This window comes from Ascaphus truei, chromosome 4 (assembly GCF_040206685.1).
Source record: "Ascaphus truei isolate aAscTru1 chromosome 4, aAscTru1.hap1, whole genome shotgun sequence".
NCBI classification, from domain to species: Eukaryota; Metazoa; Chordata; class Amphibia; order Anura; family Ascaphidae; genus Ascaphus; species Ascaphus truei.
Window position 1 is genome coordinate 47,694,497 of NC_134486.1, and position 279,646 is coordinate 47,974,142.

Here is a 279,646-nt window from a genome sequence, read left to right on the forward strand (position 1 = left end):
AGTGGCCCTTCCAGTCATATGAAGATACGGATGAGGATAAAGACATCTCTTATATGGAACCCGAACCAAGTGACACCCACAAAACACCCCAAGAATGGTGGGGGTGTCTGAACTCAGTATGTACCGAGAAGACCGCTCTCAATGATGACGAATGTGATCGGCGAGAGCAAGAGCGGGAGCAGCAGATCACTGAATATCTTCGCCAGCTAACGCAACTGCAAGAAAAGCTTGGCGGATACAGTAAAACTACTAAAAGTTCAAATATAGAAGGAGACCCCAGTATCCCTGATGGCACGGAGTTGTCCAAAACAAAGAGGCGAAAAAAGCGGTTATTCACTTACCGTAGAAGGAACAGACACGTCCGCAGATCCCACGGAGAAAAAGGGGGTCCGAGATGCCCTGTAGCCTAGAGAAAATTGAGAATTCGTCCCAAGGATGACAAAATATCCAGAGGGCCCAAGGCAGAGGTTGTGTACTATTCCAGGGAAGCGGAGCCGGAACCAATAAGTGACGATCCTTTGACCAGCCCTGCAAACTGCCAGGCATGACTGTGATATGCTCCGTGAACAATTGAAACTGAAGATAGATTATTACACAGAGCTACTGATAACGTTGAGCTACAGAAGAATGTGCTCACAACTTACTCTTTGGCCAGGACCGAATTGTAGGATCTCAAGACTGAGCCTTTTAGGAATAGATGTAGGATTGGTTGAACAGCAGGATCCAAAAAAGAGCACCGAGCAACTCACCAGGTATTGGAAAAATAAAAAAAAGTTTATTCTTACATATTTAAAAAACACAAAACATAGAAACAGAACAGGACAATTCTCCCACACGTTTCAGGCTCTGCAGCCCTTTCTCAAGGAGTATTTGAGCCTTTTAGGAGTCTTTTGGACTCTGTAACAGGGACTTATCACTGTTGAGAAAAACTGTCTCTAAATCCAGCAGTGTGCTGGTTAATTGCACAGGCAATCAACCAGACTCCACCTGGCTGATCAAGACTGTGTTAGAAAAAGCCTGTTCTGATAAACAGGAAGATTTCCTTAGCCCACAACTAGGGCTGACCAGATTTGTTCTACAGGTCAGACAACCAGCCTAAGAACATAACAGTTTAACACCAGTAAAACATGTACTACTGGTGGAGGTGCTTACTATTATTAATATACATTCTGGTGATATTCTGGCCCGTAGTGACGGTTCAGGGACCATTCTTCAGTGGCAGCTGAGAAGTACTGCATCGGGCAGAAGCCTGCTTGTTATTGTGCTAAGAAAATGGAAACAAAAGAAAACAGCGCACAACGCCAAATGGTGAAGCAAGTTCAACAATATAATTCAAATTAAAGGGGTAATATATCTGCGTACATAATAAAGGTTGGTAAAGTGCATTTAGTGTGTATCACACTGTTTACCACTCAGCAGCTGTTGTCAGGAGAGTCAGGTGCTTGCTTCTCTCAGCTAGTGCCACTCCGTTGGTTCTGGGACAGGGCGTCAGTCTTTTGCTCCCAAGGGGGTTTCCCTTCAAGCAGCCAGGTTCAGCTGAAGGTATTGGTGCTCAGTGAGATCACTCCGGCTTCCAGGCCGTCTGGAGCAGCTCCTGTAACTCAGCAGGTGGATCCTCTGCACGGAGGTTAGACCGCAGCTTGCAGGGGCACACTCGGCGTGCCACGATGCCGCTCCGTCGCGGGACGCTGTGTGATGACGTCACTGTCTCCACAGCAGTGGTGGAATCGGCAGGGAGGTGATACAGTCTCTCAGAGTCTCTCAAAAAGGCCCAAAACGGCACACAGGATTGATAAAATCAGGGCAAAGCCAATAAGTAGGCAATCGCCAATATAAGCAGATATAAGGCAATAGAAAATAACATCCAATGCGTTTCATAGAATTAACTATTTCTTGACTACTGAAGAAGTAGTCTATGCGAACGCGCGGCCGCATCCTGTGTATAACAGCCCTAAGTGTATTTCTGTGTGGCAAAAAAAATAAAAAAAGATCATTTTTTATGCTTTTACTTCAATTTCAAGTTGGTACATAGGCACACATAAACACAATTTTAAATGAGATTTCCATGTGCCAAAAAAGCCATTTAGAATGCTGAGTACATAAAATGTCCTTAACAGAGCACTGCGTGCTGGAGCCATCTCTGAATGAACAATGTCTTACGTATACTTCCAATCCCCAATGTCTCCATCATGGTAGGGGGAAAAAAACACATCAGCAAGAGTATTGGATATGTACCATGCCTGGAATGAGGATTTTGTGCACCCATTTTAATTTCACCTACATCCTTTTAGTCTCTCATTGCTTGGGGAAGTTGCCGGAGAGCATGAGAGGTGACATTTTTCCTGGGCAAAGAAAAGGATGCCCAAGTCCTTAAAGTATGGATCACTGCAAAGTGTCAGCTAGTGACTTCAAAGTGGTGCAGAGCAGCGGTGCTCAACTCTAGTCCTCAAGCCCGACCAACAGGCCAGGTTTTCAGGATATCCCAGCTTCAGCACAGGTGGTTTAGTCAGTCCCTGCTTCAGCACAGGTGACTCAGAGGGCTGAGAGCCAACTGTCCTGAAAACCTGACCGGGCGGGGGGGGCGCACTTGAGGACTGGAGTTAGGCGCCACTGATATACAGTAGATATTGCAAAGTGACTACAAAAGATATGTGTCCCTGATTTGTTGCTGAGCTGCAGGCATGGAGGCTAAGGCTGGGGCCATAGAGGGGGTAGCAGGGCAGAGGCGCGCTGACGCTGAGGCTCGCCTGCTGAAATCTATATAAATAAAGACATACGCAACGCATATATCCCCACCCTCTGTGAGGTGATGTGGCTACAGTGTGTGTGGTGCAATACCTGCGGCTCACAGGAGGTCTGAGCCTCCGCTGCAGGTAGCCTGGGGTGTATCCTGGTACAATGTCTTCAGCACCTCCACCTGTAACGGATTCTACTATGTGGAATTACCCATTACAGGACCCATATATATATGCTTTCACAATAAACACACACTCATGAGTAAACAGAAAATAACCAATTTACTACAGACTATAATATGGCTACTGGTTGCAGCTACCTGCCAGGCCCCGCACGACCATAACCACCCGCCACATGTCCCACACTCTGTGTCCCAAGAGTCCCACACCCAACCCCAATGTGTGAGACAGCGCTGCCAAATAGTCTAGATGTAATGGTTGGTGCACTTAGTGTAGTAGGTACCTGCCGGGTGCTCCAACACCCAGGCACGCCGACGGATAACAGATAGGATCCGCTGATCCAGCGATGGAGTCCGCCTCCGCAATGAGTCCGCCTCCACGTGGGGTGGTATCTGGCTGGAGTGTCCCACACAAAGATAGTCTCTATGATGCAGTGGTGGTCTGTCCCAAGATAAAGGGGCAGTGTCCCTATCTAAGGGCCTGTCCCTGCAGCAAACACAATCTAGTGGGTCTCAGGGCCTACCTGGGGCCTAAGGGAATAAAGCTAGGCCTAGTCCAGGGAAGCACATCTCCCTGGACACTACCTCTCAGCTTCAGCTCCCTCTATAGACTGGTGTGGTCCAAGCACGGAAATTGTATCAATATCCCCTTGCAGGGGAATCTGGTCTCGTGATTGGCTGCGCACCTACACCTGACAAACAGCCACATTGCCTTCTGTGGGTTGTAGTCCCCACTGGAACCTTCCCTCTCATGGGGGTTCTGCTGCGCATGCGCAAAGTGTCCTCGCGCTGGCGCCAACCCCAAATGGCCGCCGGACTAGGGAATGCCCTGCGCATGCGCGGATGCACTGCGCATGCGCGAGGATCAACAATATGTGGTGCCCTGCTCTGAGAGCCGCCGGCAACGCGGTCACCTTACCTGTACTCCCGACACTGTCGGGACCTGCCTCCGCTGCCTAGCGTGCCCACGGTGGGATGTAAGGGGCTGACAGGGGGTTGAAGGGTTGGGGGGGGGTAAACCAGGGGACCCGTGCTATACATACATACTTACATAACCCCCAAATATGATCAACAGGAGCTTTTTGTGGTTCCTCCGCATTCTCTCTTGTGTTCAAGTGGAATAGTTGCTGAGAATTTAGTATAATCATCTTTTTCCTTTCAACAATTCCCAATAGAACTGTGGAAGAAGGGAAACAAGCTTTTCATTTTTTGATCACTGAGTTTCTTGACTACCGTGTAAGGTCGGCTGCAAAGAGAGCAACTTTAGGATTTCTTCCATGCTGCTTTTTTTTTTCTTTCCAGTTACGTAACCATATATTTCCCTCTCCCTGGATACATACTGTGCCTATTTCCTGGAATCGTGTGCTGGGCGTACTCGTTCTGGAACGCAATGCTTCATTCTTTTATGTAGACAGCAGAGATCTACAGGCACACGTCCTAAGGAACTTCAGAGTATAATTTGCGGGTGCTGGTAGAGGTAGGGAAAATCTTGCAGTTCCCAAAAAGTTATAGAAGAATGGAGGGACATCTAGACACACGGACAATGCAAAAATGGTAATTTATTACAACCAAGTAAACCAAGCCTGCAGCCCATGTCCAAGTGGCCCATTATAAGTGGCAGGACTACTGAACAACTGAAGTTTAAAAGGAAGTTCAAAAGAAGTGAGTAATGGAAAAAATCGGAGCACAGCCCACCAGCACATCGCAGGACACGAGGGTCTTCTTTAGAATGGTTTATTGATAAAAGCGCCCCGTGCGTGAAACATGTCAGAGCGTCTTTAGGAACTCTGCCCTATGTTCTTTTATCAATAAACCATTCTAAAGAAGACCCTCGTGTCCTGTGATGTGCTGGTGGACTGTGCTCTGTTTTTTTCCATTACTCTAGACTACTACTCCCTACCTGTCTGCACTCCGCTGGTGATACGCTGCTGCAAGCTCTCATTTGGATACCAGCTGTGACCTCCTACCTGCTATACACAGCAACCCATTCCGGTGAAAGAGGCAGGCGGTTATTTATCATTGATGAGCCGCACTGGGGCTGCGCCTGTCCAGTGACGGAGTCTTCAGTTTGGGGGCCCGTTCACCCCCCTCTACCATACGGAGGGATTTGCCCTGGTTGTGGCTATTGAGCTCCATCGCGGGGATTCCCCTATTTCCTGATGCCGCGCTGCCCGTCATCGGAGGCTGCTGTTGGAGGAGAGGCCGGCTCCCAGTGATTGCACAAGATTTATAATCATCTTTTCCACTTTACCTACCTGTGAGTAATTTTACTACGACGTGATTGTGCTGCATGTGGCAGCCAGTCGGTAACAAGCCTTTCATTTACTATCTTTGCTTACTCATTACCTTCTTATACGTTATCCTTACTGGCAATTGCTCACAGGCTGACACACATGGTGTGTCCATTACAATATCTAGAGACACTTATATACTGTACAGCGTATCCACAGTCACACACCTCTACAAACATTTATTTGGAGCACTGGATTGTTTGGACTGCCCTGTGGTCTGAATTTCTATATATGTCAAAAGAAGTGAGGAAGTGGACACCCCCATCTGGCCCTGATTCCTGCTTTTGAACTACGCTGGAAAGGAGGATATCATCAATACCAGACTGCATCATTACTGCTGTGATGCTGCCTTTACCATTTATATTTGCTGTGACTTCACTTCTTCTCAAATTATGCACTTCTTTTTACCAGTCTCATTATGTCTCTAACTCTATTCATATATCTCCATCTCTCCTTCCTTCACCACTTCACTGTTCACATGAACTCCTTTCTTACCTGCGCCTTCTGACACCACACAGCTATATCCCCAGCCATAAAGCACATCCCTACAAATCATCCTCACACATTCTCTTTCTATCCATGCTTCTCCTCCTTGCTTCTGGGGATATCTCTCCAAATCCTGGTCCCTACCTTATTCCTACATGCGCTCGTCCTCGCCTGCCAATTGCAACCTCTACTCCTTCTGGTGTCAACCCCTCAAACCTCATACCCATCCCCTGCCACCCTCCCTCCTCTCTTCCTTTCTCCTGTGCCCTTTGGAATGCTCGCTCCCTTTCTAACAAGTTCCTCTCTGTACATGACATTTTTCTCTCTCACTCTCTGCTCCTATTTGCTATAACTGAGACCTGGCTCACTCAGTCTTACTCTGCTCTGTAAGCTGCCCTCTCCTATGGTGGCCTTTCCTTCTCCCACACTCCGCGCCCTGATGGCAGGGGTGGAGGCGTGGGACTCGTGCTCTCATCTCTCTGCCGTTACCGAACCCTTTCTATTCCTCCATCTCTTGCTTTTCCCTCCTTTGAGGCTCCCACTGTCCAGATCTTCTCTCCTCTCCCTGTCCATGTGGCAGTCATCTATCGCCCACCTACCTCTACTTATCCCCCTTCTGCCTTTCTCTCTCACTTTGAATCCTGGCTCTCTTTCTTTCTCTCCTCAGATTCCCCTGTTCTTCTCCTTGGGGACTTCAATTGCCACATTGATGACCCCTCTCTCCCTTGGGCTTCCCGCTTTCTTTCTGTAACCTCTTCCCTCTTCTTTTGGCCTTCAACAGTGGATTGCAGCCAGCACCCACAAGGATGGCCACTGTTTAGACCTGGTTTTCACTAAAAACTTCTCTCTCTCCGATTTCTCCATTTCCCCTTTTCCTCTCTCTGTCCATCACCTCATCTCATTCTCTCTATCTCCCTTCTCCCCTTCTCCACCTCCATCTACCCCCCGATTCTGCAGAAACCTGCGCTCTATTCACTTACCTGACTTTGAGTCCACTTTACGCTCCTCCCTCTCCTCTCTCAGCTCTGCTACAGACCCTGACAACCTGGTCAGGAACTACAACTCTGCCTTGTCCTCCTCTCTTGATCTACATGCCCCGCTTTCTGTCTGCCACCCTCGCCCTTCTAACCCTAGACCCTGGCTAAATTCCCACACGCGCATGCTGCGTTCCTCCACTCGTTCCTCTGAACGCCTCTGGAGGAAATCTCATACTCTCGCAGACTTCCTTCACTACAAATTTATGTTATCCTGTTTCAACTCTGCCCTCTTGCAAGCTAAACAAGCCTTCTTTTCTTCACTAATCAACATGTACAAGTCTAACCCACGCCGACTGTTCTCTGTCTTTGATACTCTACTCAAACCACCCTCAGCTGCCTCTCCTTCTTTCATCACGGCTCAGGACTTTGCTGACTATTTTAAGGAAAAGGTGGAATCCATACGTCAGAACATCCCCTCTGTTTCTTCCTCCCATCCTACACCTCTTCCTAACTCTCCTCCTGCCTTCCTTGACTCTTTTTCCACTGTCTCAGAGGAGGATGTAGCGCTGTTGATCGCCTCTTCTCCCTCTACCACTTGCCCTCTTGACCCCATTCCCTCCCATCTCCTAAAACCACTTGCTCCTACTATAATCCCTACGCTCACACACATTTTTAACTCCTCCCTCTGCTCTGGAACCTTTCCATCCTCCTTCAAACATGCAACAGTCATACCATTACTCAAAAACAGCAAGCTTGTCTTTCTAACTATCGACCTGTCTCCCTCCTGCCTTTTGCCTCTAAACTCCTTGAACGTCTTGTATTCTCTCGCTTGCTCCATTTTCTCAACACCTATTCTCAACACCTATTCTCTCCTAGACCCTCTACAATCTGGCTTCCACACTGCTCACTCCACACTAAAATAACTGACGACCTCCATGCTGCCAAAGACAGAGGTCATTACACTCTGCTCATATTACTCGACCTCTCTGCAGCATTTGACACCGTGGACCACCCTCTTCACCTTCACCTTCACATTCTCCATACTCTTGGTATTCGGAACAAAGCTCTATCCTGGATCTCATCCTACCTCTCCCATCGTGCTTTCAGTGTCTCTTCTGCTATCACCTCCTCCTCCTCTATTGATCTCTCTGTTGGGGTACCCCAGGGCTCTGTCCTGGGACCTCTTCTCTTTTATCTGTACACACTCTCTCTAGGTGACCTATTAACATCTTTTGGGTTTCATTATCACCTCTATGCTGACGACACACAAATATACTTTTCTACACCCGACCTTACACCTGCTGTACAAACCAAAGTTTCTGAATGTCTCTCTGCTATATCATCCTGGATGGCCCTCCGCCGCCTTAAACTCAACATGGCTAAAACAGAGCTCCTCATACTTCCTCGAAAACCTGGCCCTACTACCTCCTTCCACATTACTGTTGGAACTACCATCATTCACACATCTCACACTCCATTCTTCTCCTCACTTTTAAAGCTTTACACTCTTCTGCCCCTCCTTACATCTCAGCCCTATTTCTCGTTATGCACCAACCAGACTCTGGTTATCACCTAAGTCTCCTGGGAACAGTGCAGCGAGGCAGAGAACCATCCCCACCATGCAAAAAAGCATAAAATTGACCAACATCTAGTAAAACAAAGTATTAGTTGTCCGTTTAGCTCTATATAGTTCATTTGTATTTAAGTATGTGTATCGCCTAGTTTGTTTATACAGTACCTATATTTAGGTATTTTTAAATGTAATAGTGTCAGGTTCTTAGATCTGTCTACTGGGGTTAATACACATTGTTAAACTACTGTAGGTGTTGGTCCTTTTTTTTGCACGTTGGGGATGGTTCTCTGCCTTACTGCACTGTTCCCAGGAGAGTTGTGCTGCTCCTCCGCTTCTGGAGTGTCGCGTACCCATGGTAACAGGACTCAAGCATGCACGTGTCCTCTAACAGGGGCACTGACAGGTTCTCATTTCCTGCCATTTATCCCCTGTTCAATCAGGAGTTTCCATATCACCTGCAGGAAATCTGACACCTAGTTCAGTCTCCAGCCCTGTAAAGGGAATTTAACCACTTGACTCCCTTATACCTCCCCGCTCAGAGTGTATCCCTGCGCATACTTAGCCATTTAAACGTCCCTCTCTTCTCGGGAAACAACTCGGTCTCACGGGGGAGTGTTTTGGACTCTGTAACAGGGACTTATCACTGTTGAGATAAACCTGTCTCTAAATCCAGCAGTGTGCTTGTTAATTGCACAGGCAATCAACCAGACTCCACCTGACTGATTAAGACTGTAAGAAAAATCCTTTTCTGAGAAACAGGAAGAAGATATCCTTAGCCCACACCTAGGGCTGACCAGAGGAACAGATGTTTTGAGCTGCAGAAGGACTGTATGCTGATAGCAAGACAAGGGGACCAGACCTCTATACCTGGACACAGACATTGCCATAGCACACAAGGGTGCTGATCCAGGAGAGCAGCGAGGCCTTCCCCTAGATAAGAGACTTTCTTCTTGGACTGTTGTGTATCTATATGTATATATGTTTGGGGGTGGTAATTAGCTTAGCTACCCACCCAGTTAGAAAGGGATGGAGTAAAGGTGTAGATATTCTCCAAAGCGGAGTAGGCCTTTATTTTATTTATTTTGAGTGTTTTTTCCATTTTAAAGGAACAGGCGCAATAAAGCCTCATTTTAGTTTCACCTTAAAACGGTCTCCATTGCCTAACTCTGCACACATCTCTTATATATGGTGTCACAAGTGGGATGAGAGTTGGCCCCTGAAGTTTAAAGGGGCACTGGAGACTGTCTGTGAATTTTTGTGCTTTTGCCTACATACAGTTCCTGCAAACAGCCTGAGAACAAAAGAAAGAATCACGTGCAGCAGTGACCAGAATTAAAGTGCTACACATCCAGGCAGGAAAACTATACTGCACTGGAGAAAGCCACAATGCCACAGTAGGACTTGGAGGACTGCGACAGACGGTGACCCACACAAGGGACTGATGCTGTGACCAGAGTCTAACCCACCACTTGTGTGAAAAAAAACCCTGGGAATTTAAAATGGCCACCCAGCTGAAGTCAAATACAGACTCTGCAATAATGGGGAAGAAAATTTGTTCCTGGTGTAAAGAGCCCAGCCACACGGAGCAGTGTCCCTTCAGGCCTTATTCAGACGATGAGGATGGCCCCTACGTGGCCCCAGAAAAAGGGCAGCAGCCAGAGGAATATTCAACGAGCCAGTGAACGGCAGCAGAAAGCAATACGCTGTAGACACAAGAAAGGTACAGAGGTTTTTCTTGGTAGGTGCACATCCGGTATCACTGATGAGAAGGAATGTATGCACAGTGCTACTAATGTTTCAGAATCTGCAAAAGTAAAGAAGAAGAAAAAGAAAACGTCTACAGAGATGCCTGTGACAAACAAAGTCCGCCCACCTGTAGGACTACCACAATTTGGGGTTCTAGCGAATACAGAGAAAACAGCTCGAATGGCGCCTCCCGAAGTCAGGAAGGAAAATACACCGGATACCTCCAAAATGGAAGACAAGACGTGGCATTCCTGTAATGAACACTACCCCACGGAAGAGTGGCCCTTCCAGTCATATGAAGATACGGATGAGGATAAAGACATCTCTTATATGGAACCCGAACCAAGTGACACCCACAAAACACCCCAAGAATGGTGGGGGTGTCTGAACTCAGTATGTACCGAGAAGACCGCTCTCAATGATGACGAATGTGATCGGCGAGAGCAAGAGCGGGAGCAGCAGATCACTGAATATCTTCGCCAGCTAACGCAACTGCAAGAAAAGCTTGGCGGATACAGTAAAACTACTAAAAGTTCAAATATAGAAGGAGACCCCAGTATCCCTGATGGCACGGAGTTGTCCAAAACAAAGAGGCGAAAAAAGCGGTTATTCACTTACCGTAGAAGGAACAGACACGTCCGCAGATCCCACGGAGAAAAAGGGGGTCCGAGATGCCCTGTAGCCTAGAGAAAATTGAGAATTCGTCCCAAGGATGACAAAATATCCAGAGGGCCCAAGGCAGAGGTTGTGTACTATTCCAGGGAAGCGGAGCCGGAACCAATAAGTGACGATCCTTTGACCAGCCCTGCAAACTGCCAGGCATGACTGTGATATGCTCCGTGAACAATTGAAACCGAAGATAGATTATTACACAGAGCTACTGATAACGTTGAGCTACAGAAGAATGTGCTCACAACTTACTCTTTGGCCAGGACCGAATTGTAGGATCTCAAGACTGAGCCTTTTAGGAATAGATGTAGGATTGGTTGAACAGCAGGATCCAAAAAAGAGCACCGAGCAACTCACCAGGTATTGGAAAAATAAAAAAAAGTTTATTCTTACATATTTAAAAAACACAAAACATAGAAACAGAACAGGACAATTCTCCCACACGTTTCAGGCTCTGCAGCCCTTTCTCAAGGAGTATTTGAGCCTTTTAGGAGTCTTTTGGACTCTGTAACAGGGACTTATCACTGTTGAGAAAAACTGTCTCTAAATCCAGCAGTGTGCTGGTTAATTGCACAGGCAATCAACCAGACTCCACCTGGCTGATCAAGACTGTGTTAGAAAAAGCCTGTTCTGATAAACAGGAAGATTTCCTTAGCCCACAACTAGGGCTGACCAGATTTGTTCTACAGGTCAGACAACCAGCCTAAGAACATAACAGTTTAACACCAGTAAAACATGTACTACTGGTGGAGGTGCTTACTATTATTAATATACATTCTGGTGATATTCTGGCCCGTAGTGACGGTTCAGGGACCATTCTTCAGTGGCAGCTGAGAAGTACTGCATCGGGCAGAAGCCTGCTTGTTATTGTGCTAAGAAAATGGAAACAAAAGAAAACAGCGCACAACGCCAAATGGTGAAGCAAGTTCAACAATATAATTCAAATTAAAGGGGTAATATATCTGCGTACATAATAAAGGTTGGTAAAGTGCATTTAGTGTGTATCACACTGTTTACCACTCAGCAGCTGTTGTCAGGAGAGTCAGGTGCTTGCTTCTCTCAGCTAGTGCCACTCCGTTGGTTCTGGGACAGGGCGTCAGTCTTTTGCTCCCAAGGGGGTTTCCCTTCAAGCAGCCAGGTTCAGCTGAAGGTATTGGTGCTCAGTGAGATCACTCCGGCTTCCAGGCCGTCTGGAGCAGCTCCTGTAACTCAGCAGGTGGATCCTCTGCACGGAGGTTAGACCGCAGCTTGCAGGGGCACACTCGGCGTGCCACGATGCCGCTCCGTCGCGGGACGCTGTGTGATGACGTCACTGTCTCCACAGCAGTGGTGGAATCGGCAGGGAGGTGATACAGTCTCTCAGAGTCTCTCAAAAAGGCCCAAAACGGCACACAGGATTGATAAAATCAGGGCAAAGCCAATAAGTAGGCAATCGCCAATATAAGCAGATATAAGGCAATAGAAAATAACATCCAATGCGTTTCATAGAATTAACTATTTCTTGACTACTGAAGAAGTAGTCTATGCGAACGCGCGGCCGCATCCTGTGTATAACAGCCCTAAGTGTATTTCTGTGTGGCAAAAAAAATAAAAAAAGATCATTTTTTATGCTTTTACTTCAATTTCAAGTTGGTACATAGGCACACATAAACACAATTTTAAATGAGATTTCCATGTGCCAAAAAAGCCATTTAGAATGCTGAGTACATAAAATGTCCTTAACAGAGCACTGCGTGCTGGAGCCATCTCTGAATGAACAATGTCTTACGTATACTTCCAATCCCCAATGTCTCCATCATGGTAGGGGGAAAAAAACACATCAGCAAGAGTATTGGATATGTACCATGCCTGGAATGAGGATTTTGTGCACCCATTTTAATTTCACCTACATCCTTTTAGTCTCTCATTGCTTGGGGAAGTTGCCGGAGAGCATGAGAGGTGACATTTTTCCTGGGCAAAGAAAAGGATGCCCAAGTCCTTAAAGTATGGATCACTGCAAAGTGTCAGCTAGTGACTTCAAAGTGGTGCAGAGCAGCGGTGCTCAACTCTAGTCCTCAAGCCCGACCAACAGGCCAGGTTTTCAGGATATCCCAGCTTCAGCACAGGTGGTTTAGTCAGTCCCTGCTTCAGCACAGGTGACTCAGAGGGCTGAGAGCCAACTGTCCTGAAAACCTGACCGGGCGGGGGGGGCGCACTTGAGGACTGGAGTTAGGCGCCACTGATATACAGTAGATATTGCAAAGTGACTACAAAAGATATGTGTCCCTGATTTGTTGCTGAGCTGCAGGCATGGAGGCTAAGGCTGGGGCCATAGAGGGGGTAGCAGGGCAGAGGCGCGCTGACGCTGAGGCTCGCCTGCTGAAATCTGCGCGATTTCATGCCCATGCAGGCGAGCCAGCGGCCGCGATCGGAAGGTGGGGGGAGACTGAGGGAGGCGGGGCAGTGACGTCGCTGGGCCAAACGCCCGTGACGCACCGACGTCAATGTCACGGCGGCGACGTCACGGCGCCGTGGCGTTGACGCTGCTCCGCGCTGATTGGATGTTTTCAGCCGACAGCGCTCTGAAAAACAGTTTGGCTGTCGGCTGAAAAATCCAGCGCCTCAGCACGCCTGCGGACGCTCGCGTGAGCCCCCTCTAAAGACATCCTCATGGAGGATGCAGGGGCTCAGCGCAGAGCGTCCGCACAGCTCAGCGCGGCCTCCCCTGCTATGGACTCGGCCTAAGAACCGACTTTTATTTTATTTTGGGCTCAGTCAGTATGTCTTCTTACAGCAGATGCTCAGCTCAGGGAGTCTTTCATTGGTAGGTGACAGACAGAACATCTTCTGGCTGATTGTACATGTAACGGTTGTACCCCCACCCAATCTCATATTGGCCCCTATGTGAGGATACTGTCCCATATTACATGTAATGTATGGTGGTGCACCTGCTGGCTTACAGGACTCCTGAGTCTCCTACTTGATGGTATAGGGGAATACACCAGGACTGGCTTGTGAGGTAATGCTGAGAACGACTCACTTCTGGTATAGCGCCTCCATCTCTTCCAGGTCTCCCGACAGCAGGGAGGAGTCTCTGGAAGAGAACCCCTTGGTGCAGCTTCTCCCTGAATGACTCCACTCTCAGACAAGAAGGTTCTTTCAAACAGGGCACTCTTTATTGGCATCTTGACTGGCAGACTGCCCATCATAGCGGCCGGTCTGTAGCCGCACATCATCAAAGTTGCCCACCTCAAGGAAGTCCCTGGACACTACTCCTAGTCAGGGCCCTAAAAGCTGTCCTTGCTCTTCCCTTACTCTCTAATAGAGTAAGGGGAATAGTCTGCCCACCTCTCCCCTAGAGAAGGGCCACAATCCTTGCCAGAGCCCTGGCACTGTGTTGGGTCAAATAGTCATACACTCTGCAACTCTTTCTTACTTCTCCCTAAATTTAGGAAGTGATGCGTACTATATAGCTCCAGTAGGCACCACCCCTGTGTCACTGTCAGTGGACACAGAGCATGATGTCACTTCCTTCGCTACACATCACACATCACATGGAATGAGGGCAAACCTCATGATTACTCCTGGCAAACCTGCCCTCTTAACAGGGTTTACTGCACAGGAGGAGAGAGGCATGTAACCCCAAATTTACACAGGGCTACATACAAAACCACCAGTCTCGACATTTGTACACGGATACATTTATTATGTCACAGTTGACTATACCAACATACAGATGTAGCCGTTGTTATTGCACCCATTACTGCAAGCCCCTGCGTAAACGCCACTGTGTTATTGAATGTACGAGAAAACAATGGTGACGTGTGCGTAATCTTCTTAACACGTGCGAACGCTGACATGTTTTTTTTTTAAATTTATTCTGTCTATGCTGGCTCATGTCAGAGATGTTTTGGAGGGAAATCGGTGAAATCTTTCATCCGGTCTTCAAATAATGCCAGGTAGGAAAGCATTGGCCATTTGTGATTACGTTCTGTCCTTCACTTTCTTTTACCATAATAAGCCCAGGAGTGATTGTCCAGTCAAGGCAACTTTTTTTCCCGCCGGGAAAAATCTCAATATGGTGGAGTTCTCTGATACACAGCATATACAGTATGCAATGAACCGCTCCACTACCAATGCATTGCAAAGCTACACCCCCTGGCACTGCATGGATTCAAATACTCCAAAGCAGTACTAATTAGATGGCCCCACATCTTAAGTGCTTGAGTAAGTAGTGCTGCTGCTTTTAAGTAGCCCCTTACACAGTTTGTAGGACATGTCCTGTTTACAACCTCACAGCGAGTGACTGAAGCAGTGCACTTTGCCGTGCTGTCAATATCACAAAGCGCTATTAAAGCCGTGTTTGACACAGTTCCCCAGGCTTTCCTTCACTTCCCAGGAGTTAAAAGCCAGCATTATTCCCCTCTATTATTTCCCCGCTATACTGCATGACGTGGGACTGCAGAGAATTTCAGACAAAAAAAATAAAAAAAATGAGTGGGACGTTAATTGCAATATGTCTAAAAAGGAGGAGGAAAAATAAGAAATGCATGACAGCTGTTGAAGAAAAGCCTGGCTGCATCTTCATTCACAAGAGATTGTTAAAGCATTTTACCCTTAATGTATTTTGGGGACTAGCAGTCGCTCTGCAAAAATGGAATTGTTGCTGGAATCTGTGTGTGTTTTCGTTATGGCAGAGCCGGTTTATACGTGGAACTGATCAAACTTTTCTACTTGTTTAACACCTTGTAATTGTACAAAGATGTGTCCGGCGTTTGCACTATTGCAATATGGGGGAAACTATGGTAGACAACTGTGTTATCTCAGTACAAAGTAAAAGGTCCCTTTGTTGGTGTACATCCATATGTACCTGATTTAAAAATCTGACTCTGCACCTCTTTGCAGCACCAGTCATATACAAAACATGGAGGGATCCATTTATTAAGGAGCTTAAAGAAGCGTGTTCTTATTACATTGACCTTAAGTGCAGCATGCTGCAGGGGCGTCTGTTAGAACAAACACCTTATTTAGCGTTTGCTCGGGTCAGTGAGGGCTTCTGGCAGTTTTGTGAGCATGAGTTGGGACGGAGATATCAGGGGCAGATAATGTAATGTGATTTGCCTATCATGTGTAAAATAATGGCTAGCCTGAGTAACATAAACCTGCTAAATGCACTAAGGTGCGTCCAATTGAAAATAATAACCTTACCGGCTGAAAATCTCTGCTGCCCGGGATCCGACAGCACGACAGGTAGAAATCACAAACCATTTTTTTGGCACATAATTGGCACACAGAAATCTCCTTTTAAGTTTCCGCTTGTGTGCGCCTATGGACTAACCTTGAAATGTCTCCATCAGTCAATCATTGCTATTTTTTGTTGATCGTCCAGAAATGGACTGCACTAGACGTCAGATGTTAATAGTATTTGTCATGTGTGCACGGTACCGGTAACAGTGGTAACGATTGATTGCATGGAGAACTTTGGCTTTACCACCCGGAGGGAGAAGAGCCGATAGAGCTGCTGCTTTTATTCGCGCCACGCGCCATCGCTCACACTATGGCTGTAGTCTTAGGCTGACAGGTGACAGCTGTCAGATCTGACTTTATCTGCCAGACCAAATTTCACAAATTCTGAGACCATTCCTGACCAGGATCTCAAAAAGGTTGAGTGTGATCAGTTTGATCGTTCATATTTGATCCAACCCACACTAATATAAAATATTAATCTGTAACAGGCAGAAGTACTCGGATGTCACGATATAAAATGAGAGTATATCTGTATTACGAATATCCGATAATTGGTTTCCCTCAAAATTAGAAACGAGTCTAGCAAAAAGAGGTGTCTCTCCGTGCGTCAATCAAAATCACCTGAGTGCAAGGATGCAGGTAGCATTAATATAGTGGTTACAGGGAGAGAGTTATGGGAGAGTTATACTCTCAGATTGATTTGGAAATGAAATGATTCTTTTTCCTCCCAGGAAAGCAGCCACGAACCTGCCACCCAGAAGATTGATGAGTGAGGATAAGACACACCCCACAAGAGGTGGGCTCTCGTCTGTTTTTTTGTCACATAAAAAGTTGTGTCTTTAAACGGTGGGATTTGAGCATCCCTAAATCATAATTAATCTAGAGGGGTGTTATATCTGAAACACGAGTTGTCATATTATTTCCTACCCTCGTGACCTCTTGGTGAGCCTATTCGTTGGTAATGTGCTTTCTGTCTAACGCCTTTTTATTTAGTGAAAGTGTCTGCCTTTATATACTGTAATTTCTTGTAATCTTTCTGTTCTGTAAACAAGCACTGTACACTTTGTTATATTAAATCTAACATGTAATAAGTGCTCTCTTAAGGCTTTAATTGAACCTATTACTTTTTTTAAAGAGATTACCACATTTTCGGATACATTTGGCTAAATTGTTTTTTTAAATTTAATTATATATTTTTGTTTTTTAGCATAAGGGTGACCAAAGACTCCTGAGGTTTTAATGCATTTAATTATTCCTTTTGGTGGTGGAAGTGTAATTGGGGTGTAGTGTGATGGTTTTTGAGGCGTTATTGCTCACTTTTATTAATTTATTGCATGTGAGGCGGCAAGTGAGTCAGCTGGATAACTGGGTGCTTATGAACTCTTTTCACACTCACAAATGCACACGGGTAGCATGTACATGACATATATGAAGTAATATAAGAACCTTGCACATTTTATGAATGTTTGTCCTACTTTTTTGCATCAAAATTTTGATGAACAAAAAAAATTCAAATACGATCCATTTGTGTGATGTCACTACACTCACTTGGGCAGTAAAGCCGACAGAGCATAAGGAAAGCAGGGGATTCTGGGAGAGAAAGGAGCAACCATAAGTTTCCCTGAAATGGTGGCAATCCTTGCAACTAATATTGTCTACAGTATAAGAAGATTCTGAGATTTAATTGGAGAAAAGGATAATACCTGCAACTGTCCACTCATTCATATGTTGTGGTAAACTCCATGTTGATGTCATGCAAAATAGCACGTTAGGGGAGTGTCGAGAACAATGTCCCCCTAAGAAACAAGCAAAAACACCATTATGTTCCCTGAACATCATAAAGGGCTTCTGGAGCGCTGGCCTTTCAGGGAATACCATAAAGGCCACATAAGAAGTTAAGGTATCATGTCTGGCTGGGATAAAAAAAAACGCAGACACTCCAAAATTACAGTACTGTCATTTATGTTAGATTATAGGAGATTTATTAGCAAATAACTGGTGATTCTCACAAAATGTCTCCTTCACTGAACATTGCAGAATTCTACAGTTATATAAGCAAGGAAAAGTCTGTGCTTTGTCCCTAATTTCCTTGAATTATTGCTTGGTAATTATTAGTGGAATACAAGAAAATACCTGCATTTTGATCACCTTCATCATATCTATCTCACATCTCATATTCCTAATCTGTATGCGATCACATACTGTAAGACATCATTTCGGCACAGTTTTATGCATCTGCATTACTAAGAACTTTTGTTTTATTTTTTCCTAGTGTAATTTGTATTTTTTTTTTTTACTTTAATGTTGCGTGCTTCCCTTATAATGCCATGTTAACCTCTGCAAAAGTAATAATGTTAGGAAGGCATTGGTTTACCATAAGAGATGTGCTGTAGATCAGCGTTTCCCAAATGGTGGGTCGCGACCCGGCACCGGGCCACGGCACCAAAATTGCCGGGTCGCAGCGAGGCTGGCCGCGCCATGTCTCCCGTCCCCCGGCACCAAAATTGCTGGGTCGCAGCGAGGCTGGCCGCGGGGTGGGTCCCGTCCCCCGGCACCAAAATTGCCGGGTCGCAGCGAGGCTGGCCGCGCGGTGTCTCCCGTCCCCCGGCACCAAAATTGCCGGGTCGCAGCGAGGCTGGCCGCGCGGTGTCTCCCGCCCCCCCCCCCCCCGCTCAAGTTAAAAAAATGGCGGCGATTCCCCCCGCTGTCCCGCGCGCATGCTATTATTTCTTGCAGTATGGACAGGCAAACATGAGAGCATAAAATGACAGATGTCAGGAGAACGTTGCTGATCTAAGTGCACGCATTTGAATCTCTGTATTTTAATCTCTGTAATGTTTTGGGCACTAGAGGTTATTGTGACCAGAGGGCCATGGACATTGCGGTCACATCTAGAGTTTACACCTGACAGCGGAGGTGACCACGGAGAAAAGCAGGAGAGGCATAATCCACAGTATGTAACATTCACTGTAATGTCATTTGTTATCCTAAGAAACTGAATTACTTTTTATCACTGACAACTCAGGATTTCATTTATCAACAGGCCGGAATTAATGCATTTGAAAAATTGCTATCTGCATTATTTTTGTATGAGCTTGTATTGGCTTATTCTGAAATTGTTTCAAATAAAAAAAGTGGAGTGTCATTTTTCTTTGCAGCTGATCATCATCCTTGATCATTTCAGACTACAAGTACAAGAAACGATGACAGTCTGTATATAGTGTTTCACGGTTTTGCATTGATGTATTATTATTTCAGTTCAAGTCTCGTACAAGCCCATTGAGTTCCAGCAGATTTGGTCATTAATTGCCATGCTCTAAGGAGAGTTTCAAATATTTTACATTTCTCCACTGAAGGAGTTAAGAAGATCTGTCAAATAGTAAATGGGATTATTTCTCAACTGAATAATACATTTATTGTAAGTAAGAGTGTGCACTTTTACTCATGTTTTGAATAAGGGTTTTGGTTCTAAAAACATTGTTGTGTTTTGGTTTTGGTCCTGTTTTTGCCAAAATTTGTTTTGTTTTGTTTTGGATTTTTACCTAATTAGGTAGAAAAAAATATTAAACTAGGTAGGAAATGCTAAACTAGCATAATAAAATATGGAAAAATGCTTAACATAAGGATAAAATCATACAAACATTTGAAAAAAAAACTAAAATAATGTAACTTAAAAACGTAAAATAATTTAAAATATGTCGAGAAACACATTGAGATGGACACTTAGCCTGATGTTCAGATTTCGCTTCTAAAAAATACTCAGAATTTTCCAGAGATGACAATCCTCATCTACAGCTACTCCTGAAATAGGTCCCTATGAATAGTCCCTATAAATAGTCCCTATGAATAGTCAGTCAAGTCACTTTGTAATCATGGGTAGGAGCGTCATGGTAGAGGAAATAATATTATGGTGGAATAAAGAGTCTATATGCAAACTGATGAGCTCTTGTAGTCATGCCTACATCTGAGGAAGCACCCATTGTGGGCGTGAAACGCATTGACGCTTGTGTCTTTTCTGTCTGCTCAGACCCCTGGGAGGTCAAAATACAGCTGATTTGAGAAGAATGAACTAATGTTTCAACTTTTTATTCTAGCAAAGGGCAACGCTGATAGTTTTTCTGTCCGCTTATAACAGGGTAAGATACGCGATCTGTCTGTTAACAGCGCATCTGTTTGTACAGCTTGGAGTTAGTGGGTGGTTAAAGTTTTCGTTTTTGCAGCACTGAAGAACGTTTGTGATACATATTTGTAGCCACATGGACAGTGTCGACAATAGATGAGCCCCTGACTATTATAATTAATGAACTGTTTAATTTTATAATCACAATCAAATCGGTCACAGGTCACCATCATCTTAAACATATGGGTACTATCAGGCACCACGGGGAGAGCCGGATTAGTACTGGTTGCGGACCGGAATCAGGGATCAGGATCCGAAAAGTAGTCAGGCTGGCCAAGGTCAAGTGAAGGGTGAAAATCATCAAGAAGCGCAAATCATGTGGAAAATAAAAGAAGACAACAAACTTATGGTGCAGTATTGTGTGAACTTTGTGTGATAAATGGCTTTAGTTAGGTGCTCAGAATACTCACAAACGTGAGAGGTACGCAGGCATATAAAGGTATCTTTAACCCATGGGATGAGGCCAAATTGTAGGATAGGAACCACACTGCTAATCAGGTATACTGTAGCGCTCTGGTACACTTGCGGCCCCTTAGAAATAAAATGAACCGGACATAGTGCAGACTGTACATAGAATATTTATAAAACAAGCAAAATCCAATCAACTCACATGGTGATGGAAAGAAACAAGCGTGTAGATCACAAAGTTGGCAAAATCACAATTGGCCAAGGTCAAGCCAAGAAGCTGGCCGGAAAAATTGTCAGGCAAACATGGATCCAGCAAAAACAAAAAAGTGTAGCATAGGTGCTCCTAAATAAATAGTGCTGAATAATACAATATCAAACACTAAATAATCTGTGAATTATAAGGGAATTACTAGTGATATCAAGTGTTATAAATAAAATAATATAAGTGCACAAATATCACCACAACACCACCGGCAGATGGTACCCAGAGGCAGGCAACAGCACAAGAACTCCACAGCTAGTTCCTAACCTCTCACAGCGTCTCCAGGAATCACCACTCTACATGTTTCGCATACGGCTTCGTCAGGAATAGTGATTCATCCAGCGATAATTGATCTAATTGATTTATTCTAAATATGAGGGCAATTCCTACACTGCTATACACAATTCATCAACATTGAAGAGGCAATATTGCACTATTGTGTTTCTATTCTTCTTTCCTCTGTACCTGCACTCTCCAAGTTTTCTGAAGATCTCTAAACAAGGATCCGGGTAGGCAGTAGGCAAGGAGAGTGGCCAGGCAAGCAAGGATCAGGACAATAAGCAGAATAGTCAGGGAAACTGGAATAAGAACCAGGGTTTGGTACATGCCGAGTGCAGAACCAGGAAGTAACTCGGCACTGCAGCAGATGAGTCTGGAGCAACACAGCCTTTCACTAGAACAGCAAACAAGTTGCGATCCCAGTATGTAGGGATCCATCTGACGCTTCTTATAGGCAGTGAAGAAGCCAGGAAATTATGTCACATGTATGTCTGCCACAGGGCTCACATGGACCAACGTAAACCCTGCACGTGTGTTCTAACAGGTACAGAACATCCACAGAGATAGGAACCCTAAAAGCCCTGTTATGAGACTTTCGATTTAGAATCTTGAAAATGGCTCCGTATTAGATGATCCCTAAAATGATGGGATCTTCAACTTGCGCTACCACCTACCTTCATTGCGTTTCACATTTACATATATTTTGTGACTTTACCACCGATATCATTTATTAAGTGATTTATTTTTAATCTTTTGTGGGGTTCTGCTGTGCCGCTGCTGTATATTGATACTTAACTGATCAACACTAATTGGCTGATATTCACTATATGAGGCTGAAAGACATAGCTAATGACGCAACCTCTGACAAAGCCTCAACAAACTGTGCATCAGGACAGCATTACCTAACTGCTCTTACATCACCAACCTCCACCCATGGGAGTCCGGAGCTGCCGGATGCCATGTGTCCAAGACGCTGTACAGGATTGTGAAAGTGAAAAGTTAAATTTGCTCTGTTCTCTCAGGAAACCACACCCTAGTGTCAGGTTTCCTGAGCTGTTTCAAGGGAACTCATGCTTGAGCAGAGTTTAAAAGTTTCCAGGGATTTAGCTGTTAACAAAGGGGACCCAAAACCCCTGCCCCACAGACAAGCCTGCAAAGAAACAGGACAGGAGCGAACCAGAGGAACTTCCTGGGAACAGCAGGACTGCAACACCTGCCAATGAAGGTTGCCTGGAGAGACCGGGGAGTCGGAGCCAGCACTTCCAGATAAGAACTTGCAGCTGAATGGCTCTCCAACAGGACCTGATCAAGGGGAAGCCTTCAGTTAATGGTGTACCATGATGTCCAACAATTTCAGAGGGACTCACCCATTATTTAAATGTAACCCCTCTTTATTTGACCGTACCTCAGTGTATGAGGTGGGGGCCTGAGTCCGATTAATATAGTAACCCTAACACTTGAGTGGCATCAGTGTGACGGTGAAGAGGTAGCCAGGCTCACTAATAAAGGTCAAGCCCGTTTGGTTACCTCTGATCCATGTTTTGGGGTTCAGGAGTGTCAGCTCTTGGACCCAACTGTTGTAAAAGCATTACCTGGGGGGAGGAGGGGGTGAAACAGTGTGTTTTAAAACCTATCTGTTTGTGCACAGAAATGAGCTGTGAATTTCAGAGCCAATGCTCTGACAGGCCACTGGGCTACCAAGTGGTGCCAGGAGGTCTGGCAGGATATCTGGAGATGAAAGTCACAGAGGATAACCAAGGTGACAAGACCATTTGGACAGTAGGGAAGGATTCAAGTATCCACGTCCTGAGATCAATGGGCGCTCTTTGCATTTCCATTGATCCCACCAGACTGGCAGGAGCCTGTCACTGCGGGGGGCATTGACAGAGCCAGGGCCAGAGGGGCCAAATTGCCCATGCCTCTTGGTTCATTCAGATTTCCAGGTAACCCTGTTGTGTCTACCAGCTTGTCTCTGATCGGCTGCGGAGAAATTTCTCACGCTTTGGATTGGGCTATAATATTTTTTGAATGAAAGTCAGAGGTATTATAAACCCTTGCGCCCATGAGATAGTGTGTTCTCCAGTGTTCTCCAAGGTCTCTCATAGTTCTCCAATCCTCTAAGATTCTCAGCTTCTAAATTTCCCGTTGCAAGTCTCCAGCAAGAAAAGGGCTGCATCAGCGAAAGCTGCCTGGAATATTTTCTCTCCTGTTATTGCAACTGTTATCAGGAATAGGATTCCCTGCATCTAGGAGAGTCTAGGTTGCTACCACAATTCCCAAGTAAGTGTGTTTTGTTGCTGTAGTTTGTGTAACATTGTGTGTTTGCCTATTCCTGTGAATAAATTACAATTTATTTCATTAACTTGTTTTACTCAATGCAGGATCCTGGTAAAAAGGTGTAAATGGCCTGGTCTCCCGTGACAGTCAGTAATAAGGGGGAACACCACAACAGGATATGTATACGTTTATGGATAAAAAAAACAGGAATAAACACAGGTTTGCAAATACTCCTGCAGCAGGGGAAGCTCTTCCTTCAGCTATCTGTCTCCTGGGCTGTTCCTCTGGTGCTGGCAGGTTCCTCACTGTGGTGTGTCACTGAGCTTTCCTCACTGTGCGGCAGCTCACCACATAACTCCCCTCTCCAGCTCTCCGTCAGACAGGTGCAGATCCCTCTTGGTGGATGGCTGTGCAACAATGCCTCACAATACAAGCCTCATGCAGATCAGAGAGCCACAAGATGGCTGTCACTTCCCCAGCTTCACTGTTACACTCCCCCTCATAGTCCCTCCTCCTTCACCAGTTCTCTCACTGGCTGAACAGAGTCCCATGTCCTGTGGAGAATACAGTAACAGCTTAAAGGGGCAATGTCCTCTGTTCTTGTAGATACAGGGGGTTACATAAAAAGTCGGTGTCCACACATGGTCTTGTGCTTGGTGCAAAACAGTGCTTCCAATGTGAGGCGTCACAGCATACTCTTCCCATCATGGTGAGAAGTGTAGGTACCACCCGGGCATAGCAATCTGTGCCCTGAGCAATGTAAGACCTGAGGCTCCTTAAGCTTTCCCAGCTATGGCAGAGAATCAAGTGCATGCCACTTACACTTAATCATAGCCAAAAGGCAGAGAAGCAACCCTTCCATTATAATACCGGAGACAGATAATGACAAAAGGACATGCAACAAGAAGACAACTCTGAGCTGAGGGACCAACATTGAAAAGATCAAGGAGGGGCATCAAATAGCCTGAGACTTGTAACTTAAAATGAGACAGGCTAGTTTCAAAATGAAAGGGGAAACAGCGATCAAGACTTCAGGGTCAAATGCAGGTGTATATGTGCTGGAAATGAGTTTGTTTTTATATATGTGTAGCTATTTGTGTTGGGTTTGTTGTTTTATTGTGAGGAAAGACATGGAGATATATGCATTGCAAAAGATAGTTACATTTATAGATGGTTCCTTATATGAAACCGTGTTATTAGTAAGGGAATTTAACAAGGATTCCTACCAGTGAGGCAGGGGCAGTTGTCATGGGATGAAAGCCGGAAGAAGTTGTGCTACACAACATGGTTGTTGCTTGTTATTAAACAGTTTATCTTTTAATAACTTTATGTAGACCTTGTTCCCCCGTACCCGGGAAGGAACTACCAATGCTGCTAATACCTGTTGGCAACCAGGAGGCCTGAACCTCCGCCACTGGAGTCTGGGGTGATTCTGGTTCATCTCGGTGCAGCACCTCCACCTGTAAGGGATCTCAACATGATGGGATAGGCCCCTTATAGGAACAATAACAATAACACACACAATCAGGTATATAACAACAACCTTTACTGAACACAGACCACAGTACCCTGTACCCCACAGTATAACAATGCCCCAACCTGATACCACCAGTGAGTGTCCCCCAAAGTACATAGGGTGATTCACACCAATACCCTGATGTCCTTTTCCCCCAATGTCCGCCTCCATGTGGGGTGAATTCCGGCATGGATAATATCACCATTCAGAGTCTCTTACAACGGAGATGGTCTGGTCCCAGACCACAAGCCGCAATCACTGTGCGGCGCCCTCACTGTGTCTCTGACACGAAACAGTACAATGGGGAAGCGTCCCTATCGAAGGGACCTTCCCTGCAGCAACTACAAGCTACTGTGAGTCGGGCCTAGCTTGGGCCTAAGGGGAGATATACTAGGCCTAATCTCAGAGCCACTGGCTCTGAGACACTACCTGCTGGATCCAGCTCCTTCTTCCGACTGGTGTGGTCTGCTGAGCGCGCCAAATGTATCCTTCTGCCTGCCGAGATCCTAGCAGCCCTATTGGCTGTGCTTGCCCATGTGTTGTGCAGCCCCTGGGGCTGCTGGGAATTATAGTTCCCCTGCGGAGCTTTGGGTGTAATGGCTGCCGCTATACAGCTCCTGCGCATGCGTGAGGTGGAGCAAGATGGCCGCCTCAACTCAGAATATCCTTTGTGCACGCGCGAGTGCTTCTGCCCTTGCGCGGCCAATTCAACAAGGCTGCCCCTGCTGTCGGGTGTGCCATGAACCTCCCGGCGACCGGTCACCCAGCGCTAACTCCCTGCACCTCCCTGCCTGCCGCGCCTTCCCCAGCTGCAACAGATGTAAGGGGAAAGCCGAGGGGGGGCCAGAGGGGGACCTGGCTACATCTAAAAACCCACAAAGACCACTACAACACCTCAAATAGGAGCTTCGTGAATCTCCCCTTAGTGAGAAGTATATAACATGCAGGTAATGATGGATCAATGTTCATTCGAATGAACACAAATCAATGCATCATGAGCTGTGCTTTAGCCCGATTCTCACTATATTGAATAGCGGCCTAAAAAGAGTTCACCTTATCCGTACTGCATTATGTTCCACTGTTCTAGATACAGTAACTACAGTGTTAACCAGCACTTCCCTTATTTACTCATACTTAGAATTCTTGACTCACAAATCCTCTTGGGATACAAATTGACAGTTTTGCTAAAAGTCTGGGTCCAATTTTTATTGCCAAGTTTACTGTAAATATGCTCGGTATATTTTGAGAATGAACATGTTTTTATGAAAATTGGCAGATATGTAAACAATTATCCAGTGTGAGGGGTTATTTTATGAAAGTGTCTGGGCAAATATCCGGGGAAACGTGTGCAAAAAATAACCAACATTTTCAAAGACTATGAATGAAATAGAGAGCGATGGGGCTGTTTTCTTTTATAAACCTGGTACAATTATTTTGCAGTTTAAACTTCTTAACAGCACATTTTTCCACTTTACTTTTGTTATTTTAATGTATTTTTTTAGAGACTTGATTTAAAAAATATACAGTTTGGCTTATGTTCAGCACAGTATTTCTCACAGTGCTTGTAATAGAAATATTTATTTTAACATAAGGATTTAAAGCTTGAGTGTTTTTTTTTTGGTACAATCATTTAATTGAGTGGTTTGTTAACAAATATTCAAAATATTAAACCCCTTGGATGGTTGAGGTACTAGCAACATACCACATCTCCGCCAGCGAAGGGGTAAAAAGGTTTACTGTATTCTTTATTCCTTTGGGTGAAACTGTTGTGCTTCTTGTACATTGTACACCATGCATGGTCATCAAATATCTAATGCCCCTGTAGTTGGGATGCAAATCTTCTCTAGAACAGGAAAGATGGCTTCATATTGAATAAGGTCCTAAGCATTATTGAAATGCACAATGGCGCACTACCCCATCCCATTTCCAGGCAGCAATCTCTTAGCATTGAGTCCCAGAAGTGTTGCCTTTGAATCTAGAAATAAACTTTCTAGGTATGTGTTCCAAAAGAAACATGATGAGAGATACAAGTGTATTATGCAATCAAACCTACATGAGATCTACTGTATGGGGAGAAATATTAAAGCAGCAATCGGCTCCAAAATTGAAATGTATGTTGCCCTTCTTGCCCAGGTCTAAAGGGGTTTACATCAAGTTGATTATATAAAAGTGTGAAAGCGTAGAAATAATATCAATGAGTCAAGGGTTTAAAGTATCAACGTGCGTTTATCTGCACCAAGGTACAACTGAGAGAGAATACAAAAATGAACTCATGCCCTTAAGGTGGCTGGCTTAGAGTAAAAAACAATATGATGACTTATACAAAAATCCTTATTAATACATAAATATGCTTCACATGCTATATCTTTATCCTATATTTCACCGCAATGTGGGCCCCTTAACCTCCTGACTTAAGGAGTAACCCTGTTAGCCCTCTGGGTGTATCTGCCAGATAACAGAAGCTAAGGTCAGCAAAACATGTCTAAGGCAGGAAAAACTCTTACGAATGCAATTATTTCAATTTCATGACTAGTAGGAATTATACAAGGGCTAGTTTACACCAGGAGCGATACTCTGCAACATATCAAATCATACACAAATAAACAGATAAACATACATACAAGCAAACACTCAAAATGGCTGTTGCGCCAAAATGGTGGTGATGATAGTCTGTCTTCATATAGCCTGAGCCACACACCTTTATATCAAGTCTTCACAAAAGGATGTGCTCGGTTTCATATCTTTTCTGGGTGCTGGATCCAGGCTCGACGTGGATATGCAGATAGAATACTGATGGGCACCTGGAACTTTTATATTACAAACAAGAGCTTTATTCACAGCCGTTCCAAATGCTCACCATATAACAGAGAGACTTCACTACAGACATCAACTGTTGTCAAACAATATGGTTACTCTGTGTTTATTCCCCTGGTAGCTCTCACTCCTACACTGGGTAGGTTCTTATGCTTGTTTCCCTTAGTATTGGTTAGATTGGCAATCTCCTGCATAGCTTAAATAATGCCCTATCTCCGGTGGACATACTAGTCTCTGGGATCACTAGCCCGTTTCGCTGTACAGCATTCTTAGTCTATACTTGTCGGATCGGAAGTTAACCGAGGACCTTCCGGTTGGGCCATTCCAATTATGCTCCGGAGCTACTGCACTGGGAACTCCTGCTGACCAACTGCTTACTCCTCTTCCTCCATGAGAACAATCATATGAGCATTAACTTTATAGGGCACGTTCCTTATCTGAAAACAATAAATGGTGACAGGGCATCCTTAATACACATACAGTAACTATACACTCAAACCTATATACAGGACTCAGAATGAGGGCCGTATCAGAACTCCAAGGAACCTGCTTCTAGAACATTGGGTGGAGCTATATATACCTTTCTATCTCCCTATAATTACATCACTGGTCACAAGACAAAGGAGTGACTATCGTTTCTGCATAGTCACCCTACATCACATAATGGGGAGGGGAGTAACCTGAATGATCTCATACAGTTAACCCATTAAGGTTGCTAACCCCTTACACTAACTAGTAGTCCCCATAGGTGGCCTACATGTATATATGTATATATATATATATATATATTTTTTTTAAGAGTACTGGAACCAGGAGGTCCTGTTTATTTTAAAGATGCTGGTGGTCATCCAAAATGAAGCCGCAACGTCATCTGTTGCAGGCTCCTATCGGCCTGCGCTTTGGCAGCCATTTTGTTTCCCAAAGAAGGGAGAAGGCCGGAGGCTAAAACTGTAAGAATCTCGTGAAGTGGGGGGTCCCAGAATTGAAAATAGAGCAGCTCGGCTTTGGATAACCCCAAGAAAAAACTAACAGCCAGGATTGCTGCTTTAATGTATATTGACCGTGGATTTTTATTTGTGTCTGCCTATCAAGTGGCCCAAAAATAACGACATTACCAGTCGGCCAACAATCTTTCTGGGTCAAAGTAGTTATTTTCACAACTCTGCTGCCAGATGGGCTCGCAAAACACCCCGGCAATGAAGGGATTAAACTTTACTTGTCTTAGGCCACGTGAAAAACAAAGACTCTGGGATCGAACGTGAAAAGAGAGCTGGTATTTTCATCCTCTATTAGTCCATTTAAGATGTGATCTTCAGTTACCTACTCCAAAAACACCAGCTGTTCAGAGCAGGTGGCAATGTAATGTCTATATTACAAGTGTCAAAATGCAATATCATGTCTCAGAGGGCCAAGGTAGTTTAAACTTTTAGTGTTAGAAAGTTATAAGGAGATATAAGGTGATGGTTCTCTAACCCCTCCAGTGCTGGAGGCGACATCAGCGCTATCCTCTATGTAAAGTACATGGATTCATGAGGCTATTTTAGAGTAATAATAATTATATAGCGCTTTTCTCCCAATGGGACTCAACATGCTTCACAGTTACAACAAGGGGAAAAGACGAAAACATTTATGGTTATAAACGAGACCAAACACACGGAAAAATACATGCAGGATGGGACGGTACTGTAGCTATTAAATGCCAGACAGGTTTTGGTTAATTAATTAAATGCCTGGGTGATCAGGTAGGTCTTGCGCCTGTTTTTATATATTTCCAAAGAGGGGGCCTCTCAAACTATACGAGGCAGACCTCCAAAGAGTGGGAACATTGTGGCTAAAAGCTCGGGCCCCAAAGGAAGTTAAGGAGATTCGGGGAACTGTTAAGAGTCCTTCATCTGCAGATTGAAGTGAGTGAATGGGTGTGTAGGGAACTAGAAGCTGGGACCCATGTCATGTAGTGCTTTGTATGTCAACAAGTCCATTTTTAAATACATTCGCCATTTTACAGACAGCTAGTGCAGAGAACGGAGAACAGGTGTCATGCGGCAAGAACAGGTCTGGTTAGTAGCAACCTGGCAGCATTCTGCACCAGCTACAGGCGGCGCAGCTATTTTTCCAAAAGACCCAGGTAGAGTGCATTGCAGTACTCCAGGCGTGAGGACACAGTAAAATCCTCTGGGGGGAACCCGTGCTTAATCCTGGCTATTTTCTTTAGGTGAAAGAATTAAGATTTAATCATGGCTGACACCTGATGTTTAAGGGTCATGTCACAGTCAAGGACAACACCAAGATTCCACACATGGACAGAGTTTAGCAGCTGGGAACCCCCAAGCTTAAGGCCAGTGTGTTGACCTACCTGTAGCTGCAGTCTTGTCATCTTCCAATGGTGAGCATTCAGCACGGGCACTTCTGTCATCAGGATTGAACCTCAACCAACTGGAACTCATCCACTGTAGGAGCTCAGATAAAAATGTATTGAAGACTGATAATGGGTTGTTAGTGCCTGGTGCAAAGGACAAGTAGAGTTGAGTGTCATCTGCATAGCAGTGATAACTCAGGCCATGCCATCTGATTATGTCACCTAGGGGCAGTATGTACACTGTGAACAACATAGGAGATAGGATAGAACCCTGTGGCACTCCACATGAGAGGGGCATTGGTGCAGAGGAGTGCACTCCTGAAGATACTCTCTGTGACCTGTCAGTGAGAAAGGTGAGCAGGAAATACCAATGATGGCATCATATAAAATACTACATTACATTCTAGACAACCACACCAAGAAATATGCTTTATTCTATTTTGTGTCTAGTTTTCATTATTATTTATTAATAGATATTGGTCATAAATTAACATCAAATGTTCGTACAAACGAAGAAAGGGAAAACACTGATTCCATCCATCAATGTGTGTGTGTTGTGTTCCCAATTGATGGAATTGTATTGGTTCTTGAAATGCTGCTTCAGAGTGACATTTCTTCAGAAAAAATATATTGACTTCTCTGGTACCAGTAAAACCAGCGTTGCATTGCAAATCTGACCCATCTGAAGCGGTTAAAATAAGAAACGGAAATAATTGTTATATAAGCATCAGCATATCTACATATGGATTTTGAATGCTTCTAAATCTCCAACAGGGTGTGAAGAATTTTTCTATTCTGTATATCGGAGAGTAACTTTATAAATGCACTTTCTTCTTCATGTAACTTGTATCTGACAACCATACCTTTGGGGCAGTGTCCTCAGGGACTAATGACAGTATCTAGGCCTGTCATCTTTGCGCCATTTACACATGGAAATTACCTCTACGAAGCTCGCAAATGTGATCAAGGTAAAGTGATTCCTTAACTCCTTCAGGGCCAGAGGAACATTCATTGGTAGCTTTGCAAAGTGTAGGAATACAATCAGGCACTCAAAAGTTTATTAATAATAATAATAATAATAATAATAACACCTATGACCTCTTAAAACTTCCTGGACATGTTAAATTATTACCAGGGCACAAAGTAAGTCATTTATAAAGCAACCTCGATTTCTGTGGGCAAGTGTAAATCAGCAATCTAGTAATAGAAGAATAAGAAAGAGTATATTGCCTTATAGATAAGAACTTGTGTTTCATATAATGTTATACTGTATACACGTATAAGTGTCACATGTAACATAATTACCATGTTTAATATACATGGAAATTACTGGGCACATTTTTTCTGCAAATTTGAATCCGCCACGGATTAGCCAGCTCCTTGAATTTGGGGAGGAGGGAAGAGGGGAGAAGGGAAGGTTGAATTTTAGTAGTGTCTCAAGTTGTATATATGTCCTCTCAAATCTCCCTCCAAATAAATTAGGGAAAGATGCTTGTGCTGAAAAATGAGCACACCTGAGGTACCCTGGGAGATATGCTAATGTCTGTGCAAACTATATTTAAATGAGTCACATTACACACTTCCTAAATGGCTGTCCATAAAAACTATGCTGAGTTGACAAGCCTAGGGCACCTAATGACTGGACTGGGGTCAGACCCAACAGGATTAGGACCCACAACGTCTGTTGCTCTGGGCATCAGCTCTAGCAAATAAAAGTTGTAAACATATTGATCTATTTTGTTTTTGTCTGCAACAATTTTTGTATCCACACAGCCTCCTCTCATCAGTATGTACCCAATCAGTACCAATCACTTCGAGCCCCTTCGGGAAGCCTGCATGATGTCCCTTTAAATGCTTACGTATTGATATTAAAATGTTACCATTGAGGATATCCCTAAAATGTGCAGTACAGGTACTTTGATTCTTAATGATCTTCTTTTGTTTTACCAATGTGTTTTAGCTGGCAGGGCCAAATAATCATGTAAAGAATTTTTCACTTTTACAGTTAATAAAATATTTAATCTTAAATGTGTGCTGACCAGAAGAATCTTTACAAATATTTGTAACTTGTAGCCTGACAAATGTAACAACCTCCACAGGTACATGTACCCACATTTGTACCTGGATCCTTACGTTGGATTCCTGTGACGTGGACTTGAAACCAGATTGTCTTTCAGATTTCTACTCTGTCTGAATACTAAACTAGGTGTAAATGAAATACAATCTTTGATGTCTTTATCCAAACATAAGATGTGCCGATAGTTGTTCAATATTGACCTGATAATACTCTCTTGTTTGAAAAGGTACAAACGCAATACATTTCACAATTCTCATTTTAATCTGAATCCTTCAAGCAATGCATTTTTTTATTTACTTGATTGTTAGGAAGACCTCCTGTAGCTTCTGCTTTCTGATCTGCCTGTAGCCTCTCGCTAGGAATCTTTCCTTAAGTGTTTTAGCTTCTTCTTGATGGAGTTCCTCAGTAGAATGATTTATTCTTGCCAGTAAATGTTGGCCCATTGGAAAACCCCTTTTATGGCTAGGTGGATATATAAACTATCCTGTCTTAAAATTGTGTTACTAGATGTAGGTTTATGATAACTGGTGGTAACAAGCCTGTCACCATCCTTACAAATGGTCACATCTACAAAATTGAGGGAATTCCTACTGCACTCAAGTGATGAGCAGATTTATATTGTTATTATTTAACGGGTCAACAAATTATTGAGGTTAAACCATTTCAAAATATAAAAATAAAGTCCATAACATGGGGAAAAAGTCCACAAAATCCGTAAATATAGACATAGCATCCCACAAGCCTAAAAAGATTTTGGTGTAGGATGGCGCACATTTTGCACCCATCGCAGTGCCTTGTATCAGCAAATAAAAATATCCATCAAGAATAAAATATTTGTGTGTTAAAACAAATTCTAGCAAATCAACCAAAAATTTACTATGTTTAGTCATTTAATTATTACGCATACTCAAAAAATAGCATACAGCCTGAATCCCCAAACGATGTTCAGTGCAAGTGTAGAAAGATCCTACAGTACATCCAACATGACCAAAAAATTATTTTCTTTAATAGAAACATCCATAAAGTTACTTACGATTATAGGATAAATGCAGGTAAATTCCAGGCATAATTTAAATCCTTTTTTTTTGCTGATTGGTCAAAATTCTGGGCATTAATAGTCCGTAATGGTCAACAGTGTTGGCACCTTGCCAATTCAGAGAGCTGATATTTCATCACTCACTTTGCTGTTACGGGTGGGAGTTTTGTTGGCAGTCAAGAGGAGCATGGGGAGGTGGGTCGCAGGTGATTGATCAGGAGTAGCAGAGAGGGTGGAATAGAGGGAAGCGATTGACGTGGAGGGAGGTGGTTTAATTCCGAGGAGCGGAGGGAGGTGATTTGATACAGGGGAAGTGGGTGGGGATATTACCCGGGGGAAGTGGCTGGGGAGATCATCCGAGGGAAATGGGTGGGGAGGTCATCTGGGGGAGCGGTTAGGAGGGGAGATCATCCGGGGAGGGAGATCATTTGGGGGAGCTGGTGGGAGGGGAGATCATCCAACTGGAGCAGGTAGTGGGAAAGCGGTTAGGGAGGGAAAATTGGAGGTGGGCTTGAGGAGCGAAGGGGGAGTCGGGCTGGAGGAGTGGGCGAGGTGATGGCAGTGGCCAATGGTAAGCCAGGAGAGGACGGCCCACCGGTAATTTTTATATTTTAATCATTAAAAATACAACAATTTAGCCTATAATAGTAATAATCCCTTCAGGACAGGGCCCTGTCTGGCCATGAATGCCCGGGTGGGCATGAATGCATTCAGTGTCACCTCAGGGCTTTAACTGGGCATTATTGGCAAGTTAAGTCCCTGTCCTTGGGGCATTATTATTTAAATAATGACTGGGATTTTGACCAATCAGAAGACATGGATTGCATTAATGTCCAGAATTTCAAAGTATTTAGCCTATAAATAATCGCAATTGTAACTAGTACCCAATGTGCAGAATTATATTTAAAAAAACCTGTTAGATACTGTATGTCATCACAAAGTTATAAGGAGAAAACATTCTGCACACTCCATATATTCTGTTCCTTCTTCAAATAGAATTCGTGTGACTTTAAGCAGAGAATGTGTCATTTCATTTACTCCAAAAACATACAACTGTGACTTGCATAAGGACTACAAATGTTGTTTAATAAAGCAATATGTTCAAATATTTTTCTGTATCAAATATTACATCTTATGTAGTAATTCAAAAAGCCAATATCAGCACTTTGAACATTTAGTATACAATCAAAGATACACTGAAATGATGCACCATTCTAGCAGATCAATGAATACAAATTAACATTATTCTATAGAAACAAATAATATAAACGTTCTTTCTTTAGATGGGCACAACAAAGAAATAACCTCTTTAAAATGAGGAGACTTACATACAGTATGCTATATATCATTTGTAATCATTCTTGACACTTATTACCAGTTATTATTATTTCACACATGAAATATGTAGACTTTATAATATTGATCATTTGAAAAAGTACACCCCCATACCTTCAATCAAGACTGGTCCATGACATACATTATATATCATTATATAGCATTGGCAGTGTTCTCACAATATGAGATACAACCAGTGATCGGAATGCCTTGAAGAGTAGTGGTACTGTGTCTTACTCAGAGAGTAAGTTTAACTGGTAAACAAGGTTTTTGTTTTAAAAAAAAAAACCACACAAACATTTTTTTCAATACACATTTTGTTCTATCTAAAATGAAACTGTAAATGTGAACATAAAAAAGTAGTACTCCAAGGTTTTGAAAAAAAAAATGAAATTAGTAGCGGTACTCCATACCTCCCAGTACCACTCCATGCCTCCCAGTACCTCTCCATGCCTCCCAGTACCACCCAATTGCCTCCCAGTACCACTCCATGCCTCCCAGTACCACTCCATGCCTCCCAGTACCACTACGCCTTAACCACTGGATACAAAATTGCATATTCAGAGTTAAAAGGGTAAGTGCTACTGGGTAAGAGAGTCCAGGTACAGCTTTTATGTAGGTATACATAATATAGGAAAGTGAATGTATAAACATACTGTATGTGCATTAGAAATAGCCAAGTTAGCTTTAAGATTGAGGTAGAGCAGATAGGGGGTCTAAAGGAATTTTCAGTTACATCCATTAAGGAAAGTGTAAGTATAAGTTAGATGTTTAGATTAATAAGGAAGTTCTTTTATTCGGCATACAATGGGACTCTTGAAGTATACAGGATGGTATTTACATGTAGGATTACAGTCGGATGGTGATGAAATAGACACTAGTTATCAGGATAGATGAGGAAGGGCTTTATTGGTTGTTCTTGACGTCAACTGATGAACATGACATCAGAGGTTTTGTAACTGTGTTGTGAAGTATTTAGGTGTTCTTGTCTACCCCCCTAGGTAACTCAAGAGGCTTCATGAATTAACTGGTTAATCCTGGTTTTAAAACCACTGATAGTCCAGCAACGGCTCTTCCCAGACTTCCCACTGATACTGCTGCGTATTGTTAAGTAGTGCCCTGGGCCACTTTGTTTCAGAGAATGTTTTTGTGTTTTCCTGTTTTACAGTGTTCTGTTTTACAGTAAAGACCTGTACTGTTTTTATAAGTGTCTTTTGTGTGGCACTGGAAGTGACCAACTGACTAATATCTATGTGGGATAAAAACGTTCATATCTGAATGACAAAGTAAGTACGAGCAGAAGGTTCTGGTTAAGGTATTAGGAGAAACCAGAGTTGATGTTTAGAGAGGAAAATAATGTCTTAAAGCAGAAACTCCCCACTCCACCAAAAGACTATCATGTGAAAATCTTGCCCCTTGTTTTTTTTTTTTTTTTTTTTAAACATTATTTATTTTTTGTACTGGGCTCTGGGAAGAGCTCCATTTTGTCTCCAGGACACTTCAAAATTTCAAACTCATAAATCTCCTGAATGGTGAATCAGATTTTTTTTAAAAAAAGTGTTGTTAAGGGGAAGAAGCGATCTTAAAGTACAGCAAGTAAACAAATTAAATGCAAAAACAAATTGTGACTTGTGCTGCCACATTACAGGAAAGGAGAAGGAGACTGGAGGTAGGGAAACTGGTCTAAGAATAGGAAGGGTGTTTTGTAAGTTATGGGGACAGCCATCTTCTAAGCTATAGTAATGGAAAGAACATCTGTGGAGGTGGTGGATACTGACCAATGAAACAAGTTACAGACAGTGTGTTTGGAAATGCAGCGAGGGAGCATGATAACATCTGCTCTAATCTTTGATCTGGACTATTTTTCAAAGTCTCTCAGTTCCAAGACTGGTAAAAAAAAAAAAAGCAGCACCACATGTCCGAAAATAAAAATAATCACACTGGTTTCATGGGACTTATTGCATTGGTTAAATGTGTGGCTGTTTTTTGCATTAGCAGTGTGCCATTTTTGCACCTACTTTAGGAGACTAACACTTTTGCACAAGAAGGACCAGCAAGACATTACTGTGCAATGCGGTGCAGGTTTCTCTGGCAGCTAAAGCGTTCATACAAAAAATCCCCTGAGTTTAAGGCAATGGAACAAAGAAGAGATTATTCATATACAGGACAGGAGCACTGTAATCATGTCTGGTACAAAAGGTATTGTGTCAAGTGTGTCAATGCATAGCATTGATACCTAAAGTAAAGAGTTAATGCAGAGCTTCTAGAAAGACCCAAAACAAGAAACTGCATGGAACCAACAGGCAGAGGAACCCATGGTAAAGAAGATATGGTCAGGAACATGAATGAATGAATAATGGGAGAGGAAAGAGACAACCAGAATCCTAACACAGTAAGTGGTAAGGAGGAGACATGGACTCGTGTCCAAATCTGCAGAGTTTTTGAGGAGAATAAGTAGGGAGAAGTGACAGTGGCTGGTAGCTATGAGAAAGCCATTGGAAACATTTTAGGGGTCAGTTTCAGTAAAGTGTGCAGTATGGAAAGTTAAAACTGTTATTGTTTGTAATGAACGTAGAGTGAGATTGTCTGGCTAGGGAGGACCTTACAAGATCTTCTTCACTGGACTGCAAAAGTAGCAAAGAACAGATTTTGGCCCATACTGTATGTACTTACAGATGCAGCCGCCGTTATTCGAACATATCACGGAGCCGTTTTCGTGTGCGCTGCTGTACTCCACGCGGCCAATCATGCGGTTGCTTTGTTTGAATTTCATGGATCCCGATTTCTTCGGGTGCAATTCTTCGTGTTCCCGTGGCAGAAATGAATGAATTGTAATGTGTACAGTACAGTACTGTGTCAATTTGCATGTGTTTAAAAACCAGATCAGTAAAATGCCATTTTCTGTACTCGATAAAACGGGTCAACACGCGGTCATGACGCGCCATGACAGGGGTATTCCGAGGTATACAACACGCGGTAATGACGCGCCATGACATGGGTATTCCGAGGTATACAACGCATGATATGCTCGAATAATGGCCGCTGCATCTGTAGCAGCCATGACTTGAAAGGTGTCTTATGGCAGAAAACATCTTAGTAAATGTGGTCCGTTGTCCATGCAGAGGATGAAGTCACGAGACCTTCAAGCTAAATTGAACGTGGTCCTGGAAATAGTCTGCAAAGCATTTAGCAGTAAAGGGAGATAAGAATAGTTATAACACTGAGGATATAACAGGCAGTGGGATTGAATCTGGCAGATCTGCGAGTGTTGAGGACAGTTCTATCATTGACATGCTATTTTTCTCCTATTCCCATACTGTACATTGAGGCCATTCATTTTATCCAACACAGAGCACCAGACTGGTGATACTAAAACGTGCCATTTTGTGCTTAAAAAAAGAAAAACTTTATGGCATAAGCAATTTTAAATCCACGCTGTATTATTTGCTAGGAAACTTTCATAAACAGTGTGTACCCAGTCTCACACTCCTGCTCGTCTCAAAGATGCTTTCTTACTGCTGAAGATCTTCTGAAACCCAAAAGCTTGTTTCACTTGGGGCTCCTATCACTGCAAACTTTTTACATTATTAGCCCAAGTCCCGCCCTCCACTTTAATACTTCACTAACAAACCTATTTTTTTTAAATAGAGCATTTTAAATTTAAATAACCTGAAAGACACAAATTGTCACATACCCCTTTTGTCAACAAACATGTAATTATGCCGTACTACACCAAAAATCACGGAAATTCACAAAAGTGCGATGTGCGTGATGTTGTTAAAATGACCCCTCACTGCACCTGTCTAGGACAGCAGGTTGCGGCTATTTCGCTGCGACTAAATGACCGCCGGCGCTTCGCTGTGACTCACCCCGCTGCCGGGATCCATCACCGCCACAGGTGACTTCGCTGCTAAGGTAAGTGCTTTAGCTTAACCCTTACCTTAAAACCCCCCCACCCTAACGGCTAAACCCCCTAAAGTTAACCCCTTACCCTAACCACTAAAACCCCTTAAATTAACAGCTAAAACTTACCTTCTCCTAGAAGCGGCCGGCGGCTGAGGTTTCAGCGGCGGATCAGCTGCGGTAGAAAGGCCCTCTGCAGCCGAAGGACGACGGTCATTTGGCCGGGGTGAAACGACCCAAATGCCCCATTCCATCACTGCACTGTATAACACTTTCATGTACCAACCTCAATGAGATCCTATATGTACTTGTACTGTATGTACTCTTACCCTCTGTATAACTCCAATCATGTCAACTTAGATTATAAACTGCTCCAGCCAGGGATTCCCTTCTATTATTATTTGATTTTACATCTGATGTTCTGTTCACAACGTTGACGCTATATACATGTAAAGTAATACTAATTATACAAAATAGCAAACAGTCAAGCATTTGCTATACGGTATTTGATGTTTTTTTTTTTCTTGTGCCGCCATCCACAGTGAATGCATGTTTAATGCTTTTAATTAACATCAGTTGTAATGTTTGACATGAAAGATCTGTGTCATAATAATGGTATTCATTAAAGGATGCAGTACATTAACCAAAGATATACCAACGATAAAAAAACATTATGGAATAATTGCAACTGGTTTGTATTATGTCAGAACAATACTACACACATCATTTATCCTACACAGCACTCGTTGTTCCTATACTTCTTGATCTTGTGCAAATAATGAATTTGTGTTTTTTTCCCCCCTTTTTGCATTTCTGCTTAAATAAATGTAATGTATATGAAATGCGCAACATTAAATTTAAAATGCGGGAAGAGGAAAATGGGGAACTGATTCTTAACAGTAAATGAAATGCAACGGCTATTATACAAAAGGCACACAAGGACACAAAGGAGGACATGTATCAAGTGTCGAAAACCGGGGCATTGCTCCAAAACAAGTGCAAATTGGGCTAACGTCCCTCTGTGTCACCAAGTCAATGTATAAAGGAGTTTCGTTTCAATTTCACTCCATGTGTGCCACTAGGGACCTTATTCTAGATTATCTGCAGTAGCAATTTGGTCTGATTTCGGTTAACCCCCTATTGAAGTCTTTAGGGATGTTCGGGCAAAAACATAATGAACAGCTACTTTGGACAATATAGAATCACCCCTCAGTGTTTTGGGGTGATGTTAAAGAAGGAGGTAGGTGGAGGAAGCGAGTCAGCACAATATTATAATGAGGTGTATAAAGCCTTATAATAAGATGAGGAAAAGCCAGCATCTTGTTACATATCCCCCTGAAGACTGCTGTTGGTAATTTTTGGAATGCAAATGTCTTAAACCCATTGAGAAATAAGGCAATTGTGCTGTGTCTTTAACATTTCTTAAAACCACACGTTAAAGATGAATACAATCATATGTGACAATCATGATGTTATAAATTTAGAACTGCTCAGGGACAAGAGATAAACAGGAGGCTTATCGTCCTCATATTACTGTATCTGTTGCTTTACGTTGCAGTTCCCAAGCAACTGAGACTGTAACCTAAAACTGTCTTCATAGGAGTCACAGGATGGCTCTCTGATCTCCTGTGCATACAGTATGCAACATCCAAACACATGCTGTTCTGTGTGTGACTTTCACATGTCCAGGAAATTGGACATTGTTATTTTTTTGAAGACTGTTTTAGAAGCTTCCAGTATTGGAAGAAATGCGTCCAGCAGAATGCCACACAATTCTGCCATTAAGGGAGCAACTCTGATGCAGTATTTCATTGTGACGGAGCATTCTTGCATTTTTTAGTTTAAAGAACAATCACTGACCCTTTTTATGTTTTTGTTTTGTGTAAATGAGACCAGTCAGAGATCCAGGTTCAAGCCGGATTAACAACAGGAAAAAAAAACCTGGCCTGTTTGCGGCCCTCAAGGACTGGAGTTGTGCAGGCCTGCAACTACATCTAATCAGTGCAAGGGCAATGTAAGCCGCAAAAGACCACTCTTGGCCTGCACCTACAAGGATGACTTTTGTTCAACTGCTTCAATTCATGGCAGAATAATGTTATAGAAAAAAAAAAAACAGTTTGTCATCCGTGTGATACACCTACAGTATTCAACATATCTATTCACCAGAAAAAGCATCCGCCAGGTCTCTCATTGCCATGCAGAAATTGTAAAGCATCCATGTGTAAATCACACATAGATCACAAATTCTTCCTTCACACTTCAACACTGAATCACACCCACTGCCAGCACCCTCCGCTGTAAAGACATACAGTAGCACAGGCGTCGCACAAGATACTGTGACCAGATGACTCAATGCTTTGCCCATGTGGACTTGTAAAGCTCCTCTGAGTCACCATCCGCATGTCTTTGCTGGTGACGATCTAACATTTGTCTTCGTTCTTTTTCTACCAGGAGTTATAGGGCTTTCATTTGAAAAAAACTGCAGAAATAAAAGCTAATATACAAACATATAGACCAGGTGTATACTGTAAGCTTGCCTGCTGTATTTAATGTATTCTGGTGTTCTAATTATTTAATTGCCGCTCTCTGATGGTGCATCGGAAAGCTATGAACCCATGGAGGTTTTCTCGCGTTTTTAAGCGCTTATACTATTTTGCTCGTTTTTTGATGAGCACAACGGTCACCAGATTAGTTTAGTGGTCGTATTTTGTGGTCAGGTGATTGCACCTACAAACGTTTTGTGCGTACAGTATGTGCTGCAGGTGAGGTATGTTTCTCACCCATCATAATGCTACCACGTTTTAATAGTAAATGATCTTTAATTTAAGGTACGGTGCATTAGATGTTTCTTGCACCAAACAGCATTTGATAACAAAATATTTCTCCGTTTTCTCTTAAGAGATTTCTGTGCAGATTATAGTTAGAAAAGATGGGACAGAATTTCCTTTGAATAAAACATATTTGCAGAATACAACTTTCCCCAGTAAGTCAGTCTCTCTCCTTGGAGAAACAGTGCAATGAACTGCTCCCCCTATGGTACCATAATAGCTACTCAGCGACACAAATATATTTTTACTCCCATTTTGCAGGCTACATTGTAATCTTTAACAGTGTTGCTGCCACATTATGCAAAATTCTCAGTTGAGCCTGTATTACACCTACCCTCATTGAAATAATTCTTAGTCATTTAGGGAATGTAACTAAATTAACCCTTTAGTGCTCAGGGGGACAGCAAAACATTGCTCTCCACCCCCATACAGGCACTGCACACATTTAATAATATAAGTAAACGTGTGTATGCATGTGTGTGTTTGTAAACATATGTATGACATTCTTCTAAGGCTCTTGTTGCTTCAAGAATATCTTTATCAAGGGGGAGTTAAATGGTGAGACTGGCGTGTAAAATAGTCCAATAACACAACATCAAAAAGCACCCTAAGGAAGTGGAGGACTAATAACTAGAATTACAGTGTGATGTGGCCCACGTATCATTTCCCAGCTATGCTCAGATGCACGAAAATATATACTGTGGAAAGAAACATCTTCTCCGCTGGCGTATCCCGCGCCTTCCTTAGCGTGGCAAACCTATTACCTTGGAGGACGGGTCTCTTGCAGGTGGCTAAATTAGATCTAGTCCTTTCACAGCACAGATGATTTCTCTCGAGTCACAATAGGCCCCTTCTGATGGGAATTAAGATTCCAGCAGCGTATGCCATCTACATACTTGCTGTCCTTTTGACTCCTTCATTTCAGTCCAATGATTAAGCTCTTCATCGCCTGAGCTGTTCAGACCTAGGGATATCCAGCCTATCATTTCCTTGCGCTTCATGCTGCGTTTATTATAGACAGACAATATGAGAGTCACGTCGGAGAGCTGGAACAGTGCGACTTGGAAAATGAAGGTTTCCTTGTACAGGGGATTTGGTTGCCCTCGGCGGATGGAGGTCTTACATTTTGACATTTCCTGCCCCATCGAATTCAGCAGAGTTAATTTGACATACGTATCTACAAAATGAATAACACGATTTAGAATAAGATCAGGCATACTGTTAGCACGTCACTAGGAAGTTAATGCAGTGATATAGAAGGATATGGTGTATACCAGTGTCCCCCGAATCTGTTACAATCCATTCAGGTCTCACAATAGTACGCTTTAAAAATATTGACAATAAATATTTTCTACGAAACATAAACTCTTAGTTTTTTGTGCATGTTTTGTTCTAAAGATTGGAGTTGCACTAACGGTATACCTCATAATCCTCCTGCATTCTTCATCTTTGCACTAAGCCAAATAATACAGCATTACTAACACTGAGCAAGCTTCCTCTAGCCACAACACTTGAAGCATACCACTACATTTTGGAGAAGAAGAAGAAGAAGACATATATATGAGAGGGAATGAGAACAATTGATGGAGAGGAGCAAAGGAACAATGAGTGCAATGATGACATCAAAACAGCTGAGAATGAAATACCAAATATGGCAATCAGAGAGGAAATCTCTGCGTGGATGCGGTTTCTCACCACAGATCTCTGTTTAAAGACATACAGTCTGCAGCCAAACGTCACAAGAATGCCTGCAGACTGACGTTTTAATACATGTGTATCCTGCTTGAGCTCCTCTTTCAGGGTGCAGATGCAGTACTTAGCTTCCATGTACAGCCAGGGAAAGTGTAACAATTTGGATGCAGTTGAAGATCTGTGTCATCTCTGTTGCAATCGTCAAAAATTGGTTTGAAAAATAATACTAAGAAGAGCAAAAGTATGACAGCATATCATGGCATTAAGTCACTTGCCACTCTTTAAGTAGAAGCAACATTTAGCCATGCTTGATAATGCACTGGTGCCGCCGTTAAAGTAGCATTGGAAGTTTCAATATACGTAGTTACCGTGATGGGTCGGACTTACTAGTCGTCTGTGTTAATCGTGCTCTGGCCAGATGAACCAAGCATATTGCACCATGCAAAACGGCTAGTTTTATCAAAGTTACAGAACAGTGTCAGACTGCAACTCATCAACCTGTTCACTGCCAAAGCAGCAGCAGCAGCAGCGCCTTGCAATGAAATTATCCTTTTTGTCAAGATCAGAAGCAGAAAACCAATTGATGGTTTCAACTTGAATTGAGGCAAGAATTTTCCTAAACATCAATCTGGCCTGGCTGTATTATAAGTAAGCAATCCTTACCACAGAACTGGCGTATGATAGTGAGGTACAATTAACTCTTACACCTTGCTTTAAGCTTTCTTTAACTTTCCCATGTCCCATGTATGAATTCATTTGCTATTGCTTGTGTTAATAAAAAAAAAAAGAATACTTGGCAGTTTGAATGGAAGTATCTGAAAAAGCCACAGTCTGAAATTGTTTAATGCAAGACTGTCCCGTGAAAAAGTGGATGCCTGAGTCACTTTTTGTTTAGCTGAAGAGCATTGAGGGTACGTATCAAGTTTTACAAATGAGGATTAAAACCGCCAATAGTATATATTTTAATTCTGTTCCATTTATTAATGAACTCTGGATCAAGGTTAAATGTTTTTGTGATCAAAGGATATACTTGTAGTTGTTTTTAAAATGTTTTCCTGCAACCATTCATTGAGCGGTTGTCAACTATGTTCTACAGTAGGTTGTACATATAATTCTTACTTCCTTTAAATATCCCAGGTCTATTAATAGGGGGACTTAACATATGAACTAAATGCATGAACACATTCCTAGTTCTCTTTGCATCACCTTTAACACAATTTAAATCACCCATTTCTTGAATCCCTTGTCTACTTTGCATCAAGGCACTTTGTCTACTTGAAGGCACACTGATTAAATTTGATGAGGATGCTAATTACTGAAATAGTAAATTCCTAATATGATACACTGCATTGCACAATTTCAAAGCTGTGTACTTGATACATGGCCTCCCATGTGTACATGTCTATAAGCAATGTCTAATTAATTAAATGATTGATATGTCACCATCGATGTGAGCTTTGAAAAGATTCTGTGGTCTGAATACCATCATCCACTCACAGAGATCAGTTCCACTAATAGTCCTATTTGGTGGACCACAGGTAATAGAAATACGGATTGGAAAACAAAAAGACAATATGGTGGACAGCTTTACTGCTGGCAAGTTTTCCTCGGCATGAAGAAGACAACATCCAAGTTAGCCTCTACAGAACTCACCTCGAATTATATAAACCTGTCCACCTATAAAGTGTTTTAGACAACAGAACAGTCCGTCTGACAACAGAGGGTGGGAAGCAGAAAAAGAAATAATGACAATAGTTGTGTGAGAGAGGGTTAAAGGTTAGAGACTAACCCCTTCAGCACTGAAGGGTCCTGGAATACAATGCATTTGTAGGCCCCCTCGGCGCTCAATGGGTTAAAAGGAAACACACTTTTTCACTTGAAGTGGTAAAATGGAACTAGGAAGACTATTTTTGCGAGAGGATTCAAAGGGAAGAGTTGTTGGTAAAGTTTGATGAAATGAGGCCCTTTGGTAAGGCTGATAACATTAAGATGTTACGCTGAACATGTGACAAATATAACAGTAATATCATTTTCAACAAAGTAGTAACCAATAATACGTTCATCATGCATTTAGCACACAAAAGCACAGAGCTTGTATGGTAGGAAGCCTGTCACGTTTTACAAGACACCCGGGACAATATTTACCAAGCGCTGCTAAGCCAGAAGATACTTTACGGCACTGTAAAACATTCAAGTGAATCGTAAGGCGTGTTATGCCGTAGCAATGCGCAGTAAATATAGCCTATGATGTTTAATCTCTTTGCTGTCAGAGAGATCAGCAAAGCGTGGCTTTGTTATGTGTTACAGATTGTGTTTCAACACATTGATTGAAGCAGAAGATACCATACATGGCCAATTTAGTAGCAGATTATATAGCACTGTATTATAGTACAGCAATCATCCATGTCCGGAAGCACAATATTAGGCTGCCAGGTATGCCAGCTGGTATGGTTCATCAGAAAAATGTATAGAACCAAGCTTCACCCAAAGAAAATATAGGTGAACTGACTTTATTCAATAAGGTCTGAATACTTTGACTTTGTCAATCGTGGTGCAATTGGTTACATTGGACCAAACAGAGTAATGCAGAAGTTAGTTAAGTTAGTGCAGTTCAGTGGCGTAGCTAGACAGTCGCGGGCGCACACGCAACAAAAAAATCCAGGGCTCCATTAATATTTATACTGACTGCAATTTTTTCTCCCTCCCCCCCCCATCCTCTATCTCGTCATCCCTCCTCAATTCTCAAAAACACAAAATATACAACATATACATGCACATAATGCATGAAACACACATATGCATTACAAATACACACACATAAACAAACACACAGACACACTTACCAACACAGACACACACACACATTCTAACACAGACACACACGCAAACTTACCAACACAGACACACACACCTACCAACACAGACACACACACACACACACCTATTAACACAGACACACTTACCAACACAGACACACACACACACACACACACCTGCCAACAGACACACACTTACCAACACAGACACACACACTTACCAACACAGACACACTTATCAACAGACACACGGAACCAGGAGATGTAGAGAGGAGCAGCTATGGAGAGCTCTGCAGCGCCACCTGCTGCCCAGAAGTGGCTAAGCAGCCCTGTTCTCCTCCTCCCTCCTCCAGCTGCTCTGTGATCAGCTCCGCAGTCCGCAACCGGCATCCTCCGCTCTCCTCCTACCCGCCCAAGCCTGTCTCCATCTGAAGAGAGACAGATGGGCTGCCAACAGGGGGGGGAGAGCGGGCCCCCCAAGAGCGCGGGACCCCGGGCTTTGCCCGGGCTATAGCTACGCCCCTGGTGCAGTTAATGTTTAATTGAACACAATCTAAGCTCCAAAATCTAAAGGTGTCCATGTATTAATGTCAATAGAATCTGGCATACAAGGAGGGAAAATACCTTCCTTGGCACCAGTTTTGCTTCAAAAATTGCCTTGAGCCACAAAACCCAAATCTTCAATCAAATAATAATCAAGTCACACAAATATTGTTGAAAATGCTTATCCAGAGCAAACTGGTTTCAAAGTCAAGTTATATTGAAAATAATAATAATAATTTGATTAGAAGTCAGACAGCCTTCTACCATGGGGTTCTGTGCATTTGTAGATCCTAATGTGGACTTAATACAAACCCTGTTATGAATTGCTGCCTTTTATGGATACTGTAGTCTAGTAGTAACTTTGTGATTGTGTGGTTTGCATACATGTACAGTATCTTATTCTCTACAAATGCCAAGTAGGGCATTTATTTATACTGTATGCTCAGATAAAATGGTTCAGCATAGTACAAATTAAACTCAAAGGACAGTATGAATTATTTCTTCACCTGATGACATCAGGCGCTCATTGTCCCATTAGAACAACTGCTAATCCCAGGGGCATCCAGGACAGGAAAACCGCAAGCTGCTTAAGCTTTCCTTTCGCAATACATATTGAAAATGAAAAACTTGTCCAAGCACATCAGCAAGCCTCTTAAAATACAAAATGCATTCAGGCCATGTTAAAAAGGAATAATAGAAAAAAAGTGGGGTTACATACAGTACAAAACTCCAATGCAAAGACCCCCTTGCGCGTTTCGCAATGCCATGTTGCTTCGTCAGTGGAGGCGTGGCTATACAGATCAACACTGCTCTCTTAACTACACTCAGAAATACCGTAATCCTAGTATATAACAAGTGACTTTTGTAATAACACAACAAATTGTGGCAAAAAGACCCCACAATGTGCATATACAAACTGCAACTAAAATAATTACATTATAAAGACTTGTCCCTATTTCTATATATAATGCTTACAATATGCCAACACTTCATATGTATACACAATGAGTTAATAGCTGCTAAAAGCATCTAAAATATATCACAATAATTGCTGACATTTTATTTATACAATGGAAATAAAAATGGTTTTAAAATCAAATTGACTGTTCATTCCTAATGGAGCCTGGGATTTGAAATGGAAAATCCAGTGTGACTCCTTTCTTAATAATGTATGTATGTATATATATTCCGAGTCGTGAGGAGCGCAGGTATCTATGAAAAAAAAATAGAAGAACGCACAATAGTGTAAAATGTGGTTTGTGACAGTTTCCGGACTCAGTCTCTGAACCGTTGAATGAAATCGCTGTGAAGGACGCCGACCCAGTGCTGCCTCCGCTTGTGCTTACCACCCGGGTACTCAACCTGGAAGTGCGGGAGCCGACTCCAGGGCCGCAGAGAGCGCTGCGGAGGGGAGCGGGGAAAGTGCTATCGATCCCAGGCTGCCGTGCTCTGTTATGTTCAATGCTTTTCATTTTCTGACACCATGCGAGTGTATCACTTTTATTCATTTTATTGATACATGTATTGTACCAGTTACCCCATTCTAAGACTGCAGAGGGTACCGGGCCACACCCCGTTGCCACAGATTTAGGATATGCCTAAAAGAATGGGGAATATGTGAATACCCCCTGCAGATTCAAAGACCGAGTCCGGAAACTGTCACAAACTTATTTGCACTATTGTGTGTTCTCCTATTTTTTCATATATACCTATGCTATATTTAAATAGCACCATCCAGGTACATAGCGCTTTACAATACACGTGACATATTATAACCCAATGGGAATAAGCGATAAACAATAGGAAAAGGAGTCCCGACCCAAAGAGCTTACAATCTAAGTGGTAAGTGGGGAGAACTTACAGACAGTAGGAGGGTGTTCTGGTAAGCGTGTCTGCAAGGGGCCAAGGTCAGTGCACCTGAGATGTATAAGATCAGCCAGCGGAGCAACCCATACCCAATATGTCGTGAGAATATTACCTACTCTTATGTTTTAAACAATCTTCTCTATTCCAATCATTTTAAACTTCCGTGGAACACCGGCATGATAATCCACAAAGTGTTTGTACAATGGGTAATAGTCGTTTTTTTCTGTTATAGACCGAAAATGTTCCAATAATCCCAGCTTCAAATATACGTATTGTGCCCACAATTGCATGTCAATAAATAGATAATATTCCTTGACATGCCATTCATTATTTTGCTGTATTTGGAAACCTTGTCCTGTGGCAGTACTATAATAAGCTTTAGCCTTACTTTGTCCTTTACAGGCTTTGCAATTCTTGGGAGGACTTACATTAGGTCAACCTTTCTAAGAATAGGATCAAAATTTAAAACTGACCAATTTGTTACTATTGCATTTTTAACATATTTTGATCCTAATACATAATCCATAACACATTTTAAACCATGATCTTGTTTATGGTCTTTCTTAGATTTATTTTTTAATTTAGTAAACCTATTCCATTTACCTACTCTGGAAAATAATTTGACACAGGCATTTGTCAGAGTCAAAATATGTTAAAAATGCTGAAGTTAAACATTGGTCAGTTTGTAATATGAAGAAAAAGTCCTCCTTGGCGCTTGGATCCTGGTCAATATTGCTGTTATTCTCCAATGGATATATAGGAAAAGACAACAACAGTACAGATGCTTCAAAAAAAGTGTACAGAACTTCCACTTCCGCATTCGTCTTCCTCAGACGTCAGCGCGTGGTCACGTTCGCTCCAAGGTCCGCCTGGTTGCACGCCTGTATACTGCAGCTAGGACGAGGGCTTCTCTCCGAGCTCCTCTCTATTTGCAGGCTGAAGGTTCAATGTAGACAGCTAATGTCTCCGATCGGGTTCACTTCCGCATATGCGCACTAGGCCCTAGTGAACCCGATCAAAGAAGTTAGCTGTATACATTGAACCTTGAGCCTGCAAAGAGAGAGGAGCTCGGAGAGAATCCCTCGTCCTAGCTGCAGTATACAGGAGGTGTGTTGAGTGACACGCAACCAGGTGGCCCTTGGAGCGAACGTGACCACGCGCTAATGTCTGAGGAAGACGAATGCGGAAGTGGACACCATTAACCGTACACGAGGAACGCCAGGAAAAAACTTCCAAGCAGGACGGACGAATCAGGACTTCAGACCGAGGGTACCTGTCCTCTAAAGATCAGAGGAAAAGGGTCTGGTGACGGCCTAAAGGTTCACACCGCTTGATTTTAATAGAGAATCCGTGAATGAAATGCCAATTGTTTTTTATGTGATTTTTTAGTAAAGTTTAAAAACGATATTGTACTATGGCTATTTTCAATGTCTTTTTTCCATGTGATGTATGAGGCATGAAATGTCATCTACTATAACATATGTAGAAGAATTTTTGAGCTAAGTTTTCTACCATCTACTGTTTTTCCATTTTTGGATCCAGGGTGTTTATCCACATGTAATTAAGAGTTTACTTGCCCACTGAGTATTTTTATATAATACAAAGAGTTTAGTGGTCTTTGGGGATCACGTGAAGAAATATTCTCACAATTAGTTCTATGGCATACTGAATTAACGTATCACCAAGACCACATCTTTATATATATCCAATTAGATATTATTCCATCTCTAAGGGGTGCACTTTATGGTGCTTAGAGGACATAGTTCTGTACACTTTTTTGAAGCATCTGTATTGTTGTTGTCTTTTCCTATATATCCATCGGAGATTAACAGCAATATTGACCAGGATCCAAGTGCCAAGAAGGACCTTTTCTTCATATTTCAAACAAGAAGGTTTTTTGAACAAATCTTCAGGTCTTCTGGGCTGCAGAACACTGGACATTTGGTATTGTATCATTGTGATTGTGTGCATTACAGTGAGAAGGTCTTTTGAGCGCTAAAGTTGTGTTTACATCATAATTGGTCAGTTTGTGTATAGAAACCCGACCGTATGTAATTTTTTTTAATCACTTAGCATGTTACAAGACACATGGTTGGAGACTTTCAAATGTTTATTTTTTCAGTTGCAGCATTGCAAAGCTTGTAACGGCCAAACTAAGGCTGGAATCATACTGCGTGCGATGGCGCTTGCAGGCGCCAATCACAAATTGAAGGATCACTTCGAGGCCACTCCTAGTGCGCACGCACACATGACGGAGCGCGATGGCGCTATCGTGTTTGAAAAGACAAAAAAATTGTCTTTTCAAGCGGCGGCCGCATCATGGCAGCATCATGTGAGCGGTTCAGCGAATCACGGCAAACCATCTCCGTGACGTCATAGCCACGACCCCCTCCCCCCCATCGCCGCCAGCACTATGAGCAGGGATCGCTTGTGCTACAGCCGCGCAGCATGGTAAGAGCTTCCACTCTCGCAAGCAAGCAGAGAGTATGAGCTCTGCCTAAGGCTAAAGCTTGTTATAGTACTACCACAGAACAAGGTTCCCAGTTACAACAACAAATCAGTGGCATGCCAAGGAATATTATCTATTTATTCACATGCAATTGTGGCACAATACATGAGTCATACAATTAGAAATTTGAAGCTGTGATTTTTGGAACATTTTCGGTCTACTGTATACCAAAAAAAACGACCATTACCCATTGTACAAACACTTTGTGAATTATCATGCTGGTTTTCCACAGACTGTTAAAATGATTGGAACATAGAAAATTGGTAAAAAAATAAGAGTAGCCAGTATTCTGACTACATTATTAAGAAGGGAGGCATTCTGGATTTTCGATTTAAAATTAGGAATGAACAGCCAATTTGATTTAAAACTATGTTATTACCATTGTATAAATAAAATGCCAGCAATTATTGTGATATATTTGAGATGCTTTTAGCAGTTATTAACTCATTGTGTATACATATGAAATGTTAGCATATTGTAATCATTATATATAGAAAAAGGGACAAGTCTTTATAATGTCATTATTTGAGTTGTATTTTGTATATGCACAGTGTCATCTATTTTTGTCACAATAGGTAGTGTTATTACAGGAGTCACTTGTCTTCTAGGATTACGGTATCTCTGAGTGTAGTTAAGAGAGCAGTGTTGACCTGTATAGCCACGCCTCCACTGACCAAACAACATGGCATTGCGAAACGCGCAAGGAGATCTTTGCATTGGAGTTGTGCACTGTATGTAGCCCCACTTTTTTCTATTATTATGCAATTTTAACATGGACTAAATATATTTTGTATTTTAAGAAGACAGCTGATGTACTTGGACCAGTTTTTCATTTTCAATATTCATTACACAACATCAATTCCCAGAGCAAGAAATCCTAATGTTTTATTACTTAATGCCTGTGCGGTCTATTGTTGAATTAAAAGTATCTTTCAACTTCTTTATATTCTCTAACACATATATTTTGGCAGAACAATACGACAGCATTTATAAACAACATGTATTATTTCATTTAATAATATCATCTGATGCCTATCATGAATTTTACAGTAGTTTTAGAAATAATCAAATGAGCACTACTGACCCTGCCATTTTTGATAGAAAAGAATCGTTTTTGAGGCAGTGGGTTATAGTAAACATAAAATTCAGTTTTTTGCATATGGTTATTGTTTGTTTGTTTTACAAACGGGTGTTTATTTTTCTAAACACATTCTTTAACTGTAAAAAAAAAAAATCCTACAGCTGTGTCGTCGCCCTTTTCAGTGTGTTGTCAACACCCGCGATCAGAGTGCCCCCTTTCATATACTATATTTGTACGCAGAGAAAATATTGCGTCAGCGATTACCTTTTCTGTTTTGGCTGATGTTTTGTTAAGTCTAATCAAGGTCGGCCCCTGCTCTTTATTGACTAAGCTCATTCTGCATCTTTACTACAAACCTTAGAAAATCCTTACGTACACCTGACTACTCCTTCTTGTATGGTCCTATGCAGCAGCTCCTAACATCTGCCTGGTACTGGCAGATCCTCATGTTAAATTCTTTACATTTCACAACGTGCCCATCTGAATTAGACAGGCTCTATTCCTTGGAGTGCTTATTGTCATTAAGTAAAAGAAAACACAAAGATTGCCACTCACTGGGCGGTCTGTTGGATGACAGGTTTTTGAAGTGGCTGCCTTTGATCACTTCTGCTGACAGTCGTCCAGTGGTGGCATTATAAAGAAGGCCGATGAGGATTTCAGGAGTGGAGCCGTGGACCAGTGATTGACAGGAGGAGGTGCTCTCCGTGCAAGACATTTCCGACATGCTCATTTGGGAATCGCAGCCCTGGAAGCACAAATAAAGCTTTTTTGCAATTACAGTACTTCACAAAAATAAACACTGGGTAGTGTACAATATGCACAGGAACGTGGGAAAAAATAATTAGCCCTCATGTCAAAAGAACATATAATTTTGCACCTCTCAATACAGCCACATCTATGTCGTGGAGCTATAAAAGACAGCAACGTACAGGTACTCTCGACAAAAATAAAACATTACTGATACGAAGGCTTCTTGTAGTTGCAGTGGTCTCTGAGAACAGTGGATTTCTTGTGGGTTGGGATATAAAATCATTCAGCTGTCTTCACATTCAAAAAAAAGGTAAAGATAACATGTTCCCCCAACATCCCTAACTTTGCATGTTATTTCACAGTATGGCTACTGCCGGGGTTTTTTGGCCCCGATATATTACAATATACACAGTACCTAGTATTACAGCAAAGGCCTTTTTAGTGCATTGATACAATGAAAGTTTCAAGTACTGTAACTTACCAAAAATGCACTAAACCCTGTGAGAAATCCGTGTTAAGAATAAGATATCTGCTAAACTAGGGGTTCCCAAGGTTTTGTCCATCACCAACAACTCCAATATATAAATATGTATTCATAATACAGAACGTACAGGACGTTGCTCTTAAAAGCTTCTCATCTCACTTCAGTAACCTGCAGACAGGTAGAAGACACTATGGGCCATGATACTCCAAAAGGCACCGTACACGCTATAGGCGCTGCCTATAACACGTGGCCCTTTATCAGCTATACACTAAAGTAGGCTGCAGGGACTATTCTGCCACTGGAAGGTGTCTAATGCAATAGCACCTCTAAGTAAATACAAGTAAATGCAATAGCACCTCTAAGTAAATACAAGTAAATGCAATAGCACTCTAATTAAATACAAGTAAATGCAATAGCACTCTAATTAAATACAAGCCTTTATTTTGCTGGACAGGACAGAACGGCTTGATTTGAATTTTGAAATGTTTTGTGGAGAACCATTGAACGCCTCAGGGGAAACCCCGGTTACAGATCCCTTACAATACATCAACAATAGTCAAACTTGGTGATTTATATTTATAGTTTGATCGTCAGAAATACCCTTATTTAGTGTACTTGTAAGTATGGATAAACTGAACACATTAACAGTCATTATAATAAGGATGTTTATAAAAACAGAATATTGTTTCCAAGCTTTAGCCACGTCCTATGATGATTGTTTATTGAGTTGTTGTAGCAAAGGAGTTAATGTGTAATCATTATCCTAACATGTATGTGTAGCCATGCCTGGTCTGGCTATCAGTCTACCCTCCCTAACATGCAAGTCCTGGCAGTGTCAGGCCCAATCTGGGTTTTACCCACCCCAGCAGCATCCTTGAGTGACAGTGGTGGAGGTGGGACAGGGTCTGTGTTCTGCCCAATCAGGGGCTAAGACCTTGTACCCTCCCCCTCTGTACTAGGGAAGCTGCAACTCTAAATTAATTCAGTAGTGTGGTCTCGCCCTCTGGGGTGGGACTAGATTATCATCAGTCCCCAGCAAGGGGGCTGCAGCATAGCAACGGCAGATGGAAAGGCCTCAAGCCTTAAAGCTGACCAAGGGACCATCCAGAGGTCTGGGACCTAAAAGCAGTCTGTAATCGGTGTATATCTATTGTATGCTGATTGCTGAATACATCTGTCCCTGTTCAAATACACTCCTGGCCTGAGTCTGCAGTCTATCAGGGGGAGTAGGTGATAGTTCTTCTGCAGGGACTGCCTCCAGCTCTCCTGGAGACTGCTGAAGATGGAGGCGCTGATCTATAGAGAAAGAACTATGCTCTTACCTCCAAAAGCCTGTTCTGTTTCCCCACAACATCGGCGGAATCTCAGCTCTCCTGCAAGCCAACAGGTATTATGCACCACTACACACCTGGTAGCGACACCATCTTCCATAGGGTGGGGGAAGAGGGGCTACATATGTATTTAAAATGCCTTCTAGTGATTTGGTTTGTATATTGTACCACATTAGAGGATAAGGAAAAAGTTGCATTTACTTCCATAAGATTTGGCATAAAGATTCATCACAGTATAAAATACCATCCTATTCGCATGTGATTTTAAAGGACTAGTAAAACAAGCACTGTTATATCGCCAAACTTAGGTTTGAAAAAAATAGCCCTGGTATATCTCCAAACACGTCAAATTTAGACCCAGAGCTTAGTGTTTAAAGTTATGAGTTTCTGTAAGAGAATTTCAACGCCTATAAAAAAAATGTCTGGCAAAAGTGTGCGCTTTATATTATTCAAGAAGATTTTGAGCAACTATATTAAAAAAAACACTAAATCCTAAAATATGCCTAATATGCATGCAATCACACATCACAGAATGCACTAAAGAATGAAAACACATCTCAACGTGTGGCATAACTAGCCACCTATTTGTGGGTGGAATGAGCCCATGGACAGTGGAGAAAAGATTACCAGTTTAGCAACATTACTAACACCAGTTCAATTACTGGCCAACAAAGTACTCAACATGCAGCTATTCATTAATCTGCGATAGTGCTGACTGATTGGCAATATTGCACCTTAAAGAATAATCCCCTAACAGTTATTTTAGACTTGAAATTGGTTGTGAAACATGTATATATATATATATATATATATATATATATATATATATATATATATATATAGTATATATATATATATATATATATATATATACACAGTATATATATATTGTTCCTAAATAACTTTGTGCAAAATTAGCACTTTAATGACGACATTGTGTTTGTAGGCTAACTAACCAAAATATACTCCGCTCTGAATATCAGCTCTCCTACATGTCCTCTGTTAATAATGTGATTATGAAACCACAATCAGATAACCATCGGCAGCTTCTATACCTGTATTTAGCGAACCCGGAGGAAAAAAAAACCATTTTCATTTTTCACAAGATACAAATAAGTAGAACAGTTACTTTAGGACTGGGTGAATCTTTCTCATGAAGCCAATCAGGGAAAAAGGAAACCAAAAAGCTCCTTGAAAAAGGATCCTTGAAAAAGAACGCTGTGACGTTCGAAACGCGTTGGATGGGTCTTTTGTCACATTAAAGTGCCCTTTTAATCATTTTTTGTCCTGGGTCCTTCCTGCTCCGTTTGTGCTGGTGTGCTTTTTGGTCTCCTTTTTCCCTGTATTGCATTGAGTAGCTGCACAGCCTGCCTGCCTGCCTGCCCTACCAGGATGTGAGTATTTGTATATTTTTCAGGGGAACCTGCCAATGAGACTGATGGTGAGTGGGTTGCACCACACACCACCTGTCTTCAGGAGGATAGTACCCATTATATCATACAATAGGTACTATATCAATTGTTAGTACCCTGGTATAGTGGTCTGGCTTATTATCATTTTGAGATATACCTGCATTTGAGCGCTTCAGCTATTTTCCACATCATGAAGCCAATCACACAGATGTTTTTGGGCCAGCTACATGGAATTGTGATTTTAAGTTTTCCTTAAAAAAAAAATAATAATAATAATAATTACAATTTTCTTCGTTTTGTTGTTCCCTCCGTGCTTCACCTTATACTCTCCGCTTGTGCTTTTTTGACGTAGCTTCCACAACAACACGGTCGTCTCCCTACTGATCATGTTGACCTATGGTACTTCTCTACAAAGCATGTACTGTAACATCACATCGTGTGCCCTTCCAGCAGCAAAAGCCTTGTTTGGAGTTCTGAAACCCAAATGGTTTACTGTCGCATGGCTCTACAGATGCAGCGGCCATTATTTTAACAAATCATGGGGCGTATACCTCGGAATACACATGTCATGGCGCGGGATTTCTTCCAACCGTACCGCCTTAAGACGCGAGTGCAGGCGAGTGCAGAAAATGGCATTTTAGTGTTCTGATTTTTAAACACCTGAAATTGACACAGTAGCACAGTACTGTACACATTACAATTCAATCATTTCATTGCACACAAAGAAACAGAATCCATGAAATTCAAACAAAGCAACCGCGATAAACACATGTGCCTGGGGCGATTGGCCGCGTTAATGCTGTGTGGAGTACAGCAGCGCACACGAAAACGGCGCCGTGATTTGTTAAAATAATGTCCGCTGCATCTGCACATCTTTGTATGTGACCCATGCTTGATATTGATGCATTAGTTCTTTGAAAAAGAACCCGTGCTTCCTGGGAAGTGTGAACTAATCTTAAATCCCTCGAAAACTAAAAGGATTGCAAAACCTACACGACACATATGTCCCCCTTCAACATGAAGCTGCTGCACCATGTTGGAGATTTTAGCCCCATGCTTTGATGTGAACGTTTCTCCAACACTGCCAAGCGGCATTACAGCAGTCATTCCGGTCATTTGCCCCAAAGTGATTAAAACGAGAAACTGCCATTTTTCTAAACTCGCAAGGAACACGCACTGAGAATTACACACTTCTGTTGCCGCTGGACATTATTTGAAGTTAGACAGAGAAAAAAGAAACCTGGGATGGAAGAGGCGCCAGTAAGAAGAGGTATTACAGTAATCCTGCAAATAGTTTAGCCCTGCCTCACGATATCATATTTCCTGGCTTTCCTGCTTTAATGCAAACATCATTTTTATGCCAGAGCTGATGATTTCCCTTCCCGCACACTTTGACAGCTTTCTCTACCCTGCAGACAGGCCCTTTTAGGTTATATGCAAGCTTTACCTTAGGTAATTATACAGGCCTTTCAGAAAACCGAGCAGGGAACAATCCATTTCTATCTTTAGTCTCTAGGCCTGACTAATTATCAGTTAACTTTACAGCCACATGATCTGACCAGATTTTAAAATACTTTCAACGTTTTATTTGTATTTTTTTTTTTTACATCTGGATGCATTTCTTTGGCTGGAAACAAAGCAATTTATTGTATGCTCGGTGACATGTGGAGTTTAGAAGAAAAGATCATCTGCAGGGTGCTCGGCTAATCTCGCATCAACATTTTCCATAAATTATTGAGACCGTGGCTTCCATCTGATGTGGTTACCATTGCTTTAAATTGCCTACATGTTTAGATTTCAGAGAAAAGTGAACGTCACAAACTCCTATTTAACTTTGAAAGGCGAACCTTCCCCCCACAGCAAAGCCAAACGAGGCAATGCATTCATGTCGCCCTAATACATGGGAGGGGTGGCCAATTTCAGTCCTTGAGGGCCACCAACAGGTCAGGTTTTCAGGAGATCCCTGCTTCAGCATAGGTGGCTCAATTGGTGGCTCAGTCGAAGACTGCACCACCGGTGCTGCAGCAGGGATAGCCTGAAACCTGACCTGTTGGAGGCCCCTGAGGACTGGAGATGGCCGCTCCTGCCCTAATACAATACTGGTGCAGAAACAGCATAACATTTGTCATAGAGAAAAAGCCCCATTGCGTTCTGATCCATCTGGTGTCACTCTGGTTTTTCTCGTTTTTGCACCAGTTGTATTGTATTGTATGTCTTTATTTATATAGCGCCATAAATGTACATAGCGCTTCACAGTAGTAATACATGTTGTAATCATATAAATAACAAATAATATAAATAACAGATCATGGGAATAAGTGCTTCAGACGTAAAAGTAACATTAAGGAAGAGGAGTCCCTGCTCCGAGGAGCTTACAGTCTAATTGGTAGGTAGGGAGAACGTACAGAGACAGTAGGAGGGAGTTCTAGTAAGTGCGTCTGCAGGGGGACAAGCTTTATGTATCATGTGTCCAGGATTATCCACAGTGCTATTCATATGCTTCTTTAAGCAAGTGTGTCTTAAGGTGGGTCTTAAAGGTGGATAGCGAGGGTGCTAGTTGGGTACTGAGGGGAAGGGCATTCCAGAGGTGTGGGGCAATCAGTGAGAAGGGTTTAAGGTGGGAGAGGGTTTTAGATACAAAGGGGGTAGAAATAAGACATCCTTGAGAAGAACGTAAGAGTCGGGATGGTGCATAACGAGAAATTAGGGCTGAATTGGACTGTGCGATTGTGAAAAACAACCCCATTTAGGCCCAGATCCACAGAAAGGTGCTAAAGTGTAGCAAGTTCATGTGAATGGGAGGGAATCGGAAAGCTTAGCACCTTTTGTGGATCTGGGCCTTCAATGCTTTTTTTGGCGCCGAAATAATACCAATTTTACAGCGGCACAAGCTGGATACAGTTGAAGTTAGCATTGCTGCGCCCCTTATTGCGAGACATTGTGTTAATGCCAACATGATATGTAATGGTGCATTTACGCATCTGCTATTGAAAACAATCGTAACAAGGGTGTTAAAAAGAACAAATAGTTTGTGTTATTTCGCATTAACGTTGTCAGAACGTCTGCTACAGTACATCTGCATCCTGGGGGCTATTTATCGCCGGCCTCATGTAATAGGAGTACTGAATTTATCAAAGGACACAAAAACTGGGAGGTATTTATCGCCTTTGATACATCTGCTGTTGTTTTTTTCCATACGTTTTGCTAAATTAGGGACTGATAAATAACACAGATGTTACACTGCTTAGTCGTGAAAACACAGAGGGTGATGAATAATGCACAAATAGCACTGAGTCCAATAGGACTTTGTTTAATAAATCAGATGCTGCTGCACTATTGCAGCGCCTGAGAAACCTTCATCAGGCACTTTATCAAACTCTCTCTGCTGCAAAACTGGTGTACAAACTGCACTAGATTGATCAAATGTCATTGAAAACAACAGGATTTGGGGGTTGGGGGTGGGGGGTTGGAAATCATATCCTTATTACCACGGAGTACAATCATGTCAACCCCAGGCAAACACTGTAACGTGATCCTGCAGGCACCAAAACAACTAAAGATTCGCCTCCTCTTTAAGGCATATATTTTATATGCACCTAAATCTAAATCATGCATAGCAAAATGTATACCACAGAAATTGCAATACAAATGACTTGCTCTGGGAAATGTGAACATTTACACACACTGCAATACCTAATCAGATCAAATATGATAAATATTGTTGAGCAGGACCTGTGAAAGGTTCATGCAAAATTCATAAGCGAGAGAGATTTTTTTTTATTGTAGATAACAGCAGTCAGGGTTAAGAAAAGCATTGTGATGGTTATTGCTCAAGTGAAATCCTACAGAGCATTGTGACACTGAAGAACACTGAAGAACACTGCAATACAATGAGAAGATAAAAGCTGCTGATCCTCCAAGATACGAGTAAGAAAATCTCATGCTTTATCCCCTGCTCTATTAAAGAAGGGCGGTAAAAACGGGTTTTTTAATGGCGGTTCAATGTGGTTTCCAATGTGTCTATTTTAAAGACGTTCAATATATGGTAGGGATATGGTGTGAATCAGTTAAACTACTCAATTCAATGAATATTAACAAATTACAGAGAGTAACCTGAACCCCGGGTCCTCTGAAGCTGATCTGTGCTCCCGCAGCCTCCGGGGACCACACTGTTCCAGAGATATTTGTAGATTTTTGTGCCAAAAAAACCCAAGCAAATTATGGCCGTGGGGTTCAACAGTAGAAAGTCCCGACATCATCTCCCGATGACATCGTAGCTTTTTATTGGCCAGGGGAGCTAGGATGACTCGGCAGCCATATTGCGTCCACTGGGCAAGTATTTTTGCCCAGTGGGTAAAACCATTTATAGCTCAGGAACCAGGGGGGCCGTGGATCGTCCTCAAGCTTCACATAACCCCCCAAAAAACTGCCCCCCTTCCGCAAAAGAAACAAGCATCGCAGACTGGTGCTTTGAACTAGACCAAATGAGATTATGGTGTGTTAAAACGAGACAATGGACGTTAAAATCAGTGGATCCCTGATTCTGTACTTCCATGGGGTTAGACTTGTATAATGCAGCATGCAAAAGCTCCAGGGAGTCCATGTAAAAATGTATATGAAGCAGAGATCAACATGCCCAGGGTCCTCACTTCCATGTTACTCACACACTGCGTGTCCTCTATGCGAGCCTACCCTGGCTACCGTAGCATCCAGAATCAAGTTAAAGATTCTAGTTCTCATATACAAAGTTCTTCACAATGCAAACCCTCCCTACATCTCAGAACTAAATGACAAGATACTCCCCCACACGTCCTCTATGCTTTGCCCATGACCTCAAACTCTCCTCTCCAACCTACGACCGCGGCCCCAGTGCGTGCACTGTGCGAAGAAACACCGCCCCTCAACGAGGCTGGGCCCAGTACACACCTTCGTGCGGGATGTTCAGCCGCGCTGCACTACACAAAGACGTAGAAATTGAATTTACAGTTTGCGACGGAGGGGTGGCCACGCCCCTGCCGGCGGTTCAGCCAATGAGGGCGAACCAGCTGCGTGAGGTCATGGCCACGCCCCAGGAAACCTCCAGTCACGGCCCCCCCGTCGCAAACTCTGCAGGCTTGTCCCAGACTGCAGATCACGGTGAAGCGCTGTGCACGCGCCGCACCCCCGCCAGGCGCGCGTGCTACAGAGCGCGTGAACAAAAACATAATGTGAAGCAGTCTGGCCCTACTGCGCACGTGGAAGCGCAGATGGATTTGGAGGAGACAAATCCATTTGATTTTCCGCGCGACGGCCACGTCACATGAGCCGTTTGAACCAATGAGGGCGAACCAGCCTTGTGGAGTAACGGCCACGCCTTTCCAGAACGCTCAGGCTTCTCTGAGCTCCATGGGGCAGGCCCCAGTCACCGTGAGTGGGCGCGCACAAAGTGTAATGCGTGACCGCCTTGGTCAAAATACAAGATTTTTGTATCTATCTGTCGCCCATATAAATCTCCGGAGCCTGCTGCCCAAACTGGACGAACTAAGGGCATGGTGCCTTATGCATACACCCAAAGCCATCATTCTTACAGAAACATGGCTATCCCCTAAAACCCCTGATGCAATATCGCCATTCAGGGATACTCCATTTTTAGGAGAGATAGGTCAAAGAGAGGAGGGGGGGTGTTATTTTATATTGCAGACACCTTACAATTTACACTGTTAAATTGCCCACCAAGCCCATCCTCTTTTGAAATTCTAGTTGGCAAAATCTGCCTCCGCTTTTCTAAGCCAATCTTGCTTGCTGGCATCTACCGCCCCCCTAAAGCCCCTCTACAATCCCTGACTGATATCACCCAATTTCTTGACTCCATTTCCTCTCTGAATGAGAAGAGTGAGCTGCTAGTTCTTGGAGATTTCAACTTCAATTGGCTTGACCCTAAAAACCACAAAATCCAGATACAACTCAAGTCACTTAACCTATCACAACTCATTTCCCAACCCACACGGATAAACCTGAAATCACATAACCATTCCTTGCTAGACTGGATTCTCTCCTCAAACCCCAGCAGAATCCAATCTTCAGGCATCCTTCCTGACATTTTCAGTGACCATGCAATAGTGTATTGTGCAAGGAAAATTAAAACACCCCAGTCAAGCCCTAAAGTTCTCCTCACTAGAAAATTTAAAAACTTTAACCCACAACAGTTTCTGGATGACCTTACCAACTGCCCATGGCATAGAATCGATTTAATTCCCGACCCTGATTCTGCGCTCGATTATTTCCAATCCGAGTTCTTAAAACTCTGTGATACCCATACTCCACTACGCAAAATAAGGGTACGGGGGGCCCACCTTCCATGGGTTACAACTGACCTTATTGCACTCTACCAGCTCAGGGATACCTTGTGGAAAAGCTACAAAGTAACTGGCACTACCAAGGATCTCAATCACTACAGATGCATGCGGAACATGTGCACAAGGCAAACAAGGCATGCAAAAGCACAATATTACTCTGACAATCTCCACCAAAATACAACAAACCCAGCTAACTTCTGGAAGGTTATCAACAATATATTCCAGCCTCCTAACCATCAACAACCAAGTAATATCACTAAGGGGGATATTACTCTGACAAACCCCACTGACATTGCAAATGCATTCAATGATTACTTTGTGGGGTGCGCCACTAACTTATTAGCAAAACGCAGCCCAAACCACAAACCTGAATCTCATCCTGGGAGTACCGCTATAGTCCCCACCCCCTCCCAACACTGCCCACAATTTTCAATTTGGCCCAGTATCTGAAGAGGAGATTATACAGTACAAGCGCTCCTCAAACTAAAACTAAGCAGCCAATGCGGACCTGACTTACTACAATCTAGGTTCCTATGACTTGGTGCCCCAGCCATTGCCAAAACAATTGCATCCATAGTCAACTCTATCCTGTCTGCAGGCCATATCCCTAAGACCTGGAAAACTGCCAGAGTTGTCCCAATCTTCAAAAGTTGGGACAAAAACACTGTCTCAAACTACAGGCCAATCTCACTTCTCCCAATTCTATCCAAAGTCATGGAAAAATGTGTCCACTCCCAATTAAGCAATTTCTATACCAAGACAAATTTCTCTAGCCAATTCCAATCTGGGTTTCGTCCCAAACACTCCACCGTAACTACCCTGCTCAAAGTTTGCAATGAAATCCAGTGTGGAATGGAACGGGGACAACTCACTGGTGCAGTATTCCTAGATTTTGCAAAGGCTTTTGACACAGTTGATCATGCTATCCTGCTTAACAAACTCCAGAGCTCTGGAATAGGGAAGCATGCTTTAAACTGGTTTCAGTCCTACCTATCAGGAAGATCCCAACATGTGTCCATCTCCGGCTCTAACTCCAACCCCCTGGATATCACCTGTGCTGTCCCAAAAGGCTCTGTTCTGGGGCCCCTACTCTTCTCAGTGTTCATTAATGATCTTCCCACAGCTTGTAAGGAAGCCTCAATACACATGTATGCAGACGACACAATCCTATATGCACACAGCCATAGCCTCTCTGACCTTCAACACATACTTCAGCCTGACTTTTTGAGACTCGAAAACTGGATTTCCCAAACCAAACTGTTTTTAAACACTGACAAGACTGTAACAATGGTATTTGGGACCAAGACTACATGTTTAAAGCTTCCAGTGACTGAGCTCCTGATTAGAACCAATGCTAACACCACCCTAACCCCTGTCACTAGTTTTAAATACCTGGGCTTATGGTTTGACTCCCACTTAACATTCGGGATGCACATTGATACCCTGACAACCAAGACCTATGAAAAACTAGGGGTACTTTACAGGAACAAATCCTCCCTAAGTCTCCTGGTCAGAAAGCGTATCGCACAGCAGATGCTAATGCCAATTATTGACTATGGAGACATAGTATACGGCTCGGCACCTCAAACCCACCTTAGCAAACTTGACACCCTCTACAATTCAATTTGTCGTTTTGTTCTCCAATGCAACTACAACACACATCACTGCGAAATGCTCAAAGAACTAGATTGGTCATCACTAGAGTCTAGGCGCAAAGTTCACCTTTCCTGTCTTGCCTTCAAATACCTTCTGGGCAAGCTACCCAGCTACCTGAACAAGCTCCTCACCCCTACCACATGCAGCACCTATCACCTGAGATCAGACTCCAAAAGACTGTTCATGGTCCCAAGGCTCAACAAAGTATCCGGATATTCCTCCTTCTCCTACCGTGCACCCCAAAACTGGAACAACCTACCAGAGACTCTCATATCCACCACCAGCTTAAGTTCTTTCAAATCTAAGGCTGTCTCACACTTTAATCTGGTCTGTAACTGTTTCATACGCCCATAATATATATTTTCTTTAACTGTGCATGCAATGTCTTGTATATAATGTATACCCTGTTCATTTATGTAACTGTATTTGTAACCATGTATTATTTGTTTTACTCTGTGCCCAGGACATACTTGAAAACGAGAGGTAACTCTCAATGTATTACTTCCTGGTAAAATATTTTATAAATAAAAGAAATACATTTTGGCGTGGCGGCCGAGCATTGGCCACGTCACGGCGGCGGTTCAGCCAATGAGGGCGTACCAGTCGCGTGACCCCCCACCCCGCCGGATCTCCTGCTCTTCACTGCAAGCACAACCGCAGACCACAGCTTGACGCACCGGCGCGTGCCCCCGTGACCACTGGGGCCGTAGTCTAGGAGTTCGCTCAGGCTACACCACACCCAGGCCAGCTGGCAGTTTTCTGGGGCTCAGCACTGCCCCGGCTTGTTGAGAGAAGGCAGCTGCATCATCATCCTGATATCCACAAACTTTCCCTCCTGCCTCTACCATAACTCCTGCTAACAAAGCAGCAAAACATGTACAATATTATATGGTTTTTTTTTAAATAAATCAGTTCTGTAGTATTAGATAATAGTGACTGTTTGTATTTTTATTTAACTGTTAATGCCATTTTAATGAGTTTTAAAGCATCCTTTGTTGTCTATAGCAGGTTTTAGCCCACCTCCCAAGCAGTGCAAGATCTTTGCAACACTTTCCTGTTTGGGATAATTTGTTGCAAATGTTCCCAGCAGTTTGAGCAGCAGACTGTAACAATAGATGTTACCGTAGTAATATAAGGATACATTGTAGCTGCTTACTTACACTGACTAAAGCAGCCATTATGTTAGTCGCACAATCAGGATTTTGACAGATTTATAACAGGAGCACCAAACAATTACCAGTAAGAAAGTAGAATTATACATTGCCACATGCTTTACATATACAAACTATATACAAAAGAAAGGGGGGGAGTTGGAAAGTAGAATTGCTGCTTTAAGAGCATCCTACAGTAGCTGTTAGATTCATGACAAGCATCTTTTAGATAGTTACCAACCTCCTTCTCCTACTTTAGCTTGTTTCCTTTTAGATTGCAAGCTCCTTGGAGCAGGGCTCAGTTTAAAGCTGCAGTTCAGTCTTTTTTTTTTTTTTTACATTTATTTTTTTACTTCAATAGTTTTATGTGTACAATCTCTAATTAGCTAAAGAACAGTATAGCTGCAGGTCAATTCGTTCTCCATGTATTGATAGGTCGAAATTTGGTGACATAATTAAAGCTGGGATTTGTTTATAATCTGCTTGTCTGTCAGTGGAAGCTCATGAATATTCATGAGCACTCCTGCACTGATGTGTGCTAGAGGGAGGGCAGGGCTGACAGAGGGGTGTGCCAGGGCTTGTGACAGGACATGAAGGGGCAGTGCCTTAGCAAATGGCTGTTAAAATAGAATACAAGAAAATTGGTCTTTCAAAGTTGTTGTTTTTTAAAACAAAAATGCTAAAAGTATTTTTTCTTACTACAGAACTGATTTATTAAAAAAAACACACATGCAGGATATTGACTGAACTGCAGCTTTAAATGGCAGCCCGGTGTTAACCTGTAAAATCCCCGTATCGCCCTTTACCACAGCAAGCTAAGTGCTAATTATATCTGTAGTGTGCTACAGTACACAAATGATACAGTGTGACCATAAGGTAATAATATAGCAGCTTTTCAGGAATATTGTATGCTTTTTGCTTATTTAGTCACACACCAGTTTCCCCCTGTAATAATATAGATATTCAAATATATTATAAATGTGGTTTCATGTACAGACAGGGGATGATCTTACTGAGGCCGCGCGTATAGTGCCCGTGCCCGGCGACGTCGCCCAAAAACAAATACATTGCCGCCACCGCGTGCCCTTATAGTAAGCGCGACGGCGACAATGCAACGGAGCGACGTCGCGTCGCCAAAATTGGAAGCTGGCAATATTTGATTTTTCAAGGGCTGTCGCCTCATGTGACAGCCCCTGAACCAATCAAATGCCAGAAAGCCCGTGACGCCACCGCAAAGCGAAATATAACTTTCGCTAGCGGTGACGGGTGGCGTCACCCGCTGCGGGCACTATACGCGCGGCCTTACTCTTGCAATTGAGATTTGATTTACCTTATGGATCTTGGATGATCCTTTTATAAAGGCTGTTTGACAACCTACAGTAGGTATCTCTAATATATTATTAGCTTATTATGTATTTTACAGGTTATAAATATTACTCATGCACATACTGTATTGTGAGGTTTTAGTAACTAAATATGTATTGTGTGTATTTTGATATGCTTCTGTCATTCCTGTTGATTTATGGATTGTACGGATATCCACTTCATGTATCTGCTACAGATCCCCAATACCTCCACAATGTTATATTTAGCCATAGAGAAACACCATTCAGGGCCTTATTCCATATGCTCGGAAAGGGGCGATCGCACCGTTATTGCATGAAAACCCTCTCTGATTTAGCTGTATATTGAATTACCACCTTAGGGAGTTGCTCGTTAGACTGCGATGGGGCGTCTTTGTGATACCGGTGTAGTGCCCCAACTGAAAATATAGTAGTTTTTCTGAGTGTTACAAAAGAGCAAACACAATAAGACAGTGATTACATATTAATGATAAGAAAGCAATGAGCAAACGATACAAGGCTAGATACTTTGTCATTGACCAAGTTGTAGCAACTATAGTATTTTAATGGAAATAAAAGCCTTAAAAAGGTCGACGCTCCCAAGTTGAAAACAATGGGTTTGTGGTGAGGATTTTCGTTATTACCGTTGTATTCACTAAGAATAATGTATTTCTATAAAGGCATGCAATATGTTTATTCTCAATAATATACCGGGAAAACGCGCTCCCTTGGTGTTAAATAAAGGTTGCAATAAATTAAGCATTAACTCATACAAATGTGTTAATCAGTGCTTGTCATGGAGAGTAAGGAGAGAGGTGAGTGGGAGATACGCGAGTCACACTTTTCTACCATATGGTTATGTAACCCCTTTCACACATGATGCTTCCAATGCAAAACAACACTTTCAGGTACCAAAAGGGTTAACATACAACATAAACATTTATAAACTAAAACATGACATACGTGCAAATATGAAGTCTCTAGTAGCCCAAGTGGTCACTTAGTGATGGCTTGACCATGAATAACTGGCGACTTGTGCTTCAGAGGGGTTATTTTAATTCCTTTTACATTGTTAATAGAAAGTAGTTTTATCACCGGATCTTGGTTGGCTAGTCTCATCTTGCTTATGTATAAAGTGGCCTCTGTATACATAGGCAGGATAGGCCAGCCTAGGGCAGGTGATAGAAATTTATTTTTTGGCGGTAGCCAAATATCGCAAGGTATAGGTGTTTAGTGAATAATAGCACGTGAATAAGTAATTAGCTGTGAATTCCTCATTTACATGTGCATTTGCATATGCTGCTGTTAAAATGAACTCTGACATCGCAGCAGTCAAAAACTCCTTCTCATATCTTTAACTTGACATCGGTGAATAGTACGAGAAATAAAATTGATGTTAAATACTACTAATGTTTTCATTTATTGACCTTTAGTAAATCCTCATTTTAGGCCCAGACCCAGAAAGCACTATTAACTCAGGGCGCATAACATCATGTTATCAAACCCCCCGCCCTCATATTTCAGGCTCTGGAGTAAGATAGCGCCCACTGTAGTTATGACCTAAGTAACGCATCGTTGGATCCCTGTGTTAACTATAAGTGGGCTCGGGAACATCTCCTTGGCATATCTTTAGCACCGACGTATCTTATACTAACGCAAGGACCCGTTACGGCTAAAACCAGAACTTAACACTGTGCTTTGAAGATACCCCTTGGCACTTAATGATGCGTTAACGTCTCGTTAAGTCAATAACAGAGCTTTGTGGATCAGGGCTTTCGAGTTTTAGATGTAGGAATTTTGCTAAGAGAGGCATATTACTGCTAACTGAGCCTGCTTGCCTCAGCCACCGTGGAGAAATAGGAGGAGCTGAGGAGGCAATGCACAAAGACAAAATGACGGCGGCGTGTATGGCGTTAATTTACGCCGTATGATGTAAATTTCTGTGGCGGAAAATCTGTATCAAAATAAAAAAAAAAAAACCTTAATGAACAAGTTTCTCACATTTGATCCGTCCATAAGTGAAACAAAAAAACAAACAGAATTACTTTCAGGCGCTTGATACGTAGCGTTTTTCAGAAATAGATATATACGTACTCGGTTAAGTGAAAATGGGGTCTTTTAGACCATTTGTTGAATATATACCCGAGGAAGGGATAACACCCCGAAACTTTGTGCTCTGTCGATCTTTTGCATATTTATTGAATGGTCTAAAACAGGGGGGGCTCAAATCCAGTCCTCAAGCCCCCACAATAGGTTAGGTTTTCAGGATATCCCTGCTTCAGCACAGGTGGGTCAATCATTTCCTGCTTCAACATAGGTGGCTTAATCCGAGACTCAGTCTTCGACTGAGCCTCTGATTGATCCACCTGTGCTGAAGTAGGGATATCCTGACAACCTGACCTGTTGGAGGGTGTTGCAGACTGGAGTTTATCACCCCTGTTTTAGACCATTTATTAAGTATACAAAAGATCGACAGAGCACAATGTCTCGGGGTGTTATCCCTTCCTCAAGTGCATATTCAATAAATGGTCTAAAAGACCCCGTTTTCATTTAACTGGGCGGTATATGTATTTTTTGGATGAAAAGCTTTATGCAGTGACAATTTGTGAGAGATTCCGTCATACAGATACTCAGCACTGTGAGAAATACCTGGGAAAACGTTTCTACTTCAAAAGAAATCATAACGAGCGCGCAGGGAAAGTTATATCATTTTCCGGGCTTGATATATAGCCCCAAACATAATATGAAGTACAGTCATTTAAATAAACAAAGGCACCTCCGAATGCAGAATAAATTGTATGATCCATTATATCTCTTGCTGTAAATTGTAGTGTTAACATGCTAGGCACACGTTTGATAGGCTAATAAATACGTATGGATTTTGGAGCATAACTTTACATTTTTCACCTCATCACTATTTGTGCATTATGTGTGTAACTATTATTGGGCAATTATACCTTTGAAGTTAAAAACGGCACCTCTGACAATCCGTGTTGTATATGTCCTTTTGTGTTCCAATATCAAATCGCTCAAGATAATAGTAATCTGCACAGAGCCAGTGCAACCACTAGGCTCCCTAGGCGGTCACCTAGAATGGCACAATTTGGGTGGCGACAGGAGAAGAGGAGGACGATGACCGGCAGAGGAAGAGGATGGCGCTGGGAGCTGAGCAGGACAGTGAGAGCGGAGGAGGGCGACCGGGTAGGGGCAGGCCCCAGCGATAATCCCCTGGAAATCTTCACTGATTTGAGATTGGGGTGAGAATGAGGTGGAGGGGGAGTAGGAGAATGAGAGGAGGGGAGTAAGAGAATGAGGAGGAGGAGGGGTGAGAGAATGAGGAGGGGGTGGGAGAGAATGAGGAGGGGGAGTGAGAGAATGAGGAGGGGGGGGTGAGAGAATGAGGAGGGGAGTGAGAGAATGAGGAGGGGGAGTGAGAGAAAGAGGAGGAGGAGGGGTGAGAGAATGAGGAGGGGAGAGTGAGAGAATGAGGAGGGGAGTGAGAGAATGAGGAGGGGAGTGATAGAATGAGGAGGGGGAGTAAGAGAATGAGGAGGGGTGAGAGAATGAGGAGGGGAGAGTGAGAGAATGAGGGGAGTGATAGAATGAGGAGGGGAGTGAGAGAATGAGGAAGGGGAGTGAGAGAATGAGGAGGTGGAGTGAGAGAATGAGGAGGGGGAGTGAGAGAATGAGGAGGGGGGGTGAGAGAATGAGGAGGGGAGTGAGAGAATGAGGAGGGGGAGTGAGAGAATGAGGATGGGGGAGTGAGAGAATGAGGCTGGGGGAGCGAGAGAATGAGGAGGGGAGTGAGAGAATGAGGAGGGGGAGTGAGAGAATGGGGAGGGGGAGGGAGAGAATGAGGAGGGGGAGGGAGAGAATGAGGAGGGGGAGGGAGAGAATGAAAGGGGGAGTAAAAGAATGAGGAGGGGGAGTAAGAGAATGAGGAGGGGGAGTGAGAGAATGAGGAGGGGGAGTGAGAGAAAGAGGAGGGGGAGTGGGAGAATGAGGAGGGGGAGTGAGAGAAAGAGGAGGGGCAGTGAGAGAAAGAGGAGGGGCAGTGAGAGAATGAGGATGGGGGAGTGAGATAATGTGGAGGGGAGTGAGAGAATGAGGAGGGGGAGTGAGAGAATGAGGAGGGGGAGTAAGAGAATGAGGAGGGGGAGTGAGAGAATGAGGAGGGGGAGTGAGAGAAAGAGGAGGGGGAGTGGGAGAATGAGGAGGGGGAGTGAGAGAAAGAGGAGGGGGAGTGAGAGAATGAGGATGGGGAGTGAGAGAATGAGGAGGGGGAGTGAGAGAAAGAGGAGGGGCAGTGAGAGAAAGAGGAGGGGCAGTGAGAGAATGAGGATGGGGGAGTGAGATAATGTGGAGGGGAGTGAGAGAATGAGATGGGGGAGTGAGAGAATGAGGAGGGGAGTGAGAGAATGAGGAGGGGGAGTGAGAGAATGAGGAGGTGGAGTGAGAGAATGAGGAGGGGGAGTGAGAGAATGAGGAGGGGGAGTGAGAGAATGAGGATGGGGGAGTGAGAGAATGAAGATGGGGAAGTGAGAGAATGAGGAGGGGAGTGAGAGAATGAGGAGGGGGAGTGAGAGAATGAGGAGGGGGAGTGAGAGAATGAGGAGGGGAGTAAGAGAATGAGGAGGGGGAGTGAGAGAATGAGGAGGGGGAGTGAGAGAATGAGGAGGGGGGGTGAGAAAATGAGGATGGGGAGTGAGAGAATGAGGAGGGGGAGTGAGAGAAAGAGGAGGGGGAGTGAGAGAATGAGGATGGGTGAGTGAGATAATGAGGAGGGGGAGTGAGAGAATGAGGAGGGGGAGTGAGAGAATGAGGAGGGGAGTGAGAGAATGAGGAGGGGGAGTGAGAGAATGAGGAGGGGGGGGTGAGAGAACGAGGAGTGGGAGTGAGAGAATGAGGAGGGGAGTGAGAGAATGAGGAGAGTGAGAGAATGAAAAGGGGGAGTGAAAGAATGAGGAGGGGGAGTGAGAGAATGAGGAGGGGGAGTGAGAGAATGAGGAGGGGAGTGAGAGAATGAGATGGGGGAGTGAGAGAATGAGGAGAGTGAGAGAATGAAAAGGGGGGAGTGAGAGAATGAGGATGGGGGAGTGAGAGAATGAGGAGGGGGAGTGAAAGAATGAGGAGGGGGAGTGAGAGAATGAGGAGGGGAGTGAGAGAATGAGGAGGGGGAGTGAGAGAATGAGGAGGGGGAGTGAGAGAATGAGATGGGGGACTAAGAGAATGAGGAGAGTGAGAGAATGAAAAGGGGGGAGTGAGAGAATGAGGATGGGGGATTGAGAGAATGAGGAGGGGGAGTGAGAGAATGAGGAGGGGGAGTGAGAGAATGAGGACGGGGAGTGAGAGAATGCGGAGGGGGAGTGAGAGAATGAGGAGGCGAGTGAGAGAATGAGGAGGGGGGAGTGAGAGAATGAGGAGGGGGGAGTGAGAGAATGAGGAGGGGGGAGTGAGAGAATGAGGAGGGGGAGTGAGAGAATGAGGAGGGGGAGTGAGGGAATGATGAGGGGGAGTGAGAGAATGAGGAGAGTGCGAGAATGAAAAGGGGGGAGTGAACAAAGATATGCTCTTCTAACTTTTATAGGGGAGACACTGGGATTAAATGGCTATTTTAACCTTTAGAGTGCTGGTCTTCCAGGTCATGTCATCACTCCAGGAGTGGATCATCCGAGCTGCCAGGGCCCACAAACCCATCACCAACAGTCCCAGGACCAAGGCCAGAAGTCTACCCCTAGGCCCCAGGTTGTTGAGCGGAGGGATAGGGATCAAAAGGTTAAGTGGAAGAGGGGTGTTGCCTAGAAAGTGTTGAGCTAGAAAAGGGGGTGCTGAGCATCGGGGGATGCAGAGGTTAGGGCCCAGCCATCCGCCCGATTCTGGAAGTGGCATCCCATCCAACTTCTGGGTGCAGCCAGGATGGGACAGTTAGCCCAACGCTCCCGTCCGCATATGGCGGTCCTGAGTGCCCATGCTATACTGGGTATGTTATAAGGGCACTGTAAAGGTTAAAAGATACGATGGGCGTTAAGGTACCCCTAGTGAATATGGCCCTTTAAGGTTATGGTAGGGAAAAAATAAACATACCATCAACATACAAAGACAACAAAAACAAACACTATTAATCCAGCATAACCTTTATGTGGATTTAAAAAAATCCTAATTTCACTTTCTTGGTGCAATTCGAGTGAAAGGAGAAAGCCGCTGTATTTGAATGGGTTGTTACTCCAAAAATTTTTTTTTCTACATGTACAGTCAAACATGCAGTCAGTGTGATGCATATCCCTTTTCACACAAATCCCTGCGCTGTACAGTTTATAATCTCATTGTTGGTGCCAGAGGCACAAGGAGATTAAGTGATTTGCACATGGTCACAAGGAGTTCATCCTTGGCTTCAAACCAGCTTTGAGTTGGCACAGCACACAATGGGGTCGCATCACTAGTGATATCACCAGTACACCACAGGTCATCAAATATGGCAGCACAAATTACTATTGAAATTGGCTTAAGTATTAGGGGAAATGTCTGGAGAGAGAGGCTTGTTCTTTAACCACTGTATTATTTTAAAGACTGGAACAAAATTTGGGGTGCTCGCCTGGGACGTGCATATTTTTGTCTGATATGTTGTAGTTATGTTGTTTTCAATACTTACCGAAAGACTGTAAGCAGGTTCTAATACCACAGGTACCGACAGCTTCCCTTGAAGATTTAATTTGGTTAGGTAGAATATCTTTTCCCCGACTATCCTTTCTTTTTTCATACGGCGTACCAGGTACAGTCGAAACCGAACTGCATAATTTCCAATCATTTCAGACTCTATGTGATTAAACTTCAAGGTTTCTGTGAAGATGGGACAGGGTCCCCGCTGGATACCAGTTTTAGCTCTCTGTTTCTTCATGGGTAGAAGAACAATGTGGACTTGCCACGAGCTGCTATTCCCAGTCCTGTTATGTGTGGGCAGGTCGGTGACAGCTGTCGCCGTAACTAGAAGTTTCTGTTCCTGTGAATCATAGTCAAAAGTTACATCCAATGTGCCGTATTTAGCTGCTGGCTCCGGATCAAAAGATTTAGGAAGCTGTGAAGATGATCCTCTGGCTGACATATCCTAGAAAAAAAATAAATTGGAATGTATGAATTTATTTATTGCCCCTCGCTTTCAGATCTTTTACGAAAAGGAAGGATTTTTCAGTGTTGGTAAATATGCAAAACATATTAACTATTAATGATGAGAACATTATTTGTAAGTTGGCAATTAACATCTTAGAGCTTACAATAAGCTAATGTTGGCCCAGACTTGTCTATTAGGACATATGCTTTTGAACAAGGTAACAATGACCAGATTATGAGACTTCAGAATAAACCTGCCAGAAATTCATTCAGTGAATATATTATATCATTTTTACCCTTCGCTAAGAAAATGTCAAAATTGACTGTTAAGTAGGTCCTGAATTAGTGGTATAGCTTGAGGGCATTGTACATCCCTTGGGATTTTGCGGTACAGAAATAAATTGGAAATCTGGCGTAGTGAGCTTTTATCAATGGAAAATTATTGAATAAATGTATGAGAGGGAAATGATGCACTAAGGGGTCTGTATCCAGTGTGGAACGCTACTTGGACATTTTTATTCTGCACCTGTTTTACAGTATTTTGCTCCAGTTTTGCCCCGTCTGCCCTAGTTTGTGACTTAAAGATTGTCAGTAAGAGGCGTTTTTGGAGGATTTATGGTTCACATTTACTGTACCACATTCTGCGTCTCGGTGTCATTCTTTTTCCCTTTTATCTGTGCAGGAAAAAAAAATCTGCATCTAAAGTGGCTTAAGTCTTAAATTCTCCACCAGACATAAGAATCTGTTCTTACATATGACGCAGCCCTGCTCCAAAAAACAGAGCCGTGCACAAAGTACTTCTCTATACACAGACCACAAAATGTCTCACTTACCCCAAAACACATCTGAAGTTCAGAACCCATATCAGCAGACATTCTGTACCTTAATATATGGTATTGATCTCTAACAGGAACCTGCCCTATATCATTATTTATTATGCAACCCCTAGTGTCCTCATATCAGGACTGTCTTAACTGGACATATGTCAAATTACTTATTCACGCATTCATTCTTGAATTGTTTTTATAAACATCGGTTATGTTTTTTGGTTCACTGATCTGTGCACTTAATCTGTGCCCATTGGTATCCTACTATATACGTGTCTGTGTGTGTGTCTGTGTGTGTCTGTGTGTGTCTGTGTGTGTGTGTGTGTCTGTGTGTGTGTGTGTGTCTCTCTGTGTGTGTGTGTGTGTGTGTGTGTGTATGTGTGTATGTGTAGCAGGCAAACCAAATAGCACAATAAATGTGCCTTTACAAGCCCAACGTTTTGGGAAGCTGAAACCTTGAGCTAATAAGGACACATTTATTGCATCATTTGGCGTGCTTGTTTTGTTTTTTAACCTTTCTACTGTACATAGTGCAGTCTAGCACGTTAGCAGTAGCACCCACTCCAACCTTCTGGATTATTACTGCTATTGTGTGCCCTAATATAGATATATAAATATAGATATATATGAAAAAGTGGGATACCTGTGGATATGGATTATATATATAATATAATATATAATCCATATCCACAGGTATCCCACTTTTTCATTAAAGGGGCCAGAGATGGCTCCAAAACGTGGGTTCCCTTGGATATGGATTAAATACCCTTTTTTCATCATCCTGTAGTGCTGTGTCTCCTTCCCTGGTCTTTTGATTTTGGTGAAGTATCTTTATGATATACCATTTATGATGCGCACACTCTCTCTCTCATATACAGTATATATATATTTGTCCAAACTGATGGGTGCAGATGGAAAATATTGGGAAACATTTGAAAAACATTATTTATAGTGTACGATTTGAATTATACTGATATCGTATTATAAAAGTTTGGCATTTATCACTCACAAGTAAACTTTTGTTTAGTAGCCTTTAGCTCTTAGATGTGTCTTAAACCACCTAGTTCTTCTCCTTTTTTGGGTTCTTGGTCTGTAGAATAGCCTCAAAGAAACACACACAGGAAGCAGATCATAGTATGCTTATATTAAGAAAATAGGTATCCAAAGATCCTTTCACTCACAATATTAAAATCTTGGTTGTATTCACAGAGTATACTGTGTGGTTTGTGTCCTCTCACCATGGAGCACTCAACCGCGATGTTACTTCCAGGTCTGCCTCTCCCTTGACATCAAAAAGAACCCAGACTGCACTCCAGGTCAGTCTCACCAGTCAATTGTGTTCCCGTCCCTATGCGTTTCGCAGCTAGGGCTCATCGCTTCTTCAAGGGTCCCTATCTGTGAAACGCATATGAATGGGAACTGCAGAAATTGGTGACTGGTGAAGCCAGCCACCCGGGAGTGCAGTGCGGATACTCTGTGACGTCAAGGTGGTGGCGGACCCAGAACAAACATTGTGTGCGTGTGCTCTCTGGTTAACGGATGGGAGCCGCACACATCATAGTCTGTGAATACAATTTTAATGTTGTGAGATGGTCTCTGGATTCCTATTTTCTTAATATAAGGATACTACACTATGGTCTGCTTTGTGTGTGTGTGTGTTTCTTTGATCCTATTCTACAGACCAGAACTCAATAAAGGAAAATGAGAGGTGGTTTAAGACAGTCTAAGGACTAAAGGCTACTAACAAAGAATTTACTTGTGAGTGCAAAAACCTAATTTTGATAGTACCATGTCAGTATCATTAAAGTACTACACTATAAATAATTTTTTTCACATGTTTTCTTATATTATCCATCTGCGCCCATCTGTTTGGTGAACTGTGTATTTTCAAGAGGACGATTCTAAGAACTCCTCGGGTTTTAGAGGCAGCATTTAGAATATACTGAAAGTGGATATCATTTGTACACTTTTTAGCACTTTTTTTTGTCACTGTATATTTTATTAGAACTGTGAATTATTTGAATTGCACACATTTTATTTTAAATATATTTTCACACCTTTTTAGAAGTTATTTGTCTCTTTTTAGCGCCCAAGGGATTATAATATATATATATCCTTATATTTTGCATATTTTTACTATAGCTCAATGCTCTACTGATATGTCATTGATGATGTACTTAATCACAGCTATAACAGAGGCTCTTTACATTTGTATGCCTTTTTTTCTTACACTACATTTGATATCTACGTGCACAGTTTTGAAACCTCTCTTTCTGTTATGGGGTAGCTATTTTTCCCTATGGATATATGATATATACCCGTATAATTGCTTCCATCGAGATTAGGCAACATCTCTCTTTTAACCCCTGACCACTTTTCACTGCCGATTACCTTCGTTCCCCTGCTTACTTCATTTTATTATCCTAGTGTTACAATGTAAGCTATATATGGTGTGGCAGAGTCAGAGACACCTTCTATGTCAGCAGAAGTTCCAACGTGCTTTCTTATCAGCATGATGGGGATAACCTCTGCGGCAGAAGCTTCCAGGTGCAACCAATTAACCTGACCTGCAAGGTTTAAAAGGCAGCCCCACTGATTAGCCGTTGCCAAGGACAGTGAGCCGCCGCCCATTTCACCCTTATGGTAAGTGATTAGCGGTAGCATTAGGGGTTAATTCTAGGGGTGTTAGGGTAAGGTTAGGGCAGGGGTGCGCAAACTTTTCTGTTCGCGCTCCCCTGTTTGCCCCCCCCTCCCCTCCTTACCTGCTCTCTGGCGGCGTCATATGATATCATGTGACGCCACGTTGTCACGAAGAGCCGGCTGAGAGCAGGTAAGAGACGTTGCAGAGGCCTCGTGTCTCCCCCGGCATTTAAATGAATGCCTTGGGGAAGAACGCGGGGCCTGTGTAACTGCCGTGTCCCACCTTGAAAATCCCACGCCCCCCAGTTTGCACACCCCTGGGTTAGGGTAATGGGTAAAGGCAGGGGTGCTGAACTCGTCCTCAAGGGCCCGCAACAGGTCAGGTTTTTCAGGCTATCCCTGCTTCAGCACAGGTGGTACAATCAGTCCCAGTTTCAGGACAGTTTCAGGACAGGTTGCCCAATCAGAGGCTCTTGACTGAGCCTCTGAGTCACCTGTGCTGAAGCTGGGATATCCTGAAAACCTGATCTGCTGGGGGGCTTGAGAACTGGAGTTGAGCCCCCCTGGGATAAGGTTAGGATTTTAAATCTGAGGTATAATTAGGGGGGTTAGGGTAATGGCTTAAGGTTTTTATGGGATAAGGTTAGGGGTTTTAGGGTGAGGGGTTAACGGGTTAGGGTAAAGAGTTAAGGTTAGGGTTTTTTAGTTTAAGGGGTAAGGTTAGGAGGTTACGCTGTACATTACCTTGGTGGAAAAACATATGGCGGCTAAATGTCCCGGCGGCTAAACAGCGGCGGTGGAGAGGCAGCTGCGAAAGGTCCTAGACGGGCCTCAGAATACAGCCAGTGGGAGGGTTTAGAGAAGGCCATCTACCTGGAGTCAAGACACAGAAAGTCTGCCTTGGAAAGTACTGTGCTGATTATGTATTATACCTGTGAGGGTAACTTCTACCCATTGAACTTCTACTACACATTTTGTGTTTGACTGGGAACCAGCTTAGCTGGCAAGTGATAGTACGTAGTGACATTATTTTGGTTAGTTAGCCTCCTGAGTGGATTAGGTTTCTTTTTTTTTTTTTTTACTTTGCCTTAAAGAGACAGTGTACCCCAAATGTTGTTTGAAATTTGTGGACAAAATAAACGACAGTGAATAATACTCCTGTGGAAACAGTTTATTTCTCACTGATCACTGGTCATCCTGCCACAAGTGGTGGCAAAAACGTGATCTAGCATAGTGAGCACAATAATAGCATGGGAGACATTTTAAGAACCCTGCTGCAAGCCACTTCCGTTCAGCAGGAAACGAATCGTGTAGCAGCTTAAGGCCTCGTTTATAGTGCATGCTCGCATGTGTGCGTGACGTAGCGCGCGCGAACCATGCACTGGAGGCGATAGGTAGGGGTGGTGGAGTCGTGGCCATGACATCACGTGAGAGGTTCGTAAGCCGAAGGTCAGGGCTGGCAGCAGAGTTGCGTAGTTGGTGAGAATGCAGTGGTTGAGGCAGGAGGTACATGGCCTGGTCTGGTAACGAGAAGACAAAAGGTAAGTGTGTTGCAAGTACTGAAACTTTGCTCGGCAACTTCCTGCTTACTGGGCTGTCCTTTTAAAGGAAGCTGCCAGGGGCAAAAATTGAGGATCCTGCCACAAAGGGTGAGCTAGAGCAAAATCCTGGTTCAGACAAAACCTCATAGAAACCTCCCCCCCCCCCCCCGCCCTCCAGAATAGATCTCCGGACAATTTAACATGGGCTTGTCGGGGAACCACTGGTGGAAACCTCGGATCAAGGAGGAAGCGTGAACATCACTAGCCTTCACCCAAAAATTCTCCTCTGGACGTATCCCCTCCAAGATACAAGGTACTGGAGACTGCCTCGAGCCCTACGGGAATCCAGGATCTGACGAGTTACATACTCCACTTGGCCATCTACTGGAACCATGCCTGGAAGGGTGGGAGCAGAAGAGGAGTTGTTGCAGGCTATCACCTTTAGGAGAGATACCTGGAAGACCGGAGGAATCTTTAGGGTATCTGGTAACTCCAATTTAAACGTGACCAGGTTTACTTGTTTCACAATCTTGTAGGGACCTATGAACCTGGGCCCGAGCTTCAGGGAAGGACTCTTCAGACAGATGCTCCTGGTAGATAACCATACGAGATCTCCAACCTGGAACTGCGGGGCTGTCCGCCGATGCTTATCCACATGATCCTTCTGCTGAAGGGAGGCTTTAGTTACGTTGGCATGAATCCTCCTTCAGAGAGACTTTAGCTCCCGGACCTTGTCTTCCGCCGCGGGACCTCCAGATATGGAGGTGGACGATGGAAGAGTAGAAGAAACTGCTGAAATAGTCTGAGACAGTGGAAAGGCTCCTGGAAACAAGTAGATTGGGTCATTAAATGCCTGATGAAGTGGTATCTCCTCGTTTTGCTTCTTGTTGAAAACTTCCCCAAAATCCTGGTGTGCGAGGGTAAGGCCATCGGGAAAAGATACAGACAGCAGTGGTAAATCAGAGCTGGAACGAGGTACAGGCAAGCAAGTCCCATGACATCGCTGGCCCCAGGTGGTCACTTGCCCCGTTAACCAGTCGACAGTAGGGTTGTGGACACGCACCCAAGGGAGACCTAACACTATAGGTGCTGAGGGTGCGTTGATTACAATGAAAGAGAGTAGCTCATTATGTAGAACTTTGATGTTCGGTACCAGGGGAAGGGACTCATGTATGATGATATCGAGTCCTAAGGGTCTTCCGTCGATTGCTGCAATCTCTAACGGAATCTCCAAAGAGTGAAGGAGAATTGCGTGCTTTTTGGCGAATGAAAGATCGAGGAAGTTACCGGCTGCTCCGGAATCCACAAAGGCCTGAGTAAAGACTGAGGCCGAACCCCATGAGGGAAAACGGTAAAAGAATCCGGGAAGGCACTGAGGGAGGAGGGATGGTAGCGATGTCCAGCAAATGTTCTTCCAACTTCACTGGACACAGGTGTTTTCCCAGTCCCATGACGATCGGACAGTCATGGATCCGGTGGTCCTGGGACCTACAATACAGGCACAATCCCAAGGTACAACTCCTGCTTCTCTCCTGTTCTGACAGTCTGGTAACACCCAGCTGCATAGGCTCATCATCTGGAGTTGACGGAGAAACGAAATTTGGGGCCAACCGAGTTGTCGGGCTCCTAACAGCACGGTACTTCTCAGACAGGCGTTCCTGCATTCTGAGATCGATCCGTATGCCAAGAAAAATTAACTCCTCAAGGTCCTTAGGGAGGTCCTGACCGGTTAGCTCATCTTTTAAGTGCTCCGAGAGTCCCTGCCAAAAGGCTGCTACTGAGCTTCATTATTCCAGCCGGTCTCAGTCGCAAGGGTACGAAACTCAATGGCGTATTGGCCTACCGTGCGAGTTCCCTGGCGAATCTGCAGGAGTGAAGCTGAAGCAGAAGATACACTTCCAGGAGCGTCAAACACCAATTTGAACGTATGGATGAAAGCAGGGGAGTCGCTGAGCAAGGGCGATTCCACCTCCCAGAGTGGGGAGGCACAAGCCAGTGCCTCACCAGTGAGAAGAGAAATGATGTAGGCCACCCGGGTTCGGTGCTTGGTGAACATGGACGTTTGTAATTCAAATTGGCTAGAGCATTGATTAAGGAATCCCCTGCATGCCATAGGGTCATTCCCCGCCCACCCCCCATACCGTTGAGGAGTCAGGATCCGAGGTTCTCTGATCACAGGAGATAACAGGAGCGGTATTGGAACCGCATCTGCAGCTTTCAAGTCCGGCTGCTGGGTGCCAAAGTGGGTAACTTAGTCCTGCATCGCTTCACACATCTGTGCCAGTTGTTGATCATGTAGGGCGAGGCATTGCTCAAGATCACCCAAGTACTGTTCTTGCAGGGTAACGGCTCATCCTACCTCAGCGGGGTCCATGTTTGGGCCGAGCAAAATGTAACCATGCTCGTATCAAGCAGGAAACGGACCCGCAGGGCTCAGAAAGGAATATGAAAGAACCAACCTGAGCCGAGGGGCAGAGTCCTGATAGAGTAGTGAGTCGTAAGCCGATGGTCAGGGCTGGCAGCAGAGTTGCGTAGTCGGTGAGAATGCAGAGGTCGAGGCAGACGGAAGACAGGGGTGGTCGAGGTACGTAGCCGGGTCTGGTAACGAGGAAGACAAAAGGTAAGTGTGTTGCATGTACTCAGCATGAACTGAAACTTTCCTCTGCAACTTTTTGCTTACAGGGCTGTCCTTTTAAAAGAAGCTGCTAGGAGCAAAAATGGAGGATCCTGCCACAGAGGGCGAGCTAGAGCAAAATCCCGGCCCGGACTCAGAAAACCCAGGACGGATTTTGCAAAACCTCATACATAAGCAGGAGGCTCCAATGGGCAATTAGGACCCCTCACTCTCCGTTGACCCTACCAGAGCTCCACAGGAGGTACGGACCTGTAGGAGAGAAGTCAGGGGGAACAAAGAGCTCAGGAGCATTTCTTTGGAGCCTGAGTTGGAAGCGGAAACAAGGTTTTGCCTCGTCTCTGCCTCAGGCTCAAAGGGCCAAGTCGTAATTTAGATAATTACAAACAGCAGAGGTTTGAGGGGGGTTCACATTTTGCCCAGATGAACTTATTCATCTCTAATAAATACTAAATGATACGGAGCACTTTTATTGCAGAAATGCTATTGTGCCGTATGTGATTTAATCTTGGGGGTTATTCTATTTCTACTGTTTGTCCTTTTTCTTGCTTTACATTTCCTCACTTCCAGCCAGTGCCTCCCTGAGGCCAATAAAGAAATAATTCCGCTGACTCCTTTAAATCGATTAACATTAAACCTCTTATAAAAAATCTTCATACTGTAGATTAGTTTTCCCTTCTGTTGTGAATGCTTAATTAGCCCTGTTGATAGTAACCGGAGCTGATTTGAATCGTTTGTTTTTTCTACTTTCAAATGTCTATTAACTTGCACTTTATTTACAATATCTGCATATTACTCACTACACTTAGAAGAATATTACCGGTATTATTGAGAATCTACTAAGGGAAATCTATTTTGTACTGTTTATATACACTCTGCAGTGCAGTCATTTTGCGCAGTGAAAAGTAATGAACACTATTAGTAGATTGTGTTTACCAAAAGCAGACAATTTCCATTAATATGCCCTATTTATTTCAAACAGTTCAATTGCACATAACACATAACATCTCATCATTGTAATTATTCATGTTGCACTATTGCTGTAGGTGATTCAAAATGGCGTAATCTAAATTGCACATACCATTACCATACCACCTTGTGTTATACATTAAAACCATAGCATTTTGTGTGTGTCGCTTAAGCTGTACTGTGAGATTATGTAGTGTGTGAAACAAAATGTCACTGTAAACTAGATCTAGTTGTTCATTTGTTTGTTTTTTAAAGATCAAAATACAATTCTATTTATTTAAAACTGCTGACCCATTTAGCATAATATATACTCAAGTTACAACCAAGTGAAATACATTGTCTTTGTTATGGCTTTCATGTGATCAGGATCATAGGAAAACATTTCATCGCCACTAAATGAGACGGTCCGTCTATTGGAAACAATCAAGAGCTGATAATATGGACTACTTACTTCTGGACTGAGGACGGCGGTGCTATCACTCGGTACGTCCTCTTCGTACCCTTTGTTCTGGAAGCTTTCTATTTCATGTCCAGTGCTCCCCTCACTGGGGCACTTATTGTAAGAGTATCTGGGGCTGTTGCTACAATGAGAGAGTTCACATTTACTATCCCCGATTTCTGAGGGTGTACAGGAGAAGTGTGGCGAGCCGCTGTCATCTTGGTATGGTGGGGGCTGCAGTTCATCCAGTGGTGGTGTCCTCCTCATTCTCTGGATGCAGTTTGCTGTAAACGAGTGAAACTTTAACAGTTGTTGGAATATAGTCACAAAATTCCATTTTTATGAAAGAGAAATATTAACCAAGGCATGCTATTCTATAAGACAGCATTTGGCACAGAACACAGGAAGACACTTTATGGCTTATGGAATAGCACCACTTAGTAAATATGTGCCATAGTATCACCTGAAATGAATCAGTTTTCTTTATAATATGTTGGTAACAAGTTTTTAGTCTTTTCAAACCATACTGTAGTGGTTATTCATTGAACAACGATGGTGCAGATCAAAGCACTATCATAGTTTACAGTGGTAACTCCTATGGCCTAGAGCAGTGGTTTGCAACCTTTTTTTTTTACGGGGCACCCCTAACCATTGTGCTCAGCTGCTGTGACACCCCTACAACAGGACCGGGTCACAAAAATCACAGATCAGAAAGAGTCACAGGAGACAGAGATAGACAGACAGTCAGATGGGACAGGGAGTCACAGGAGTCAGAGGGCACAGGGAGACAGAGGGGGCAGGGGAATCAGGGGGGGGCAGGGGAATCAGGGGGGGGGTCAGAGAGTCAGAGGGGGCAGAGAGTCAGAGGGGGCAGAGAATCAGAGGGGGCACTGAGTCAGAGTCACAGGGGGCAGGGGAGTCACAGAGTTAGAGGGGCAGGGGAGTCACAGAGTCAGGGGGGCAGGAGAGTCACAGAGTCAGGGGGCAGGGGAGTCACAGAGTCAGGGGGCAGGGGAGTCACAGAGTCAGGGGAGGCAGGGGAGTCACAGAAAACACACACACACAACAGGACAGTCACAGAAAACAAACACACACACCCAAAACAGAACAAATACACACAGGACAGACACACCGCCTCGCCTCTCTACTGCCCATGCTGCTTCCTCCTCCTCTGCTTGGCCACATCCCACAGGCTCCTGACACCACCTCCTGATTGGCTGCTGGGTAATGCAGCCAATCAGGATAGAGGAAACTACCCAGCCCCTAGCAACTGGCCTGCTCTCTGCCTGCTCTGGGAGATAGGGGAAATACCGTGACACCCTTTTCATCCTCTCAAGGAACCCCAGGGTGCCACTGAACCCTGGTTGGGAAATACTGGCCTACAGTCCTCAATCTCTGCTTCAGCAAGGTTAATATTGCCCCCACGGGGAAAAAAAAGACTGGGTCGTATTTTACCGCACTTTTATGACCCAAGTCGTTAATATTACAGTAATATTTTCCGGTGTGATGTTTTACCTCTAGTTTCAATGCAGTAGTTAACAGAACCGATAATTACGTGTTAATTACTGCATCGAGATCGCATGGAGAGGGTAATGCCATTTCTACCATAGCATTACATGATATTAATTATTATGTAACCCTATGGTAGAAATTACATTAACCCCTTGGAAACAACCCCCAATATCCTCTCCCCTACCGCCACCCACCCCAACAAACATAGCACCCCCTTTAAAAAAATAAATAAATAAATAAACATTTAAATCAGTACCCGTATTAGCCAAATGTGGCTAATAGGGATTTTGGACACTAAAGATAAACACATTAAATTAATGGAAAAATGGAAATTTAAAAAAACAAAAAAACATTTTAAACATAAACCCATTGATTGTCACTGTGGCTACCTAGGCTCTCTCAATGGGAGTCTAGATAGCCCCATTGGCAATATCTAAGAAAATTGGCTAATTTGCCCCACCCTGGATGAAGGTACTCATCTTCAGGGCCATTGGTCACCAGGAACAATTCCAAAAAGGTCTGATGCCGAAGCATAAAAAAAAAGCAATAAAAAACAGTCCAAGGCCCGTTGGCCCCAAAAAAACTAAACAGAAAAAACCCATTAAAAAAAATCAATCCAAGCCCAATTTGCGTTTTTTGACTCCAGGGCTGCTTGATGGCCTTTTTGTAACCCATGGCCTGTGACGGGGGATCCTCAACTTGACACAAAGTGCTCGATGCTCTGTTGATTGAAAAATCTTTATCTGTAAGTACTTTTCTTTTCTTCTTAAAAGACGTCTTCCTTAATCTTCAGCCAATGAATGTGACTCCCTTGAAGATTGACGGACTTCTGCGAGGGTCCTGGCCTTTTATAGTAGCTAAGGCTGTCGCACATGACGTGTCATTGGAACACATAGTACATCAACCAATCAGATTGCTTGGTGTACCATGTGCTTCCCTCCATTTATGAGATCACAGATTTTTCCAGCCAGGAGGAGCTTGGTTGGCAAAATCCATGATGTCATAATAAATGGGGGGTTACACATGGTACATCAAGCAATCTGATTGATCTATAAAAGACCAGGGCCCTCGCAAAAGAACGGAACTTTGCAAGATCGCCACATCAGCCATGGTGGCTGAAGATTAAGAAAGAAGATGTCTTTTAAGAAGAAAAAAAATACTTACAGATGAAGATTCTTCAATCAACAGAGGATCAAGGGCTTTGTGTCAAATTGAGGCTCCCGGTGCAGGCTATGGATTAGAATAGGCCATCAGTCTGGATTTTGTTTTCCTGGCTACGTTGTTGGGTGTCAAATAAAACTGTGGTGGTCTCTCTTATTGTTATTACCGAGTTAGGCTACGGATCCAGTGTTAGCTGCTGCGCGGGCTATGTTGCCGGGCCCGGTAGCTGCCTGCACGCGCATGGAAAGATCGCAATGTGCGGCCAAATTTTGTAAAGACAAGATTTTTGTCTTTTCTAGTAGCGACGGAGCGCTGGCCACGTCACAGCGGCGGTTCAGCCAATGAGGGCAAACCAGCCGCGTGACGTCTTGGCTGCGCCCCCGCCACGCCCCCTCCTCCCCCGCGTCACGATCTCCTGCAGCTCAACCACAGAACCAAAGCTTTCACACGTGCACACGCCGCCAGGCCCACGTGAAGAAGCCGACACTGGGGCCTGTAGCCTTATATGCTGCAGACAACGGACTCCTGTAGGTTAGAAATAGAATAGGGCTCTTTCGTAGTGATGATCGTCAATGAAAAGCTTTCTGAAGTATTTGCCCAAACCTTCTGCTGAGAAGCTACATCACAAGTTACATTTAGGGGTCTATTTCTGAAAGTTTTTTGCCATGCAAAATTGTAAGAAAAGGGAATGCAAGTTGTCTTGTGGAACAGCACTGCTTAGTACATATATCTTGCATGTACCATATTGTTCTCTCCCCCGTAGGGGAGGTGAGATCTGTGGGCAAGACTTTTCTCTTCAAAATTAAATCTTGCATCTTACTGCTTACACCTATTTTTGCAAGGTCTCTTCATTTGCATACAACATTTGCATAATGCACAGATTTGCACAGCAGGAACCAAATCACAATATAAAACACTTGAAAAGCATTTAAATGTTTTGGACATGTAAAAACTGTTTAATGAATACGGCAACATATGTTTCATTGCGAAGATGTGCAGTTAAATAAACAGGCCCTGAATGCCACTCGCCATACTAACACCTGTTTGTGATAACGTCTTCAGATGGACAACTTGGAATACACCATGCAGCCACCTAGGAGCCGTGTCCAAGTACGTGTTGGACGTAGAATACGCTAATTCTGTTTCCTTTCCTGCTTTCCTAGCACTCGGCAAAGGTGAACTTGCATTGTTGCAGTTGTGACTTGGAAAACGTATTGTACATCCTCATAATAGAGAGTTTATCTTATTAATAGTAACCAGGATGTCTTCTAATATCATGAAAATGTAACGGAGAATTGCAAGGAGTTGGGGAAATGCCTTTTCAATACTCAAGACTGCATCAGACTCGTAGTCTCCAGAACCACCCATTCACTCAACAAATCTGTCCCCTTAAAATCAGAGTTTAAGGCGATTACCGCACAAAAACTCCTATTGACTTCCATGCGAGTTTCCGTGCAGTAGTGCTCGATCTGCACTATCACGATTAATCCCTTAAAATGGTTTGTCCATTAAACTGTGGTAGTGCCGGTAGGGAATTTTTGTGCTATAGGGCCTCGATCGGCCCTATTGCAGTTTAATGAATAACCCCATAAGTGTGATAGCTGCTGATGTGAAGACTGGAACCACACACCAGACTGGAACAATACAAGACTGGAACCAACATAAAAAGAATCACAGGCAGTAGTCTCACTGATCACTGCACAAAGAATGCATTCAGCCAGTAGGGATAGTGAAAGAATCAGTGAGAACATTTGATCTATAATGTTACAGAGATACCAGCACTCGGTTAAGTTCTATAAAAAAAAAAGAGAGAAAACCATCTTATATCAGATATTGACTACATACTTCAGCAATTTAGCCCATATTCACTATGCGAAGCTGTTGTATAAGATTTCGCAGCTGCATTCAATCTGAACCCCTTCGGTGTACATCTGCATCACCCCAAAAGCGGACGCCTGGTGGGGCTCCCCAAGAGCTGCTCCCCTCTGCACATGACCAGCGTGCTAAGGGTTAACATTTGCTTGTACTTTGTGGAACGACAACCCCACCCACTGAAATGTTAATGAGCAAAGAGGATAAAGAACTTTGTATTCACAGCTGCATTCAATCTGAACCCCTTCAGTGTACATCTGTGTCGCACCAAAGGCAGACAGCCTTTGGTGCAGTTGAAGTGCAGCTAAAGGCTGTGGGCCGTTTGCTGATGTTTGGTGATGTTAAAGCTACTCTATTTCAATCTGAAACTCACAAGCCCTTTATCCCCTGTACCAAATTTTCCAACTCTGTCTATGAAATGTCTGTGAATTGACTGTACAGTATAACCTCTGTTCTTTTAATGTAACCATGTATTGTTATAACTCGGTGCCCAGGACATACTTCAAAAGGAGAGGTAACTCTCAATATATTACTTCCTGGTAAAACATTTTTATAAATAAACAAATAAGATACTTTCTAGCATCAGATAACACAACATACAACATATGTAAGTGAATGGGCTGCACGGTCTCCCAACGCTGGAAAGTATCTTATCGAATAGCGCTGCTTAATAAATTAGGCCATTTATGTTCAGCATAGTTTCACGTTATGTTACTCAGTGGTTTCTTTTTTCATTTATAAGGAAAATGTCTAGCTGCAGAATTGAATAAACTGCAGGCATGGTTATTGTCCAAGTAAATAAAATCTCTGTGTGACTCATTGTGATGAACATCATTGTGCGTCCCTATGGAAAAGCGGTAATGTAGGAGCTGTGTTGCAGAAGCCATTCTCTTCACGTAGATGGAGTCTCGTTAAAAGTAGGATTATTATTTCTATTAAACAACTAGAAAATGTCAAATATGTCGATATTTGGATTTGCAGAAAAAGGAACCAACATGTAAGAGACATCTATTGTATAGTACTTGTTATTCCTCTCTGCGCAAAGTTTACAAGATTGAAAGCATTACTAGTGCCATGAACCTCCGCTGCAATCATTTCACTTGATTCTCTGCCTCAAATTATTTTCCATTAGCCCTTCATTTCTTTCTGCTAAGTGTATGCCAGTTTCTTCTTGCCATCCACAGTGCCATTAAAATTGCAGAGATTTTTCTTTTACAGATTATTTATTTTAACGGAGGATGAGAGATTGTTATGGCCGCTACTCAACAGCATTCTGGTTTTAACATTGCAAATCTCAATTCCTAGATGCAACGCAGCAAGTATAGTGATAACCACGGTATTACTGTGGATAGATGTGAGTATGTGGTTTCTGACAAACTCACATGGCATATATGATATTTTTTTTTTTTTTTTTTTTATAAAGAACTAAAACATTTGGACACATGCTCAAAATTTTTAATCTCCTATAAGAAATATTTTTCAAGCATAAAACGAACACAGTAATATTTTCACATTCGTATGCATTTCTTTACATTCACTATAAAGTGCAAAGCAAAATGACACATTTTACAACATTGTGTTAATGTTTATATGCAGTATATACTGTATATGCTTTTAGTTCCTAGCATGATTTATAAGTTTTACCTTATACAAACAAAGGGTCCTATATATCAAGGTTTAATAGATGCAAAACGGGTCCAGAAGAAAATACAGTATATTCCTTAGAAATGAATGGAACCATTTGAAAAATCTACTGAGATATTTTAACATTCTGTTTGATAGGTAGGATTCTTTGATACATAAATCACATGATGTTTCATTTCTCATGTTCCATAGGAAAGTCACCCAAGCATATAAAAAAAAAAATAACCGGCTGGCACAGACAGACATCCCGGGAATAGATATCACCACAATCCTGCAATAATAGGCGGTAAATGCGTTCTCCGGTAATGAAAGGGATCCATGACAACATAGAGACAGAGAACCCGGAGAAGGAGCGGGATCCAGGGCAGAATAGGCCCCTAGTGTAAGAGGCAGCCAAAGAGGTAACAGCAGGAGAGAGTGGGTCAATGTTCTCGGAGAAAGAAGTCTACACTAAAATACACGCACGGCGCCCGAACGGAAGATGATAGGTGGAACACCCCTTCGAGCCCTACCACCCCCCCCCTCCCTTCCCCCCCTCCCCTCCCTACTACATAGTTCGTGTGTCTTGTCCCCCGGTTCGTCTTGTAAGTCCAGTAAGTCAAGTTTTTGGTTAATTATATAAAAAAGAAAGTATTAAATGCGGTGATGTCACTGTAGACAATGGATGGTGGTACCATGTAAGATGTATTTCACCCAATAAAATCAAAGTTATAAAAAAAAAAAAAAAAAAAAAAATAACCTAACCTTTGATTATTATCGACATCAAACTATGGGAATTATATAAAACGTTGACTAGACAACAAAACTAGGGCAACCAACTATCACAATTGTTATGTTGCAGTATATAAACATCTCTATAGCTTAATGTTGTATATTTTTCCTTACATACTTGCTTGTATTGTTTCACCCTTTTGCAGGCAGTAGACTAAAATACAGTGCCCCTCATTTGAATGGTTATATTACATTTTTAAAAATACACAGTACAATATATTTAAACGAATGCTTGTTTACAGCAATCTTAATTGGAATTTGATACACAGCTTTTCATTCATCATAAATTGTACTGTACAAAAGACGCATTTCTGAGGTGTTGATGGGCTCCTGGATCTTGAATTACACTGAAAGGAAACTTTCATTGTTATCGCTTCCCATCAAAGTCAGAAAATCTATGGCATTCCTCATTGAGTGATCTTGACCTCTGTCCAAGGCATGAGATGACCTTGTTGTACCTTCTGTGTGTTTTCATCATGCACATCTCCACTGTCTGATGAACAGGTAGACTAAGTTTACGGCACTGTTGGTGATAACTTGGAATTTGTTGCTCTGTAAAACAAATACAATTATAGATTCTAAATCCGGTAATCTTTACATGTGTTTGTGAAAATGATATATATGCCTTTGTACAGCGTGACAATATAAAATAAAGGTAATCATTTTAATCACATATAACAACACTGACAAATGACATACCATTTATCATGTAGCCTCAAAGCTTACACATTTGTATGTTGATGAATTGATATATGAAGCCATTAAGACCTGAACAAATTACCTCTTTTTTCATGTCCCAAAGTGTTGCCACACATTTCTCCATTACATTGCCGTACACCTAAAAGATGATAAATAGCAAATAATAAAATGTATATAAAACAAAATCCATGTATTCCTTTTACTGCAAACAGCAGAAAATAGTCATGCTATTCCTATTATACATCCATGATGTATAAATTATTAGAATGGACTTTCTACTTACAGATGCCGCAGACGTTACTGCACCACTATTGCGATTTTTAATCGCAAGAAATACCGCGGCTCAATTGAAGACAATCATGAGTACACGGTCAGAATTAAAACGGAGACAATATTAATTTAACACTTAACATATGTAATGTACGTACTTGCCACAAACTGGTACTGGACCGCGGGGCTGAGGTGGGGATGTATAAGCACCGACCTTCGGCCACGGAGTCAGGTCCGGAGTGCGGATTCCATGGTCAGACATAGCCAGGTCAGGATTGGAGAAAGCAGGGTTAACGTTATCCAGGCAGGGGTCAAGGCAGGCGGCACAGGAGCGGTGGTCGAGGAAACAAGCCGAGGTCATCAACAGGAAATCTTGGGTGAAGGTATTCCATCCTAGGAGGCTAGAACCTTGAGAGAAGCCACTGCAGCCGAGAAGCTTCAGCGCATCAGGAAAAGGCCAGGAGTCACAGGAACCAGAAGATTTGGTACAGGGACTTCTGGACAGGAGCAAACTCCACTTGGAGGAAGCAGGAACCAGAGGTGCAGACACGCCACAGGAAACACTGGGGAAACCAGCATAGCCGCTTCCGCGTGGGAAGGCGAAGTCTGTCAGGAACAAGGAAGCAGCGCCGAGGCTACTATGCAAGAAGCCCTTGGGCAGCAGGGGACTAGGAGCCGGATACAAAGCACCAGGAGGCCTAGCAGGCCAAACAGAGAGTCTGTGACAAGCACAGTTACTTGCAACATGGATTGCAAAGTCTATGTCCAGCAACTTCCTGAGGGCGGGGCAGGCACTAAATAGCACAGGAGGCCAATCAGGCCAGAGCTGCACAGGAGGCAGCAAGAGGCAGCAAGAGGCAGGTGATTGCAGAAACAGGGAATAGTTTGTCTGGAACCTGCAAAGCTCCAGATGGATGGGCTCCAGCCAAACCCAGGAGTGGATTCCTGACAACATATATTGATTACAATAAACTTGTAAGTGATGTATGATTAGATATGAAAGATGAGTGGCTGCTAGCTATATATTTGAGTTACTGTTGGCTAACAACATGCAAAACTGAGGCACCATTTCCCTTTTAACCCACGTTAATGCCACAGTGTGAAAAGTGTCACATATATACTTAAACGTAGTATCACTAATACACACACCAAGCAGCCTAACATGTTTGATACAAACGTTGTTGCACATTTTTAGTTTTAAATGAAATCACTATATTTACTTACGTATCCCTAGATATTCTCTAGTATTTCTTAGCAGACATGGTTGTCAACAGCGAAGATCTGCCCAACTTCTGGGGCATTGACAAAGTACAGGTGGTCCCATGAATACAGTGCATCTGTTGTGCAAACCCTTGCACCTTTGAGCTTCCGATGATTTAGATAGACTGCATGTTTTATGTGATAATTGCCAATCCATTTCTCTAATCAATAAAATAAGTTCTGTGCAGAGGAGCATGAGCCATCTTTCCTGACGTGAACAACGATTATTGGCCATCATTCATTAGTGATGCCATCAGCTATGTTTAATGGTATACAGAGTTTGATGCATTAATGTCTGATGTTCTGACGCAAGCGTCAATCTTTAACAGCCGTCTTAGTTAAACATGTAGGACTTGTTTTCACATGTAGAAGTGCCAACTTTGCACTGTGTAAGATACATCTTGTAATTATTCTATTTTATCCAAACTAACACAGAAAATCAATACACATTTTTTTCCCACATACTAACAGACACAAAACTATGTTACAGAATTATGGAATGGGATCTTGATTTACTTGCAATATGACAGCACAGGGCTCAAAATAATCACCATATGGACCAGAAAATCAGTCTTACAAGGAGAAGGTGCAGAGATCAAATATTTTATGCAAACTAAAAATGTTTGGGGTTATCTAATAATCAAGTAATTCTAAGATACTGTAGATATACTAACCAAAGATGCTATTTCTGATTTATATTTGCTAATCAAACAATATATTGATCCTAATGCAGGCAGAAATGGAGAACCTTCTGAAATGGTGAATGACTGCCTAGCTTCTGGGTCTTTTTAAACCACGGTAGCAGCTGTTGGTGGTAAATCTCAATCTGCCTTTAATAATATACAGTATAAGGCAATATTACACTTCTTAATGTGTAAAATATTATATTGGCTTGTACTATATTACACTGGTGCTCAACTCCAGTCCTCAAGCCCCCTCAGCAGGTCAGGTTTCAAGGATATCCCTGCTTCAGTACAGGTGGCTCAGTCAATCCCTGTTTCAGCACAGGTGGCCCAATCAGAGGCTTAGACTGATCTTCTGATTGAGCCACCTGTGCTGAAGCAGGGATATCCTTAAAACCTGACCTGTTGGAGGAGCTTGCGGACAGGAATTGAGCACCCCTGGTAAATGGCATAATGTTGCAATATGTAGAGCTTGATATAGCTAGAGATTTGGGTTATAAATCGACCAGTACCTTGTGCGTCAAATGAAGATAAGTCACAAGAAGGAAGAGACATTAGAAGAGTAGTAATCAATCAGTATTTTCTTTCTAAGTCATTATTATTGTATAACAATCAGTGTCAGAAAAAAACCACTTAGTAATGCCCTTCACACTGTAGTTTGTTTAATACTTTTGTTAAGCATGCGTGTCAACCTTTTTTGACATTCTTACGCCTTTTTACATCACTTTTTTTTAACAGGAACTTCTTCCTTTTTAGAATGTGGGAATTTTTTTTTAATATACGTTCCAAAGCAACATCTCTACAGACAAAAAGTATTTTTGCTTTAATTGGTAACCTTTATTAGTGTTAGATGCTGTGCTTATTTTTATTTGTGTCTTATTATTCATCCAAGCAGTATTTCACTTTAAAAAAAAATTGAGGTTGCTTCATCATAGGTGCAGGCGTGTTCTGCATTTTGAGCACTTTCATGCACACATGCAACATAAGCCCATGTTTTTTTTTTTCTTTGATCCCAAACAATTCTGTTTGTGTGTTCTTATGGCAAGAAACACGTTTCTCAGCACTTCTACCGCTGGAAATATTGTCAATACTGACAACTGTATTTCCCATTTCGTTTTGAAGTGTACTTCGAATAGGTCGCAGACCTTTTATAATGTTTGTGTTTTCATGCATTTCTTGTTGCATGATTAATTTCAACGGGCTGTACTGCTTCAATGAAATGTGATCGAAAATCTCTGTGGCCTTCAATTCAAAATACTTTTTTTTCTGATATGTCATTGACGAGACCATTCCTTGAAATGTCATGTCTGTTTAAAGAAACATCACTCATCTCTTCGCTTTCAGTTTGCACCATCTTTTCATGCTCCACAAGGTAAATATAGTCAGTACGTTGGTGTTGGACTTGGAAGACCAGTTGTTTCTATTTGTAAATAATAATGCAACATATTGCAAGTAGAAAACATAAGTGGTATTATAGAAATATCTAGACTACATCAATACTATTTAGCCAGCATTAGTGTGCATGTAATAAACATTATTATTTTTAAATAATTATTAATACAAATCCTCAAATGCTGAAATGCGGCATACAAACATGTGACGTAAATGATTGTACATTAACATTGATAATATATGTACATTTTTAAAGCATTACTTTTATTTATTTCCTATGTACGATACGGTAACTGAAATAATTGAATAACTGCATAGCACATGGTTTCGTTAGTTCTACATGTGTATACATATACTGTATATCAATATTTATATCCATCTGTATGTACATAGAAATATATATGACATAGTAAATATATATAAATGATAATATACTGTAGTACAACTAGAATAATTGCCTACTGTTCCTGCATAGCACATGGCTTTATTAGGTTTACATGTGTAAATATATTGTAAGAGCCAGAGATTCCTTTTGTCAGCAGAAGGTCAGAACGTTCCCAGTATGATGGGGTTAACCTCTGCTGACTGCAATTTTTAGGTGCAACCAATTAACCTGAGTTGCTAGGTTTAAAAAGCAGAATGAGAATACAGCCAGTGTCTCCCACAGAGGGCTCAGAGGAGGCTGTCAGCCCACAGTATTGAGATGCAAAGGGAACCCCGATAGGGCTTGGAAATCCTGCTCAGTTTGCTAATGTATGTAGTGATAGATTAGAATCTAGGGTTAGCGGTATTCTAGCAGGGAACTAGTGTCATTGTACAAATTGGAGAGCAAAATAAAAGAGTTCCCCTGTAGCTGCACTCCAAATATACCCCCGAGCAAGGGTAAACGTTAACGTTTAATAAGTATAGAATAAAATAGATATAGGTCCACAGTAATGATGAAAAAAGACTAAGGGGCCTATGCAGAGAGCAGCGGTAAGGGGAATAGCGGCATTTTTTGGAGAAAAATGCCTGTAGAAAGGCAGGTACTGGCGAGTTTTAAAAAAAGCGCCATTTTTTTTTATTTGCAAATTTCGCCGCGCGGCTGGAGAGAACCTAAATCTCTCCAGTGTTGAAAACTGCCGTATTCAGAGAGGCGCGATCGCCATCTAGCGGCTGTTCGCGCCAAAAAAATGGCGCGATTTTCAACATTTTGCTTCTCCAAAAAAATTTGGCAAGAAGCTGGAGCTCGGCGGCCGGTGGGGGAGAAAAAAAAAAAACGCGATTTTTTCCCCACAAGTTTCAACAGCGCTCATATCGCCGGTTGAAACTCTCCATATGTAGACAGGATTCTAAATGCAGTTTTCGGACCTTTCTGCATATGGAGAAAAAAACTCTCCATTAAAGCTACTTTTTATTCCCCTCTCCAATTTTAAATAGCGCTGCTCTCTGCATGAGGCCCTAAGTCAACAAACTTAAATACAACTAAAAATTAACAGAGCTGTGTGTGTGCTCTCAGGTGTGATCTCACTTTGATCTATTGCTTATAATGGCATAAATAGTCTGTTTTAATTATAGTATAAATAACAAGGCTATATGTAAAAAAGACTTGTAATAAGTCTGGATTGTCAGGTTGTTGGGGGAGGTTAATGCCCCTCAATGTTAAAGGGGGTTTGAGTCAATCATATCCTTTATTGACCCTGGTTCCTGTTATGGGGTAGTGGGTAGCAGAGGGCTATGGCCAGTTAGCAATACATACTATAATCTCTGGCTTTATATAGCCACTTCCAAGAATATAAATAATCCCTTAGATGCTGGGAGCTGTTTAAACAGCTATCCCCCCCAAAAAGGAGCAAATCTCCTGCACATAATCACAGACAAATGTTATATCTTAAGAGCAGTTTACCGGTCTTAGTGACCCTACACCATATACAAGGCTACCAATCCTAACTTTTAGAACCCTAGTCCCTTGCTAAATAATTGCGAGAGAACAGGTACAAACTTCCTCCACCCCCAGGAAACAAAACGCTGCCCTGTTCTTGATTCGGAACAGTCTGCTATGACATCTAGTGAGATAAACCGGCACACTCCCGCTCTGGAACCGGTGTCACATGTGGGCGACGTCAGACGTACCCAACGTACGTTTCACCGATCGGCTTCATCGGGGGTGAAACAGAAAATCTACTGATGTAGCCAGACTTACTTTCCTTGGTAGAAATAAACAGAGTAGGGCTTCGGATTATCCCTTTTTTAGGGGTTGAAGCAGAAGGGACCACAAGAATATCTCTGCAATAAAAGAGAGAAACCACATTTATTGGTATCATCACTATCTGATACTAAAGGTAAGCGCCTGGTCTCCCCCAATTGTCAATTACTTTCCTTGGTGCCGTGATTTTTCCCTGCTCCGGTGCGGCTGCAGCTCTCGCAGCCCCCGAGGTCAGCAAGCTGCCCAGGAGGAGTAACTGTGCGGGGTTCCATGCTTATGAATGGGACCCCGCAGTGATCTGCAGGGAGAGAGAATACCGGTACTCACCTTCCAGGTGCGCTGCACAGCTGTCTGCAGCCGTGTCCCTGTCTCTCTGCAGTGCAGGTAAGATGCGGGGCTGTATTTCCTTTCTCAATTCTTAAATCATATAACATAATTTCAGGGGAAGTTAACAGAAGAAGAATATATTTATTACACTTTTGGTTACATTATTAAAAACAGAGTTCATTGGATTGCCCGTCTAATTCCATTACAGCAACTATAGACACATTTAAGTGGACGGTTGGATTGAGGTTGTTGTTCCACAGAACAGGATTTTTTTTTGGTTTTCAGTTGCACACAATCCTGAATCAACAGATGGACATGTTGTGACGCTCCAATACTCACAGGTGAACATGTTGTGACGCTCCAATACTCACAGGTGAACATGTTGTGACGCTCCAATACTCACAGATGGACATGTTGTGACGCTCCAATACTCACAGGTGAACATGTTGTGGCGCTCCAATACTCATAGGTGAACATGTTGTGACGCTCCAATACTCACAGGTGAACATGGTGTTGTGACGCTCCAATACTCACAGGTGGACATGTTGTGACGCTCCAATACTCACAGGTGAACATGTTGTGATGCTCCAATACTCACAGGTGAACATGTTGTGGCGCTCCAATACTCACAGGTGAACATGTTGTGACGCTCCAATACTCACCGGTGAACATGTTGTTGTGACGCTCCAATACTCACAGGTGGACATGTTGTGACGCTCCAATACTCACAGGTGAACATGTTGTGACGCTCCAATACTCACAGGTGAACATGTTGTGACTCTCCAATACTCACAGATGGACATGTTGTGACGCTCCAATACTCACAGGTGAACATGTTGTGGCGCTCCAATACTCACAGATGAACATGTTGTGACGCTCCAATACTCACAGGTGAACATGTTGTGACGCTCCAATACTCACAGATGGACATGTTGTGGCGCTCCAATACTCACAGGTGAACATGTTGTGACGCTCCAATACTCACAGGTGAACATGGTGTTGTGACGCTCCAATACTCACAGGTGGACATGTTGTGACGCTCCAATACTCACAGGTGAACATGTTGTGATGCTCCAATACTCACAGGTGAACATGTTGTGGCGCTCCAATACTCACAGGTGAACATGTTGTGACGCTCCAATACTCACAGGTGGACATGTTGTTGTGACGCTCCAATACTCACAGGTGGACATGTTGTGACGCTCCAATACTCACAGGTGAACATGTTGTGACGCTCCAATACTCACAGGTGAACATGTTGTGACTCTCCAATACTCACAGATGGACATGTTGTGACGCTCCAATACTCACAGGTGAACATGTTGTGGCGCTCCAATACTCATAGGTGAACATGTTGTGATGCTCCAATACTCACAGGTGAACATGGTGTTGTGACGCTCCAATACTCACAGGTGGACATGTTGTGACGCTCCAATACTCACAGGTGAACATGTTGTGATGCTCCAATACTCACAGGTGAACATGTTGTGGCGCTCCAATACTCACAGGTGAACATGTTGTGACGCTCCAATACTCACAGGTGAACATGCTGTTGTGGCGCTCCAATACTCACAGGTGAACATGTTGTGACGCTCCAATACTCACAGATGGACATGTTGTGACGCTCCAATACTCACAGGTGAACATGTTGTGGCACTCCAATACTCATAGGTGAACATGTTGTGACGCTCCAATACTCACAGGTGAACATGGTGTTGTGACGCTCCAATACTCACAGGTGGACATGTTGTGACGCTCCAATACTCACAGGTGAACATGTTGTGACGCTCCAATACTCACAGGTGAACATGTTGTGACTCTCCAATACTCATAGGTGAACATGGTGTTGTGACGCTCCAATACTCACAGGTGAACATGTTGTTGTGACGCTCCAATACTCACAGGTGGACATGTTGTGACGCTCCAATACTCACAGGTGAACATGTTGTGACGCTCCAATACTCACAGGTGAACATGTTGTTGTGACGCTCCAATACTCACAGGTGAACATGTTGTTGTGACGCTCCAATACTCACAGGTGAACATGTTGTGACGCTCCAATACTCACAGGTGAACATGTTGTTGTGACGCTCCAATACTCACAGGTGAACATGTTGTGACGCTCAAATACTCACAGGTGAACATGTTGTGACGCTCCAATACTCACAGGTGAACATGGTGTTGTGGCGCTCCAATACTCACAGGTGAACATGTTGTGACGCTCCAATACTCACAGGTGGACATGTTGTGACGCTCCAATACTCACAGGTGAACATGTTGTGACGCTCCAATACTCACAGGTGGACATGTTGTGGCGCTCCAATACTCACAGGTGGACATGTTGTGGCGCTCCAATACTCACAGGTGAACATGTTGTGATGCTCCAATACTCACAGGTGGACATGTTGTGGTGCTCCAATACTCACAGGTGGACATGTTGTGGTGCTCCAATACTCACAGGTGAACATGTTGTGACGCTCCAATACTCACAGGTGAACATGTTGTGGCGCTCCAATACTCACAGGTGAACATGTTGTGACGCTCCAATACTCACAGGTGAACATGTTGTGACGCTCCAATACTCACAGGTGAACATGCTGTTGTGGCGCTCCAATACTCACAGGTGAACATGTTGTGACGCTCCAATACTCGCAGATGGACATGTTGTGACGCTCCAATACTCACAGGTGAACATGTTGTGGCGCTCCAATACTCATAGGTGAACATGTTGTGACGCTCCAATACTCACAGGTGAACATGGTGTTGTGACGCTCCAATACTCACAGGTGGACATGTTGTGACGCTCCAATACTCACAGGTGAACATGTTGTGATGCTCCAATACTCACAGGTGAACATGTTGTGCCGCTCCAATACTCACAGGTGAACATGTTGTGACGCTCCAATACTCACAGGTGAACATGTTGTTGTGACGCTCCAATACTCACAGGTGGACATGTTGTGACGCTCCAATACTCACAGGTGAACATGTTGTGACGCTCCAATACTCACAGGTGAACATGTTGTGACTCTCCAATACTCACAGGTGAACATGTTGTGACGCTCCAATACTCACAGGTGAACATGTTGTTGTGACGCTCCAATACTCACAGGTGAACATGTTGAGACGCTCCAATACTCACAGGTGAGCATGTTGTTGTGACGCTCCAATACTCACAGGTGAACATGTTGTTGTGACGCTCCAATACTCACAGGTGAACATGTTGTTGTGACGCTCCAATACTCACAGGTGAACATGTTGTGACGCTCCAATACTCACAGGTGAACATGGTGTTGTGGCGCTCCAATACTCACAGGTGAACATGTTGTGACGCTCCAATACTCACAGGTGGACATGTTGTGATGCTCCAATACTCACAGGTGAACATGTTGTGACGCTCCAATACTCACAGGTGGACATGTTGTGGCGCTCCAATACTCACAGGTGGACATGTTGTGGCGCTCCAATACTCACAGGTGAACATGTTGTGACGCTCCAATACTCACAGGTGGACATGTTGTGGCGCTCCAATACTCACAGGTGGACATGTTGTGGTGCTCCAATACTCACAGGTGAACATGTTGTGACGCTCCAATACTCACAGGTGAACATGTTGTGGCGCTCCAATACTCACAGGTGAATATGTTGTGGCGCTCCAATACTCACAGGTGGACATGTTGTGACGCTCCAATACACACAGTTGAATATGTTGTGGCGCTCCAATACTCACAGGTGAACATGTTGTTGTGACGCTCCAATACTCACAGATGGACATGTTGTTGTGACGCTCCAATACTCACAGGTGGACATGTTGTGACGCTCCAATACTCACAGGTGGACATGTTGTGACGCTCCAATACTCACAGGTGAATATGTTGTGGTGCTCCAATACTCACAGGTGAACATGTTGTGACGCTCCAATACTCACAGGTGAACATGTTGTGGCGCTCCAATACTCACAGGTGGACATGTTGTGACGCTCCAATACTCACAGATGGACATGTTGTGACGCTCCAATACTCACAGGTGAACATGTTGTGACGCTCCAATACTCACAGGTGAACATGTTGTGATGCTCCAATACTCACAGGTGAACATGTTGTGGCGCTCCAATACTCACAGGTGAACATGTTGTGACGCTCCAATACTCACAGGTGAACATGTTGTTGTGACGCTCCAATACTCACAGGTGGACATGTTGTGACGCTCCAATACTCACAGGTGGACATGTTGTGACGCTCCAATACTCACAGGTGAACATGTTGTGACTCTCCAATACTCACAGATGGACATGTTGTGACGCTCCAATACTCACAGGTGAACATGTTGTGGCGCTCCAATACTCATAGGTGAACATGTTGTGACGCTCCAATACTCACAGGTGAACATGGTGTTGTGACGCTCCAATACTCACAGGTGGACATGTTGTGACGCTCCAATACTCACAGGTGAACATGTTGTGATGCTCCAATACTCACAGGTGAACATGTTGTGGCGCTCCAATACTCACAGGTGAACATGTTGTGACGCTCCAATACTCACAGGTGAACATGCTGTTGTGGCGCTCCAATACTCACAGGTGAACATGTTGTGACGCTCCAATACTCACAGATGGACATGTTGTGACGCTCCAATACTCACAGGTGAACATGTTGTGGCGCTCCAACACTCATAGGTGAACATGTTGTGACGCTCCAATACTCACAGGTGGACATGTTGTGATGCTCCAATACTCACAGGTGTACATGTTGTGATGCTCCAATACTCACAGGTGAACATGTTGTTGTGACGCTCCAATACTCACAGGTGGACATGTTGTGACGCTCCAATACTCACAGGTGAACATGTTGTGACGCTCCAATAGTCACAGGTGAACATGTTGTGACTCTCCAATACTCACAGGTGAACATGGTGTTGTGACGCTCCAATACTCACAGGTGAACATGTTGTTATGACGCTCCAATACTCACAGGTGGACATGTTGTGGCGCTCCAATACTCACAGGTGGAACATGTTGTGACGCTCCAATACTCACAGGTGAACATGTTGTTGTGACGCTCCAATACTCACAGGTGAACATGTTGTTGTGACGCTCCAATACTCACAGGTGAACATGTTGTGACGCTCCAATACTCACAGGTGAACATGTTGTTGTGACGCTCCAATACTCACAGGTGAACATGTTGTGACGCTCAAATACTCACAGGTGAACATGTTGTGACGCTCCAATACTCACAGGTGAACATGGTGTTGTGGCGCTCCAATACTCACAGGTGAACATGTTGTGACGCTCCAATACTCACAGGTGGACATGTTGTGACGCTCCAATACTCACAGGTGAACATGTTGTGACGCTCCAATACTCACAGGTGGACATGTTGTGGCGCTCCAATACTCACAGGTGGACATGTTGTGGCGCTCCAATACTCACAGGTGAACATGTTGTGATGCTCCAATACTCACAGGTGGACATGTTGTGGCGCTCCAATACTCACAGGTGGACATGTTGTGGTGCTCCAATACTCACAGGTGAACATGTTGTGACGCTCCAATACTCACAGGTGAACATGTTGTGACGCTCCAATACTCACAGGTGAACATGTTGTGACGCTCCAATACTCACAGGTGAACATGCTGTTGTGGCGCTCCAATACTCACAGGTGAACATGTTGTGACGCTCCAATACTCGCAGATGGACATGTTGTGACGCTCCAATACTCACAGGTGAACATGTTGTGGCGCTCCAATACTCATAGGTGAACATGTTGTGACGCTCCAATACTCACAGGTGAACATGGTGTTGTGACGCTTCAATACTCACAGGTGGACATGTTGTGACGCTCCAATACTCACAGGTGAACATGTTGTGATGCTCCAATACTCACAGGTGAACATGTTGTGGCGCTCCAATACTCATAGGTGAACATGTTGTGACGCTCCAATACTCACAGGTGAACATGTTGTGACGCTCCAATACTCACAGGTGAACATGTTGTGACGCTCCAATACTCACAGGTGAACATGTTGTGACTCTCCAATACTCACAGGTGAACATGTTGTGACGCTCCAATACTTACAGGTGAACATGTTGTTGTGACGCTCCAATACTCACAGGTGAACATGTTGTGACGCTCCAATACTCACAGGTGAACATGTTGTTGTGACGCTCCAATACTCACAGGTGAACATGTTGTTGTGACGCTCCAATACTCACAGGTGAACATGTTGTGGCGCTCCAATACTCACAGGTGAACATGTTGTTGTGGCGCTCCAATACTCACAGGTGAACATGTTGTTGTGACGCTCCAATACTCACAGGTGAACATGTTGTTGTGACGCTCCAATACTCACAGGTGAACATGTTGTTGTGACGCTCCAATACTCACAGGTGAACATGTTGTGACGCTCCAATACTCACAGGTGAACATGGTGTTGTGGCGCTCCAATACTCACAGGTGAACATGTTGTGACGCTCCAATACTCACAGGTGGACATGTTGTGATGCTCCAATACTCACAGGTGAACATGTTGTGATGCTCCAATACTCACAGGTGGACATGTTGTGGCGCTCCAATACTCACAGGTGGACATGTTGTGGCGCTCCAATACTCACAGGTGAACATGTTGTGACGCTCCAATACTCACAGGTGGACATGTTGTGGCGCTCCAATACTCACAGGTGGACATGTTGTGGTGCTCCAATACTCACAGGTGAACATGTTGTGAAGCTCCAATACTCACAGGTGAACATGTTGTGGCGCTCCAATACTCACAGGTGAATATGTTGTGGCGCTCCAATACTCACAGGTGGACATGTTGTGGTGCTCCAATACTCACAGGTGAATATGTTGTGGCGCTCCAATACTCACAGGTGAACATGTTGTGACGCTCCAATACTCACAGGTGAACATGTTGTGGCGCTCCAATACTCACAGGTGGACATGTTGTGACGCTCCAATACTCACAGATGGACATGTTGTGACGCTCCAATACTCACAGGTGAACATGTTGTGATGCTCCAATACTCACAGGTGAACATGTTGTGGCGCTCCAATACTCACAGGTGGACATGTTGTGACGCTCCAATACTCACAGATGGACATGTTGTGACGCTCCAATACTCACAGGTGAACATGTTGTGGCGCTCCAATACTCACAGGTGAACATGTTGTGGCGCTCCAATACTCACAGGTGAACATGTTGTGGCGCTCCAATACTCACAGGTGAACATGTTGTGGCGCTCCAATACTCACAGGTGAACATGTTGTGGCGCTCCAATACTCACAGATGGACATGTTGTTGTGGCGCTCCAATACTCACAGGTGGACATGTTGTGGCGCTCCAATACTCACAGATGGACATGTTGTGACGCTCCAATACTCACAGGTGGACATATTGTTGTGGCGCTCCAATACTCACAGGTGGACATGTTGTGGCGCTCCAATACTCACAGGTGGACATGTTGTAGCGCTCCAATACTCACAGGTGGACATATTGTTGTGGCGCTCCAATACTCACAGGTGGACATGTTGTGACGCTCCAATACTCACAAGTGAACATGTTTTGTGGCGCTTCAATACTCACAGGTGGACATGTTGTGGCGCTCCAATACTCACAGGTGAACATGTTGTTGTGGCGCTTCAATACTCACAAGTGAATATGTTTTGTGGCGCTCCAATACTCACAGGTGGACATGTTGTGACGCTCCAATACTCACAGGTGGACATGTTGTGACGCTCCAATACTCAGAGGTGAACATGTTGTGACGCTCCAATACTCACAGGTGAACATGGTGTTGTGACACTCCAATACTCACAGGTGAACATGGTGTTGTGACGCTCCAATACTCACAGGTGAACATGTTGTTGTGACGCTCCATTACTCACAGGTGAACATGGTGTTGTGACGCTCCAATACTCACAGGTGAACATGTTGTTGTGACGCTCCATTACTCACAGGTGAACATGTTGTGGTGCTCCAATACTCACAGGTGAACATGTTGTTGTGGCGCTCCAATACTCACAGGTGAACATGTTGTGGCGCTCCAATACTCACAGGTGAACATGTTGTGACGCTCCAATACTCACAGGTGAACATGTTGTGGCGCTCCAATACTCACAGGTGAACATGTTGTTGTGACGCTCCAATACTCACAGGTGAACATGTTGTTGTGACGCTCCATTACTCACAGGTGAAAATGTTGTTGTGGCGCTCCAATACTCACAGGTGAACATGTTGTGACGCTCCAATACTCACAGGTGAACATGGTGTTGTGACGCTGCAATCCTCACAGGTGAACATGGCGTTGTGACGCTCCAATACTCACAGGTGAACATGGTGTTGTGACGCTCCAATCCTCACAGGTGAACATGGCGTTGTGACGCTCCAATACTCACAGGTGAACATGGTGTTGTGACGCTCCAATACTCACAGATGAACATGGTGTTGTGACGCTCCAATACTCACAGGTGCTTGTAGATGAATATTCCCCCTGTTGCTCAGTTCTATCAATGACCCCAATGTCCCAAATCTGGAGCAACATAATATGCAGGCAATACAATATGTAACTGGGGAGGCACACCGGTATAGTTGGGAAAAAAGAGCTATTTATGCTCTGGGTGGAAATATTGAAGAAGTTTCTGTGTCAGAGAGTCACCTGTACCTGCTCTGTGCCCAATGGAATAAATACACAGCAAGTTTTTTATGTTTTTTTTTTTTTTTTTGCAGCTATACCAATATGCCTCCTCCATGTACATATTGCCTGAATACTGGGTCAACAAGTGAAGTCTCTCTGGGTCTTAGCATATGTTTAGTCACCTTTAAGTAGAATTTAAATATTATATTAGATATATACATACTGTACAGTAAGTCTGTTGGACATTGCATTTGCACATTTAGATCATTTAGTTGGTAGGGAACAGTGAATGTATAGTTGACATTTTATTATTGTTTTTATACAAAAATAACAATTTTTAACAAATAAGTATAAATCATAAACAAAACAAATAACCTGAACTAAGTTACTGAACGTTAAACTGTTTTGGTTTAATTCATAAATCCACAACCCCCGCCCCCCCCCCCCCATAAAATATATACCTGTTGATTGATGTTCAACATGGTTGAAGAAGGCAAGTTGAAAGACAATTTAATATTTGAGGAGTTTAAAGCAGCAGTTCAAGCAATATCCTACATGTATTTTTTTTAAATAAATCAGTTCTGTACTATGAGAAAATACTTGTAGCATTTAAAAAAAAAAAAAAAAAAAAATGAAGACATTTTTAATGTATTACAGGCATACCCCGGTTTAAGGACACTCACTTTAAGTACACTCGCGACTAAGTACATATCGCTCAATAGGCAAACGGCAGCTCACGCATGCGCCTGTCAGCATGTCCTGAACAACAATACCGTCTCCCTAACTGTACGGAAGCAGTGCGCAAGCGGGGAGACTATAGAGCCTGTTACACATGCGTTATTTACATCAGTTATGCACGTATATGACGATTGCAGTACAGTACATGCATCGATAAGTGGGGAAAAGGTAGTGCTTCACTTTAAGTACATTTTCGCTTTACATACAGGCTCCGGTCCCATTGCATACGTTAATGCGGGGTATGCCTGTATAATGTAAAGAGCATTTTTGTGTTCCTTCTAGCAACCATTTACAAAGTCACATCCCCTTGCTCTTCTGAAACAGCCTCTGACACACCCCTTTTTGAGCCTTGCCCTCTCTCTAGCAGTGAACCAATTGTATCTAGTGAATGCCTGGTCACATGATCTTCCACACAGAACATTGCATCTTGGGTACTCTTCTGCTGCACTGACAGCAATTTAGTGAACCCCCCTCCCCCCCAGCCGAATCTTTGCCGATCAATCACAGGAGAACGGATCGATCGGCAACTTAGCTAATCACTTATCATTGTGTGTAGATTGTATTGATGCACATATTGAATGGAATTTTTTTTTAATTAAAAAAAAACGGCACCTTGAACTGCTGTTTTAAATGGGGCATCCGCTGAATGCTGTGTACATTCAAAGTACTTAGTATTACGTATATTAGGATTAGTAGCAGATACACTAGAAAATTACTGATTATATGGCATTTGCATCATGAAAGGCTGAGTTCAATGACAACTTATTTAATTGAATGCATTGATAAGTATTGAACGGTTAATCAGAACAATGTACATTTGCTGCAGTGGGATGATATGCCAAGGCATTGGTGAAAGGTTTGCGCATTTATATGCATTGTGCGATATGAATGATATAGTGGGTGGAATAAAGTGATTTGCGATAATTACCAACAGTAGCATAATTCATCTGTGATCTGACATTAGTGCCAACGGTTTGCATGTATTAACCCAAATCTCGGTCTACATTCAATATAACATTGTCATTCTGCCCATCAGCTTGATTCTCTGTTGTTGGAAAATAAGGGGTTTGCTGTACAGATTGCTTGGAAGATGTCTCTTCTTGGCAAGTATGTTGAACTTGTAATGATTGATGCTGCTCTAATTCTGTAGCCATATTTCCGAAATTGTTCCCTTCTACATCAATCAGCACAATTGATTTTAAAGCAGCAAAACATGTGAAAGCGTATATGTTTTTTTAAATAAATCAGTTCTGTAGAATTAGATAATAGAACACAAATAATGACGTACCCACGTAAGCCGCTAATGATTTTAGGTGAGTTATTTACTTTTTCAATTCATTTTCAAGACAAGTCTTTATACATATCCTCCAAAGTGTAGGACTTCAGCACTCAATCGGAAAGATCACAGAGAAATTGCATTATTTCATAGTAAGCCATTTGCCAACGATGGCTCCTGTGCAGTAGTCAGTGGGCATTTTAAGCATCCAAAAACACTAGTATGTTAGAGGTAAATATCTCCTGAATCGGGAGGATCCAAGTAGTCAGGCAGCAGTGATTCTGCAATAGCAGACAACCCCGTTTAAGTATAATTGAATTATTTTTTATTTTATTTTTTAAATGATCAAACTGTGTTATGCCTTTTTTCAGTAACCAGATAGTAACACATTTTAACGGATCAACACAACGAACATTTAATAGATTTTATGGTGTAATTTACCGCCTGGAAAACAGGGGCAAAAAGAACATCAAATGTATCGATGAAAAAAAATGTCCTATAGATTTAATTGGATTCTTCTTTGTTGATAAATCTAGTGCAGTTTTTCATCTGGAAGCCTTTGAGATATAATCCCTATAATTTAAAGAGGTTTACAAATCAGTTACTACAACCCTTTCCCCAATTCAACTTCCACCTTGACTATGAATTCTAACTGCTCTATGCCGGCCTTACCTTTAGCTGCATGCCAGCAGTTGGGCCCCTCCTCCTGCAGCGGCGTCACGTTACAGCGGAACAAGACGCATTGCCGTGGAAACGCGACGCTGCAGACGCCCGCTCCGCACGTGCCCAGGACATACTTGAAAACGAGAGGTAACTCTCAATGTATTACTTCCAGGTAAAATATTTTATAAATAAATAATAAGGCAAGACCCCCCCCCTGTGCTCGCACACACACAACTTCCCAGGGACACACGTACACAAACACCCCTGTCCCTACCTTGGGCCGAGAAGTGTTGCTGTCCTGTGCCGGTGCAGGGACTCCCCAGCTCCCTCCTCTCCTGTTGGGTGGAATTTGCATCCCGACGAGAGGAGGGAGAAGAGGGAGTGCACCCCACCCCCCTCCCCCCGAAGGCATGTGACCCAAGGCAACCGCCTTGCCCTACATCCGGCCCTGCTTTACCTCTCTGTTATTATCCCACCGATGTTCTATGTGGTATGGGGAGATGAAGGGTAAAGCACAGCGACCCATGCATTCATGCAACTTCCCACTCCGACTCCAGGCGAAGGATTTCATATAGCGCTTTAACTTGCGGTAAAAAAAAAAAATCCCTCCAAAGTGTTTAAAGCAGTTAATGTTTCTTTTATTTAGTTATAGGATTGAAGAAGGGAGTCTCTGGAGCTGAACTGCATTCATTTCAGCTCTGGGGATCCCCTGCTTTCCGAGATACTTACCTCCAGTAGGGGGTGCTAGTATCTCCTTCCTGTTTAGATGTCACCTCTCACGCGGGCCAATAGGAAGCCACGATGATGTTATGGCTTTCTATTGGCCCCCGAGACAGAGGACATTTAAGCCGCCATTGTGTTAGCCCCAACTAGCCTTGTCGGAGCTGCTACCTGCAGAGATACCGGACCCTCCTACAGAGAAGTATCTCAAGAAGCAGAGAGTCCCTAGAGCTGAAATGAATGCCGTCTTCATCCCGGCAATAGCCAATTGCTAATGAGGACCCTAACGGCTGTTATTTTTGCATATATTTAGCTTGGTGGAAACTAGTACCCATTGCCTACTGTTCACATCATGCTATTTACCCTGATTTAACAGAGCTCTGTCCCTTAGAGATTGTATCAGCAAACAGAAACCAGCAAGAAGAATACGGACTAGAATAATTTAATTGCAAAACACAGTGTAGAAACCAGAAACGTTTCACTTTCTACATTGCATTTCGATGGTACAGTATTAAAGAAGTAACGAAGTAATGAATCTCCCCAGAGAGAGGAATTTGCATCAGTTGACAATATTTCAACAACTCTTACTTGGGTCAGAGTGCTTACAATGTAGACTGCAGTTAGGGCTGCTACCAAATGTGAGCTTTTCCCTTTGCTATATATTTGCAGGGTGAGAACGGAGATGTCTTAAGAAATCGGATACGTCCTTCTGATTTCAGTTCAATTAATTAAACTATTTATAACGAATATCATTTTATTATTATAGGTTTCTGATTTTTTTTGTACCCAAAATTATATGGATTTTTTTCAATACTACAAGGACTAAACGATAAAGAATAATAATACTATAAACATCTCATTTGGTACAATAGTAATAACATAAGATCAGAATCAATAATAAGGAAAACTAAAATATAACACAATTAGTAACTGTGCTGTAACAATAATAAGTAAATGGAGTCAGAAAACATATCTGCAAGAATTGAAGAAAATTATTTTAGAACAAAATGTTATTGGTGAGAGAAGAAATTATATTCTCATTATTTCCCCCAATAAAGTCTGGTCCCTACTGTGAGGTTTCATTTTGATGATGTTTGCAGTAAAAACATTTTCTTTATCAACTCTTTGTTTAATGTTTTATGAAATATTAAAGAGGAGAATCATGCGGATACAGACAAATCAGGGGGAAATACAATCATAAGAGGGACAATTGCAACTCAATATTAAGTAAGTCGAGTTAGGAACAAACTTAGGGAAGGGTGCACTTGACATTAGAGATGCATATAAAACATACAGGCCCATATTTACTAAGCAGGATAGCTCCATCAGATACTTTGCAGCAAGTAAATACAGGCATACCCCGCATTAACGTACGCAATGGGACCGGAGCATGTACGTAAAGCGAAAATGTAGTTAAAGTGAAGCACTACCTTTTTTCCCACTTATCGATGCATGTACTGTACTGTAATCGTCATATACATGCATAACTGATGTAAATAACACATTTGTAACAGGCTCTATAGTCCCCCCGCTTGCGCACAGCTTCGGTACAGGTAGGGAGCCGGTATTGCTGTTCAGGACGCGCTGACAGGCGCATGTGTGAGCTGCCATTTGCCTATTGAGAGATATGTCCTTACTCGCGCGTGTACTTAAAGTGAGTGTCCTTAAACTGGGGTATGCATGTATGAACCTCTACATATATTCAAGTGAACAGTCTGTACAGTGTCGTTCAGCACAGGAGTAACACTAGTTATTACATATGGCCTTTGATGGACCTTTCACTTGAATGGGCCGAAGAGGTTTTGCAGAATGGATGGGTTATTCTGGTGTAGCTCTTCCATTCCCCATTATGTTAGAAAGAGTAAAAGATATAAGTGGAGGACACACATGGAGAACATTGACGTAAAGGAGTGTGGACCAAACCCAAAGAATCTTGAAGAAAGAGCCAATGAGATCATGTGATACAGGCTTTAAAGTATGTGCTTCTTCTGACACTTGTAAGCTTCTTCATATTACAAAAACATTCCATATTTTATTAAAAACATCGGGAACAGGAGAGTAGAGTGCTGGACACTTTTGTTCTATTACCCACCAGTCTGTTGGAGGGATCATCGAGATCAGACATGGCTTAATAAAAAAGGCTAATCCACAGGTCGTCAGGAATTAGTGCACCCAGCAGTTTGCGGAGGATGTCATCTTTCCAGAGGGAATCATCTTGGGACACTGCTACCACACACTGTATGAGCACTAGTGCCGTAAAATGTTCTTCATTTTGTAATCAAGAAAACTGCTCTTTGATCTTATCACCCAATGTCATGATTCCCTCCCGTAGTACTACTCTTCGCAGACCTGTGCGCACAGGGAAGTTAGGTTAAGACTGGGCTGGTAAGAACAAGTACAGTCCATGAAGCCAGCGGCCATCTTAGTTTGACTATCCAGTATGCTAGTTCTTTGCTCGTCAAACTTTCTGTTTACAGGTCAGGAGTCAAGTTATTCTTTGTTCCCTAGAGCTGCGTCTTTCCCTGTTCCTTTTTATTCAGGCTCTTTCTGCAAATCTGCAGGTACCTTCTTGTTTGCGCTCTTGTATTCCCCTTGCAGTATTTTCCCCTTGTTTATTACTTGTCCCCTGCTACCATTTCTCTTTGCATGTAGCACTGCAATTCTTGCAGCAAACCTTGGTTTGTCCTGTTATTTCCCTAAGGGCTGTTATATAGTGGCCACGTGCGCTACGCCGTGCACGCGCGGGCACTTATAATTGGCTGAGGTTAGTCAGCCCTTCTATACAAGGGCCGTGCGCGCGCACGTCAGGGAACATGGAGCCGACAGACAGCGGGGAAGACGGGGCAAAGAATCTTTTTGCGCTGCTACCGGCGCCGAAATGCATGTATGTGTGTGTTTGTATGTATGCATGTATGTATATATGTGTGTGTATGTGTGTGTATGTGTGTATGTGTCTGAACGTGTCTGCACAATGTTAATAAATATTTTATTTTTACGAAAGTGTTTTTTTAATTTAATAAATTACACATATACATATACACAAACACACAGTACCTGCTCACAGCTCACCATACACACAAAAAGCGTGCGGCACGTGCACGCGCGTTCGTACAGGCACGCGCACAGCCGCACACTCTATAGAACAGCCCTTAGTACAATTTGGCCCCTGCCCTTGTTAGTTTACTTAGCCAAATTTAGTAAATATCTCATTAGGGAAAAAAAGAGCGGTGCACTGCTGTTTGAAGAAAGGGCTGGATCACGGTAGAAAAATAAAATTAATTTATTTGGCTCATGCAGTAGCAACATAAACACGAGGAAAAGAGAACATGTACAAAAGAACCTCTGACGCGTTTCGTGTTCCCTCTGCACACTTTGCCGACTCCATTTAGTTTTTCCAGTTTTGTTTCCTTTAGTGTAACAATAAATCCTGTCCGTTTTTACGAATTTCGGTCTCCTGTCTTTTGTGGGTTTCCATGTTACCTTCGAGGGTTTCATACATCCTGATACCCAAGCATGATAATCTAAGTGAATGTTTTCTATATGTGCCCTGTCTTAGCCATAAAGAGGGCAATTTGTTTCCCTACAGTGTATATAAGGACCATTATGGTTTTTAAAAGCTTGTGCACCCTGTGACAGATGTAGAATGCATTTGTTGGTACAATAAAAGATATCATAACATGCTAAGAAACAAAAAATCAGTATATGATAAAATGAGTTGAAGGTTAAAATTCTAGTTCCTTAGTATTAATTAGTATTAATTACTACCTGCCACCTTTCTGGTAAGAAAAACACATTTCCATTCCTTCTGAAACTCATTCAGAGGAAGTGCCTAAAATAATCAGTTCCAAGTTGTTTTCAAAGAAGTTCAATGCAAATTGCATTGTATATGTTTTGGACAAGTATATGGCTTAAGGCACATCCACACATTACAAGTTTTCACACAATATCTCACACAACCCTGTCTTGCAATTATCCATATCATCATTTATTACAAGTGTATTCACAGAGCGGACAAGTTTATGAAGTGTGGAAAGAAAAAGATGGTAACATAACCAGACATACTGTACAGATAATCATGAACATAAATTTCATTTCACATCTCAGGAGAAAAGAAAAACACAAAGGGAATTACCCCTTCATCTTTTAGGCACTTATTTTCCAGTGAGGGGATATCTGTTGCTTATAAAAAGCAGACGTATGGAAGGTATCAGAAGGTATCAGTGTATGCTACTTTGAATTGGTACCTCTTAAGGACTTTAGAGAAGGCAGGGTGGTAAAGTGCAAGTCTCTTGGGTCTATGTATCAAGGCAAAACTGGAGCAATTCTGGGGCAAAAAACACTACAGCAGTTGTATCACAGAATATAATCCTATTTCTTTCAATGGGATATTCTTCTTTGATACATTTGGTGCAGTTTTTTTGCAAAGAATTGCACCGCTTCTATCTTGATACATATACCACTTAATAAGCAACAAGGGGAAATACAGAAACCTTCAAGGCTCTCCACTCACCTGCTCCTTCCGACATATCGGCTTTGATCTCGTTATGCCCCTGCTCGTCTCCAACCCTCTACCCTTAACTGTCTCCCCTCCACTCCTTTCAACTCTACAGCTCTCTCGTCTTAAATCCTTTTTCAATCATTGCCCCTTACCTGTGGAATTCACTCACGCTCAGTATAAGCCAAGCACCTTCTCTCCCCTCCTTTAAGTCAAACCTAAAAACTCACCTTAAATTAAGCATTTCAATAGCCTAGACTCATGGCTACTGTCTCACACCCACAGTCGTTCCTACCAACCATCGTAGCCAAGCACTGTCATCTACTGCACTTACTCCTCACCTGCTGTCTCTGTAAGTCTACCCATCCAGGACTAGGAGGGAGCATATGTCAGGAACACCCCAAAAGAAGAAAGAAAGATATCTAGTGCACTTCTGCCACACAATGAATTAATGAAATGGGAACAAGTCTTGGCTCGTATGAAGAACCTACTTACAAGACGTAGGATATACACCAGCGGTAACAGGAGGCTAGGCAACAGCTTCTCTGATGGATAGTGTCAATCGTGGTAAATCTCAAGGATAAGAGAAACCAACGGAGAGAACTACTAGTGCAGACCAATAAAACGTTGATAAAAATGTATAAAATAGCAGCAATATATGTACTCACATGGTGTACATTATATACAGGCACATCAAATAAGAAGGTGAGCTTTAAGATGATCTCGTGCCAGAGAGGTATGATATACGGGCCGGCTGTCTCGGGTTTCTCCCGCAGCTGGATCTCTTCGGATGGCGTCTTATGTCACATCCGCCGGTGTCTTTACTACTTCCAGATATGCGGGGAAGGAGGCAGGTATACGGCAGCTGATCCTCTCGACTTGAAATCACAGCTCACACTTGCAGGCTCTACGCGTTTCGCTGATCTCAGTCAGCTTTGTCAGGAGCAGTGGATGTAAACTCCTACCTTGATTATAAAAGCAACCATTCCCTACAATGGCTCAACAACATACCTTATGGACAATTCCTTAGGGTACGTAGGAATTGTTCTGAGCCATTGAATTGTAAAGAACAATCCCAAATCCTTAGTCAAAGATCTTTGGATAAGGGTTACAACACTATGAGTAAAAGTAAACTTAGACCTAGGAGTACATTATTGATTCCCAAGACAAAAAGAAAATCTCTGATATCAATAAAACACTGATGTTTATTGCAGACTATTGTAAGCAAGAAACAAATATAAGGATGATTATGTATAAACATTGGGAAGTTCTGAAAATGGACCCGATCCCACGACAGACATTACCTGCTAAACCGAAAGTAGTTTTAAGAAAATATAGAAATCTAAAAAGTATCCTAGCACCTAGTGCCTTGAAACAACCTAGTAGGATTACTCCCACTAATCAATTTTTAGGTGAACCCATTGGGAATCACCGATGTGGGAGATATGTCATGTGTAAATACGTCACAGGATAAAACTTTTGTAGATGGAAAAATAGAGAAGGATTATATAATCAATTTATCAATTGTTTTACTAACTTTGTAGTTTATGTCATTGACTGCCCGTGCAATAAATGCTATGTTGGCAAAACCATTAGACCTTTGAAGGTACGTATTGGTGAGCATGTCAATGGCATAAAGAATGCAAGACGCCTGGTGTAAAAAGATACACTATTTGGCACACCATTTCCTTGACCATCATGGAGGATCAGCGGAGGGTTTTCGTTTCAGAGGCTAAGAGATAGTCATGAGATATATTAGAAAGGGAGACAGAGATCTGAAACTCTTACAGAGAGAACAGTACTGGATCTATTAATTCATAGTAGAACCCCAATAGGATTAAATGAACAAGTAGAACATCACCATTTTCTTCAATAGATTGGAGATCTAAGGGTACAGTACTATATAGACTTCTTGGATTATCAATTGTAGTTTTATATACACTAATGGGTCCTTAGATACAGTTTTCCAGGTCTTAGGGATATGGCCTGCAGACAGAATAGAGTTGACTATGGAAACAATTGGTTTGACAATGGCTGGGGCACCGAGTCTTAGAGATATGGATTTGCAAAACATTTAGGCTCCTATTCAATGTGCTGTGCAGTCAATGTCACATTGCTTGGGAAATATATCATCCACAGCCACAAACAGACAGAATGGGGATTAAATTGTGCCAAGCAAGATCATGGCTTCAGTGTGATAAACAAACAGACCCCATGCATATCTTTTGGCTTAGGACAACCCCAAAAATCTAAATAAAATTGAGGTTCGAATGTTGCTCACTATGCAGGTTTTGCGAAATTTAGACAATTTTTTTTTTAATGTAAAGCTATGTTTTTTTCATTCTTTAGATTTCGATTCCTTGGAGGAATACAGCATAAACAATGCACGTATAATTTCTAACCTTAATAAATTCTGATGAAAGGAAATGTAATCTGGCACAATATACACAGATCAAAAGCACATTTGAAATATTTACGACAGAATAAAGGCATTCGGCTCCATTCTTTTGAACACAGAAAGCTGACATCACTTGATATGAAAATCTTCTATGCCAAATGATGGATACTACCTAAAGCTGCAATCTATCGTCACTCAAATATTATTATTTTTATTTCTTTGGTGCCCTTTGAAACCTATTCTATCATTACTTTGAAGTCAGTTTTTAGTCGCTTTGTACTATTTTTTACTCCGGAGAGGCCTCAATATACAGTGTCCCTGGAAGAGAGAGTGGTCTCCAAACAGTGGTCCTCTGAGCGGCATTTTGATGAGCCCCTGGGCATACACATCGGTTCCGCCTATAAAAAAACATGCAATCGGCAGTGCATTTTGCTAAATTATCTCTTTACTCATGAAATGACCGCTAGAAATGATATGAAACCAGTGCCGCAGAAATTAATGAACAATTTTCATAACTCTGCTTTATTTTGCAAGGCAAAACACCTACAATGATTGCGTTCGCATCTGGTCTCATCTTACTTTATGCCCTGCCCTGCACCCGTGCGCTTCACATCACTATCGTGCGTAGCAGTCATGCCATTTCCCTCTACTTACCTGTGTGAAAAGTGGCTTCGCAGATTTAGCCGCCATCAAGAACAAATACAGAAATAGATTGGATGCTCGAGCTGGCTTCAGTGTCAATAAAGGAGTATGCTGCATATATACATACAAAAAAATATACATACAGTCTACCGGTGCTGCTGGTTCACGGAGTACCTGTCAGAGTAATTCCAGGGCAATAATGCCTAGTCACTTGAGAAAAACCTATTTAGGTTGAAACGTTGTGTGGCACAAATAAATTAGCATTATAATCAAAACCGTAGAGCGTTGGATCCTTCCTTTCCCGAGCTGGCCTCAGAGCAGCAGTTTCCAATATGAAGCCTCGTATTGAAAAAATGATGACCATGAAGCAAAAACAGACTTTGCATAAATAAGCACTTTGCCATATTTATAAACGCAAGGATACTTTCCTCTTCTGTTGATTTTGTAGTTTCGGTTAAAAAAAATCTGTAATGTAGTAATCAATTATATTTGAATGTCCTTTTGAAAATGTTTTATTTATACGTATGGTAGCATGTTTAAAATGTCATCCCCTCATAGTATTAACCAGTCCTCCAAGTGTATCCGCTTAAAGCAAAAGGTTGGAGACCGCCTGCCTAACATTAATGTCTCTGCCTTATATATGGATGAGCCCAGTTTTAATCTCGGTTCTATTCTCCGTGTCGGCTTCTGCTAACCTTGAGCAAGTTACAATAAAACTCTGTCTCTTGAGAAACCAAACAATATACTGACACCTTTACAGGATAGGGATTTCTTCCTCAAAAATTCTATGTATACTAATGCAAACTGGTTGTGTTATATGAAGGAGTGGCCCAGTGAGTAAAGGCACTGACTCTCAGAACAATGACACAGAGTTTGAAGAAGGGGGGAACCTGTTTCAATTCCCGGTGTCAGCTGCTTGTGACCTTGGGCGAGTCACTTAATCTCCCTGTGCTTCAGGCACCAAAAACATAGATTGTAAACTCTACGAGGCAGGGACTGTGTCTATAATATTCCTATGTGCTGTGTACCAAGTACTATACAGTCATTGTGATTCACTTTGCATTCAATTGTAAGAAACGCACTATATGAAATAAAGTTGTTATTATTATATATACAAATATATATATATATATATATACAGTGTTCGACAAACCTATACATTTGCTCGCCCCGGGCGAGTGGATTTAACTCCCGGGCGAGTAAATATTGGCCCAAGCAGCACACGTTTGGTACTAGGTGGCGAGTAGATTTTTTTGTGTGGCGAGTAGATTTTTTGGTGATTTGTCAACCACTGTATATATATATATATATGCAAATACAACTGTATGCTCATCTGCATGTCTTAGGCAGGTCTGCAACCCCGCCTTTCCCCATCATCACCCAGCATACAGCACTTCCACTGCAGCAAGGGATTCTGGGAAATGACATGCAAATGAGCACACAGTGTCACGTTTTGCCTCAAAAACCATTTTTAACATGGTTCCCTATAGGCTTAAGCTTGCTGCATGTCACAGCTTTGAGCACAGCCAGGGTTAAGGTGCATACCCAGAAAACCACCCACAGACAGCTGTTTCGACCTTGATGGGTCTCATCAGTGTGGGGTTAATTTTAACTGGATATGCATAAGATGTATATATATATGTAACGGATTTTCTGGCCTAGCCGGACCCACCCAATCTCATATTGGCCCCTGTGGTCTAACCAGTCCCCATTACAGTGTAGTGTCTGGTGGTGCACCTGTTGGCAACAGGACTCCTGAGTCTCACGCATGTTGTGTGAGGATTGACAACCCAGATAGGCAGCTGAGGTAGTGTGCATGAGTCCTACCTATATCCAGTGCAGCGCCTCCACCTCATCAGGATCCCAGCGTCCGCTTGTGGATGGTCCTGGTGAGGAACTCCTCTGTGGTGCACTCCTCTGTGTAATCACTCCACACTTACACACGAGGGTATGATTTAACAAGATCATCTTTATTGACTTGCGGCGGGCCAGCTGCCCCTCACAGCGGTTGTACTCAGCCGCTCATGTTCACCGCACTTCCCTTTGAAAGGTGTCTTTTCCCAAATTGGTGGATTCCCTATCTCCCCTTAGAGAGATATTCCCTGTGCCAGGTCCCTGGTCACAGTCTTATGAGCTGCATTCTCCCAAGTCTGTACTCAGACTTGCTCCTTCTACAACCAACCAACTGAACTCTTCTCATAACCTCTGAACCACTTCTGAACCACTTCTGAACCACTTCTGAACCACTTTTTAGCAGTGCTGTGCCTTATGTATCCTCTGGGGGCTGGCACAACTCTGACATCACTAATCATGGATTCAGAGCATGTGACCACTCCCATCCATACATAGGGCACCTCACCAGGGTGTGAGGGCAAACCTCCATAATTACTGCTGGCATGCCCATAACTTACCAGGCCTTACTGTCAGCAGGAGAGATGACTGTAATCCATTTTACAGCATGGTTACATTCTCCCCCTGGTGAATCCCACCGACCCCGGCTGGGACCTAAATTTGAAGTACCTTTCTTCAGGAAGCACTGTAAAATGAATGACATACATAATTAGTCACAACATTGACAGATTTCACAAACATATTGTGCCAAGCAAGCCCTGACCAGCAGCCACTAACTTACGCAACAGCCATCCTGTTCCCCCTAATAATAATGACGAGGATCGGGTTTCTTAACTTCCCGACCCCCCATGTCCAGGACGGTCACACTATAATCACGTGGCAACCCCATTTCAGGTCGATACACCACTTTATGCTTATAGACATTCTGCCTATACTCCACACCCGCATAAGTTGCGCTATCCTCTCCTCGGCTCTGCTGCCCTTAATGGCACCCCCCTTATTTACCATATACTCCTCTATGGTCTCTCGCAACCACCTGTCCCTATTGTCCTCGATCTCCTGCATGAGGGGTTCCGGGACTTAGGGATATTCCAAGCCATGGGAATACTTGTACTTGGCGGTAATAGCCCTCTCAGCCCGGCTGCACCGAGTCAAATTAGCATTCCCTGCCCTCCCTGGCAACACCCATGACAGGGGCTCGTCTGGGTCCACAGGGTCTGTCAGTATACTGGGACCCTTGGGCTCTATACTGCCGTGACAGATTTGAAAGCACCGCTCCTGCATCTCCTTTTGCCGCTTCTCTGCCGTAAATTCTCCCTTAGTCCACCAGTAATCTACTACATCCTCCCTTTGTAGTAGGAACCGAGTGCGGTCCATCCATCCCACATAACCCTCAAATAATGGGGCCCACCACCGGGTCTCCCTAACTTTCTCGGGCTCTGATTCTAGGGAGTCTCCCTCCTCTGTGTCCCCCCAGGAAGACACCCCCGATGTCCCAGTAGATCGGGACTTAGGCCACCCCACACGCTTTGGCCTTTCCTCTAACTTCACGATAGCCACGCTAGGGCTCCAACTAGACATGGATGCCTCCCCCGAATAACCTCCACCCACCGACCCATCATCGGACGTATAACTCGCCAGTCTCTCCCCAATCCGTTCCTCCGAATTTCCCTGGGACCCTCCCGACATTCCCAAACTGGATGAGGACCCACGGGAAAAGGTGACGGGGACAGGGGCTTTATCTAGGGCATGGGTTTGGGCATATGGACGGGAAAATGGTATCCGGGGGGTTCCGACCCGCTCTCTACCCTTAGAGTGTCCAGGATCACTGCGAGGACTCTCCGCTGGCTGAGCCTCACCCTTCTCGACTCTCCTCACAGCCTGCCAGCTCTTTGTTGTCACAGGTGATCGGGAAGCACTGCCCGATCGCCGAGGCGTTGTTGTCATCTCTCCGGTCATTCCGCTACCTCCGCCATCTTGAGATGGATCCTCATGCAGGATCTCTTCTTCCCGGACGACGTCCGGAAGTTCCGCTGCCTTCTCTTGCGCCGCCTGGGCCTGACACGCCTCTCCTCCACGGATGCCGTCCCCGGAGCCTGGTGAGAACAAGGGCTGCTCTTACCGCTCCGCAGGGTGGGCGTGGATCGCCTGTCACCGCTGGACCCGCCGGTCCAAGGAATGGAAGGGCTTCGTCTCTCGGCCTTCCGCTCCACTGGCGACACCCGACTCCTCTCACCGATACTCCCGGTAAGTGGCAATTTCCTCCCGTTCTCACCACAGGATACTGCCAAGGGTCGGATCACTGCACCGGACAACACTCTGGGTTCCTCATCGGAGGAATCCGCTTCCACTCTGCTCGGGGTCACCGTTCGCGGCGACCGCCTTTTAGTCTCTTGGTCGGTACGCTTACCGACCGCTCCTTTCTCCTCGGGCTCGGCCTTAGCAACCGGCCCCGATCCCCATTCTCCGGGATCCGCACTTTCTTTCCACAGTGCACCGGAGACCCGGCGGACAGCCTAGCCGTATCCCCCGTGGGTTCGATAGTCTGGATGGGCACAAATGTAGGCATAGGCCACAAGTACTGTGTACCACATTGCGGGCAGCGCGCCGCCGTGCCCACGGTACCGCCGGGTAGCCTGCATTGTAGACAGAGGCACACCACAGTCTCGGTGCCCGCCACCCGAATCACCAGTAAGCCTCCTGGTGCTGAATAGGGTTGAGTGGAGACCATCGTAGTCGCTTTTGTGGACAAGCCATTGTCTTAGTAGGAGTTACTTGCAGCAGCGGTCTGTTCTGTGAACTGGCTCCGCGAGACTGACAAGCAGGGGTTGAGTTGCCAGCCACTCCCTTGACTAGCTCCACCCTCATCTGACAAAGCTGGAAACCACCCCCACTAGTAGCAATTATGGGCGGGTCCCACAGCTTAATAGGATGTCCTTTAATTGAGGCCGCACCTTTCAGTCCTGGAGGGCGCGGCCACAGCTTTCGCGCCATTACCCCCAACAGGGTGGGGTTCTTTCTTTGGCGCCAATCCCGGCCAACTGTCTGCAACTTTTGCAATTGCAGAATTCTCTGCAACGAGCCCACGCGGTCTCCCAGAGAAGTGGGAGCCGCCATCTTGGTTTGCGTTCCCAATCACTTTAGCAACTGAGGTAGCTTTTTGTATAGCACTCACCGGCTGGCAAGCAAATCCTTCTTTTTCACCACCCACAATCACAATGTCCTCAACACTGTCCTCCAGGGTAGTACCCTGCGGTCCTAGGCAGGACCAAAACGGTGCGGCTACAGCCTTAGCACCACTCCACAGCAGGCTCGTGAAAGTCATTTCCTTAGCATGCTCTTCACCCGCACACACGCCATGTGCGCTCTCTCCATTATCCTCCGTCCGCCATCTTGGACCTTCCACACCGCGCGGATCTTCCATTCTTGCGGTCGCCATTCTTTCACTGTACTTAGAATTATTGTACATGGAGCTGCGGGGCAGCTACCACGCCAGTACAATAAAGATTACCTTGATGCACCACCTTGTGTACCTAATGTAGGCTGGACTCGTGTTTGCACTACCTCAGGCTAGGCTCACTCTATCTGTGTCTGCTGTATCTCCTTCCTCCCAGTCTGTGCTCCCTTCGGTAAGTGGTCTGGAATGGGCTAGAGTACTCTGGCTCTTCCATGCAGTACTTGGGCGTCTACCTACTGTTGGCTAGCCTAGCGCAGACCCTCTCCAGAATTCCTGACCACGTTAACAGGCTATCCCTTTAGGCATCCTACCAACTAGCACTGCCTCAAGGTGACTAGGACAGCTATAGCCCGGCTCCAAACCCCCAACTCCTTTCAGGCCCCTAGGTCGTCCCTGCGAACTGACAAACTCCATCAGCCCCCTGACTACCCCTAGGTCCATCCCAAAGCAGCACAAAGTGGCAGCAGACACTCTCCCTGTTTCCAAGTGTGCCTAGCAAAAGCCTGTCCTGTTGACAGGTCTACATATCTCAGCAGCGCCTCCAAATGTAATGGATTTTCTGGCCTAGCCTGACCCACCCAATCTCATATTGGCCCCTGTGGTCTAACCAGTCCCCATTACAGTGTAGTGTCTGGTGGTGCACCTGTTGGCAACAGGACTCCTGAGTCTCCCGCATGATGTTGTGTGGGGATTGCCAACCCAGACAGGCAGCTGAGGTAGTGTGCATGAGTCCTACCTATATCTAGTGCAGCGCCTCCACCTCATCAGGATCCCAGCGTCCGCTTGTGGATGGTCCTGGTGAGGAACTCCTCTGTGGTGCACTCCTCTGTGTAATCACTCCACACTTACACACGAGGGTATGATTTAACAAGATCATCTTTATTGACTTGCGGCGGGCCAGCTGCCCCTCACAGCGGTTGTACTCAGCCGCTCATGTTCACCGCACTTCCCTTTGAAAGGTGTCTTTTCCCAAATTGGTGCATTCCCTATCTCCCCTTAGAGAGATATTCCCTGTGCCAGGTCCCTGGTCACAGTCTTATGAGCTGCATTCTCCCAAGTCTGTACTCAGACTTGCTCCTACTACAACCAACCAACTGAACTCTTCTCATAACCTCTGAACCACTTCTGAACCACTTTTTAGCAGTGCTGTGCCTTATGTATCCTCTGGGGGCTGGCACAACTCTGACATCACTAATCATGGATTCAGAGCATGTGACCACTCCCATCCATACATAGGGCACCTCACCAGGGTGTGAGGGCAAACCTCCATAATTACTGCTGGCATGCCCATAACTTACCAGGCCTTACTGTCAGCAGGAGAGATGACTGTAATCCATTTTACAGCATGGTTACATATATATATATATATATATATATATATATATATATTGTGTGTCACTTTTTATTGAAGTTTGAGACGGACATTACAGCATTGTCAAATATTACCCCCTATACAAGTAATTTGCACACCAGGATAGCTTCAAAAGATAATTAACATTGTTTGTCGTCTGTAAAAAGAAAAACGAACCTCAAGCAACATACTGTACATACAAATAGAAATATGCAATGTGCCATTTTACCAAATTCAAAAATATCATTCGGAAAATGACCACCACAGATTGACATCAAACCCACAGAAAATACAGACTGATTAAAAAAAATACAATTTTCAAAGTTTTTGCTTAGGCAACTAGGTAGAGTCATATGTATTTAGCCCAACGTGCATTTTGAAGGGACTGGTGCTGTAAGCAGTAGTGACAACCATACCATTAGACAGTGGATGAGCAAGTATAGATCTGACATAGATCGTGATATCTATAAATGGACCAGCCAGTCTGTTCTTGATAGATGTCATAGTGTATAGACCTGAGGATGAAACCTCTGATGTTTCCAACGCTCTGTACACTATTTTAAGCTATGAATAACTCATATTGCTTCCCTAAAAGGTATTAACCTACATTGCATCTATATTTCCCCGGGACTGATGCCGCTCATAGGGCTAGATCAGGTCAGGTTTTCAGGATATTCCTGCACAGGTGGCTCAGTCTTTGACTGCACCACCTGTGCTGAAGCAGGGATATCATGAAAACCTGACCTGTTGGTGGCCCTTGCGAACTGGAGTTCCCCACCCCTGGACTAGATCCACTCAGCTCTTTTGAACAAGGCTCATAACGTCACATTACTGTACCTAAATCAGGAATGAGCTTCATTTTTCCCGTGATTAATGCATAGCCACAAACGCCAATTCTATGCAAATACAATGGCCATTCTAGGCCTAACGTCACATTATTGTAGCATTGCCTTGCATTATCTTCCAATAACGTGACGTTAAGTATGTGTTCTATTACTCCGATCAAGACCATGAAATAAGTGTTTAATTAAAGTTGAGAGAGAGGGAAATTATACTGGGAATAAGAGTGTTAGTTAACTCATGCCTAACTGTGTTGTTACACACACCCACACTCTGTTAAAACCCCGATTTCAGGGTCTGAATGGGAGTAACGGCACTTTTAGATAATGACCTAACTTATAGAACATTCATTCCTTGCATTAACCGTAATGCACTTTTGTGGATATGCGCTATTCTTGCAATGCCTCATTTGCATTTAATAATTAGAGTTAATGCTCTTTGACTTAACGTCATGTTTTGGCTTTGGAAGACACACAGTTACAGTAGGTTTAAATTAGTGGAAACTTATGTTAATGTCACGTCAAGTGATTTAACTGAGCTTCGCGATTATGGCTCATGGAACTTTGAACTACTGTTCAGAGTACAATTCTCTCCGGGACTAATGAAGTGGACAGTGTAACCACTTCGCTAAACCACTAGCGTTCATTGTGGCAGGTTACATTATTGTATTGTATCAGTGGCTGCTAATTGTAATCACTCAGCAACACAGATAAAATAAATTACTTTTGAGGATAGAGGAGCCCTTGTTGATCACGTGGTAAATATATGAAATGAAGAAATACCTGTACAAATAATGGTGTAGCCAATAGTAAAAGTTAACTTTTTTCAAAAATGATGTGTTGGTCTCACTCACAGATTTCTTCTAGTTAAAATTGCACATCAGAGATCCACCTCTCTCTGATGGAAGCACTTTAATGGACCCTCTTCTGAAGTGTATATCTTTAAATCCACTTTAAATCCACTTTAAATCCAATGTTCCTGACGAAGCCTAGCGAAATGTGTTGAATCTGTTCCTGGGAGGACTAGAGATCCAAGCACTGGCAGCCGAGTGGAAGCTACTTCCGCCTAAACTAGAGCCGTCACAGGAAGTGATGTATGTGGATGCAGAGGAGGTAGCGGGCAGAGACCGGCAGAGCGCCAGAGATCAACAGTTCTCTCCAATGAAGTTTACTTATGTTAAAATGTGAGTGAAACATTCGATATCTGTTTCTGTGCAGTATACATTTCGTTTGACATACTATACCATTGTGAGCTCTCTCTGTCTTTTGAGAAACATTGGCTTTAAAGTGGATTTGAAGATATACACTTCAGAAGAAGGTCCATTACAGTGCTCCGAACAGAGAGAGGTGGATCACTGATGTGTCATTTTAACTAGAAGAAATCTGTGAGTGAGACCAACACATCATTTTTGAAAAAAGGTCACGTTCGCTATTGGCTACACCAGCGTTTCCCAAATGGTGGGTCGCGACCCGGCACCGGGCCACGGCATCAACATTGCCGGGTCGCGCGGTGTCTCCCGTCCCCCCACGCTCAAGTTAAAAAAAATGGCGGCGATTCCCCCCGCGGTCCCGCGCGCTTGCGCAGGGCAAGCAGGGCCCGCTCCCTTCCTCCCCCCCGCTCCCCTCCTCCCCCCCGCTCCCAACGTGGGACGGAGGAGAAAGTACCAGCTCCTCTGCGGCCCGCACGTTACATGGGGCACGGTGGAAGTACAAGCTCCTACTGCGGCCAGCTTCCCGAGCTCACCTCCCGTGCCCCCAAGCCCACCTCCCGTCCCGGGCAGCAGGGGATATCGGGGGCAGCAGGGGAAAGCGTCCGGCGGCAAGGTAAGTCACCCCACCCAGTCCCTCCTCTCCCACCTAAGTGTCCCTGCTCCCCCCTCCCACCCACGTGTCCCTGGCCCCCTCCCACCCACCCAAGTGTCCCTGGCCCCCTCCCACCCACCCAAGTGTTCCTGGCCCCATCCCTCCTCTCCCACCCAAGTGTCCCTGGCCCCCTCCCTCCTCTCCCACCCAAGTGTCCCTGGCCCCTTCCCTCCTCTCTCACCCAAGTGTCCCTGACCCCCTCCCTCCTCTTCCAGCCAAGTGTCCCTGGCCCCTCCCTCCTCTCCCACCCAAGTGTCCCTGGCCCCCTCCCTCCTCTCCCACCCAAGTGTCCCTGGCCCCCTCCCTCCTCTCCCACCCAAGTGTTCCTGGCCCCCTCCCTCCTCTCCCACCCAAGTGTCCATGGCCCCTCCCTCCTCTCCCACCCAAGTGCCCATGGCCCCTCCCTCCTCTCCCACCCAAGTGTCCATGGCCCCCTCCCTCCTCTCCCACCCAAGTGTCCCTGGCCCCCTCCCTCCTCTCCCACCCAAGTGTCCCTGGCCCCCTCCCTCCTCTCCCACCCAAGTGTCCCTGGCCCCCTCCCTCCTCTCCCACCCAAGTGTCCCTGGCCCCCTCCCTCCTCTCCCACCCAAGTGTCCCTGGCCCCCTCCCTCCTCTCCCACCCAAGTGTCCCTGGCCCCCTCCCTCCTCTCCGACCCAAGTGTCCCTGGCCCCCTCCCTCCTCTCCCACCCAAGTGTCCCTGGCCCCCCCACCAGTCACTCACATCCGTCGTTGCCTGTAATTCACTGTTTGTGTCTGTGTGCGTATAGGGGAGAGCGAGTGTGTGTGTGTGTGTGTGTGTGTGTGTATCTGTATCAGTGTGTGTGTGTGTCTGTGTGTGAATCAGTGTCTGTGTGTATCAGTATCAGTGCAAGTGTGTGTGTATCAGTGTTTGTGTGTGTGTGTGTGTAGCAGTGTCTCTGTGTGTGTGTGTGTGTGTGTGTGTGTGTGTGTGTGTGTGTGTGTGTGTGTGTGTGTGTGTGTGTGTGTGTGTGTGTGTGTGTGTGTGTGTGTGTGTGTGTGTGTGTGTAGCAGTGTCTGTGTGGCTGCGTGTGTGTCAGTGGCTGGGTGTGTGTATCAGTGGCTCTGTGTGTGTATCAGTGTGTGTGTCAGTGGCTGCGTGTGTCAGTGGCTGCTTGTGTGTATCAGTGGCTCTGTGTGTGTATTAGTGTGTGTGTCAGTGGCTGCGTGTGTCAGTGGCTGTGTGTGTATCAGTGGCTGTGTATGTGTGTGTATCAGCGGCTGTGTGTGTGTGTGTCTGTGTGTGTATCAGTGGCTGTGTGTGTGTGTGTGTGTGTGTGTGTGTGTGTGTGTGTGTGTGTATATCAGTGGCTGTGTGTGTGTCTGTGCAGGCCCTATAGGCCAGTATAGGCGATAACATTTTTAGTGGGTCACGAAAAAGAAGTTAAAAAATAACCGGGTCACGGAAAAAAAAGTTTGGGAAACCCTGGGCTACACCATTATTTGTATTTCTTTATTTCATATATTTACCACGTGATCAACAACCACTCCCCTTACCTGGAAGACGACATTCTATTTTGGACCAGAGGACGGTCCATCCTAAGGGTTTAGAGCCTCTATATTGTTACCTCACATTATTTATTGTTTTTCACATGTATTTGATGAAGGTTATATACACCTTATTGAATTTGAGGTATTTACGTTTATTAATTTCACTGTACCTTGGTACACTATATATTTGGGTAATAACACTTGTTTTAAAAAAACATCAGTTATAGAAGCGCCCGGTCACATCTTTCTTTCCTTTTGAGGATAGAGCCTGACATTGATTACCATGAAAAATACAAAAATAGCAATACCTGAGTGAGGCAATTTTTTCAACATAAATTGACAAAACTGCTAGATAAAGCACTTTAGAGTGCGAAATGCGTAGGCTGGCGGGGGGGATCAGAGCGTGGCTGGCGGGGGACTGGCCTTTGTTTTAACCATGGGCAAATAATAAAATATTATTTAATTTTTTTAGAGTCTACCGCAAGTATTTTCAGTAGTGCATATTTTTTTTCAACTTGCATAAATTGACACACTGGGGTCTAACGAAAATGCTACAGTATGCCCGTCATTTAGTTGAATAGCCATTAACAATTGCTAAGAGTTACTGATCTATAACGACTATCGTTAGCAGCCAATTAAAAGAACATTGTTCTGCTGGATCTCTTTTTAAATGTGAGGGCTTAGTAATTGAAAAACAATAGAATTAAATTATTTTTCACAAAGATTTCGGGTAAATTATTGTTGAAGACCTCTTATTAGGGTCTCCTTATACAAAGTGCTCCATCTGCTCTTCTACCGTTCATATTTCTTGACTAGACTCTAAGAGAACATGAACTTCTTCATTTCATAAAACAGTTGTGTCTTCAACAGCTACAGAACACATGGCAGGGGCATTCTCAACAAGGTTACTGTAGGTGACATACACACTTTTAAATATATATATATATATATATATATATATACATATATATTTTAATTTAAACATTTCATGTTTCTATAGGAACCAAATACTTTTGAAAGATTTTATAACCTGTACTAAAACATTTTTTTAAAAGACCATTTGTATAATCATCATCCACCATTTTATTATTTTGCTGTTTGCAGTAATTAATGTTCCAGCCATCAGATACTGTAGGAGACAATGTGCAATAAATACTAAACACAAGAAGACGTACAAGTAAAACAGAAACATATATTTTTTTCAATTTAAAGCAGCAATATGAGTTAAGTTTAAAAAAAATAATCGATTTTTTTACAGGTTTGAAGCAGGAGGTCTCCGAGACTGAACCCCACTAAATTCAGCTCCAGGGACCCCCTACTTCCAGAGATACTTACCTCCACAGGGGGTGATGGTACCTCTGCGGAGTTTAACGGTCCAGGTTACGCAGGTCAACAGGAAGCCGCACCGGATGACATCACAGTTTCCTATTGGCCGGCGTGACGCGGGACATTTAAACTGCCATTAGATTAAGGCTGCGCTTATAGTGCCGGCAACAGCGACGTATTGTCGCGGCAAAACAAATGCATTGCCGCCGTCGCGTGTGCTTATAGTAAGCGCGACGGAGCGACGGATTGGTCGCGATCGCTGGAAGTCATCTCTATTTGATTTTCCAGCGACCGTCGCGTCGCCGGCACTATAAGCGCAGCCTTGGGAACACAATTTCTCTGCCTGCAGGGATGCCAGCACCACTATAGAGGTACGCATCTCTGGAAGCAGAGGGTCCGCAGAGATTGAATTAACAGGGTTCAGCTCCAGAGACCCTCTGCTTCAAACCTGTAATAAAATTATTTATTTGTTACGTTAATCCGTATTATTGCTTTAAGGGTAAATAGATCTTTCTAAGGAGGATTACATTGATAATTCGCTTAAATAAACATATGACACTGTCCCTACAACTTGGGTGGTGATGTATAAAAGCAAAGTTACAGCAATTTGCAACATTTTCATCTCGTGTCAGTGTATCAAGGTCTCTGCTCCTAGCTTTGCAGCCTGTGCATCAGCTTGCACTTTGGGACGTGGTAATAGAAATGAGGCAGCAGTTACATAATGCAGAGTGTAATTAGATGCATCAAATTCTGTGTCTCAGTTGAGTGTGTCACTTTTTAATCTTTTATTTGCATTTAAAAAAAAAAAAGTCTGCCAAATCGGAAGTGGTGTAAACTTTTCTGGCTCACAATTTGCATCACATTTAGGGAACGATCTTGCTTAGCCAAGCAGAAAGTGGAGCAATGCAGCAAAGCTAACGTCTCTTCGCAATTTCTTTACATTGCACATCACTGTGTATTACTTTAGATTCCATCATTTCTTCCAGTTGCTAATTTAAATGTATTTTGTGTATTCCAGAACCGGAGAGGAATGCAAGATGTATTATATTCATAACTGAAACTACAATGTAAGCAGGGGAATAATGTTGATTTGTTAAGATATCACAGTGTTCTATGGTGCACCTAAAATGATTAAGAAACCGTAATAAAGTATATTAGTATTCATCATCTGTATAGAACTAATTTAGGGTGGTACTGTGAAGGAATGTCAAATTAATTATTGTCTATAATATTTCCAATGCTATAAAATATCATTGGATTATTGTATTTTTTTACCGTTTTACAGAAACTGGTTTAATAGTGAAGTAGTTCATGCCAAAGTTTTTTGATCCAACTTCCTCCCTCAGTAGCTAAATGAGAAGGAAAACCTTGTTACGGTATCCTCAATAATTACAGCTTCTAACTCTGCTTTCTGCCCCTAATTTTCTCTCATTCCCTTCTAAAGCCAGTAGAAAACCCTTACGTAGGCAAGATCCCTGCAACTAGTCATTCCTGCGGATTTGGTGACAGTTTGGGGAGCTATCACACAAGATCATGTGATATTCTGCAACTAGTAATTATTTATGGAATTCTTCGAAGAAGAAAAGCTGTGGGGTGTGGATACAAAGGGGGATATTCTCGTAGCTGCGAGTTTATCTTTTTGAAATGGTGAGGTTTAACATGGTCATAAATAGCAGAGTGACCTTTTACAACTAGCCATATTCTGTATTACAAATCTCATCATTTACATCGAGTCTATTAAAATTGAGAATACCAGTGGTTAAACAACCAATCTGCGCTGACTGTACGTTGTTTGAAGCAGAAAAGGATACAAACTTGTGTTACACATTTCTTGCCTAATGGTGCATGGTTGAAGGAGACCTATTTTAAAAGAGTCCCAAGCGTGCGCACGCACCCCAACACACACAGCCACACAGCCAATACTTAAAATGTATATGGTACACATACATAACATACAGCTCAACCCCCTTATAACGCTGTGCTTGGGGTCCAAAGAATCACATTACGCTATAAGTGGATCGCGTAAGACATAATGTACAATTGTATGCATTGTACAATAAAGTATTGAAGACACCAATAATCGTGTTGTAAAGTATTCATAAATATGAAAATTGGGAGCCACGCTAGCACCGTGTTATAAGCGGATTCACGTTGTAACGGATCGCGTTATAACGGGGTTGAGCTGTATGTATATATATATATATATAAAAAAATAAAAAATGAATAGACGATACCGTTCTGTGGCTAACGAAATGCTTTTATTTGTGCGAGCTTTCGAGATACACTGATCTCTTCTTGTTCATGTTACAATGAATAAAGCAAGCAAAGGATTTACTTAAACCCTTGGAATGTTATCTGTGCTTGTCCCTCCCCCGTGTGTAGATGTGATTTATGGCTAGAGGTGTTCAAAAACGAGCACACCATAGATACCTAGGAGATATGCTAATGGCATATGGAAAGTATATTTAAATGACTCCCACCACTTAAAAAGGATTTTCATAGTACCTATATTGACAAGCCTACGGCTCCTTGCGATTAAGGGGGTACCAGTGACAAAAGCTAGACATGCGCTGGCCCCGGGTCCCAAAAAAATATTCAGGGCCCCATTTATATTAATATTGACTGCAATTTTTTTCTCCCTCTCCCTGATCCTCTTTCTCATCATCCCTCCTCATCTTTTCCCATTCCTCCTCATTATCTCTCCCCATCCCCCTCATCTCTCCCTCCCCATCATTATCTCTCACCCTCATCACCATCAGCTCTCCCCCTAATCATCAGATCTCCCCCTCATCATCATCATCATCAGCTCTCCCCCTCCTCCATGCTTACTTGTAATAGAGACAGGCGGGGAGAAATGGTATGCGTCAGTGGCAGGCCCCCAGCGTTAAATAGAAGCCGGCAGGGGAATCAGCACTTGTTACACAGGGAGAGCAGGATGGCACAAGGCGAGGAGCGCCCTCTAGCGACAGACACCGGAAGTAAGAATGACTTCCAGGTCAGACCACCAGAGTGCGCTCCTCCCCTGCCGTCCTGCTCTGCCTGTGCAACAAGTGCCGATTCCTCTACGGGGTGTGTTCATAGTGTTCACCCTATTACGCTGAGATCTGGGAGGAGAGAAAAAATGATACCATCTTCAATATATGCTCTTGTTATATTATCCACAATATCTGTATTTAGTATAGATTGATATAATTACTTATTAGTTAGTAATAGTACTTTTTTAAATAATTTAATGCACTTTATGAGTATGTATATATTTTTTTTGTGTCCACTACCTTCTACATTTATGATAGAGTTAAAATATAATAATAATGATACTAGTTTCTGAATTATCAGTTGTGTGTGATTTTAAACCTTATTCAACATGTGTCATGTTGCCCCTTTGTTTTAATGTTTTTCTACCTATATATATGTGTATTTGTCACTATGTATGTGCCCACTGATATGAGGAGTGATGTGTTGTGAGCTTTCACCTGATTGATTGATTAATTGCAGGTGCGGTTGCAGGTCTTTCCATGTGCTCATTTGTGATTTACACACATCATCCCCTATATTAAGTTGGCTACTATGTATTGTTAGCACTCTTTGAAAAAGTCCAAGCCTGGACGAAACGCGTCAGAGTGTCTGTGCTGATGTTTGCTACTAGCTATCAATAAAGTTTTTTATATCCATGCGTTGGCTGTTGAAGATGCTGTGAACCACGGACTACCTAACTTTTTTCCTGTGACTTGCGGGTCAGACCACCAGAGTGCGCTCCTCCCCTGCCGTCCTGCTCTGCCTGTGCAACAAGTGCCGATTCCTCTACCGCGCGGGCCCGCCGCCGCATACCATCTCTCCCCGCCTGTCTATCTGAAGAGAGACAGATGGGCCAATGACAGGGGGGGGGGAGGGGGTGAGTGGGCCCCCCAAGAGCACAGGTCCTCCTGCTTTGCCCAGGCTATAGCTATGCCCCTGGGGGTACTAGTGTCAGGCCCAACAGGCAAAAAAATATCCCAAAAACTAAAATCAGAAAAAACAGACTGATATGGGTGAACGTACCCAACATGCATTGCCAATATATTTAAAACATTTTTAAAAAGTGCATGGATATCAGCATAACAGGTCTTGGCGTTCACGTGATGCATTTAGCCATTTCATTGCTTTGTCAAGTGCTTAATTGATCGTCCACTACTGCAGTTGTAAAGGTCTCATCATTTGTGCTTGAGTGATTGTTGTTATGTTCGTTGGAGAAAAATGGGGGGGTGCTGGGGGAATTCATTTAAAAGCCAGCGATCTTTATAATGTGTAATGTTTGTGTTATTCATGATGTAATAGATCAATAACCCCTTTCATCAGAATTCCCACATGTATGTGTTATAGAGATCTGGGTCTAGGAAATCGATATTTGTGAAAGCAGTTGGGAAAGCTTGAGGTCGATCTACTATAATAAACCGGTTTATGTAATTAGTGGTTATAGTAGACTAAAAAAAACATAGTGATTCAGTGCCACATTAAAAAAAAATCTACATTTATCAAATTTTGGGGAAAATCTCTATGGACATTATTTTAAAGACTTAAGGAAGATTTATGCTTTAAAATTGGAAGGGGTGAGGCTTTCTAAACTAAAATCCCCCCCCCCTTTTTTTTAGACAGTGGAATTGGAAGATTGTAAATAAAAAATGGTAGTAGTTTGGGTGTGAAGATGAAAAAAGCAGTGGTACTCTTGACTCCTTAGGCCTTGCCCCGCTGCCTGCTACAGCGTCCGCTGCGCTCACGAGAGCCCTCCCCGCAATGGTGCCGGGCCCGCTGCGAGGGAGGGCCGCAGCGCTCGCGCGAGAGCTACTCCTGCTCTCAATAGAATTGAGAGCAGGAACTCGCGTCGAGCGGCTAGGCACGCCCCCCGGCGGTTCAGCCAATGAGGGCGAACCTGCCGGGTGATGTCATGGCCGCACCCCCGTCACTCCTCCGCCACGCCCCCCCCCGGTCTCTGCTCCTGCAGTGAGCTGCAGACCGGGGAATCGCCGGAACGCGCAGCCAAAAGCGCGGGAGCGCATTACAGCGCCGTGACCGGGGCCTTAGCCTAAGTCCCGCAGTGCTCAGCTCCAGTCTTCAAGAAAGTCCCAACAGGCCAGGTTTTAAAGATATCCCACCTTCAGCACAGGTGGCTCTGAGGCTCAAAGACTGTGCTGAAGAAGGGACTGATTGAGCCACCTGTGTTGAAGCAGGGTGTAGGAGACATGTGAAGAGGTATAAACAGGGAGACATAAGTATGTGAGGGGAAATAGCATCGGCTTGTATTTAGCCTGCGGCTTTAAACATTACAGCTTCTTGTCAGCATGCAAAATAAACAATACAGGCCTATCCCTTTGTAAGGGCTAACTCACACTTCCCAGTACTTATCTGCAGGGCTAGGAGGCTAGGTCTCTTACCAACCTCTGACCCAAATAGGTACCTATAGGCAGAGAGCTCTTTAGATCAGTCCGGATTGATGTCCATATGGTGTACATGAGGTGAAGTCCAGGGTCCGCTGTATCCTGGAATAGAGGGGCTAGGTCTCTGGGATCTCTTCTGACAGCACAGTTCACCTGTGCTAGAGAGATCTATTCCTGGGGATCTCTTCTGGCAGCACAGACCTGTGCTCAGGAGAACCCTGTGCAGCACCTTTAAACCTGCTTGATGAGCCAAGCGGAGACTGGCTATTTGACTCTGGCTGCAATTAACCAGCTCCTTGCTGAACTTATCAGCTACAGACAGGCTCTAGGTGTGCTTCCTTTTTAAACCGGGGAAAGGCCCGGTCACACAGGGATATCCTTAAAACCTGACCTGTTGGGGGGGTCTTGAGGGCTGGAGTGGGGAACCCCTGCCTTATCTCATCACACTTCTAACCATTGTATTTAATATTGTTTTACTTTCCTCTGCCAGGAAGAGGTGGTGAAAAGAAGCCTTGAGCAATTTACAAACGATATTCATTATAAAGAACAAAAAGAACAGGGTTCTGGAATCAGAACACATACTGTGACAGACAAAGAGAAAGAACAACACAAGCCAGAAAGCGCACAAATGTGTATAACAAATATATTAACAGTGAACTATTGGATAGAAATATCAATCAAGGTGTGATGTGTAGAAATAAATAAGGTGCAAAATTAGGCTAATATACATAAGGTGACAAACACAATCAAACTGAGTGTAGTGAATACAATGATGTGAAACTGTCCTTAGGGAATAGTGGAGAGTCTGCTGCTGTGACAAAATGACAAGCAACGGAGCTGGTTTCCCGGTCAGGGGCAACACTCAAGTCATTGACTCCGCCTCCAGTGACGTGTCACGGGTGATGTCAGCACCTCTGGACCGGTAAATTCAAAAGTACAAAATTCGCAGAGGTACTTTAGTCTCCCCCACCTTTGCGAATTTTGCACTTTTGAATTTGCCGGCCCGGAAGCGCAGACGTCACCCGTGACACGTCACTGGAGGCGCGTTGACGGCTTGGAGGTTCCCCCTGTCCGGGAAACGCCCGGGGAGTGAGCGAGCAAGAAATTCCCCTTGGTGGATCTGCGAGCAGCCCCTGTGGAGGACCGAGCATAGAGATTAATACTGTACCTGCATGGACGACTACCTCCATCCAGGTGGGACGTCCCCGGCTATACATTGACTACCTGGCTGACCTGGACCGTGGAGCGGCGAATCGTGGTTCCATCGTGGCCAATACGTTTTTTAAACCCACTGCTTTATTAATCTTTGTTTTTGCACGTTCATCCCTTACCATTGCACCCAATACATTTTAATTTCGACATACTACACCATGAGAGGTTTTGAGCTCTTTTCTTTTCTTTTTCTATAGACAAAGAGAAAGATGGAAAACTACACTGAAATGTAGACTTAAAAAAACAATGTTCTAAGTAATGCTGACAGTCAGACTTTTTATATACAGTACTGTACACTAACGTGGCAGCTCCGGAATGTTAAACCATGGTGAGAGTGTATATATTCCGAAACATTTACAACACTTGGGGTATGTATCAGAGAAAATAGGAACTGTAAGGTAGAATTAAGTTATTATTCCTGATATTTATAAATGCTAGAAAATCCTATGCATCTGTATCTGCACACTCCTCTGTGGACTTTTTTGTACATCAGGGACTTGTTACATAGAAAAATGCTGTTTAATCCAGCGGAGCGCAAACTTTTTGCGCTGCAGCCCCCTTCCTGGGAGCCACAGCGTTCGTGTCCCCCCTCTCCTGATGGCTTGGGGTCAAATGACATCGCGGGTCATGTGACGTCACCCCGCCGTGTCATTTGATGCGCGTTGTCATGGCGAAACGTGGTCACATGACCCCACGGCGTCATTTGATGCCACGTTGCCATGGCGACGTGTCGCCGAAGACCTGGCTGGCAGCAGGTGAGTTACAGAGACCTCACGCCTCCCCCGGCATTTAATGCTGTGCGCAAGAGCGTGGGGCCTCTGTAACAGCTGCGCCCCTCCTACAAATTCTCCTGCCCCCACTGGGGGCACCCCCCCAGTTTGCGCACCGCTGGTTTAATGGACTGTGAGATATAAACCAGACCCTGACACTGCAGAGGAAAAATCAGGCTGAAGAATTAATCAGATGGGTTGAAGAACTTTAGATGAAATTCCCTTCATTATTCCCTGAATTCCCTGAATACCGTCTCATTATTCCCTGAAAACCGTCTGTATGCAAGAGAATGAAACAGAAACTGCACTAAGAGACATTGGTGGTCATTCATTAGTTTCCATGCGATAGTGTCCCAATCGCAAACCTCCCCAGTAGAACTTGAAATACATAAGGCTGTATTTCCTACAGTTCCATCACAGTTTAATGAATAACCCCCATTAAGGTTTGTTCAATAGAGGGAGATAGCTACAGTATGATTGATTATGCACTCCCAATGGCACATCTGTTGAATAGTTATAGACAAAGAGAGAGCATACACTGCTCAAGAGAAAATATTTGAGTATTTGATAATGTATTAATGAGTGTGCTCATATAGTCCTGCATAACAGGCCATGGGGTGCTACCTTCGCAAAGGAAAATAATGCACAGATTGGATAAGGGGAACCTATGGTAGAGATCACGGATTTCCAAAAACGAATTGCACTTGCGGTGCCCACCCTGGGCTATTAGTGTGTGTGTGTGTGTGTATGTACAACGTTATTAAAAAAATTATTACAGGATTTATTTATTTATTTTAAAACACACACACACATACACACACACACACATACACATATATATATATATACACACACATACACACACATACAGTCGCGCACAGTAAACTCACAAAATGTGTGCGGCACGTGCACGCGCCTTCGCATAGGCACGCGCATGCGCACGGCCGCACACACTATATGACAGTCCTAACCAGTGAAATATTACATAAAGAGCAAAAATATAAACTAAAGTGAAGGAAAAAGTTTAAAACAAAGGAAGGGATGGCTGCACTAGAGAATTGTACCTACTATTGCTGATATCTGGTTGCTAGTCTGTAGTGGTAAGTGATAACCCACTAAATGCAGTGAAACATTTGCCGGGTGTCAGCAAATAATGCAATAGATAGAGGTAGCAATATGCTGAAAGCCTACTGAGTCTCAGAAAGACTGATAATCTGATTTATCCATACACTCTAGAGATTAGTAAGCATAGGATTCCAGATAGTAGAAACCTACATGTGCTGTCGGAGTGATACAGAAACCTGGGTGCCTGCTAGACCGTTGATTGTGGGTGGCCAATGATTATTGGGATCAAAATTGAGCTTGCCCATTGCCTATTCATTATTTTGTTAGCAGTTTTAGACCTCGGCAAATGCTAGAAGACCAGATTGAAATGAAGGAGTTGGTATAAATTATAGACTCTCCCTTGCCAAATTGTGCGATACTCACCATTAAACCCACCTTCGCCCCCCTCCCAGACTGCAGTCTCCCCAAAAACATCTCCTCATCCACACACTCATCACATCTTTCTTCCATGACTACCCCATCCTCCAAATCCCTCTGCAACCCCTTTCAACACACACTGGCCCTGCCTGAGGCAGAAAGCTGAAGGGTACACACCACATGCTATTTGTGCACTGTACAGGCCAGCTGGATACACTGCAGCCTTGTAGCAAGTAATGACTTCAGCCACCTCTCAGCTCTTACAACTTTGCCTCTAGCCCTAGCTTCCTACACTTTTACCCATAATCCCTCTTGCCTAACTTCCCATGATCTACTCTCATCTCCCTTATTCTGCAGCTATCAACTTCATCTGCTTCTCACATCACACCCCATACAAAAAAAAAAAAAATTAACTCCCTGATCTACAGTACTCTGTTCCTCTCCTCAGTTACTACTCCCACTCTGTGGCAACAGGTCCCCAAATCTTGCTCCTACCCACAAACCAATCCTTTCACGTCCCACACCCTGCCCCAAAGTGTCCTTCTCACCACACATTGCAAATCTCTCCAACCGCATCCCCATTACACCTCTTCCCTTCCCCTTTCCTGTGCCCTATGGAACACACGATCTGTCTGTAACAAATTCACTGCAATACATGACTTGTTCATTTCCAACTCTCATCCTCCTAGCCATTACAGAAACCTGGCTTACCCCCTCAGACATCGCCTCTCTTGCTCACTCTCCTATGGTGATCACTCCCTCAGCCACACCCCCAGACGAGATAATAGACAGCAGGGAGGAGTTGGCATACTACTCTCCCCACACTGCACATGTCAGGTCATACCCCCATTTTCCTCTCTCTCTCCTTCTCACCCCTCAAAGTCCACGCTGTCCATCTTTTTTCCCCACTTTCCTTCCATATCGCTGTCATCTATCGCCCCCCTGGATCTATAACTAAATTTCTTGACAAGTTTGCAGCCTGGTTCCCTCACTTCCACTCTTCTGACTAACCTATTGTCATACTGGGAGACTTTAACATACCTATTGACAATCCCACGGCCACTTCAGCTGCTCATCTTGTTGCCCTAACCCCTCTTATGGTCTCTCCCAGTGGACCACATCTCTTACTCACTGCAATGGATACTCTCGTGAACTGGTTTTCTCCCGCTTCCGCTGTCTCTACCACCTCTAACATGCCCTTCCCTCTCTCTGATTCTCACCTCCTAACCTTTAGCCTCACTCTACTCGATGCACCCTCCACAACAACTATTTCCACATGCACATACAGAAACCTACATGTCCTATACTGCCTCGAATTTTGAACATATCTACAACCTTGACTCTCTCCAATCTCTACCCTTTCCTGGCCCAAACTAGCAACCTCTCATACAATAGCATACACTCATCAGCCTTAGACAAGACTGCTCCTGCCACCACATGTCAAACCGATAATCCAAGCCACAACCGTGGCACACACCCTTCACCTGCTACCTCCAAAAGTGCTCATGTAATGAAGTAAATCCCACTCTAAAGCAGACTTTCTCCACTATAAATGTATGCTTTCCTGCTACAACACCGCCCTCTTCTTTGCCAAGTAATCCTAGTTCTCTTCACTCATACATACTTTGTCCTCTAATCCAGGGGTGCAAAAAAATCTGTGGGGGGTGCGTTCCAAATTTTCTGGGGCGGTGGGCGCCTCTTCCCTACAACATTTAAATAAAATGCCGGGGGAGCACGCAAGACCACTGTATGCCTCTTACCTGCTCTCTTGTGACGCAACACTATGACTATGCGCAGTCAAATTATGCCTCTAATGCTGGAGAAAAGGTAAGGTGGGGGGAAGAGGGGCAAACAGGTGGGGAGAGCAGGGGGGGAGAAAACAAAGAAGTTTTTGCACCCCTGCTCTAACCCTCAACGCCTATTCACCACCTTTAACTCCATTTTCTGCCCAACACCTAAACCCCCTTATACCCTCAAGGCCCAAGACCTCACCACCTACTTCACAGACAAGATTAAGTCAATCAGACATGACATCTCGATGTCAAGCTCCACCCGCGACACTTATCTCGCCCTACAACATGCATCCTTGATCCTATTCCCTCACATCTCCTCCACACTCTCACTGGCACACTAAGCCCCACTCCAACTCACTTTTTAACCTCTCTCGCCTATGGCACATTCCTATCTTTCAAACATGCACTCATCATGCTCATTCTCAAGTAACCCTCATTTGACTCAGCTTCCGCCTCTAACTACCGCCCCATCTCTCTTCTTCCCTCTGCCTCCAAGCTACTTGAGCGACTTGTATACAACCACCTGACTCACTTTCTCTCCTCCAACTCCCTGCTTGACACTTTGCAACCTGGTTTCCATCCTCTACACTCCACAGATACAGCACTAACAAGACTGGCCAACACCCGACTCACAACTAAATCCAAGGGTTACTTCTCCCTACTAATTCTCCTGGATCTCTTTGCTGCCATCGAGACTGCTAGTCACTCCCTTCTCCTGAACATTCTCCACTCCATTGGCTTCCATGACACAGCCTTCTCCTGGCTCACATTCTACCTTTTCAACCTCTCCTTCTGTGTTTTCTTCTCTGGTGTCTCCTCATCTTCACTCCCTCTTGTGTTGAAGTCCCACAAGACTATGTCCTTGTCCCTCTGCTTTTCTCACTCTACACCTCTTCTCTTGGTGAACTAATACAATCTTTTGGCTTTCAGTATCATCTATATGCCTATGACACTCAAATTATTTTTTCCTACCCTCATCATTCCCCCTCCTCCTGTACCATGTCTCTGCAATCTCCTCCTGGATGTCTCATCATTACCTGTAGCTTAATGTAAAATAATATTATTTCCCCCTTCCACTGCCACCGCTACACCCAAACTGCCCCTCACTGTCAATAACACCACAATCTAAGCAGCACCACGAGCCCGCTGTCTAGGGGTCATCTTCAACTCTGATCTCTTCTTCATGCCTTACATTCAGTCCCTCACAAACTTCCTGCCATCTCCACCTTTGAAATATCACCAAGATATGACCTTTTCTCACTCATGATGCAACTAAAATCCTAATCCACTCACTTATCATGTCCCGCCTCGACTACTGTACCCTTAGTTGGCATTCCCCTTGTCCCCCTATCCTAACTCCAAGCCATCCAAAATGATGCTGCCAGACTCATCTATCTCACTCACCGCTCCACTTCTGCTCCTCCACTACGCATATCCCTACACTGGCTTCCCATAGCCTCTAGAATTACATTTAAACCCTTAGTAATGATTTACAAAGCTCTCAACAACGCTGCTCCCCTTTACATCTCAGCCCTCATCCACAAATACAGTACATACCTACACGCCCCCTATGTTCTCTCCAAGATATCCATCTTTCCTCCCATCTTATTACCTCCTCTCTCCCGCAAGACTTCACCCGTGCTGCCCCCTCTCTCTGGAATTCCCTACCACGCACCATCAGACTCTCCCTCAGCTTTCAGATATTTACAAACTCCCAAAAAACTCACGTTTTTAAGGAAGCCTACTTGCCATACCTCTAACATCCAATAAACCCCATTGGGACCCGCTGTGCGGCTGGACTAACTTCCACCCTATGTAAAATCCTCCCCCAGCCCCCCCATACCATAATGGATTCAGTATCAGGCTGCGCCATATTTTAACGGAAGTAACACTCCATCCTACAATGAGCAGTCACCTTACCTTCTTGATTCAACATTGTCCATCATTCCCTCGGCCCTCACTACCTCTTTCTATCTGTTTGTGCATGTTTGTCCTCATTTGTATGTAATGGTTTATGTAATATATATGTGTCATGGGAGACCAGGAATTTAAAAGTAAAACAAATTGTCATTTATTCCATAGAAACAGACGTACACACAGTGAATTACAATAAACAAGAGGAAACACACTTACTGGAGGTCTGGGCTACAAACGAACCTTTCCTAGTAACAATAGCACAGAAAACAAAGTCTTTACAAAGTCCTTTAGATGATCGGGACTAAGCCCGAAAAGTCCTGGAACTGGAATCGGCATGCAGTTCCTGACGCCACCGCTCTTTCCACTATGGAGGTGCTGAAATCCCTTGAATGGGAGAGAGTACCAAACATCTGGTACTCTTTTCAGGTTGTAGTTCCAGCCAGGACCGCTACATTCTCTTTTCAGAACTTGGCCCCCGAAAAGTGGTACTTAGAAAATGTCTTGCCTTGAAATAACTGTAGCCGGCTCGCGTCTATTTCTCACAGAGCATCTTTTGGTCAGTTCAAATTTGCCGCTGCTGTCTTAGCGCTTAGAATCTGAGGACCGGATTGGCTGCTGGGTTTCTTAAAGTATTTCAGTCCCATTCATGAAATACTACAGACAATCTGAGTATTCCCAGTCTACTGAAGCAGGGCAAGGATGGATTTGAAATCTGACCGAGCATGCGCCAACTTGGCACCTTTGCCACCGGTGAGTCAGAAGCCACCCGTGGAGTTAGGCGTCTCAAGGTCTGGGTTGGGCAAATGGTCGCCCGATGGCTTCCATTCAGCCCAGGACGAGGGTACTTGAGTCTAACTCCTCCACCCAAATGGCTTTCACACCTTGGCAATCTCTGTGGCTTTCAAGTCCAGGACCCAAGCAGACTTAGTGGTACCAACTTGGTAGCCAACTGGTCTCTCAGAACCTTGGAAATCCCCAGCTCATATGCAGTGCATAAAACATATATACCTTTATACACCATGTTAATAAAAATCTCACAAAATTCTTCTATGTCCCTCGTCCCCTAGGATTTACTGAAAAGACATGCACATTCATTTTCAGAGCTCCTAGACCTTCATATAAGAAGTTTACTAAAAAGTTGCATCAAATAACACTTAGGTTAAGTTTCAGAGTTGCATCTATTGTACCGAAGCTGGACTTAGAAATAATTTCACTCGCAACCTTATACATATACATACATACATATCTGTATCACGGTGCGAAATATGTTGGCACTTTACAAATAAATAATAACAACAACAAGGCACAAAGTGCCACCTTGAACAAAAGCGAAAATTCTGAGTGGGTTATTTACAAGGCTATACAGTATTAATATAAGCAAGGTAATGTTAGATGAAGCAAATGCAGATCATTTCAGTCCAGGAGGCATTTGCAAAAGGAGAAAAAAAAAATCAGCCTATTCTTCATCCAGCTCCTGACAGCTTAGTAACAAAAGGCTGTGAGCTGCTCACAATCCTGAGCATATTGTAGAGGATATCTCCTTCTTCATCCCTTTGCTACCAGAAGGGCATGCAACATATTAAAATGCTGTACTTATTTACATGACCAAGTCTCAATCGCACATAAAGATAGGTAGAAAAGGGGGGCAACTCCCATTGCATATTTTGCTTAAGTGTGAAGCGCGCGGAAAGCAATACATTGCTGGCCAGCCTGGCAGTAATTGTGTTAAGTCGGCTTGAGAACTGGTAATAAAGTATTCCTGAAACTACACGGACAGCGCTTTTCAACTGTTCCTTTATTTTCATTTGGGTCAATTCCATTTTTCATTTAATGGTACAAATCAAAAGTGCTATTCCAATATCCAATAAAACATCATTCTTTTTTTTAATAGGTGTCATCAAATTCCCCCTGATGCTGTGAATATTACATTACAGTACTTACGTATAACATGTAAAACAAGCCTATTTCTCAGGCAGAAGAGATGTTCAAGCTAAACAATAGATCAAATTGTAATGTATTTGATTAGCGGTCATTGCAATAAGATCTCATTGTGCACAAAACCAAACAATTTTTTTTTTTTTAACTATTATTGATTTTAATGAGTACAGAAATAAGGGGAACACAAATGAATATGTGAATAAGGAGAAAAAGCAATGCACAAGGATTAAATAGTTCTTGACAATATTTATTTGCACACATTTATATTTTAAACACGTTCGAAAAAACTGAAGATTGTAGTAGAAATTAAGATAGACAATAATGCTTTCATACTATGTATAGCTTTCTTTTCAAGTATTCAGAGCTTTATAGCTCACGTCACTACTGAACTGTTCTATTGCATAAGATACCTTCCGATGCCGGAAGACACCGTATGGCCGATTCAAGTGAATGGACCGGAAAGTATCTAATGGTGCCAGGTGGTGTCTTATTCCTGGCACCACGTAATAAATATTGTCCTCTACGCCTTAGAAAGTCTTTGATTACAATTATATCCTTAACAAAGCACTGCACAATCACCCTGGGACATTGTAACCAGTTGATTTATGGAACGTCTCATGTTTTCGAAACAAAGACAATTTGGAGCAAAATATATAAAACAGAGACCTTTTCTTTACACATCAACATGGCAAAGTTCTTTGTTTCAATTTTGCCCTATGGGAGTCAGCTTCTTATTTGGGAATGTCAATAGGAAAAATGAATGATGCACATCTCACAATGAGATCCATCAAACCATTTGGAATTTTTCCTCTCATCTGCGTGAAAAACTCTGACGTAATAGGTGACATAAAGCTGCCTGGGTCAAAATTTGAAAGACAATCTGCTGCAAATTCAACACTTTTTCAATAAATTTTTGTGCCCAGTGTATCGTAAAAGAATATTTGATACACACACCAGAGCATTAAATCTGTGGTGACTAAAACATTGTGCATGATGAGGGCCTGGTACTTCCTCCTTGGAGCCGTGCAGAAAGAAGGCTTGGGGGTCCACGGGGGGTGCACAGCTGCAGCACAGCAGAGATCCTAAACCATAGCAACACGGTCACTCATAACCAAAGCTGTAAATGTCACAACACCGTGTTCTACATGACGCAGCACTATGGTCGTAATTCACATCTCATGGATTTTCCTATAAATCATATCAATTCTGCGAGGAGCTACCTGTAAATGTTTTCCCAAGGTAATTACAGTCCATATAAAGAAGAAGAAGTCGTTTTCACACAAGAATCAAAAGATATAGAAAGCTTTATTGCAGCGACATTGAGGATCCAGTGTTTCAACCAGACTGGGACCTTTGTCAAGGGCGAATCAATGTCCCGGCTATAAAGCCTATACTTTTTACCTTCTACCCTGAGTGCCTGCTCTCTCCACCAATAGAGAAAGGAAGACAAAGAGAGAGCAAGGAAGGGGAAGGAAAAAAAAGTGAAAGCCCTGGAGAGAAAAGGGTAGAAAGAAAGAAATGGAGAGAGAAAAGGTCAAAACAAAATAAATGTTAATTAGCATGGAAGGCTGAATGTGGAAAGCACTGTTTTTGTTTTTCATTTTCACTTAAACCATTCAGTACCAGAAAAATATAAATTATTTAATGAGTTACAATTTGTTATGCTTATGTTATGTAAGAATGTTTGGCAAGTGTCCTTATTTTTATTGACTAGTCCATTTGGATTTGTAGTGTCATGATCTTCATAGACTCTTGAAGAACATGAGTACCTATTCCCGAAACAGCAGTAAGACGTAGGAGAATCTGTGTGGTACAATAACTAGAAGATACAGATCTTCAATACCAGATGACAGGTTGATGGATGCCCAAACAAGGCATTTTATTGATACTTGGCAGGACAATACTGCAATCACAGCAATGGCCGTGCACAATGCAGTAGATGTCACGAGGTCAAATAGAGCTAGTTCATCTTTTGCTGCACCCATAACTCAAAGGTAGGGTGCCACTCATCTTGAAAGAATGTCTTACCTGCCTAAAATAAATAGCAATTAAAAAAAGATATGCTTTCTTTTACCGAAATTGTTTTGCATGTTCTTTATCACGTACCTCATTTATTTCTGTGCAGACAGTTTTTCAAATTAAACAAAATACAGCAATCTTTAAGATAAAAATCCATAAACATTTAAACATGTGTAGTGGGAAATTTGAATGAAAAGTGGCTTATGGATAGCCCATTCTGGAGGCAGCCACTGGTGAATACTGAGGCTGCAGACAGTACAGTTTGCATAGCATTACTCAGTGAACAGTACCTGAATATTTTCTTCCATATAAAGTAGCGATTTGCACAGAATTGTAAATGCTGTGCCTCCTTGAAAAAGTGTGTTGAAAGATTGTATGATAATCGCGCTTAGTGGAGGGCTGTAGACCATGTGGCCCACAAGGTGTCGCCATGCGGCCCGCGGCCACTCAGAAGACAGATAACGTCAGGCAGGCAGACATACGCTGTGCTGGAACCCAGAGTGTATGCAAATGAGTCTGATGGCCCCCACAGGGAGAGAGAGGTGCTGGGGAGAGGGAGGGAAGTGCGCTGAGGAGAGTGAGAGGTGGGAAATGGGAGGGGATGGGGAGGGGGGTGAGAGGGGTGAGAGGATGGGGAGAGGGAGTGTATGGGGAGAGGGAATGAATATGGCGGGAGAGGGACAGGGAGTGGATGGGGAAGGAGTGGATGGGGAAGGGGAGGGAGAGAGTGCATGGGGAAGGGGATGAAGAGAGAGGATGGGGAAGTGGAGGGAGAGTGGATGGGGATTGGGAGAGTGGATGGAGAGAGAAAGGGGTGATGGGGAGAGGATGGAGGTGGAATAGGGAGAGCGCAAGAAAGGTGCTAGGGAGAGAGTGTGGATGGGGAGGGAGAGAGAGGGTGGATGGGGAGAGGCAGAGCGAGTGGATGGGGAGGAGAGCAGATGGGGAGAGCGAGTGGATGGGGAGAGGGAGAGCGAGTGGATGGGGAGAGGGAGGGCGAGTGGATGGGGAGAGGGAGAGCGAGTGGATGGGGAGAGGGAGAGCGAGTGGATGGGGAGAGTGAGAGCGAGTGGATGGGGAGAGGGAGAGCAAGTGGATGGGGAGAGGGAGTGGATGGGGAGGGGGAGAGGGAGTGGATGGGGAGAGGGAGAGCGAGTGGATGGGGAGAGGGAAAGCGAGTGGATGGGGAAGAGGGAGAGCGAGTGGATGGGGAGAGGGAGAGCGAGTGGATGGGGAGAGGGAGAGCAAGTGGATGGGGAGAGCGAATGGATGGGGAGAGGGAGAGCGAGTGGATGGGGAGAGGGAGAGCGAGTGGATGGGGAGAGGGAGAGCAAGTGGATGGGGAGAGCGAATGGATGGGGAGAGGGAGAGCGAGTGGATGGGGAGAGGGAGAGCGAGGGGATGGGGAGAGGGAGGGGTTACGGAGAGGTGATAGGGAGAGAAAGTGGTGATGGAAGAGGGATAGGTAGTGGGATGGGGAGATAGGTGAGAGCGGGATAGGGGGAGAGAGGTGGGAGGTGGAGAGGGGGAGGGAGGTGATGGGAAGTGGGAGATAGAGGTGATGGGGAGAGGAAGATCGAGGCGATGTCGACAGACAGAGGGTGAGGGATACCAGTGACATTTACATATTTTTAATAAGGAAAGCTCAAGGGAAAAAAAAGTGTACGCGTAGGTTATAGTAACTATTTTATTTTTTCCTTCCGCCTCTCTGATGGCGCGGCCCGAGTCTTGCTGTCACACTTAACAATTGTCCTCAAAGCTATTCTGAGTTTGACGGGCCTGCCTTAGTGAACAAGCCATTATAAAATATCTGGCTAGTACACTGCTAAAACAGCTTTGTAATTGTATTATTGAACAGGTCCATAACCATTGCTCTCCTTGTATATAACCTGCTCTTTAGGTCATACAGCAACTCTGGATCTGTTAAATCGAGAAAGTATTGGGTTATTTCCTCTTTGAAATGTGAATGGGGGAAGGTTGTAAAATGGTATGATAAGGCTGAGCTTATCGTGCAGGCTACATTGACGGCAAAGTTGCAATTCAGTGTTTGCGATGTCGCCTGCTGGATGGGGCGGTGACGTCAGGCAGAGGCTATGTGATTGGCTTATTGAAGTCACGTGATGCGGCCATCGCAGTAAATATTAAACTCTATTGATTTCAGCGATTTCGGTTGCTGTGTCACGCCGTCGTGGTCGCGTCCACTATAGGTGCACGCGACAAATAACATCTACTTGCTTTGACACTGGGCGCCGTCGCTGTAGCCGGTACTATAAGCGCGGCCTTGTCTCAACGGCGATATAAGAAAAGGCTGGGGATACTGTATGTTACACTTTAAGTGACTACAACAGATGGTAAGAACTTCTTGCTAATTTCATGGTGCTAGAAAAGAGAAATGAGTAGTTGCAATTAGCAAAACAAATATACAGTACTGTAGCAAAATATTTACTTCAAAAGTGCGGATTTTGAAAGAAGCGTTGCATGTTGGAGGGAGTACATCACATTTCATGATGCAGACTATCCCTATACAGTGTACAATTTAAAGGGGGGGAAATCTCATATACAGTAAGGAAATTCTTCAGAGGATTACACGGTCTGAAGTATAGATTTTGCGCACTGTCTGCACCTTCTCCCCTCTAATCCCAAGTAATAACGAGAAAACAATGATTCCTTACAGTGGGTATTTCTCTAGTGCTGTTTCAGTGCCATTAAAATCAATGGGACAGGCAATTGAACTACCCTACAGACAGTCCTCATTTACAACGCTTCGCTTTACAACGAATGGCTTATCCAACGCTGTGTAATGCATACCTATGTTCATTTTTACAACGTCAAAACGGCTTATCCAACGCTCTTACGACGCTTTGCAACGTTGTGTATGTGTATATATAAATATATACACATACACAACGTTACAAAGCGTTGTAAGAACGTATATATAATATTATATTATACTGTATAATATTATATTATACTATATAATATATTATTTATTATGTTATATTATATATATATATAATACAGTATATACACTATATCATGTATGTGTGTGCTGCATATCTTATTGCCTGCATAAAATATTTGGTGTATTTTAGTGTTAAAAATGCCTTCAGGAACGGAACCTTTCATTTAAACAGTGTTCCTATGGGAAAATGTGTTTCGCTTTACAACGTTTCGCTATTCCAATGCCATTTTGAGTAACACATTGTCGGATAACCGAGGACTGCCTGTATTTCCTCAATTCTAAGACGCACATTTTTTTCCGATTTTCACATGTCTGAAATCGGGGTGCGTCTTAGAATCGATGTATTAAAATAAAATAATAAAAACAAGTGTCTATAGCACTAACCCCCTTCTTTTCACTTATGTTTCAGGAGAGGTCCCATGTCAGTGGAGGACGAAGCGGCGGCGGGAATGCGTCGGGTGTGTGGCGGGAGTGGTCCCAAGTCTACAGGTGAATGAAGATAAGACAGAGGGAAAGCGTTCGGTGGCGGAAGGAGATCATAATAGCAGGAGAGCCAAGCTGGAGCAGAGCGGCGTGGTGGAACGGCTTGGGAAGGGCACACTGTAACCGGAAGTCAGACACCGGTCAACTTCCGGTGTTACAGTTTGCACCTCCCAAGCCGTTCCCCTATGCTGCTCAGCTCCTGCTCAGCTCTCCTGCTATTATGTTCTGTTTCCGCCGCCGCCACCGCACGCCATCCACTGTCTTCTTATTTTCATTCACCTCAGGCTTGGACCTATCCCGCCGCACTCCGGCCCACTATCCATCTTCAACCATCTGCAGGCGTGGGACCTCTCCATCCGCCACCGCCCGCTTCATCCTCCGCTGACATGGGACCTCTCCTGAAACATGGTAAGTGAAAAAGTAATTTTTCTCGGTTGTAAGGGCCAAATTGATGGTCCGTCTTACAATCGATGGCGTCTTACAATCAAGGAAATACGGTAATTTGTGAGCTCAATCCTCTATGTTTTAACCATTTGAAAATGTTTATCCATATCTAGTATTCCTAAATAACACTTTCTAGGGGGCTCAAACGTGGTAATGCCCCCTTAATGCTGCAGTTCAGTCTTTTTTTTTTTTTTTGCATATATTTTTTTACTTCAATAGTTTCATGTGGGCAATCTCTAATTAGCTAAAGAACAGTATAGCTGCAGGTCAATTCGTTTTCCATGTATTGATAGGTCGAAATTTGGTGACATATTAAAAGCTGGCATTTGTTTATAATCTGCTTGACTGGCAGTGGAAGCTCATGAATATTCATGAGCAATCCTGCACAGACAAGTGCTAGAGGGAGGGCAGGGCTGACAAAGGGGTGTGCCAGAGCTTGTGACAGGACATGAAGGGGCAGTGCCTTAGCAAATAGCTGTTAAAATAGAATACAAGAAAATTGGTCTTTCAAAGTTGTTTTTTTAAAAACAGAAAATGCTAAAAGTATTTTTTCTTACTACAGAACTGATTTATTAAAAAAAACACACATGCAGGATATTGACTGAACTGCAGCTTTAAATAAAGTATATTGTTATGGTCTGATAGGACCGATATCTAGATCCAAAGTGGAATGAAATGTTGGGAGAGCAAGTGAGCGTAAGTGATGTCTGTTGTAGGGGAAGAGGTAAATGGCGTGATGGGTACAGAACTACTCCATAAAAAATAGATTAATGATCATTATACATTTATGAACACATCAATATATAACCCATACGGTACCTAGCTTAGCACTATGAAAAGCCACAAACTCTATTTTTGTACCTTACACTTCTATAGAATGCTTAAAATTCAGAGCATGTTTACATTACTATCTAGCAGGCTAATGGAACTACGCACCAGACACTCATGCATAATTCAAATTACTGTCCTCAGGCTTCCAAAGCCAAGTTAAATCTGCCTTCAAATTAGCTGAGGTGTGACTTCTTGTTGAATAATATGCAGCAGTCACAAGTGTACACTATCTATCTGTATAAAAATATATTCTTAAAATACAATAGTATGTATTAAACCTTTATGGAAATCATAAGCTTTGAAAATGCTGTTACTATGCAACACAAAAAGGGAAGGGATGTCACATATTGGTATAAATTTACAATGCCCTTAATGCGCACCAAAAAACGTACACAAAAAAAGCTAATTTTATTAGATCACGTGAACATGTGCATATTGCTACTTTCTGATGCTTGTGCTTTAGAATGTCATTTACAATCACATCATTTATTGCGGTATCCGTATGAAATGCTTGCGTGGGCTTCACTTACAGTACCAGTGCCACTGTGCAATTGGAAATCAAATATGAACTAATAAATGCATCTGCATTGCATACAGAAATTCAGCTCCCTCTTACTGCTGCCTCATCCTACAACACACAAGCTTCCTCACGCACTTCTGTCAAACACAAACAGGATTATGTGTAAGATTTTGAATCAGTGGGGCAATAATAAAACATATTTTAATAGGATACTGGTTTGCTTTAATGGGTAAATAATGTGTCTGTCACTGTGTTTCTTTGTGTATTCCATGTAACTATCTCTGTAGCTCTTTCATGTCTCTTTGGCAATGTCTGTCTTAATCACTATGGCCCAGATCCACAAAGCTCCATTAAGTCACTTAACGTGGTGTTAATCTAACTTAATGTCATGTTAAGATTAAGGGTGTACCTTCAAAGGACAATAACCGAGTTAAGACATGTTTTCTCCCATAAAGAGCATATGGCGTTAATTAGTGATGATGTGGAAATGATATGCAAACGTTATCATGATAATACATATCCACAAAAGTCCATTAAGGTTAACACACGGACATTAATGTTACGTTATTTATACCTAAACTTGATGTTACGTCTATACAGAGACTGAAAGAGGGCTTTTTCTATGTCTGGATGGGCGTAACGCCATAGTTAGGCATAATTTAAATAACATAATATTTTCCGGCATTATTTCCTTCTCCTCTCACCCCACTTTAGACAATGCCCTATTCCGAGATATGGCTAGGAGTAACGCCCAGACTGGCATAAGGTCACTCTGTTTTTAAAGATAACGCAATGTTATTCAATTTACTCACTCATATCCCACCTTGAATACTGCAAACTTCTCCTATTGGCATTCCCCTCATCTGCCTGTCCAAACTTTAATCCATCCAAAATGCTGCTGCCAGACTCATCGACCTCACTCACTGCTCCACTACGCATATCCCTACACCGGCTTCCCATATCCTCTAGAATTAAATATAAAACCCTAGTTCTGACTTACAAAGGTCTCAATGATGTTGCCCCCCTTACATCTCAGCCCTCATCCCCAAATATATCCCTAAACGCCCTTTCCGTTCTGCCCATGACATCTGCCTCTCCTCCGGCCTTAACACCTCCTCTCACTCCCACCTACAAGACTTCTGAAATTCTACCACGCACCCTCAGGCTCTCCTCCAGCATTCAGACATTAAAAAACGCCCTAAAGACTCAACGTTTAAGGAAACATATCTGGCATACTCCTAACATCCAACGGCTAACCCTATTGGTACCAGCTGTGCGGCTGGACCACACTCCATGCTATCTAACACCGCATAACATCAACACCCCCAAACCTTAATGGATCCAGCAGTGCGGTTGCACCAAACTCCATCCTGAGGCATACCCCACCACAATTAGATTGTAAGTTCTTCTTAGGGCAGGGGACTCCTTTTTGCTAAAGTTACTTTTATGTCTGAAGCTCTTATTCCCATTATGAGTTAAATTATTATGTCACATGTATTACCACTGTGAAGCGCTACTGTATGTGCATAAATAAAAATATACATACATACACAATGAGCAGCCACTTTACCTTCTGTTGTAAACTTGACCCTTATTCGCTCTTCATCGTAAGCTCTCCATGCAGAGCCCTCATTACCTTCTGTATCTGTTAGCACTTCTCTGACCTTACTTGTAGGTCAGTCAGTTTATGTAATTGATGGCACTGTTACAACCTATTAATATGGTCTACGTTGTTATCACATATGTTTATTACCTATTGTAGGTGATATACATTCTGGTTTCTGTGCAGTTATTCTGGAGGGACAAATCCCCTATCCTTTGTAACCTAGTGTGAGATCTCTCTTCTTAGTCTGAGAATTTAACCAGATACAAGATATGCAGGAAGTATATTTCAAACAAGTCCCACCTTGATTGCAAATCTTGAATTAGGGAGGCAACAGGACGGCAGAAGATGACACACCCATAGACACACTCATGCCAACAGGCACAACACAAAATATGTTCTACAACAACGAACGGAAGGTTCTTTACCAACCTATTTACATTATGCACCATATGTACTTGTGGTGCTATTCCATAAGACACCTTCTGATGTAAGTAGACACCTCACCGCCCATTCAAATAAATGGGCTACAATGTGTCTTCCGGTGCGGGAACATAGCACTGCATGGTAAATATCGGCCTACTGTATGTAACAGGTCCAATACCAAAAGGGGATGTTGCAACAAATGTCAATGATGTGATTGTACTAAGAATATGGCAAGAACCAGTTCATAAAAACTAGACCTCATGTGAATTGTGTTTCGTCTGATTTACTAAACACTGAAATAAGTCAATTTATTTTAAGTCTGCATATCATTATATGATAATTAATCATATTTTAAATCTGATTATTTTTGCAAAGAAAAAACATCAGCCAACTATAAGTATTTTTAAATATGTTTTATATATTCATGGTAAAAACTGCAGAAACCACCAACCATCAATTCACTGCTTAAAATACCATTGGCAACATGAGTTGTTACGTGCAAGGTAATTCTGTTAACATACTAAACTTCTTATCTACTGTAAGCAATAAGAAATGTGTACATAGATGTATTCATTTTGAATCACTACAGTTTTCAAGTGGCATGTTAAGAAGAACTGGATATTACTCTGAAAAGAGGTAAAACAGCCATTCGGATGAGACTTATTTTTTTTGCATGCAATGACCTTCTATAAATGTGGAATCCTGGCATTGCACACATTGCTCTTTTTTATATTGCAATACTCTTTTTGATACAGTTCTATACAGCGCTATGCCTCCTGATAGAATGTCCTTTGCAGACTATACTAATGAATCCAGTAGCTTTATACTAAAAAGCAGCTGATGAGGGTACACAACTAATCTCAAAGCATGAAATCAAACTGTGGTCTTAAAATCCCTCCACAGAATTTCAGCTGCAATGTCAGCAGTAGTTTCTTCATATGTAAAATAAGACATTTCAACGTTTCTAGTAGACTTTATTGCATTACTGTCAGAAGGATTTGTAATATCCTTGGCAGTAAAGTTTAAATGAGGTGGGAATGTGTTGCTATATACTGTACACACACAACCATTCCATTGTAATATTTCAAGGTTCGGATTACTTCAGTGCCGTCTGTGGCACAATACTGTATGTTAGCTATGCATGGTTGTCCACGGATAATTATCTATGTAATACTGTAAGTAAACCCAACAAACGTACCAGTGACTGTTTGAAAAGTAAATCTTAAAAACATGAAAAGACAGATGGATATATCTTTTTATAGTTGCACAGTACAATATATGGTTATAAGAAATAATTTTAGGAGAGAGAGAGGGGAGATGGGGGAGAGGGAGGGAGAGAGAGATGCTATTCTGCACTAATAACCTATATCGTAACTCCCCGAATTAGGTGCTGCAGTTCCTGGATATACCCCTCTCAGTTCTCCAATAGTAATGTATAAAACAAAAAGATTTGAATCAGCACTCAAATCATTGAAAAAGAAAGAGACTCCCTTTTGTCAGAAAAAAAAAACTCTGTATTTAATGTGGTATTTGATACAGCAAAAGCCGAGTGCTTCCCACAAATGTCCCAATACGTTTTGGGACACAATTATCTAAAATTATGCGTTTGCTGCATCAAATCCCACATTAAATCCACAGCTTTTTTGCAGACAAAATGTGTCTTTTTCCTTTTCAATAATTAGAGTACGGGACCCAATCTTTTTGTTCTACACCGCTTACATCACAAAGGACATTGCAGTACCAGTCACCTTAGAAAAACCAACAACAGAAAACATGCATTATCGAACCATTTAACCGAATGGCTATAACGACTAATCAGACTTTAGTTAATATACCCCCAAGTCTAAAAATAATGTAACTACCAAAGAATTTGTTTTTCTGACATAGGTTCACTCCATTCACATACAATAAGTACTACTTATGTGAATGTGCATACTGTCCGATATACACATACTGTATACAGTACAGTGTATGATGGCTAACTTCAGGCAGCTCACCCAAAAAGAATACATTTTCCAGATGGCTCTTTTGCCTTAGAATCAGCATGATCAGCATCATTAAAGGCTGCTTCACTCCTCAAGTTTCTTTTTTTCACAGCCTTGTTTGTGACACTAGAATACTTATCATTTGACTTTGAGAAGACTTGCAATGAGGTTTACTAGAGCCAAGGCAGCAGCTTGCTTCAACTGTGTCAGTTAAGTGTCAATAAATGCATTGATAGTAAATGTGTCAAAGACTCCAGCTGTTAAAGCATTAAAATAGGATGACATGATTGGCATACAAGTCCACCTACTCCAGCACTCACTAACAAACAGAAAACAAATCATAATGCATTCACGCTAGGGAAAGGTCCACAAACTTAATCAATGCCCTTCACCCACTGGTTTTTTTTAGTGTAAAATTCAGTAGAAAACGGGAAAAGAAGGGTTGAACTGCAGCTAAACCTCAGAAATCTCTCTCCATCTCCTTAAGCTATTTTACAATATTTTTGTATTTGCCAACATTGTTTTTGCCCTTTAAAAAGTTAATAATTTAACAAAAGCGGTGTATTTTAGCAGCTATTTTCAACCTCGCATAGAGTAACTCTTGCAAGAGAAAAAATACATTGTGAGGTTGATAATGTTTTAACTTCTACAAGATGTAAAGAACAAACAAACCTACACGTCAACAAGTAACAACAGAATAATTGAAATACATGTTTCTACTACAAATTGGCCTATATTCACTAACCTGTGCTAAGTCTCAAGGAACCCAGTGGGCGGTTTCTTCCCTCAATACCCGACTAGCACCCTCTCTATCCACCTTTAAGACCCACCTTAAGACACACTTGCTTAAAGAAGCATAAGAGTAGTACTGTGGATAATACTGGACACATGATACATCAAGCTTGGCCCCCTGCACACGCACTTACCAGAATGCCCTCCTACTGTGTCTCTGTATGTTCTCCCTACCAATTAGATTGTAAGCTCCTCGGAGCAGGGACTCCTCTTCCACAATGTTACTTGTATGTCTGATGCACTTATTCCCATGATCTGTTATTTGTATTATGTGTTATTTATATGATTGTCAAGTGCATTACTACTGTGAAGCGCTATGTACATTAATGGTGCTATATAAATAAAGACATACTGTACATACATACATACATACATACAACAGGCCTCATGTTAGAAAGGCCTAAACATTTGCTTTGTTTAGTAAGCATGACCCTAAGGGGCTTATTCATTAAGCTCCGTTAGCTCCGTACCGTGCGATCTACATGGAAAGCCCCATTGATTTGAGTGTGGCTTTGCGAGCAGATCGCACAGTACCGCGCTAACAGATCTTAATGATGATCTATGTACATGTAAATACAATATGCTACAATGAGATGTTTTGAAATGTATCTGTAAACACCCTACTAAAAAGATATTTTAAAAAAATTGAAGTTTTATTTAAAATGTGCTAAAGATGTTCGGTCCCCGCCTATTTCACAATGTACAGGCTCACAGCTGAGATTCTTTTTGAGTCAACCAGAATATACATGAAAAATGAAAGAATAACACACTTTTGCCTAGATTCAGCAGCAGACGTACAGACAAAGAAAAGGGCATGCTATTCCTGAAATGTAGTTTTAATGTTAGAAAGGTGTATTTTACTCTTTTGTTGCATAGAACATTAAAAAAAACAAGCAATCACATTTGACAATTTAGCATGAAATAGGTGCCTTTTGCACAAAGTAAAAAATTTTACATGTATTTTCAATGTATTTTTTGTATAATGTGGTCAAGAACGCAGCTAGTAATGTGTGTTACAAAAGAATTTGGATCCAAGAATAAAATGGCTCTTATTATATTTTACTGCTGAGTGATTGACAATCACTTATACCCTGGATTTATTTATTTTTTATTATTATTATTATTATTACACTCTAAGAATACAGTATTTGCCATGAAATTGACAATATGAGTCATTTTTAACATTTTTAAAATGTTATACCTGATGAGGGACCCTGAGAGGTTTGAAAGCTTGTAACTTATCAACCACTTGTTTGTCCAATAAAAGGTATCATACCCCCTACTCCCTCTCCCTCCTTAGCACTAGCTTGACATTTAGGAAGCTACAGTAAGCAATGAATATAACATGAGATGTATTAATCTGGTATCTGCCAGGTCTGAGGTGGAGCAAACCTAACAACTCGTGTCATATTTACAACCTGATTAAAATGTTACACCCAGGGTTGCCACCACTAGACTACGGCTTTTGGTCACGTATCTCCAGGCTACAGGTTTACCTGGTAAATCTCTGGGTGGCGGTGGCGGCGGCGGCGGCGGCGGCGGCGGCATCCTCCCGGCATCTCCCCCTGCAAATCAAGTAAAAAACATGGCTGCGCGACTAAAATGACACCGCGTTGCCATGACAATAGGCCGCTCTGCGGCACCTCAGCACCATATGGTGTACCGTTGTCATGGCAACACGGACGTCGCGCACCCATGTTTTGACTTGATTTGCAGGGGTTGATGCCAGTAGACGCAGCCACCGTTGCCAAAGGTAATTTAAATAAATATATTTTAAAAAAAGAGATAAATGTATAAAAAAATAATTATCTCCGGGTTAGCCTTCAATAGAAGGCGGCAACCCTGGTTACACCCGGTGAACACGCTAATGGATAGAATTTCTGCTAGGCTATTTGGTGCACATTTCCTGAGCTCAAGCTGGTGTGCCGCAGTATTCTCTTTATTAGGAATTACATAACCCACAGATTATAGGGACATGTATCGAACTGTGCGTCACTTTTCCCCTTCAATCTGTGAAAAAATCCACAGAGTGGCGATACAGTTTGCCATTTTTTGTTTTAACAGATGTACTAGTTGCTTACCTTAAGGGAAATGCAATAATCCAAGATGCCGATCGATCCGTTCTCCCGTTATTGAACGGCAAAGATCCTGCTTCCCCGGGTTCACAGTATGGCCGCTTATTTCCAAAGAGGAAGTGCTGTGCTTTTGTAAATGGTTGCTATGGCAACCCAAGGACGCTTAATACGTTAAAACTCATTACCAAATGCATAGAGAGGGGAGAGCTGGGGGAAGTGCTGAATTATCTAATACTACACAACTGATTTATTAAAAAATAAAAAATACACATATAGGATTTTTAATGTATTGCTGCTTTAAGGCAGCATCAATTTCTGGCTTATAATAATCTGCACCAGTTTCTTACATATGATGGAGCTGTGCCCAGAAAAAGTGCAATGCATCAAGACATGTTTACTTTACTTCAAAATTGCCAGAATATATTTTCCACAAAGTCCCAGATACACCAAGCTCTTTTAGGCTATTTAGCGTAAACTTAAACTAACATTGGGTCAAAAGTATTAAGATCTGCCCATGGACGGCGTTACTCAGCAGGCCAATCCAAAACGCTTCATATGAGGAACGCAAACTGATCTCCCATATCTTGGCTTCCACCAGGTGCACTATAGCAATATCACTAGTCATCAATAAAGTCTGGCAAGTATTTTGCATTGAAAACAATAACGGCTTACCTCAGGCACTCTACAGCTAGATTAACATTTGGGATCCCTGGTTGATCAAATTAGGATACCCAGGGCATGCAGCGATCCTCCTCACCTTGTGAAGACCTCATCAGATGCATTGAAAAAAAATGCTCCGATAAAACTAACGTGGACTTGCTAAAATAAGACTGAAGCTCTTCAGCGACTCCTTGTACCCGCAAAATTATTTGTACATCGTTGAGCACATTGTCAGCACAAGCTTAAAAACAGTTCACTCTAAATCATTTTTATAGAGAGATGCCTACAGAACCGTTATAGGTTAATAGTAGATTACTAGATTTCAAGCCATCTCAATGAAAATATTATTTGTACTACACAAAAACAGGTACAACACATTCCAACCACACAATAAACATAAAAATAAACATTAGCAGGATGCTTAATAAATGATGTAATTAAACCCTGATCATATTTTGTTTTACACACTTTAAAGGATCAAACATATCGCCTACAGTTCTGCTTTGTTTCCTTTTATGTTCGGAATATCTCCTGCATGTAACACAGGTCCTTATCTTACTATGTATTCAAATGGCAAAGAAATCAATTGCTTTGTAGCGAAATATACAAGGAATGGCTTTTGTATTTCTCTGCTTCCACTACAAATCAGTATAAACAACAATATGCAGCAAATGTCAAATTGTCTTCCATCAAAACTAAGAAAGTTGTACATGGCCATCTAGAGGAGTAACTCGGCAAATGCTTCCCTACTGTACATTGCATCTCAAACATATGGCAGAAGTGAATGCTTCCAGTGCATTTAAAGGTGCAAATCCAGCTGCTTGTGTGGTGCCCACAAATATTAAAGGAAAAGATAACGGAGTCCCAGCATCAAACATTCCATTAAAAACGGTGCGCTGTCCTAAGACAACGTATAGCGCCATAACTTACAGACCATTTATTAAAAGCTGTCTAATAGTATAGAAATGCTTGGAGTATATAGGCCGTTCTGTGTCCTTGCCATATTTACACTAAGCGGGTCCAAACAATTAGATGCCATACAGCCACGCCACGAGTGCTCTGGTGGACACGTGCACTTTCTTTGTTTTAAGATCAGAAGAGTTTTTTTTTTAATGATAATATTTTTTAAACGATTCTTCTTTTGAGCGATCTCCCTTTCCGCAGGTATAGGGGTGAGAGTAGTAAATTACAATTACATTTTATTGCTAGAATGGCTTGACGTGAATTCACTGCTGTGGACCCCGCAGCCAGTGGAAACGGTTAATTAAAATAAAGACTGTTGAAACAGCCACAGATAGCTACTCTTAGAATGTGTGATTCCACTCTGATCAAACCTCTGATATAGTATGTGCATTGTGATGTGCTCAAGCAGAAGGTGTTTGAGGGGAGGTACATAGGACCCAGCATCTTCCAGCGTGTGATCCCTTCCCTCTCACCTGAGCCCTAATTAATGAGCTGCAATGTAAAAATGCAGCACAGACAGTTACCTGAGCTGCTGCTGTGTTGATCTGAAGGCACATACACAGACAGCTCTGTGAGACACTACAAGGGGAGCTGCTGCCTGTCCACAGGTAAAGGGTGCAAGATGGGGAAAGAGCTTAACCTTCCCATGGTTAGTAAGCAACTAAGATGTATTAGTCAGCACTCCCAAAGTGGAGTTGTATGTATGTATGTATGTATGTATGTATGTCTTTATATAGCGTCATTAATGTACATAGCGCTTCACAGCAGTAATACATGTGACATAATATAAATAACAAATAATACAAATAACAGATCATGGGAATAAGTGCTTCAGACATAAAAGTAACATTTAGGAAAAGAAATCCCTGCTCCGAAGAGCTTACAGTCTAATTAGTAGGAGGAACATACAGATACAGTAAGAGGGCATACTAGTAAGTGTGTCTGCAAGGGGCCAAGCTTTATGTATCAGGTGTATAGTGTTAGCCACAGTGCTATTCATATGCTTCTTTAAGCAGGTGTGTTTTAAGGTGGGTCTTAAAGGTGGATAGAGAGGGTGCTAGTCGGGTATTGAGGGGAAGAAACCGCCCACTAGGTTCCTTGAGACTTAGCACAGGTTAGTGAATATAGGCCAATTTGTAGTAGAAACATGTATTTCAATTATTCTGTTGTTACTTGTTGACGTGTAGGTTTGTTTGTTCTTTACATCTTGTAGAAGTTAAAACATTATCAACCTCACAATGTATTTTTTCTCTTGCAAGAGTTACTGTATGCGAGGTTGAAAATAGCTGCTAAAATACACCGCTTTTGTTAAATTATTAACTTTTTAAAGGGCAAAAACAATGTTGGCAAATACAAAAATATTGTAAAATAGCTTAAGGAGATGGAGAGAGATTTCTGAGGTTTAGCTGCAGTTCAACCCTTCTTTTCCCATTTTCTACTGAATTTTACACTAAAAAAAACCAGTGGGTGAAGGGCAGAGGGGAAGGGGATTCCAGGGGTGTGGGGCAGCCAGTGAGAAAGGTTTAAGGCGGGAGAGGGCTTTAAATACAAAGGGGGTAGAAAGAAGACATCCTTGAGCGGAACGCAAGTCGGGATGATGCATAGCGAGAAATTAGGTCTGAGATGTAAGGAGGGGCAGAAGAGTGTAAAGCTTTAAAAGTGAGGAGAGAGAGGTGCATGCGCGACAGCTGAGTGAATGGATGCTTGAAGTGTGAGCTCCGTTCCTACCGGCCCTAATTAAGCTAATTATCGGCATCTGAACCATACATACAAAGGAGACGAACTAAAATATAGGTATCGGAAACCCGCTGGGTGCCTACCAGAGAAAATCCTCCTTCGTGTTAACAAATTATTTCATGAAAAGCGATATGGCGCAAGCGGGAGGCTCCAGAGGGCCAACCCCACCGGATTGTTTCGAATCCGGAGACAGATCGGAAGATAGGAGCGATAAAAGAGATCAACATCTAGTGACCAGATGTGACCTGAAGGAGTTTTGCGGGGAAATAAAATCCCTTTTTCAGATGGAACTGGCAGAACTACGAAAGGACATTAATGGCATTGGAGACAGAACGGACACGATAGAAAAACGTTTAGACTCCACCATTAAAGCCCTATAAAGAAATGAAAAAACAACTGCCCACCTCAAATCTCTAATATCTGACCTGGCTGACAAGCAGGAAGATACAGAAAACAGAGACAAGCGCAATAATATAAGGCTGCGAGGGGTCCCGGGGCCATTACAGACCCTGAAAAGTTTGTAACAAAATGGCTGGCACACATGCTACCAGACAGATAAGAATTAGATCTGCAACTAGACCGTTGCCACAGGGCACTTCAATCTAAACCGCAGCCAGGAGACCCCCCCCAGGGACATCATAATGTGCTTTCACTATTTTCGAGTAAAAGACGCACTCTGCCAGATTATTAGAGCTACAAATTCCATAGAGTATGAGGGGATCTTGTTGTTGATGTTCCAGGATCTATCCCCCATCACGCTCTCTAAAAGAAAAAATCTTTCTCCTATTCCTAAAACTTTTCTAGACGATGGGATCCGATACCGTTGGATCTTCCCCTTCGGTCTCCTGGTAATGAAGAACAGTGCAGCAACTTCCCTAAGACACCTGGAGGATGGGGATGCGTTCCTCCAAAAACTTGGCCTAAAGTCCAGCTTTACTAGCCCCACTAACCTTTTGTCCAGAGAGGAGTCCTCTCCCGATCCGGCGTGGAAGGAAATGAGAGCTGCAGTGCGAGATCCGAGGGATAAGCCAGCTAATTGATACCAAGTAAGCACTTAAAGGGGTCACATTTTGCAAGTTCGTTTATGTTACTGAGTTAAAAGTTGCAATACCTCTCCTAGGCACGGTGGCACAAAGAGCGGCGGCCATCTTTGATTCTAACAGTCTCCCTGACGGCCGAGATTAACGGGATCCTGCCTAACAACAGCGGAACAACGGAGACTGAATCGCCATCAGAGGTCCCTCAAGACAGAGAAGTCTCATCGGCAGTCATGGTGAAAGCGGCGGCATTCTCGAAAGGAACCGGCCTGTGGAAGAGGCGATTGGGTGGTGGGCGGGGAGCGGGGTTTGGCTTCGGGGGTACCCCAGATGGGGGAAGATGTGCAACAGCCCTGCGACAACACACAAGGCAGATAAATTATAAAACCGAGTGAGCCTACGGCAAATTTAAGAATTGGCTCGACAGCTGCAAAGGACAGGGGGTGGGGGGGGGGGGGTCGAGAGGGGGCTCGGTCTGGAACTGTAGAGGGAACTGATACTCACCCTGCTGGAACTTTCATCTGAAGGGAGGTATGGGGGCTACGGTGCAGCAAACTCTGGAGGGCCCCATGACTGTCTTAGGGCTCTGTTGTTTAAACGTGACGGAGGAGTCACCGTCTTGCCGCAGGGTGAAGAGCGGGGGGGGGGGGGGGGAATTGGACCTGGAATCACACTATATACTCAATCTGATGCTTCGGGCCTACTATCGATCCTGGGCTGTGCCCCGCTGTCTTCAGGAAGATAAACTTAAGAGATAGGGAACTTAGGAGTCAAAATAAGGTCACCGGATGGTGATATGAGGCCAACACACATTTAAGACCCCCCCCATAGAGACATAGACGAACATAAAGAGAGGGAAAAAACTACAAGTCGTAGTGCCTGGACTGTAAGTCTCCAGTTAGAAGGAGTTGAGGGAGAGGTAGTTATGAGACATAGAGAGTTTAATAAGAAATGTAGTCATGACTCTCCAGCGAGAGACGTGAACACACATTGGAATTAAGGGGTTGAGGCCTAAGGACACCCGTGCTACCCTGAGAGCATCATGGGATTCACCCATAGCCGGTCTCCAACAATAGGTTCCCCATAGATACTTAAAGAAGGCCGGGAAGCGGTGAAATTCGGTCAACTGCACATAGCTCTGTATAGATTCTAGGTTAGGGAGAATCAGGAGTGGAGGCTTTCAAATTAGAGGAACCCTAGGCAGTCAAGCACGGGGGTCGGGACGAGTCCTGAAGGGCAGACCCGGGGAGCTGTTACAATACACACTGGGAGTTTGCATATATGCATTCTAGATAATAGATTAGACTGGGACACGGAAGTCGAAAAATATACACGGAAGGCCCTCATACTGGACCAAGTTATTAAAGTTTTGTTGTTCATTCTTTAATCCTATATAAAATGCAGTATTATATTATACTGACATATGTATATTGATGTGCCGGAGGTAGGAACACTCCGGCTGTCTGCCTGTACCTCGAGGTGGGGGACCTGGAGGCTACCCAGGCGCTCTATCAAGACCCATGGGCCTCTGAGATCAGAGTCCATTCGGATCACTGGACACCTCTTTTGGGTGTACCAGGTGTCAGTCCCATCCCATGGGCAAGAGAACCAGTTTCGTCGCAGACCAAATTTGGTTCTCCCAAATCACTACTGAGAGTTAGTAGGTCTGACGAGCTGAGATGGCAGTAACTATAATATCACAGAATGTAAAACGTCTAAATAACCCAGGGAAAAGGCGTGTAGCACTAGCAAAATATAACAGAAGACATGCAGCTATAGTTATGCTGCAAGAGACGCACTTTAGTAATAAAAGCTTCCCTAAATACAGTACATTGACAAATAATTCAGGCAGTTCTATTTATCTTCTGCTAACAAAAACAAAAAAGAGGGGTGGCGTTACTTTTCCACAATAGATTCCCATTTCTGGTAGACTTGATAAAGAAAGATAGAGAGGGTAGATATTTGATACTGACAGGAACGGTCAATAGTCAACCCTTAACAGTAGCTACCATTTACGCTCCCTGTGAGCATAACCCATCCTTTACTTCAGTATTCAACACCCTAAATAAATTGGCAAAGGGATATTTAATAGTCGCAGGTGACTTTAACGTAGCCTTGAATCCTTGGCTAGATAGATCAGGCCCCCATAGAGTTAACAGAAGAGATAGCTCGGCCACACTGACCACAGGTCTACAGGAGAACCACCTAGTGGATATTTGGAGAGTGCTCCATCCCTTTGAAAGATATTACACATTCTTCTCTCATCCTCACGCAACTTATAGCAGAATTGATTACTTCTTCATATCAAGCAGACTGGTCCCGAAGATCTCCCATGCTGGGATCCATGATATTTCATGGTCAGATCACGTGCCAATTGAGCCAAAGTGCACCCAATTTAACCTAGACAGACCAGGAGCAAACTGGAAACTCAATGAATCTATCCTGAAAATCCCAGAAATATCTCAACCAGTAGATTGATCAGTAGACCAATTTTTTAGATTAAACAAAAGGTATCGTTGACTCGCATTTGACATTAAGGGAAGCAAACAAATAAACATTATGAGGTACTCTAATTTAGTATTGCGGCCAAAAGAAAATGAGAAAGAAATTCAAAAATCATACTCTTACAAGCTGAACTAAAAGACCTCTCAAATAAACATAAACAAAGTGCCAACCCAGATACCCTTCAACAATTCAAGGATGACAAAATTGAGTTAAACTTACTATTAACCTCCCAGGCTGATAACTCTCTGAGTTGGTCAAAAAGGCAGTTTTTTGAGAAAGCAAACAAGCAAGATAACATGCTAGCGAATAATTTGAGAAATAAACGCCCAAATTACAACATTAAGGCTATAAGATTAAAATCGGGAGCCTCCACAGCTAATCCAAAATGAATAGTAGAAGAATTTAAAAGATTCGACGAAGACTTATATAATTGAGAGAATGTGGCACATAACGTTAACACAAAACGGGCTGCGCTGAATTTCCTGACAAGCTCAAGCCTACCAAAATGGAACAGTTGGGAGCAAGAATCATTGGGGAAAGATTTTACTTTGGAAGAACTCACTCAAGTAATTAAGGCCCTGGGTCCAGATGGTTTTTCAAATCTATACTACAAAAAATATATTAAACTCCTGGCCCCATTTCTCCTCCGTATATTTAACGCAGTACTGGCGGGGACCCCTTTCCCAGATCACATGCTCCAGGATTCCATTTCCATAATTTATAAACAAGGAAAAGATCCTTTAGACTGTAAAAGCTACAGGTCAATCTCCCTCATAAATTAAGTTCCTGGCGCCCATCATTTCCATCTTTGCCACCTCATCGCCCAGCCGCATGATTCCAGCACCCTGAAGAAGGGAGAGTAGCCAATGATATAGACACTGATGCAACTCCCTAGGAGCCGGGCAGGTAGGGTTACATTCATATACAGGCATACCCCAGTTTAAGGACACTCAATTTAAGTACACTCACGAGTAAGTACACATCGCCCAATAGGCAAACGGAAGCTCGCGCATGCGCCTGTCAGCACGTCCTGAACAGCAATACCGGCTCCCTACATGCACCGATCTGTGCGCAAGCGAGGAGACTATAGAGCCTGTTACACATGCGTTATTTACATCAGTTATGCACGTATATGACGATTGCAGTACAGTACATGCATCGATAAGTGGAAAAAAGGGAACGCTTCACTTTAAGTACCTTTTCGCTTTACATACATGCGCCGGTCCCATTGCGTACGTTAATGCGGGGTATGCCTGTAAAAAGTATTGAGGGAAGCAGACAGTGTCCTGTGTAAAGTGAAAGCACAAAGGCGGCCCGGGAAGTTACATAACTTCTCAAATTCTCTTAACAGTATCTAATTCTTTATGGGAAAACAAAAAAGTGAGCTGGATCTTTCCTTTTTATGTAGAAGGTTCTCTAGGACAGCTTCACAAATTCAAGCTTTCAAATCTCCCATCCACTGCCAAATGTGATCAGCATTTCTCATTGAATATTTCCTTAGCCCAAAAGAACGATCATCAAAAATGCTGCCATGTTAAGATCCCAGGGTGCACCCAAAATAGGAAAACTATTCTTTATTTATTAACTTTTCTATAGGCTACCAAGTTACATACAGTACTAGTTATTATTCCTATTCATTTGGATCATCTAATATTTATGTGCTTCTGCACTTCAACCTACTTTGCACAACGAAGTTGATGCGATTACTTTTAATTCTAAACTGCATTAGCCTTACTGTAAGTCTGCTAAAGAAGCGACTGCAGATTTGTTTTATTCCAGTAAAAAGTCATTTTTTGCAGATACTGTAATTATACCTGTTATTACACGTACAACATATTATTCATTTACTATCCTTACAACTGGATTGCAAAAAGATAGCTATTAGCTGTATAACAGTGGTGTACAGTATATAACATACCTGTACTGTACTCCGTAATCTGGCCTACCTCAAACTATTTGCTGCATAAAGTAACAAAAAGAGACACTATAAGAGCTTTACTAAACTGAACTAAGCAAAAAAAATGATATTGTTACCTTATTTTCTATTTTATTTGAGTCATTTAGCTATGAATAAAGTTTCCATTTGTGATCATTTTTTATAGTGTGCCAGTTATCAGTTCAGGATAAAAGTGGGTATAAACCCACACGAGAAGCTTTATTTAAAAAAAATTGTACTGAAAAAAGATTAGAAAAAGATATTTCATTGCACACATTTATTGGAAGGTTTTAGTTTTTAGAACATATTTATCTTTCATTATTTAATATCATATTGAGGAATTTATTGGCTAGCACAACTTTCTTCAGGGCAAATGATCCATCTAGCGCAGTACATTTCTCTTTATGAACACACAGTATGCTCTGATCTTGGAGGTTATTTCCTCAGCATTCAGTTGTTAAATATACACCACCAACATTTCCTTGTTTTCTTTTTAAATTTCTCCTCTGTTATATCTGCTTCACCTCTCTCTGGTATATCTGCTTCACCTCTCTCTGGCATATCTGCTTCACCTGACCCTAGATCTGTAGAATTTGAAACTGAACTTTCTGATACTTCCGTCAACTGGTCAAGAATGTTCTTTCCTGTAGTTGATGCAAACATGTAACATGTCATTTAGTCACAATTTTGAATGACTTACATTTTCTATAAACTATATAGCTATTATTACTTTTCTGTAATCTCATTTTGTATACCACCAATAATTTTTTTTTAAATGGTACAGATTATTGGGACTACTCATTCAACTGCGTGTTGCCGTGCGAAGATTCACATTTTCATATGGAAACACATCTTGCTGTATTCATTAAATTGTTCTCACATGTTCAGAAACTGCAATTTAGGTGGCGATTTGGCTCCAGCTGTGCAAGTCCTTGTGGTATGCATCTGAAGAAATCACGCAACATTAGGTATTCACATGATATTCAATAAGCTGCAAGATTGCATTCACAGGGAAATGATCGCCCAGGGATCTTGCCTCCCTCAGACAGACACACATTTGCATTTTACAGAGATAGTAAGGCAGTCTATTATAGAAATCTCCCTCCAAACTACCGACTTACTGTATTCAATTTGGGATGAGAATCAAATAGTTGAAATGGTTGCATACTTTTCCACATACCATGCCTATCTTTGCATATATAATTTTTCTTTGACAACATCTCAGTCTGAGTTGAATAGAACGTATTTTTATGGAATATAAAGGCCTACAGCCACAAAAGGGTGCTACGCTAGAACATGCCTTTATTCCCATTCATTTGAATGGGAGTAAGAGTGTGCTAAAGCTTAGGCCTTGCCCCCGCTGCCTACTACAGCGTCCGCTGTGGCGGACGCTGCGCACACGAGAGCCCTCCCCGCAATGGCGCCGGGCCCGCTGCGAGGGGGGGCCGCAGCGCTTGTGCGAGAGCTACTCCTGCTCTCAATAGAATTGAGAGCAGGAACTCGCGTCGAGCGGCTAGGCACGCCCCCCGGTGATTCAGCCAATGAGGGCAAACCTGCCGGGTGACGTCATGGCCGCGCCCCCGTCACTCCTCCGCCACGCCCCCCCGGTCTCTCCTCCTGCAGTGAGCTGCAGACCGGGGAATCGGCTGAACACGCCGCCAAAAGCACGGGCGCGCGTTACAGCGGAGAGACCGGGGCCTTAGCCTTAGCACCCTTTTGTAGGTATGGGTCAAAGAGATCTCACTATAATGGACGGTCGCTCACTTTGATAAATGGATCTCGGTGTGTGATCTAAAGAGCAGTTTGGTTATATAGAACAAAATTAGGGACAAGAGAGGAGTCACAGATGTGTGATGCATCAAGATAAAAATGTCTTTAAAATTTATCAAGCCGGAGATGGTGAAAATCTATTTGGTGGACAGTCCCGTGTAAAATGTGAGGTACTTGATTACCATGTTTATTGTATTTAGTGTAAAAGTACACAAAGCAAAGAAAGAAAGCGGGATATGCAATCATCTTTACAATACCCTTATGGCATCCAGGAACCATCACAGTGGCCAACACTCACATTCCCAGAACGTCATAAGGTTTTAGATCAGATCAGTGGGAGCCAGGGCTGTGTTTTAAATAGAAGAGCTATTTCTGTTCCATTTCTCATGTTGGCTGAAGGGATCAGGATGTGTGATTGCTGCAATGGCACAGACATGAACTTGAAGCCAAAATGTCCATGGCACTCTCATACCTGTACATTTGCCAATGAAATGATTGAGACAAACTCTACAGAAGAAGAATTCATAGGCTAGGCATGAGTATGTCTACTAACCAGGGCCTCTTAAAGCAGCAACACTCCCCCAATCAAGTATTTTTTTGCTTTCTACCCATTTGAACCAAGGGGCCCCCCTAGACCTGAACTGCGGCACTCAAACTCCAGGGACCCCCGATTGCAAGATTAAATGTCAAAATGTTTACTTGTGTCAGTACGTGAAAGGTAAAACAAAGATGGCAGAGGAGTCACCCAATCACAAGCAGCAATGTCATCTGACAATGTCACTGTTTTCTACTGGCTGCCAGAGTGAGGATGACTCCAGTGGCCATACGGTTTCTTCCGGACAAGGATTCTTGTAACAAATATTACAATTAAATATCTAAGGAACCAGGGGTCCCTGTGGCTTGGAGTACAGCAGTCACCGGGCAGACGGAAGAAATCGTCCAGCAACAACATCAGGAATATTGATAAATTACCACTCGTAACATGCTCTAATGTTTATCATCTTGTTCTTAAAACAAGATAACCCTGCACTTTCAGAACAACTGAAATGAAATCACACAGCTCTTTTCCACCAAATCATGACAACAGCTGTGAATCCCAGTAAATAATGGAAATATTCAGATCTTTCAGTGGGAATAAAATCATTCCATCCCTGAGACTCAATTCCAATGATGTACGAGATTATTATTGATGGGTAACATAGAAGATGAAGCCACTGGTTATATTTAAGCAATAATATATCTTCTTCTTACTATTCCCAAAGAATGGACAGCAATGAAGCCATCGTTCCTTAGAGGTTTACGCCACAGGGAATCTTCCCTCCTCTGCTGCTTCTTACCAGTTCTTTCCATGAATTCAATAATATATCCCTAGGACCTTTTGGACATTTTTAAAACACAGACAAGTACTATTCTTAAAGCAAACAAATAATTGGTCCAGGACGAAAGTTAAATTTGGGGAGACATGAGCAGCTGAAACACCCCAGATGCTGCAGAACGTCACTCCCCATAATGCCTTGTGGAGCGCTATGCAAGAAATTATGGGGCGTGCCTTCAGAAAGCAGTGCGGTGATTGACGGCTCTGTTTCAGAAGATGTTCCGCAGCAGACGCAGTCCTTCCTGCGCCGGCCCGTATGGTGGACGAGTTGCCTCCTGCGGTGGACCAGTGCAGGTAAGCGACATTTTTCCAGCCCTGCATATAACAATTAAAACATTAACAAATATTGACTTACCCTTCTGTAAACTTGATGTTACTGAGCCCTTCATGTTTTGTAAGAAAGTCTTCTCACAAGGAAATGCAAGTGTGATTATTTAGTGCCAAGTGTTTATTTACTCTGTAGCAGAAGTAAATGAAACCCGTAGGTCATACACAAGTGCAGTAAGTTCAGTACAGTGGTTGAAAAAACTCTATAGCAAATAGCTCTCTCCCCACTTTACTGACATATCCAGATATACACAGCAGAATTGATCATGTCTAAATAAAATGCTTGATCTAATCAGGAATAAGTTACATTCACTGTGCAGAATATTAATGGAACGACATTGCAGCAGCAGTAGTGATTGGGCAAATATAGTCAAAGATATCAATAATCCCTGGGATAGACTGAGAATCAAGGGAACTGTTCAGAGGTAATAAGTACAGTTTAATGTAAATGTTTGAGAGTATATCAGTTTGTAACAGTTAGGGAAGATTAACATAATTGGTGGGCCAAATATTCCTATAAGTAATCACTCATCTAGGTTTCTAGCTAAATCTAGCTAGTCTTACTATATCCCTCAGCAGATTCGTGATGTATTGCCGTATAGTGGTATTAAATTTAATGAGATGTAAAAAACAAAGGCAGCTCTGGTTTACATTTTTACAGATATCAGGCCATAGTTACAGAGAGGCGCTACTCTATGAGACAGCTTCTGGTGCCAGAATCCCACTTCAATGGACTGCATGGTATATTCTGGAGTGTAAAACAGATATATATTCACCACGCTTCTCCGTGTAAGGAGCATGCTACTGGTGAAAGGATTGGCCATACGTATGTGAAAAAACAGAAAGTGAATCCCTGCGCTTCTCCCATTGGGATAGCAATAAATGGGGAAATAAATATACATAGTGGAAACTAAATCTGTAAGACAAAGGAGACTTTTGGTTACATATTCTGGAGTGTGAATGTTTTATGGAATAATACTGCTTCGTAAACAGGCCCATCATGTAAATCATGATGATGTAAAAGTCCATTGGGCACAATACCACTAACCCGTAGTGTGGCTAACATGCTGCTGAATTTGGGGAAAAAGCAATGCAACATATATTGCGGAGATACAACGTTTCTAACTTTACTAGAAAACAAAGTAGAAGGTATAAATGATTATCTCTTACCTTCATCTGCAGAGACCTCACTGCTATAGCCATCATACTCTGCGGACAAGGGGCTGTACTTCTGTCTGGTCTCCCACATGTAATTTTGTTGCCTGTCTGAAGAAGGCCGGGTGCCATGTAACCGAGTCATTGCTCTGTGGTATTTACCCAGGACTTCATCTTCACTTTCTGATGATGAACCGTGTAGGTCTCGGCCTATTTGAAACAGACAGATATACTTCTAAAATAAAGCACAGTACATAATAAATGTATATGAACTCCCTAATATTAACTACTAGAACCCGATTTATGATAATAATACATGGGGATAAATTCATGAAAAGGGTGATGTTTCTGACTTCTGCATTTAACATAATCTCTTTGATAATACAATAAAAATAAGTTATAATAGAATAATGTGGTACGTACAGCAAGTCATCAAATTTCCTACTGTATAAAAACCAAAACTACCATTTAAAACATGTATTAATATTGTTTATAAATATATCATTCATGTACTGTACTCTTTATTTTTTAGTTTTCATAGTCTGATATGGGTTTTCTTTCCTTAATTCCTGTACATGGTCTGAAAGATCCCCTTAAGAAATGGTCCTTGTTATCCAGCAGAAGATACAGTGAAGTATCTTGGACATTCCAAATATAGACAGTAGGTTCCCTTTTCCATCCCAAAGGCAGTCACCGTTTTATCATTATTATAAATATTGCATCAGTTTACCAAGCAGATGTAGGTACGTTCCATCGAAGTACAAAGATATAAGCTTAAAAAGGTAGATTTGTCTTTATGGACTACGTTTTTAATTCAAATGATGTATTATTGATAACACATAGGATAATCAACATTGTATCCTCAACAAATTAGCCTCAAGAGCAATTCATTGTATGTCCATACAGCAACAAAGTTGATAAAATTAGGACAAAATAGCATTTATTGACAGTTGACATTGTATCCCATCACTTAAATGGGGACTTGTGCTGTGGTAAGATGACTGCAAACAAATACCGTGTACTGCACTTTGATCTTTGTTAGCTACAGTATCAGGTGATAACATTTGCAGGTCTATCTGTAAATCTCTTAGACTTTGTGTTTTGACATTAAAATGTTTATTCATTTCCACGGCAATATCATTTTGTTCTATTATGCCATTCTTGACATCTAGAAATATGGGAAATGCTTGTGTAGAAAATGTAAGCAAAGGTTTACTTTGAGCACAGATTCTAATTATATATTCAGGTGTATCTACCAATTTAAGCATGTGTGTAATTTCCCCCAATTTTATAATGGCAGATATACCTGCAAGAAACTTTCGTCAAATACTGAAGGGTATGATGAGTAATACTGTATATGCCCCATGTTGATTAATTAGCAAGCCTCTCAGGTTGTGATACATTATATTGGATAAACATTTAAGGGCTGATTCATAACTGTCATGTTACTGTTTACTTTCAAGTACTTCTGCTAGAATAAAAAAAACTCTTACTGGCCACTATTCAGTACGATTGGGGAGCTTGGAATGGACCCGTACTCTTCCTTAGCACTGGCAAGACATTCACGGCATATCAAATAATATTTAGTAATCATCTGGTTGCACATGTTTAAACAACTTTATTTTGTCTTAAAGCAATAAAGACAGGCAAGGGACATAAATTAAAAATGTTTCACTGATTTGTTGGTGCTCTCAAAAAGACGGAAGGAATAGGAATTTTAAAGGGAACCCTATGCAAATACAGTTACCTCTAGACCAGCATCGATTGTCACAGTTTGCCAAGCATATTCAAATAATTACATGTGGGTGGATAACTATTATGGTCCAGATGCAACATCAATTAATATTATTCATGTGGCCAATGGTTTAACAGCAAAGAAAAACTTTAAGGCCAATATTTACTTAACAGTCTTCTGCCATAAGACACTTTCTGGCGCTGGAGGACTAATTACAGCCCAAATGACCTCTTAGGCTCATAATTACGAAGTCTTTAGTAATAAGCAAATAGATGGCTCATGTTTCTCAGATGAATACAAACAATATCCACAAACAAAAACAAGGAAAAGAAGTCATGCAGAAAAACAGTCAGAAATGAGTGAAATAGATTCTTCTTCTTTTTTTTTTTTCATCTCTACAATTTTTAAAATTCTATATTTAAAGTGATATTCTTTTTGCATGACTAAAAAGTATATTTGAAATTAAGGCATGTACCTAAAAAATATCAACATAACATCATGTAAGTCATTATACTCCATTTTTAAAAACAATTTAAACCAAGTCAAGTTACAGAAGACGAAGAGTCAGCGTAAAGAAAATGTTGAGGAAAAGATGGAAAGTACTCTGCACAGCAACGCAGGATGAAGGCTTCTTTACCTTTCGTTCTTTCCTTGTCTAGTTCTTCTGAAACCTGGATGTGTTTGTCCTTATTCTTGGATATAGATCTTTCCTTAGCCATACTTCCTTCAATTGGTGTAGATGCATCTGATGTATTTGCTTCATTTGTCAATATGCGTTCTCCTAGATCTTTCGAATGGTTTTTTGGTTTCTTAGATTGGGTGCTCTTCACATCAACATGGTCATTGTCCATCATCTTAGAACTTTGAAGCCTATGTTTCCTTACGTCATTCGCTTTCTCTTCTAAACTATTTACTGCACCAGACGGAAGTGGTTCATTAAGGTCTTTGTTATTTCTTGGTGACCTTTGTCTGACTTTTTTTGCCACTTGATCCTTAACATGATTTGGTGTTTTGTGTGACCTAGTATCTTGATCCCTGGATTTATGGTCAGTTGTTTTATGTGGCATGTTCTTGGATTTTTCCCTTTTTTCTGTTAGACCACTAGATTTTTGACCACATTCGTTAATATTGTTGAAGCTATTTCCGTTTTTTGTCTGGTTGGTTCTGACATCTTGATCTTTCATCTCTTCTGAACGGTGAGGCCGGCCTCTTTTGTCTTCGAGTGCATCAGATCGGATATTGCTATTCGAGTCAGAGAAGCTTCCTGCTTCTTGCGGTTGTGTGGACGAATTGCAACCCTTTAGGTTGTCAACATCACTGGAATGTTCTGCGGGTGCATTCTTTTTTTGTTTTTTCTCTCTCCTCGGATCTGATGACCTATGATACGGTTTATCAGAATTTAAAGTATTAGAACAATCTGCATTTATGTCCACTGCTGTTGAACGCATATTCTTTCCATTGTTCTCTTTGGAAGCATCTTGTGATACAGGTTGTTCTTCTTTTATGCTAGGAGCTTTCTCTTCCGAAGCGGTCAAATTTTCCTCCTCCCCGGCACGCAAACCTTGCATCATGCTTGTCACCTGCTCAGTGACAGTATCAGCCACACTGTAACTGACCTCTTCAACAACGCTGGTGAGGCCATCTACTGCACTGCTTAGAGTGTCAACAATAGAGGACATGGAGGGAAGACTCAAGTTTTGCTGGAAACTCTTAAAAAATGCCATTACGAACAGCTTCTTTTTTTATCTTCTAATCTTGGTGCTATGGATATAGTTTTGTTGAACTTTATGACCTGGAGATTTTAAATCAATTTACATTGAAAAACTCCCTTAATATAGACTGCGGGATCTTTTCTTTTAAAAATGTTTCCTTTTGTAATCCACATATCCATTGACTGATTATTTTGGGAGCACAAAATTGGCTCTGTACTCATCGGATTTTATACGAGCATTGTGCCATTTTCAAAAAAGAAATACATAGCACAAAAGTTGAGAAGTCACTTGTACTGTTATTATGTGGACAAACAGAACAGAAAAAATGCAAAAATTCTATATAAATATGAATCAAATTGAGTGCTTTTAATTAGACTTACAATACCATCACCGGGACAAATTATGGCTTGAAATCAATGTGATTTTTGTTTTAATTCAGCAGTAGGTTTTAACAATTTACCTGTAAAAGAAAAATGTCAAATGTATTTGCAGCAAGTATTTACACTTAAAATATGACAGACATGTTAATTTGATGTTCTAAAACAATAAGCAAATGCAAAAGTAAAACTGTCAAACTAGCCTTTTAACACCACAGTATTATAGAAGGTAATATTAAGATAAGATTAAAGCACTTGATTTAGCTACCTCTACCCATTTCATATTTGGGTCTTAGACCTTCTTCACATTGTATTGCACCACCTTCAACAAGTAAGGCTGCGCTTATAGAGCCGGCGACAGTGATGCGACGTCGCGGCAAAACAAATTCATTGCCGCCGTCACGTGCGCTTATAGTAAGCACGACGCGACGGAGCGACGGTTTGGTCGCGATCGCTGGAAGTCATCACTATTTGATTTTTCCAACGACCGTAGCCTGTCGCGTCGCCGGCACTATAAGTGGAGCCTAAGGAGGAATCATTTCTAGGTCTCCTGAAAATGAGCAAGGTTACACTTATCCATTTTCAATTAAAATAATGAGCTTTTTATCAAAGCAATTGAACAAAGACCATTTTGTCCGCCTAGTTCCCACTGAATGACGTGTAATTGGTAGGTTTATGCAATGAGGACTCTGCTTTTTAGCACATGGTACTCTTACAACGTCATGCAAGTGAGTGCTGTGAGCTCATGCTACATCGAGGGTGGGCAACTTCAGTCCTCAAGGGCCACCAACAGGACAGGTTTTCAGGATATCCCTGCTTCAGCACAGGTGGTGCAGTCTTTGACTGAGCCACCTGCGCTGAAGCAGGGATATCCTGAAAGCCTGACCTGTTGGTGGTCCTTGAGCTGCTACAGTGGGGTTAAGTGAATAAAGAACTAGTGAAAGGAAGTACAGTGATGCATTTTTTCAGGGTTTTGTGTTTCAGCCCTTTGGGTGCATCATGATCTAGTTACCACATCATGGGGTCTGGTACATGATTGCGAAGTGCAGGGGGCGCTGTGACACTCTGGTGCTGCGGCCCCTCTGGCACTCAAGAGGGTTAACCCAGTAACATTAAACAATATAACATTGATTTTCACTGAAGCAGTACTTAATGGAAAAGACCTATAAAATGAGCCACTGTTAAATATTTTCTCTTGCTTTCCATAACTGCTCAACAATAAAAACAACACTTTGTTTTACTTTAAATGAACCAGGGGGTCTTCTGTAACTGCCCTGTGGCACTCACAGCTCCGGTGCCTCCCCCACACCCCTTCCCCGATTGCCAAGATATAAAAAAAAATGTATTCTTGTCAGTACTTGCAAGGGAAACTAAAGACGGCTGCGGGGGGTCACCCAATAGGAAACTGCACTGTCATCACACAGCTTTCTATCGCCAGATCGAGGCCGATCCTTGTGGGCAGGCATTATTTTAGGGGAATTAGAAAAAGGTTATATCTCAGGAACCAGGGTGCAACTCTAGCTTGGAATGCTGCAGTTCTGCTCCAAGAGGGACCTTTGTTTTGTTTTATAATATTAAACAAACACAATATGTATGTGCTTTAATTGGTCCTCTATTTTAATCATTAGTTATGCCCAACTTTTATTTAATATACCAATGATTTTATGTTATAAATAAAATATTCAATGTTGTTGACCGTAGTAGATGGAAAAATGTATTTCTGAGACCTATTCTGCAGCGCATGGCTGACTGGTGGGGGGAGCGAGGGAACAGCGCAAGTGGGGGGAGGGGGAGGGGTTGGTAGAAAGGTGTGAAGGGGAGAGCGGGTAAATGGGCAGTGAGTTGCAAGGGAGGGTGGAGCGCTCTTTGACTATGGCCATCCACTTTCATTGTTTACAGTGCAGCTAACTTGTGGCAGATGGGAAGGGGGAGTGTGTGTAACTGTCAGCATGTGTGTGAGTGAATATGTCAGTGAGAGTGTGTTTGTGCACATCAGAGATACACACTACACACACACGACACACGGATCCGCCACCAGAGGGGGTGGAGAAGTGCTGTGACAGCCGGCCCTCCCCGCCCACCCTCTCTGGCTCCTAAGATTATTAGATGTTGTTCACCCCTGGCACATAGCATTTACAAAATGTCCTTATTTTTAAAGTACTATAGGCTAGGTTGCCTACATTACAATAAAAATGGGATTGCTGCAATGGTTTTTAGAATTACTGCTGCATTCACTAAGAATTATTTATTCATAAATGGGTTGGGATATTCATTCTCATTTGCATTACTGAAAATTGCATTAACCCAGAGATAAATAATGCTTCCAATACAAATAAGCATGAACTCATAGAAAAATGATTTAATGCTCACTGGCCATGCAATTGTGGGGGTGCAGGAGGCATCACACTTTTGTACCATAGGGTTATTTAATCCTTTGAGGGCCCTAGGAGCCCCATGAGGTTGAAAGAAATGCTCGTTTTCTTAAGGGAGCTGGCGTTAGGGAAATGAATCCTCCCCTTCCGCTACGTCTTCCATGTCGGAGCAATCACATGACCACGTCAGAGAAGCGGTTACCCCAGATGCTGGAAACAGAAGTGGAGCGGGCTCCACTCCCGTTTCGATCGGGCTGACCACACAATCGTTGGAGTCAGCCCCTAAAAAATATCCCATTATAAAAAACAAATAAAAAACGCAATGTATAAAAAACAAAAACAGATCGCTGGCTTCATGACACAGTAACTCCCTTTGTTGCCAGTTTATATGCCCTACATTCACCCTGGGAAGCCAAGAACAGTAGTTATATCACTGCTGCATATTTTGGGGAAACGGGAGGTTGAACTTATTACGCCGTGCATCCTTTTGCGCAACACCATATAGTGCTAGGACCATGAGGAGCTCCAAACGTGCAAAGTATTACAACTTTCACACAGTGCCGCCAAATTGCACTAGAAGGCATTGCTTTGTAAGAACGGATCTTAGGTGATGCGAGTCTTTAAGGCAGGAGTGCTCCAGTCCTGAAGCCCCCCAAACATTTCAGGTTTTAAGGATATCCCAGCTTCAGCATAGGTGGCTCAATCGGAGGCTCGGTCGAAGACTGGGACAGATTGAGCCACCTGTGCTGAAACAGGGACCGATTGAGCCACTTGTGCTGAAGCAGGGATATCCTGAAAAACTGACCTATTGGGGGGTGGGAGGGCTTGAGGACTGGAGTTGAGCTCCCCTGCCTTAAGTCACCATCTGGCTCTAATGGAATAGCGCCGCTTAGTGAATATGGGCTTTAACGTTTAGGTTAAAACTACATCATTGCCACAGTTTAAAAAACATAATTAAGCAGCCAATTTTAAGAATAAGGTTGCAAATGGTCCTTTGTTTTATTCAGTAAGTGGGGAAGCCAAAAGGAGGGATGATTGTCAACCTTTTGTGCTCAACCTCCCTATAACAGAACCGACAAGTAAAGAAAACTGTATATGGGGGTGATTAGGCTGAACTAAGGGCAATAGAGCTTATATTAAACTTATTACCATTTTAAAAAAACATTTAAAATAATGACATCTGATTCCTTTGAAAGCAACAATAGTTAGCCCAGGGGTGGCCAACTACAGTCTTCAAGGGTCACCAACAGGTCAGGTTTTAAGACTATCCCTGCCTCCGCACAGGTGCCTCAATCAATGACTGGAGTGGGCCACCCCTAAATTAGCCTATCAGACATTCCCCTGTACATACTCGCAGAAATCTCTCCAGTGATAAACAGGCGCACAATGTTACAAGGTTTCTCAGAATCCTTACCTTGAGAATTCTTTGCACCAAATTCAGAACCAACTCCATGGAAGCCTCCAGCTTTCCCGAAACACATTTTCTTGTTAATATAGAGAAAAAGCAACAAGAGGAGTACAATAGACACCCCTACAGCTGAGAGAAATCCCACCGCCTCTGGAGACACTGGAAGAAGAAGAAAAGGGAAAACGACATTCAGTTGGTGAAAACATTAAATAGAAAAATAAGTCATAAGTTTGTTGTGAAACATATTACACATTATCCACTAGGTTTACACTGCTTCCATTACAAGTACAGTGTGTATTGCTCACATGTTATCTTTTTAATTAAAAGGTGCAGTCCCTTGTACTTGGTATATACAAATTTATGTTCCCAGTTCTGGTGTAATGTCAACATAAAACATATTCTGGACACATTTCTAATGCTTCTAAGTGAGCACTGATCACCCCCATTGCATGTTACTGTAGCAACAGGTCACTAGATGAGCAGCAGCACCTGGAGTAAAAATGATCTAATTGCTGTGACAGTTTAATGGGTTAAGTAAACGTGATTGGTGCCTTTAAAAAAGCAGACAAGAATAAGACTTTAAACTTGTATGATACTTAAAGAAGACACCAATTTAGGCCTCTAAAGTTCTGTACACTATAATTTCATGTTTAAAAAAAAGTAGGGCCCCTAAATATTTCTATCACAGCCTACAATGAATATATATATATATATATATACTGAGAGAGAGAGAGAGAGAGAGAGAGAGAGAGAGAGAGAGAGAGAGAGAGAGAGAGAGAGAGAGAGAGAGAGAGAGAGAGAGAGAGAGAGAGAGAGAGAGAGAGAGAGAGAGAGAGACAGAGAGAGAGAGACAGAGAGAGAGAGAGAGAGAGAGAGAGAGAGAGAGAGAGAGAGAGAGAGAGAGAGAGAGAGGAGAGAGAGAGAGAGAGAGAGAGAGACGAGAGAGAGAGAGAGAGAGAGAGAGAGAGTGAGAGAGAGAGAGAGAGAGAGAGAGAGAGAGAGATGATAAAGAGAATTTACCCCACAGATTCACAGAACATTGCGTAAGAACCATAATGTTTCCATTGTAAGTAGATGCTTTGGAAAATATTTACATTCTTTGCATAATCTCTTCTGCAATAAGACTGTTCGTTCAACTTTCATTCAATAGGCAAATTATCAATAATGTTCTTCTTTCACCTTTTATCATTGCTCTTTTTATATAGTAATTATGATGGCGCTATTAGTCGAACAGCTAAAAATAAAGGACAACAATTATCTAATAAAATAAGAATTTCACAGAAAATCACTGAAAATAAAAACCTTCATTTTTCCAAGGCCAACACAAGTACAATTGTGAATTGTGTAAGTGTTAGAATATTTCTATCACAGCTTATTACATTCATAACTTATTGTAAAAAAAAGGTAGACTGCTGTATTAACAATCCCCCTTAACAGCAAAGCTATTACGTAGATTCAATTACAAAACACCATTTAAAATTGAAGAAAGGTTGTTATATGGTTTATTGCTTCACTTTATTGCACACCTGATATGTTATGGTAAGTGTGGCTGTGGTTAAAGCTTTAATCCCTTCTACCTGTTTATTTTTTTAACTGTTTTTTGTTCTACATCATTTGAAGTGGCGGTTCCTCTGGCGTTGGACCAGGTTATTTTAAGCGCTAGGAACCCGTGGATACCTTAAATATGAACATTAATAGTTGCCATGTTTTCTTTTTTGGGGGGAAATCAATATGGCCACCCAGTCAGCCTTATTCCAGTAAAGACATGACATCATAGATATGTGATGTCATATGTTGATCCCAGCAGGTATCTGTTTTTTCTTTCTTTTTTTCTTAATGCCAAATATAAATGTTAATATCTTTGGAAAATGTAAAACATAATGTGGCAATTACAGCTTAAGTGCTAAACAAATTGAAATACCTACACATACATTTTGAAGTGCTTTAAAAGAAAACTCAGTGTAAAAGCCGAGTTAAAATGAGGTCGTTCTGCAGAGGACAGGAGAGGCATAGTTCTTTAAGCCTTCCTTAAACTCTGTCATTATAGAACCTACAGCATGTTCTATGACATACTCTGCCATTAAATGTAATTATGCACTTGGTATTTCAAAACATAGGTTGGCAGACAAAGGCGGAAGTCTCAGAAAACCATTTGTGATAATTACATAGGGTTATGTGTTACGTGGAACTACCAATAAATATGCATAACTGGCTTTTGAAGCACGGACTAAGATTTATACAGCTACTTTAGGTCGAAAAGCTAACATTTCACACCATATGGTTTCTGCATTTATAACGTAACTTAAGTCTTTAGTTCATAGTTTTAGTAGCTGTATTGGTTCTGGAGGAATGTAGATTGGTTGTAGACTGTGATACATTTTAACAGACCCACATGAAAGTTCTTAATAGTTGAAATTATAGCGTACTCAGCTTTTGAAACCTCATAGGTATCTCCTTCAAGATTGATTCTTGCTAAACAGTGTTTGCAAAATTCCTGAACGCCAACATATCTAATTCTTTGTCCTAATGGGTATTTCAGTAAACAATTTCCTGAACAGATATATAAATCGGCCCATGAATACATACAAGAAGATCATGTTCTACATAGAGAAGCAATGCTGCAGATTTGAAGCATGTTCCCAAGTTAGGAATACACTCACCAAGAGCTTTTATAAAAGCAATGCCCAGAGGCTAGAATTAATTTTATATATATTATAATATATATATTATATAATTGCTTCTGTATGTATGTATGGCTAAAAATCTTTGTGGTGTCGAGAATTAACCCCTAATATAACATTAAACCATTAAGTTGACTCACATTGTTTTATTTTATCCCTAAAGCAGCAATTCCTCTAGAAGTCTCTACAAGTCATAGTCATTTTACAAAACACATTGTTTCTAGTGTTAAAAAACATAATCTCAGTATCTTTAGCTTCTGAGGTTGCCAAGGTAACTCATAGACTGCACTGGGCTATGGGGAGAGCATCATTTTAACTTCCCAGAGACTTAATCTATCAAACGCTTAAATGTCTCGAACAAAGCATCAGATTAAAAAAATTTTTTAAATAAAAGCTTTGAAAGGGACAGAATAAATCTCTTCAAAGTAAATAAAAATACAACATTGATCATACTTTTGCTTTAAATTAAGGGACTAATGAATAGGTTAAAAAGTGCAGTATTTTTAGTAACATTATAAATTGCCATTAACTGTAAACACATATCCATGTAACTCTTGCTCTCAGTTTAATGTTCAACTAACTGAAAAGCTTAGCAACAGATACAGGCTTATAATGAACTATAGTTATGCCTAGGTTGCAGTGATCCGTTTTCAATCACAAAACAGGTATTTTAATACTCATAATGTTACTATTTCTTGTTTTAAAAAAAAAAATAGAACGGTATTATAGTATTTCACAACAAAATATAGGACCAGCATGGAAAAGCAATAGTAAAACTTTTTATCAAAAATATTTTACAGGCCAAAGACACCTTTAATATGTACTTAAAAAGCACAGAAATGTTTGCATAGAAATTAAATGCACCAATCAATGCTTACCTTCTCTTACAGTATATTAATGATTGCAACGCAACACAGTAGAAAGTATTGTAACTCTAGCATAGCTCTCACAGGAGTTAAAGAAAGGTCAGACATAAATTCTAAGTAAAATTACTATCTACTTTGCCAAACAATTATTAAGATAACGCAAACGTACAACTTAAAAACAAAATCTTAAATGCGTTACAAGGTAATACTATCTTCTATGTATTCAAAATAAATACAACGCAAAACCAGGTTAACTTGTGACAAATACACGGGGTTTTTTTTCAGCACAACACTATTTAAGGTAGTGATACCAAATATGTAATATTAGGAGACCTGTACGTTTGTATATTTCACGTATGACTTATAGCGATTGACAAACAAGTAGTACATGACCAATAATGCAAATTACATGTATAGGAGTTCAAGAAGCCACACGTACGCTAATAAAATATATCCTTACCTCTATTACCAGGGAAGATCGTGGAACGTGAAGATATTACTGTACTGCAGTATAATCAATGTTTCTACTTAAAGGTTTAACATCAAATTTAATGTGAAGTTAAAGTATAATGACTAAAACCGTACCTCCGAGAGATTGGAGCTGTTCAATAGTAGAGAAATCCGGCTTATTCCAATGAATATTCACGTGTCATTCAATGCACTGCCCAGTAATCCTTTGTGGCTTGAAACCATATGGCTTCCTGCCTATATGTCAATGAAGCTTCAATTATTAATTTCATTGCTGCAATACTATCTGACTGATGTACAAATGAGGAAGTCACGTGAGAAGCTGCAAGAACAGAACTAGAGCCGGTTTCCTATTTGTGTGCTCAGTAGTTTTTAACGGAGTCAATTTCTTATTTGTGTACCTTGAATTTTTGTAACTGTTGTTTTTGTCAGCTTTCGGCATTTACAATTGTTATAAAAGGTGTAATGCAAGCTGCTAGTCCAATGCAGTTGTGATGTGTAAGTATGGAAGAAGTCGTTCCATGTGAACGTTTCATTATCTTTTATACATTTTTATTACAGAAATGTATCAATGTAGGGCATTGTTTGTTGGCCTTTTTTTGGTTAAGGAACCCTATAAGTATATGATGAAAATATGAGGAACGCCAATCCTGTGTAATAGCGCGTCTGAGATCAGATGCATTGCAACGAACCCAAACCCTCTCTAATAGTGCGTCTAAGATCAGATTCATTGTAAATTCTTCTGTATTTAATACCATTTTCAAATGACCTTAAAATTGCAGGGAACCCTTTACGGATCCTCAGGGAACCCAAAAGGTTTGACACACACACACACACATCATACATGTCAAACCTTTGGGTTCCCTGAGCATCCCTGAAGGGTTACCTGCAATTTTCAGGTCATTTGAAAATGGTACTAAATACAGAAGAATTTACTATATATATATATATATATATATATATATATATATATATATATATATATAGAAAAGAGAGAGGAGAGAGTGCACGCCCCATAGTATAAAACCGTATATTTAATGAGGAAAGGGAGGGAGGGGGAAGAAATAAACTCACAAGGGTACACGAATTAAAAGCATTTCGTGACAATATCACCACCATCCGGTATCTGTACTTGAATCAAAAGTCCATCAGTCTCTCAGAGATGAAGGGGCAGTGGTCCGTCAGGATGTCCAGGGTGCATAGATAATGTTCAGCAAAACGTTCCAGATCCCAGAGAATGTCTCCTTGCTGGATGGCCTCTGTGCTGTTTCACGCTCGAACCGGCCGGGTTCGAATCCCCTCCCAGGGATGAGAGATTCCAGTCTCCACACAAGTCTCTTATAATTAGCAGCAGCTCTTTATTTGTCTCTTTCTCCACAGCATACAGACAGGTATCACATAGGAACAACCAGCCAGCTGTACTACCTTAGGATGTCCCTGCCTCCACTCTGGGCCTCAGGGGCACCCAGAGTGGGGCTAGCTCTTCCCTCACCCCCTAAGCAGGATGAGAGGTACTTGGTCCACCTATCAGCTCTGCTCATCAGACTCTAACCTTCTTCGTCCCTCTAATAACTAGAACTAGAACTCCTTCTCACTCACTCTAAATAGGAAGTGCACTGCTCTTTATGATTTCAGCAGGCACTGCCCCTGTGTCTCTTGATTGGACACAGGGTCAGGTGACCTACCTTCACCATTTCAGGGCAAGTGCTTGAAGTGGGGAAAACCCATGATAACTCCAAGCAAACCTGGGATTACTGCACAGGAGGATAGAAATATAGCCCATAATCTTACCAGGGCGCTATATATATATATATATATATATATATATATATATATATATATATATATATATATATATATATATATATATATATATATATATATATATATATATATATATATATACAGTGGTTGACAAATCACCAAAAAATCTACTCGCCACACAAAAAAATCTACTCGCCACCTAGTACCAAACGTATGCTGCTTGGGCCAATAGGCGCTCGCCACGATGTTAAATCCACTCGCCCGGGGCGAGCAAATGTATAGGTTTGTCGAACACTGTATATATATATATATATATATATATATATATATATATATATATATATATATATATATATATATATACAGTGTATATATACAGGGTGAGCTCTGGGAGGCGGGGCCACCAACCTCCAAACAACTGTTGCCAGTTAGAAATAGAATTAACTCACACATACCCAGCAAGATCAAAAACCCAACACCTATCACATATATATATATATATATATATATATATATATATATATATATATATATATAAATAAATATATAAATATATATATATAAATATATAAATATATATATATATATAGATAAATATATATATATATATATATATATATATATATATATGTGATAGGTGTTGGGTTTTTGATCTTGCTGGGTATGTGTGAGTTAATTCTATTTCTAACTGGCAACAGTTGTTTGGAGGTTGGTGGCCCCGCCTCCCAGAGCTCACCCTTCCCCACCTTTTTAACTAGGGAGTTTTTTTTTTTCATTTTGCTGTATGGACAGGACCTATTATGGTTGTTCCGCCTCATACAGAGGTAAAAGGGAAGGTTCACAGTGTAGTGTTAGGACCTGCAAATTTGGTTATACCTTGACGTTGGTATGCAGGCTTATGACACTTTGGCCAAAGGGTTTAACTAAATAACCAAGATAATATTATTATTGAAGTATTAAACTTTATACTTATTATCATATATGGTTTGTCAATTGGATGTAGCATTGGGCTCCTCTGTCTTTTGTTGAACACAAAGGTTCCCAAGAACCGTAGTTGAAAAACATTGATGTTGGGAATTTCTGAATGTCTATCCGCTATATCATCCTGGATGGCCCTCCGTTGACTGAAACTTAACATGTCAAAAATGCCCTTTCCTCTGTTGCTCGTCTGCTAAAACTCTGACACAGGCCCTCATTCTCTCCCATCTTGACTACTGTAACCAACTGCTATCCGGCCATCCTGCCTCTCACCTGTCTCCCCTACAATCTATCCTAAACACTGCGCCCAGAATCACTATACTGTACTCTTTCCAAATCTGTCTCAGCGTGTCCCCTGCTGAAATCCCTCTCCTGGCTTCCTATCAAATCCTGTATCACACACTCAGTTCTCCTCACTTTTAAAGCTTTACATTCTTCTGCTTCTCCTTACATCCAGCCCTAATTTCTTGTTAAACATCATCCCAACTCTTGCGTTCTGCTCAAGGATGTCTTCTCTCTACCCCTTTTGTGTCTAAAGCCCTCTCCCGCCTTAAACCTCTCATCGACTGCCCCAGACCTGTGGAATGCCCTTCCCCTCAACACCCTGCTAGCACCTTCTCTATCCACCATAAAACACACCCCCCTTAACAAAGCATATGAGTAGCTCTGTGGATGATACTTTCCACCTCATAGATCGACCTTGGCCCCTTGCAGACACACTTACCAGAAGATCTTCCTACTGTCTCTATACGTTCCTCCTACTTGCCAATTAGATTGTAAGCTCTTCGGGTCAAGGACTCCTTTTCCTAAATGTTACTTTAATGTCAGAAGGAAATTTTCCCATTATGTGTTATTTGTATTATTTATATGATTATGTCACGTGTATTACTGCTGTGAAGCGCTACAGTATGTACATTAATGGCGCTATATAGATAAAGATATGCATACATACATAGGGAATAGAGATTAATTATTTCAACCCCTCCCCCCCTAAAAGTATAGAGCCATCTCAAACCTGTATTTATGTATATATTGAGTATGTATTTATTTATTTTGAAGCACAGACAAGGGAACAATGACAGCAACACAAAAGATGGGGGCACACAGATGTAGTTGCAGAAATGTGCTCAAGTTTACTTCATGCTTAAGCATACAAAAATATAAAGTTTTAGGGACAATGCCCCTTCCTCAAACAATGCAACCCGTGTGTCCCCGAAACGTTATATTTTTGTTCGCTAAAGCATGGAGTAAACTTTGCAAATACATCTGTGTACCTCCATCTTTGTGTTGCAGTAAATATATATATATATATATATATATATATATATATATATATATATATATATATATATATATATATATAAAGCAGAAAGTAGCCGTGTTAGTCCAGTTGCGATAGTGCAGAATAAATGAGTTCTTCAGTATTAGGTGATACCTTTTTTATTGGACTAACAATTTATGTCATAGGACAAGCTTTCGAGAGTTCTCCTCTCTTCTTCAGGTCAAGCAATACTGATTTACACAGGAATCAATGCTAAAACAGTGTATAGAGAGAGAAAAAAAAACAGATATTTACTGTAGATAAGGTCGGGTGTTAAGTGTTTGAAGCCAAGGTACAGTGTCAAAGAAAGGTGGGGAAGGGATGCTGGGGGGGGGGGGGGAGAGAAAGTGTGGATAAGAATAGAGGCAAGCAGGATAATTACAGACAATTTTGGTAGGGTGTGAGAAAACCCATGTCCACATTAAGTCCCTTGGTTTTGGTGTCAAAGAGTCTTATCATTCTGAGCTCAAATGTTTTCCGTTCTTGGTTTAAAAGCACCCAAGAACGGAAAACATTTGAGCTCAGAATGATAAGACTCTTTGACACCAAAACCAAGGGACTTAATGTGGACATGGGTTTTCTCACACCCTACCAAAATTGTCTGTAATTATCCTGCTTGCCTCTATTCTTATCCACACTTTCTCTCCCCCCCCCCCCCCCCCCAGCATCCCTTCCCCACCTTTCTTTGACACTGTACCTTGGCTTCAAACACTTAACACCCGACCTTATCTACAGTAAATATCTGTTTTTTTTTTCTCTCTCTATACACTGTTTTAGCATTGATTCCTGTGTAAATCAGTATTGCTTGACCTGAAGAAGAGAGGAGAACTCTCGAAAGCTTGTCCTATGACATAAATTGTTAGTCCAATAAAAAAGGTATCACCTAATACTGAAGAACTCATTTATTCTGCACTATATATATATATATATATATATATATATATATAATCAAAAAATAAATAGATGATACCGTTCTGTGGCTAACGAAATGCTTTTATTTGTGCGAGCTTTCGAGATACCATTCAGATAACATTCCAAGAGACACTGTTTTTAAGTTATCCTTGCTTCATTCATTGTAACATCGCCGGAAGAAGAGATCAGTGTATCTCGAAAGCTCGCACAAATAAAAGCATTTTGTTAGCCACAGAACGGTATCATCTATTTATTTTTTGATTATTGAAGCTCGGCTAACACGGTACTGATACCTCTACATGTATATATATATATATATATATATATATATATATATATATGTGGTAAAGAACCATAAGCACTCCGTCTGGATCAACAAAATAATGGGTGCAAATCCTGTAAAGTAATGTAGGCAATACAGGCATACCCCGCATTAACGTACGCAATGGGACCGGAGCATGTATGTAAAGCGAAAATGTACTTAAGGTGAAGCACTACCTTTTTCCCACTTATTGATGCATGTACTGTACTGCAATCGTCATATACGTCCATAACTGATGTAAATAACGCATTTGTAACAGGCTCTATAGTCTCCCCGCTTGCGCACAGCTTCGGTACAGGTAGGGAGCCGGTATTGCTGTTCAGGACGTGCTGACAGGCGCATGCGTGAGCTGCCGTTTGACTATTGGGCGATATGTACTTACTCGTGAGTGTACTTACAGTGAGTGTCCTTAAAGCGGGGTATGCCTATACGATACCACATATAGATGAAATATCTGAGGCAGCACTCCAAATAGTTATCAAAAATATTGTATTAATTCAACAAGACATCATTCCAACGTTTCGGTTCGCGAGCGGGACCTTGATATATATATATATATACAGGCAATACGATACCGCATATATATAATCAAAAATGAATAGACGATGCCGTTCTGTGGCTAAGCCACAGTACGGTATCGTCTATTACTTTTTGATTATTAAAGCTCGGCTAACACGGTACCGACACCTCTACATCATATATATATATATATATATATATATAAAATCAAAAAATAAATAGATGATACCGTTCTGTGGCTAACGAAATGCTTTTATTTGTGCGAGCTTTCGAGATACACTGATCTCTTCTTCCAACGATGTTACAATGAATGAAGCAAGGATAACTTAAAAACAGTGTCTCTTGGAATGTTATCTGTGCTTGTCCTTCCCCCGGTGTGGATGTGTTTTATGGCTAGAGGTGTCAAAGGGTAACTGAAAGCAAGTGAAGAAAGAGTGTGTATGTGTATGAGTGTGAATAAAAATGAATGGAGAGCCCACAGTATATACAGTGCTCTACACAAGGTGTGTGTGGAGTGAGAGGGATATAAATGGTGTGGGTGGGTGTGGAAATGTGAGAGTTTGTAGCACAACTAAAAGTGTGTGTGGATACTATGTGGTCCCTATTGGTGTATATGGATGGAAAAATAAGGAGTATTAGTATGTGTGAGAGACAGCTGTGTGTGCATACATATAGCACCGTATGTACAGACATGGCCTTTAGCGCTCATGGGAAGAGAGTTCACTACTGTCAGTAATGACTCATAAAATTTCGATCTCTGTTTAGGCCACTGCTAAGTGTCCCGAACAGTTGCATAAATTTGTATTCATGCAACCGTCTCTCTTTCGGGGTTTTAAGATTACCTTTGAGTATGGCAACCCTCAGATCGTTCATCTTATGGCCAGAGTCAGAGAAATGTTCGCCAACAGGACTGTCTCTTGTTCCGCGTGTGATGCTGTGGCGATGCAGGTTCATTCTCTTGTTTAGCCCCTGTCCTGTCTCACCTATGTAGTAGCAGCCCCCTGGGCATTTCATGCACATGATGAGGTACACGACATTGCTGGAGGAACAGGTGAACCCTCCTCTGATTTTGTATTCCCGATTCTTGTGTGGTATTTGTATTGTGTCCGCTGTGTAGAGCATTGCGCAGGTTTTGCATCTTGGGTCCTGGCTTGGTTTTGTCCTGCATTCAGTTGTACTGCTGAATACTTTACTCCTCACCATAATATTCTTGAGATTATGGGGTTGTCTGTATGATAATAAGGGTGCTTCAGGGAAGACCTGTTGCAGTCTTGTATCTTCCTGGAGGATGGGTTGTAGTTTCCTGGCGATCTTGCGTAGGGCTCCTAGGTGTGGGTTATATGTGACCACCAAAGGAACCCTGTCGCTTGTCTCCTTCTGTTTGTATTCAAGGAGATCACTTCTTGGTATTCTGGTGGCTTTGTGAATTTGCTGGTCTACAATTCTGTGGTTATATCCACGGTTTATAAAGTCTGATCTCAAGGCTTTAATCCGCTGGTCTCTGTCTGCTGTGTCGGAGCATATCCGGTTGTATCGTATGGCTTGACTGTAGATGGTTGCATGTTTGGTGTGTGTCGGGTGGAAGCTGTTGTCCCTCAAATAGCTGGCTCTGTCTGTAGGTTTGAGGTATACAGAAGTCTGTAGTTGGTTGTTCTTTATAGTAATGGTGGTGTCTAGAAAATGTACTTCATCCGGGGAATGGGTGAGTTTGAGGTTGATGGTCGGGTGGAAAGTATTGAAGTTGTCATAGAACTGTAGGAGGTCCTGTTCGCCAGAGGTCCAAATCAGGAGGATGTCATCGATATAGCGAAGGTATGTAAGGGGTTTCAAGTGACAGGTGGACAGAAAGTCACTTTCCAGTTTTGCGCAGAACAGATTGGCATACTGTGGCGCCATCCGAGTACCCATAGCGGTCCCGGTTGTCTGGAGGTATGTGTCATAAGCACAGATAACATTCCAAGAGACACTGTTTTTAAGTTATCCTTGCTTCATTCATTGTAACATCGCCGGAAGAAGAGATCAGTGTATCTCGAAAGCTCGCACAAATAAAAGCATTTCGTTAGCCACAGAACGGTATCATCTATTTATTTTTTGATTATTGAAGCTCGGCTAACACGGTACTGATACCTATATATATATATATATATATCAGAATAAATGAGTACTTCAGTATTCAGTATTAGGTGATACCGTTTTTATTTGGACTAGCAATTGATATATTAAGACAAGCTTTCGAGAGTTTTCCTCTCTTCCTAAGGTCAAGCAATACTGATAGAAATCTTTGTATATGACTTAAACAGAGATTAGAAAATAAAAAAAAGGAAGAAAAAAACCAGAGAGATGTAGATGGGGTGGGGTTAAAAATGGATGTTTGAAGACACTGGAAGGGTAATAAGTGATAAGCACGAGGGAGAAGGGGATGCTGGGGGGGGGGGGGGGGGGGGGAGGTTTTGGATGGAACATTGGCAGGGAGGCAGCACAGACCATTACATAAAATTATGATAGTGTGTGAGAAACCCCATATTCGCATTAAGTCCTCTTGTTTTGGTGTTAAAGAGTCTTATCATTCTTAGTGCAAATGTTTTCCGTTCTTGGGTGCGTTTAATCATTCCATTGAGGATTTAGATTTTTAAATAATTTATGTTATAAGTAGAAGACCGGTGCCTCAAAGGCTGACCGTGTCCTTATAATGTCATAAACACTCTGCAGCAGGACTTCATATAAATGGTAGAAATGATCAGTGTCCCATATCAAGGGAATGGGGAACTAGTACCTAGTGCTACCAGTGGTCTAAGCACAATAGTTGATAGTACACAATAAGTCCCCAAACAGACCAATAAAGCATAAATGAGGTTTTGTGTAACTCACTCAATTGGTGTCCATTAGTCCTCTCTGTGCATGTGATCCAAGCTCCAGGTCAAAACGGTGTGCAGAATCCACCCATAGGTAGTAGGCAAAATAGAAAATAAGGCAGAGCACTACCAATAGTAATCCTGATTACTATTGGCAGTGCTCTGCCTTATTTTCTATTTTTAAATCATTTATGGAATGATCTGGTAGTGAGAAATGATGTCCCACTGGTGAGCAGTATCTTCCTTCTTCATGGTGTTGCATCGAGTGTCTGTGCGTGTTCATTCTGCCTTGCAGTTTTTGGCTGGTTTCCCCAATGTAGCATCCTTGGTTACATTTGTTGCATTGAATCATATAAAACTACATTCCTGGATGTGCAGCAGTATGATCCTATAACAATGAATATACCATGGTTGTGATTGGATGTGGGATCTTAGCATACAGTATATGTTTGCAGAGTTTGCGCCATGTGTTGTTGCACGGTTTTGTGCCATCCTCGGTGTCCCATTTAATAAATAAAAAAAATATATAATATATATATATATATATATATGTAAATATAACTGTATTCTCATCTGCATGTCTAAGGCAGGTCTGCAACCCCGCCCTTCACCATTATCACCCAGCACTTTATATATATATATATATATATATATATATATATATATATATATATATATATATATATATAGGAATCAGTACCGTGTTAGCCGAGCTTTAATAATCAAAAATGAATAGACGATACCGTTCTGTGGCTAACTACTGTAAATGCTTTGATTTGTGCGAGCTTTCGAGATACAGTGATCTCTTCTTCCGGCGATGTTACATTGAATAAAGCAGGCAAGGGGTTTACTCAAAAACAGTTTATCTTGGAATGTGACTAGACCTCGTCCCTCCCCCGTGTAGTGTGTGATTTATGACTAGAGGTGTTAATTAGTCCCTGAATGTGAGGGATGTAAGAGTGTGTGTGTGTGTGTGTGTGTATGTAAATATAAATAAATAAAGAGCCCAGTGTGTATACAGCACTATATAATATATATATATATATATATATATATATATATAAATATATATATATATATATATGCAAATATAGCTGTATGCTCATCTGCATGTCTTAGGCAGGTCTGCAACCCCACCTTTCCCCATTATCACCCAGCATACAGCACTTCCACTGCAGCAAGGGATTCTGGGAAATGACATGCAAATGAGCACACAGTGTCACTTTTTGCCTCAATAACCATTTTTAACATGGTTCCCTATAGGCTTAAGCTTGCTGCATGGTCACAGCTTTGAGCACAGCCAGGGTTAAGGTGCATACCCAGAAAACCACCCACAGACAGCTGTTTCGACCTTGATGGGTCTCATCAGTGTGGGGTTGATTTTACTGGGAATGCAAGAGAGGCTTATGGGATAGGCCAAACCATACTACTGAGTTAAGTTATGGTGAGTAAAAAAAGTGACAAAAACCCTCCACAGGAAAGCAAATATGCAAATATAGCTGTATGCTCATCTGCATGTCTTAGGCAGGTCTGCAACCCCACCTTTCCCCATTATCACCCAGCATACAGCACTTCCACTGCAGCAAGGGATTCTGGGAAATGACATGCAAATGAGCACACAGTGTCACTTTTTGCCTCAATAACCATTTTTAACATGGTTCCCTATAGGCTTAAGCTTGCTGCATGGTCACAGCTTTGAGCACAGCCAGGGTTAAGGTGCATACCCAGAAAACCACCCACAGACAGCTGTTTCGACCTTGATGGGTCTCATCAGTGTGGGGTTGATTTTACTGGGAATGCAAGAGAGGCTTATGGGATAGGCCAAACCATGGTTTGGCCTATCCCATAAGCCTCTCTTGCATTCCCAGTAAAATCAACCCCACACTGATGAGACCCATCAAGGTCGAAACAGCTGTCTGTGGGTGGTTTTCTGGGTATGCACCTTAACCCTGGCTGTGCTCAAAGCTGTGACCATGCAGCAAGCTTAAGCCTATAGGGAACCATGTTAAAAATGGTTATTGAGGCAAAAAGTGACACTGTGTGCTCATTTGCATGTCATTTCCCAGAATCCCTTGCTGCAGTGGAAGTGCTGTATGCTGGGTGATAATGGGGAAAGGTGGGGTTGCAGACCTGCCTAAGACATGCAGATGAGCATACAGCTATATTTGCATATTTGCTTTCCTGTGGAGGGTTTTTGTCACTTTTTTTACTCACCATAACTTAACTCAGTATATATATATATATATATATATATATAAATATATATATAAAAGAAAGAGGAGAGAGCGCACGCCCCATAGTATAAAACTGTATATTTAATGATGGGAAAGGGGAGGGAGGGGAAAGAAATACACTCACAAGGGTACAAATTTTAAAAGCATTTCGTGATAATATCACCACCATCCGGTATCTGTACTTCAATCAAACGTCTGTCAGTCTCTAAGAGGTGAAGGAACCGTGATCATCAGGATGTTCAGGGCGTGAAGAAAGAATCAGCGAAATGCTGCTAGAATCCCAGAGAATCTCTTAGCTGGATGGCCTCTGTGATGTTGAACGCACGAACCGGCCTGTTCCTGCGCATGCGTTATGACGTAATGTCCGTACGTATTGCGTAATGACGCTCCCTGACGCGTTTCGTCACACATGGGCGACTTTCTCAAAGGGTAGTGGAGAGGGGATGAACGGATGTATATATATACACTAGTGGTATTGTAGCAACCCCTTAAACCAGCTGAATAGGATACTAAAATGATGAGAACTAAATATACTAATTGATACCACACTAATAACTATAGAAATGGGGGATAAAGGAAAAACGGACTATGCCATAAATACTGGAGAGGCTGGTAATGCCATAACGCCACAAAAAGGATATATATATAATAACTAATGTATGAATACTTGAGGAACTATTCAGGCAAATCGATAACATAATAAAAAAAATGTGTGAGTGACAATCTTGAATAATTAAATCCAACAACTGCATCATTAATCAGTTGATGATATCACTGCTACATTATGTATTAATAATAACACCTAGAATATCTATAATAAAAAATTACCAGAGGATCTATTCAATCAACACACTATAAGTAAAAAATGTATATAAACATACATATGACATATAAAGACTCAAAAATCCATATTCAAATACTTGAAAACTGAAGAAAAAGAGAGAAGCAAGAAAATTCATAAAAAATATATATATATCATGAAATATATTCTATATAACATAATCTAATAGTTATACAGTAAATATAAAATAAACAATAAAAAATGATAATATGCCTAACAATATAAATGAACTAAAAAAATGTATACTCAATGGATCAAAATATATAATACTAGTGCATACTATATAATATTAATAAAGTGCAAGCTCAATTCGAGGAACATTTATGTACATGTAGGCACATATATGCATACAAAAAAGATGTTTAAACATGAACATGTACTATAGTGGAGATGTAAAAATTATGTATCTGAAAACATGTGAAAAATATAATAAATAAAAATAAAAATAAATAATAATGGGAACAGATGCCAGCTTCCAAGATAAAGAAAAGATCTGGGAAAGACTCAGACAAAAACATGACAGAGGACGGCTGAGGAGACTCAGAAACAGGGGGAGTATGTCCATTGGAAGAACTCAGACCAGCGTGCTCACATCCAAACATTCATTCAATCCACCAGGGGTCAAAGTTCCCAACTGGTGGATCCAGAACGTTTCCCGCCTACAGAGGGTTTTGAACCGATCGCCCCCTAGAGCACATGGAGAAATGCTCTCAAGTCCAATGATGGTCATGGACTTGGGATCCTGATTGTGTCTAGATTTAAAGTGTCGTGAGGCACTATGGGTATTTAATCCCTTTATGACATTTCTCCTGTGCTCCAGGAAGCGAGTACCCAGGGACCTAGTGGTGCGACCAACGTATTGTTGACCGCATCCACACTGAATGAGGTAAATGATATAAGTACTTAAACAGTTAATGGAACTTGTAATTAAATGTGTAGTCCCTCTGATGGGGGAACAAAATTGGGATTCGATAAGAATGTGTCTACATGTTATACACCGACTACGTCCACATTTATGATTACCCACAGGACCCCCACAGACAGGAAGTGTAGATGATTTGGCTGACCTAAGTTTAATAGGAGCTAAAATGCTTTTGATATTTCTTGCCTTCCTATAAACTATAGAGGCTTTCTCTGGCAGGATTGACCCCAAATGGGGGTCACACTTGAGGAAGCTCCAATGATTATTGAGAATTTTATTGATAGATCTAAAGGACTGGTTATATGTAGTAATAAACCTCACAGTAGATAAATCAGTCTTAGTTGATTCTCTTGGAGCATCATAACTCGTGCGTGTACCTTTATCAGATTTGATTTTGGATTTATTTAATAAATCTGACCTGTCTAGAGAGCCCACCTTACTGAGGGAGTCGGAAACTAGATCGGGATCATAGCCTTTGGACAAGAATTTTTCCCCAAGTATATCAGACTGGCTTAAAAAATCAATATCCCTGGTACAGTTTCTACGCAATCTATGAAACTGGCCCAGAGGAATATTGTTGAGCCATTGTTTGTGGTGATTACTAGACGCATGAACATAGCTGTTAACAGATACAGACTTGAAATGTGTAGTGGTAGTAATATTGGAGTCTGGATCTGACGTAAGGACTAAATCAAGAAATACTGTAGACACAGAATCAATTTCAAATGTAAATTTGAGTCCAAATTGATTATTGTTGAAGGAACTTAAAATACTGGAAAACACCGACTCTTCACCATCCCAAATGATAATGATATCATCTATGAAATGGCCATAATACACAAGGCCAGCCCCAAGCTGTCCACTGAGCCACACAAATGTCTCTTCCCAAAACCCCATGAAGAGATTTGCGTAACTGGGGGCGAATCTCGTGCCCATGGCCGTTACACAGATTTGTAAGTGATAAGTGTCTTCAAATAAAAAATAATTGTGTGTTAAAATAAAGTAAATACTTTGCAAAATAAAGTGTTTGTGTTTTTCTGGGAACGATAAGTCCTTGTCAAGCCAATATTTTATGGCCTCAATCCCCCTAGCATGGTCAATACAAGTGTAAAGAGATGCCACGTCACACGTGGCCCATAGATAGGTGGACTTCCATTTGATATCCGAGATGGAGTCGATGACATAGAGCGTATCCCTAATATGCGACTTGAGCTGGGCTACAAAGGGTTGAAGATAATAATCAACATACTGGGATAGGCATGTATTGACAATGCTAGGGGGATTGAGGCCATAAAATATTGGCTTGACAAGGACTTATCGTTCCCAGAAAAACACAAACACTTTATTTTGCAAAGTATTTACTTTATTTTAACACACAATTATTTTTTATTTGAAGACACTTATCACTTACAAATCTGTGGAACGGCCATGGGCACGAGGTTCGCCCCCAGTTACGCAAATCTCTTCATGGGGTTTTGGGAAGAGACGTTTGTGTGGCTCAATTGACAGCTTGGGGCTGGCCTTGTGTATTATGGCCGTTTCATAGATGATATCATTATCATTTGGGATGGTGAAGAGTCGGTGTTTTCCAGTATTTTAAGTTCCTTCAACAATAATCAATTTGGACTCAAATTTACATTTGAAATTGATTCTGTGTCTACAGTATTTCTTGATTTAGTCCTTACTTCAGATCCAGACTCCAATATTACTACCACTACACATTTCAAGTCTGTATCTGTTAACAGCTATGTTCATGCGTCTAGTAATCACCACAAACAATGGCTCAACAATATTCCTCTGGGCCAGTTTCATAGATTGCGTAGAAACTGTACCAGGGATATTGATTTTTTTAAGCCAGTCTGATATACTTGGGGAAAAATTCTTGTCCAAAGGCTATGATCCCGATCTAGTTTCCGACTCCCTCAGTAAGGTGGGCTCTCTAGACAGGTCAGATTTATTAAATAAATCCAAAATCAAATCTGATAAAGGTACACGCACGAGTTATGATGCTCCAAGAGAATCAACTAAGACTGATTTATCTACTGTGAGGTTTATTACTACATATAACCAGTCCTTTAGATCTATCAATAAAATTCTCAATAATCATTGGAGCATCCTCAAGTGTGACCCCCATTTGGGGTCAATCCTGCCAGAGAAAGCCTCTATAGTTTATAGGAAGGCAAGAAATATCAAAAGCATTTTAGCTCCTACTAAACTTAGGTCAGCCAAATCATCTACACTTCCTGTCTGTGGGGGTCCTGTGGGTAATCATAAATGTGGACGTAGTCGGTGTATAACATGTAGACACATTCTTATCGAATCCCAATTTTGTTTCCCCATCAGAGGGACTACACATTTAATTACAAGTTCCATTAACTATTTAAGTACTTATATCATTTACCTCATTCAGTGTGGATGCGGTCAACAATACGTTGGTCGCACCACTAGGTCCCTGGGTACTCGCTTCCTGGAGCACAGGAGAAATGTCATAAAGGGATTAAATACCCATAGTGCCTCACGACACTTTAAATCTAGACACAATCAGGATCCCAAGTCCATGACCATCATGGGACTTGAGAGCATTGCTCCATGTGCTCTAGGGGGCGATCGGTTCAAAACCCTCTGTAGGCGGGAAACGTTCTGGATCCACCAGTTGGGAACTTTGACCCCTGGTGGATTGAATGAATGTTTGGATGTGAGCACGCTGGTCTGAGTTCTTCCAATGGACATACTCCCCCTGTTTCTGAGTCTCCTCTGCCGTCCTCTGTCATCTTTTTGTCTGAGTCTTTCCCAGATCTTTTCTTTATCTTGGAAGCTGGCATCTGTTCCCATTATGATTTATTTTTATTTATTATATAAATTCACATGTTTTCAGATACATAATTTTTACATCTCCACTATAGTACATGTTCATGTTTAAACATCTTATTTGTATGCATATATGTGCCTACATGTACATAAATGTTCCTCGAATTGAGCTTGCACTTTATTAGTATTATATAGTATGCACTAGTATTATATATTTTGATCCATTGAGTATACATTCAAATCAAAAGATAGTACCAGCACTAATACCAGTGTAGGGAATATGAATAATTTAATGACACTAATAATAAACTGAAAATATAGCAACAATAGCCAATACGCCAATGCAAGATAAATCACTATAGAGAAAATAAAAAAAAATGGGGTAGAGGGGAAAGAAGGAGAAGGGGAAAAAACACAAAAGAAAAGCAAAAAATCACAAAAATGGAAAAAGGAAAGCAAACTAGGGGGGCGACGTTTCGAGGGGTGACCTCTTCATCTGGCCCATTCCCCCTGGTCCCAAAGGGTCCCAGAGGTACTTCCCTAAGCCTTCCCTCCCCACTGTCAAATAATCCCACACTCAGCTAATGATATAAATCTAAAGTCTAAAGAGGGCAAATCACATAAGCAGATATCAAATATCAAACAATAAATGTAAATGCAAGAATATTGTAAAAGACACAGAACATATGCAGATATCAGATGTCTATCAGTGAACAAGTATAAGCAAACCCTCTTCCTGGTGCCCTGTCGAGTGATTGAGTATACATTGTTTTAGTTCATTTATATTGTTAGGCATATTATCATTTTTTATTGTTTATTTTATATTTACTGTATAACTATTAGATTATGTTATATAGAATATATTTCATGATATATATATATATTTTATGAATTTTCTTGCTTTTCTCTTTTTCATCAGTTTTCAAGTATTTGAATATATGGATTTTTTAATCTTTATGTATGTTCGTATACATATTTTTTACTTACAGTATAGTGTGTTGATTGAATAGATCCTCTGGTCATTTTTTATAATAGATATTCTAGGTGTTATTATTAATACATAATCTAGCAGTGATATCATCAACTGATTAATGATGCAGTTGTTGGATTTAATTATTCAAGATTGTCACCCACACACTTTATTTATTATGTTATCGATTTGCCTGAGTAGTTCCTCAAATATTCATACATTAGTTATTATATATATATATCCTTTTTGTGGCGTTATGGCATTACCAGCCTCTCCAGTATTTATGGCATAGTCCGTTTTTCCTTTATCCCCCATTTCTATAGTTATTAGTGTGGTATCAATTAGTATATTTAGTTCTCATCATTTTAGTATCCTATTCAGCTGGTTTAGGGGGTTGCTACGATACCATTAGTGTATATATATACATCCGTTCATCCCCTCTCCACTACCATTTGAGAAAGTCGCCCGTGTGTGACGAAACGCGTCACGGAGCGTCATTACGCAATACGTATGGACATAACGTCATCACGCATGCACAGAAACAGGCCGGTTCGTGCGTTCAACATTACAGAGGCCATCCAGCTAAGAGATTCTCTGGGATTCTAGCACCATTTCGCTGATACTTTCTTCACGCCCTGAACATCCTGATGATCACGGTTCCTTCACCTCTTAGAGACTAACAGACGGTTGATTGAAGTACAGATACCGGATGGTGGTGATATTATCACGAAATGCTTTTAAAATTTGTACCCTTGTGAGTGTATTTCTTTCCCCTCCCTCCCCTTTCCCATCATTAAATATACAGTTTTATACTATGGGGCGTGCGGTCTCTCCTCTTTCTTTTCTGCACATTCCATAGGATGTGGTTAATCCTTTTGAGAGCAGCCGGAGACCCCTTCGACCTACTTCACCATTTTCATTGATGAACTATTTTCCAAAGGACTGGTTTTCACTTTATTTACTTTTTGTATATTATTGTTTTGTGTTATTTTCAGGTTATTTATTTATTTTATTTAATACTATGATTTGTTTTATGCACAGGCACTTACACATTTAATACGTCATTTTGGCATTAACAGCACATATATTTATTCATTCACTATTAATATCCTTTTTTGGCGCTGCTTTTTTGTTTTTTCTTTAGTCTCTCATATATATATATATATATATATATATATATATATATATATATATATATATATATATATATATATATATATATATATATATATATATATATGAGAGACTAAAGAAAAAACAAAAAAGCAGCGCCAAAAAAGGATATTAATAGTGAATGAATAAATATATGTGCTGTTAATGCCAAAATGATATATAAGCAATACGATACCATGTATGAGACGAATATCAAGAGGCAGCACTCCAATGGATGGTCAAAAAAGCTTTGTATTGTCTTAACAATACAAAGCTTTTTTGACCATCCATTGGAGTGCTGCCTCTTGATATTCATCTCATACACGGTATCGTATTGCCTAGTTATTCTCTACAGGATTTGCACACATCATCTTGATTTACCTGACGGAGTGCCTATTGTTCTCATTTATATGATATACATATATATATCTATATCTATATTTTTGAAACCATTGTATGTCCGTGTCTAGGGGCAATCACATTGGACCTTTTGCCCGTCACTCCGCCTCAGGCCAATGAGATGGCTTCCTTGGCCAACCCGCCCCCGCACACCTCTCATTGGCTGTTTGACCCCCTCAGCTCCGTTTTTGACCCCCCCAGCTCTGTTTTTGACCCCCCCCCCCACCTCCGTTTTTGACCCCTCCCCCAGCTCCGTTTGTGACCCCCTCCAGCTCCGTTTTTGACCCCTCCCCAGCTCCGTTTTTGACCCCTCCCCCAGCTCTGTTTTTGACCCTTCCCCGCCCCATTTTTGACGCCTCCCCCAGCTCTGTTTTTGACCACCTCCAGCTCCGTTTTTGACCCCCTCCAGCTCCGTTTTGACCCCTCCCCAGCTCCATTTTTACCCCTCCCCCAGATCCGTTTTTGACCCTCACAACCCCCTCCCACCCCACCCCCGACATACACAGTGACAGACACACTGACACACACAGTGACTGAAACACTGACACACACAGGGACAGACACACTGACACACACAGGGACAGACACACTGACACACACAGGGACAGACACACTGACACACACAGGGACTGACACTCACAGGGACAGACACACTGACACACACAGGGACGGACACACTGACACACACAGGGACAGACACACTGACACACACAGGGACAGATACACTGACACACACAGGGACAGACACACTGACATACACAGGGACAGACACAGGGACTGACACACACAGGGACAGATACACTGACACACACAGGGATAGACACACTGACACACACAGGGACAGACACACTGACACACACAGGGACAGACACACTGACACACACAGGGACAGAAACAATGACACACACAGGGACAGACACACAGTGACACCCCCCATGCCTCCTGCCTCCCCCCCCTGCCTCCCCCCCTACCCCTGCCTTCACCCATGCCCCCCCCTGCCCCTGCTTTTCACCCCCCTCCCGCCCCTGCCTTTCACCCGCCGCCCGTACAACCGGCCACCTCCCGCCTCTGCCTTTCACCCGCCCTCCCGCCTCTGCCTTTCACCCACCCGCCACACTCCCGCCTCTGCCTTTCACCCACTCGCCGCCCACACGCCCGCCGCCCTCCCACCTTTCACCCACCCGCCGCCCACACTACCGCCGCCTCTGCCTTTCAGCCACCCGCCGCCTCACACCCCTGCGCCCCACAGCCGCCGCCCTCACCCAACAGACACCTGCCGCCTCTCACCCACCTGCCACACTCGACACACACCCGCCGTCTCCCGCCCCTACGCACCAAAATCACTGACTAGCCGCCGCACCCACTCACCACCCACCCGGCACCTCCCGCCTCACACCCACCTGCCATACTCACACCCCTATGCACCGACATCACTGACCAGCCGCCGCACGCACTCACCAGACACCCGCCGCCTCACACCCGCTCACATCCTAGCGGGACTCCCACCCACAGCCAGCACTCCACTACCCACCCGCCACCCGTACTGAACATCCACCCGATGCCTCACACCCACTCACACCCTAGCGGGACACACACCTCACATTTTTACATCACTTATGTCACGAAATATACATTGTACTGTGGTGTGTTTACAATAAACCATTTTTAAACAACAATATCGTATTACATTTTCTTCCATGTTTTTTTTCAACTATTTATAAATAATAATACCTATTACGGATTTACATCCCGGGCAACGCCGGGTATATCAGGTAATATATATATATATATATATATATATATATATATATATATATATATATATAAAAATACTATATCAAGTGCGCAAATACAATAAAGTGAACCTGTTAAATCTATACGCAGCCGCAATGCTGGTTTTAACACACAAAAACACAGTATTTATAGAAAACAATGCATTCGGCGCAAGAAGACAACTCCTCAGATGGGGATCCCAATATCAGAAAAAGGCTGAAGAAATGGGCAAAGGTGTTGCATTGAGTGTTGTATATTGTTAAATTGAACACATAGAACAAATATATAAATAGGACTTAGTGAATATGTCTAACGGGTAAAGACCGTAAAATCACACAGATAGAGTCAATATAAAAACCACGTGTTGTATCTTGTGTCTTTTCTTCTATCATGAAACAATGTCACACAATTAGTTACCTCTTACTTAAAGTCCTGTAGTCCAGGTATGGTAATAGAGTTGGCGTTTCTCACAAGAAATAATTAGACCAAGCTCCTCGTACTGTGGAAGCTTGTGTCTCGCTGACCGTCAAGCCTGGCATCTCCAGATGAATCCGGCACCACGATCACTCGGATCTCTGCAACTGATCAACTCAATCCCCTCGAGCTGTAAAAAGAGAATGCCTATTATGGCATAATTACCGGGGTACCCTGATGAAGTCCTGGTTAGAACGAAACACGTTGGGATGTTAGAGGAAGCACACATGATCTGTATGCTCTTAACTGTATGTCCATATACAGTAATACAGCTTTGAAATATACCAGCTGGTGTGTGTCTATTATTTCTGCATTATAACTGGAGAGGCTTTCATCCACTGAGGCATTTGATTGAGTAAATTGGTAAGTCCTGTGCAATCTCCTGGGTGAGATGCTGTAGCTGTGGAGCTCCTGCGCACCTGCCTGTGCGCATCAATTGGTGAGCAAGCGAGAAAAGCTGGTAGGAGAGTTGCCGGTATCCAGACAGCTGACGGAGACGCCACCGGTCAAGGAGAAAGATGCGGGTGTACACTGCAAGCTGCCACACACGGATGAGAGTAAAGTCGCTGTCAGGAGAAGACTAAGGACAGCAAGGGGAGACGCAACGGATCAGAACAAGAGCGACACAGAGTGACCTCAAGGTATATTATACAAAGAACAACATAGCATGGATCACTAAACAGAGATTTGTGACTGAGAATTGTGTGGTTGGAGGACGACTCGGCTTAACACCTGAGGTGCTGCAGTGCCAAAATTAAAGGCACAATATATTTGAAGACAAGTGTTTGCAGCGTGAAGTTCCCTGTCAGGATAATGTCATTAGATATTGGGTATTTTTAATCCCTCTGGGACTTAAGGAGCTACAGTTTTAGGAAAATACAAATATGTGTGGTGTCTTTTCAGAAATATCTGGGCTTGATTGAAGCTGGGTGTGAAAAGTACAAAGGGGGTTTGGTGTATGTTAATACCTAATTTGCAGTAAGTGTATATTGCTGGTAGAGGCAGCTAGGCCCATGTCTGGAGCATTGGGTGTGAAATATAGCACCTGTAACAAACGTTCTCTACACAGGAGGCCCAGCTTCAAAGCATTTCTTGACAAGGGGTTTTATGGGGGCCAGGGGTGCGGTTACAGAAGGAGATATCAGAATGAGTGACCTTATTAAATATAAGAATATCATGAGACATCCTCTGCTGAACATGCTGAAAGTTACATGTGTGTATCCATGGGACCGAGTCGCAAATAATGATTACAAACACATGACGTCTAGCAGGTACTAAGAGACAGATATTAATATCTCGCTTAATTTTAGTATTACACGGTTATATTTAGTCTTATTGGGAGTGTCATGTGGGGGGTAGATATCTACAGAGGAGTATTTTGAGACCGGATACGGGATATTTCAATGTTTCTTACCAGCGACCTCTCTGGGGGAAAATCTATGTCATGTGGTGAAGTATAGATTTTCTTTTATGTTTATCATTTTATTTTAAGAAGCTGTTCTGCCTTATATTGTAATAACTGTATGTTTATTTTGTAATACCTTTTCTGTAATCTAAGCACTGTATTTTTATATATATTAAAACATTTAATAAGTACTGTAATGCTTTGGGCTCTGAATGAACTAATGCTCGCTCTGGAGAGAATAACTTACGAATTCGGGCACATGTTACTACAACTGATTTTGTGTTAAAGTGCATAGTTTTTCCTATAATAAACAGGGACCTGAGGCCCTGGCGGATATCTTAGTCTAAGATCTTTTATCATATCTGCATAACCTCAGGTGGTGGCAGTGGATAGAGAAGATGTGCAATTGAGTAGGGGTTAATATTAATTCGCTGGTTCCTTGCAGAGGAGAAAGGGGGGTTGGCTAGAGTAGCCGTGTGTATTAACCCTGGTTGCATATCTAAAGTCACGTGCTCACTTGTGTGCTCTTCGTGGCGGTGGTATATTGGGACGGCTTGAGGAGAGATACAACTCATTTGAGGGACCCCTGAGTGGGTGAAGAGTGGTGCAGCTTGCGGGCTGTGTATAGATCCTTGATCCTGTAAGAGGGGATATTGTCCATTTGACGGACTTTTGCGAAGGTGAAGAGTGGGTGCGCTTGCGAGCGTCGGTATTAACCCTTGTCCCGTATCCAGGTCGCCTGCTAGCAGGGGGTCGTACGTGTCAGTCCCATTACCCACTTTTTCCTGAGAGGGTCACACAGAGATAACAAGAAACTCTGAACTTTATTATAAGACATTGAATACCTCAGGGCTCATGCGTATTGGAACTCTCCCTGTATAGATACAGAGACATTGCAATTAACCTCATCTCTTTCCTTTGATAATTTTGAAGAAACTGACTGTTTACACATTACAAAGTTTTTAACTGCTGTTGCAATATATATGCATTTTTATGCTTACCCTGTTGATATACTGGGAAAATCATAAGTATCTATTTTTCTTCTAGACTCTCAGTGGTATGAACCCAATCATCAAGAGATCTTCCTAATATTGTTACATTTCTATATTGCGCCGGATGCATTGTATATCATTTATATTGTGGTTTTTGTGTTAAAATCAGCATTGGGGATGCACAATTTAGAAATTTTCTTATCCCTATGTTTTTGCGCACTTGATATTCATTTGAATATATATATATATATATATATATATATATATATATATATATAAAATTAAAAAAAACAAATAGTCAATACCGTTCTGTGGCTAACTAAATGCTTTTATTTGTGCGAGCTTTCGAGATACACTGATCTTTTCTTTGGGCGATGTTACAATGGATTAAGCAAAAAAAATTCCTTTAAAACAGGGCAGCTTGGAATGTTATCTCTGTGGGTGAAGCCTAACCCTCCCCCTGTGCAGTATGCCATTTATGACTTTAGGTGTTAAATGGTCCCTGAATGTTTGTGATGTTAGAGTAAACATGTATGTGTGTATGTATAAATCTAAATGTATAAAGCACTTTACAAAAGGTGTTTGTGGAGGGGGAGTGTATAACAATGGTATCGGTAGGTGTTGAAATGTAAGAGGGTGTGGCATTTCTATTAATGTGTGTGGCTACTATGTAGTCCCTATTGGTATATTAATAGAAATGTAACTTGCTGCATTCCATTATAAGATCTTGTGCCACAAATCATTTACTGACTCACGTTAGGCAAAATACCTTCATAAAATAACGTCAAGAGGCACATGTTTCAAATGGGTCTCTTATATCAATATAAAAATACGAGGTTTTTTTTATATTTCGGCACAAAGACATTGATTTTATTAACATTACTTGTCAGAGCATGCCATCAAGTGTAATATAAAAGCAATCTTATGGATGTGATCTTTCATTTATAATGAGTCTGGCCACAAATGATATGTTGTAACATGATAGCCTCTCCTCTGGTCTCACTGTCATGCTGCAAAATGTTAATTGAATAGCTGCATTTATTTAATAATAAGCAGGTCACCAGCTTTCAATAAAGAAAGAGAAAGACCTGTGTTTACGGTGTTCACCATGGCTGATTGCGATGAAGTCTTGAAGCAATCAGAATATGTGCATTTATATAAAACAGAGCAAATTAAGGGAACAAGTCTGCATGTCACATCATAAACTAGAGATCAGTTCAAAGTAACATGTATTTTTTAAACTAACATTCACTTTCCTTAGTCTTTACATGTGGCCCTTCTGTTGTAGGGTGATCTTGCTAACTCCTCCACCATTTATACACGAACCACTGGTGCAGAAGTGTACATTTATCAAATACAGTGCATGTGATAAAGAGACTTGTCAGGTTTTATAAGCTTTGTAGTCTATCATTTCTTGCATAAACAACTCTCTTTTTGGTCCATTAAAACAATCGCAACCTATGACAAATCTACAAACTGAAAAATAAACAAAGTCCATCATGAAGCGGAGAGACAAATAGCACTGATCTACGACAGGCCTTATAGTTGCTTGCAGGCTCAACTGGCTAACCCACTGAGGTATGGCAGCAATAATGCTTTCATCAATAAATTGTATTGTATGTCTTTATTTATATAGCGCCATTAATGTACATAGCGCTTCACAGTAGTAATACAAATGGTAATCAAATAAATAACAGATCATGGGAATAAGTGCTTTAGACATAAAAGTAACATTAAGGAATAGGAGTCCCTGCCCCGAGGAGCTTACAGTCTAATTGGTAGGTAGGGAGAACGTACAGAGACAGTAGGAGGGAGTTCTGGTTAGTGCATCTGCAGGGGGCCAAGCTTTATGTATCATGTGTTCAGAATATCCACAGTGCTATTCATATGCTTCTTTAAGCAAGTGTGTCTTAAGTTGGGTCTTAAAGGTGGATATAGAGGGTGCTAGTCGGGTACTGAGGGGAAGGGCATTCCAGAGGTGTGGGGCAGTCAGTGAAAAAGGTTTAAGGCGGGAGAGGGCTTTAGATACAAAGGGGGTAGAAAGAAGACATCCTTGAGAAGAACGCAAGAGTCTGGATGGTGCATAACAAGAAATTAGGGCTGAGATGTAAGGAGGGGCAGAAGAGTGTAAAGCTTTAAAAGTGAGTAGAAGAATGGAGTGTGAGATGCGGGATTTGATCGGAAGCCAGGAGAGGGATTTCATGACGGGAGATGCTGAGACAGATCTAGGAAAGAGTAGCGTGACTCTGGCAGCAGCGTTTAGGATAGATTGTAGGGGAGACAGGTGAGAGGCAGGAAGGCCAGACAGCAGGAGGTTACAGTAATCAAGACGGGAGAGAATGAGGGCCTGAGTCAGAGTTTTAGCAGTTGAGCAACAGAGGAGAGGGCGTATCTTTGTTATATTGCGGAGGAAAAAGCGACAGGTTTTAGAAATGTTTTGAATGTGAGGGGCGAATGTGAGAGAGGAGTCGAGTATGACCCCTAGGCAGCGTGCTTGGACTACTGGGTGAATGATCGTAGTTCCAACAGTAATGTGGAAGGAGGTAGTAGGGCCAGGTTTGGGAGGAAGTATGAAACACTATACCTGAAAACAATAAGTATAAATACATATTTCACACACTGGTAGACCATATGAAAAAGGGTTTTCACCCCCTTATTAAGTAAGAAAAGTGCCAATTTTAAGAAGGTTTGGAGCTTTCTAATCCATAAAGAGACTGAAATTACACATCCTTTCTGTACCCCCAGTAATCTCAGAAACCAGTGTTTCTTAACATGATTTGAAACTGCAGATTTGAGTAAAGAAAAAATATTAACCAGAGCATTTTCTAAACAGATGGCCTTTTTAGTTGAAATAAATCACACATCTCCATAAACATCAAAAGAAAAAAAAACAATGCTACTGAAAAAAAGAACTGATCTGTTATGTTATACATTCTGCATAGCCCCATAGGACATCATTTATCTTTCTAAAGACAAAACAGGAATACGAAAGAAAAAATACTGTACTATGTGCAGACTACTAGTATTTTTTACTTATTCCAAAAACTATTTTTGTGTGTCTGTCTTTAAGACACAGGCTTGAAACGAATCCTGAACTCATGTGTGCTGAGCTGTGTGATTGAATTGCAGTTGTGTTTCAAGTGCAGTTGGCTTAAATGTGGAGTCAGAACAAGTAGTAGGAACAAGGAAGGTGTGAAACAAGGTATATTGAAGTACAGTAGCTTGTTAGCACTTTATACCAGGGGTGCGCAAACTGGGGGGCGCAAGATTTTTATTTGGGGGGGGGGGGGGCGCGGCGCTTACAAAGGCCCCGCGCTCTTCCCCAAGGCATTTAAATTAAATGCCGGGGACCGCACGAGGTCTCTGTAAGTATCTCTTACCTTGACTCAGACGACGCGTTGCTATGGTGACAAATGATGCCGCGGGGTCACGTGACATGACTCACGGCATCACCATAGCAATGTGGTGTCAAATTACGCCCCGTGACCCCCATGGCGTCATTTGACGCTGTAGGAAGGCGTGGGGGGGGGGGCACGAACACTGTGGCAGAGCTGGTAGGGGGACGCAGTGCCAAAATATTGTGCACCCCTTCTTTATACTATATAGTTGCAACAATGAGCAGGATTGAGAATATCACACAATGCACATCTTGCCACATGTATGTGCACTTGGAGCAGCGATTTGGGAAGCATACCTCTGTGGGAAGTATGAGCATGTGGTCTCTTTGGAGTCTCAGATTGCTGATCTGAAGAGGCAACTTGCAATATTGAGGGACATTGGCAATCTTGTAAGGAGATTAGTGCTCACTGAGCAGGCCCTGTCTGGGACTAATGGTGCACAGGGTGTAGCAGTGAGTGAGGATAGGAAAAGGTAGGTAGCTTGGTAACAGTTAGGAGAAGCAGGAGGAAGAAGCAGGTCAGTACCAAGTTGACCCACCCCAATAGATTTGCCAGATTGAGTGAAGATATTGGGTGCGTCAGGGCAGGAATGGCAAGGCTGGGGGAGACTGATTCCTCTGGCAGCCAGTGGAATAGTTCCTCCAGCAGAGAGGGGACTCAGGATACTTGGAGAACAAGAAAGATTGTGGTGGTAGGAGACTCCATTATTAGGTGGGTAGAGAGGGCAATCTGTTGCCGTGACCACATGAAAACAGTGTGCTGTCTCCCAGGGGTTCGGGTTCAGCACATTGTGCTCGGGTAGACAGATTGTTGGGAGGGCTAGGACCTGGCCGTTTTGGTACATTTCATAAGGGAAGATGTTTATGAAGGGAATGATGAAAATGTAGAGACCTTGTGGATAGAAATTAGCAGTGGAGGTAAACGTACAAAACAAATGTTTGTAGGGCTATGATAAAAAACAGCAAATATCTGTGAGATTGAGGAAGCCAAAATATGTTTGCAAATGGGAAGGCATCAAAACTATGTTTGCATAATGGGTGATTTTAATTATCCAGACATAGACTGGAGCAATAAGATTAGCATTACAACAAAAGGAAACAGGTTTTGGAATGCTAACAGACAATGATATGACCCAAACAATTGAGGAACCAACCAGGGGAGGGGCAGTACTAGATTTGGTAATATCAAACAATGTAGAAGTAATAACAAATATTCAAGTCCGTGAACATTTGGGAAACAGTTATCATATCATGGTCTCATTTGAAATAAATGATCAAAAAACATATTATATAGGTTTAACAACGACTTTAAATTTTAGAAAGGCAGGTTTGAATAAACCGAGGTCAATCTACAAGGAATTGGGATTACATTTTTGCAGGGAAAAATGTGGAAGCTAAATGGGCAGTCTCTAAAACATTGTTTGAAAAGCCCACTAATCAGTGTATATCCTTGGGTAATAAATATAAAAGAAACAAGTCTAAACTAATGGGGCTAAATAAACAGGTAGGGGAAGGAATGGAAAAGAGATGCATCCTGTTAGTCTTAAAGTCAGAAAGGACGGAGGCATCATATCAGAATTTTAAGGAATATAACAAAAGTTTCAAAAGGGCAATCAAATTAGCAAAAATTGAAAATGAAAAAAAGGATTGCAACTGAAAGTAGGATCAACCCTAAAAAGTATTTAAGTACCTTAATAAAAATATTAGAAAAGAAAATTTAGGACCCTTTTAGTGTGAGATGGGCAGGCAAATTATTGGAGATAAGGAAAAAGCAGAGGTATTAAACAAATTCTTTGCCTCTGTGTTTACCAGGGAGGAAGCAATTGAAAATTGGTGCCACAGGAATATCCACAGTGCTATTCATATGCTTCTTTAAGCAAGTGTGTCTTAAGTTGGGTCTTAAAGGTGGATATAGAGGGTGCTAGTCGGGTACTGAGGGGAAGGGCATTCCAGAGGTGTGGGGCAGTCAGTGAAAAAGGTTTAAGGCGGGAGAGGGCTTTAGATACAAAGGGGGTAGAAAGAAGACATCCTTGAGAAGAACGCAAGAGTCTGGATGGTGCATAACAAGAAATTAGGGCTGAGATGTAAGGAGGGGCAGAAGAGTGTAAAGCTTTAAAAGTGAGTAGAAGAATGGAGTGTGAGATGCGGGATTTGATCGGAAGCCAGGAGAGGGATTTCATGACGGGAGATGCTGAGACAGATCTAGGAAAGAGTAGCGTGACTCTGGCAGCAGCGTTTAGGATAGATTGTAGGGGAGACAGGTGAGAGGCAGGAAGGCCAGACAGCAGGAGGTTACAGTAATCAAGACGGGAGAGAATGAGGGCCTGAGTCAGAGTTTTAGCAGTTGAGCAACAGAGGAGAGGGCGTATCTTTGTTATATTGCGGAGGAAAAAGCGACAGGTTTTAGAAATGTTTTGAATGTGAGGGGCGAATGTGAGAGAGGAGTCGAGTATGACCCCTAGGCAGCGTGCTTGGACTACTGGGTGAATGATCGTAGTTCCAACAGTAATGTGGAAGGAGGTAGTAGGGCCAGGTTTGGGAGGAAGTATGAAACACTATACCTGAAAACAATAAGTATAAATACATATTTCACACACTGGTAGACCATATGAAAAAGGGTTTTCACCCCCTTATTAAGTAAGAAAAGTGCCAATTTTAAGAAGGTTTGGAGCTTTCTAATCCATAAAGAGACTGAAATTACACATCCTTTCTGTACCCCCAGTAATCTCAGAAACCAGTGTTTCTTAACATGATTTGAAACTGCAGATTTGAGTAAAGAAAAAATATTAACCAGAGCATTTTCTAAACAGATGGCCTTTTTAGTTGAAATAAATCACACATCTCCATAAACATCAAAAGAAAAAAAAACAATGCTACTGAAAAAAAGAACTGATCTGTTATGTTATACATTCTGCATAGCCCCATAGGACATCATTTATCTTTCTAAAGACAAAACAGGAATACGAAAGAAAAAATACTGTACTATGTGCAGACTACTAGTATTTTTTACTTATTCCAAAAACTATTTTTGTGTGTCTGTCTTTAAGACACAGGCTTGAAACGAATCCTGAACTCATGTGTGCTGAGCTGTGTGATTGAATTGCAGTTGTGTTTCAAGTGCAGTTGGCTTAAATGTGGAGTCAGAACAAGTAGTAGGAACAAGGAAGGTGTGAAACAAGGTATATTGAAGTACAGTAGCTTGTTAGCACTTTATACCAGGGGTGCGCAAACTGGGGGGCGCAAGATTTTTATTTGGGGGGGGGGGGCGCGGCGCTTACAAAGGCCCCGCGCTCTTCCCCAAGGCATTTAAATTAAATGCCGGGGACCGCACGAGGTCTCTGTAAGTATCTCTTACCTTGACTCAGACGACGCGTTGCTATGGTGACAAATGATGCCGCGGGGTCACGTGACATGACTCACGGCATCACCATAGCAATGTGGTGTCAAATTACGCCCCGTGACCCCCATGGCGTCATTTGACGCTGTAGGAAGGCGTGGGGGGGGGGGCACGAACACTGTGGCAGAGCTGGTAGGGGGACGCAGTGCCAAAATATTGTGCACCCCTTCTTTATACTATATAGTTGCAACAATGAGCAGGATTGAGAATATCACACAATGCACATCTTGCCACATGTATGTGCACTTGGAGCAGCGATTTGGGAAGCATACCTCTGTGGGAAGTATGAGCATGTGGTCTCTTTGGAGTCTCAGATTGCTGATCTGAAGAGGCAACTTGCAATATTGAGGGACATTGGCAATCTTGTAAGGAGATTAGTGCTCACTGAGCAGGCCCTGTCTGGGACTAATGGTGCACAGGGTGTAGCAGTGAGTGAGGATAGGAAAAGGTAGGTAGCTTGGTAACAGTTAGGAGAAGCAGGAGGAAGAAGCAGGTCAGTACCAAGTTGACCCACCCCAATAGATTTGCCAGATTGAGTGAAGATATTGGGTGCGTCAGGGCAGGAATGGCAAGGCTGGGGGAGACTGATTCCTCTGGCAGCCAGTGGAATAGTTCCTCCAGCAGAGAGGGGACTCAGGATACTTGGAGAACAAGAAAGATTGTGGTGGTAGGAGACTCCATTATTAGGTGGGTAGAGAGGGCAATCTGTTGTCGTGACCACATGAAAACAGTGTGCTGTCTCCCAGGGGTTCGGGTTCAGCACATTGTGCTCGGGTAGACAGATTGTTGGGAGGGCTAGGACCTGGCCGTTTTGGTACATTTCATAAGGGAAGATGTTTATGAAGGGAATGATGAAAATGTAGAGACCTTGTGGATAGAAATTAGCAGTGGAGGTAAACGTACAAAACAAATGTTTGTAGGGCTATGATAAAAAACAGCAAATATCTGTGAGATTGAGGAAGCCAAAATATGTTTGCAAATGGGAAGGCATCAAAACTATGTTTGCATAATGGGTGATTTTAATTATCCAGACATAGACTGGAGCAATAAGATTAGCATTACAACAAAAGGAAACAGGTTTTGGAATGCTAACAGACAATGATATGACCCAAACAATTGAGGAACCAACCAGGGGAGGGGCAGTACTAGATTTGGTAATATCAAACAATGTAGAAGTAATAACAAATATTCAAGTCCGTGAACATTTGGGAAACAGTTATCATATCATGGTCTCATTTGAAATAAATGATCAAAAAACATATTATATAGGTTTAACAACGACTTTAAATTTTAGAAAGGCAGGTTTGAATAAACCGAGGTCAATCTACAAGGAATTGGGATTACATTTTTGCAGGGAAAAATGTGGAAGCTAAATGGGCAGTCTCTAAAACATTGTTTGAAAAGCCCACTAATCAGTGTATATCCTTGGGTAATAAATATAAAAGAAACAAGTCTAAACTAATGGGGCTAAATAAACAGGTAGGGGAAGGAATGGAAAAGAGATGCATCCTGTTAGTCTTAAAGTCAGAAAGGACGGAGGCATCATATCAGAATTTTAAGGAATATAACAAAAGTTTCAAAAGGGCAATCAAATTAGCAAAAATTGAAAATGAAAAAAAGGATTGCAACTGAAAGTAGGATCAACCCTAAAAAGTTTTAAGTACCTTAATAAAAATATTAGAAAAGAAAATTTAGGACCCTTTTAGTGTGAGATGGGCAGGCAAATTATTGGAGATAAGGAAAAAGCAGAGGTATTAAACAAATTCTTTGCCTCTGTGTTTACCAGGGAGGAAGCAATTGAAAATTGGTGCCACAGGAGGAAGCCAAAACCTCTATTTTAACGAACAATAGGTTAACTGAGAAGTGCATAGCCGGCTTGATAAAAAATAAAGTAAATAAAGCACCTGGCCCCGATGGCATACACCAGGAGTTCTTAAGGAGCTAAATTCAGTAATAGTCAAACCATTACATTTAATATTCAAGGACTCCATTTCCACAGGCTCAGTACAACAAGATTGGCGTAAAGCAGATATGGTACCTATATTTAAAAGGGGAGATATATCACAACCGCAGAATTACAGACCTGTACGCCTAACATCAATAGTGGGGAAGCTACTTGAAGGTTTACTATGGGATAATATTCAGGAATACCTTAATGAATAACAACATTATTAGTAATTGTTAGCATGGATTTATGAAGGATAGGTCATGCCAAACGAAACCTATGTGGTCAACTTAGATTTTGCAAAGGCTTTTGAAAGGGTGGCACACAAAGAGGTTAGTGTACAAACAAAGGAAATTGGTCTCAGTAAAAATATTTGCACCTGGTTTGAAAACTGGCTTAAGGATAGACAACAGAGGGTTGTCATAAATGGAAGCTTTTCAGGTGCTGCTAAATGTTGTAAGTTGAGTACTTCAAGGATTGGTACTGGGATACCTGCTTTTTAACTTCTTTATTAATGACCTTGAGGTTGGTATAGAGAGCAAAGTCCCCATCTTTGCTGATGACATTACATTGTGTAATGTATTAAAATCATAGCAGGATTTTTCTCCAGAAGTACTTGGATAGACTGGAAACTTGGGCAGGTAAATGGCAGATCAGGTTTAATACAGATAAATGTAAGGTTATACATTTAGGAAACAAGAACAAACAGGCGACTTACAAACTAAATGAGGCAAAATTAGGTCAATCCTTGATGTAGAAAGATTTAGGAGCACTTGTAGCCAGCAGGCTTAGCAATACTGCTCAATGTCAGGCAGTAGACACAAAGGCAAATTAAGATCTTATCCTGCATTAAACGGAGAATGGATGGAAGAGAAGCAAGCATAATTATGCCACTGTATAAAACCTTAGTTTATTTATTTATAAAATGTTTTACCAGGAAGTAATACATTGAGAGTTACCTCTCGTTTTCAAGTATGTCCTGGGCACAGAGTTAAGACAAATAATACATGGTTACAAATACAGTTACATAAATGAACAGGGCATACATTATATACCATACATTGCATGCACAGTTAAAAAAGATGTATATTATAGGCTTATGTAACAGTTACAGACCAGATTAAAATGTGAGACAGCTTTAGTTTTGAAAGACCTTAAACTGGTGGTGGATGTGAGAGTCACAGTAAGCTCACACCTTTAAAATGAGGTACAGTTTTGAACACCACTCCATGAAAAATACATTATGGAACAAGAAAAAGTGCACAGAAGAGACACCAAATTAATAAAGGAGATGGAAAATCTGACTTTTAAGAGAGGCTAGCTAAATTAGAACAGAGGTGACTAAAGCGGATATGATAACTATATACAAATCTATTCGGGGTCAAAGCAAGGAGCTTTCCAAAGAACTATTCAGCACAAGAACAATACATACGACACAGGGTCATCCCTTAAAGTTATAGGAAAGGCTATTTCACCAGCAACAAAGGAAAGTGTTCTTTACAGTAAGGGCAGTTAAAATTCAGAATTCATTACACATGGAGGCTGTGATGGCAGATACAATAAATATCTTCAAAAAAAGGTTAGACATCTTTTTAGAAAGGAAAGGTATACAGGGATATACCAAATAAGTAAACATGGGAAGGATGTTGATCCAGGCAGAAATCTGATTGCCATGATTGGAGTCAGGAAGGATTTTTTTCCCCCCATTATGAGATATCATTGGATAATGTTTTACTGGAGGGGGTTTTTTGTTTGCCTTCCTCTGGACCAAAATACTGTAATCACAAATATAGGATAAGTATCTGTTGTCTAAATTAAACATAATAAGAAAACAGGGTAATGCACCCTAAATGACCAGTGCTTCAGAGTTTGTATATAAATCACATTTCAATATGCACAATTCACTCTATCCGGATGCAGTCGGGCTGTTCAATTTACAATGCCAAGTTAAGCTACTTGGACCCCTATGTAAAGAGAGGCAGCAAAGTGGAATGACCATCGGAAGTCACAATACAGGTTCTGGACCCCCACACAATATATACCACATTTAATGCTAGACCTCCTGGGGTGAAAATGTATAAAACTTCATCAAGAAAAACTTACAGTCTCCTCATGCAGCGTCCGGGTAGGCATACTCCCTGCCATGGATCGAAAGCTGGAAGTGAAGTCCCGTGGGGGAAAGGTGTAGGCGGTGCACAGCTCCGTGAAAAAAGGATACGGTTGGATTGCTTGGATCATTTAAAAAAATATTTAATGGGCCATAGGCAAACAAATAAAATTGAGGGATAACCCCACAAGTAAACTCTGACGCGTTTTGCCCTTAATCGAGCTTTATCAAAAAGTATTGTTACCGAGTCTTGAAGAAACTATATAGTGGAAAAAAACGGAAGTGACATCAGTCCGGTGCTCAATCCTTGATATTCCCCGTGAAGGGGAAAGCAACTGCTACCAAGAATAGGATAGAGTAGCAACACCTCTGGCTGAAGTCCACATTTCAATGATCAAACATAGATTGTCGCAAACATAAAATTATTATTAAATTGAGATACCTTGGAAGAATATACACCAGAAAACATATTAAACTATATCCAGTATGTATTCTCAACCAAAGAATCCTAGAATTAAAAGATGTTATATAAACATAACCAAATATAAAAACAAAGAACAAAAACGTGTAGGTTAAACTATATATGCAAGGCATGAGAATCTCAACACATATATATATATATTTATACATACTCAATTATAAATGTATTCATATTTCTCAGTTTTTAAGTATTACTCCTGCACTCATACCAATATGTGCATAATTGTTTTTGAAAACCATATGCACAAACAAAATCATGTAACAACTCTATAAATGGGAGATATATAAATCCCTCTATTTATACACTAGTTATTAGTATAATTAATGTGCTTGAGTAATACAAAAAATAATAAAAACAAAAATATTGAAGAAAGAAAAGGAACATTTGAACAATTTGAACAAAAAATTTAAATAATTAGATGACCTATCTAACCAAGTATAATTTGATTAATGCAGATTAGATGATAATACTCAGTGGTCTAGCATCAGGAAGCCTCAAACATTATCAAGTTTGGGAACATATGTAAAAAAAAGTATTTATCAAAAAGATGTTTAGAGCTTTACTAAAAGAAATGTTTGATTTCACTGTCCACATTAATGCCCTTAGGGACTAGAGTATCTCACATTAATGCCCTTAGGGACTAGAGTATCTAAGGTGAAAATCCAGAACATCTCTTTTTGATTAAGGATGTCCTGGCGATCCCCTCTTCTAGTCGAAAGAGGGATATGCTCAATCCCACCAAATGTGAGTGAGCTAAATTGACCCTTTGGACAGTCCGCAAAATGTCTAGCACTGGAAACCTCAGGTCTTTCTTTTTAATGGATCTTATATGCTCTATAATGCATATTTTTAAGGAACGAATAGTTCAACCTATGTAACTTTAAACTCCCATATTCCCATAAATTAGCATATGACGGTGCAAAAGAAGTGCCCATTGCTGTGCTGCATGTCTGTAAATAATGTGCATCGAATAAGAAATAATTGTGAGTAAGTAAAAATAAGATTGATTCTGAAATGAAAGTTTTTTGTGCAGGTGAAAGGTGAGATTTGTTTAAAAAATACAGCTGTGATACCTTGTGTGTGATCTATAATAGTGTATAAAGAGGTTTACATCTGTGACCCAGAGGTATTTAGAAGACCAAGTGAAATTAGACAGTGAGTTTAAAAGATCAGTAGAGTCCCTGAGGTATGATGGAGGTTTGTGAACCAGTGGTTGTAAAAAAATATATCAATGTATCTTGATAAACCATCTCCCAAAGATCCAATGCTCGATACAATAGGTTGGCCAGGAGGGCCGACTAGAGACTTATGGATCTTTGGGAGATGGTAAAAGATAGGTATAACGGGATCCGCAACATACAAGAATGTTCTTTCTTTTTCGCTAAGTACTTGGAGTGCAACACCCAAATCCAAAAGATTTTTTATTTGTGACAAGAATGTATCAGTGGGGTCACCCTTAAGTTTTAGATATGATTGTTGGTCAGTCCGTTGTCTTAATGCCACATTTTTATAATCGACATTGCTCTGTATGACAACAGCCCCTCCTTTGTCAGCATTTTTGATGACTAGATTTGTTTTCTTTTTTAACGTAGCTAAATGTATGCATGCGTCTTTTGTCATGTTCATGCGATGATTAGGAGAGAAGCTGTAGCCCAGAGCTAGTGAATGTAAGTCACGCTCTATCAATTTTTCAAATGTGCTTATGTGTGGACCCTTGACATATGAAGGGTAGAAAATAGATTTATTTTTTAATCCTGAATCTAGGGATCCTACTAAAAATGTGGACAAGTCATTAATTTCATCATCTATACCTTGTTCTTCTAACAAACTATTCATGTCTTGCAAAGTATAAAGATCACGGAATGTTGTCAATTCACAAGTCTCCGGCTGAGCCACAGGCTCAGGGCGAAAACGCGTCAGAGTTTACTTGTGGGGTTATCCCTCAATTTTATTTGTTTGCATATGGCCGAATAAAATATTTTTTTCAATGATCCAAGCAATCCAGCCGAATCCTTTTTCACAGAGCTGTGCACCGCCTACACCTTTCCCCCACGGGACTTCACTTCTGGCTTCTAAATTAAACATAGGTTGAACTCGATGGACATGTGTTTTTTTTCAACCTTATCTACTATGTAACCCAGTGTGGGGCATTTAAGGCCATATTTACAACGCAATCATCTGGCAAAAGACATCTTCCGGTGCTGGAAGATTCTTTATAGCCCATTTATGGTCAAAAGGCTTGTACTGTAGGTGTCTGCCAGCACCGGAATGTATCTGATGGCAGAAAACTGCTTAGTAAATATTTGCCCAATTGCCTTAAATGTTCCAAAACCATAGAGGTTTCCATTCACTTAATGTGCAAGTCATCTGCTATGCCAACAAAATAATTCTAAGTACTATATAGAGGCTTTCCTGGTCCTGTCAAAAGACTCAAATTCACTATCACTCTTTAGGCTTCACTGATTTTGTAGATAGGAGTTATGGTGAAGGCTGGCTCTTAAATAGCTTTAAAACAAGGATGCCAGAGTTGTCTATGAAATGATTAATGTATAATATATTTTTTATTTCAAAGGCAAAGTAGACATGTATTATGAATTTAGCCGCATTTGGTTTCTCACCTCAGGACTGCTACTGCATAGAGATACAATGCGGCACTGAATATGTAGATCCTCTGTGCGGTAGCTTCGAATAAGGTATCCGGAGACAGATTTCAAGTTCCCATCTTTATTTCGCAGAGGCAAAGCTTCATATACAGGCTTCGTTATGAGTGGAGAACTAAAGCATACTCTATCATAGTAGCATGTTGATTGCTTTCTAACATTTTCCGTCAGCTTACATACTAATTTTCTGTCAACCAGCCAAACTATACATGGCAATTAATATTAAGCAATTAAAAGAGGAAAGGTATGTTTTCTGTATTTTATCAAAAGTCTGGGCATTGTACATATCTACATTATTTTCTTATCTTGTCCTGAAAATCTCCTGGTACTGTCTGCTTTTCTAAAAACTCCTTTCAAACTGATGAAATGTTTTAACTCCCTTGCATTCCATACTTATGAGCCATACAGCACAACTCAGCAAAAAAACTAAAATCCCATTTCTAATTGCCAAGTTTCCGATAACATGGAAGCTGCTAAAACAAAATGGAGTCTGAGGCACACATTATATCATAGAGTGGTCATCTGAATAATTTAACAAAAACTATTCAGTTACCTGCATTAATCTAATGGCGTGTGAAAATTAAGACTTTATATCACTACATGCGGTTTCTTCAAAAGGTGCAATTGTGAATCACTTTCCAGAAAACATTGAAGAGATTCATGCTATGCCTCAAGCAACAGTTGAGGACGCCACTAAAGTTAAAAGGGGACTCCTGCATAGCATCATTCAAGAGTAATCTTCTTGTATCACAGTATTCTTTGCATATATTTATATTTTTAAAAAGGCATGAATGTGGCATTCTAAATACTACGAATACTACTAATCTAATGGCATATATATATATATATATATATATATATATATATATATATATATATATATATATATATATATATATATATATATATATATATATATATATATATATATATATAGTTAAGTTATGGTGAGTATGTATATATATATATAGTTAAGTTATGGTGAGTAAAAAAAGTGACAAAAACCCTCCACAGCAAAGCATATAGCAAATGGAAATATAACTGTATGCTCATTTGCATGTCTTAGGCAGGTCTGCAACCCTACCTTTCACCATTATCACCCAGCACACAGCACTTCCACTGCAGCAAGGGATTCTGGGAAATGACATGCAAAGCTGTGACCATGCAGCAAGCTTAAGCCTATAGGGAACCATGTTTAAAATGGTTTTGAAGCAAAAAGTGGCACTGTGTGCTCATTTGCATGTCATTTCCCAGAATCCCTTGCTGCAGTGGAAGTGCTGTGTGCTGGGTGATAATGGTGAAAGGTGGGGTTGCAGACCTGCCTAAGACATGCAAATGAGCATACAGTTATATTTCCATTTGCTATATGCTTTGCTGTGGAGGGTTTTTGTCACTTTTTTTACTCACCATAACTTAACTAAGTATGGTAAACCCCATCCTCATTGCTTCAGCTTTGCATAGCCAGTAACCAACCCCACACTGATGAGACCCATTAAGGTTGAAACAGCTGTGTGTGGGTGGGCACTTCGACTTTTGCACGGATAAGATTTGCACACCCCTACATTTTCTGCACTGGCACCCCATATTGCCTTCCGCTGAGGGGTTCGTCCCTATTTTTTCACCCGCCAGGCTTCCGGGTCTGGTGTGCACTTGTGCACACCTTTTTTTGTTGTTTCGGGAGAAGACTGCGGTGGGCGAGTAGGTGTGAGCCGAAAGCCCTAAAGACTTGGACCCTCCTGCGGCGTCTGCTGCACTAGGAGGGAACAGGATGGACGTCGGATTCTTCGGATGACGACGTCGGTGTAACATCAGGACTTTTCCTGGCCCTTGTGGCTGAAGAGGACTGACCATGTCATGGACTTGCAGCTCTCCGGAGCCTATAGTCACAAGTTTTGCGCACCTGGTCTCACTTGACCATGAGCACGGTTTTTAGAGGTGAAATCACTTTTTCACCACCCGGGCTACACAAAAAAAAAAAAAAAAAAAAGCTGTGTGTGGGTGGGTTTACTGGCTATGCATCTTAACCCTGGCTGTGCTTAAAGCTGTGACCATGCAGCAAGCTTAAGCCTATAGGGAACCATGTTTAAAATGGTTTTGAAGCAAAAAGTGGCACTGTGTGCTCATTTGCATGTCATTTCCCAGAATCCCTTGCTGCAGTGGAAGTGCTGTGTGCTGGGTGATAATGGTGAAAGGTGAGGTTACAGACCTGCCTAAGACATGCAAATGAGCATACAGTTATATTTCCATTATAATTTTGTCAGCTGCTGTTCTTTAAACTTCATGTTTATCAAAATCTCTGCTCTACTTTGAATTTTCTTTCCTTTTTTTACAACTTTATTTTTTGTATCATACTGTGCTGATCCCAACATGGCAAAGCAGATCGTTTAGAAAAAAAGAGACTGAGGGGGCAAAGCCCTGTCCATTCCATTATGGTTTAGCCCCTAAATTAAAAAAAAGTATGCACTACTTCAAACAGAATTTGGATTAATTACACAATTCTGAGATTAAACAATGGCTGACCCTTTTGCTTTACTGCAATCCCCTAACCCAGGGGTCTTCAACCTTTCAAGGAAGAGCCATTTTATAAATAAAAAATAATTGTGTCCAAAATATTAAGAGAGCCGCAACACATGCATGAATATTACACCCCCACAAACACACATACAGGCATACCCCGCATTAACGTACGAATGGGCCCGGAGCATGTATGTAAAGCGAAAATGTACTTAAAGTGAAGCACTACCTTTTTCCCACTTATCGATGCATGTACTGTACTGCAATCGTCATATATGTGCATAACTTATGTAAATAACGCATTTATAACAGGCTCTATAATCTCCCCACTTGTGCACAGCTTCGGTACAGGTGGTGAGCCGGTATTGCCGTTCAGGACGTGCTGACAGGCGCATGCGAGTGTGGCTGTTTGCCTATTGGGCGATATGTCCTTACTCGCGAGTGTACTTAAAATGAGTGTCCTTAAACCAAGGTATGCCTGTACTGTGTGGGACAGTATAGGAGGCAGGCCAGCAGCTGGGGAAATGCCCGGCAGCAACAAGGAGGCCTGACCACCGCCGTCCGCGCCCCCCACACAGCCACCATCGGCACAGTGAGGGAGAGAGGCAGCAGCTGGTGAGCGGCGACCCTGCGAACGGAGGAGAGCCGCATGAAGGTGCTGAAAGAGCCGTTGCCTACCCCTGCCTTAACCCAACATTTTCAAAATGATGGTCACGATTGCTGTTCAGACTTTCAAGATCAGTATGTTGTGCATCTTCAATAGTCTACATATGTGACATCTTCCATCTCCTATCTAGCTGTGGGTGTTTGGAAAATATATGTAAATATATATAATGCTGTGCTTTCTGTTTGGAACCGCATTTAGAGCACGGCTCTCATAGGTTCCGCTACACTCCTACCAATCTGCAGAAACTCAAGGCAGAAAGTAGTTCTCCATTGATATGGAGCTTTTAAGATTACAATTTTTATTTTACTTAGTTGATTATGATATTTTTTTCTTTAATCTTTTTACACTTCATCATAACAAACTAAACCGCCTTTATTCTATAAAATACCTCTATAGGAGTGAACCAGGGTACCTTCCTTTACCAAAATATGTATGTACAGTAGTTAAAAAAAAAAAGTTGCTGGTTGGATCGCATCCATTGTTCGTATGTTAAATGGCTAAACAAAAGAATCATCACGGTAACCAATACCATTAGAAGTATTAACCATTATTAATGTCAATTATGTTACCTCCTAAAACAATGTTTAAAGATACTTTGCATCATATTTCATTGACAATGACTTATAGTTATGCATTTCTTGCCTTCATTTGTCCAACCTTTTCGCTTCATTTAAACTATTAGAGCTGGTATTAACCTGATCTTCCTCAGAGGCCTGAGACAAATAATTCATATTGGAAATTCAAGCCCCACGGTCGTTTTGAGATTATAAAGGAGATTTGGCCAGGTCTACAGTAAAACCGGTCTGAGTAGATGGATAACACAAAATGTATAGAACTATAAATATGGACCAGTAAAAAAACAAAAAAAGGTATTTCGGGGCTTGATATTTATCTCTTTAAAATCGTGAGTAAAAAATATCTGTGTCAAATTATGAAGATAATGGGTGCAATAACAGTCCAGAAAAAAATATTATATTCTATTATAATCATCGATAATAAGAATGACACATATAGCTCAATTGTGGAGTGGGTAAACTACTAGGTGAGTATAGTATCACACTGGAGGCATAAGTATCCTGAAGGCAACAGAAAAAATATGTGAAAACACACCTCGCTGTACCTCATTGGAAATCACTGCATAATAAATCCAACACTCACCCCAGTATGTAGTAAGGAAGATGATCCATAGTCATAAAGTGTCAGAAGATCTTACCCACTCCTAGAGCTTGTAATAATCCAGGTTGGCGTGTCCAGCCGCTTGTTGAGTTTCAAACAGTCCAGAAAATATGCAAATAAATGCACAAAGCAGCGCACTGCCCAGGGACACAGGTGTAGAAAAATGAAAAAAAAAATTTTTATTGTAGGCCAGACATGACAAACAGGGAGGTAAGTACCCTCCAACGCGTTTCACACACCAAGGTGCTTTATCAAGGAGTATAGTACAGCACACTAAGGGACTTTTTTATACACTGCAATAATTACTACAATTTCGCGCCAAAAAACGCATGTTTATGACGTCATCATTGCGTCTCAGCATATCTCTATGGGCATATATCTCTGTGGACGTCTGGAACTCCCAGATGTCCACAGAGATATATGCCCATAGAGATATGCTGAGACGCAATGATGACGTCATAAACATGCGTTTTTTGGCGCGAAATTGTAGTAATTATTGCAGTGTATAAAAGGTCCCTTAGTGTGCTGTACTATACTCCTTGATAAAGCACCTTGTTGTGTGAAACGCGTTGGAGGGTACTTACCTCCCTGTTTGTCATGTCTGGCCTACAATAAATTATTTTTTTTTCATTTTTCTACACCTGTGTCCCTGGGCAGTGCGCTGCTTTGTGCATTTATTTGCATATTTTCTGGTCTGTGTCAAATTACACTGGCAGCAAATGTACAGTATGAAACATGCTTTCTTGTGTTGAAAGAAAATCCTTTCAGATCTAAAAAGGGCATGTATGAATAGAAATCATTATAATAAACATGAACCATTGCACTAAATTCAAATGTGCATATTGTTATCTCATAAGATACAAATACAAGAAATAGAAAGCCAATGTTTTGAAGCCGTCATATCTCATAAACTAACCACATTTTGGGATGAAAACTGCATGCAAATGTGTTTTTGTTTGCATGTTTTTTTCTAAATAAATTTTATTTGAATATGTCTCACCACGAGTTGAATAGGTAAACGTATTAAGGCTTCCTCTCCGGCCTTGAGTAGGAGAAAAAGATTGTCATTCAATCCACACCTTATTGGATTCCAGGTGAATTTTACATGTAGTGAGATTTCCTCACTTGCATACAAAATGTACATGCCCTTTTAAAGATGCATTCATGAATTTCCTACTGTGTGCATTATGGCCCATATTAAGTGAAAGAAACTTGTTAATGTTGCTCACTGTTTTCACAGATCAATTTAGGTAGAAATGGGATATTATTATTATTATCAACATCATCATTTATTTGTGAAGCGCCAACAGATTCCGCAGTGCGGTACAATGGGGTGATGAGTGATGCATATTACAAAAACATAAACAGTTACTGTACATACAGGTGAGGACAAACATGCACAAAGAGGTAATGAGGGCCTTACCCGTGAGAGTTTACAATCTAGAGGGAATTAGGCACAATGTTGAAACAAGAAGGTAAGGTAGCTTCTTATTGTAGGATAAGGTGTGGCTCAGGTTAGAAAATGGCCCAGTCTGACAGGTGAAGCCATTAAGGTTTGGGGTGGGGGGGTGAAGATTGGTCCAGCCACACAGCTGGTCCCAGTACATGCTGAAAACATGCTGGGTACATGCTGCAACATTTCTGCAGACAAACTAATGGCCCATCGGATTAACAGCAGGGGTCCCTGGCAGTCCCATTCAAACTGAATGGGACTGCCAGGGACCCCTGCTGTGTTAATCCGATGGGCCATTAGTCTCTGCAGAAATGTCACTGAAATGTTTGCAGCATGTATGCAGCATGTATCTGGATCTTGTTGGTGATAGCCCCAGATTTTCCAAGGCAAGTTTAAGGCAAGTGTTAGAATACTCGTCGGCGCAACCTGTATATAAAAAGAAAAACACTAAAACATCTCTTATTATTTAATATCAACATTTCCCTCACTCACTGGCACATGGCAATATCACAGCAGCAAAGTAGCTCCATACGCTGACGCACAGGGGAGCTGCTTCTTTGGTGTTATAACTTCACTTATAACCCTATTCACACACACTTTGCGCAGTGGATATTCACAAAATCTGAAATATAACTGGCAGCAAGAAACATACATTCCACTTCAAACTTGATAATGGAAGGTAATCTGAAATTTTGAGCATGCTTCACTCTTTTTAATTTATTACCTAAAACAGCGTCCTCCTCTCCCATCTCCTGGTGAGTCCTGTATCCTTTGCTCTAACTATCTGCATCAGAAGCGTAATGAAATAGAAAACAAAGGAGAATTACTCTAATGAAGATTGACTGGCCTTGTGCTGAAAAATTATATCAATAGTCTTGTAAATTACGAATAGATTAGAAATAGGTGAGTACATCATGTAACTATTTTAGAATTACATTTGAAAATACTTTTTGAAATTGCAAATATAGAAATGATACACCTTTGAAAACATTGTTTTTCCAATGGATTTGCTCACTTGTTTTGGGGAGTCTCCTGTACGAATTAAAAAGTACAGCAATATCACTCCTGATCAGGTTTAGTTCAACAGCTGGTGTCAATTTTATGAAGTGTATATGTATGTATATATATATATATATATATATATATATATATATATATATATATATATATATATATATATCAACCCCCTTATAACTCTGTGCTTGGGGTCCAAAGAATCACATCGCGCTATAAGCGGATCGCGTTAGAAATAATGTACAATTGTATGCGTTGTACAATAAAGTATTTAAGACACCAATAATCATGTTGTAAAGTATTCATAAGTACAAAAATTGGGAGCCACTCTTGCATCGCGTTATAAGCGGATTCGCGTTTTAATGGATCGCGTTATAACGGGGTTGAGCTATAAATATATATACACTGTGAGGGGGATTAAGCTCTCTCATGAAGGCCTAGCTGTTGTTGCAGCCTGGATGCACTGTTACTGTATCCAGGGCGGGCCTAACAACAACCAGAGTATCATCCTTGGGGAGGATACTGGCTGGGTCACGTGCCCTGTTATGGGGCATGGTTACAAGACCCTCCCCTGGGGTACATAAGATGACTCTCCCAGAACACAGGTCTCTCTCCCCTCCCCCTGTGGAGTGGGAGCATCTTACCCTTTATCCCATCAGAGGGTAAAGGAGCTGAGGAAGGGCCAACCGGGCCTCAAGCCGCGTGGGTGCTGCTCCAGGGAATGTGCCTGCTCTGAATATCAGTATGCTGTAAATAAACTCAGTTGAACTATACTTTGTGGCTACTTGTCTGGGCCATTATCTGAGTTGCCAGTGTGGACCATCCTGGCTGCACCAAGATCCTCACCGGCTGGAGGCACTGCACTATGGATGATCATCACTGAGAACCTGTCCTGATACCTCCCCATAACACCGCGGAGTTCTTGGGCCTTCTGTTCAACCTCACAGGTATGCACCGCACCAGAATACACGGTAGCTCTATGGTCTAACTTAGGATGGGGGAAAAGGTGATACCCATTTGCTTATATGGGTTCCATGTAAATGGATTTCAGGCAAAAGGTGACACATTGTGTGCTCATTTGCATGTAATTTCCCAGAATCCCTTGCTGCAGTGGAAGCACTGTATGCTAGGTGATAATGGTTGAAAGGCAGGGTTGCAGACCTGTCTAAGACACAAGTGATATTTTTTATTGTATGGAGATATATATATATATATGTGTATATATGTATCTATCTATATTTATATCTATACACACATACACACACCATTTGTAAGTTAACCCTTATAGCATGGAAGTTCTAGTGATTCTTTTCAGAAGTACAGAAATATTCAGTTTTTCATGAATCTATGTCTAAGCAAGTCAAGTTTAGCAGTAACATTAATTTTGCATACTTACATTAGATTAGGTGCTAAAACTAAGAGAATTGTGTTGTCCTGTAGAGTATGAAATTCTCTTATGAAAATAGTTGTAAAAAGGAGGCAAGAAGTACAGATGTGGCGCAATCCACGTTTCCCCCATGCCACTCTTGGAGCAGGTGGAGCGCGGCCCAAGGGTGACCATGGTCACGGCCCAGAAAATAGGGAATTTCCCCGAAGGATTAACGTAGCGGGGTCCCTGGTTCTGAATGGGACTCTTGCAGTGTTAATCCTGCCACCACCAGCCTGTAAGAGCTGCGTAGAGAGAAGCAGTCCCTCTCTCTGTGTCCCTATGCGCAGCTCTTACAGCAGATCTCATTATTTTTATTATTTTTAGTACATAGGATTGAAGCAGCGAGTCTCCGGAGCTGAATCGCATTCATTTCAGGTCTGGAGACCCCTTGCTTCCCAAGATACAGGCCTCAGTATGGAGTGCCGGTATCTGGGGCTGTTTAAATGTCCCAGTCATGTGGGCCGTGACGTGGGAGATTTAAACTTACAGGATGTTTACTACGCATGAGCCAAGAGCTCCAGCTGACTGATCAGTGAGGGCATGCAGATCGCTCTATCAGGTTTAAGCTTAGACACTCTACCATCACGTGATGCGGAAGTTAAGAACGATAGACACGTACACCCGTAAGAGGACACTCCCCAGGTGCTGAGAAGAGGAGGAGGAGGTTCCAGTTGCCCCTGATTTGAGTCAGTTGTACTCTCGATACCCTTTTTTTTAACCATTCAAATGTGAGTGCGATGTGCATATGCGTTATGCTCATGTTTTAATTTTGCATTAAACTGTATTACGGTATGTTTGCTTTTTCTCTGTCCCACGTGTTCCTGTTGCAGTGTCTGAAGGTCTGCTAGATCCATTTGTCCTGGAATCGTGGATCCACACATGAAATCCTTCACTGTGTGGTCCAGCCACCAATTGTCTGTTCTAAACTTTCCTTTGTGCCATTGGTATTTTCTTTTTGTTTGGACTCTTTCTCTGTGGGTGAGAGACTTACCAGGCTGCAGGAAAAGAATTACTAGTGTTTCATTATTCCACTTGTTTGTGTGCATTGTTTTAGGTTGTGCTGTTCTTTTTTTATTGTATTATATGCTATGTCTTATAGAACAGTGGATCATTGCTACAGTAAATGCTCTCTGCCTGTTCAAATCAGAAAAGGGTCATTTGTGTATTTCGTCTGATGGCTGTTCACAAAAATCTGATTCAGCCAAGAGAAGAAAAACTAGAATGTGCCCCCTTCCGCCACATTGAATTCCATCGTTGGAGTTGAAATCTGTATTGGCATTGACTACCCTCAAGGGTCATATTTACTAAGCGGAGCTGTGCCAGAAGATACTTTTAGGTGAAAGAAGGTATAGTATGGCATAGCACCGATAAGTAAATATGGGCCCAGATTTGTAAATTGAGAGAGTATAAGGGACCCTTTTCCTCTAGAAGACACAATTGCATCATACAACCAGGTACAAGAAGGAATCAACACACAGACCTGTAGAACTTCGTTAATATAATTACATCACACTCGTTTATATACAGGATAATAGAAAAAAATACCAGTTAGGTGTTTGTTTCTGGTTTTCCTTCATTAACTGAGATGCTTTATCAGTTTCCTTCAGATCAAATGTTATTATTTGGTTGGTTAGCCAAGTTGGCACAAGCACAGTGATCCTTTTTGCTGAGCGGCTAAATGCTATGCATCATATGTTAACTTTTACAATCTTATGGTTCATTACACAAAGCAGGCTGTAATGCTCAGCTTTTATCAAAGAGCTGCAACCATTCTTAGAATGGCAATGAGAATAATCCGCTCCATTAAGTACAACATAAGACATAGCAAACCAGCAGGGGATGTGAGCAGCACATTTAGTAGGCAAAAGTAGTTCTTCAAACATACCATAAACAAGCGAGAGATACCAATTAAGGAACAAATAGTAATGTACTGCATGCCAAGAGCAACTGCAGACTGCTTTTTTCTTTAAAGTACGTTTATTCATTACATAGCCCATTATGCAACAAAACTGTATACTGGTGTATCCAAAACGTATATTCATGTGCACACAAAAATATATCTCACAAAGCACTTGTTTAGATGCCAAACTCACCACTGTTGTCCCAAGTGGTACCGGAATTCTGTAGGTTGTAATAAGAGCAGCACACCTTACACTTGTGATCTGGTTTACTGCTCATATCTCAGCTTACACATTACCATCACAGCCACACAGCTATCCGGAAACAGCAGGAACATGGGGATCTTATAAGGAGGTCACAAAGAAGGGAAACATTTATTTCCCGACACAGTGGGTCTATCTTATGCTTACAACTAGTTGTTCATTTCTTGTCGAATTTAAGTTAAACATTTAGCTTAAGTGTATATATTTTAATATACATATCCCAGCCTTCAAGTATCATGCAGGAAATGTTACTCCAAAATGCATTTAGAGTTAAGTTCATATTTCCTATTTAATATTAAGATTAGTATGTGAAATTAGTGCCCATATTTACCAAGTGGCTTAAAGCCAAAAGACACTATCCGGTAATGTAAGACACCTTACATACAATTCAAGTACTGTAAATGGACTATAAAAGGTGTCTTAGTGACATACAGTATGGTGTTTTATAGCTAGGCACAGTGCTTAGGAAACATGGCCCATATTACTTAAATGTGTCAACAAGTACAGAGATTTGTTTTGTGGTTGAACACAGCATCACTGTATAAACACTGAGTATTTTTGATCACCATTTTCAAGCAGTCACGGGATTAGTACAGTGTATTTTCCCTTACATTCATTAATAATATCTTTGATTCATTAATAGATCCCAACATTTATTAGCCAAAAATCAAATCTGAATTTCACCAATATTTTATGCAGAGTATCAATCTACTTGTGAAGATAAGTTACAACTCATTGCAGTCTGTGGGAACGAGCTTCTGATGTATTATCAATAAGTAGGAGGATTGTGAAAAGAATATAATAAACTGTATATTATACTGGACAACCATTGTAAAATAATTTCTGAAGTTCTTAGCCTCCCAATCTCAGTGTTTTCATTGTAAAATATCCATACATTTATTCCCAAAAATTGTTATTTTTAGATGCTTCAAACTTTAGATATACATGCAAATCAGGATGAAAATTGGTAGCTTCACCCGTAGTGATGTGCTCAATCTAGCCAAACATTGCTTAAGTGTATTCCACTCTCCGTATCTGCATATATCCGTCTTCAGCTGCCATTGTGTGTGTGTCTTCCACTACATCTCTGTGTATATGTGTGTCTTTCAGTGCCTCTTTTTGCAAATATGTGTATTAAATGGATATAAGGCCCAGATAACAAAGCTCAGTTAACTTGGTGCCAATAATGGGCCATTATTAAAATCATTAATAGTCGTTATTCTCTCTGAGGTTACCACCTATTCACTAAGAAAAAACATTAACATTATCAGCACAGACTTAACACCATGTTGAGTTAGTACTGCCTTGCGTTAGCTTCAAATAACATGGCTTGCGTTAAGTCTGTTTTACGTAAAGGTGGCGTTATTCCCATCCAGACCCTGAAATATACGGTTTGCTGGAGAGATTGAGAGATAGTAACACAACTAAGATGTCTGGGAAATATATAACAGTAACGCATTGAAATATACTTTGCATATCCGAATTAGCATATTTCCCAGGTATGTTCCTTTTTGTGCACATGCGTCTCTCCACGTGTTGTTTAAAAGTGTGCATTGGGGAGGTATATACAGTAAGTCACTTAGGACTGTAACAAATAAGAGGCTCAATTTATCTCCTTCTATCCAGCAAATCCTATATTTCAGGGTCTGAATGGGGGGTAACGCCACCGTTAGCTATGACCTAACTAACAAAAGGTTAAATCACAGTGTTAACTATAACAGAGCTCTGTGGATAGACTTTGCTATAGGTAATATCTCTTTTGCATATCATTAGCACTAACAGCAGTTATAGTTAACACAATGCCATTTCGGGCTGAGAACAGCACTTAAGAATGTGTTAGTGAGCTTTGAAGGTACATGTTAGCACTTAACGAGGTGTTAACTTTGGTTAAGTCAATAACGGACCTCGGTGAATCTGGGCCTTAGTGCTTATATGCATTTCCCAAAACCTATTTTTATATATACAGAATGGGTGTCTTCACATGTCCATCTATTTGCCAGAATGTGCCTACCAGCAGTTCCCTGTGTGTTTGTTCTTGACCCTGTGTATAATGTGCTTGCCAGTGGCAGTGGCAGTGGCAGTGGCAGTGTGTGTGTGTGTGTGTGTGTGTACGCTTGATGGTAGCCTTGAGTGAGTGCTTGCACCTGGTCGAATATAGATGTGTTCTTGCTCTGTGGCCCCGTGTGCTTTTTCCATAGTCTCCTGTGTATGTCTGCCAGTGGCCCTGTGTGCTTTTTCCATAGTCTCCTGTGTATGTCTGCCAGTGGCCCCGTGTGATTTTTCCATAGTCTCCTGTCTATGTCTGCCAGTGGCCTCGTGTGCTTTTTCCATAGTCTCCTGTGTATGTCTGCCAGTGGCCCCGTGTGCTTTTTCCATAGTCTCCTGTGTATGTCTGCCAGTGGCCTCGTGTGCTTTTTCCATAGTCTCCTGTGTATGTCTGCCAGTGGCCTTGTGTGCTTTTTCCATAGTCTCCTGTGTATGTCTGCCAGTGGCCCCATGTGATTTTAATCCAGAATACAGCTGCTTGTTTCTGGCCGTAACTGTGTATGTTTCTGCCAATTGTACCTTGTGTCAATATACTGTAGTTAATATTGTTAAGATAATATAGAGGTTCCTACCTTTTCTAATGCAGATAAGCTCATGGACTCCACAGGTGCGCTCTCCGCCTGCATAAATCATATAGCATACGTCATAAAACAGATTACGTATTGATGTCATGGACTCTTATAGATAGAAAATAAAACAGTGAATATCTTCAGTGCTAATGCAGCTGCAATATGGATTTGCCTCGATAAGCATCGCAGTTAATTGTGTTCATAGCTTTCAGGCAATGCATTGCATGTCATTCATCACCAAAAATCAACCCCAACACAGTAATAGTTTAAATCAATACATGAAATGGTGGATGTTAGATTTGTTGAATGTTGACTGTTATAGTTAAGTAGCTACAGTATTTAGCAAATATGCTTATTGTACCATCGAATCTCAAAACTCAAAAGTATGACCTGTGTAAATTTCATTGAACAGAGGCCTGAAAAATAATTTATTGCATTTAACTGGAAACATGTTGCTTCACCAACCAAATATATATAACTGATGTATCACTAATTTACATTAATTTAACCCAGTCTGGTGTAATGTGAAAATCATAAAACAGCTGTATGCATTTGCTCACTAGTGTGAAAGATAGAGGAATACCATGAAAAAGTATTTTTAACAAACAACCAGCATTATAAACACTCATCTCCCCCGTTCCCTTCCCAGCACTGCACCAACGTTCACTCTCTCCCCCCATCCTAGCACTCTCTCTTTCCCTAGTCCCGGTGCTCTCTCGACACCCCTTTCCAATATAGTTGCGCTCTCTCTCCTCCCATCGTGGCACTCTCTCTGCCCTCAGTACTGTAGCTCTCTATACCCCCAGTTGGTCCTAGCACTCTCTCTCTCTCTCCTCACCTGTTCTAGAGCTCTCTACCCCAGTCTGAGCACTCGCACTACCTCGGTCCTAGCAGTCTTGGTCTCTCCTTACCCATCCTGGAGCTCTCTCTACCCCCAGTCATAGCACTTTCTGTCTCACTCCTCTCCCTCTTTTTACACGGTTCCAATGTTCCCCCTCTATACCATGGTGCCAGCTGTATCTTTCTTTCTACCCCCGGCACTGGCTTACTCTCAGGTGACAGTGAAGAGGACAGTCAGCAGGGAATTGTGAGGAGGGCTGAGATGCTGCTGTTGCTGGGTTTGTGGAACATTGCTGCAGCTATGAAAGCTGATTGGCTATAATTTAAAATATGGCTTGGTGTCAACACATCCATGCAATACAGGGAGAATAATGGCCGAAAATCAGCCAATAATCTTTCAGAGCTGATGGACTTATTAGTGGCTTGGCCTTAATTTCTGAATTTCTATCTAGAAACCAGTTATCATGTGTTTTCATTGGCTCACCACCAACCACTAACTGAACAATAATAATATTGTATTTATATAGCACTGGCAAGATATGTAGTGTTGTACCACATGTACCAGTCCTCTGCTACAATTTCACTGCATGAGGCACAAGAACAATAAGTGACTTGCCCAATGTCACAAGGCGAGCAATCACTGGGATTTGAACTATACATTAAATAGCATTGTTCCCAAAACTGCTTATAAACTCTTTTCAAAGTATTATGTTCCCCATCAAATCTACAAGCCATTGTAAGCTCTCCAAGAAGAGTAAGGCCGGGATAATAGTGGTAGCGCGCGTGCGCGACGCTGTGAAAACAAATTAATGTTGTCCAATGAGCGCGCACATAGTGTGCGACCGCGCGCGCAATGCGTCCAAGCACCCAATTTTTGAAAAGACATTTCAAATTGTTCTTCTCGCGTCACATGAGCAGGTCAGCCAATGAGGGCGACCTGCTCACGTGATGTCACGGCCATGCCTCCGGCATGCCTCGCTGTCGCCTCGCGCCTGCAGTGCAGGTTTCACGTGCGCGTGACGTTTCGCGGTCACATGCCCGCCGGCAGCATAATCTCAGCCTAAGGCACAGAAATCCTCTGAATCAGTAATTATTGAGGAGCAAGAAATAGGCAAGTGTGTGTTTATTGATCTTTTTACATCCATAGTGTGCGATGACCTCACAAACTTTATGGGTCATTAGGCACCGTGAATGTCAAACAAAATCAATGAAACACGCACACGCCTATGCATTACTCAGATTTTCTCGCCTTCACTGAAAATGTTACAGAACATTTACATTTAAGCACAGTTTGTTTTTGATGCATTATCCCATAATAAAGTAATGGGTTTTCAGCAGCAACAACACATTAAAAACATTAAAAACAGAACTAAGAGCTTGTAAGTCGCCATTAAGTATAATGAAAGCCATGACAATAACATATAGACCCAGGGTTAATGAGAATGACATGGTCTGTGAATGATAAAGATGTGTATTTCAGAACATAGTGTACTTATAAGCCACTAGCAACAAGTCAAGACAAAAATTATCTTGTTAGTTAGAAATAATTGTAAGTATGTCATAATTTTCTTAGACTCCAAGCAAATTTAGACACTTCAGTGAAAAAAACCCATTATTTATCAAGGTGTATGAAGCCAGATATTAACTCATGGTACGAACAGTTTATTTTGCTGGCCATATACACTGCGCATTACCTATACCAGCATTTCCCACTTAAATTTAGTCACGGAACCCTTTTATATTTTGTATAACATAATTGAACCCCTTAAATATTTTTAGTGTAGCACATTTTTTTAAAAAATGCGCCGCAAGTGAAAAAAAATTCTTGGTTCAAGATCAAATACCTTTAAATTGAAAGTTACACCTGCTTCGGCTGCTGGTCCTCCTGTTCCATACCACAATGCTACCTGCAGCCTCTCACTGCTGTGCTGCTCCGTATTACCTCTCACCCCCTGGTGTAGGGGGGGGGGGAGGGAGCCCGCAGTGGTGTTGGTGTCTCCGTCCCTCCTCGCGGCTGCAAAGTACTACCTCTGGGGATATATCGGGCACGGGTGGAAGTGGAGGGGGTAACCCAGCTCCTGGTGTGCTTTCTGCCGGTCTCCTCTGATCCCCTGCCTAGGCCCTCCGTGCGGTTCCCGGTGGACATTTTGGAATTGCTGGGATTTATTTCAGTGAACCACGGCGCCCGCTCCGACGCCGCTATCTCCCGCAGCCTGCCGTCCCCACCAACTGGAAGGGCCCCCGCCGGACACCCCAGCCTGCCAAAAGTTCCGGTTAACTGAAGGAAGAGCAGCGACCTAATTTTATTTATTTATATGTTTTTTCCGTGGAACCCTTAAATGTTACCTCACGGAACCCCTGGGTTCCGTGGAACCCCATTTGGGAAATGCTGACCTATACTAAATTCACAACAACTGCAGTTTCTCACAATATAGTACAGATTGCCAATGGTAATGCTTGCATGGTGTATCACAATACATCATGAAATAGTGGCATGAGACAATCTGTCTTTTACATTATTTTACTTTAAATGTGTGTTTAAATCTCAAGTTAAGTAGCTGAGGATTAATTTAAATGGGGAAATCAAAGAAAGAAATGGTCTGACCTTCATTACTAGCTATTGACAAACTATAATTTACAGGTGCTAATATATTTTTCACAGCAGGGGATGAGTGGTGCCAAACATTTGCTATTTCAAGCATGTTACTAAAACAAATTTGGCAGCACTTTCTTGTACCCGACATGCCAACAGTTGTTTATATCACATCAAATATTATTACGTAATAGGAATGTTTCAAAGTAAAATATTAAACAAAATAAAGTTAAAACAATGGAAAACATTTGCTCGAAATTCCTTTCTACAGTAATACTCTTAATGAAGAGTTTCAATGTTTATTTCATCTCCTGCTCCTTATTAAATGTGCATGGAAGCAGAATACACTCCGTGCCTCATGAGACAGAAGGAGACAGGGAGTACTAGAAACAAACAAAGCAACACCATCTGGGCAGCGAAGACGCGCTCTTGCAGTGACACTGCAATGCCTAGATGAATGTACAGTGCAACTCTTCCCGACAGATCATAAAACCTAGGAAAGCTTATAAGTGGATCATATGATCAGTGGGATATTCATTTCCGCAGCTTTCCTGTAGCTGCTAAAACTAACACATATATAATATCCCTTACTTGGAAATGTCACCCAGCTGTATTGGGGTTATGCATTTTGCCCTAAATATTCTAATAATTATCTTAAAACACCCAGGTATCATATCAGAATAACAACTGGACAGAGCTGGAATACTTTCTACCCCAAGCAAACAACTCATAATGCAGTAGTTTATGTATTAGCGGGTGAAATCTTTAAAAAAATGAGTATCTGTGCACTCTCCTGTAGTTATCAATACCAGTCGTTATAGGAGGTGCCAACAGGGTTTGTGCAGGGATCTCTCTATTGCACAGAGTAATATATGGTCAACTATACATCTCAGATGCACTGACCTTGACCCCTTGAAGACGCACTTACCATAACACCCTCATACTGTCTCTGTAAGTTGTCACCACTTAGATTGTAAGCTCTTCGGGCAAGGACTCCTTTTCTTATTGTTTTGTCTGAAGCGCTTATTCCCATTGTGTTATAATATTATGTCACGTGTATAGTAAAGTGCTATGTACCTGGATGGCGCTATATAAATAAAGCTATACATACTGTAACAGGGACTTATCCCTCTTGAAGAAACCATCTCTAAAATCCAGCAGGGGTCTGGTTAAGTGCAGCAGGCGATTAACCAGACTCCACTTGGCCAATTAAGTCTGTAAGAAAAGCCTCCTGTGAAAACAGGAGGGGGAGTCCTTAGCTCACAATTGGACTGACAGAAGGAGAGCAGAGAAGCCTGTAGACACTGTCTTGAGTACAAAGGCTGTGCTGATATCAAGACATACAAACACCCAGAGACCTATATTTCTTGGACACAGAGGACCCAGGAACCTGCCAGAAACTGAAATGGGGGGCTACCTGCTTAAGGTACTTCCTGAGACTTTGGGGTGATAGGCTGGTAATATCCCTCCCGTCCTGCAGATAAGGTCTTGGGAAATAAGCTAGCCCTTACAAAGGGATAGGGGTTTGTTATTTTTTTGTTTTTGTGTGTTTTGCCTTGATAAAAGGAACAGGGTCAATAAAGCCAATATATCATTTCACCCTAAAAACAGTCTCCATTTGCATACATCTGCACACATCTCTTATATATTGTGTCAGAAGTGGGATGAGAGGTGGCCCTTGAATTTTAAAGGGGCCCGTAGACTGCCTGTGATTTTTTTTGTGCTTTTGCCTGCATACAATTCCTGCAAACAACCTGAGAACAAAACAAAGAATCACGTGCAGAAGTGACCAGATTTAAAGGGCTACACATCCAGGCAGGAAAGCTACAACTGCACTGGAGAAAGCCACAATGCCACAGTTTGACTGGGAGGACTGTAACAGACGGTGACCCACACAAGGGACTGATGCTGTAACCATAGTCTACCCCACAACTTCTGAAAGAAAAAAAAAACCCCATGGGATTTTAAAATGGCCGCCCTGCTGAAGTCAAATACAGGCTCTGCAAGAGTGGGGAAGAAAATGTGTTCCTGGTGTAAAGAGCCTTACCACACAGAGCAGTATACCTTCGGGCCTTATTCGGATGATCCCTATGTGGCCCCAGAAAAAGGGCAGCAGCTGGCGGAATATTTTTTTTCAACGTGCCAGGGAACTGCAGCAGCAAGCAATGCCTGTGGTCACAAAGAAAATGCAGAATTTTTCTTAGCAAGTGCACATCCAGTATCACCGCTGAAAAAGAATGTGTGCACAGTACTGCTGATGTTTTAGTACCTACCAAATTAAAGAAGAAAAAGTCTACAGAGATGCCTGTGAGAACTACAAACTCTGCAAGCAAAGTCTGCCCACCTGTAGGACTACCAGCTGGGGTCCTAGGAAATACAGTGAAAACAGCTGAAATAGCACCTCCCGAGGTCAGGAGGAAGAATACACCTGATACCGCCAAAATAGAGGACAAGATGTGGCATTGCTGAAATGAACCCTACCCCACGGCAGTGTGGCCCTTCCGGTCCTATGAGGATACGGATAAGGATGAAAATGTCTCTTATGGGGAACCCAAACCGAGTCACACCCACAAAACACCCCAAGAATTGTGGAGGTGCCTAAACGCGGTACACACCGAACAAACAGGTCTTTATGACCCCAAATATTCCTGTCAGCTAACTCAACTGCAAGAAAAGCCTGGTGGATACAGTGAAACTGTTGAGGTTTCAAATAAAGACGGAGACCCCAGTATCCCTGATGGGACGGAATCGTCCAAAACAAAAAGGCGGAAAAAGAAAAGCGGTGTTTCACTTACCGTGGAAGGAACAGACACGTCTGCAGATCTCGCAGAGAAAAAGGGGGTCCGAGATGCCCTGCAGCCTAGCGAAAATGGATGATTCATCACGCGGATGACAGAATATCCAGAGGGCCCAAGGCAGAAGTCGTGTACCCCAAAGAAGTGTCTGTCCGGTGCTAACAGTGAGGAACCCTCAACCAACCATACCAGGGAAGTGGAGCCAGAACCAGTGAGTGACGATCCCTTGACCAGCCCTGAAGATGCACTGCAAGCTGCCAGGCATAACTGTGATCTTCTCCGTGAAGAAGTGAAACTGGAGAGAGAAAATAACACTGAGCTACAGAAGACTGTGCTCGCAATTTACTCTGAGGCCAAGACCGAATTGGATGAAAAGCAGAGCAAGTCTGACCGAATGATTGCTAATCTGAAACAGAAGTATGAGGACGCAATGAAAGAGATTATAGTCTCTCAGCAAGAGGTTCGCGATTGCCATAGAGAGTTGGAAGTCTCTCAGAATGAGGTTCATACTCTCTGCATAGAGCTGGATGCCTCACACCAAGAATTCAGCAATTGCCGCACACAACTGAAAGTCTCTAAAAAGGAACTTCACAGTCTTGCTAAGGAGCTGGGCATCTCTCAAAAAGCGGTCTACAGTCTTAGTATGGATCATAAAGTCTCTCAAAAAGGAGCTTCACACCCTCAACCTAGAGATAGAAGTCTCACGCCAGGAGGCCTGGAGTCTAAAATCAGAAGTGCGTAAGTGGAAGGAGGACTATGAAGAGGCCCTGAATATTAGATAGACTGTAAAAAGAGTAAATACCAGCCTGAAAGAGGTAAATTCTGATTTGACTGACTACGTCAGTGAAATGATTAGCAAGCTTCATGAGCTAGACAAAAGGAATAGACTATTGAAAGATGAAAAGGTTGAAACATTGGAGCAACGCACACAAGCAGAGCACCTGCTGCAGAAAGAACTGCAAGATCTGCGTACGCACCTCCAGAATGCCGAGGAGAAGCAGCGAACTCTGCAGGAAGAAAATCTGCAGACTGCTAAAGAAGTACAAGTACTGCAGGAACGTCTAAGAACCAAGTATGTCATTGCAGAACAGCATGAGGAACTGAATTCTACCCAGAGCATCGCTGGAGGCCAAGCTTACAGGCCGGGTGACTGTATGAGAGGGAGCAAGAGAGGGTCCAGAAACCAGAACAAGAGATGGAGACGTAGAGCGGCTGCTCCATCCCGAAAAGTCAGTACGCCCAGGAGAAAGATGCGTGGAAATCGCAAGCAGCGGCGACCCTGGTGATGATATCTGCAGAGCTCCAAAATATGAAGGATGCGTGGAAGCAAGCTCAGAGCGAGCACAGTGAAGAGATGAAGGCCCTGAGAGGAGAATTGCAGGATGCACTCAAGAAACAGGGATCTCTCGCTGATGAGTCGAACTTGCAGCAAAGCCTAGAAGTGGAAGAGCCAACACTGGCAGCTAAACACACATCCCAGCAACTTACAGCTCTGCGGACGCAGATTGCTGAGCTCAAGATACAGCTCACCAAAAAGGAAGAGAGTGAAGAGGTGTCCGATCGTCAAGTGGCCCGTCTGGCACTGAGCTATGAGGCCAAGATAGCCAATGACCACAAATTGCTGGACAATGAGAGGTCCCGGCTGCGGCTGGTGCTGGACATCTGGGAGGAGCAGCTGCAGTTCAGAAATTGAGAAAAGAAACAGATTTAAGCCTTGCTCTGAGTTAACTGGGAGATGTGGAATCACAACTCAATTCCAAAGAAGCTGAACGGGCAACTGCATTGAGTAGAAAAAGAAGTGCAGAAGGACAGCTTCAAGAGCTGAAAACTCAAATAGCTATTCTTGAATGCTCTTTAAGTGGCTCAGTGAGTAAAGACACTTTCCCGGTGTCGGCTCATTGTGATCTTGGGCAAGTTATTTTATCTCCCTGTGCCTCAGGCACCAAAAAAACATAGATTTTAAGCTCCACGGGGCAGGGACCTGTGCCTGCACAATGTTTCTGTAAAGCGCTACGTAAAACTAGCACGCTATCCAAGAACATGCTATTATTATTATTATTATTATTAAGTGATACCATGAAATGGCACGAGTCTAGGATAGTAGAAATAGATTCCGAGCATCAGACAGAATTGAAAAGTAAGCTGGCAGAGGCTTTGCAAGACCTGAGCAAGGGTTACAAGGAATGGACATTTAGTGCTAAATTGGAGTTCATGGAAAAGATGGCAAGAGAAAGCGATTTGCGTAAACACTCTACAACTGTCGCCATACCGTTTGCCAACAAAGAGAGAATTGCCCGACGCAGGGAAATCTCATGACCACATGGTCAGTAGAAAGACCGTACTTGGAAAAAGTCCTCCTCGAGCGACTGAAGAGTGCTGAGCTCAAGCACCTTCTTGGAAAAAGGACTCCAATCCCAGTGGGACTAAGGGATCTTTCCTCCATCCACGCTCATTCGAGCTGCAGAGATATCTCGAGTGGAAGTGGAAGAATGGGCTTCGGCCATGGTAAGCCAGAGCTTCCCACAAACAGGGGAGGTATGTAACAGGGACTTATCCCTGTTGAAGAAACCATCTCTAAAATCCAGCAGGGATCTGATTAAGTGCAGCAGTTTAGTGTACTGCGCTGCATAACGCGATATTGTCATTAATATTATATACATTGCATTGAGTTCCATTGGGAGAAATGAGCTATATGAAATAATGTGACGTTATGCAAGTCTAATGGGTGAGATGCCCAATACATGATCATCAAATGTAAAAAAAACATGACCACTGAACACCAAAGCACACTGATGCAAGAGAGATTTTTTTGCATTGTATCAGTGATAATATTGCCAGATTATTACATGGACCCCTGATACTGTAGAAATCCGTTATTTTATTGTCTCACAACTCCATCGTGCTACATTACATATTTTAGGCCTTTAATCCTTTTAGTACCCATATGTTTCCGGAACATCGCAAAGGCTGGCACAACATAGGCCCTTATGGTTTTCAGGGAATATCATGGCTCATTTTCTAAAGTGGCTCACGTTCACGGCTTTCCATGGTTAGTGAGTGTGATCTGAATGAAGATGAGTACCCTTCCACTTTGCGTCACTACCCGAGCAATCCCGTGGTCACGATCTTGAAAGTCTTACAGCACCCAATGTCCAACAGTCACAGCCTTAAACCACAATATACACCATAATATTAAGACGTGTCATCTCTCTGGATGATCTGGAGTCAGTCTCACTGATTTTTAGCATCACCAGTTTCATAGACTTCTCACTGACAACAATCTGCATTCTTCCATTAACCCCTTTGCTGCCAGAGGGGCCTGCAACACAATGCTCTGCAAAAAACAAAAAATTCTGTAGACCTCTCTGTAGAAATTAAATCTGGTTTAATGCATCAAGCAAGCATAAGGGGTCAATACAGGAAAAAAGTGAGCGACATTTCGGACCTCCCGGTCCTTTATCTAGAGCTAGATAAAGGACCAGGAGGGCCAAAACTTTTTTCCTGTATTGACCCCTTATGCTTGTTTGATGCATTAAACCTGTTTTATTTTCTACAGAGAGTGCTACAGTATATTTTATTTTTGTACTATCTATTTCCACGGCTGGACAGTGAGCCCAGCTGCTCTGCAAGCACTCTGTCTGCAAAGATAAGTAACTTATTTTTTGTGATATGTGTGTGTGTGTGTGTGTGTGTGTGTGTGTGTGTGTGTGTGTGTGTGTGTGTGTGTGTGTGTGTGTGTGTGTGTGTATATAATTTTTTCAGGACCTCAAAATGTGAGTTGTTTCTTTGGAGGTTGCCACCATTTAATATAATAGCAATAAATCTTAAAAATCACATTCATCCCAAGGAAATAGTTATAGCATAAAGGAGCTGTCCTTTCAGCACCACAGAGACAGCTCCCTCCACAACATGCCCAGTATACAAACAGTCACGTCTCACACAGCCCAGTATACAAAAAGCAGTCACGTCTCTCTCTCACACACACACACACACCCCAGTATACAACAAGCAGTCACTACATATCACACATACACACACAAAGCAGCCACTACATATCACACACACACAGTCACTATATAACACACACACAAGTAGTCACTACATATCTCACACATACACACACAAACACACACACACACACACTGTATAACACACACACACAAGCAGTGACTGTACCTGCTCCATGCCTCATCCTGTCACCGCTCCCACCTCGGCCCCTCTCATCACATTTTATTGACGCAATTAACTCCACCAATAACCCACCCGGGCGCGCCCCCCTCTCATGTTATTCAGAGGAGCAGCGGGGAAAGCGTATACTTATTCTATACATACATATATATAAATATGTGTATATATATGTATTTATATATGTGTGTGTGTAATTTGTATGAAGCCCCCGCGGTGGCCGCTCCCTGCGCCAGGCACAGACCCCCGCTGGGAAGGGGACAATGAGATGCTCAGGCCGTTATTGGCCTACTTACCATCAATCGCCATGATGCTGCCAGGCCGGAGCATACCAAGCCGCGAAACAGGGGGGTGGCGGCTAATGAGAAAGGCGGGGCTGACAAGGCGCCAGGGATACACCACACGCAGCGCGTCACGTTCGGGTCTCTCAGGGGTTATAACAGTTTATGGGAATAGGGCGGCGGGGGAGAAGGTTGTGTGAAGTGGATCCTTCCTGTGCTGCACGCGCTCGCTGTGACGGTTGGCGCTCAGATTTAAACCAATGCTGCGGATAGCGCGGTCTCCAGACGATGCGGGGCTGCAGCTGTGTGCAGGCTGAGTAGCGCTTGCTGTTGCTGTTGCTGCTGCTGCTGCTGCTGCTGCTGTTGCTGTTGCTGTTGCTGTTGCTGCTTCTGCTGCTGTTGCTGTTAGTGAAATGAGTTGCGGTTTATTTTCCCCAGTCTTGCCAAGACCAGACACTGTAAATCACTACAGAATGGTTTATTGTACTTTCCACCAAGCACAATATATGAATATACAGGGTTTTCTAATCAATGGGGGCGATTTCCTGATATCTGCATCTTGACACTTAGCCAAATAGTCATCAAATCTTGCAGAGATGTCAAACTCTGAGGACCAAAAGCAATGAGATTTAGGAGTTCAAGACCAAAAATGTAATTTTTAATGGGAAAGTACTGATTTTGCCATGGGGACCCCAATAATGTCTGGCAGTGGTGGGTACCATGTAAGAGCCCCCAAAAAGGTGTCAGAAATCACCTGTAACATTCACAGAGGCAATTGAATACATGGTGGGAGATGGGATGGGGGAGAGGGTGGGATATAGGGAGAGGGTGGGAGATGGGATGGGCGAGAGGGTGGGAGGTGGGATAGGTGGGAGATGGGATGGGCGAGAGGGTGGGAGGTGGGATAGGTGGGAGATGGGATGGGGGCGAGGGTGGGAGATGTGAAGGGGGAGAGGGTGGGATGGGTGGGAGATGTGAAGGTGGAGAGGTTGGGATGGGTGGGAGATGTGAAGGGGGAGAGGGTGGGATGGGTGGGAGATGTGAAGGGCGAGAGGGTAGGATGGGTGGGAGATGTGGAGAGGGTGGGATGGGTGGGAGATGTGGAGAGGGTGGGATGGGTGGGAGATGTGGAGAGGGTGGGATGGGTGGGAGATGTGGAGAGGGTGGGATGGGTGGGATATGTGAAGGGGGAGAGGGTGGGATGGGTGGGAGATGTGAAGGGGGAGAGGGTGGGAGATGTGAAGGGAGAGGGTGGGATGGGTGGGAGATGTGAAGGGGGAGAGGGTGGGATGGGTGGGAGATGTGAAGGGGGAGAGGGTGGGATGGATGGGAGATGTGAAGGGGGAGAGGGTGGGATGGGTGGGAGATGTGAAGGGGGAGAGTGTGGGATGGGTGGGAGATGTGAAGGGGGAGAGGGTGGGATGGGTGGGAGATGTGAAGGGGGGGAGGGTAGGAGATGTGATGGGGAGGGGGTTGGAGATGTGAAGGGGGAGAGGGTGGGAGATGTGAAGGGGGAGAGGGTGGGATGGGTGGGAGATGTGAAGGGGGAGAGGGTGAGATGGGTAGGAGATGTGAAGGGGGAAAGGGTAGGAGATGTGATGGGGAGGGGGTTGGAGATGTGAAGGGGGAGAGGGTGGGAGATGTGAAGGGGGAGAGGGTGGGATGAGTGGGAGATGTGAAGGGGGAGATGATGTGAAGGGGGGAGGGTGGGATGGGTGGGAGATGTGAAGGGGAAGAGGGTAGGATGGGCGGGAGATGTGAAGGGGGAGAGGGTGGGATGGGCGGGAGATGTGAAGGGGGAGAGGGTGGGATGGGTGGGAAATGTGAAGGGGGAGAGGGTGGGAGATGTGAAGGGTGGGAGATGGGATGGGGACGAGGGTGGGATGGGTGGGAGATGTGAAGGGGGAGAGGGTGGGAGATGTGAAGGGGGAGAGGGTGGGATGGGTGGGAGATGTGAAGGGGGAGAGGGTGGGATGGGTGGGAGATGTGAAGGGGGAGAGGGTGGGAGATGTGAAGGGGGGATGGGTGGGAGATGTGAAGGGTGGGATGGGTGGGAGATTGGATGGGGACGAGGGTGGGATGGGTGTGAGATGTGAAGGGTGGGATGGGTGGGAGATGTGAAGTGGGAGAGGGTGGGAGATGTGAAGGGTGGGATGGGTGGGAGATTGGATGGGGACGAGGGTGGGATGGGTGGGAGATGTGAAGGGTGGGATGGGTGGGAGATGTGAAGTGGGAGAGGGTGAGATGGGTAGGAGATGTGAAGGGGGAAAGGGTAGGAGATGTGATGGGGGAGAGGGTGGGATGAGTGGGAGATGTGAAGGGGGAGAGGGTGGGATGGGTGGGAGATGTGTAGGGGAGAGGGTGGGATGGGTGGGAGATGTGAAGGGTGGGATGGGTGGGAGATGTGAAGGGTGGGATGGGTGGGAGATATGAAGGGGGAGAGGGTAGGATGGGCGGGAGATGTGAAGGGGGAGAGGGTGGGATGGGTGGGAGATGTGAAGGGGGAGAGGGTGGGAGATGTGAAGGGTGGGATGGGTGGGAGATGGGATGGGGACGAGGGTGTGATGGGTGGGAGATGTGAAAGGGGAGAGGGTGGGGGATGTGAAGGGGAGAGGGTGGGATGGGTGGGAGATGTGAAGGGGGAGAGGATTGGAGATGTGAAGGGAGAGAGGGTGGGATGGGCGGTAGATGAGAGGGTGGTATGGGTGTGATATGTGAAGGGGGAGAGGGTGGGATGGGTGGGAGATGTGAAGGGGGAGAGGGTGGGATGGGCGGGAGATGTGAAGGGGGAGAGGGTAGGATGGGCGGGAGATGTGAAGGGGGAGAGGGTGGGATGGGTGAGAGATGTGAAGGGGGAGAGGGTGGGATGGGTGGGAGATTTGAAGGGGGAGAGGGTGGGAGCTGTGACTGGGAAGAGGGTGGGATGGGTGGGAGCTGTGACTGGGAAGAGGGTGGGATGGGTGGGAGCTGTGAATGGGAAGAGGGTGGGATGGGTGGGAGCTGTGAATGGGAAGAGGGTGGGAGATGTGAAGGGGGAGAGGGTGGGATGGGTGGGAGATGGGATGGGGACGAGGGTGGGATGGGTGGGAGATGTGAAGGAGAAGAGGTGGGAGATGTGAAGGGGGAGAGGGTGGGATGGGTGGGAGATGTGAAGGGGGAGAGGGTGGGAGATGTGAAGGGGGAGAGGGTGGGATGGGTGGGAGATGTGAAGGGGGAGAGGATTGGAGATGTGAAGGGAGAGGGTAGGATGGGCGGTAGATGAGAGGGTGGGATGGGTGTGATATGTGAAGGGGGAGAGGGTGGGATGGGTGGGAGATGTGAAGGGGGAGAGAGTGGGATGGGTGGGAGATGTGAAGGGGGAGAGGGTGGGATGGGTGGGAGATGTGAAGGGGGAGAGGGTGGGATGGGTGGGAGATGTGAAGGGGGAGAGGGTGAGATGGGTGGGAGATGTGAAGCGGGAGAGGGTGGGATGGGTATGAGATGTGAAGGGGGAGAGGGTGGGATGGGTGGGAGATGTGATGGGGGAGAGGGTGGGAGATGTGAAGGGGAGAGGGTTGGAGATGTGATGGGGGAGAGGGTGGGAAGTGGTGGGAGATGTGAAGGGGGAGAGGGTTCCAGATGTGACGGGGGAGAGGGTGGGAAGTGGTGGGAGATGTGAAGGGGGAGAGGGTGGGATGTGTGAAGGGCGAGAGGGTGGGATGGGTGGGAGATGTGAAGGGGGAGAGGGTTGGATGGGTGGGAGATGTGAAGGGGGGAGGGTGGGATGGTTGGGAGATGGGAAGGGTGGGAGATATGAAGGGGGAGAGGGTGGGATATGAGAAGGGGAAGAGGGTGGGAGATGAGAACGGGTGGGTGGGAGATGTGAAGGGGGGAAAGGGTGAGATGGGTGGGGCAGCGCCAGGACACTATGCATGACCGCGCTCTCATAAAACAGGGAGCGAGCTGGAGAAACTTATGCCAAAATCAGGGACATGTCTGCTATAGCAGCAATACTACATTCCCCCTTTTTCTTGTTTCCCCTTATTTCTATGGAAAGCATGTGACAATGTATAATTACACATTTTACCTAAGCTGTCAATCATTTGATGCTCCTGTTATAAATCTGTAAAAATCCTGATTGTGTGCCTAATGAAATGGCCGCCTTCTATCTTTGTGCTGCAGTCTGTGACATGCTGCAGCTGATATGTAACATTATATTACTAAGTGACCCATTATTGTTACAGCTTTCAGAGTAATAGACAGTCTGCTGTTTGGAACAAAGCAAAAGATCTGGCTGTGATACTTTGTTGCCAAAGGGCAGAACTCAAAAAGGTGTCGTTTCAAAACAGGAAGTGGATATGACTTTCTAAATGGTTACTATAGCAACCACAGGCTGAGCAGTACATTTTAAAAAATCATTAAAAATGACATTAGAGGTTAAAATAAAAATGCAGACACTATTATCTAATACAACAGAACTGATTTATTTAAAAATAAACATAGGATTTTTCACGGTTTGCTGCTTTAAGACTTTTGATGCCAGAGGGGGCAGCCACACATGCAGTCGAGGGGTTAAAGCAGCAATACGGATTAGCTTTTAAAAATATATATTTTTTTTAATTTTTTTTAAATGCGGGTTTGAAGCGGGGATCTCTGGAGCGGAAACCCTTTCATTTCAGGTCTGGGGATGCTCTGCCTCCAGAGATACTTCCCTCCGCAGTGACGCCGTTATCCCTACAGGCAGAGAACTGGTGTGTCTAATTTAACGGCAGTTTTAAATGTCACGCAGGCCAATAGGAAACTGTGATGTCTTCTGGTCTTCCTATTGGCCGCTTGAGGCTTACCTACCAAGGTAAGTATCTCTGGAAGCATGGGGTCTCGTAGCTGAAATTAATGGGGCTCCGCTCCAGAGATCCCCAGCTTCAATCATGTCATAAAAAAAGAAAACATTTTAAATGCTAAATCGTATTGCAGCTTTAATCTCGCGTGCTGTCCAGAAACTTTTATGCCATGTTAGGTTTAGTAAAGTCTAAGTCACATGCCTTTCATTATCATAATTGAAGGAGTACGAGTAGATTTCCGCAATTCCATACATCCCCAAACTTGCTTTATCCTGTTATCACATCATACAGCAGATAAGGATTCTGGGTAATGTCATGACCATATATAGGGCCTTATTCTATATAGTCTGAAGTGGCCATTCGGGCCCAAATGGCCACTTCAGACTACATAGTATTACCCCCAAGTGAACAAAGAAGGGTGGGTAGCCATGTTGGCTATTCCAAACTTTATGTAATTTAAATTAAAGCCTGCCTACGCCCCTTGGTCAGAACACACATTGCACAGCAGATGCTAATGCCAATTATTGACAATGGGGATATAGTGTATGGTACAGCACCTCAGCCAGCTTGACATTTTTACTCAATATCCCGTATTGTCTTATTATGTAACTACAACACCCACCATAACTATATGTTATTCTGATTAGGTTGGTTATCCCTTGAGTCCAGATTCAAACATTTTCCTGTCATTCCTTCAAATACTTTCTGGACAAATTACCAATTATCTCAGCCGGCTTCTCACCCCCACTATACACAGAACTTAGATCGGCCTCCAGAAACCTGCTTCTGTTTCCAAGGTTTCATTAAGAATCCGGTCACTCTTCTTTCTCTTACGATCACTCCACTTCTGGAACAATTTTCCAGAGCCTCCTATCTAAGTTCTTTCAAGACTTCCTACTTTAAACATGTTTGTAACTAACTTATAATGTTGTCAACATATTATTTTGTACCCTGGACACAACATACTTGAAAACAAGAGGTAATGCTCAATGTACTTTTTTCTGGTAAAGTATTGTATAAATACATTTGTTTATCATCCCCATACCTTGAGTTCAATGTCACCTGCATAGTCTTGTCTCATGTACAACAAGGTTTAGGACACATTTTCAAATTGGTTGATTAAAATCTTTTGCCACATGCACTTGTGTACAATTCTCCAGGATTAATATGGCTAATATAGAGCCCAAGGTACTACATAAATTAGCAGGTTATTAGTCTTTGGAAGTGTCAGAGGTATTGTGAACAAAAGGAAGTGTAAAGAGGTGCTACAAAAACACCTAATCAGAACTGTGAATATGAACTGCTGAACCAGAAAAACACATTATGCACCTTCTTATTTATTTTATTTATTTATAAAATATTTTACCAGGAAGTAATACATTGAGAGTTACCTCTCATTTTCAAGTATGTCCTGGGCACAGAGTAAAACAAATAATACATGGTTACAAGTACAGTTACATAAATGAACAAGGTGTACATTATATACAAGACATTGCGTGCACAGTTAAAGAAAATATATATTATGAGCGTATGAAACATCTGGGCCAATCACTAAATAATCTTCTTTAACACAATGTATGGCATTGAATATCTTCCTTGTCTGTTGATATCCACATATTTTCTGGCAACATAGGGCTGAACTAACAAGAAAAATGTCTAAGTGTAAGGACTCTCGGGACATGCCGCCCGTGCTCCTCGTCGCAGTCAGCGTCGTGTCTACGCACCGCCCCCCGCTTCCCCGTGGCTCCTTCACAAGCCGTCGTCACACTCCCTGAGCGCACGCTCGGCCACCTTACAGAGCGCGCGCCTCTCAAGTTAATTTATTCCCTGCACTCAGCGGCTGGCCCCGCCCACCGGCCGATCCGGGACCCTTACACACACCCCCCACGTCTCAAGCTGCAACAAGACAGGCTATTAACCTGTGCACTATTACAGGAGGCTCCTCTGCTCAGCCTCCGCCTCTGATTGGTCTACCTCGCTTTATTACTCCTGTGATTCCTGTGCACCCTCGCTCTGCATAGTTTCGTTTGACTCGTGCTGTTCGGATCCTATGCCCAGCTCCCTCTTACGTTTCAGATCTCGTTACCAATCCGGCTTCTCTAAGTACTCTCTCTGGCTCCACGACGCCGGCTTCCTCTCATCCTCGCTTACCTCTCAGACCCCCACGAACTCGGCTCACGGACCCCTACGACTCTGACCTCTCCTGCCCTCGACCCTTGGCTTCGGACTTCACTACGGTACCTTCTCTACGCCCGGATCTGGCAAGTACTACGACAAGTCCCTTGTACCCTCAACCTTGGACACGCTACCAATCCACACTCCGGGCACGCCCTCACTACTGCGGGTGCGTGGTTACTCACTCTCCACCTCAGTACTGGGGGTTAGTCTGGTCTGCGGGCAGCACAGCGTGAGACTAAGACATTTCACAAAATGATATATTAACCCCCTTGACATACATGGGGTTAATCTTAAAAATCCTTTTAGTTATTTTTGTATAAAAAGCAAACATATACCTCTATACAATACAGAGAGCGCAAACATATACACCTCTATACAATACAGGGAGCGCAAACATATACACCTCTATACAATACAGGGAGCGCAAACAGAAACTCACACCAAGAACGTGAAAATGACAGCAATATGCTCCTCAGTGCTGCCTGTAAATGCGGTCTCTAGTACCGTGTGAGTAGGTTGATTGGTATAATTGTACCCGTAATACACTTACTGCTCCTGACAGACTGGAAGAATGTGAGTTTATTCCCTACCCTCGCTGTTCTGCTATTGTTTATTAAATGCTGTTATGCCATGTTCTCCTTATGTTTCCTTTTTGAGGAGAACTCCAGCCTGCAGTTCTATTGATCATCACCATTTACTGCATATAGTTATCAGACCATTACTGACCGGCCGTGAGTGCTTTATCCCACTACTGAGCACTGCACATGATCATCAACAATACCTTATTCACACTCATTTGCGCCTTGTTTTCTGTTTCATATACGCCTCTATGCCATTGTGAGCTTCTAGTGATACGAAATACATAGGTAACAAGTGCATATGGTTGTTATAGCTGTTGGTATATCAGTGGTGTTCTGCCTACCTTGGCTATTTTGCTGACATTGCCATGAAACAAATAGCAAAATTAGTCCTATTGATAGGCTGGAGTAGATAGGAAAACATCTGCAATATCTGAGGAGTTCTATCACAGGCAATCATACTTTAGTGAGTAGCTATAGCATTTGAATAGGTAATTTTGTGATAAGTGGATACAGTCAAATGTGAGATGCTACGGTTCTGCTAATCAAAGTCTCCTGACTAAAAAAGTACAGCAGAATCAATGCAAAACACCTGCATCCAATTTATTAACAAAATATTAATTTTGCTTTCAAGTGGATTTCTCTACCTTGATAAGTCTGAAGCAGTTCTGTGTGCAGCTTTGCAGGCTATCCCTTGAGTCGAAACGCAACATATATTTACTGTCTTGCCTATAAATACTTTTTGGACAAGTTACCCAATTATCTGACCAGGCTTCTCACCCCTACTGTACGCAGCACTTTGATCGGCCTCCAGACAGCTGCTTATGTTTCCAAGGTTCAATCAAGAACCCGTTCGCTCTTCTTTTTCTTACCGATCACTCCACTTCTGAAACAATTTACCAGAGTGTCTCAAAACCGTCTTCTGTCGAAGTTCTTACAAGACTTCGGCTGTTTCCTACTTTAAACATGTTTGTAAATGTATCTTACTGTATAATGTTGTCAACTTATTATTTTGTAATAATACTTGAAAACAAGAAGTAACTCAATGTATTTTTTCCTGGTAAAATATGTTATAAATACATTTGTTGGTCATCACCATGTCTTGAGTAGAATGTCCCCAAATACAGCAGTATTGTCTCATGTACAACAAGGTTCATGAAGCATTTTCAGATTGGTTTATTAAAATCATTTGCAACCTGCAGTAGTGCTTTCCTGGGAATAGCACAGGGACTGGCAAACACATGATCCTTGTCCTTGTCATTACCAGAACAGAGCAGGCATTTATAGGGTGTGAGCAGCAGATTACTTCCGCAGCTGTGAAAGAGCCATTGATGCCTTTCATTCCAGATGTTGAGAGGCAGATACGGACATGAGATGGCTAAAAAATAACAAAAAGTCATCCCATGGCCTCGGTGACAGAATACTCATGGTACTCTGGGTTTTCTGGCTCTGATTGGGCTACACTGCTACAAAGGAGACAAATAAATATATATATATATTGCAGAATAAATGAGTACAGGCATACCCCACATTAACGTACGCAATGGGACCGGAGCATGTATGTAAAGCGAAAATGTACTTAAAGTGAATCACTCCCTTTTCTTCAATTATCGATGCATGTACTGTACTACAATCGTCATATACGTGCATAACTGATATAAATAACGCATGTGTAACAGGCTCTATAGTCTCCCCGCTTGCGCACACCTTCGTTACAGGTAGGGAGCCGGTATTGCTGTTCAGGACGTGCTGACTGGCGCATGCGTGAGCTGCCGTTTGCCCATTGAGCGAGATGTACTTACTCGCGAGTGTACTTAAAGTGAGTGTACTTAAACCGGGGTATGCCTGTACTTCAGTATTAGGTGATACCATTTTTATTTGGACTAACAATTTATGTCATAGGACAAGCTTTCGAGAGTTCTCCTCTCTTCCTCAGGTCGGCAATACTGATTCACAAAGGAATCTATGGCTAAAACCGAGGTTAGGAAAGCAGGAAAAAAAAATATGTAGATAATGTAGGGTGAGAAAGTGATGTCTGAAGACATTGGAAGGGTAATAAAATGGTGATAAGGAACAGCATGGAGGGGGAAGGGGATGCTGTGTCGCGGGAGGTGTGGATAAGAACATTGGCAGACAGGCAGGCAGGATCATTATAAACAATTGTGATAGTGTGTGAGAAACCCCATATCCGCATTAAGTTTTCTTGTTTTGGCGTCAAAGAGTCTTATCATTCTGAGTGCAAATGTTTTCCGTTCTTGGGTGCATTTAAACATTCCATTGAGGATTTTGATTTTTAATTAATTTATGGAATGATCTGGTAGTGAGAAGTGATGTCCCACAGGTGAGCAGTATCTTCCTTCTTCATGGTGTTTATTTTTTTAAAATCATTTTTGACTGTTGTTCCCTTTATAATCTATTCTTAAAAGTTAGGAATGGTTTGCCAGACCAGAAACATCTGGTTATTTTACCAACAGGCTGTCACGCAGGCATTAGCACAGCTGGAGGCTGGTCAGCCGCTAGCAACAATTGTGAATCAAATGTATTTACGGTTATTTACTTAGATTGTAAGCTCTTCAGGGCAGATACTCCTTTTCCTAACTTTTCCACTTACTCCCATCATGTCTCTATCTATTTTGTCACGTTTATTATACTGCATATACATACACACTGTATGGTTATGTATAATAATTGTGACTTTTGCAACATGTTCACCCTGCTTTTATTTTGGTACCCATTATTTTTTCCTCAGCAAATCTATTTACATATTCAGTAACAAGGCAGGGTGCTTATACGGTGATTCCCCTGTTTAGGAAGGAGATTCGTACACCTGCCTTGACGTCACAAAGTGTCCCGTTGTCATGGCAACGCAGCACCATTTGACGCCGCGCAGCCATATTAATAGGTGTTGTAGGGGGAGATGCCGAGAGGTTGTCGGAAGGATGCCAGAGGATGTTGGGAAATGCCGCTGCGGAAGGTAAGCGCTAAATGTAAAAAAATTATCTCCGGGTTAGCCTTCAGTAGAACGTGGCAACCCTGGCTATAAGCTGGTGGAAGAGACGCTCCCCTGACAGGCACCTCCATGGTCACCCTCCAGCAGGCAGCTCTGCAGGCCACCTGCACAGACCTCTAACAGGCCCTCTCACTCCTCAAGGGCAGCAGGTAGGCAGTGGGTACACTCGGCTCCTCTCTTCCTATCTCCCTGTTTCCCCTCTCTCTCTCACACCCTTCCTCTCTCTCCCCCCCGTCTCTCTGCCCCCCCCATCTCTCTGTTCCCCCCTTTCCCCCTCTCTCTCCCTCCCCTCTCTCCCTCTCTCTTTCCCCCTTCACTCCCCTCTCTCTCTCCCCCCCTCCTCTTCTCCTCGCTGTCTCTTCCTCCCTCCTCTCACCACTCTCTATCTCACCCCCTCACTCTCCTATCCACTTTCCTCCCCCCATTTCTCTCTTGCCCCCACTCTCCTCTCTTGTCCCCCCTCTCTCCCCTCCCCCCACTCTTTTTCCCTGAAGCCCATAACTACCCACCCTTATCTCCTACCCTCCCAGTCCCATATCTCGTTCTCCTCCCCTCAGGGACCAACAGTACGCAGTGGGATGTGGGGGGATTAACAGGGCGGATGCCTGCACCTTTAATTTTTTCTGGGCCCCAAGATTTCTGTTGGCGGCCCTGGGTGAGGGAGAAAGTGCTTGGCATATACCAAGTGTGATTCATTTCCACAGGTAAGGGGCAGTGAAGAATAAGGGTTTAAGGCGAGAGAGAGAGCAGTAGATGTTAAAGGGGTGGAGAGGAGATAGTCACTGGTAGAGTGCAGGAGACGAGCAGGGGCCTAACGAGAGATAAAAGCTAATATGTAGGAAGGAGCAGGTGAATAGAGAGCCCTAAAGGTAAGGATGAGAATTTTGTAGGTGAACCGAAATTTGATGGGAAGCCAGGAGAGGGATTTAAGGAGGAGGTGAGCGGATACTGTTTTGGGAAAAAGTGAAATTATTGTAGCAGCTGAATTTTGAGTTGATTGCAAAGGAGAAAGTTGTGAGGCAGGGAGGCCTGTTATGTTACAATAGTCCAGACGAGAAAGGATAAGGGCATGCATTATAGCTTTAGCAGTAGATTGACAGAGGAAAGAGCGGATCCTGGCAATATTACAGAGGAAGATGCAATAAATTTTAGCCATGCCATGAATGGAGAAGGAAAGGGAGGAGTCAAATGTCACTCCTAGGCAACATGCTTTAGCAACCGGATAGATGGCGACTCAATAAATTCTCAATAGATCTAAATCGGGCACTTACAGTATACTTGCTATAATTGTACCCAATGTAACAACATGTCAACTGGTGATTTTTTCATACATCCAAGGTCGGGAAAGTGATTCAAGATTAGGGAACATTTACTTGCAATTCCGCCTTTGTCGTTTATTTGATAAAATGCCCTTGTCGGACTGGGTTATGCGAGTGAAACCAGTCAAAGAAGCCATAAGTATACATAAATCGACAATGCACAGAGGTAGATTGGAGCTTTCGGTCTCCAGACATTTCATACAGACAGAACATGCAGTAAGCCAACAAAGATTCCAGGTGATTAGGTGGGGATAAAGAGTGCCTCCTTCAAAGGGATGTTCGATTTATGAATATATTGGAGACGAGAACATCGAATGGTCTGAATGAGGACTATGGCGTGTCTTGTTACATTTAAATCCAACCATTCTGTGATGAAGGTCTATGGTATTTTTGGAGAGAATACCATAAGAACATAAATGTTCTCCCATAACCTGTCATGATCATGTGAATAAAATGTCGGATGATACTTTATTGTGATGTGTCTGGAGACCCATAATGTTCCATTTGATACAAGTAGTTCAACATTTAGACCTATCCTGGCTCTCTTTGCTGTGTAACTTGGATGGTGTTTAATTAAAAAATATTTGTAAATACAGACATTATCACTTTAGTTTCTCATTAGACTCATTTTTTGTTGTGTATGTTAGAGGGAGTGGAATCCCTTTTTTTAAGAGCTGCATTAGGTTTGTTTATCACTTTTGGTATTACTATTTATTATATCCTCATAGGAGGTATAACAATCATTTTTAAAATATTGTTATATATTTTTCAATTATTTAGTGCATTTTTGCACTCATTCTTCACTGTTTCAATAGTTAATGTTGGCATTGCCAATTATGTTTTAGCATATATTCTATCGCAATACAATTCATTGTATTGTTTGCCAATGTGATGGTTATGAAAAGTTCAATCTGGGCTGATTTGGTTGGGTCTGTGTGTAGATTTCAGTGCATTTTATTGGTAAAATGACATAGGATGTATAGAATAGATATGTTGCCACTTATCGATGAAGAGTAGTTTTATGAAGTAAACAGGGAGAGAAAGAACCCCAAGGAGAGCACTCAACCAATATAATCAAGCCTAATGTAACAATAACCTAGTGAAGGTTGGTGGACTATGAGTGAATTAAAACCAGAAACTTTATTAGAGTCTTAACTCTTAATGTTAAAATAATAGGGGAAACACTGTAGGTCAAGTCAATACTTATGAAGCCAGTGTACAGTGAATTTATAAAAAATGGACAAAATAAACCACAGTACAGTCTCTATACTGTTAACCCAGAGTCTGGGATATGGCCGCACAATGCCACTAGTAGTACAGAGTAGATCCTAGGGTATTAGTCCAAAAACAGGTAACGGTTAGTATTTAGTTTAAGCTATATCACATGGCGTATATCAGCGTAGAGGTGTCAGTACTGCCTGTAACAGTATACAGGTGTGACTGTTTGTTTCTACACAGTAATATTGTACATGTATAGGTGACACGTCAAACAGAATCTTTTATCTGTGCTAATAATGCCAAAAACCGTGCCTGTTTGCAGTGGATCTCTGTTATATGAAAGCCACTCAGTGTTTGTGCGGTGCATGGGTGTTGTCCCTCAACATAGAACATACACATACATACACACCAAGACAGTATCAGTCTTAATCTAAAACAGTACACAGGTAGTGCCTGTTAACATGGGTTGTGGTGGATTCACAAAGTTCATGCACTCACATGCCTGTCAGATAAGTATACAAACTGAGTCAGTGTTAATCTAAAACAGTGCACAGGTAGTGCCTGTTAACATGGAGTGTAAGGTGGAATCACATAATACTTTGTCCATTAGACACCAGACATACCTCCTATATGGGGGCTGGGCGCCTTCAGCAACATGCCAGGGGCTCTCTTTATATCAGCCACGGCACGTCTGGTGGTAGCTTAAAAGTTATAGCATCGGTAGCACAGCCATACAGCTGAAACTACTGAGGACAGGAGGCGCTCCGACCGCCAGCGCACGTCAGAGGGGCGGGACATGCGCTGGCGGTCGGAGCGCCTCCTGTCCTCAGTAGTTTCAGCTGTATGGCTGTGCTACCGATGCTATAACTTTTAAGCTACCACCAGACGTGCCGTGGCTGATATAAAGAGAGCCCCTGGCATGTTGCTGAAGGCGCCCAGCCCCCATATAGGAGGTATGTCTGGTGTCTAATGGACAAAGTATTATGTGATTCCACCTTACACTCCATGTTAACAGGCACTACCTGTGCACTGTTTTAGATTAACACTGACTCAGTTTGTATACTTATCTGACAGGCATGTGAGTGCATGAACTTTGTGAATCCACCACAACCCATGTTAACAGGCACTACCTGTGTACTGTTTTAGATTAAGACTGATACTGTCTTGGTGTGTATGTATGTGTATGTTCTATGTTGAGGGACAACACCCATGCACCGCACAAACACTGAGTGGCTTTCATATAACAGAGATCCACTGCAAACAGGCACGGTTTTTGGCATTATTAGCACAGATAAAAGATTCTGTTTGACGTGTCACCTATACATGTACAATATTACTGTGTAGAAACAAACAGTCACACCTGTATACTGTTACAGGCAGTACTGACACCTCTACGCTGATATACGCCATGTGATATAGCTTAAACTAAATACTAACCGTTACCTGTTTTTGGACTAATACCCTAGGATCTACTCTGTACTACTAGTGGCATTGTGCGGCCATATCCCAGACTCTGGGTTAACAGTATAGAGACTGTACTGTGGTTTATTTTGTCCATTTTTTATAAATTCACTGTACACTGGCTTCATAAGTATTGACTTGACCTACAGTGTTTCCCCTATTATTTTAACATTAAGAGTTAAGACTCTAATACAGTTTCTGGTTTTAATTCACTCATAGTCCACCAACCATCACTAGGTTATTGTTACATTAGGCTTGATTATATTGGTTGAGTGCTCTCCTTGGGGTTCTTTCTCTCCCTGTTTACTTCTATTGACCTTACCCCTGATAGCAGCACCTCCATTAGCCTCATCCAGAAAGCAGTAGCGAGGGTACCCCTTCCCCCCCCCCCCACCTCCCCTTTTCCCCTCATTTTGTTCAGAGTAGTTTTATGTAATGTTTTTTTTAAAGCAGCACTACAACCGACAGGTTTAAAAAAAAACCAAAAAAAACATAGATTTGAAGCAGAGGTTCTCCGGAGATGAACCGCGTTAATTTCAGCTCCGGGGACCCTCTGCTTCCCGAGATACTTACTGTAACAGGTAAGCAACCCTGACTCAATGAGGCTGCAATTAATGCCTCAGTGGTCTGAGGAATCCAGCAGGGAGCTGGTTAAGTGCAGCTAAAAACAATTAACCAGTCTCCACCTGGTTAATCAGACCAGTTTAAAAGCCTCCTGCTGTGAACAAACCTGGAGATTCTTGAGCACAAAGGATTACTGTGTGCTGATTGCAAGACACAAGGGGAACAGACCTTTCTTCCAGGGTGCAGCAAACCCAGGAACCGACCAAAAGGCTGGCCCTCGACAAACACCCACTTGGAACCAAAGACTGACCTGAAGGGCCACCTGCTTTGAGGTACCAGGCAGATAGGGACTGGGGAAGTAAAAAAGCCCTTACAAGGGATAGGTGTTTGTTTCTTTTTTACATTTTTGTTTGCGGTGCATTGTTGAAAGGGACAGGCTAAATAAAGCCATGTTTTCATTTCCAAAAACAAAATCTGCTTGTGTGTACATCTGCACACATCTCTTACATATGCTGTTAGACGTGGGATGAGAATCTACAAAAGTAAAGAAAAAGTCTACAGAGACGCCTGTGAGAGCTACGAACTCTGCAAGCAAAGTCTGCTCACCTGTAGGACTACCAGCTGGGAGTCTAGCATATACTGAGAAAATCACTGCAATAGCGCCACCTGTGGTCAGGAAGAAGAATACACCGAATACCACCAAAATGGAGGGCAAAATGTGGTGTTCCTGTTCTAAACCCGGCCACACAGAAGAGTGTCCCTTCCGGTCCTACGAGGATACGGATGAGGAGGAAGATATCTTATGTGGGCCCCGAAACAAGACGCACCCACAATGGTGATGGTTGACTAAGAACATTTTGAGCTGACAGTGAGAAAAACAGGTGGTTGCTATGTTGCTATATTGAGAAAATGTATAAAGAGTGTATTTGGATTTATAGAATTCAGAATCATGTAACACCCAAGCTAAGAACAACCAAGCTAAAGATTCTCCACTATATAACTAAATTATAGATGCCTAAATTATGTAACTGACTGAAATTATGTTGCAAAAGATGTTTTCTATTGTCTGAATAAATTAAGAAAAGAAACGGACAGAGGACTATTTGATACATACTGAAAGGTGGGACATTTATTTGCACCCATCTAATGAGCAAATGTTCATTATTACTCCCGTTATACATAATATTGTGTTACCGCTGGTGTGAGTTTTCGTACCAGTTTTGCAGCTGGGATACTTTAATAAATGCCTACTCGCTATACTTATACTTACTGGTTATATCCTCTTTTCATAAACTACTATAAATTGAAAGGTTTTTACGATGTTGTCTGGAGGTATTTATAGTAACTGTTAGAGCCTGAGCCAAGAGAGCTGTATAAATTAGCTACATTAAAACCCTGTGGGTGTCATTTATTCAAGCTATTTTTTTTTCTATTAAATTGCTAAAACGTCAGCAAAATTTCAAGCAATTTGCTTGATGTTTTGTTGTTACACCACTTTGTAATCTCTGTGACTGCCACAAAAACTGTGAAGAGAAATCCGATGCAAAATCCACAGTGCTCATTCGCATATTATTCTCATTTCAGCATAATAAAGATATCGGATAGATCGAACTGTTGACAGCGCTTACACCTTTGCTGCCAGAAGAGCCGGCAGCTCATTTCATTGGCGCCAAAAGGAGTCTTGTGGAATAGCACCGTTTACTAAATATATGGCCCCAAATAAAAACAAAAGTACAATTTTGAGCTACAAATGAGCTTCTGTGCAGTGGCCTTCATTCAATTTGTTTTGAAGACGTATTCCTCGTGCTGGAGAAGAGTTCAGCTCCAACCCAATGAATGGGACTACAATGTTCTTCAGCTCTTGGAATATGGCTTCACAGCTCATTGTATAGGGACCCGAGTGAGAGAATGGAGACAGAGTGGTGGTTACACCCTAAGGCCGTGACCACGCGTTTGGCATGATTAAAATTATGTGCCTCTATAGAGGCTGTCCTTAGAGCGCGTGACTGTCTGCAATACTAGGAGTTCCGACGCTCGCGGTCCAGAAAACGGATTTTGAGCGTGATGGCGTGATCATCGGACAACCAATGAAGAACTATTCTGCATGGTAACTATACAAGACATGACTTTTTAGAGTTCCAACAGTGGAGTTGTGCCTTTCCTGCCTGTTGTTTTTTCACCATGGGTAATTCGACTTACCGAGGTGTTTAGAAGAGATTCCTCGTGGAATCAACGTTCCAGAGCATATCATAACCGAAACCTTCATGATAAATTATGGAAAGAGATTGCGCAAATATTTGTCATTACAAGTTAGTATATGAATTGAATCATTTTTAAATATTATTAACAAAAATAATAAATGCACAAGGCGTGAAGTAATGTTCTTTTTTTATTTACCTCAATGCGTGTTCTATAGCTATAGGGCCTATGTTCTATAGGGCCTTCAATAAGATACAGTGCATTATTTGCCAGCCTTCAGTACAGGGTAAAACTGTAAGATTTTCAAGGCAGATATATTTAAAATTATTATAGCTAGTGAGCTTGTAAAATGATTTACACAATTCTAGATGTACAAAAATTATGATTAGGAAGAAATACCCATTGAAAATCCGCGGTGACAGCTAGAAAATATTCATTTTCTAATCCCAGCACCTGTGACACATTTTCTGCAATGAGGAATAAATAAATGCAGATATACTCCCCTTTGCTGCCATTACTTTTCAGAAAAAAAGGGCCCCTTTCCAGTCTGCAAAATAGTGAACAAATCAACTCATGCATTTAAAGTCATTATTGACATAATAAGACACTAATATTCTGAGACCTAAATTACCAGCAATTGTGATACTGCTTTGTGGAAATTATACATTTTTCCCTTCTTTTGTACAATCAAGCTTTTTTGTATGAAATATTTTTTTTTTTTTTTTGGTACCCAACCCTCGGTGTTCTTTTGAGAGTTGATGAAAAGCAGCTGGTAAAAGTAACACAAAGAATGCTCACATTCCATGTTAATGTTAAACCTTCCCCAATGTATTCATTCTATTTCAGACAGCTCCACAATGAGTACATTGCAAAAGGTTTTACATGACAATCGAAAAATCTCAATCTTTGTTTTCATCATGAAGTTGTCATGCTGGAAAGCTGTTCAATGGCACATCACTGCCACAGTCTCATTGAATGTTGGGCCCAGCAATTAATAACACTTGCAAATAGGTGAGTAATGACCTATGTTGAATGCTACAGGACACCATATCCATACAAAAAAACGCTAGTGATAGCAGCCCTACAGCCTTAGATTCAAACCTGGGGGAGGGAGGACTACTTATAACTAAAATCATACATTCCTTACACTGACACAATCAAGCTGCATTGTATCAGATTATATAGGGTCCTTTATAAGCAAATAATCAGTCAGAGGAAATGTCAAGACCAAAGTGGCTAAGCGTATAGCTGATTCAAGTCCATTATTCCCCCCAAAAATAAAAAAAACAAATGTATTAGTCCTGTTGTGTCAATTATCCTTCCTGAGGAACATTCCAGTGGTGAAGGCAAGTTTATACGAGGAGAAGAAAGACACTGATGCAGTATCTGATCTCATATGTCACATTATTGCGCATTTCAATGTAACAATGGAATACAAATGTAGAAGACATGCTGTGTTCTTCATGAGATCTGACAGAGTTTTTCTGTGTTTGAGCATTTCAATAGTAAGAATGTGTTTTGTTGCATAAACCTCGTGGTTTTCTAACCTTGAAGAGGGAAGCCAAGCAGGCGATTTAAAAAATATATTTTTTTAACATAGGATTGAGATAGGGGGTCTCCGGAGCTGAACCCCATTAATTTCAACTCCGGAGACCCCTGTGTCCAGAGATTCCTCTGTAGGGGGTGCCGGTAGCGACTCAGCTCGGCTAGCAGGGGTCGCGTAATGGGGTGAATGCCAATGTTCCCACACCCTGCTGGCCAATAGGAAGCAGTAACGTCATCAGATTGGGCTAACAGACAGAGAGGTGAAAGAGGGTCACTATATTACTTATTAAAGTTCCCCATAATGCAAGATAATTCAAATCTGATGCAATTCACAAGGGTAAGAGATATAGGTTTGTAACAAGATGAAATACAGGATTGTACTGCCAGTAAATATCACTGTCAAATAAATGTGATATCTTGTTTCAAGACCACACGAGTGCCACTACTTCTTACACCTCTGGACTGTCGGTGGTTGCTGCTTAGCTGCAGGACCACTGTTGCTGAGGACCGGTGGCAAGTACACCGAATACCGCGTGTGCACCTGCTTTGTACTGACAGTAAATATGACAGGGTGTCTGGGTTGCATATCTTTGTTTCCTCTTTAAAAACTAGGCATTGCGTTAGCAGATATTAATGCCTTTGGCAAAATCATGCAAGTGCAATGCTGAGGATAGGAATATTCCAGGGGTTTCAGTGATGAAAGTTATGGGGTATTTTATATTCTCACATTAATTTGAGTTTAGAAGGATTCTCTCTCTTCCAGCCCTAAATATGATAAAAGATTGATGCGTGGGAGATAAGAGAAACCCACAAAAGGTTGGCCTGTCCTTGTCACAGAGGTAAAAGTTTTGAGCATAAAAACAATGATTTGGAGTACAAAAATCAGAATTAATCTGAGAGGAGTATTATGCCAATAACACAGGTATTCTCATATTTCAATCTGACGACCGCTTGTGGAGTCTAATATGTGGTATTAGGCATTCTGAGTTTTTTTTAGATCCTGTTATTTTATGAAACTGCACAAAGTATCAGCGCTGAATCCAGGTGAAGGATATCTTGAGTGATAGTCCCTCCTGCTGCTCCAAGTCCTTCCGCGATCAACAGGGTAATACTTGGAAAATGAAAATAAGATGGAGCGCAACGAGGAGACTGGCGAGTATAAAAATCATTTATAATGAATAGTAGCAAAATATTTAAAACTCTCATCAAGAAACATAAACCAGCACGCCCACAGAACACCGTAACACGATGAAATGCCTGGCTGATAGTTCTCCGACCTCCCATCATGGAGTATCCCGCAAGGCAGCACAGCAGATTGTTTGAAAATGCCGGTTCCCCAGCAGGACAGCTGATCGGCAGCCGAGTGAAGGCACTAGTGGTGATGTCACAGTGGGAGGGTAAGACAACCTCTACGCGTTTCGTGTTATACACATCGTCAGGGGGAAGTCTCAAGGAATCACTCAGGCAGCCAGATTCAAATCACATAGTAATTATGTCCTTATGAGTTTATTTGCACTATCAACAAGACATCAAACATACAATGGTATTACATTTACAAGACAAATAATTCCAAAGGAATTCCAAACAAGTGTATCAGGAAATATAAGGGGGACCACCATAAACCTTCCCAAAAATGAATAATATTAACTATAAAAAAATATGTATAATGAATGTGGAATAATAAACAGAAAATAAATAATAATAATAAAAATAAATGAATAAAAGTAAAAAGAAAAATGGAATAAAACAATATAGAAAGTGTGAGGACTGGGCTTCAGTCCCATCCCCATGACGCATCCTGTGACGAGACGGGTGACGCACATCGCACTGCCAGGTTGGGGGTCGCCCCGTGACATCACAGGTAGTGAGCATCACACACAAGCTACGCGCAGGCGCCACACGGCTCTGAGAAGTCTGGCTCTCAATAATTATTCCACACCTGCTCTTCTCCCTGACCCTGCCTATCAATGGACTGAATATGTCTGAGAGGGCGGTTCTCATTCATTACCCTGCATCCTTGTATTAACCAGCTATTGGGTACCTGTTGATTAAATGCTCAGCCAACCCTGCTGCAAATTGGCTGAGCATAAACTTCTGTTTATGTGATGAAGAGCTTGCCGCAAGCACACTGCTTCCTTGCTGTTGCCTTGTTAACCCTTGCCTTTCCTTCCTTGCTCCTGTTTGATTTCTGCTTGTACCTGGACCTCCGCCTTCTCTGACCCCTTACCGGCTCATAATTGGACTTCTACCCTCTCTACTCCTGGACCCCGGCTACGCACTACGACTATCTGATCTCTCCAAACCTAGACCACGGCAAGTACCACGACCATTCTGACATCTCCTACCCTGACCCGGCTACACGACCTTCACTCTGCACTTGGTTGCTCGGTTGCAGGACGGTGGTTATCATCATCCCCACCTCAGCCACGCGTTCCATTCCTGTTTGTGGTTAGCACTCGTTACAGAAAGTAAACTAATTAAGAGAACGGGTTTTCCTAAAGATAACTTGGGGTTTATCCAGCATGTATCCCCTAAGTAAGGGATCCATCCTGAGCAAACCTCCATGTTGGTAAATGATTCTCTTGATATTAGAATCCTGCCTACAGAAATCTGGGATAAACATTGGGGTTTGAGATCTAGTAGAATTTTGGACTTTATTTTTAGGTATTAATAACGACTCTGAACTTTTTTATTTCTCTCAAATGCTGAATCAACAATTTTGGTATAATATCCCTTTTCCAAAAATCTATGTATTAAGATCCTAGATTGTTGTTCGAAATCCTCCATTTTGTACAATTCCTCCTCATTCTCAAAAATTGCCCGAAAGGAATGTTATCCAGCCATATTTTTGTATGATTACTCTTGGGATTAAGATAAGAATTTACACCTACTGTTTTAAATAATGTTTTACTAGTGATACAGTTGTTCTCTATAACAAGACATAGATCCAAAAGGTGTATTTCTCTCGTATTCTCACCACTCAATACTATATTTCTATTATTGGTGTTAAGAAAGAGGAGAAATTACTCTAATTCACTTTCTGACCCTCTCCAAATAATTAGAATGTCATCAATGAATCTCCTATAGTACTTTATGTATTCCTGGAACAGGTTTTTTTCCCATATGTGTGCTTTCTCCCACAAACCCATAAACAGTTGTGCATAATTGGGAGCGAAGTGAGTCCCCATGGCCGTCCCATTGATCTGTAAGTAGTATTGGTGCTCAAAGAGAAAAAATTGGGATTCAAAATAAATGAAATACAATCTAATAAAAATAGTTTTTGTGGGAGTGTGTTATCCTTATAAAGAAAATGTGTGACAGCTTGAATACCGTGTGGGTGCTTAATGCAAGTATAAAGAGATGTGACATCTAGCGTGACAATCCTGTAGTTGATATCCCAAACAATAGACTGTAAAGTGTTGAAGACATCCATACTATCACGTACATAGAAAGGGAGAGCACTAGTGAGGGGGAAAAGAAAACCATACATTTTTGTTTTACTCCATTTTTATTTTTACTCATCTATTTTTATTTATTTTCTGTTTATTATTCCATATTCATAATTTTTTATAGATATTATTAATTTTGGTTGTGGTCCCCCTTATATTTCCTGATACACTTGTTTAGAATTCCTTTTGTATTATTTGTCTTGTAAAGGTATTACCATTGTATGTTTGATGTCTTGTTGATAGTAATTATGTCTTTGTGAGTTTATTTGCACCATGTGATTTAAATCTGGCTGCCTATATATGGCTGCCTGAGGGATTAGTTGTCTCTCGTCTGAGGGATTAGTTGTCTCTCCCCTGACGAAGTGTATGACGCGAAACGCATAGATGTTGTCTTACCCTCCCACTGTGACATCACCACCAGTGCCTTCACTCGGCTGTCGATCAGCTGTCCTGCTGGGGAACCGGCATTTTCAAACAAACCGCTGTGCTGCCTTGCAGGATACTCCATGATAGGAGGTCAGAGAACTATCAGCCAGGCATTTCGTAGTGTTGCCGTGTTTTGTGGGCGTGCTGATGTTTATGTTTCTTGATGCAAGTTTTTTATTTTCTGCTACTATTTATTATAAATTATTTTTATAGTCATCAGTCTCCTCATTGCGCTCCTTCTTGTTTTTGTTTTATTTTATGAAACTGTATATTTTTGTTACATTCCTTTTCTGTAAATAAGCATTGTACACTTTTCATATATTAAATCTAAAATGTAATGAGTACGGTCTTTGGGCTCTTAATTTAACCTAGTACCTTTCTGAAACGATTAACCATATTTTTGGACACATGCTGCTACATCAGGTTTTTGTGGTAATTACATCATCCAGTAAACAAGTTATTCTTGGTGGTAGGAGCATAATTGGGGTGTATTGTGAAGGTTTTTGAGGAGTTATTGCTTACTTTTAGTGCCCCGGGGGAAGTGTGTCAGCTGGTTAACTGGTTGTTATTAACCACTTTCACGTGCTCACAGGCGAGGGCATTCATGACAAACATCCATTAAGACAGACGCTTACCAATAAATCATGTAGTTTGATACCCATGCAACCATTCCAAACTCAAATAAGCAAGTTGAAGAACCACAGGTTTTTGAAGTGAACCTTCGTTGGTTGCACCTATAGAGTTTTGATGGGAAAAAATCTCTTTGCTGGTAACGAAAATGCGTAACAGAAGTTACGTAACGAGCTACTGATGGGCGCACATGTGCAGAGGCGGACACACACAACTGTTATTAGAGGAATTCCCAGTGAGTATAAATATAGAAGTGCAAATAGCAAACAATTTAGAAATGTACCAAAAAAAAACAAAAACAGGGTTTGTGTGCTCTGTCAAACTTCTTTGGGTTTTGTCACTGAAATTGTGTTTTGATTTTTATGATTTACATGGAATGAAATACTTTTGAGAGTAACGACATTTAGATACTTTACTATACCAAAATATATGCATCTTACTTTAGTTATCCTAAGTCGATTATATCATGTATTCCAAGTGATAGTATGGACATTTCAACACAAAAATAAATTATGCTCTCAGATCTCTTTAATTGAATTAAAAGCATCACCATCACAAATACAATTTGTGACAAAACAGTTAAAAACACAAAAGTTTCACTTACAATGCGCGTGCTCAGCACACACAACTTTTTTTATGCTTTACATCCATGTGTCCTCATCCAAACAGAGTATTTTGTTGAAATGCTACACCTGTAAGTGTGATAATTTGGCAGACTCTGAATTCACATTTACCCATTGACTCCACTGTCAGTTGCAAGAAGCCTACAGCTCACATAACTCCCAACAGTTCAGTAATTTAAAGAGGAGTACAAAAAACAACACCGGGAGGCAGGGGGATCAGGGAATGGCACAGAGGGGCCATGGAATGGATTGAGGGGCAGAGGAGTTACAGACTGGAATTAGGGGCCTGGGGACATGTTAATTGAACCTTTACGGTATCTAGGACAGACACGTCACAAAGTCAACATGATAGGCGAGATAAGGCTCTATGGCACTGTTTTTTAACCAGGGTTTCTAGGAATGCTTGGGTTCCCCGGGCGTCTCTAAAGGGTTCCCTGCAATTTTCAGGTCATTTAAAAAAATGTACCAAATACAGAAGAATTTACAATGCATCTGATCTCAGACGCGCTATTAGAGAGGGTTGGGGTTCCTTACAATGCATCTGATCTCAGACGCGCTATTAGAGAGGGTTGGGGTTCCTTACAATGCACATGATCTCAGACGCGCTATTAGAGAGGGATGGGATTCCTTACAATGCATCTGATCTCAGACGCGCTATTAGAGAGGGTCGGGGTTCCTTACAATGCATCTGATCTCAGACGCGCTATTAGAGAGGGTTGGGGTTCCTTACAATGCATCTGATCTCAGACGCGCTATTAGAGAGGGTTGGGGTTCCTTACAATGCATCTGATCTCAGACGCACTATTAGAGAGAGTTGGGGTTCCACAGAATTGTACTATATAATTATAGGGGTCCTTAACCAAAATAAGGATGGAAACACTGCCCTATAGCCCTTATTCAGCATTGCTCTGGAAGATTTTACCTCTGCTCATTTGAATTGTGCCGATATCTCCATGAACAAAAGGAAGATTTTTCACAGCATATATGTTGTCGATCAAGACGATCTTTGGAAAACCTTAACAATGTAGAGGTATATATTCTATTAATTGTTCAATTACAATACAATTTAACAAAAAATCCCATCAATTAGTTAGATGTAATCAAGTCCAATGGATAAAACAACAATCCATCTGACGCAGACAATGGGATCTCCTTTTATTAGCTGAAGTTAATCTTGCTTAGTCCATAGATTTATGTAAGGTGACCTATTACAGCCTTTATGTTTTGCCGATTAGAGGTGAGAGCATGCAAGCCGACGTGATAAAAGACAAGCTACAAAACCCGCAGCCGTGAGACTGAAGGCAGAGGGTGTTTGATGAAAGTGCCCTTCAACAAAAGCTATTGAACAATGGTTTACCTGCCCTCTGTTTAACCTTGGCAGGACATTATGAAATACAAGCTATACTTCTGTCCTATTGCCTCGTTATATTTAGCCACGTATCAACGTGATCAACTTCCTTAGAATGATTAAATCAGTCTCATTATATTATTATTATTAGGATCATCACCATTATTATTATTATTAACCCCTTCGGTGCCAGAGGGTCCTGCCACTTCTGTGGCCACAGGCCCGCCGTCACTAGCGATCACATAGTCACACACATCACTTCCCACCTACGTTGAGTGGGAAGTGATGTGTGTGACTGTGATCAATCAATAAAAGACAATCTCCCTACCATTTAGTATGCGGTCGGGGCTCCCGATTGCCAACGCCCCTTAGAAAATGAAATAAAACCCTCAGTGATGTACAGTACACCTATAGGACACTAAAGGGATTAATCAAAGATGCAAAGTTGCAAAACGGGGCCAAAACAGGTGCTATATTTTATATTTTTTAAGTGAAAACACTGCTTTCAATAAGATCTTTTTGACGTGAAACCTATGCTGGCACCTACTATATGAAACATTTTCCTTGGAGTAAATCCCCTTGTTGGAGACGGAAGTGCAGTCCCGGAAGTGATGTCACTGCTGGCAGAAGACGCCGTTATGACACCTGGCGCGGATGCGGAGGCCTCGCACACTCAGTGCGCATGCGCAGGAGCCATTCTCGACGTCACGGCGTGCCAGCACAGAAGGCGCTGCGTCTGGGCGCACCTGCACAGTAGGCGCCGCGTCCGGCCCCTCCTCCGCAGCGCCTGTGGAGTACACACCGCATCCGGCCGCGCCTGCACAGTAGGCGTCGCATCCGGTCTCACCTGCACAGTAGGCACCGCGGGGTGTGCCTGCGCAGTACATGCCGTGTCTGGCCATGCCTGCGCAGTAGGCGTGGCATCCGGCCGCCTCTGAGCAGTAGGCGTCATGGGGCGCAGTACACACCTCGTGGGGCGCGTCTGCATAGTAGCTGCTGGCACCGCGTGCACGCACCACAGGTACACACACAGAGACACAGAGAGAGACACACAGAGAGAGACACACACACACACAGAGAGAGACACACACACACACACACACACACACACACAGAGACACACAGAGAGAGACACACACACAGAGACACACACACAGAGACACACACACACAAGGAATTCAGTTACTATACATAAAGAAATACAAATAGGTCAAACGCGAGGTGCTGCGCATGCACGATCTAAGTCAAACTTCTTTGCGTTTTGGCACTGAAATTCTGTTATGATTTTTAATTAAAACCATCACCATCACAAATACAATTTCAGTGACAAAACACAAAGAAGTTTCACTTAAAATGCGCGTGCTCGGCAAGCGCGCGCACGGCACGCGCGCACACACACACACTTTTCTTTCTGTAATAGACAGATGTAGCCAACATTGTAGCACTCACTGGCGCGCTCACACATTGGAAATAATGCGTTAGCCAGGCCCATTTCTCAGTCGCGCAGCCAAGTCAAAACAAAAGCCGCTCCCCCTGCTGGTGCTGTGTATGTCCTGCAGCACAGTGCCAGCGGGAGTAATAACAATCGGCTATATCTGTATGTGCTGCTGTGTCTATCCCATTAGTGTTGCAGCCAGGTGACTTAGATCAAAGCTGACCAACTCCAGTCCTCAAAGGTCACCACCATGCCAGGTATTAGGGATATCCGTGCTTCAGCACAGGTGGCTCAATCAGAATACCCGAGCCATCTGTGCTGAAGCAGGGATAAATAACTCCCATAATGTTTATTTTTTTGGAGAATCATACATCCCTTCATCAGACAGGTGAAAAAGAGCAGGCCCCTGGGCATGGTGCCCTATGCTTTCTTTTTATGGCTCAGTCACTATAATACAGATTGTGACTTAAATTTCCAATCAGTTTTCACATCACATTTCTCCAAACCCACATTCGGAAATGCATAAAAGTGATTTTGCTTCATCTTTTTTATTGAACACCTCGACCAGAAAAAAAAATGCAGCACCACCCTGCAAAGGGGGTTAAGATTAAAGATTAAACTATGAGAATAAATTACAATGTAAAGTCATTAATCATTTAGGATGGAGTTTACATGAGAAAAAGAGGAGAAATCCCTTGTAAAGTGTATTTAATTCACACTAACACTTCTTTATGGAAGGGATAGTGGAAGCCTAAATTCCAGCTGTTTCTTTCTTCTGCTTTCGTTTCCTCTGCAATCAAATTCAATTAAACAATCCCTGCAAACATTCTCAACGGATGAGAATAAAGCCAATTATGCCTGCAAATCACTGCGCCTTTCTGCACTTACACTGTTCAGGACCATTGTGCTGGGTATTTTGATTCCATGCTGGAGATTTTAACCTACACACCTTTTTAAAACCTTTATACCAGCCATGCTCTGCGGGCGATTCTGCCAGAGCTTAGCAACCAACTACTCACCCACGGCAGAGCATGTGAGGGGTTATTCAGAGCATGATTTAATCCCTTCAGCGCCAGAAACGACTGCAGCACGTTGCTCTAAATTGCACTGTACGTCTCTCTGGACTTAAGGGGGGTTAATGCTTGGGGGTTGGTGAAGAATGGCCCTCAGACAAAGGACACTGTGCCCTAGCTAACCACACTAAGTAATAAGTATACATGTACTAATGCTATAGCTAAGCTCTTTGCTGCCAGAGTGCTAATAAAACCTGATCATTTTTATTTAAAATAAAACATAATACAGTCAGATTAGATTTACCCTCCTGGTGGAGAATTAACTTGAGAGGTCTAAGCTGCTACCTGCTGGTAAAAAGCATCCAAACTCCTGTCATAATGTAACATAGAGGCACTTACACAATGAGTATGCTGCTGGCCGCAACCAGAACAGGGAGGGTCCAACCTATAGAACAAGAACATACAATGTGGGCTAGGTACAGCACTTAGGCTACTTGAGAGCAAATGCATCCATTTCTTAAGGTCTTTGCTCCGTGTGTGTCAGTAGGAGTTACATATTGATTATGAGATGTATGAAATTGTGTCACTCTTTCTCCCGTCAGTCTGTTTTTATAATAATAATAATTAAATCTACATTTCATGAAACTGCACTAAAAAATTGTTATTTGGCTCAAAACGACCTTGTAAAGGAGGACGCAGGCTCAATCCTGCCGAACAGGCCAGATCTTCATGGCTTCCCTAATTCAAACGTTACAAATGTAATGCAAATACAAAATAAGAGTTCCCGGCGCTAGAATTAATGTCCAAGACACCGTAATCCAAATGAAATAGTCTCAGATGGGGGCTTCTTGGTAGATGGAATGTAGACAAAGTCCCAGGTAGGTGATAAGTTCCTTAACGATGTCCACAGTGATTCTGTAGAGACAGAAAAGAAACACACCAATTGCGCAGTATGCAACAGCTCTTGCCCCTAACCAGAACAATGGACATAGAAACCCCACTTACAACATAATGGCTTGTTCATACAGGGGAGAGAATCTGTACTGATGTCATCACTTCAACCCGATAGTTCACGGATCCCACGTGACCGACCGCGGTGATTCTTCCTTCCATACGGCAATTCGCACTCACAGGGAAAGCGGATACAGCATGCCCATGCAGGAAAGGAAGGTTGACACAGATGGTGTGAGTGCGAATTGCCGTATGGATCCTCGGACGAGGAACAAGCGACCCCGACACCGGTGGTGACGTGCCTACCGGCGGACCACTACAGCGGTGCTGCAAAAGAACCGGCACTTACCTGTGTCGTGACGGAGCGGAGTCGCAAGTCGCCGGTGCAGAGACAACCGGAGAGGCGGAGTCCCGCGGTCGTGGTGACTGGCGGAGCCGACGGCGGAGAAGGAACCATCCTGAGCCGACGGAGCGGTAAGCGACATCCTTGCCCTCCCCAGGTGCCGGTGGTGGCAACGGCGAGAGAAGGCCTAGCCCAGGCTCGAGCGGAGAGCAGAACTATCACTTCCGGCGGCGGACATCGTTCTGGAAGAAGAGGTTCCGGTTGGGAACCTAACCCAAGATGGCGGCGGTGAGTCCCGCGAGATCGATGACATCACTTCTGGCAGGCACTGCGGAACCGGATGGAAGATGGCCGCGTCCTCGCGACCAAGTAGCTGTACCAGATTGCCTGGATCCGGGAAAGGCTGGCAGGCCCTGCGGAAGCCTGGGAGCAGCGAGACAGGAGAACCGGAAGGCCAGTCCGATTGCACCGGGCAAGGTAGCGAAGAGATGTGGGTCGTAGCTCCGCGGATGCCGGCAGTATTTCCCTATGCCCAACCCCTGGCCATAGTTAAAGCCCCTGCCCCTGTCACTTTTTCCTACGGGTCCCAGTCGAGCCAAAGGTTGTCTGGTGAGTCGCGAGCCACTTCGGATGAAAGGACTGGCGAGAGCTTGGACTACGGCGAGTGCTTTACGTCGGATGATGGGTCGGGAGGGGGAAGATACATGCGACAGGTGTCCTGTTCTAGTGACTGCCCTAGTACTATCAGTGTTATGGTCACCAGTAGGCCCAAGAGGTTAGGGTCCAATTCCTGATCGACCGGTACCTCAGGGATATCCTCAGGGGGAGAGCAGTAGGATGGTGAGGGCACGGTAGTGGTACCGGAGGATGCTAGAGAGACCAGGTGGTGGGCGCCCAAATTCGAAGGGTATGAGGCCTGGCTAGATCGCACCCGTTTCATATTACGCCGGGAAGGGGTGGTGGATTACTGGTGGGGAGTAGGTCAATTCACAGAGGAGGAAAGGCTGGAAGAGCTTAGGCTAAGGTGGCATGACATCAATACGGGGGTAGTGGATCCCAAGGGGACAGCCAGATTCAGGGACCCCGTAGAACCTGATGAACCATTGTCGTGGGTGCTGCAAGGCAAGGCCGGTAACGCCAGGCTGATCAGGACGAGCAGGGCTGAAAGGGCCATAGTGACAAAGTACAAGAAGTCCCACGGGTTGGAGTACCCTTATGTCCCTGAACCATTAATGCAGGAGATAGAGGACCAGAGGCATGGATGGTTACAGGAAACTATAGAGGAATATATCTTGACCAAAGGTGGCGGATGCGCTGGGCACAGGGCGGAGGAGAGAATTTCTCAGCTCATGAGGGTATGGAGCATTGGGCGCAATGTGTTCATGCACAGGGTAGAATACAGGCCGGAGAATGGGCTACCCAGGGAGTATAGCGTGACGGTCAAGGATAGCGCTGGCTGGGAAGTAAAGAAGCCAGACCCCAGGCACTATTATTAGGAAGGTACTGGGACATACTCTTCAGGAGCAGTGCGGTCTGCTGGTCAGCAGGCACTGGTTGAGTTATGTATTATGTAAAATATGAGAACTGTATATGTGAAATTTGATCATGTGTATTGTTATGTTTTGCAGTGCTGCCTGGAGGAAGATCTGACAAATTTAGGTCCCAGACGGGGCGTTGGGATTCACCAGGGGGAGAATGTAGCCATGTTTAAAAATGGTATACAGTTCTCTCTCATGCTGGCAGTAAGCCTGGTAATTATACAGGATTGCCAGCATCAATCATGGAGGTTTACCCTCACACCCTGGTGAGGTGTCATATGTACATGAGGGGAGTGGTAACAGACCTTGTGTCCATTGTTAGTGACACGGGAGGTGGAGCTATTCCCTTGTTATATAAGACACAGCGCTGCCCAAAGTTAGGGGTCTATGTTGAAGGTCAAGTGTGTTAACTAAGAGTTCAAGAGTGGTTGTACAGCATGTAGTCAGACCTACAGCAGTAAGGCTGGCAGGGCCTACACTGTGTCCAGGGACCTGTCACAGGTGGTGATCTCCCTGAGGGGAGAGGTGATCCCACTCCATTGGGAGGGCAGATCTTCTGAAAGGAGAGTGCTGTACAAGATGAGCGGCTAAGCTGTTTGCTGCGAGGGGCAGTCTGCCTATACCATCAATAAAGATGCCCTTGTTCACAAGAACCCCCATGTGTGAGTGTGAAGTTACTCCACAGAGGAAGGCACCACAGAGGAGTTCCTCATCAGAACCATCTCCTTGCGGACGCAGAGATCCTGATGAGGTGGAGGCGCTGCACTGTATGTAGGTAGGACTCACGCACACTACCTCAGCTGCCTGTCTGGCTGACATTCCCCAGAACAACATCATGCGGGAGACTCAGGAGTCCTGTTGCCAACAGGTGCACCACCAGACACGACCATGTAATGGGGACCGGTTAGACCACAGGGGCCAATCTGAGACTGGGTGGGTCAGGAGGGTGCAGAAAAACCATTACACATATATATATATATATATATATATATATATATATATATATATATATATATATATATATCTCTCTGCAGTGTGTATTGTGTCTGTGTATTGGTTGTGATTGTGTGTGTGTGGGTGTTGTGATTGAATGCAGCGGTGTGCAAACTGAGGGGGCGCCCCGGGCGCAAGATTATATAGGCGGGGCGCGTGCAGCAAAACCTGGCTGCGCAGGCGAAAAAGATGTGCGCACGCGGCCGAACAGAATAGTGCAGGTGGCAGCCACGTGATTCGGAGGTACGGGGGAGGAGCACGCCCCAGCACTATAATGTCAAACGCCCCTCCCTCCGCTGTCTGCCCTACAATAGCGCTGTGTTCCTGCTCTCCTCCGCTGGCAACCTGCTTCGCTGCGATCATCTGCAAGTGAAAGGGTCGGCTTCTACTATATCAATCATACTATGAATGTACAGAAATAATAAAAAAAAGTGTAAACACTTCCCCACTCGTGCTTGCAAAATTATGCAGGACAACCTGTGCTCATGCTTGGAGAGTTGGTGATGTCACCGCTCTCCGCGGCAGCGTGGACGCAGCCTAATTTTGCACGAGCGAGCTGTTGAAGTATGTAAGTATTTAGGCTGCGCTTATAGTGCCGGCGACGCGACGTCGCCCGAAAACAAATGTAAGCGTGACGTGGCGACGCGATTTTTTGAAGCCGGCAATATTTGATTTTTCAGGGGCTTTCGCCTCATGTGAATGGCCTGGTTGCCCACACCGCCGCAAAGCGAAATACAACTTCGCTAGCGGCGCAGTCGCCGGCACTATATGCGCGGCCTTAGACATATTTGTATTTACATTGTATACCATTTAATAAAGGGTTTTTTTCATGTGATTTTGAGTACATCAGGCAGGGGGGGCCCGAGAAATTTCATGGATAAAAAGGGGGGCACGGCCTAAAAAGTTTGCTCACCCCTGTCTGAGCATATAGATGCCATAATTTCAATGTTAAGGGAGACGGACCAAGAAAAAAGGTGTTAAGCGGTGATTTTCAACTGGGGTTCTGTGGGTACCCCTCAACGGTTCCGTAGGCACCCACCAGTTCTGCGGTCACCCCTCAAAGGTTCCCGCAGCCAACAGGGGTGGGATAGCTGGGACAACTGTCCCAGGCCTGTCAGCAGGGACCCAAGGGCTCGGCTACCCAGCAGAAGCAGTTCCCCAGTCAGCGGCGGAAGACAGGCCCAACTTCCACCCGACTGGAGGCACATCAGGGGAGGCCTCCTCGCCCCAAGGGGGTGGGTGTAACAGAGGGGAAGGGGGTGGGGGGTGGGGCCAGAGAGAGTAAGGTTGAAAAACAATGATCCAGGGTTTTTGTTTTAAAGGTATACTAATATTGTGCATTGTAGCATTTCTTTCTAAACATAGAACTGAGTTTGATGCAAAGAAAGGAAACTCGTTCGAGTACTTTTAGAAAGTGCACATTTCATATCGAAACAAACCAATGTACACACTCCACCTTTGACCCTTATTTTAATTTGTCTTGTGCATTCAATGTCTACAACTTTCATATTCTTAGGCCGCGCGTATAGTGACGGCGACGAGACGGATGACGCCACCCGTGAAAGTTGTATTTCGCTTTCCGCCGACCAGGTGATTGATTGGTTCAGAAGCCGTCACATGTGGCGACAGCCTCTGAAAAATCAAATGTGACCGGCTTCCAAATTTTGCGCCGCCACGTCACGCTTACTATAAGCGCTTGCGACGGCGACAATGCATTTGATTTGGAGCGACGTCGCGTCGCTGGCACTATAAGCGCAGCCTTATGCAGTAAAAACCTCATACAACTGCAAGTAAATATTCTAACCACAACAGAAACCATCATTCCACACAACAGAATAAGTACTAGATATCTTAGTGTGCCACCCTGTGGAATTTCCACATCAAGCGACAGAATAAGGGGTTTAAAGCTGCGCTTATAGTGCCGGCGACGTCAGGCTGCGTCGCTGGAAAAAGCAAAGAGATGACTTTCAGCGATCGCGTCCAAGCCGTCGCTCCACGCTTACTATAAGCGCACCCGACTGCGGAAATGCATTTGTTTTGCCGCGATGTCGCGACGCTGGCACTATAAGCGCAGCCTTAGCTGGAAGCTCTGAAGCGGCGATCTCGCTACTCCCATTTAAGCTAATGTACGTTTTCGGTCGATCACCGTTCAATGGGCCGTTTCAGAGCCCATAGAATATAGGCAGAATAAGCCACTATGTTCTCATGTTCACGTTAGACACCGTTGCTGAATTAGAAAGAATCACCGATCCTTTCCTACAACTAAGAAAATAAGGGGTGGTGTAGAAAAGCGTGCTGGTGGTAGATACAGGTCTCGCTTTTCATCCATTTTTGTTTTTGTATCCTAAAACACTTAATTTGAGCTGGTTTATACATATCCTTATTTTTTATTCATCACTAAACAACCCTCCTTTTGCTGCCTGATCCGGTTTCATGTAAATCTCTTACGTGGAATATCCCAAGAAAACTGAGTTTTGAATTTCCAAAATTTGGATCGGAAAATTTGGTAAACTGTTCCGTTTGTCACGCCCTCCGTCTCCTACAATCTCTTTGCTGCCTGGTCATGTTATACATGGAAAACTCGCAGTGAGAACAATGCAAAGAACCTTTGGGGAGTTTTTTTCTAAAGACGCAAAATCTTAACCCCCGACATTTCAAATAGACCGTTTTATGCCCGTTTCCCTCTGCACGCTTTTTTTGAAAAAAAAAAAAAAAGAAATCTCTGCACTTCAAAGTTCCGTCCAAGAACGGACTTCCTAGCTTACGGCCGCGCTCATGGTGGCAGCGTCGCTACGTGCACGTCAAGGACTCTTCTATGCTTCTCTGTTGAAGGTAGCAAAGTAGTCGGTGATGTAGCGCGTCGACGCTGCTGCCGCTTGGCGAGAGAAGTAAATTTGTCTTTTCAGGCTGCAGTCGCGTGACGTCAGCGTCACGTGAGCTGGTTCAGCCAATGGGGGCAAACTGGCTTCGTGACGCGTTTGCCACCCCCCCCCCGCATCACCTCCCGAATCTCCTGCAGCCAAGTGCACAGATCGCTGGGGGTGCAGGAGTGCGCGGGCGTGGGCACGCAGGTGCTATAAGCTTAGCCTAACAATTTCCAACACTGACCCAATTCCTATTTAATGCTCCAAACAACAAGGCATTGTTCGAAATTAATTTCACTGTTCATTTGCGTTATATAGAGCCCGTGTGTGCATGGGCACTGCTAGTATCAAAGCAATTCAAGCACCCTTTGGTGCCAGAGGAGCGGAAGGCCTCTCTGGCAGCAAACCAAATTCGACCTGCAAGCTTCCCAAGAGCGAGGCATGGAGGTTACCGACCGTCCTGCTACATGCAGTGTGGGTGTGTTGTAGGTGTTCTTCTGTTTCAGTCTTCATTCATCCCCCGGATGGTAAAGCAAGTCCTTGCTTACATTTGTCGGCATATTATGTTGTGTAATTACATGTGGCAAGACCATAACATACACCCTAGCGCATGGAATGGTTTGGTTAATGAGAGCCCAAGTTCTCCAGAATCAGATTGTACCAAGAACACAAAAATATTTGCACGTAACAATTTTATTTCATTAAAATATACCTATATTGAAAACACTCACTCAATGGATAATTTGGTGTAGCTAGACTCTGTCCAAGCTTGAACACAATTATACACAACATCAACAATTAATAAAATATCTCTATCTTTTTTTTCCCCAGTATAAGCTGGATTGCTCGAGAAGGGACATGTTTAGTGTGATATCACCATAAAAACAAACATTCAATAGTATATTTATAATACAATGTATTATACTCATAAATTGCAATTGATATTACACTTGAAACCTCAGAAGACAAATATATTCTCCTTTTAACGCAATGTAATGTCCACTCTTCCTCACTTAGAGATGGGATATTGATTTTCTTTTCCTTAGAATGGGTTAACTCTTCATGAGCCGATATGATGTTTCAATGTTGTAAGGCTGATTATGTCCAATATAAATTATATATAGTATGTTATTTAGATATTGCTGAATGTACAAACGATCCTCAGTTGGTGCCTTTGTGAGCGCATGTACCAGCAAGTTTTTCAATAGTAGCACCTTAGATATGGTTTCCCTGGACCTCTCACGTCCACGATCCTCACACCTACTTGCTGCTGTGGCTTTGTTTGCACTCTATGGCTTGAACGGCAGATACTTGATCCGATCCTCTTACCGGTTTGCGGTCGCTTGAACGGCACGATCACCACTCGGCGGTAGGTGTCCACCACTGCCTGGTTTGTGGTCCTGTAAAACTTGTCTCCGGCGTGTGCGGTCCCGCACTGTTGCAGGTGCCTAAGCCAACCCTCGGCTTGTGCCCCTCCCCCCCCCCCCCGCGCTTCGGTCGCAGGTCTCTCTTGCTGACAGCCTCAGTTAGCAGCTGGTAGCCTCGGGGATGGTGTAACGCTGTGCTCACCACAAACAAGGCGGGACCCCGGTACTGAGGTGGGAATGGTTATAAACGCCACCCACAGCCATGGGGCACGTCTGGAGTGCGGATGGTCAGGCAGCCGGGTCAGGATTGGAGAGAGTAGAATGGTTAGGTACTTGCCGAGGTCTGAGGTAGGTGCCGGTAGAATGGTCAGTGTCCGTTTAGCCGTGGTCAGGGGTTGGAGCCAGTAGGAGCGTAGAGGTCTGTAAGCCGCGGTCAGGATTGGAGAGATGTGGACAGTCGGAGGTAAGCCGAGTCGGTAAGCCAGAAGTGCGGAGTCCAAATTAATAGCCGGGTTGGTACACAGGAGGTCAATATGAAACAAGGAGCTAGGGAGACAAGGCAAGGAACCCGGAAGTGGGAGAACAGCGCTAACTGGAACTATGCTCAGCCAAAGAGCAAGTGGCACAGCTGAGCATATATGGGAGAGCATGACCAATGAGAGAGGGGGGCGGAGTGGAGGCGCAGCCTCCGCGGAGGCACGGATAGGAGGAGAGACACAGGAGACAGGTGGGCATAATAAAGAGCGTTGACACGCAGCTTGGGAGCGGTGCACACGCGTGACGTGTGCGTGCCGCGCGACATTGATGTGCGTCGCAAGTGGGGGGGCGGAGTCAGACTCCGCAACATCAGAAAAGATGCGGGTTGCGCGAGACATCAGGTAAAGATGAGTTAAAGGGAGAATATATTTGTTCTCTGGTGTTGCAAGTGTAATATCAATTGCAATTTGAGTATAATACATTGTATTATAAATATACTATTGAATGTTTTTATGGTGATTATCACACTAAACATGTCCCTTCTCGAGCAATCCAGCCTATACTGGGAATTACATTTCCTTTTTTTTTTTTAAGCACCAGCAATAGTGTTATTGTCCAAGAACGGAGATATAGTTTAAGTTATTTTATTAATTGTTAATGTTGTGTATAATTGTGTTCAAGCTTGAACCAACTACCAACTCTAGGCACTCCAAATTATACATTTGGTGAGTGTTTTCAATATCGGTATATTTTAATTAAATAATTTTTTTTAATTGTTATATGCAGATATTGTTCTGTTCTTGGGCACCGTGGTACAATCTGCTTCTGGAGAACTTAGGCTCATTAACAATACCATTTCATGCGCTAGGGTGTATGTTATGGTCTTATCACTATTTGTTGTAGGGAACGGAGAATCCCCAATCATTCACCTAAGCAGCAGAAATCACCAGTTAATTGTATTTAGGTCCCACCCATCCCATTGTACATTATTTCTAAAGCGCGTTTATCCTTTTCTAATTACATGTGATGTTTACATTTGTACTCAATATTTGTACCTATAAAATGTGCTATGCTACGCTCAGCTAGCAGCAGAAAAGAAACGGGAACTAAAAAAGAAAATTGCACCTTTTATATGAGGTTTTTTTTGAGTCAATGAACATCATCTCATCTTTACTACCTTCGTTTCACAGTCTTCCACACACAAAATCATTCTGTACAAAAAGGTGTTTAATGGAAGTAACAAAAAGAAAACACCTCACAACGCTCATAGTGAAGTAAATCAAGGATAAAAATGTATTAAATATCCAAGGATAGGTAATGTGCGTACATCAGGGAAATAGTAAAAACAGCATTTCATGGGACAAGTCACCCATACACCACACCAACA

General features: G+C 42.7%; 1 protein-coding gene across 8 annotated transcripts; it reads right to left on the reverse strand.

The window, feature by feature from the left end:
• Positions 1 to 40,420: 40,420 nt before the first annotated feature.
• Positions 40,421 to 242,164, reverse strand: SYT14 (synaptotagmin 14). Of its 8 annotated transcripts, none has more exons than XM_075595722.1 (10): positions 241,926 to 242,160; positions 231,220 to 231,267; positions 224,721 to 224,780; positions 177,553 to 177,705; positions 169,958 to 170,152; positions 82,287 to 82,558; positions 72,772 to 73,224; positions 52,216 to 52,405; positions 44,499 to 44,555; positions 40,421 to 42,330 (listed from the first exon to the last, which is right to left on the reverse strand). In XM_075595722.1, the coding sequence occupies exons 3-10, from the start codon at positions 224,743 to 224,745 to the stop codon at positions 42,017 to 42,019; spliced, it is 1,659 nt and encodes a 552-aa protein (XP_075451837.1). In that variant the 5' UTR covers positions 224,746 to 224,780; positions 231,220 to 231,267; positions 241,926 to 242,160; the 3' UTR covers positions 40,421 to 42,016. The 8 variants fall into 8 exon arrangements, with proteins under 8 accessions (XP_075451837.1, XP_075451836.1, XP_075451833.1 ...); XM_075595721.1 differs by lacking the exon at positions 241,926 to 242,160 and adding an exon at positions 241,621 to 241,879; XM_075595718.1 differs by lacking the exon at positions 224,721 to 224,780 and having other exon boundaries at positions 241,926 to 242,164.
• Positions 242,165 to 279,646: the final 37,482 nt, after the last annotated feature.

Excerpts from the sequence above, each read along its gene's own strand:
- SYT14 (XM_075595716.1), bottom strand. The coding sequence starts at position 173,401 with ATGGCATTTTTTAAGAGTTTCCAGCAAAACTTGAGTCTTCCCTCCATG. Across the intron at positions 44,556-52,215 it reads GTCATCCAACAGACCGCCCA|ACGGACTGTTCTGTTGTCTA; the intron begins GTGAGTGGCAAT and ends CTCTGTTGTCAG. Across the intron at positions 42,331-44,498 it reads ACAGGTTTATATAATTCGAG|ATACGTATGTCAAATTAACT; the intron begins GTGAGTTCTGTA and ends TTCATTTTGTAG.